General features: G+C 43.4%; 4 protein-coding genes across 4 annotated transcripts in view; 3 read left to right on the plus strand and 1 right to left on the minus strand.

Moving 5' to 3' along the window:
* Positions 1 to 26051, minus strand: part of LOC124031642 (R3H domain-containing protein 2-like) — a 124892-nt gene extending 98841 nt beyond the window's left edge. Inside the window, 1 exon segment of the mRNA XM_046343136.1 lies at positions 25308 to 26051. The gene's annotated coding sequence lies outside the window, so the exon portion shown is untranslated.
* Positions 26052 to 44093: 18042 nt separating this feature from the next.
* LOC124021177 (inhibin beta B chain-like) lies at positions 44094 to 54441 on the plus strand. Its single transcript, XM_046336527.1, has 2 exons — positions 44094 to 44856; positions 51481 to 54441. The coding sequence occupies exons 1-2, from the start codon at positions 44358 to 44360 to the stop codon at positions 52281 to 52283; spliced, it is 1302 nt and encodes a 433-aa protein (XP_046192483.1). The 5' UTR covers positions 44094 to 44357; the 3' UTR covers positions 52284 to 54441.
* Positions 54442 to 112912: 58471 nt separating this feature from the next.
* Positions 112913 to 243404, plus strand: LOC124031643 (zinc finger protein GLI1-like). Its single transcript, XM_046343137.1, is given in 18 exon segments — positions 112913 to 113272; positions 195796 to 195936; positions 203675 to 203901; positions 204132 to 204221; positions 204398 to 204596; positions 204972 to 205062; positions 205065 to 205118; positions 215098 to 215205; positions 218900 to 219037; positions 219302 to 219451; positions 221574 to 221738; positions 222031 to 222276; positions 222565 to 222886; positions 228101 to 228355; positions 240159 to 240409; positions 240821 to 240982; positions 241109 to 242257; positions 242430 to 243404. Coding segments are annotated over 17 exon segments (4581 nt in total). The 5' UTR covers positions 112913 to 113272; positions 195796 to 195865; the 3' UTR covers positions 243333 to 243404.
* Positions 243405 to 259046: 15642 nt separating this feature from the next.
* LOC124031644 (zinc finger E-box-binding homeobox 1-like) overlaps positions 259047 to 278172 on the plus strand; it is a 50737-nt gene continuing 31611 nt past the window's right edge. The window contains exon 1 of the mRNA XM_046343138.1: positions 259047 to 259164. Coding sequence (XP_046199094.1) covers positions 259104 to 259164 — 61 coding nt within the window. The 5' untranslated portion in view covers positions 259047 to 259103. The remainder of the gene's footprint in view (positions 259165 to 278172) is intronic.

The raw sequence follows: 278172 nt of genomic DNA on the forward strand, positions 1-278172 counted from the left end.
AGCACAGCACAGCACAAACTGTTGTTCTGATTAAAGAAGCAATAAATCTGGCCTTCTTCAGACTAGTTGAGTATCTGGTGCATCAGCATTTGTGGGTTCGATTACAGGATCAAAATGGCCAGAAACAAAGACCTTTCTTCTGAAACTCATCAGTCTACTGTTGTTCTGAGAAATGAAGGCTATTCTATGCAAGAAAGTGCCAAAAAACTGAAGATCTCGCAGAACGCTGTGTACTACTCCCTTCACAGAACAGCACAAACTCGCTCTAAACAGAATAGAAAGAGTGGGAGGCCCCAGTGCACAACTGAGCAAGAGGACAAGTACATTAGTGTCTAGTTTGAGAAACAGACACCTCAAGTCCTCAACTGGCAGCTTCATTAAATGGTACCAGCAAAACACCAATCTCAACAGTGGAGAGGCAACTCTGGGATGCTGGCCTTCTAGGCAAAGTTCCTCTGTCCAGTGTCTGTGTTCTTTTGCCCATCTTAGTCATTTATATTTATTGGCCAGTCTGAGATATGGCTTTTTCCTTTGCATCTCCGCCTATATGGCTAGCAGTCACAAGTAAACTAGCTAACGAAAAAGCAAGGTCGTTTTTTGCAAAAACGATGCATGGCCCCATCATATTTCTAATGTTGATCATTGAAAGAATGTAGCCAGCTACATTAACTGTTTTGCAATTTAACTTGCTACCAGAGAAAAACTACAATGGAGGAAAGTACCAGAGAAAAGTAGCCTACACATCATTCAGAGCGCTGTCTGGTGATCCAATGATGTGAGCAAAGACAGGCCTAATTTCATGCTTCAGTTGCACTTTTACATACATGATCTGGAGCAAAATCATTTCTGAGCATGAACAGAGTTTACAAATAAGAAGCATTTTAGATCTGCATTTACAAAAAGCAGCAAGATATTTTCATTCCTTTTCTGTGTGAAAAATGCAGAATCCTGCATTAACGTGACCCCTGACATCAAGCGTGTCTACACATTTTTGGGCTGCATTTACAGTTTGTTTTGGTTGTGCTTCGGTGAGAAAGAGGAACAAAGATCATACACCTTGTTGTTGGCAAAGGGGAGAGGGAATTTGTTCCTCTAACTCATCATTATTCACAATTCATTAAAACCAGTTAAGCATTAGGGGGGCGCTATTCAAATTTTTGGATGAAAAACGTTCCCGTTTTAAACAAGATATTTTGTCAAAGATGCTCGACTATGAATATAATTGACAGCTTTGGAGAGAAAACTCTGACGTTTCCAAAACTGCAAAAATATTGTCTGCGAGTGCAACAGAACTGATGTTACAGGCGAAACCCAGATAGAAATCCAACCAGGAAGTGCCGCATTTTTTGAAACCGCCTCATGCCAATGATTCCTTATATGGCTGTGAATGAGCTACGAATGAGCTTACGTTTTCCACGTATTCCCCAAGGTGTCTACAGCATTGTGACGTCTTTTTACGCATTTTCATTGAAGAATAGCCGTAAGGGACCATATAAAGCAAGTGGTCACATGGTGTCTCCCGCAGAAAATCTCAGTAAAATACTGAGGTAGCCATTTTTCCAATCGCTTCTTATGAGAAACCAATTGCCACGACGGATATATTATCGAATATACATGTTAAAAACACCTTGAGGATGGATCCTAAACAATGTTTGCCGTGTTAATTTTGAAAAAAGTTTGGCGTTGTAGTGGTAGCATTTTCCGGTCGATTTCTCAGCCAAGCATGATGAACAAACGAGAGCTATTTTGTCTACAAAAATAATATTTTTGGAAAAAAGGAACATTTTGCTATCTAACTGGGAGTCTCCAGAGTTAAAGTATCCGAAGTTCTTCAAAGGTAAATGATTTCATTTGGTTGCTTTTCTTATTTTCGTTAAAATGTTGCCTGCTGCCAGCAGAGCCTAGCATAGCATTATGCCATGATAAACTTACACAAATGCTTGTCTAGCGTTGGCTGTAACGCATATTTTTTGAAAATCTGAGATGACAGTGTTAACAAAAGGCTAAGCTTGTGTTTGAATATATTCATTTTATTTGCGATTTTCATGAATAGGAAAAGTTTCTAGGGGTATTTATGTCCGCTGCGTTATGCTAATTTGTTTGAGGCTATGATTACGATCCCGATCCGGGATTGCTATTTTCAAGAGGTTTTAATGATACTCCATAATCATGGTAGCATCCATATGGATGTAGTGTGGAAAAAGATCCCATTCTTATTTACAATAAAAAGTGACTCCAAATGACAACACATTAATTATTCTGTTCCTATTGGGCAAAACAATCTGAAACAATCAAAAGTAACTGCAAAGGCATCGAACAAGCTTGATGTAGTCATTGCGTGCTAGGAATGTGCGACCAAATACTAAACTCTTGACTACTTTGATACAGTAAGTGGATTTGTCCAAATACTTATGGAAAAATATATACATAAAGTGCTAAAACAGATATGAAAATAATGCGATGGAAAATGTTATGTTTGTATGCATGAGCCAAACAATAATGATGAATTAAGAACAATGAATCACGCAAATATAACTTGTGTGTTTAAGCAGTATATAACAGAGAACAGGACTGCCCCGGGGGGAGCTCACTTCAGACTGGTACTTTATGCATTTAAGTTTGACTGTGACCTCTCCAGCTTGTTGTTAATAAACAATGATTCATTTAAGATAGAAATTCTACACAGGGACACTCAAAGTCTACGACAATACACTAATAAAAGCCTTCCACAAGCTTCCCACAATAAGTTGGGTGAATTTTGGCACATTCCTCATGACAGAGCTGGTGTACCTGAGTCAGGTTTGTAGGCCTCCTTGCAAGCACATGCTTTTTTCAGGTGTGCCCACAAATTTTCTATGGGATTGAGGTCAGGGTTTGTGATGGCCACTCCAATACCTTGACTTTGTTGTCCTTTTGCCACAACTTTGGAAGTATGTTTGGGGTCATTGTCCATTTGAAAGACCCATTTGCGACCAATCTTTAACTTCCTGACTGATGTTTCGGGATGTTTACATTTACATTTAAGTCATTTAGCAGACGCTCTTATCCAGAGCGACTTACAAATTGGTGCATTCACCTTATGACATCCAGTGGAACAGTCACTTTACAATAGTGCACCTAAATCTTAAAGGGGGGGGTGAGAGGGAATACTTATCCTATCCTAGGTATTCCTTAAAGAGGTGGGGTTTCAGGTGTCTCCGGAAGGTGGTGATTGACTCCGCTGTCCTGGCGTCGTGAGGGAGTTTGTTCCACCATTGGGGGGCCAGAGCAGCGAACAGTTTTGACTGGGCTGGGCTGAGCGAGAACTGTACTTCCTCAGTGGTAGGGAGGCGAGCAGGCCAGAGGTGGATGAACGCAGTGCCCTTGTTTGGGTGTAGGGCCTGATCAGAGCCTGGAGGTACTGAGGTGCCGTTCCCCTCACAACTCCGTAGGCAAGCACCATGGTCTTGTAGCGGATGCGAGCTTCAACTGGAAGCCAGTGGAGAGAACAGAGGATGTTGTTTCAATATATATACATAATTCCCCTACCTCATGATCGCATCTAGTTTAAGTGCACCAGTCCCTCCTGCAGCAAAGCACCCACAAAACATGATGCTGCCACCCCTGTGCTTCACAGTTGGGATGGTGTTCTTCAGCTTGCGAGCCTCCCCCTTTTTCCTCCAAACATAACAATGGTCATTATGGCCAAACAGTTACATTTGTGTTTCATCAGACCAGGGGACATTTTTCCAAAAAGTATGATCTTTGTCCCTATGTGCAGGTGCAAACTGTAGTCTGCCTTCTTTATGGCAGTTTTGGAGCAGTGGCTTCTTTCTTGCTGAGCAGCCTTTCAGGCTATGTCAATATAGGACTCGTTTTACTGTGGATACATATACTTTTGTACCTGTTTCCTCCAGCATCTTCACAAGGTCTTTTGCGCTCCTGAGCGGTATGACGGCTGCGTGGTCCCATGGTGTTTATACTTGCGTACTATTGTTAGTACAGATGAACGTGTTACCTTCAGGCATTTGGAAATTGAACCAGACTTTTAGAGGTCTACAATTTTTTTCTGAGTTCTTGGCTGATTTTTTACATTTTCCCATGATGTCAAGCAAATAGGCACTCAGTTTGAAGGTAGGCCTTGAAATATATCCACAGGTACACCTGAAATAAACATCTGTAAACAATTGTTGTAAATATTACTCATGTCATGCACAAAGTAGATGTCCTAACTGACTTGCCAAAAGTATAGTTTGATAACAAGACATTTGTGGAGTGGTTCAAAAACTAGTTTTAATGACTCCAACCTAAGTGTATGTAAACTTCAACTGTATGTACAGTGGCTTGCGAAAGTACTCAACCCCCTTGACATTTCACATCCTTAAAATAATGTGTTGATCCTAACTGACCTCAGACAGGGCATTTTTACTAGGATTAAATGTCAGGAATTGTGAAAAACTGAGTTTAAAATGTATTTGGCTAAGGTGTATGTAAACTTCTGACCTTCAACTGTATGTTAGTTTTCTTTGAGACCTAAAAAAATTGGTAGTCTGAGTTGCGCATTGACATGGAATCAGAACATCCAATTTTCGATATGAACAATTGTAATTTCATTTAAAAAATCTATAACCAGGGAAAACAAAATAATTTTGGAGGTGTGAATTAAATTGTTTTTCCCCCCTCCAGAGTTGTTTACTGATCTTTATTTTACCCAGGTATATTAGGTAGAAAACTGTACAAGAGAAAGTAGTAGAGTCAGTGAACAACAAATTGTTATTTACAGTGACCGCCGAGTTTAAAGAGCAGCATTTAATAACAATAACGGGGCTATATACCGGGGTACCAGTACAGAGTCAATGTGCGGGTGTCGAGGTAACAAGTACACGTAGGTAGAGGTATTAAAGCACCCATGCATGGATAATAACAGAGTAGCAGCAGCGTTCCAGAAGGGAGGGTCAATGAAAATATTGTCTGGGTAGCCATTTGATTAGATGTTCAGGAGTCTTATGGCTTGGGGGTAGAAGCTGTTTTGAAGCCATTTGGACCTAGACTTGGCACTCCTGTACCGCTTGCCATGCGGTAGCAGAGAAAACGGAGTGACAAGGGTGGCTGGAGTCTGACAATTTTTAGGGCCTTCCTCTGACACCGCCTGGTATAGAGGTCCTGGAAGGCAGGAAGCTCGGCCCCGGCTCCACAAGGAGTGAATGCAGTAAGCCAAGTTAAGTTGCTAGCTAGCATTAAACTTATCTTATAAAAAACAAATCAATCATAATCACTAGTTAACTACACATGGTTGATGATATTACTAGATATTATCTAGCGTGTCATGCGTTGCGTATAATCTGACTGAGCATACAAGTGTCTAAGTATCTGACTGAGTGGTGGTAGGCAGAAGCAGGCGCGTAAACATTCATTCAAACAGCAGTTTAGTGCGTTTTGCCAGCAGCTCTTCGTTGTACATCAAGGATTGCGCCGTTTAGGACTTCAAGCATATCAACTCCCGAGATGAGGCTGGTGTAACCGAAGTTTCAAACGTCACTCGCTCACGCTGAGCCTTGGAGTGGTTGTTTCCCTTGCTCTGCATGGGTAACGCTGCTTCGAGGGTGGCTGTTGTCGTTGTGTTCTTGGTTCAAGCGAGGAGAGGGACGGAAGCTATACTGTTACACTGGCAATACTAAAGTGCCTATAAGAACATCCAATAGTCAAAGGTTAATGAAATACAAATGGTATAGAGCGAAATAGTCCTATAATTCCGATAATAACTACAAACTAAAACTTCTTACCAGGGAATATTGACGACTCATGTTGAAAGGGACCACCAGCTTTCATATGTTCTCATGTTCTGAGCAAGGAACTTAAACATTAGCTTTCTTACATGGCAAATATTGCACTTTTACTTTCTTCTCCAACACTTTGCATTATTTAAACCAAATTGAACAGGTTTCATTATTTGAGGCTAAATTGATTTTATTTATGTATTATATTAAATTAAAATAAGTGTTCATTCAGTATTGTTGTAATAGTCATTATTACAAATAAAATCGGCTTATCGGTATCAGCTTTTTTGGTCCACCAATAATCGGTATCGGAGTTGAAAAATCATAATCAGTCGACCTCTAATACACACAACCCTCTGTAGTGCCTTGCGGTTGGAGGCCGAGCAGTTGCCATTCCAGGCAGTGATGCAACCTGTCAGGATGCTCTCGATGGTGCAGCTGTAGAACCCATGACAAATATTAGTCTCCTGAGGGGGAATATGTTTTGTCGTGCCATCATCACGACTGTTTTGTGGTGCTTGGACTATGTTAGTTTGTTGGTGATGTGGATGCCAAGGAACTAGAAGCTTTCAACCTACTCCACTACAGCCCCATCAATGAGAATGGGGGCGTGCTCGGTCCTCCTTTTACTGTAATCCACAATCATCTCCTTTGTCTTGATCACGTTGAGGGAGAGATTGTTGTCCTTGCACCACACGGTCAGGTCTCACACCTCCTCCCTATAGGCTGTCTCATCTTTGTCGTTGATCAGCCTACAGCTGTTGTGTCATCAGCAAACTTAATGGTGGTGTTCGAGACATGCAGTCATGAGTGAAAAGGGAGTAGAGGGGACTGAGCACACACCAACTGAGGGGCCCACTTATTGAGGATCATCGTTGCAGATGTGTTGTTACCTACCCTTACCACCTGGTAATTAATTAAGGGAACACTAAAATAACACTTCCTAGATCTGAATGAATGAAATATTCTTATTAAATATTTTTTCTTTACATAGTTGAATGTGCTGACAACAAAATCACACAAAAATCATCAATGGAAATCAAATTTATCAACCCATGGACGTCTGGATTTGGAGTCACACTCAAAATTAAAGTGGAAAACCACACTACAGGCTGATCCAACTTTGATGTAATGTCCTTAAAAGAAGTCAAAATGACGCTCAGTAGTGTGTGTGGCCTCCGTGCCTGTATGACCTCCCTACAACGCCTGGGCATGCTCCTGATGAGGTGGCGGATGGTCTCCTGAGGGATCTCCTCCCAGACCTGGACTAAAGCATCCGCCAACTCCTGTGGTGCAACGGGGCGTTGGTGGATGGAGTGAGACATGATGTCCCAGATGTGCTCAATTGGATTCAGGTCTGGGGAACGGGCGTGCCAGTCCATAGCATCAATGCCTTCCTCTTGCAGGAACTGCTGACACACTTCAGCCACATGAGGTCTAGCAATGTCTTGCATTAGGAGGAACCCAGGGCCAACCGCACCAGCATATGGTCTCACAAGGGGTCTGAGGATCTCATCTCGGTACCTAATGGCAGTCAGGCTACCTCTGGCGAGCACATGGAGGGCTGTGCGGCCCCCCAAAGAAATGCCACCCGACACCATGACTGACCCACCGCCAAACCGGTCATGCTGGAGGATGTTGCAGGCAGCAGAACGTTCTCCACGGCGTCTCCAGACTCTGTCACGTCTGGCACATGTGCTCAGTGTGAACCTGCTTTCATCTGTGAAGAGCACAGGGCGCCAGTGGCGAATTTGCCAATCTTGGCAAAATGCCAAACGTCCTGCACAGTGTTGGGCTGTAAGCACAACCCCCCACCTGTGGACGTCGGGCCCTCAAACCACCCTCATGGAGTCTGTTTCTGACCGTTTGAGCACATGCACATTTGTGGCCTGCTGGAGGTAATTTTGCAGGGCTCTGGCAGTGCTCCTCCTTGCACAAAGGCGGCGGTAGCGGTCCTGCTGCTGTGTTGTTGCCCTCCAACGGCCTCCTCCACGTCTCCTGATGTACTGGCCATTCTCCTGGTAGCGCCTCCATGCTCTGGACACTACGCTGACAGACACAGCAAACCTTCTTGCCATAGCTCGCATTGATGTGCCATCCTGGATGAGCTACACTACCTGAGCCACTTGTGTGGGTTGTAGACTCCGTCTCATGCTACCACTAGAGTGAAAGCACCGCCAGCATTCAAAAGTGACCAAAACATCAGCCAGGAAGCATAGGAACTGAGAAGTGGTCTGTGGTTACCACCTGCAGAACCACTCCTTTTTGGGGGTGTCTTGCCAATTGCCTATAATTTCCACCTGTTGTCTATTTCATTTGCACAACAGCATGTGAAATGTATTGTCAATCAGTGTTGCTTCCTAAGTGGAGAGTTTGATTTCACAGAAGTGTGATTGATTTGGTGTTACATTGTGTTTTTTAAGTGTTCCCTTTATTTTTTAGCAGTGTATTTGTAAAGCCCTTCTTACATCATCTGATGTCAAAGTGCTGTACAGAAACCCAGTCTTAAACCCCAAACAAACAATGCAGGTGAAGAAGCATTTAAGACAGTACTTACTAGTGTTAATCAGGGCCCGGTTTCTCAAAACCATCATACGGCTAAGTTCATCATTGGATGCCTTAAAATCTGTTTTGGAAACGGGGCCCAGATATCCAGTTTCCTCTTCTTCTTCCTCCTTTTTCCATGTAACAGTCATCTCCCCCTCCTCTTTCACTCCATAAACTACATCCTCCACTTCTTTTACAGTTAAATTCTTCTTTCACTCAACGAGTCTTTCTTTTTAACTGTAACAGCCTCACACTCTGTTTCTTGTTTTACTGTGATATCCTCTTCCTCCGTCCAGCAGACCTCTTCTTCAGCAGGAGGAGAGTAGTTTAGTGACCGCATGGTCGAGGATGTTAGCTATCTAGGTCATTGCTAACAACCAGCCCACTAGCTGACTAATAACTACCCCGTAAATATGAATTTAAATCGAATAACTAACTAGACGACAGAAGAGGGTTTAAAACACAGTGGCTAATATACACTAAAGCGTCTAAAGAGCTTTATTGGTTTGGCTATTTTGGCAAGCAAGCTACCGAGGTGGCGGACAAACTGTTGCTGCTGCTGAAAGAAGCGTTCCGTCCACTAGATTTTACATCACACCAACAGCATTGCCTTAAATTCCCACACCGCCATCTGCTGACTGGAGTGGGTAACGTAGTAGAGTAAAATGTATATTTAATTTTCAGACAAAAGTTAGTGTAGAACAGTTATGTTTTTGCGTTATTACATATTTATTCACTTATTTCCAGATATCTTCTAAACTACCTACAATGCACTATTTCTCAACGTCATATGGAGGATCTACTCTGTGCTACGGAGTGTGTATGCTAGCTCAAGCTTGCAAATGTTAGCCACACCTCATGCTTTCCATATACTGTGTGACTGTGTTATCTAGAGAGAACCCATTATAAACGGTAGGCTCTGGTGCCTTCTTGCCGTGGGCTCAAAAGGAAAGAGAAAATCATAAGCATTGAGGGCACTATGGTGTTGAATGCTAAGCTGTAGTAAATGAACATTCTCACATAGGTGTTCCTTTTGTCCAGGTGGGAAAGGGCAGTGTGGAGTGCAATAGAGATTGCATCATCTGTGGATCTGTTGGTCGGTATGCAAATTGTAGTGGGTCTAGGGTTTCTGGGATAATGGTGTTGATGTTAGCCATGACCAGCCTTTCAAAGCACTTCATGGCTACAGACGGTAGTCATTTAGGCAGGTTACCTTAGTGTTCTTGGGCACAGGCACTATGGTGGTCTGCTTAAAACATGTTGATATTACAGACTCAGACAGGGAGAGGTTGAAAATGTCAGTGAAGACACTTGCCAGTTGGTCAGCGCATGCTCGGAGTTCACGTCCTGGTAATCCGTCTGGCCCTGCGGCCTTGTGAATAATAATAATAATAATAATATATAATATATGCCATTTAGCAGACGCTTTTATCCAAAGCGACTTACAGTCATGTGTGCATACATTCTACGTATGGGTGGTCCCGGGAATCGAACCCACTACCCTGGCGTTACAAGCGCCATGCTCTACCAACTGAGCTAAAGGTCTTACTTATATCGGCTGAGGAGAGAATGATCACAGTCTTCCAGCTGATGCTCCCATGCATGTTTCAGTGTTACATGCCTCGAAGCAAGCATAGAAGTAGTTTAGCTCATCTGGTAGGCATTTCACTGGGCATCTCTTGGCTGTGATTCCCTTTGTAATCTGTAATGGCTTGCAGGCCCTGCCACACTCGACGAGCGTCAGAGCCGATGTAGTACGATTCGATCTTAGTCCTGTTTTGATGCTTTACCTGTTTTATGGATCGTCGAAGGGCATAGCAGGATTTCTTATAAGCTTCTGGGTTAGAGTCCCGCTCCTTGAAAGTGGCAGCTTTCGCTCAGTGTTGTCACGAACCGGCTCAAAGCCCGTAACAAAGGGAGGCAACGTGGAGATAAGGAGTAGCAAAATATGTATTTATTAACTAAAGCAACTAAGTATAATATACAATGGTGTGTGTAATCAGTAGTGTAAGTGAGTGTTTTGCATGCATGAATGTGATAATGCAGGGTGATGAAAGGTGCCAAAGCAAACAAACAAAAGGCCACCAAGAACCACAACACAATCTACAAAAGGTGTCTGCATGGAGAGAGTCTCCTCCATGAATGTGGAAGAGGTCTATTTATCCTGGGAGACACCTGGCCCAGGTGTTTCCCATGTAGCTGACGACCCTCTCAACTCCGCCCATCGGCATCCTAATAAGGAAACAAGAACAAAGACAGAATACGGCAGACAGAGTGGGAGGGTCGTCACATACCCCCCCATAAAACCGGGGACCAACAAGGACCCCGGAACAAAATCCCAGCCTCCAAGTTCCAAATTGACACAGCCTCTGTGCCCCAAATTGATGAGGGTTTACGTGTTCACACTTACAATTTGCCCCAGCCAACCTCCTCCCCAGACCTCAGCAACCTTCGCACAGGAAGCAACATTTAAGACGAAAGAAAACAAGACCAGGAGGGAGCAGACAGGACAGAGAGAACATGACAATACGAAACAATGGTCAGTCACGTAAACATTAGGAACAGGGCGCACGAGAGAGCGCATCAGCAATCACGTTTTCAGTCCCCCGGATGTGCCTCACATCGAGATGGAATGATTGTAAAAATAAACACCATCGCATTATCCTCTGGTTTGGACACATCATGGACCTCAAAAAAGTGAGGGGGTTATGGTCGGTGTAGACCACAATAGGTACTACCCCCGACCCGACATACACTTCGAAGTGTTGTAGCGCCCAAATGAGTGCTAGCGCTTCCTTTTCAATAACCGAATAGGTCAACTGATAATCGTTAAACTTTTTAGAAAAGAAACTAACAGGCCTCTCAATCCCAGACACATCTGCTTGCAGCAAAACTGCACCTGCCCCCACATGACTAGCATCCACCTGCAAGTTAAATGACAAATCCATGCGAGGAGCAGCCAGCACTGGAGTTGAGGTAAGCAACCTCTTTGAATCTTCAAAAGCGTGTTGACAACGAGTAGACCAAACGTAAACAGCCTTAGCTTTCAGCATATCTGTCAAGGGAGCGACCACAGTAGAGAAGTTATTACAAAAACTACGGTAATAACCAATCATGCCCAAGAAACGCATCAGTTCCTTTTTAGTAGTTGGTGGTGGAAAAGCATCAATAGCCACCACTTTAGCCCGAACAGGACGCACTTCACCCTGCCCAACCACTTTTCCAAGGTATGTAACGGTCGCCTGAGCAAACTCACATTTTGCCAGATTGATTGTGAGGCGACCCGCAGCCAGACGTTCGAACAAGGCTTGAATACGGGACAGATGTTCTTCCCAAGTATCTGCATAGATCACTACATCGTCCAAATAAACAGCGCACCCGGTCAGACCGGCGACAACCCTGTTCATAAGTCGCTGAAAAGTGGCAGGTGCATTGCGCAGACCGAAACTCATAACTGAATACGAGTACAGACTAAAGGCAGAGATTTCACGTGCCCTACTCGTCAGTGGCACCTGCCAATAGCCTTTTAACAGGTCAAATTTGCTCACAAACTTAGCTGCACCGACTTGATCAACACAGTCCTCCATCCGAGGAAGAGGAAATGAATCTGGCTTTGTGACACTGTTTACCTTACGGTAGTCCGTACAAAAACGGTTTGTTCCATCCGGTTTACTGACCAAGATACAGGGAGAAGCCCAACTGGAGAAAGAAGGCTCTGCTATCTTACTCTCCAGCATGTACTTGACCTCAGCATCCAGACAACATAGTTTCTCTGAAGAAACTCTATAGAACCGCTGACGAATGGGGTCAGCACCTCCAATGTCAATATCATGTTCTATTAAGTTTGTACGTGTAGGTGTATCAGAAAATAAACCTGGAAATCTCTGAATCAGACCAACCATCTCTTTCCGCTCATCAACAGGTAGGTGAGTGAGAAGACTGTCTAAAATATCCAGTGTTTCTGAATTTTTCAATCTACCCTGCAATATACAATCGTCAGGACCAGGAACATCTTCCTCCTCATGCACAGGTCTAGCACGACAAGAACCCAAGGAAACAACGGGATCAGCCAAAAGAACAGGTTTTTACCGTCCTCTGTAGAATCCCACTGTTCAGTCTCAGAGGAACGTGCATAATAGGGTTTTAACAGATTTACATGGCACAGCTGGTGTGCTTTCCTCCGTTCTGGAGTGGCAACTAGATAATTTTGCTCAGTGTACTGGCGCACCACTGTATATGGACCTTGAAATTTGGCTTGAAAAGGAGAACCAACAATTGGCAGCAGAGCAAGAACCTGGTCACCTGGACTAAAGTGACGAGGCTCAGTTCGGCGATCAAATATGCCCTTCATCCTCTCCTGTGAAGATGATAACTTCTCTTTAGCCATTTCACCAGCGGCATACAGCCGTCGCCGGAAATCACACACATACGAACACAGGGACTGAGGAGGCTCGGGAGACTTCCAGTCATCCTGGAGAACAGATAAAAGTCCACGCACCCTATGTCCAAACACAAGGTCATTTGGACTGAAACCTGTGCTCTCCTGTGAAACTTCCCTAGCGGCTAACAGTAACCAAGGCAACCCCTCCTCCCAATCCTTATCCATCTCAGTACAATAAGCTCTCAACAAAGACTTAAGTGTTTGATGGAAACGTTCCAGTGCTCCTTGACTTTGCGCGTGATAGGCGCTAGACACATTGTGTTTAATATGGAGCTGTTGAAGAACCTGACCAAACAGATTAGAGGTAAAATTAGATCCTTGATCACTCTGAATGACCTTAGGGATTCCAAACAATGAGAGAAACTGAGTCAAAGCTTTTAACACCGATTTAGTCGTGATAGATCGGAGAGGATAGGCAGCAGGAAACCTAGTGGTCTGACACATCACAGTGAACAGGTAACTGCTACCCTTTTTAGAACGAGGCAGAGGACCCACACAGTCAATAATCAGATACTCAAAAGGTTGGCTGAGTAGTAGGAAACAATGGTACTGGTTTAATAGCTTGATTAACAATGGTACTGGTTTAATAGTTTTGATTGAAACATCCCTCTTTAATTAGAAATGTCTTACCAGTTAATTGACAGATGTGTGACAAGTGCTTTTTGATAAAATCAGTAATCTAAAACATCCAAAAAAAACTACCTTATACACAGTTTAATCTGAATGGTGAAAAGAAATGTCTTAATATGAGTGTGTAGACAAAGTTGCATAGGTTTTCCATAAGGATCAGTCCCCCATATGTCCAGCAACGTCGCTGTGAGAAGTTTCCAACACCAACTCACGAAGCTTAACTGGTACAACAACTTGACTAATTGCCTCCCCCAGAAAAACACTATCATGAGACACCCACTTTCTCATCAGGACATCCTCTTGGAGAAAATAGCCATGGGCGACATCTCCCAACTGTTCTATAGGCACAATTTGATCACGCAACTCTTCCAACGTGGGGTCATCCCGTTGAGCATTGATTAGATCTGAGCGGGTTACAGATAACGGGATAACAGGGAAGACAGTGACATACTTTGTATTATTATCATTAGTCGGCGCAGTGACTAGTTCGCCACGGCTCATAGAACATGTCACTGCACACGCAGAGAACACCTCTGGGAAACTCTGTACACTCTCATCAGGAATCCCAACAAATGACGGCTTAGTGGAAACCACTAGAGATGGAAACACGACTGGCCATACACGCTCACCTGCCAAGTTATTCCCAAGGATAACGTCGATACCCTCAATAGGCAACGAAGGACGCACCCCCACAACAACTTCACCCTTCACCAGCCCACAATCCAACATCAGTTTATGCAATGGAACTGACAGAGTGTTCAAACCTATTCCCCTAATTAGAACACTATTCCCCGAATCAGTCTCAGCAGAAAAGGGTAACACAGACTCCAACACAAATGATTCAGAGGCACCTGTGTCTCTCAGGATCTTCACTGGCACTAGGTCTTTACTTCCTAACATAGACACAAAACCTTCTGTAATGAAAGGTAAATAGTCTGGATCAATATGGAATTTCACATTCTCCTGGGCCTGAGGAAATGAGTCAAGAATGAACTGATGTGGAACAGGTGCAGCTAACGCAGCAGGCTTAGATTTAGCGTAAGCACCCTTTGACCTGAGAAGTGGACATTCGTTTTTCCAATGACCTGAACCTTGACAGTAGTGACACTCCTGCCCAAAGTCAGCCTTACCATGGGAGTCAGGTTCAACCCTAGTTGAATAGAACTCTGCCCGAGAACCAAAGTATCTCGGTGAGCGAAGCCCAAATCTATCCGAATGCCCCCACTCTTTCCGAATACGGGGTTTTGCAAAGACACTTTTGTGAGTCAACACATACTCGTCCGCCAAAACCGCAGCTTCAGCAACATTCTTTACTTTCTGTTCATTAATATAAGTCGCAATACGATCAGGAATTGTGTCCTTAAATTGCTCTAACATAATCAGATCACACAGCCCTTGGAAAGTCACAACTGCAGAGGCGGAACACCAGCAATTAAACTGTAAAGATAACTGTCGCGCAAACTCAACATGAGTCTGGTTATCGTCCCTTTTTAAAGTTCTAAATCGTTGGCGGTAAGCCTCAGGGACCAATTCATAAATCTGTAACACAGCTGTTTTAACTTTATCATAACTGGCACTGTCGTGTACACTAAGAGCTGAATATGCTTCCTGCGCTTTACCAGTCAGCACACACTGCAACATTAAAGTGCGGTCAGAATCAGGCCAACTCCTAGCGTCAGCAACCCGCTCAAACAACGAAAAGAATGTCTCGGGGTCCCTTTCATTAAACCGAGGCAATAACCGCAAGTTCCCAACAATATCAAATGTCTCTGGGGCATGACCAAAAGCGGAACAACCCCTAGGTAAATCTGGGTCACCTTCCCAAAACAAACTCTCCCCTGAGATCTTTCCTTCCCTAACCAACTCTATACGTTCTTGTTGCAACTTGATTTTAGCACGCTCCATATCTTGTTTAAATGCCAATTCCTTTTCATATTTCACACGATCATGCTCTAGCTTCTCACGATCATGCTCTAGCTTCTCACGATCATGCTCTAGCTGTAACAAAAGCAGTTCTTTCTGCTGTTCAAAAAGAAGGCTACTAGGACTAACCGATGGAATGGCCATTGTAACGTTATGGGGAGACAACAAATCCTCAGCAGAGGCTGGCCCGGTGGTAACTTCAAGAATACCACTCTCCATCAGATTGGCTTTCAATATCAACCTAATAGAATTCTTTAGACGTTTATGACTAATCTCAACCTTGTAGTGTTCCGCGACCTTCAACAGCTGTTCTTTAGTACCTAAATCTAACAATTCCTCTGATGGAGAGCGAATGAACTTATCTACATAAGACGCCATAATCACACAAAAAAAAATTATCGCTCTTCCCTTCTGCTGAGCACACCAGAACACAACCCGAGAATTGACAATCACCCTGAGCACCACAGAAGAGAGATGAGATATGGAGCTTCCCCAAAACCTACAATAACTCAACCCTAGTCTTCGTGCAGATTTGCGGTGGGAATTTACGCACTGTAGCCCGTTGGCAAGGAAATAGAACTCCCCAGCATGCTGGCAAATTCCACCAAGCCACGGATGTGCCCCCGAGACAACTGCTCAGTCCACAGACACCACACAAAAATAACAAACATTAACCATGCCCAACATATTCCAAAAAATGAAACACGTCGCTAAACCTATCAGGGGAAAAAGGCTATAGCTCCGGGTAGCAAGTTCCACTACCCTACCCAAATCTCCCACCGAGGTACACAGCAGATTACTCACTTCAGACTGACGTCCCAACAGAAAGTAGAACAAGAGTTCAGGCTAGGCAAGGCCTGGAAACTAACCATTATACTCTCTCCAACATAGCACACAAACCAAACAACAAAGGCAACCAATACTGGGCCGATCACACTCAAACACCATATTCAAACCAAACACGTACCTCCACGGTCTCCCAAACCAATAGTTCAAAGATCCCGGATGAGCCCCCACTTGTCACGAACCGGCTCAAAGCCCGTAACAAAGGGAGACAACGTGGAGATAAGGAGTAGCAAAATATGTATTTATTAACTAAAGCAACTAAGTATAATATACAATGGTGTGTGTAATCAGTAATCAGTAGTGTAAGTGAGTGTTTTGCATGCATGAATGTGATAATGCAGGGTGATGAAAGGTGCCAAAGCAAACAAACAAAAGGCCACCAAGAACCACAACACAATCTACAAAAGGTGTCTGCATGGAGAGAGTCTCCTCCATGAATGTGGAAGAGGTCTATTTATCCTGGGAGACACCTGGCCCAGGTGTTTCCCATGTAGCTGACGACCCTCTCAACTCCGCCCATTGGCATCCTAATAAGGAAACAAGAACAAAGACAGAATACGGCAGACAGAGTGGGAGGGTCGTCACAGTGTGGATGTTGCCTGTAATCCATGGCTTCTGGTTGGGGTATGTACGTAAAGGTGGTCTAGAATTTTTTCACATCCAGTTGCACATTTAACATGCTGATAACGTGCTATTTAGTGGTGGGCTTCTTCCAAAATCAAGCATTGCTTGGTAACAGCAAATCATTTTTTTTGTTACTTGTATAAATATGAACTGGGCTATCTGTCCTGCAAATACTTTAGGTCAGACACTATATAAATTATTTGCAATGCACTCATTAGCATTTAGTTAGCATGCTCTACTGCATTTTATATGCATTTGTTAGCTTTTGGAGCAAAAGCTCAGTGTTTATTTTTTTTTAAACACCCCTTGTGTTCAGTGCCGGTATGGCCGGTATGGCACAAGGTCGGTTTGAAGATAATCTGGATACCACCCAGGCCTAACACTCTCTCGCGCACACACACACACACACACACACACGCACACACACACACACACACACACACACACACACACAGGTATGAACTAGGTCGACCGATTATGATTTTTCAACACCGATACCAATTATTGGAGGACCAAAAAAGCCAATGCCGATTATTTTTTAATGTATTTATTTATTTGTAATAATGACAATTACAACAATACTGAACGAACACTTATTTTAACTTAATATAATACATCAAATAAATGTATCCTCAAATAAATAATGAGACATGTTCAATTTGGTTTAAATAATGCAAAAACAAAGTGCTGGAGAACAAAGTAAAAGTGCAATTTGTGCCATGTAAGAAAGCTATGAAAGCTTATGAACATATGAGAGCTGGTGGTTCATTTTAACATGAGTCTTAAATATTCCCAGGTAAGAAGTTTTATGTTGTAGTTATTATAGGAATTATAGGACTATTTCTCTCTATACCATTTGTATTTCATATACCTTTGACTATTGGATGTTTATATAGGCACTTTAGTATTGCCAGTGTAACAGTATAGCTTCCGTCCCTCTCCTCGCCCCTTCCTGGGCTCGAACCAGGAACACATCGACAACAGCCACCCTCGAAGCATCGTTACCCATTGCTCCACAAAAGCCGCGGCCCTTGCAGAGCAAGGGGAACAACTACTCCAAGTCTCAGAGCGAGTGACGTTTGAAATGCTATTAGCGCACACCCCGCTAACTAGATAGCCATTTCACATCGGTTACACCAGCCTAATCTCGGGAGTTGATAGGCTTGAAGTCATAAACAGCGCAATGCTTCAAGCATTGCGAAGAACTGCTGGCAAACGCACAAAAGTGCCGTTTGAATTAATGCTTACGAGCCTGCCGCTGCCCAGTCAGAATGCTTCTATCAAATCATAGACTTAATTATAACATAACACACAGAAATATGAGCCTTAGGTCATTAATATGGTCAAATCCGGAAACTATCATTTTGAAAATAAAACGTTTATTCTTTCAGTGAAATATGGAACCGTTCCATATTTTATCTAACAGATGGCATCCCTAAGTCTAAATATTGCTGTTACATTGTATGACCTTCAATGTTATGTCATAATTATGTACAATTCTGGCAAAATAATTATGGTCTTTGTTAGGAATAAATGGACTTCACACAGTTCACAATGAGCCAGGCGGCCCAAACTGCTGCATATACCCTGACTGCTTGCACGGAACGCAAGAGAAGTGACAATTTCCATAGTTATAAGAAATTCATGTTGGCAGGCAATATTAACTAAATATGCAGGTTAAAAAATATATACTTGTGTATTGATTTTAAAGAAAGGAATTTATGTTTATGGTTGGTGCAACGACAGCGATTTTTTTTTCGCAAACGCGCTTGTTAACCTTTTAGTCCTACCCCTACTTTTTCGAACATTCTGTTAAAAATCGCGCAACATTTCAGTGCCCTGCTGCTCATGCCAGGAATATAGTATATGCATATGATTAGTATGTGTGGATAGAAAACACTCAGACGTTTATAAAACTGGTTAAATCACTGCTGTGACTGACAGAACGTGCGTTTCATCGAAAAGTGCAGGAAAATCTGATCACTGAAAATGGAAATAAATATCCATGCGCTACTTCCAGGATTTGTTCAAATTGAACCGGATTAAATGAGGCCGAGGTTACAGTGCCTACAGCTTCCACACGATGTCTAGAGTCTTGTCATTTGATTCGGCTTTGATTCTTGGTCAAACCGACACAAGGGAACCGATTCCCTCCGGTCTCCGACTGGATGTTTTGGTCGAGAGCTCTCCGGACATCTTTTTCCAGACGGACACCTATAGAATTTACATCGCCTCCTGATGAATTTTATCGCTTATTAACGTGTACTAATACCTAAAGTTGCATTACAAAAGTATTTTGAAGTGTTTTGTGAAAGTTTATCGTCGACTTTTTTAATTTAAAAAAATGACGTTACGTTATGAAACGCTATTTTTTTCGTTTATCACAGTCTTCATAGATCGATATCTAGGCTATATATGGACAGATTTAATCGGAAAAAAAGTCCCAATAGTGATTATGGGACATCTAGGAGTGCCAACAAAGAAGATGGTCAAAGGTAATGAATGTTTTATATTTTATTTGTGCGGTTTGTGTAGCGACGACTATGCTAATTATTTTGTTTACGTCCCCTGCGGGTCTTTTGGGGTGTTACATGCTATCAGATAATAGCTTCTCATGCTTTCGCCGAAAAGCATTTTAAAAATCTGACTTGTTGCCTGGATTCACAATGAGTGTAGCTTTAATTCAATACCCTGCATGTGTATTTTAATGAACGTTTGAGTTTTAACTAATACAATTAGCATTTAGCGTAGCACATTTGCATTTCCAGATCTCTAGATGGGACGCCTGCGTGCCAGGTAGGACCAAGAGGTTAAATCATCACCCGTTTGTCAAAGTAGGCTGTGATTCAATGAGAAATGAACAGGCTGGGGCGGCAGCGTAGCCTAGTGGTTAGAGCGTTGGACTAGTAACCGGAAGGTTGCGAGTTCAAACCCCCGAGCTGACAAGGTACAAATCTGTCGTTCTGCCCCTGAACAGGCAGTTAACCCACTGTTCCCAGGCCGTCATTGAAAATAAGAATATGTTCTTAACTGACTTGCCTGGTTAAATAAAGGTAAAATTTAAATTAAATTATATGCAACGCAGGACACGCTAGATAACATAGTAATATCATCAACCATGTGTAGTTATGTTAAGATTGATTGTTTTTTAAGATAAGTTTAATGCTAGCTAGCAACTTCTCTTGGCTTCTTGCTGCCCTCGCGTAACAGGTAGTCAAGCCTGCCACGCAGGCTCCTCGTGGAGTGCAATGTAAGGCAGGTGGTTAGAGCTGTTCTTAACTGACTTGTTAAATAAAAGGCGCAAAATATATATATATAATAATAATAATAATAATAATAATAATAAAATAAAATTTAAAAAAAGGCAAATCGGTGTCCAATAATACCGATTACCGATTGTTATGAAAACTTGAAATCAGCCCTAATTAATCAGCCATTCCGATTAATCGGTCGACCTCTAGTATGAACTGCACCTCTCTCACATGCAGACACCGTTATGTATGCATGCATGCGCACACGCTCTCATGCATCACGACAAAAATATGGCACATGTTAGGCTCGTTAAATACAATATTGTTGCTTAATTCAAACAAAATCAAAACATTACAACTCCACATGCAGATTTTGGTCCTATTGCGTATGATAGTCCAGTTCCGTATGAACGCTAGGGGGCTATGACGTTCTATCAAATGTAGTCACAGGCTAAATCTCAAACCAAACACATGGCCCATAACCCCTTTATCGAGTTGCCACTTGCCCTTGTGTTCAAATAGTGATCAATCTAGTCTGTTAAGTGTTTTAACCTAAATTAGCAGAGACAACACGCACTTGACATCAACTGCCACTTATCAATATTCCAAAATTAAAAATCTATTTGGGGCCATTGTCTCCTGTGACCTAAATTGTGCATGGCTCACTCACAATGATACACAGGCACTGGGGCAGACAGACACATACTCTGATAGACAGTGAGAAAGTTATAAAAACATCTCTATTCCTGTACAAGCAGGCTATATCGGTCACAAGTAAGTTCATCAGCTGATTTAAATTGTAGCCTGCTTGCGTCTAGCTAGCGTCACTGACAAACACAGGGATGGAGTTTTAGCTAGCTGGGCACTGCACTGATAAACATTAGGGCTTGCACAATTACCGTATAATCGAAGGTTATGGATGAAGACAGTCATGAAAATAAAACTGTCATAACCGTTTATGACCACCTATTATGCCCTCACTGACTTGAATGGGGATGTACGTTCTAGTCATTCAATTTCTATGGCAGCATATGCAGTCAGGAGCGGAGGAAAGAAAAATGTATATAGAAATAAAATCGATACAGTATATAGATATCTATACAGTATGGAAATAAATATATAAAGATATATAGCTGCGTAAAGTAGGGTCAGCTAAAAGCACAGAGCAGGCCGTTTCGCTGCTGTCACATACCTTTCATTGCCATTTTTCAACATAACAACGATGACATGCCGAGCACCTTATATTCATGGCATATAATTTGAACGATGCAAATCTCATACTAACGTTACAGCATTGTTGCATTGGGTATGTTACATTTTTATTTTTCCCCTTTATGATGATCGGGACCTGTTCGTGGTAGTTTCGTGATAACTGCAATGTGCCTTCAATTTAACCTTTATTTAACTAGGCAAGTCAGTTAAGAACAAATTCTTATTTTCAATGACAGCCTAGGAACAGTACCTTGCCAGCTCGAGGATTCGATCTTGCAACCTTTCAGTTACTGGTCCAACGCTCTAACCACTAGGCTACCTGCTGCCCCAAATTTATACATTTCACAACAATGGATTTATTGTGTGCTTTTGTTTGGACATCTTGTGACTGAAATATCAGCTCTAATAGTGATGACTGATGATCCATTTTCTCTCCCCCTCGATACCGGTTCATGTCTTCTCCCAGTGAGTGGTTTGCTGCCTCAAACCTCTCCTTTGCAGCACAAACCAGTCCCCCCCCCCCCAACCTTTTTCTGCGATAAAAGTACATGTTGACTGAATAAAATAATGTCACGACAGGCCTGACTGAAACAGCTAATGTCTGTAAACTTACCAAATGTTAACAAAATAAAATATGCTAGACAAGGTGGGATATTTTTCTGCCTGTAAAATAGAAATGCTAGAATTGGCGGTGGGAAATTATTTTGAGAGAAATATTTATATAATAACCATCATACCAGAGTAACTTGGAGTCACGCGATGATATGTTGTGGGGTGCTCCCCCTACGATTTGGGAAAGCATGCAGTTTATTAGGCTAAAAATTACAGATTAAATAAGTGATATACTTCACAGGGTGGTGAAAGTGCACAGCGATGATGCTCCTTTCTAATAAATATCGAGGGTCTTATTCTGGTGACATGATGATCGATTCTTGACTGCAGTTTGACAAAAAAAATGATCTTGCTTACTTTGTCCATAACAATGTCATCATGTAGGCTATACCTGCACTGTATCTGTGAGCTGTTGGCAAGAGCACACGTGCCAAGACCAGAGTGGGAACAGTCGCTATATAACGCAACCTTTTTTTGGGATAAACCAGTAACTTGTATTTTTTTAATTCCATACATGGGAATTTAACCACAAAAAAAAAAGTTATTTTCATGTGCACTACATAATCACGCACAGCTTTTCATCTGCAAACAGTACAATTGATGGAAACATCTTGTGGGACAATGTGCATATTGTTTTCATACAGATTTTTTCAAATTTGTCCTCAATTGGATGGAAGTCGAGCTACTGACAGCAATGGTAGGTCTGATCCAGTCTGGACCCACAGCCATGCAACCAACACACACACGTCCAATGTAAACCTGGACCCAGAGCCCTGCAACCAGTCACCTATTCCCTCCCAGCCTCCAGGTCTGATCAATTATTTATATTTAGCAAGCAGTGGAAGGATTATATACATCTAACAAGGCGTGGAGGGAAAGACAGCGAGAAGGAGAGATACACAGATAAATCGAGGGGGTAGATAGGAGAGGGAGGGAGAGGATGAATAGAGAGAGGGGGGAGAGGAGGAGAAAGAGAGAAGCAGCAGTTGCACCAGATCTATAAATATCTCTTCAAGTCTCTAGAAAAAGCCACCATCTCCGCTGCCGCTGCAAACACAGAAGCAGATCTCAGGTAGACAAACTGATGAGTAGGGATAGGGTTCTATGGCGGTGAATCTACCCCAGGTTTTTATCTGGATCAAAAAGGTATAGAAACAGTTGCATTTTTAAGCCAACTTCCTGCAATTCTACAAATTTATCCATGGAGCAGAGATGTTTGTATTTCTGTTTTTAAAGCTGATTTCCTGCAATTACTCCCATTTTGCAATGCAGCAGAGTGAAAATGCAGTTTTAAAGCCATGGCTTATGCTGTTCTTTGCTCAAACATACAATTAACACTGATATGGGTATTTTCAGATCTTCCTGTCTAGCTTTAATTTAGGTGATTTTTAGTTCTCAGATAGATAGGATACAAAACATTAGGACACATGCTCTTTCCATGACAGACTGACCAGGTGAATGCTATGAACCCTTATTGATGTCACTTGTTAAATCCACTTCAAATCAGTGTAGATGAAGGGGAGGAGACAGGTTAAAGAAGAGTTGTTAAGCCTTGACATGGATTGTGTATGTATGCCGTTCAGAGGGAGAATAGGCAAGACACAATATGTAAGTGTTTTTGAATAGGGTAGAACAGAATGAGATGACTCATCACTTTGAATCACAATTACTCAGGGCTATCAAATCACCATCTCAAAGAATTATGTTTATGATATAAAACTTCCATCTATAGGCCTATCAATTGTATGTCTAATCTAGTCAAACCAGTTAATCTATAAATTAAAATAAATGTTTTAAATGTGGCTAGATAACACATGGTACAAACTAAGGATAGAAAATCAAATGTCTCTTGAGCCTTTTCATGTTCCAACAAAAAAATGTAAACTAAACAGGTTCAAATAAGGGAAACTGCATATTTACGTGTGTTTATGTACCAAATGATAGTTAGGGTACAGCCACCAGTGCAATAGCAAATTGAGGTGGATGACAGAGACAGGCAGCCACAGCAGGCAACTCCCACCACACTGGCGCTTCATTAGAAGCAGACTGTTGAATCAATGGTTCACCTACTGAAGACAAGCCTGTCCCTAAAACCACACAAGCTACTCTCTAAAAACCACATACCCCACCCATAACATTCTGACACCAATTTACTATATGCTGCTGCTGCACAGGGAGTGAGCAGCGTACATTCATTTGCACTACATGCTTTTCCTATCCAATCTCTTATGTGCTCATTAGGCAAGATGAGTTGGGGGGGGGCTGAAGTTTGCTACATTAACTAATCTAATAGACCATGCTATTCTGTGATATTCAAACCAGATTGTGGAGTACCGTTAGTTTAGGCTGTATAGTATATGATGGGTATTTGATCCCCTTTTACAACTAAGAGTATTTGAATAGTGCTTCCCAAAGCATGTAGGCTCAGGCTGAGGCTATATTTCCAGTAAAGCTTTCAATCCCCCCCCACAACACAGTTCCTAGTAAACTGTATGATATGTAGGGTATCCAACAATGCATCCAGAAATGAACTATTCTCCCAAAAATACAGGTAGAGGGCAATGACTAACACACACACACAGTGCTTGGCATATGTTGAGACCATAACAAAATATAGCAACACTTCCATACAGCCGTTACAAAGTAGTTTGTGTAAAGCATAGCACAGCGACTTGGAAGACAACACATGTCTTCTAAATTTCCATGTCTTGTTGCAGAGGGTTAATTTGAATTGAAAGAAAATGCTCCGTTATTAAATGAAATAAATGTTTTGCTCCATGAAGTAATCCAATGTTTTCGCCACCATCTTGTCCATTTAAAATCTTCTCTCATTGATTGAGGTGGGTGTCCACCCCAAGTGCCGCATGCCAATACACGGAGTTCAATCATGTTTACATTAAAGACACTGGAGCCGACAGGAGATATGGGTCAGAAAACTTTCCTCGATGCAGGAATGGGATATGCCACTGTACTCCAAGTTAACTTCATTCACATCGAGAAGATTTAAATACTGCTAGTTTTCCAGGAAAACTGCCTTTTTCGTCATAATGCTAACTAGCAGGAGCCACCGCAGCCATTTTGGAATGGCAGTGTCAGCCAATCAGCTCATTTGTTGTTCAACCCAACATGTAATTACATAATGGCTACTGCTAGTTAACATGAGGACAAAAAGGGCAGTTTTCAGGGAAAACTAGCAGTATTTAAAGAGCAGTGTTGATAAAAGGTACGATTTGGAGTACAGCGGCATATCCCATCCCTACATTGGGGTACGTTTTCCAACCCATATCTCACACCAGCTCCATTGTGTCTTAATGTAGCCATGATTGAGTTCAGACTTCAGTGCAGCTCAGTGTAAAATAGCTTCACGATAGGGTCGGTATATTCTGGCAAGTACATTAGGTAGACTAGCTAGTTAGTTTGCTAATTTACAGTGGTTGGTAGAATATTTGAAAAACTCTCGCTTACCGTTTAGATGAGTCTTCTCTCAACGAAAGCTTCTTCGATGGGTTTTTTTTCGAGTTGAAGGCTGCTAACGCGTTAGCTACTGCTGGTACACAGACAGGCTAACATTAGTGTAGGGTAAGCTAGCAGCTGCTAGTGCAGTGCTGAGTTCCCAAATGTTTAACGTTAGCTAGCTAAACGGACAGTTCACACTGACAATACGCAGCAACCAAGTTAGCCTTTTCTTATTATCTAACGGTAACAGTAACGTTAACTTAGCTGTCAAACAAGGTGTCAGCTCACCTGCTCCTTTTAGCTAGCTAATTCTCTTCAACGTTAGCTAACGTAACATTCGATTTTAAAATATCGATGACAAGATATGGGTTACGAGACAATTGAAGAAATGCCGATATGTATGCGGTTAGTTAGCGATACCGCTTGTCAACCACCCTCCGAATGGTTTACCCAATGCTAACTAATAATGGTAAGAATAAATCGCTAGCTAATTAGTAACGTTGGCTCCATGGCTAATCAAACGCTGAGTTGGCTCACGGTAAAAGCCACTGCAAAGCCACTGTCAAACTGTCAAAGCCACTGTCAAACGCTATCGACTCAAAACCGCACACACGTGAGGGGTATCTACATCGAACGTGGAAGATAAAATCAGAGAGAACGCATCCAATAACTTCTAAAATGAAAATAACGAAAACCTTACACTTTGGATAAAGAAAAACGAGATTCCCTTCAGCTCCGGCTTCCAATACTGTGTGAGTGCGGCCCGCAATACGGGGTGTTCCTGCATGTGGGCATTCCTGCATCAGCAGGAACGCCCCCCCTCTCGATCATCCAATTGGTTCCTGCTTGACCGCCTTTACCCTCAGAAATACAGTGTAGACGTTGTTAATGTTGTAAATGAATATTGCAGCTGGAAATGGCAGATTTTTTAAATGGAATATCTACATAGTAGGCTATTATCAGAAACCATCACTCTTGTGTTCCAACTTAGCTAATCCAAGTTCATCATTTTAAAAGGCTAAATAATCATTAGAAAACCCTTTTGCAATTATGTTAGCACAATTGAAAACAAAACTGAAGGAGCAATAAAACTGGCCTTCTTTAGACTAGTTGAGCATCTGGAGCATCAGCATTTGTGGGTTTGATTACAGGCTCAAAATGGCCAGAAACAAAGACCTTTCTTCTGAAATGCATCAGTCTATTCTTGTTCTGAGAAATGAAGGCTATTCCATTTGAGAAATTGACAAGAAACTGAAGATCTCATTCAACGCTGTGTACTACTCCCTTCACAGAACAGAGCAAACTGGCTCTAACCAGAATAGAAAGAGGAGTGGGAGGCCCCGGTGCACAACTGAGTAAGAGGACAAGTCTAGTTTGAGAAACAGATGCCTCACAAGTCCTCAACTGGCAGCTTCATTAAATAGTACCAGCAAAACACCAGTCTCAACGTCAACAGTGAAGAGGCGACTCCGGGATGCTGGCCTTCTAGGCAGAGTTCCTCTGTCCTGTGTCTGTGTTCTTTTGCCCTTCTTAGTCTTTTCTTTATATTGGCCAGTATGAGATATTCCTTTTTCTTTGCAACTCTGCCTAGAAGGCCAGCATCCTGAAGTCTCCTCATGTTTTCTATCTCTCCCGGTTTTTGACCATTCTGCCTGCCTTGTCACACCACTCTGGACTACTGACCTCTGCCTGCCATGACCCTGAGCCCTCCTGCCGTTCTGTACCTTTCGGACTCTGCTCTGGATTACTGACCTCTGCTTGCCCTTGACCTGTCTTTTGCCTGCCCCCTGTTTCTGTAATAAACTTTGGTCTTCTCCTGAGCCTTGGCACTTTCTCTACTACTCTCATCACTGTCTCAGCACACAACATCTTCTACACTACTCTGATCCTGGCAATATCAACCAGCCTTTCTCTCACCGGACACCGCTTATCTCCAGAACCAGGGTTACTCCTACAGTTTACACACACTTTTTCCACCGATACTATACATTCCTTTGTCTCATGTCATCTTGCACACTTCTCACATCTAGGAATCTCCCTCCTACACACTGCTGCCACATGACCATAAGCTTGACACCAAAATCAAATCAAATGTTATTTGTCACATGCGTTGAATACAACAGGTGTTGACCTTACCATGAAATGCTTACTTACAAGCCCAACAATTCAGTTTTAAGAAAAATAAGAATTAACAAAATTTTTACTAAATAAACTAAAGTAAAACATTTTCAAATAAAAGAGCAACAATAAAATAACAATAAAGAGGCAATATACAGGTGTGCCGGTACCGAGTCAATGTGGGGGTAAAGTGACTATGTGGCTGTAGTCTTTGGTCATTTTTAAGGCTTTCCTCTGACACTGACTGATGTAGAGGTCCTGGATGGCAGGGAGTTCTGCCCCAGTAATGTACTGGGCTGTATGCACTACCCTCTGTAGCGCCTTGCGGTCGGAGGCTGAGCAGTTGTCATACCAGGTAGTGATGCAACCGGTCAGGATGCTCTCAATGGTGTAGCTGTAGAACTTTTTGAGGATCTGAGGACCCATGCCAAATCTTTTCAGATAACTCATGTTACTCTTATTTGGTACTTCAATTTTGTACCCATCTATTCCACCCTTGTCTTGAAAACACTCTGTTACTAAAAATAGAATTGTCGATATACTGTAGCTAACTCACTCACTGTTTGTGTGTTGGTAGTAATGATTAATGTGTTTTAATACCCCAAGGGGTGGAATTTTGTGTACACAAGCATGAGGGAATGGGAACACCTTATTGCGCACAACAAGATTGTGGGACAGAAACTAGCAAGGGACACTGAAAGGTATCAAGATAAGAGAATACCAAGAGTGTGTGTGTCAAGCGGTCATCAAGGCAAAGGGCGGCTATTTGAAGAATCTCAAATACATACTCAACTATTTTGGTTACATGATTCCATATGTGTTATTTCATAGTTTTGATGTCTTCACTATTATTCTACGATGTAGAAAATAGTTTTTAAAAATGTAAAACTTTTGACCGGTAGTGTAAATTTGCAGAAATTCGCATAAAATAACCAACCAACAGTAACTCTTGAACCGTTCAAGCTAGAGACACAAAACCAACTTTCACATGTTCAGGCTATCCTAACTTCAAATTCTTTAACACTTTTTAAAATTGTTACGGATACAGTTATCCTGTGTGTGTGTATCCTGTGTGTGTTTCTTTTCTCTCCTTCTCCCCTCACAGGTGAAAATCATCACTCCCCAATCAGTCAACAATCAATCATCAATCAGAAGACACACCTCCTCCTATTTCCTGACCTATCACAGTTCCTTCCCCATGGTTTAAAAACCCCATCATTTGTTTGTTCTAGAGCTCAGCTCAGCTCAGCTCAATCTCTCTGTAAATGCCATGTCTGTAGGTCTCTGTGGTTCACTCTTGCTTTGTGTCTTAACCTCTCTTTTGTTTAAAGCACCTCCATAGCACTTTGTCATCACCTGTGAGTTGTTTTTGGTTATGGTGTTTGTTTGTTTGCTGGTGGGAAAAAGGGGAAACCAAGACAAGTCGCCCATGGGCATACACTACCCTATGAACTTTGTTAAATACACTAGTTAGAACTGGGCGGACCACCCACTGTATTTTTGGTTAGTTAGTTAGTTGTTAAAGTAGGCTAGTCTAGCTTAGGGGTTTGTTTTTGTATATTGTTTCTTTCCTTGGGTCCAGCTCAGCCCCTTTTCCTGCTCCCCCCATTACCATGTGTTTATAAATAAACCTAGAGTTTGACGGTAGATTTCTGTTGTCGTGGTTATTTCGTGCACACTTTTACTTTGTCACAATAATAATTTGCATGAGTTATGTTACGGGTCTCATTACCATCCCCCCTAGACTTTCGGGCCAAAAGGGATTCGGAACAAAAATCAATCATTAAATAAATGTGCATGCATCTGCATGAAATAACCCACAAACAGTAACTCCTGAACCATTCAAGTTAAAGACACCAAACCAACTTTCATATGTTCAGGCTATCCTAACTTTTCATATACCTACAGTTGAAGTCTGAAGTTTACATACACTTAGGTTGGAGTCATTAAAACTAGTTTTTCATCCACTCCACAAATCCCTTGTTAACAAACTATAGTTTTAGCAAGACGGTTAGGACATCTACTTTGTGCATGGTAAAAGTCATTTTGCCAACAATTGTTTACAGACAGATTATTTCACTTATAATTCAAAGTATCACAATTACAGTGGGTCAGAAGTTTACATACACTAAGTTGACTGTGCCTTTAAACAGCTTGGAAAATTCCAGAAAATGATGTCATGGCTTTAAAACCTTCTGATAGGCTAATTGACATCATTTGAGTCGCTTTTTATTATTATTATACCTTAATTTCAACAAGGAACACTGAGGCTGAGACCAAGGTCTCTTTTACAGCTGGGCCCTGCGTAAACATGTTGTCACGCCTTGGTCATTGTATTTTGTGTTTTTGTTATATGTTTGGGTAGGTGAGGGTGTGACATGGGTTTATATGTTGTGTTTCATATTGGGGTTTGTAGTAATTGGGATTGTGTATGATTAGGGGTGTGTCTAGTTAGGCTTGGCTGCCTGGGGCGATTTCTCAATCAGAGTCGGGTGCTTGTCGTTTTCTCTGAGAACCGTATTTAGACAGCCTGACTTTCGCGTTGTAATTTGTGGGTGTTTGTTCCTGTCTTAGTGTTGTAGTCACCAGATAGGCTGTAATAGGTTTCCGTTTCGTTTGTTGCTTTCGTTATTCAGTTATTTCATGTACAGCGATATTTCATTAAAGTCATGAGTAACCTACACGCTGCATTTCGGTCTGACTCTCTTCATTCAACAGACAAACGACGTTACACATGTTCGCATACAGTTGGTGGTGTACCTGTGGATGTATTTCAAGGCCTACCTACCTACCTATTGCCAACAAAGGGTATATAACAAAGTATTGAGAAACTTTTGTTGTTGACCAAATACTTATTTTCCACCATAATTTGCAAATAAATTCATTAAAAATCCTACAATGTGATTGTCTGGATTTTTTTCTCTCATTTTGTCTGTCATAGTTGAAGTGTACCTATGATGAAAATTGCAGGCCTCTCATCTTTTTAAGTGGGATAACTTGCACAATTGGTGGCTGACTAAATACTTTTTTTGCCGCACTGTAAACACCATGGGACCACGCAGTCTTCATAATTCTGAGATTTCCATCCCCAACTACAACATTTTCCGTCAAGATAGAACTGCCAAAGGGGGAGGAGTTATTCTGCAAAGTTCTGTCATACTTTCCAGGTCTATGCCCAAACAGTTCGTGCTTCTTTTAAAAATGAATCTCTCCAGAAAGTCTCTCACTGTTGCCGCCTGTTATAGACCCCCCTCAGCTCCCAGCTGTGCCCTGGACACCATATGTGAATTGATTGTCGTCCCCCCCCCCAGCTATCTTCAGAGTTCGTTCTGTTAGGTGACCTACACTGGGAAATGCTAAACACCCTGGCAGTCCTACAATATAAGCTAGACGCCCTAAATCTCACACAAATTATCATGGAACCCACCAGGTACAACCCTAAATCTGGAAACATGGGCACACTCATATTATCCTGACCAACTTTCCCTCCAAATATACCTCTGCTGTTTTCATTCAGGATCTCAGCGATCATTGCCTCATTGCCTGTATCCGCTATGGGTCTGCGGTCAAACAACCACCCCTCATCACTGTCAAACGCTCTCTAAAACACTTCTGCGAGCAGGCCTTTCTAGTCGACCTGGCCCAGGTATCCTGGAAGGATATTGACCTCATCCCGTCAGTCGAGGATGCCTGGTCATTCTTTAAAAGTAATTTCCTCGCCATCTTAAATAAACATGCCCCTTTCAAAAAATGGAGAACTAAGAACAGATATAGCCCTTGGTTCACTCCAGACCTGACTGCCCTCCACCAGCACAAAAACAACCTGTGTCGGACTGCACTAGCATCGAATAGTCCCCGCGATATGCAACTTTTCAGGGAAGTCAGGAACCAATACATGCAGTCAGTCAGGAAAACAACGGCTAGCTTTTTCAAACAGAAATAAGCATCCTATAACTCTAACTCCCAAAATGTTTTGGGACACTAAAGTCCATGGAGAATAAGAGCACCTCCTCCCAGCTGCCCACTCCACTGAGGCTAGGTAACACTGTCCCCACCGATAAATCCATGATAATCGAGAATTTCAATAAGTATTTCTCTACGACTGGCCATGCTTTTCTCCTGGCAACCCCAACCCTGGCCAATAGCTCCGCACCGTCCGCAGCTACTTGCCCAAGCCTCTCCAGCTTCTCCTTCACCCATATCCAGATAGCAGATGTTCTGAAAGAGCTGTAAAATCTGGACCCGTACAAATCAGCTGGGCTAGACAATCTGGACCCTCTCTTTCTAAAATTATCCACTGCCATTGTTGCAACCCCTATTACCAGTCTGTTCAACCTCTCTTTCGTATCGTCCAAGATGTCTAAAGATTGGAAAACTGCCGCAGTCATTCCCCTCTTCAAAGGGCGTGACACTCTAGACCCAAACTGTTACAGACCTATATCCATCCTGCCCTGCCTTTCTAAAGTCTTCGAAAGCCAAGTTGATAAACAGATCACTGACCATTTCGAAACCCACCCTACCTTCTCCGCTGTGCAATCCGGTTTCCGAGCTGGTCACGGGTGCACCTCAGCCACGCTCAAGGTACTAAACGATATCATAACCGCCATCGATAAAAGACAGTACTGTGCAGCCATCTTCATCGACCTGGCCAAGGCATTTGACTCTGTCAATCACCCTAATCTTATGGGCAGATTCAACAGCCTTGGTTTCACAAATGACTGCCTCGCCTGGTTAACCAACTACTTCTCTGATAGAGTTCAGTGTGTCAAATTGGAGGGCCTGTTGTCCGAACCTCTGGCAGTCTCTATGGGGGTGCCACAGGGTTCAATTCTCGGCCCGACTCTTTTCTCTGTATACATCAACGATGTCGCTCTTGCTGCGGGTGATTCCCTGAACCACCTCTACGCAGACGATACCATTCTGTATACATCTGGCCCTTCTTTGGACACTGTTTTAACAAACCTCCAAATGAGCTTCAATGCCGTACAACACTCCTTCGGTGGCCTCCAACTGCTCTTAAACGCTAGTAAGACTAAATGCATCCTTTTCAACCGTTCGCTGCCCGAACCCGCTCGCCCGGCTAGCATCACTACTCTGGACAGTTGTGATTTAGAATATGTGGACAACTACAAATACCTGTGTCTGGCTAGACTGTAAACTCTCCTTCCAGACTCATATTAAACATCTCCAATCCAAAATTAAATCTAGAATCGGCTTCCTATTTCGCAACAAAGCCTCCTTCCCTCACGCCGCCAAACATACCCATGTAAAACTGACTATCCTACCGATCCTTGACTTTGGCGATGTCATTTACAAAATAGCCTCCAACACGCTACTCAGCAAATTGGATGCAGTCTACTACAGTGCCATCCATTTTGTCATCAAAGCCACGTACACCACCCACCACTGCAACCTGTATGCTCTCGTCGGCTAGCCCTCGCTACATATTCGTCGCCTGATCCATTGGCTCCAGGTCATCTATAAGTCTTTGCTAGGTAAAGCTACGCCATATCTCAGCTCATTGGTCACGATAACAACACCCACCCATAACACGCGCTCCAGCAGGTATATCTCACTGGTCATCCCCAAAGCCAACACCTCATTTGGCCGACCTTTCCTTCCAGTACTCTGCTGCCAATTACTGGAACGAATTGCAAAAATCGCTGAAGCTGGAGATTTATATTTACTTTACTAACTTTAAACATCAGCTATCTGAGCAGCAAACCGATCGCTGCAGCTGTACATAGCCGATCTGTAAATAGCCCATCCAATCTACCTACCTCATCCCCATGTTGTTTTTATGTACTTTTTCTGCTCTTTTGCACACCAGTATTTCTACTTGAGCATCATCATCTGCACATCTATCACTCCAGTGTTAATTTGCTAAATTTTAATTACTTTGCTACTTTTGTCTATTTATTGCCTTACCTGCCCATCCATTTGCACACACTGTATATAGACTTTCTTTTTTTCTATTCTGTTATTGACTGTACGGTTGTTTATTCCATGTGTAACTTTGTGTTTGTGTCGCACTGATTTGCTTTATCTTGGCCAGGTCGCAGTTGTAAATGAGAACTTGTTCTCAACTAGCCTACCTGGTTAAATAAAGGTTAAATAAAAAATTAAAAAATACCACTCAGGAAGGAGATGCGTTCTGTCTCCTAGAGATGCACGTAAAGGGGTCCTAAAATTGCAAATCAAATAGCTAAATGACCAGTAGTTGTGTTCAGTAGTTGTCAGTAATTGTGTTGTGGTCAGTAGTTGAGTGGTCGTGGTCCTTAGTTTTGGGGTCAGTAATTGTTTAGTTGTGTTCAGTTAGTAATTTATATAAGCAGGTGTATGATCAGTAGTTGTGTGATTGTGGTCACTAGATGTGGTCAGAAGTTGTGGCTGTGGTCAGTAGTGGTGTGGTAGTGGTCAGTAGTTGTGTGGACGTGGTCAGTAATTGTGGTGAGTAGTTGTGTGGTCAATATTTGTGTGGTTGTGGTCACTCTCTTCACCCTCATCATAATTGTTGCCTTCTGCAGCTATTGTTGCCCTTCTGCGGCTATAGAGTATCCATAGCAACAGTTTGGTTCAGGCTGCTCAATGATGACACAGAGAGCTGTTAGTAGATGTTAACTAGCCACTTTTTGTCACTCTAGAAGCTATTCCTAATCTGCTCTATCCAATCAGAGGGGTACAGCCCACCCGTGTCTTTAGAGACAGGTAAACTAGCCAGTTGGGTAATATAGAGCATGGAGCTGATGCATGATCCTGAGGAGGACAAAGCAATTGAGCCTTATAAATATTCTCTTTATCATTCCAGGTCGTCCAGACCAGGGAAGCATTTGAAATCTTACCACTAGCTGTTCGGTCTGAAAAAGATTCATAAATCATGTGAATTTGTCGAGCTATGAAGACGTTCTCTCCTGCCGAGCAAAGCGTTGCTAGGGAACAGTAGCCTTGGAAACATTGCTCCCTTATGGCTAAAGCAAGTGTGAGAAACATGCTAACATACTGTCATGCAGGTGAAAGAGGACCCAAAAGCGACTTAACAGAAACAGAGTTTATTAAAGTCCAAAACGGAATAACAGAAATCCTCTAGACTTGTAGAGGGGAAACAACTGGAGAAGCGGCCACAGACTGCAGGTCGCTTCGGGTAGGCGCAGGCCGTAGTCGACTGAGACACCTGCTCACACGCAGCATCTGATGAAGGCACAAAACACGACAGGACAGGGTGATACACAATCACGGCAAAAACACGACAGGACAGGGCGAAACGCAATCACAGCATGGTGAATACAATACAAGGAACCGACGGGACAGGAACGGATCACAAAGGAATAAATAGGGACTCTAATCAGGGGAAAGGATCGGGAACAGGTGTGGGAAGACTAAATGATGATTAGGGGAATAGGAACAGCTGGGAGCAGGAACGGAACGATAGAGAGAAGAGAGAGCGAGAGAGTGAGAGAGGGAGGGGGAGAGAGAGGGATAGAAGGAGGAAAAGAACCAAATAAGACCAGCAGAGGGAAACGAATAGCATGGGGAGCACAGGGACAAGACATGATAATAAATGACAAACATGACAGTACCCCCCCACTCACCGAGCGCCTCCTGGCGCACTCGAGGAGGAATCCTGGCGGCAACGGAGGAAATCATCGATGAGTGAACGGTCCAGCACGCCCCGAGACGGAACCCAACTCCTCTCCTCAGGACCGTAACCCTCCCAATCCACTAGGTATTGGTGACCCCGTCCCCGAGAACGCATGTCCATGATCTTATGTACCTTGTAAATAGGTGCGCTCTCGACAAGGACGGGAGGGGGAGGGAAGACGAACGGGGGTGCGAAGAAAGGGCTAACACAGGAGACATGGAAGACAGGATGGACGCGACGAAGATGTCGCGGAAGAAGCAGTCGCACAGCGACAGGATTGACGACCTGGGAGACACGGAACGGACCAATGAACCGCGGAGTCAACTTACGAGAAGCTGTCGTAAGAGGAAGGTTGCGAGTGGAAAGCCACACTCTCTGGCCGCAACAATACCTTGGACTCTTAATCCTGCGTTTATTGGCGGCTCTCACCGTCTGTGCCCTGTAACGGCAAAGTGCAGACCTCACCCTCCTCCAGGTGCGCTCACAACGTTGGACAAACGCTTGAGCGGAGGGAACGCTGGACTCGGCAAGCTGGGATGAGAACAGAGGAGGCTGGTAACCCAGACTACTCTGAAACGGAGATAACCCGGTAGCAGACGAAGGAAGCGAATTGTGAGCGTATTCTGCCCAGGGGAGCTGTTCTGCCCAAGACGCAGGGTTTCTGAAAGAAAGGCTGCGTAGTATGCGACCAATCGTCTGATTGGCCCTCTCTGCTTGACCGTTAGACTGGGGATGAAACCCGGAAGAGAGACTGACGGACGCACCAATCAAACGACAGAACTCCCTCCAAAACTGTGACGTGAATTGCGGGCCTCTGTCTGAAACGGCGTCTAACGGGAGGCCATGAATTCTGAATACATTCTCAATAATGATTTGTGCCGTCTCCTTAGCGGAAGGAAGTTTAGCGAGGGAATGAAATGTGCCGCCTTAGAGAACCTATCGACAACCGTCAGAATCACAGTCTTCCCCGCAGACAAAGGCAGACCGGTAATGAAGTCTAAGGCAATGTGAGACCATGGTCGAGAAGGAATGGGGAGCGGTCTGAGACGACCGGCAGGAGGAGAGTTACCCGACTTAGTCTGCGCGCAGTCCGAACAAGCAGCCACGAAACGGCGCGTGTCACGCTCCTGAGTCGGCCACCAAAAGCGCTGGCGAATAGACGCAAGAGTGCCTCGAACACCGGGATGACCAGCTAACTTGGCAGAGTGAGCCCACTGAAGAACAGCCAGACGAGTGGAAACAGGAACGAAAAGGAGGTTACTAGGACAAGCGCGCGGCGACGCAGTGTGCGTGAGTGCTTGCTTAACCTGTCTTTCAATTCCCCAGACTGTTAACCCGACAACACGCCCATAAGGAAGAATCCCCTCGGGATCAGTAGAAGCCACAGAAGAACTAAACAGACGGGATAAGGCATCAGGCTTGGTGTTCTTGCTACCCGGACGGTAAGAAATCACAAACTCGAAACGAGCGAAAAACAACGCCCAACGAGCTTGACGGGCATTAAGTCGTTTGGCAGAACGGATGTACTCAAGGTTCTTATGGTCTGTCCAAACGACAAAAGGAACGGTCGCCCCCTCCAACCACTGTCGCCATTCGCCTAGGGCTAAGCGGATGGCGAGCAGTTCACGGTTACCCACATCATAGTTGCGCTCAGATGGCGACAGGCGATGAGAAAAATAAGCGCAAGGATGAATCTTATCGTCAGACTGGAAGCGCTGGGATAGGATGGCTCCCACGCCTACCTCTGAAGCGTCAACCTCGACAATGAATTGTCTAGTGACGTCAGGAGTAACGAGGATAGGAGCGGACGTAAAACGTTCCTTTAGAAGATCAAAAGCTCCCTGGGCGGAACCGGACCACTTAAAACACGTCTTGACAGAAGTAAGAGCTGTGAGAGGGGCAGCAACTTGACCGAAATTACGAATGAAACGCCGATAGAAATTAGCGAAACCTAAAAAGCGCTGCAACTCGACACGTGACCTTGGAACGGGCCAATCACTGACAGCTTGGACCTTAGCGGAATCCATCTGAATGCCTTCAGCGGAAATAACGGAACCGAGAAAAGTAACGGAGGAGACATGAAAAGAGCACTTCTCAGCCTTTACGTAGAGACAATTCTCTAAAAGGCGCTGTAGAACACGTCGAACGTGCTGAACATGAATCTCGAGTGACGGAGAAAAAATCAGGATATCGTCAAGATAGACAAAAACAAAAATGTTCAGCATGTCTCTCAGAACATCATTAACTAATGCCTGAAAAACAGCTGGGCATTGGCGAGACCGAACGGCAGAACCCGGTACTCAAAATGCCCTAACGGAGTGTTAAACGCCGTTTTCCACTCGTCCCCCTCTCTGATGCGCACGAGATGGTAAGCGTTACGAAGGTCCAACTTAGTAAAGCACCTGGCTCCCTGCAGAATCTCGAAGGCTGATGACATAAGGGGAAGCGGATAACGATTCTTAACCGTTATGTCATTCAGCCCTCGATAATCCACGCAGGGCGCAGAGTACCGTCCTTCTTTTTAACAAAAAGAACCCCGCCCCGGCCGGAGAAGAAGAAGGCACTATGGTACCGGCGTCAAGAGACACAGACAAATAATCCTCGAGAGCCTTACGTTCGGGAGCCGACAGAGAGTATAGTCTACCTCGAGGAGGAGTGGTCCCCGGAAGGAGATCAATACTACAATCATACGACCGGTGAGGAGGAAGGGAGTTGGCTCGGGACCGACTGAAGACCGTGCGCAGATCATGATATTCCTCCGGCACTCCTGTCAAATCGCCAGGTTCCTCCTGAGAAGTAGGGACAGAAGAAACGGGAGGGATGGCAGACATTAAACACTTCACATGACAAGAAACGTTCCAGGATAGGATAGAATTACTAGACCAATTAATAGAAGGATTATGACATACAAGCCAGGGATGACCCAAAACAACAGGTGTAAACGGTGAACGGAAAATCAAAAAAGAAATAGTCTCACTGTGGTTACCAGATACTGTGAGAGTTAAAGGTAGTGTCTCAAATTTGATACTGGGAAGATGACTACCATCTAAGGCAAACATGGGCGTAGGCCTGTCTAACGGTCTGAAAGGAATGTTATGTTTCCGAGCCCATGCTTCGTCCATGAAACAACCCTCAGCCCCAGAGTCAATCAAAGCACTGCATGTAGCACCCGAACCGGTCCAGCGTAGATGGACCGACATAGTAGTACAAGATCTAGATGAAGGGACCTGAGTAGTAGCGCTCACCAGTAGCCCTCCGCTTACTGATGGGCTCTGGCCTCTTACTGGACATGAATTAACAAAATGTCCAGCAACTCCGCAATAGAGGCACAGGCGGTTGGTGATCCTCCATTCCCTCTCCTTATTCGAGATGCGAATCCCTCCCAGCTGCATGGGCTCAGTCTCAAAGCCAGAGGAGGGAGATGGTTGCGATGCTGAGCAGGGAAACACCGTTGATGCGAGCTCTCTTCCACGAGCCCGGTGACGAAGATCTACCCGTCGTTCTATGCGGATGGCGAGAGCAATCAAAGAATCCACATCTGATGGAACCTCCCGGGAGAGAATCTCATCCTTAACCACTGCGTGGAGTCCCTCCAGAAAACGAGCGAGCAGCGCCGGCTCGTTCCACTCACTAGAGGCAGCAAGAGTGCGAAACTCAATAGAATAATCCGTTATGGACCGTTCACCTTGGCATAAGGAAGCCAGGGCCCTAGAAGCCTCCCTACCAAAAACTGAACGGTCAAAAACCCGAATCATCTCCTCTTTAAAGTTCTGGAATTTGTTAGAGCAATCAGCCCTTGCCTCCCAGATAGCTGTGCCCCATTCTCGAGCCCGGCCAGTAAGGAGTGAAATGACGTAAGCAACCCGAGCTCTCTCTCTAGAGTATGTGTTGGGTTGGAGAGAGAACACAATCTCACACTGCGTGAGAAAGGAGCGACACTCAGTGGGCTGCCCGGAGTAGCAAGGTGGGTTATTAACCCTAGGTTCTGGAGGCTCGGCAGGCCAGGAAGTAACAGGTGGCACGAGACGTAGACTCTGGAACTGTCCAGAGAGGTCGGAAACCTGAGCGGCCAGGTTCTCCACGGCATGGCGAGCAGCAGACAATTCCTGCTCGTGTCTGCCGAGCATGGCTCCTTGGATCCTGACGGCAGTGTAACGAGCGTCTGTAGTCGCTGGGTCCATTCCTTGGTCGGTTCCTTCTGTCATGCAGGTGAAAGAGGACCCAAAAGCGACTTAACAGAAACAGAGTTTATTAAAGTCCAAAACGGAATAACAGAAATCCTCTAGACTTGTAGAGGGGAAACAACTGGAGAAGCGGCCACAGACTGCAGGTCGCTTCGGGTAGGCGCAGGCCGTAGTCGACTGAGACACCTGCTCACACGCAGCATCTGATGAAGGCACAAAACACGACAGGACAGGGTGATACACAATCACGGCAAAAACACGACAGGACAGGGCGAAACGCAATCACAGCATGGTGAATACAATACAAGGAACCGACGGGACAGGAACGGATCACAAAGGAATAAATAGGGACTCTAATCAGGGGAAAGGATCGGGAACAGGTGTGGGAAGACTAAATGATGATTAGGGGAATAGGAACAGCTGGGAGCAGGAACGGAACGATAGAGAGAAGAGAGAGCGAGAGAGTGAGAGAGGGAGGGGGAGAGAGAGGGATAGAAGGAGGAAAAGAACCAAATAAGACCAGCAGAGGGAAACGAATAGCATGGGGAGCACAGGGACAAGACATGATAATAAATGACAAACATGACACATACAGTACGTTTGTGATTTAATACTAAATAAATACTGCACTCTGACCCACAAAATGTATTTGTTAGATTCATGATACTGTTGTGAGACAAAGCAACGAAAGTGACCTTCAAAGTGTGATGTAGTTTTATTGGAATTTGCAGCTGTTGTTACAGCTGTTGTTGACATGACTTGCTGCATCTAGAAAAAGAGCAGTTGATGGCTAACTAAAACCGCTCTATCTACTATCTGATTCAAGCTATTCCTAAAATGTCAAATGCTCTGTTTTTGCTGACTTTTTGGGGTAGTGGTCAAAATGGCAGTTGTTTACAAAAACGTTACAGAAAATGTTGTTGATGTGATTACTAAAACAGCTGTAATGTTTTAGCAGAATATTTTAGGGGGTTGAAAGGCCATATGAATAACAGAAGTAAACAAAGATGTAAACACTCTAAATGTGGTCTAAGTTGTTGCAAAGCGCTCAAAGTAGCTGAATTGTGTCAAATTGCATTATTACTTCTCTGATAGAGTTCAGTGTGTCAAATTGGAGGGTCTGCTGTCCGGACCTCTGGCAGTCTCTATGGGGGTGCCACAGGGTTCAATTCTTGGACCGACTCTCTTCTCTGTATACATCAATGATGTCGCTCTTGCTGCTGGTGAGTCTCTGATCCACCTCTACGCAGACGACACCATTCTGTATACTTCTGGCCCTTCTTTGGACACTGTGTTAACAACCCTCCAGGCAAGCTTCAATGCCATACAACTATACTTCTGTGGCCTCCAATTGCTCTTAAATACAAGTAAAACTAAATGCATGCTCTTCAACCGATCGCTACCTGCACCTGCCCGCCTGTCCAACATCACTACTCTGGACGGCTCTGACTTCGAATACGTGGACCATTACAAATACTTAGGTGTCTGGTTAGACTGTAAACTCTCCTCCCAGACCCATATCAAACATCTCCAATCCAAAGTTAAATCTAGAATTGGCTTCCTTTTTCGCAACAAAGCATCCTTCACTCATGCTGCCAAACATACCCTTGTAAAACTGACCATCCTACCAAGACAAAGCAAAGCAGTGCGACACAAACAACATGGGACAAATGGGATAAACAAACACAATACAAAACAAACTAAACACAATAGAAAAATATATATACAGTGTGTTCAAATTAGGGAAGAAAGGCAATACATAGGCCATAGTGCTGAAATAATTACAATTTAGCATTATTAACACTGGAGTGATAGATGTGCAGAAAAATCTACTGCACACTGAGGTCCTGAATTTACAAAAAGAGCTACTGCAAATTCAGAAACAGAAACTCCTGCAGAGTAACAAATGCCCACTGTGTAAAGAATGCTGATCTTTTTATTTATTTAAACAATAATTTATCAAAAAAATGCTTTCCCAAGCAATTTTGTGTCCTCCAGTCTTGTCCCCACTCTTGTGTTCTGATGCTTCCAGTTCCACCCTGTATGGTATTGAGAATAACAAAGTCTTAATAATACATTTGAATACAGATAGCCTAATTAGGAATTGTGAGTTTCGATCAAAACAATATTGCTTTTTACATGTTACCAATGTTACATTATACAAACCTTTGGCTGCAAAATGGTTCTCAATCAAGGTTCTCCTCACAGCATTCTCATTTGCATTGGCAGCATTTTGCACCTGGCCATCTTCCTCATTCTCCTCAGGTAGGTCCTCCTCAGGTGACTCATCTCCTTGTCTCTTGCCAAAGTTATACAGAACCGCCACTGCAATAATGATTGTCATGTTAGTGTCCATCTTCGTGCAGAGCCCCTCCTTTAGGCAGGGGAATCTTTTTTTCCACACTCCCAAAAAATCCTTGCCAGGATATGAGAGGGGTTGTAAATTGTCTCTCTTTAGATGTCTGGGGTTTTAAAAGGGGAGTCATAAGGTACCCACGACAGGCATATCCATTGTCACCGAGTAGGTGGCCTTCATATGCCCCCCTTTCCAGCATTGTCAAGGATTCTGCTGTCATGGGTGGACGATCTGGCGTTGTCCATCGGAATAACATAATCTCCCGATTGACTCTAGAAAGTTACACATTTAAAAAATGAAGGACAGTCCAAGGTCATTTTACCCCTAATCTTGAGAAATTATCATACCATACACTTTTGGAAAACATAAATAGTAAACAAATTAAATAACACTGCACCAATGTCAGTTTCCATTCATACAAAGTGTTGGCTAAATTGCCACAGTAGATTTTCCATGCTTGTAAAATAGATGAATCAACCCTAGTCTGTTAAAAAAGGACTAAATTGTTCCGATGACGATACCAACCAGAGGGTAAATATATCTTGAAAGACTTTTGTTGCAAGCAGGACTAAAGCAACGAGGAAGAAGTGAAGCGAGAGGGTTCACTCTCACCAAAATAAGACCAATGCATTTCTGTGCGTTTAATATGCAAACTTAAACTTGTTGCCTGCCTCACTGCCTTTGGAACGACTTCCATTGTTAGGGCGGAGACATGAGTATCTCGTCATTATTTACATATCTCTGACTAACACCGACGTCATCTTTATTTAGAGAGCAGCTGAGCAGTAGCGGTGACCGACCAATAATAATTTGCAGAGGTGGGTAAGAGTACTGAAAATGTGTAGTTAAGTGAAAGTGCAGTGACTTAGACTGTAATTTACTCAAGTAAAATTAGCCTTAAACTACTCAAGTAAGAGCAAAAATGTACCTGGTCAGAAAACCACTTAACTACTAGTTACATATTTAGTTTGGTAATGTTTTACACCTTATGGTAAACTGTGACAGCAAACAAAAAGGACAACAACTTAGTGCACTTGTGCACTTTACTAGTCACCTATTAGCGGACCGATTTAGCTGTCTGTAGCGCGAGCAACAAAATATGTAATTTCACAAACCACAATAGTAAAATCTGCACCTTACTGTAGCCTCTAGTGTTGCAATGCCTGTTGTAGTTTCATTTTAGTATCCACAACTCCCCACATGGTGGCGAGGAAGTACTAGTCTGGGTACCAGTCTTTTTAGCGAACATTCCAATCCATTCCTGTCATTTGCCAAAGAATCATTTGACCAATGATTGGAGTGGCAAGGAGTGGAATGTAATAGTTGAACAGAGATGGCAATCATGCAAGGAAAGTATTGAGATGTGATAAAATAACCATGTGAATTATTATAAAACTACACCTCTGGTTCCACTAGGGTTCACATAGGCCTAAATTGTAGGATAATTGGTTACACTATGTGAGTGTCTTCTATTGTGCTGTTTTGTGAATGTCATTGACCTGGTTCAGATGTGTTAGTGTGCAGTGAGTGGGCAGGCAGAGGCAGGCCTATTGGCCAAGGCCTATATACACAGAAATATGCTTGGTACAAAATCTGTCTTTTATTCATAATCTCTTCTTGTAGATGCAGGCTAATATTGTGCTGCAGGCTAATATTGTGCTAACATTGTATGAATAGCTGCTTATCTCTATCAATCCCCTTTCAAGCCAATTGCAGCAATGCTTGTTCACCATGGAGCCATTAATAACTTCAAACTGTGTATTGTGAGTTTATTGGACACCATTTTGCATTTAGGCTAAAAACGCAAGCCTTGCTTTACAGTACACATAGCCCATAATAATTGCCATCCAATTCAGACCCTGGCAATAGGCATTAGGCCAAAAATGGTTTAATTTATTTTTTAGTTCACCTTTATTTATTTAAGGCTAGTTGAGAACAAGTTCTCATTTACATTTGCGACCTTGCCAAGATAAAGCAAATGATTCACATGGTTAAATACATGATACAGAAAAAGCATAGAATAGAATATACAAGACTTCGATTAACATAAGTACAATTTCAAGTTGTAATTGAGAGAGTACTTCAGTTATCAATACTGGCCCCTCCCTCTGCAGAAACTTTCCCGACAGAGCAATAGGCCTAATTGATTGCATCATATTTATTGTAGGCCTATATGTGCTGATTTACATTATAAAGCTATCTGACCAGATGGAGCTTGAGTAAAAAGATGGGTAACTACCTGGGATAAAGTTCACAGTTCGTGACGCGTCGCGCTGAGTAATACCTTGGCTCCATGCCATTATTCAAATAATGACGCGTCAAAGTTGCCTACGCTTATGGGCTACGTGGCATGCCACAAGTGTTTGGCAACTGGAGTTTATTATTCGGTGATATCGTGTAGTGATGACTGTGATCGATAATATACCCTCTCTTATCCTTCACAGCACTGTGCGTAATAATGTGGCCAATTTGATCACTGTGCGCTAAAGCGCATGTGCCATGCTATCCGCCGTCTCTCTCTGCTTTTTGTGTGTGTGTGTGTGTGTGTGTGTGTCGTGTGTCCTGTCAGGAGACAGTGCCTGTCATTTCTTTGATGCGCTCATTGGTGTGTTCCTATAACGTGTCACAATTTTTGGTGGATTACCCCAGTTCTGTGGAGCATCATTAGGTGTTGAAGTACCACTCACGCTCTTTCATCCTTGTCTTCGAGGTATCCACTTGCAGGAACAAGGTCCCTCTGACTGGAACAGTTCAGGAACTGAATGAATGCAAATCGATCAGCATCCAAAGCAACTCGGGGAACAACTTTTTCAAACATGCTCTCTTTAATATTATCGGATCTTAAACTTGCGCCTGCTTCTAAAATGCATAGTATCCATGTGTCTAGAGAGCCCGCCAACATGCTATTTTCTTCTTTCACATTTCTAATGTTTTCATTGATGACGTCTCTGCTGGTGAAGGGACTGGAGACTGCGACCACCGCAGGGACCACGTCTGGCTGCGCGTCTTGTGGCATTCCGCCGATGGAGAAGGATTCGGAGCAGAGGCTCCTGGTTGAGATCGCCAAGCAACAGATCTTGAACAAGCTGCACCTGAAAGAGAGACCGAACATCACCTCGACTGTGCCCAGCGCTGCGCTTATCACCGCTCTCCGCAAACTGCACGCGGGGCGAGTCAGACCGGACGGCACCATTGAACTTGAAATGAAGATGAATGATTCAAAAGATCAGGGATATGAAATAGTGAGTTTCGCAGAAATGGGTAAGTGAAGTTATTTTGAACATTATAGTGTAGCCTACACTAGTGACACTATTGTTTACTTTCTTATGGACTTTATTGGGCGTTTGGTTATTACCTCCATTGTGGACTACTGACTGAATCGAATGCGCATTTGGAAAATTGGAAATAAGCCAGGTCAATTAAAATACTGAGCTCAGACATTTACATTGAAACCCTGACTTGAGATAACTGGGGAATATCAAGGTAGGCCTACTGATGTCTAATCTTAACTTGATCACTATTTTGTTGGCAATAATTTTCTAGATGCTTCAGGAAATTCAAATGAACTTAGTGATTCAAGCTGGTCTCAGAACATTTTGTATTATTCTGTACTTAAATTGAAGACCCTTAATTTAGTTTAATAAGCTACCTTTCTTACTGTATTTATTAATCAGATGGCCATCCTATCCATGCTAGATTTCAGAGATGTAAATTATACATTGGCAGATAAGGGTGCTCTTGAGCTGCTAGATGTTCTTTAATATTCCGCCATCAGATTTTCCACCAATGCTAATTTAAGGACACATCACTGCACTCTATACTCCTCTGTAATCTCTGTATTTTATTTTTTTAATGTTATTTTTACCTTTATTTAACCAGGTAGGCCAGTTGAGAACAAGTTCTCATTTACAACTGCGACCTGGCCAAGAGACAACAACAACAACAACACAGAGTTACACGAACAAATGTACAGTCAATAACACAAATGAAAAATAGAAAGATCTATGTACAGTGTGTGCAAATGGAGAAGTGTAGGAAGGTAGGCAATAAATAGACCATAGAGGCGAAAATAATTACAATTTAACATTAATACTGGAGTGATAGATATGCAGATGACGATGTGCAAGTAGAGATAATGGGGTGCAAAAGAGCAAGAGGGTAAGTAATAACATGGGGCTGAGGTAGTCGGGTGTGCTATTTACAGATTGTCTGTGTACAGGTACAGTGATCGGTATGCTGCTCTGACAGCTGATGCTTAAAGTTAGAGGGAGATATAAGACTCATTTTGCGATTCGTTCCAGTTGTTGGCAGCAGAGAACTGGAAGGAAAGAAAGCCAAAGGAAGTGTTGGCTTTGGGGATGACCAGTGCAATATACCTGCTGGAGGTGTGCTATGAGTGGGTGTTGCTATGGTGACCAGTGAGCTGAGATAAGATGGGGCTTTACCTAGCAAAGACTTCTAGATAACCTGGAGCCAGTGGGTTTGGCGATGGATATGTAGTTATGGCCTGCCAATGAGAGCATAGAGGTCACAGTGGTGGGTGGTATATGGTGCTTTGGTGACAAAACGGATGGCACTGTGATAGACTACATCCAGTTTGCTGAGTAGAGTGTTGGGGGCTATTTTGTAAACAACATCGCCGAAGTCAAGGATTGGTAGGATAGTCCGTTTTATGAGGGTATGTTTGGCGGCATTAGTGAAGGATGCTCTGTTTCGAAATAGGAAGCGATTCTAGACTTAACTTCTGATTGGAGATGCTTAATGTGAGTCTGGAAGGAGAGTTTACAGTCTAACCAGAAACCTAGGTATTTGGAATTGTCCACATATTCTAAGTCAGAACCGTCCAGAGTAGTGATGCTAGTCGGTCGGGCGGGTGCGGGCAGCAATTGGTTGAAAAGCATGCATTTAGTTTTACTAGCATTTTAAAGCAGTTGTAGGCCATGGAAGGAGTGTTGTGTGGCGTTGAAGCTCGCCCGGAGGTTTGTTAGCACAGTGTCCAAAGAAGGGCCAGATGTATACAGAATGGTGTCGTCTGTGTAGAGGTGGATAAGAGAATCACCAGCAGCAAGAGCAACATCATTGATATATACAGAGAAAAGTCGGCCCCGAGAATTGAGCCCTGTGGCACCCCATAGAGACTGCCAGAAGTCCGGACAACAGGCCCTCTGATTTGACACACTGAACTCTGTCTGAGAAGAAGTTGGTTAACCTGTTGCGACGAGCAATCCCGTATCCGGGAGTGTAATTATAGCCTCAAGCTCATTACCATAACGCAACGTTAACTATTCATGAAAATCGCAAATGAAATGAAATAAATATATTGGCTCACAAGCTTAGCCTTTTGTTAACAACACTGTCATCTCAGATTTTCAAAAAATGTTTTTCAACCATAACAGCACGAGCATTAGTGTAAGAGGACAGCGGAGTCAATCACCACCTTCCGGAGACACCTGAAACCCCACCTCTTTAAGGAATACCTAGGATAGGATAAAGTAATCCTTCTACCCCCCCTTAAAAGATTTAGATGCACTATTGTAAAGTGGCTGTTCCACTGGATGTCATAAGGTGAATGCACCAATTTGTAAGTCGCTCTGGATAAGAGCGTCTGCTAAATGACTTAAATGTAAATGTAATGTAAATGTAAGAGTATTGATAGCTAGCATAGCATTAAGCCTAGTATTCAGCAGGAAACATTTTTACAAAAACAAGAAAAGCATTCAAATAAAATCATTTACCTCTGAAGAACTTTGGATGTTTTCAATGAGGAGACTCTCAGTTAGATAGCAAATGTTCAGTTTTTCCAAAAAGATGATTTGTGTAGGAGAAATCGCTCAGTTTTGTTCATCACGTTTGGCTAAGAAAAAACCCAACAAATTCAGTCATTACAACGCAAACTTTTTTCCAAATTAACTCCATAATATCGACAGAAACATGGCAAACGTTGTTTAGAATCAATCCTCAAGGTGTTTTTCACATATCTATTCGATGATAAATCACTCGTTGCAGTTTGGTTTCTCCTCTGTTCAAAATGGAAGATTACGCAATAGTTTTGAAGGAGGACACCGAGCGGACACCTGGTAAATGTAGTCTCTTATGGTCAATTTTCCAATGATATGCCTACAAATACGTCACAATGCTGCAAACACCTTGGGGAAACGACAGAAAGTGTAGGCTCATTTCTTGCGCATTCACAGCCATATAAGGAGACATTGGAACACAGCGCCTCCAAAATCTGGCTCACTTCCTGTATGAAATTTAATCTTGGTTTCGCCTGTAGCATTAGTTCTGTGGCACTCACAGACAATATCTTTGCAGTTTTGGAAACGACAGAGTGTTTCCTTTCCAAAGCTGTCAATTATATGCATAGTGGAGCATCTTTTCGTAACAAAATATCTTGTTTAAAACTGGAACGTTTTTCATCCAAAAATGAAATACTGCCCCCAGAGGTTCAAGAGCTTAACCAGGCGAGACAGTCATTTGAGAAGCCAATGCTATTGAGTCTGCCGATAGGAATGCGGTGATTGGCAGAGTCAAAAGCCTTGGCCAGGTTGATGAATACGGCTGCACAATACTGTCTTTCATCGATGGTGATGCAGTTGGTGCCGAGGTGTTGGCCAGAGTAGGGGTTGCCAGGTGGAAAGCATGGCCAGCCGTGGATAAAATGCTCATTGAAATGATCGATTATCATAGATTTATCGGTGGTGTCATTGTTTCCTATCCTCAGTGCAGTGGGCTGCTGGGAGGAGGTGCTCTTATTCTCCATGGACTTTAGTGTCCCAAGACTTTTTGGAATTAGTGCTACTGGAAGCAAATTTCTGTTTGAAAAATCTAGCCTTAGCTTTCCTAATTGACTGAGTATATTGGTTCTTGACTTCCCTGAAGAGTTGCATATTGCGGTGGCTATTCGATGCTAATGCAGAACGCCACATGATGTTTTTGTGCTGTTCAAGAGCAGTCATGTCTGGGGTGAACCACGGGCTATATCTGCTCTTAGCTCTACATTTTTTTAATGGGGCATGCTTATTTAAGATGGATAGGAAAGCACTTTTTGAAGAGCAACCAGGCATCCTCTACTGACGGGATGAGGTCAATATCCTTCCAGGATATCTGGGCCAGGTTGGTTAGAAAGGCCTGCCCGCTGAAGTGTTTTAGGGAGGGTTTGACAGTGACGAGGGGTGGTCGTTTGACCGTGGACCCATTACCCACGCATGCAATGAGGCAGTGATTGTTGAGATCCTGGTTGAAGACAGCAGATGTGTATTTAGAGGGCAAGCTGGTCAGGATGATATCTAAGAGGGTGCCCATGGTTACGGATTTAGGGTTGTACCTGGTAGGTTCCTTGATAATTTGTGTGAGATTGCGGGCATCTAGTTTAGTTTGTAGGATGGCTGGGGTTTTAAGCAAGTCCCAGTTTAAGTCACCTAACAGTAACCACTCTGAAGATAGATGGGGGGCGATCAATTCACATATTGTGTCCAGGGCACAGCTGGGGGCTGACTGTGGTCTATAACAAGTGACAACGGTGAGAGACTTGTTTCTGGAAATGTGGATTTTTTTAAAGAAAAAGCTTGAATTGTTTGGGCACAGACCTGGATAGTATGACACAGACCTGGATAGTATAAAAAGATTTACACCAAGTGTGTAACGGCGTTCGTCTGTTGAAAGAGAGTCGGACCAAAATGCGGCGTGGTGGTTACTCATGTTCTTTAATGAAAATGAATGATACATGAAATAACATAAATGACAAAACAACAAACGAAACGTGAAAACCTATACAGCCTATCTTGTGACAGCAAACACAGAGACAGGAATCATTAATCAAACACACAGTGAAACTTAGGTTACCTAAATATGGTTCCCAATCAGAGACAACGAGAATCACCTGACTCTGATTGAGAACCGCCTCAGGCAGCCAAGCCTATGCTAGACACCCCTACTCAGCCGCAATCCCAATGCCTACAAAACCCCAATACGAAACACAACAAAATAAATCCATGTCACACCCTGGCCTGACCAAATATATAACGAAAACACAAAATACTAAGACCAAGGCGTGACAAAGTGTGATGTTTTAATTGTTACAAGTGTTACAACAGTCAAACAATCAATACTGAAATTTCACTTTCAATCATGTTACTAATATGGAAATCAAAGACGTTTCACCATGGAATTAAATTTAAGTTAAAAGTATACTTTTTTATTTTTTTTGCTAGCTACATGGTTGACACTGCAGCTAGCTATCTTAGTCAGCTTGGCAACCTACTGTAATAGCTAGTTAGCTATTGCCACACACGTTCGATTAATCTGTTCACTCTTTATGCCAATAACAAGTTGGCTAGATGGCCAACAAACCGATCATATGGGGAGCTAAAAACAGGAGATTAAACTTTGTCAGATTGTGGATTAGCCAAACCTAGTTAATTAGTCCTCGAAACACAATTTCAATAGCAGAAATATATCTTATAAATACTTATCTTACTCCAGAAATCTATAATATTACAAACGCTGAAGGTAATTAAAGTGTAACTTTCCTCTGAGTCTGGCTATGAACCCACGAACAAAGAATATCCTCAGGAGAGAAGTGAGCGGTGGTGGAGATAAAACTTGGTTTAACGGACAACTTTGAGAGCCAATGGATTGAGGAGTTTGGATGACAAGCTATTTTGAATACATTTCATAGGTCAAGGGGTTGTGAAACGTTCATACAGACGTAAAGGGGAACCAATAGTATTGATTCATGTGTAAAAAAAATGGGTTTGGAGGTTATCTGACAGTGACGATATAGTAATATAAATCTATGTAACTGAAGTTATTTGGTATAAATAATGTAACAGAGTAAAAAGTAAGTTGCTTCATTCAGAAATTACTTGAGTAAAAGTACAACCTACAGAGAGTAACTAGAAAAGTACTAATTCCTTCAATTGAAAGGGCAGTAGTGGGCCAGATTTTAAGCCATGCCTACTCTGGCATATGTGTGCCATTGTCAGTGGCTGTACCCGCTGGACCAAAGATAAATTAATGGTTATCTTACGTATTGCTTGCCTTCAATATATAATAAAACAATTTATTTAAAAAAAAAATACATCTTCACCCTACAGACATTGGCAAGTTATTATATTCCACATAAGAATTCACATGAGACCTGCTGTAGCCTGCGCGTAGCTTACATAGGCTACTTGAACTGACAACCAGTGAACCTGCGGTCTAAGTTATTGTATAGGCTCCAAACACTGCATCCAGCTGCCCCCTGGCGGCAATTCTAAATATTAAATGTCCATTAAAATCCTCCAGGATTATTTTCCTCCTGCGATTAAATATTAAGATCCGACATCTGTACCTCGAGCTTTAGCTCATGTCATTTCTATTTGACCTCATTCCAATTGAAACTATTAATGATTTGATTTCAATTTTGAACCTGGATGACGTAACATAGTAAGGTAAATCCAGGACACTTCAATTAGTGTGATATGTTACATATTTTAAGATTGTAGCTTTGCTTAAATAAATTACATGCTCTAACTTTGACTTGTGAACTTATATGAAAAATATTGGCATCATTTAGTACTACCCTGAAAGACTGGTACAGGGTTACAGCAGGGCTGTCAAACTTATTCCATGGAGGGCCTAGTTTTTGCCTGTTTTTGTTTTTTTCCTTTCAATTAAGCCCTAGACAACCAGATGTGAGGAGTTCCTTACTAATTTAGTGACCTTAATTCATCAATCAAGTACAAGGGAGGAGCGGAAACCCCAGACACTCAGCCCTCCATGGAATGAGTTTGACACGTGATTTACAGTAAATTATATATACACCTACAGGTAATACTGTTTATTGTGATAAAATGCCGAACAAATCCTCACACTCTGTATCTTCTCTCTGTGATCTAGATGAGATGGACACTACTGGTGCTCAGCCACGCCTCACCTTCCAGTTCCTGCAGGAGCAAGGCCACAGCATTCAGGTGCTCCAGTCAGCCCTGTGGCTGTACGTCCACTCCTCTGACGCCCCTAAATCGGGGTCCCGCCCCACCATCACAGCCCACATCTACCTCTCCGGGCCTGGGGGAAGCTGCTCTAACCGCACCCTCCTCCTAGAGAAGATCCTGGATGTGCAGAAGAGCAACTGGTACACCTTCCCCATTACACACACCCTGCAAGCGTTCATGGACGGGGGCCAGCGGCTGCTACAGCTGGAAGTCACCTGCGCAGAGACCGGGGTAGCCAGGGAGAATGGCGTTAGCCAGAACCTGTGTGAGCTGGGTAAGACCGTGGACATGGCCCACCAGCCGTTCATGGTGGCCCAGGTGCGGCTCCGCGAGGACCCCGAACACATCCTCCAGAAGAGGTCCCTGCAGTGCGGAGATGATGTTACGGTCTGCTGCAAGAAGGACTTCTACGTGAAGTTCAAGGATATCCAGTGGCAGGATTGGATAATAGCTCCAGAAGGGTACCACATGAATTACTGTATGGGCCAGTGTCCCCAGGCCCTGGCTGGGTCTCCAGGCATCGCGTCTTCCTTCCACGCTACAGTCTTCAGCCAGCTCAAAGCCAATGGCATCAATACAGCAGTGTCTTCCTGCTGTGTGCCCATCCAGCGCAGGCCTCTGTCTATGGTCTACTTCAACTCACAGCACAGCATCGTCAAGACCGACGTCCCTGACATGATCGTAGAGTCCTGCGGCTGTACGTAAAGAAATGGAAGAAAGAGAAAGACGAGACATTCAGCTAGTTATGCTTTTAGTCTGAGAAGACAAGATTGAACGTGTCACACATGCACAGACAGATGCAAACACATACATACATACATACATACATACATACATACATACATACATACATACATACATACATACATACATACATACATACATACATACATACATACATACATACATACATACATACATACATACATACATACATACATACATACATACATACATACATACATACATACATACATACATACATACATACTTCACGATCATGTAGTATAGAATTTAAGATATTCCGTCTTCATCAATTCGATAGAGGGTTTTTGAATGCCAATGGGGAATAATACTGCGTGCTCAAAGGGGTTTGTTCAGTCAATTGGTCATACACAGATAGCACATGACAGAAAGAGGAGAGAGATTCATGTATCACCTTCATTCCTTTTTTAATTTACTGTAAAACTATGAGCTGTTATTATTGTATTTCCTTTTATACTTAGTTTCTTTTGTATTACTGGTGAGCGTGAGGTGAGCTAAGACAGTAAGATTTATGCAGTCAGTGCCTGGACCTAAGGGAAATGGAGTAGAGCTTACTCTTTTTCTTTGTTTCTAATAAGATGTGTGTTGCATAGACAATTTTCACACATATCCCACGTACATATCCGACTGAGAGTGCCCATCATAATATAGTGCCATTGTATACACTAGTATAAAAGTATAAAAATCTTAAGTTGAAAGTTGTCTAACTCCTTCTAGTCCATTACAAGTATAGGTACATACATTGCAGAGCATTTTGGACTTCCCCACTGTTTTGTCATTTAGAAGGCAAATCTGAATTCTAAACTGTCTTGAGAGCCATAGAGGAGCTACGTTCTCGAGACTCCTGCAATTCTGATGATTTATACAACACAAGACAGCAGTAAAAGCTTTCAAAAAATCTCACTCCTGGGAAACCACCCAGACAGGAGCAGATATCTGATGTGGATAGGTTAAAAATGGTTTCATCAGCATCTGCACTGTATTATTTGCTCAGATAGTCAGTTAGGCAACAGTCTGGCTTTGACGGCATGAACTCAAGGTTATTACTCAGCTGTACAAGCAAACATTTAGCTATTGCCACAGTGTCAGGGAACGTGAAGGTCCATGAAGCACACAGGTCAACAAGCATGTGCATGTTCCAAGGCACATTGGAGTTTGCATTTTCCAAAATCTAAAGTTTAGGGCTGATGTAAATTAGATTAATCCATTCAAGCAAATGAAGTATCTGTCTATCTTTGTTTTCGTGCTATAATGTTTACACTAAATGGGTATAATGTGTGTTTATGATAAGTTTAAAGCTGAAACCTCTTTGCTGCTTTGTTACTGGTGTGCATCTTGTGTGTGGTTGGCAGTAACCGTGTATACTGTACTGTAGACTTTCCTACCCTACCCTGGACTATGGTTCAAAAGTCCCCATATTGCATTGCAGTATGATATGCTAGCATGGCCCTCAGGATCCTATAGCAAACACATCCTGGTTACCTTGCTCTTTAGAACGTTAGAATAATAGAACATTATATTGTTTTTCTGCAAGCACTTCCTGTCCTAGAGCTTAATGTATGTCACATTGAGGAGCCATCCTTCCATAGGGAACACGTACTGCAGTCTGGAATGTACCATGATGATAACTAATACCGTTGATTGTGAAAACCAAAAAGTGAACGTTTTTCCAAACAGAAAGCGTCATAACTTTCATGATTGGCAATGATTGCTTCATGAGCACTTTATCGGCTTACTGTATATTTATGAGATTCTGCAACAGGTAGTTCTCTACTGCCATTTCCTGTTTTTGGTACTCAGTCACTGCATGTTTAGAACAATGATAATGGCCAAAATATTGTTATCAGGTTATTTTCGTAAGCCCTTGCTTTTATGTACAGTATGTGTGGCCCTTGATATAACTTCATATTGTATCTGTTGTAAACAGAATTTCTCTATACTGTAACTGGATAATGACACCAGCATTTTGATTGAATATCAATTCCAGTAGATTCTATTGTCTTTTTATATTACATGATATTTTGAATAATTTGTATTAATAAACCTTATTTTTTATGTGTCTATTGTACTGTATTCCATAATTCTATTGAACATGTATTTTAAACAAAACAAATAAATATTTTTGACTTGACACTGATGACGTTTTTGATTTCTCAAGGAGTTGCACTTCCTGTTTTACCAGAAAGAAAATGCTTACAAAGAACAAAACAACACTGCAACTTAAGGGAAAAAATATTTTTATTTTTTATTTTTTACATGTGGACTTATTTTCACTCTTCTGTCCTTGTATTTTTTTTTTTGTATTTTGTTTTGTTACATAGAAAATTGGTTGTCATCACTTGCCTTTGACTACAATGCGTTATGAACATTTTTAAAGCATTGTTAGAAAACACAAATTCTAAATTCATATTACATCAGAATCCCATTCTGAATGATTTATCTGCACTCAATTTTGTTTAAAAAAAAATATCCACTGTCCCATAAATCAATATTTGCATATTTTTGTTATTGTTGTAAACAGTATCATTCAAACATGGATTTATGGCACAGTGGGATATATATATATATATATATATATATATATATATATATATATATTATTGAGTGCAAAGACATCATTCAGAATGGGATGATGCAATATGAGTTGGTGTGGAGAATTGTAGTGTTTTCTAATGACCTATTTGCATATAGCATTATAGTGAACTGCAAGTGTTGACTCGGCAACTTCCCATTTAATGTTTACACAGCTATGACTTCAAACATCTTCATCAAAATACAAAATTCTAAGCTACTCTCTTTGAAAATGACAGTGACGCAATTCAACTTCCCATATTTAAACTGCAAAGTACTATGACAGTGATTGGATTTATTTATATATATATATATCAAAAACGAAAATCAATAGCGTCTGAAAGGCAAAGAGCGTGTTTGCCCGGACAAATACTGGAAGTGGTTTTATGGACTGTCTGTGTTTGTCAGGTAAATAGTTGCCATATTTCTGGCACCCAGCAGCCTCTGTGAGCATATCATGCATCCACCCGCACCCTGCCCCAAAGGTCAGAGAGAAATAGGTTATGGTCAGCACGTAAATGCTCTGGCGAAGGCCGAAAGGTTGAAAAGTTAGAATGATAAAACTTGAATAGTTGACGCGCTCAGTTTGCTGGAGTTTCTGAAAGTTTATCTGGTATGTAGTAGTGTAGTGTTTCATATCACACCAAGTTCTCTATAATCATAGGCTCTTCAAAATACATAGTTGCATACATTGGTAATATATACTGAACAAAGATATGAACGCAACATGCTACAATTTCAAAGATTTTACTGAGTTACAGTTCATATAAGGAACTCAGTCGACTGAAATTAATAAAGTAGGCCCTAATCTATAGATTTCACGACTGGGAATACAGACATACATTTGTTGGTCACAGATACAAAAAAAAGGAAGGGGCATGGATCAGAAAACCAGTCAGTATCTGGTGTGACCACCATTTGCCTCATGCAGCGTGAAACATCTCCTTCGCATGGAGTTGATCAGGCTGTTGATTGTGGCTCTTTGGAATGTTGCCTCACTCCTCTTCAATGGCTGTGCGAAGTTCCTTGATATTGGCTGGAACTGGAACACGCTGTCGTATACGTCAATCCAGAACATCCCAAACATGCTCAAAGAGTGACATGCTCAAAGAGTGACATTTTCAGCTTCCAGGAATAGGCGTACAGATCCTTACGACACGGGGCCATGCATTATCATGCTGAAACAGCAGGTGATGACGGCAGATGAACGGCACTACAATGGGCCTTGGGATTTTGTCACGGTATCTCTGTGCATGCAAATTGCCATCGATAAAATGCAATTGTGTTCATTGTCTGTAGTTTATACCTGCCCATACCATAATCCCACCGCCACCATGGGCCCTCTATTCACAACGCTGGCATCAGCAAACCATTCGCTCACACGACGTCATACATGTAGTCTGCAGTTCTACGAACTAGCAAATTCTCTAAAACAACGTTGGAGGCGGCTTATGGTGGAGCAATTAACATTAATTTCTCTGTCAACATGGACATTCCTGCAGTCAGCATGCCAATTGCAAGCTTCATCAAAACTTGAGAGATCTGTGGCATTGTGTTGTTTGACAAAATTGGACATTTAGAGTGGCCTTTTATTGTTCCCAGCACAAGGTTCACCTGTGTAATGCTGAATCATACTGAGTCATGCTGATCATTTTTTTTTTTTTTGAGAAATAGGCTTTTTGTGCGTATGGAACATTTCTGGGATCTTTTATTTCAGCTCATGAAACATGGGACCAACACTTTACATGTTGTGTTTATATTTTTGTTCAGTGTCTTTCTTTTGCACTGAAAATCTAGGGGGAATTGTGTGTTGTGCTAGGGCAAAAACCAAAACGTGCACCCAGGGGGGCCCCGAGGTCCAAATCCTGTTGTCGATTATTTAGGCAAATTTTGGTCTGAGTTCCATAATGATTCCAATAGGCTAGATGTCCCAAATTATTGCACAACATTAGTGTAACATGATCCACTAATGCTAGCGACCCTCAGGAACAACTACACAGACGTGACAGAGGAAAGAAAGGTCAACTGAATGGAATTATGCTAAATGTAGGCTACAATTCAAGGAAACTAGCACTAAGTGACAGTTATGAATGTATGTGGGTATTAGTGATGGTGGATTCCGATACTGGCTAATATTTAACATGATACAAATTGTAAAATCAAACAGAGAAAAGCCTGGGCATAAAATAAAAACATTTTAAGGTGCATCCACGCAAATTATGAGGAAATAACGGCACATGTCATTTTGATATTATTTTCAGTTTACTTCCATATGACTGGTTTCACATTAGTCTCCAGTGATCATAAGGGAAAAATCATCTAAAACAATTACTTTGTGTATTTTACAATCCTTTTCTACAAGCGGATTACTTACTCATTTACCTGTAGCTCTTATACATTTATAAATGACAGTGTATAGAGAATGCTGTTATTTCCAGCTTTTTCAACTTGGGACTGGCACGTTTGCTCTACCGTATTCATGGTTTCCTCGCACTTGAAGGTGGTGGAATTATGAGGGAATTAAGTCAGGGTCAGCATAAGGCGTATCTGTACACACACCTTCATTTCTTTCATTTCCACTCCACGCCGAACGAATAGCAGGTGAATAGCACACTATTCTCATGCTTAAACTGAAGGTCAGAATACGCATAGAGATAAAACGTTCCATTACGAGCGCTTAACCCCCCCCATTTAAAAAGTCTTGTTGAGTGATGCAAATTCCATACATTTTACATGTCAATAATAATCACTTTGGGATAAACATTTGTTCAATAATAACATGAAAACCATCTCTGCCCATGCAGTTGGCTGTGCTGCATGTGTTCTTCAGTTTGAGGACAGTAGCTTTATGTTGACATGTGAGGCATTCACTGCAGGAGTGGCCTACGCACTGCCCCAGGAAGTGAATTCATGAAAAGTAGATTGAGCTCCAGTGGAAACAAACCTAGTGATTCACTGATATACTGACACACTAACCCAGAGACCCACTACACTGTGCCACGAAAACCCTAATCCTAATCCTGGCCGCCTGCAGCACTCTACTTAATCTCCAACGCAAATCCCTAATACAGGGTTAGAAGTCAGCCGCAACCTGTATACAGGATGTATCCCTTCAGGTGACAGATACTGTACATAGTAAATCAAGGAGAGATCGAATGATAAAATAGGCTTCCATCTAATTGGCAAAAGATTTATGTGAATATTCTAAATTCTTGATGAAACAATATGAGCATTTTCCCACCAGAGAGTGATTTATTGTGGATAAAAGGCTGTAGGCCTACGTGATGACATACAGTACCAGTCAAAAGTTTGGACACACCTACTCATTCAATGGTTTTTCTTTATTTGTACTATTTTCTACATTGTAGAATAATAGTGAAGACATCAAAACGATTAAATAACACATATGGAATCATGTAGTAACCAAAAAAGTGTTAAATATAATTTATATTTGAGATTCTTCAAAGTAGCCACCCTGTGCCTTGATGAGCAGCCAACAAGCGCTCAGCATATGTGGGAACTCCTTCAAGACAGTTGGAAAAGCATTCCAGGTGAAGCTGGTTGAGAGAATGCCAAGAGTGTGCAAAGCTGTAACTACTTTGAAGAATCTGAAATATATATATTTTTTATTTGTTTAAATGAACACTTTTTTAGTTACTATATGATTCCATATGTGTTATTTCATAGTTTTGATGTCTTCGCTATTATTCTACAGTGCAGAAAATAGTCAAATTAAAGTGAAACCCTTGAATGAGTAGCTGTTTCCTATCTTTTGACTGTTACTGTAGTGCACGTAAAAATAACTTGTGGTTAAATTCCCATATACCAAATAAAAAGTTAAATGGTTTTCCTTCACATTTTCATCTCTACTGATGTTTTTTCCCCCAAACTGTTGCGTTATATAGCAAACGTGCCCACTCTAGTCTTGGCACATGGCTCTAGCCAGCAGCTTGCAGATACAGTGCGGGTAGTTTACCTACATGGTGAGATTACTTTCAGCAAGATTATTTTTAATTGTCAATCGGCAGCCAAGAATCAATCCCCATGTCACCAGAGTAACACCCTCTATTTATTGGAAAGGAGCATCAAGCTCTTCACCGTGTACTTTCAACACCCCATAACTTATTTCATCTGCAGCCTAATAAACTGCATGCTTGCATGCCCTGATTTTAACCCTCAACATAGTGACATGCTTCCTGGTGTTGATAACTGGAGTTCATAGGGCTGTACCTTTCACTTTATTAAGAGTAGCCCGAGACAAGGAGTGAAATCTTTGGAGAGGGATAGAAGGCCAGCCCTACCCTGCTGGTAGAACACTCTCCCTGTAACTGTCAGGTAATATCAACAAAAGGAAGAGGAAGCACAGGATGCTAACAAATAGGCTACTGAGAATAAAACTTAACACTACAGAGAAATTTATAGCAAATACAAACAATCTGGCATCACCAGACAGCAACAGAACAGCATTGCAATCATATGTCGTCTCACACGCAATCGTGTGGTGTGTAACAATTTCCATTTGACTTTCCCTATGTGCTATACGAATGGCAACAGTGTCTTTTTGTAGAGCTACAATAGAGCTTTTACCCTGGTCCCTGGCCACTGTTGATGATAGAAAGGTAAATCCCTGCGGGCCACAAGAGCTCAACTATTAAATTACTTGGATGTGCTTCTCAAGGATTCAGAGAGAGAGAGAGAGAAATGGGGGAGAGAGATAGAGGAAAGGGGGAACGAGCGAGAGAGAAAGAGAGAGGGGGAGAGAGAAAGAGTGCAGTATAATCAGGAGTCTATAATCACTCCAACCTTTGGATAGAGTCTTACAGTTTATAATAGTTAGTTGATCTTCATTTGAGCCCTTTGATTTTCTGGTATTTCCACCGTATGTTTCTGGTATTAAGATTACCTGCTAAAATGGTCTTTACTTTCTAGTACTGAAATGGCTGTAAATTAGTGTTACCACATGACCTTTCTTTCTAAGATGCAGGCTTGTTCCCTCCTTTCCCTCTATTAGTGTCAGCTGTCTACCACTGTCTCGTTGACCTATCCACCCCTTCCCTGACATGAGAGAACTGCAAGAAAAGTGAAACCTAATTAAAAGGCCCCTTACTGCGTCTTTCTCTATCAGAGGTCCCAGTCAGACCACTCAAGGTTTCTGTCACCTTACCTTTTTTTTAAATATAATTATTTCACCTTTATTTAACCAGGTAGGCCAGTTGAGAACAAGTTCTCATTTACAACTGCGACCTGGACAAGCAGTGTGACAAAAACAACAACACAGAGTTACACATGGGATAAACAAACGTACAGTCAATAACACAATAGAAAAATCTATATACAGTGTGTGCAAATGTAGTTAGATTAGGGAGGTAAGGCAATAAATAGGCCATAGTGGCGAAATAATTATAATTTACAATTAAAACTAGAGTGATAGATGTGCAAATGATGATGTGCAAGTAGAGATACTGGGGTGCAAAAGAGCAAAAATAAATAACAATATGGGGATGAGGCAGTTAGGTGGGCTATTTACAGATAATACTAGATACCTGCATGCATGTACCTAGTATTCCATGTTGGGCTCTTTTTCTCAACCATGCATGCAAATGAAAAGATAAATCAAATATATGTTCAAAATATAGATGTTATATAGCCTACACATTACAGAATATTTGAATCATGCACATATGATCCTATCTCAAGCTTAGTGCACCATTATTCACTAACAAATTCTGTCAATGTACACATACAACAGCCAATGTAAACATACAAGTTAAGGCTGCTTTTGCCTTGTGATGTGTAAGCCACTTCAAATAACTCTTAATCACCAGGCTGATCCCATTACGACAGACAGACCCAGTTATCTGATATACATCAGCCCTGTGTTACATCACTAAAGGGCTAGTTGCCCCACATTGAGGTGAACTAGCTCAGTACTCAGTAGGGTTGAATACTTTCCAGGTATTTCCGCTAAAACCAGAAGTGTCACTCTAAAAGCATCGAAAACAATAGACAGAATCATGTGCCATTCTATGTGCTGTCTGGAGGTAACCTGGCACCATCCCTACAGTGAAGCATGGTGGTGGCAGCATCATGCTGTGGGGATGTTTTTCAGCGGCAGGGACTGGGAGACTAGTCAGGATCGAGGAAAGATGAATGAAAGCTAACTGCGGAGCGCTCAGGACTGCAGACTGGGGCAAGGTTCACCTTCCAACCAGGCAACAACCTTAAGCACACAGCCAAGACAACGCAGGAGTGGCTTCGGGACAAGTCTCCTAATGTCCTTGAGTGGCCCAGCCAGAGCCGGGACTTGAACCCAATTGAACATCTCTGGAGAGACCTGAAAATAGTGGTTCCAACCTGACAGTGCTTGAAAGGATCTACAGAGAAGAATGGGAGAATCTCCCCAAGTACAGGTGTGCCAAGCTTGTAGAATCATACCCAAGAAGAATCAAGGCTGTAATTGCTGGGGTCTGAATACTTACGTAAATGTGATATTTCCGTTTTTTTTATTTTATAAATTTGCAAACATTTCTAAAAACCTGTTTTTGCTTTGTCATCAATTTTAGAATAAGGCTGGAATGTAAACAAAATGTAGACAAAGTCAAGGTGTCATGTTTTGTCATTGGTTATCATGTCTTGTCTCTGTGCTTCCCTTCTATTCGTTTCCCTCTGCTGGTCTTATTAGGTTCTTTCCCTCTTTCTATCCCTCTCTCCCCCTCTCTCTCTCCCTCTCTCGCTCTTTCTCTCTATCGTTCCGTTCCTGCTCCCAGCTGTTCCTCATTCTCCTAACTACCTCATTTACTCTTTTCACACCTGTCCCCTATTTTGCCCTCTGATTAGAGCCCCTATTTCTCCCTCTGTTTTCCGCTTCTGTCCTTGTCGGATCCTTGTATGATGTTCGCTGTTCTGTGTCCTTGTTACGCCCTGTCGTGTTTTACCTTCTTCAGATGCTGTGTGTGAGCAGGTGTCAGTGTCAGCTACGGCCGGTGCCTTCCCGAAACAACCTGCAGTCTGTGATCGAGTCTCCAGTCATTCCTCTCTACTGACGAGTGGATTTCAGTTTTCCTGTTTTGTTTTCACCTAGAGATATCCAGGATTATCTCTTTTGTCTAAAACTGGAATAAAGACTCTGTTTTCGTTAAGTCGCTTTTGGGTCCTCATTCACCAGCATAACAGAAGGATCCGACCAGTAATGGACCCAACACATACTCAAGAGAGAGAGCTCGGATTGCTTACGTCATTTCACTCCTTACTGGTCGGGCTCGGGAGTGGGGCACAGCTATCTGGGAGGCAAGAGCTGAGTGTTCTAACAATTATCTGAACTTTAAAGAGGAGATGATACAGGTTTTTGATCGTTCAGTTTTTGGTAGGGAGGCTTCTAGGGCCCTGCCTTCCCTATGTCAAGGTGATCGATCCATAACGGATTACTCTATAGAGTTTCGCACTCTTGCTGCCTCTAGTGACTGGAACGAGCCGGCGTTGCTCGCTCGTTTTCTGGAGGGACTCCACGCTGAGGTTAAAGATGAGATTCTCTCCCGGGAGGTTCCTTCCAGCGTGGACTCTTTGATTGCACTCGCCATCCGCATAGAACGACGGGTAGATCTTCGTCACCGAGCTCGTGGAAGAGAGCTCGCGTTAACGGTGTTCCCCTCTCCGCATCGCAACCATCTCCTCCCTCCGGCTCAGAGACTGAGCCCATGCAGCTGGGAGGTATTCGCATCTCGACTAAGGAGAGGGAACGGAGGATCACCAACCGCCTTTGCCTCTATTGCGGTTCTGCTGGACATTTTGTCATTTCATGTCCAGTAAAAGCCAGAGCTCATCAGTAAGCGGAGGGCTACTGGTGAGCGCTACTACTCAGGTCTCTCCATCAAGATCCTGTACTACCTTGTCGGTCCATCTACGCTGGACCGGTTCGGCTGCTTCATGCAGTGCCTTGATAGACTCTGGGGCTGAGGGTTGTTTTATGGACGAAGCATGGGCTCGGAAACATGACATTCCTCTCAGACAGTTAGGGAAGCCCACGCCCATGTTCGCCTTAGATGGTAGTCTTCTCCCCAGTATCAGATGTGAGACACTACCTTTAACCCTCACAGTATCTGGTAACCACAGTGAGACCATTTCCTTTTTGATTTTTCGTTCACCTTTTACACCTGTTGTTTTGGGTCATCCCTGGCTAGTATGTCATAATCCTTCTATTAATTGGTCTAGTAATTCTATCCTATCCTGGAACGTTTCTTGTCATGTGAAGTGTTTAATGTCTGCTATCCCTCCTGTTTCTTCTGTCCCCTCTTCTCAGGAGGAACCTGGTGATTTGACAGGAGTGCCGGAGGAATATCATGATCTGCGCACGGTCTTCAGTCGGTCCAGAGCCAACTCCCTTCCTCCTCACCGGTCGTATGATTGTTGTATTGATCTCCTTCCGGGGACCACTCCCCCTCGGGGTAGACTATACTCTCTGTCGGCTCCCGAACGTAAGGCTCTCGAGGATTATTTGTCTGTTTCTCTAGACGCCGGTACCGTAGTGCCTTCTTCCTCTCCCGCCGGGGCGGGGTTTTTTTTTGTTAAGAAGAAGGACGGTACTCTGCGCCCCTGCGTGGATTATCGAGGGCTGAATGACATAACGGTTAAGAATCGTTATCCGCTTCCCCTTATGTCGTCAGCCTTCGAAATTCTGCAGGGAGCCAGTTTCTTTACTAAGTTGGACCTTCGTAACGCTTACCATCTCGTGCGCATCAGAGAGGGGGACGAGTGGAAAACGGCGTTTAACACTCCGTTAGGGCATTTTGAGTACCGGGTTCTGCCGTTCGGTCTCGCTAATGCTCCAGCTGTTTTTCAGGCATTAGTTAATGATGTACTGAGAGACATGCTGAACATCTTTGTTTTTGTCTACCTTGACGATATCCTGATTTTTTCACCGTCACTCGAGATTCATGTTCAGTACGTTCGACGTGTACTCCAGCGCCTTTTAGAGAATTGTCTCTACGTGAAGGCTGAGAAGTGCGCCTTTCATGTCTCCTCTGTCACATTTCTCGGTTCTGTTATTTCCGCTGAAGGCATTCAGATGGATCCCGCTAAGGTCCAGGCTGTCAGTGATTGGCCCGTTCCAAGGTCACGTGTCGAGTTGCAGCGCTTTCTAGGTTTCGCTAATTTCTATCGGCGTTTCATTCGTAATTTCGGTCAAGTTGCTGCCCCTCTCACAGCTCTTACTTCTGTCAAGACGTGCTTTAAGTGGTCCGGTTCCGCCCAGGGAGCTTTTGATCTCCTCAAGAAGTGTTTTACATCCGCTCCTATCCTTGTTACTCCTGACGTCACTAAACAATTCATTGTCGAGGTTGACGCTTCAGAGGTGGGCGTGGGAGCCATTCTATCCCAGCGCTTCCATTCTGACGATAAGGTCCATCCTTGCGTTTATTTTTCTCATCGCCTGTCGCCATCGGAACACGCAACTATGATGTGGGTAACCGCGAACTGCTCGCCATCCGCTTAGCCCTAGGCGAATGGCGACAGTGGTTGGAGGGGGCGACCGTTCCTTTTGTCGTTTGGACTGACCATAAGAACCTTGAGTACATCCGTTCTGCCAAACGACTTAATGCACGTCAAGCTCGTTGGGCGTTGTTTTTCGCTCGTTTCGAGTTCGTGATTTCTTATCGCCCGGGTAATAAGAACACCAAGCCTGATGCCTTATCCCGTCTCTTTAGTTCTTCTGTGGCTTCTACCGACCCCGAGGGGATTCTTCCTGAAGGGCGTGTTGTCGGGTTGACTGTCTGGGGAATTGAGAGACAGGTAAAGCAAGCACTCACTCACACTGCGTCGCGCGCGCTTGTCCTAGTAACCTTCTTTTCGTTCCTGTCTCTACTCGTCTGGCTGTTCTTCAGTGGGCTCACTCTGCCAAGTTAGCTGGCCACCCCGGCGTTCGGGGTACGCTTGCTTCTATTCGCCAGCGGTTTTGGTGGCCTACTCAGGAGCGTGACACGCGCCGTTTCGTGGCTGCTTGTTCGGACAGCGCGCAGACTAAGTCAGGTAACTCTCCTCCTGCCGGTCGTCTCAGACCGCTTCCCATTCCTTCTCGACCATGGTCTCACATCGCCTTAGACTTCATTACCAGTCTGCCTTCGTCTGCGGGGAAGACTGTGATTCTTACGGTTGTCGATAGGTTCTCTAAGGCGGCACATTTCATTCCCCTCGCTAAGCTTCCTTCCGCTAAGGAGACGGCACAAATCATCATCGAGAATGTGTTCAGAATTCATGGCCTCCCGTTAGACGCCGTTTCAGACAGAGGTCTGCAATTCACGTCACAGTTTTGGAAGGAGTTCTGTCATTTGATTGGTGCTTCCGTCAGTCTCTCTTCCGGTTTTCATCCCCAGTCTAACGGTCAAGCAGAAAGGGCCAATCAGACGATTGGTCGCATATTACGCAGCCTTTCTTTTAGAAACCCTGCGTCTTGGGCAGAACAGCTCCCCTGGGCAGAATACGCTCACAACTCGCTTCCTTCGTCTGCTACCGGGCTATCTCCGTTTCAGAGTAGTCTTGGGTACCAGCCTCCTCTGTTCTCGTCCCAGCTCGCCGAGTCCAGCGTTCCCTCCGCTCAGGCTTTTGTCCAACGTTGTGAGCGCACCTGGAGGAGGGTCAGGTCTGCACTTTGCCGTTACAGGGCGCAGACTGTGAGAGCCGCCAATAAACGTAGGATTAAGAGTCCTAGGTATTGTCGCGGTCAGAGAGTGTGGCTTTCCACTCGTAACCTTCCCCTTACGACAGCTTCTCGCAAATTGACTCCGCGGTTCATTGGTCCGTTCCGTGTCTCTCAGGTCGTCAATCCTGTCGCTGTGCGACTGCTTCTTCCGCGACATCTTCGTCGCGTCCACCCTGTCTTCCATGTCTCCTGTGTCAAGCCTTTTCTTCGCGCCCCCGTTCGTCTTCCCTCCCCCCCGTCCTTGTCGAGGGCGCACCTATTTACAAGGTACGGAAGATCATGGACATGCGTTCTCGGGGACGTGGTCACCAGTACTTAGTGGATTGGGAGGGTTACGGTCCTGAGGAGAGGAGTTGGGTTCCATCTCGGGACGTGCTGGACCGTTCGTTGATTGATGATTTCCTCCATTGCCGCCAGGGTTCCTCCTCGGGTGCGCCAGGAGGCGCTCGGTGAGTGGGGGGGTACTGTCATGTTTTGTCATTGGTTATCATGTCTTGTCTCTGTGCTTCCCTTCTATTCGTTTCCCTCTGCTGGTCTTATTAGGTTCTTTCCCTCTTTCTATCCCTCTCTCCCCCTCCCTCTCTCCCTCTCTCGCTCTCTCTCTCTATCGTTCCGTTCCTGCTCCCAGCTGTTCCTCATTCTCCTAACTACCTCATTTACTCTTTTCACACCTGTCCCCTATTTTGCCCTCTGATTAGAGCCCCTATTTCTCCCTCTGTTTTCTGCTTCTGTCCTTGTCGGATCCTTGTATGATGTTCGCTGTTCTGTGTCCTTGTTATGCCCTGTCGTGTTTTACCTTCTTCAGATGCTGTGTGTGAGCAGGTGTCAGTGTCAGCTACGGCCGGTGCCTTCCCGAAACAACCTGCAGTCTGTGATCGAGTCTCCAGTCATTCCTCTCTACTGACGAGTGGATTTCAGTTTTCCTGTTTTGTTTTCACCTAGAGATATCCAGGATTATCTCTTTTGTCTAAAACTGGAATAAAGACTCTGTTTTCGTTAAGTCGCTTTTGGGTCCTCATTCACCAGCATAACACAAGGGGTCTGAATACAGGGCGAACTCCAAATACTGTTGCCATGTTGTGCAATGCTGTGCTCAAGCATGAATTCCACATCACTTGGGAGTTTCTCTCTTTTCGGGATTCACTTAATAATAGGCATGTCAGAGACAAGTGCGTCAAAAATACATCGAGGTGTATTTTACTCTGCCGCCCCACAGGCACAGGGTGTATTAAGCTTTCCTCGTGCTCTAGAGGAAGTCTATTGTCAACGGTGACAGCAGTGGCCACAGGCAGAACATCACTACCGGTCCCCACCATCATCTCCACCCGATCACAGAGGGTGAAGTATGGTTTCAACATGTTGACACGACACAGACATGACAGACACTATTTTTCCTGTACTGATGATTTAATCCAAATTACATTTTTTTTTACACTATGGGGTAATGGCCTGAAAAGCGAGCTTCCAACTGTGACCCCAGAACTGGCAACAAAAACAGGACTAGGTCACCCACATCTAAAGTGCATCTTTCCTTTTAATTTGCGCCCTTTCCAGATTCTCACTGGCAAACTCATAGGCACGGTTCAATCTGTATCGAAAAGCGCTAACATGCTCCAACAGATGTGTTTTTGTGTTTAAGGTGTTGCCCTGCAACAACCTCTCTTTCAGGACCTCTGACGTGATATCCTAGCACGAGCTCATTCGGACTAAAACCGAGAGTTCCCTGAACAACCTCCCATGCTGCAAACAGCACAAGAGCGATCCCGTCATTCCAGTCTTTCTCAAACTCAAAAGCAGTAAACTCTCAACATAGACTTCAAAGTCTGATATAATCTCTCAAGAACATCTTGAGACTCTGGGGTGTAGGCACTAGAAGGAAAATGGGCAAACCCCCAACTGCTGTAGCACTTCCTGGAAGTTATTTGACATACAATTCGAACCTTGGTCTGAATGCACTACTTGCGGAAGTTCAAACATTGAAAATAATTTTACCAGGGCCTTAATAACAATACTGGGAGCTGTGATTTTCCTCAGTGCAATGGCCTCAGGGAATCTAGTGGCAGCGCACATGACAGTCAAGAGAAACTGATTACCACTCTTTGGTTTGGGCAAAGGTGTCACGCCTTGGTCTTAGTATTTTGTGTTTTCTTTATTTGTTTGGTCAGGCCAGGGTGTGACATAGGTTATTGTGGTGTGTTTTTGTCTTAGGGGTCTGTGGGGTGTCTACGTAGTCTATGGCTGCCTGAGGCGGTTCTCAATCAGAGTCAGGTGATTATCGTTGTCTCTGATTGGGAACCATATTTAGGCAGCCATATTCTGTTAGTGTTTTCGTGGGTGATTGTTCCTGTCTCTGTGTAGTTCCACCAGATAGGCTCGGTCACTTTGGTTTTTCTTTTTACTTGTTTTGGAAGAGAGGAGAACGAGCGCCATTCTCCTTGCGGAGATGGTGCTAAATACATCAACACGGTCGGTCCCTGGGATTGGGCTGACCAACACGATTCGGTTTGCTTGGAAGGAAAAGGAGTTGGAGCCTTTAGGACGGGAATCTTTTGGAAGGATAATATTGATGGGGATTCTAAAGCTGACGGTGAAGGACGTGTTTTGTTTCCAAGGCAACTTGTTGGAGGGAGCATACGACGTGGCACTATATACAGAGGAAAAACACGATGATATCCTGAGAAGGGCAAGAGCAGTGGGAGGTGAGAGGCCGATGTGCCACTACGAAATAACAAGCCTGGCGAAGAATAACTTTAGGGTTGTAACTGTCAACATTTACAACCATTACGTTAAGGACGAAGAGGTGAGGGCTTTTCTGGGGAGATACATGGATAACGGTCTGGATAATGGATAATGGTCTCCTCAGCAAGGCACCTCAAAGACTCCCTTGGGTTTTGGAATGGGAGGAGAGGCTTCCAGGCCCTCCTCAGAGAGGACCCAAAGGGACATGGTGGCTACCTCCATCCTCCTGCTATGTTCTCCCTCGGGGCTGACAGGGGGACGTTGTTTTATGCACGTTTTATGCACGTCAGCTCCCATTTTGCAGGCTCTGTATGGCCTACGGTCACATTTTCGCCTCGTGCAGTACAAGAAAATGCAGATTTTGTGCATCTGAGGATCACGAGGCGAGGGATTGTGACAAGCCTAAGACGTGACATGGTCGTTTGTCTGGGAGAGATCCGCAACCCTAAAGGCGCGGATCAGGGAGTTGCAGGAGCGGAAGGCTCGAGCTTTCCTGGAGCGTGCGCATAGTGGCTTTCTAGAACATAATGAGACTTGTTCTGCTATGTTCTTTAAGTTGGTTAGGGCAAGACAGAGTAGAAAGGTAATGCATTGTGTTAGGGAAGAAAATGGTAGTATAGTTAGAGAACCAGAGGATATGGTCAGGGTGACAACTGATCATTTCCAAGGTTTATTTAAGGAAAGGGAAATAGATGTAGAGCAGGGAAATGTGTTTTTAGAACACTTGTCCAGGCGGTTGCCGGAGGACATTAGAGAAGTGATGGAGGCCCAGATCTCACTAGAAGAGGCTGAGAGCGCTCTTAGGATGATGGGAAAAGGGAAGATGCCTGGGATGGATGGGCTGCCGGCTGAGTTTTATCTCAAGTTTTGGGGTATACTTGGACCAGTGGTCCTCAAAGTCTTGAAGGCCATCCTTGAGACGGGGGTCCCGGGGGGGATCAATGGCTGTTGGTGTGCTGTCAGTTTTATATAAGAAGGGGGAAGTAACAGACCTTGGCAACTGGCGGCCGTTGACCATGCTGTGTGTAGATTACAAGCTACTTGCAAAGGTTTTAGCAGACCGGTTGCGCACAGCCCTTCCCTACGTCGTTCATGAGGATCAGACGTGCGGGGTAGAGGGCCGCTCTATTAGATGGAACCTACAGTTAATCAGGGACTCCATCGCTTGGGTTGAAGATAGAGGACTGCCTTTTATGGTAGCAGCGCTAGATCAGGCGAAAGCCTTCGATCGCGTGAATAGATCCTTTTTATTCAGAGTGTTAGGTCGATTAGGATTTGGGGAGAAGTTTATAGGATGGATTCGTACATTATATGTCGGAGCGGGGTGCCGAGTTAGTGTAAATAGTCACTTGCGTGACGTTTTTGACCTCTCGTCTGGGGTCAGGCAGGGGTGCCCACTCTCGGCTCTCCTCTTCGTTCTGAACATGGAGCCTCTGGGGGCTGCCATTAGGGCAGACACAGGGGTGGAAGGTTTGCTGATCCCTGGAAGTGGCGGGCTGCGTGTTAAGATGACGCAGTACGCCGACGACACTTCCTTGCTGTTGTGCAAGGACTCGTGCCTGACAAGGTCCCTTGCCATCTTTGGGGATTTCACCCGAGCGTCGGGAGCAGTTCTGAACCATGCAAAGTTTTCCGTCAAGTTTTTCGGAAGATGGCGCGGTAGAACGGATGTGCCTGGGGGGTTATCTCTCTGTGAGGGGGCCCTGAGGATTCTCGGGGTCCATTTTGTGACCTCCGGCTCAGCGACGCTAAACTGGAACATGCGTATCGCAGTGGTACAGAGGAAGCTAGCAATGTGGAAAGCAAGGTATTTGTCTTTTATGGGCAAAGTCCTGGTCCTAAAGGTGGATGTGTTGCCGTCTCTTTTGTATTTGGCATACATCTACCTATTGCCGGCTTGTCTGAGGAGGCCTCTAGTGAGGCTTGTGTTTCAGTTTATGTGGAGTGGCAGGTGCGAGTGGGTCGCCAGGGCACGCATGATCTGTCCCATCGGGGAGGGAGGTAGGGGGGTACCACATTTCCCCCTCAAGCTGGACACAATTTTTGTTTCTTTCTTGTTAACGGAGCTTGCTCAGCCAGTGATACACCCGTCCGGTTACCTCCTGCGGGTGTTTTTCTCGTATCAGGCGAGAAGCATAATGGTGTGGTCTAACATGGGTCCTCGGGCGGAACAGCTGCCGTGGCACTTTGGTCATGCGGCCAAGTGGCTGCGTGCGCACCCTGAGGTTGAAGTTGCCGGAGTAGGTTTAGATCATAGGCACCTCTACGAGGAGGTCAGAAAGTCCGGCGCCTGTAGTGGGTATCTCGGAAGTGGTCTGGGAGTGAGTGCAGGCGCGGGGTCTGGACAACAGGCTCAAGGACCTGAATTGGTTGAGCCTTCATAAGTGTTTGCCGGTACGTTCCATCTTGTACCGGTATAGTTTGGTGCAATCCCCCACCTGTCCAAGATCCTCTTGTGGCAGGGAGGAGACTGTGCGCCATGTCTTTTGGGACTGTGTCTTTGCCGGAGTAGTATGGGCTAGGGCACGGGTGTTGTTAGGTTTGGTAAAGGGGGATTTTGTATTGACGTGGGCCAGGTTAGAGAGGGGTGTAGGGAGAGCGAGAGGGACGGATAGGGACAGGTTTCTGCTCTGGCTTCTCATGAGTCTCTTTAAACGGGGGCTGTGGAAAGCAAGGCAGAACATGGTGAAGACAGGGAGAGATTGGGGGGTGGAAGGGATAGTGAGGAGGGTGGAAGGAGATTTGAGGGGAGGATGAAGAGGGAGGAGAGGAAGTGGGGGCAGCATGCTGCTCAGGAGAGGTGGAAGGGGGGTTTAGGGCTGGGTGTCATTTAGATTTGTAAGAGGATAGATTAGGGACGGGGAGATAGGGAAAGGTATTTTGTAGGGTGACGGGGAGGGAAGATGCTCCCCTGAGGTTTTGTTTGGGGTTTATGTTTAGTTTAATTAGTTTAATTAAAATACCATTATTTGAGTATGTATGTAAATTATGAGTTGTAAAGAATGAATGGTATTGAAGATAATAAATTATTTTTTATTAAAAAAAAAAAAAAAAAGATAGGGCTGTTTCGGTTTTCGTTATTTCATTTCGTTATTTTTGCCGTTTCTGTATGTATAGTTTTTCCCTCATTAAAATATCATGAATCATCATCACGAGGAGGAGATAGAAGAGAGCCGTTACAAAAGGACCAACGCGAGAACAGTTCGCTGAAAGGTTTGTCAAATGCAGGAATAGGCTGCAAAGGTGCAACCGGTAAAACTTGATTTGGTTTACCCGTCCTCTGACAAATACAACAAGATTTACAGCAAGCCACAACATCCTGTTTCAGACCAGGCCAAAAGAAGTGACGCATGATATGGTCATACGTCTTGTTGACCCCAAGATGGCCTGCCATACTACCGTCGTGAGCCAACCTCAGCATATATTGTCGAAGTGTAACTGGAATGACACTTTGAGATATACTGAACCAATTGTCTTTCCCAGAAGTGGAGCGAGAATGCCATTTCCTCATTAGAACACCATCTCTGTCAAAGTAACCCACACAAACGTCATCATATTTCGGACAAACAGATTCTCAGAAAAGAGTTTGTAGAGGGAAACATCTTTACTCTGTTCAGCAATGAGCTGCTTCCTAGACTTTGATGTGCCAACTGCAGGGACCCTCTCTGTCTTCAGTGGTCCTACAAACTCGCTCACCTTAGGGGTTTTCAAAGGAGAGGTCAACTCAGGAGGTTTACCAAAATCAGGATCACACAAACGTCTTGGACAGATCGACTATGGTGGGATCAGGTTCCTCTACTCTGGGTTCCTTACAAACAAGAGGATTTGGTATGACCTTCCAAAATTAATGGGACCCCCTTCACTGCTAGGCTAGGCCTCACTCCAACGACAACGAAACCAGAAGCAAGATTAGACTTGAGGTCCACTAACACACTGTAACCAGTTGATAAAGGGTCAGACAAAGGCATAACACCCTCTAAAATAAAGGATTGGGCTGCCCCAATGTCTCGCAGTATCTTACCGGCTGCTTAACATAATTGCCACTTGGCAGAGACACAAAACCATCTGAATCAAAGGGTTCATACACAACGGATCCAAAATCTTGTTTAGGTGATACACCAGTCCCAACCAGAGACTTGATGGGCTGGAGGGCTCCCACAAGAAGAAACAGCTTTTTCTCTCCCTCTCTCTCTATTTCAACTTTGAACACGAAAGGACACTGTGTCCTTTGTCACAGCAGTAATGACAAACTGGTGGATACTTCAAACCAGTTTTCTGCTGATCCTTATCTTTTGGGATTGTTGAAAAAAGACTGAAACCTCACAGTAGGACGTGGCTTCTCTGGATCGCTTTTTGAGTAATGATAACTACTGGGTGCTTTATTTGTGAAGGTAGTTTTATGTGTCAACACAAACTCATCTGCAAAGACTGCAGATTTCTCAAGAGTGAGCTCCTTGTGCTCGTAAATGTAGGTACCAACCCTTTCATAAAGGCAATTCTTAAACTGCTTGAGAAGTACGAGTGTCTTTAATTAAATCCTCAAGGTCCTTGACCTCTTGAGAACCCCACCACCAATCAAAATGTCATGCTTGTTCCCTTGCGAACTGAACATGGCTTTGTGATTCGGTCTTTCATAGTTTATGGAACTGTTGTCTGTATGCCTCTGAGACCAACTCATATGCTTGAAGGATAGCAGCTTTAACAGTGTTATAATCTGAGCTCTGGTCAAGAGATAAAGTGGTGTACACTTTCTGGGATTTTCCCACAAGAACGCTTTGGAGGATCAGTGACCAACTATCTTGTAGACGTTTGAGGGATGTGGCAATTTGCTCAAACAGGGTAAAATATACATCCATTTCCTTTTTTGTTGAAAGGTGGTACAATCTGGCTGTTCCGACCAAGATTAAACTCTGTTGAGGGTGCAGGATGGCCTGATTTGATTCGGAGTACTTCCAGATCTATCTCTTTTTGTTGCGCTTCCAGCTCCATCTCTTTTAATCTGATGGTATGTGCACTTTCTCCTAGTTCTTGTTCTAGTCTGCTGTACCTCTTTCCATTTCCTTGTGCTCAAGGTCTAATATCTGTTGATTCCATTTTGATGGAATTTCCATTTCCATTTGTTCTACCTCTCACAGTTGCACGTCTTCAGGGTGTACTCAATCACCCATAGGAACCATTTCATCAGCCTCCACCAAAGCAGTATAGACCAGCATACTGACTAGAACGCGGACATGTGTCATCCATCGCGCGCATGTTGATTTGGTCCATCCACACCAGACACGATCAGGACACGCAATTTGAAATATCAAAATGAACTCTGAACCAAATATATTAATTTGGGGACAGATCAAAATGCATTAAACATTCATGGCAATTTAGCTAGCTAGCTTGCTGTTGCTAGCTCATTTGTCCTGGGATATAAACATTGGATTGTTATTTTACCTGAAATGCACAAAGTCCTTTACTCTAACAATTAATCCATAGATAAAATGGTAAACCGAGTTCGTTTCTAGTAATCTCTCCTTCATTCTTGTTCTTATTTTGACTTTATATGGCGGTTGGCAACCCACTTTAAGGTACATCACCACCACCAACTGGACTGGAGTGTGGACCTCAGTTCATCTTTCAGTCACCCACGTGGGTTTATGCTCCTAAAAACCAATGAGTTGGCAGAGTAGGGACTTGCAGCGTATCAAGCGTAAAAAATAGAACCAAGTTCTATTTTAGCTCCTAGCTATTATTAGGAAATGGAAGACATACAAGACCACTGATAATCTCCCTCGATCTGGGACTCCACGCAAGATCTCACCCCGTGGGGTCAAAATGATCACAAGAATGGTGAGCAAAAATCCCAGAACAACACGGGGGGACCTAGTGAATGACCTGCAGAGAGCTGGGACCAAAGTAACAAAGCCTACCATCAGTAACACACTACGCCGCCAGGGACTCAGATCCTGCAGTGCCAGACGTGTCTCCCTGCTTAAGCCAGTACATGGCCAGGCCCGTCTGAAGTTTGCTAGAGAGCATTTGGATGATCCAGAAGAAGATTGGGAGAATGTCATATGGTCAGATGAAACCAAAATATAACTTTTTGGTAAAAACTCAACTCATCGTGTTTGGAGGACAAAGAATGCTGAGTTGCATCGAACACCATACCTACTGTGAAGCATGGGGGTGGAAACATCATGCTTTGGGGCTGTTTTTCTGCAAAGGGACCAGGACGACTGATCCGTGTAAATTGAAAGAATGAATGTGGCCATGTATCGTGAGATTTTGAGTGAAAACCTCCTTCCATCAGCAAGGGCATTGAAGATGAAACGTGGCTGGGTCTTTCAGCATGAAAATGATCCCAAACACACCGCCCGGGCAACGAATGAGTGGCTTCGTAAGAAGCATTTCAAGGTCCTGGAGTGGCCTAGCCAGTCTCCAGATCTCAACCCCATAGAAAATCTTTGGAGGGATTTGTAAGTCTGGGTTGCCCAGCAACAACCCCAAAACATCACTGCTCTAGAGGAGATCTGCATCGAGGAATGGGCCAAAATACCAGCAACAGTGTGTGAAAACCTTGTGAAGACTTACAGAAAACGTTTGACCTCTGTCATTGCCAACAAAGGGTATATAACAAAGTATTGAGATAAACTTTTGTTATTGACCAAATACTTATTTTCCAACATAATTTGCAATCCTACAATGTGATTTTCTGGATTGTTTTTCTAATTTTGTCTGTCACACTACGCAGACAAAACTATGAAAATCTAATATTTTTAAGTGGGAGAACTTGCACAATTGTTGGCTGACTAAATACTTTTTTGCCCCACTGTATGTGAACATTTATTTTACCACTACTGCTTTTGAAATTGCATGTGCAACTTTGATGTCATAATGCTTTGCAATGATGAGCAGATTCCCCTTCATACATTTATCTAGTTTCTCCCATGTAGGGTTCCCACAAATGCTTCCAACTTAAAGTCCATGGCTTTTTGTATATATATATCCTACGCCTTTGGGTGGATGTCAGTGACAAACTACCACAAAAGTGTCTTTTGAACCCTCAAATATCTGGGCACAGTAGAAGCTCAGAATAAGTGATTAGAACGAATACAATACTCATGAGCAACAATATCACAGACTTGCCCCATTTGGTCGCACAAACAGAAGGGGGATCTAGCAGTCACCAGCAACGACCAAAGCAAAACAGGCGGGTTCTAGAAGGGGTTCTGAAAAAAATAATGGTGTCCACTGAAGGTTTACTAGGAACAACAACTGAGACCTAAAAGATACCCACCATAAGCTACCACTAAATTTGCCCAAGAAGAGACAAACAAAATAAAAACACACACCAATCTTAAAGATAGGAAGCAAACCAAAAAGTAGAGCAAAATGAAAAAACAGGGAAGATCAGATAGGTAGAGCCAACTAAAATTGTTAACCCTCCACGTTTCTCAAGCCAACTGGAGAACTGGGAAAGCCGCTCTTAAATATCACCTGTGTCAGCACAGGTATAACACAATAAATAAATAAAAATACAAATTCAAAATGTAGCTTTTATTTAACTAGGCAAGTCAGTTAAGAACAAATTCTTATTTACAATAATGGCCTACCCTGGCCAAACCCTAACCCGGATGACACTGGGACAATTGTTCGCCGCCCTATGGGACTCGCAATCACAGCAAGTTGTGATACAGCCTGGAATCAAACCAGGGTCTGTAGTGACCCCTCTAGCACCTTAGACCGCTGTGCCACTTGTGAGTACACTTGGGAGCCCATACTGGCTAAGGTGAGACCAGTTGAAAGAGAGAGGGGGTTTGAAGTGAAGGGACAGGGTTTACATGTCTCTTGATGAGGCTAAAAAGAGATCATGGCTTGGAATAGTTAATATTTTCAAAAGGAGTCTGGTAATTGGTTAAGGGAGGAGGATTGGAGTTAAAGAGAGAGCAGGTTTAAAAGACTGAGGGAGGCAGAGGATGGGTTTGAATCTGTTGAAGCTAGCAATAAAAAGGGAGAGGGTATGTCGAGAAAGACTGGTGTCAAGTTCAAACAGAGGGAGCCGGACACCAGTTAGAGTTCTGGAGGTGAAATGGAAAGGGTAGAAGGTGTTGTGAGAAGCTTGGAGCCCGAGCCTCGCATTGGTGGCCATTGTAATGATAAATCTAGGTTTGGTCCAATGTGAGTGTAATTTTTAGAAGAGGTTGGAACCAGGCCTTTTGGCTGATTCATGGCAGGTTTCAGGTTGGGTGGAAATGATGGTGGGCCTGTTGAGTCGGTGAAGGTAACCCGAAGTGGACTTGTGATGTTTCTTTGTGTTTCTTCAGATCAGAGGGAGCAGGCACTCCGTGCAACCTAACTTTGGGAAATACCTGTATCTTGCTTTGTGCTCAGGTACAGGGCACCACTGAATGGAGTGATTTCTGGGGTAGTGTTAGGTGTGGGGGTGAAGAAATGTAAGTTGAAGATTCCTCTTGTTTGTGACGCCCGCCGTTTGGTGAGACACAGATCCGGTGGGGAGTGTGGTGAAACAGAGGTGACAGTCTTTACCTCATATATTGTAATCTTAGGATATATGAGTTATGCTGTTGGAACTTTTGTGCCGAATACACTGCAGTGTTATAGGTGTCATATTTATGGGGATGTCGCAGCAGTGTGTAGGAGGAAGAGTCCAAGATGTGGAAAGTGTGCAGGAGGACAACGGATAGAGGAATATGTAGTTTTGTTGGAAAAAGTTGTGTTAACTGTAGGGGTGCCCATGTTGCTGGGGATCAGAGGTGTCCGGTGCGAGAGGAGCAGGTTGAGGTGGCCAGGGTCAGAGTAGTGCAGAGGATGTTGTATGCTGAGGCAATGAAGAAAGTAGAGGAGGGTGGATCCAAAGGTGAGGGATTCTGAGAGGATCCTTCTGAATAGTAGGTCTGTGCCAGAACAGAGGGTGAGGCCAATGAGTGATATGTTTCAGTAAAGTTGGCTTCTTTGCATTCATAGCTATTATTATCAACTGTACCGAAGAGACGGAACGTAAGTCACAGAAAATAGATGTTGTGGTGGCAGCTGCAGATAAGTACTTGGGGGTATGAGATTTGACTTCAGAAGAGTTACAGAGTGTGTTGAGTGGTAGTGTTCTGTCCTCTCAGGTCGTTGGCCTGGGGTAGAATCAGAATCAGGGTCAACGTAATGGAATAAGGTGGTGGGATTAAACGAGTTTAGGGTTTTATTTTCAAGTTTACCCTTTTTGTATCACAAAGTCTAATGGATTTATAATATAGTTCAGTTGGGGGCGGTAATGCAACATATCGGATGCCAACAGCCATTAAACTCAACCTAAGAAGAGCAACATACTGACTAATGAGGTGACACCAATCGGTTCACCCAATGTGCTAACGTCCAAAACTTATTTCATTTAACTGTGGAGAGAAATGGAGAGAGAAAGAGGAGGTAATACACACATTGCACAACATTAGGGGAAATATAATCAAATGTAATGCGTCAGCCTACTAACTATAAAATAGGCCCTATTATATTTCAACATTTAAATCAAATTTGCTAGCCTATAATTCAAGAGTATATTTCCGAAACAATATATATCAATTTTTTGAATGTTGGCAGATTTGCTTTTATTGTTTAAATAACTTATGGAAGAGATTGGTGTGTTTTTTCACTATCTAATCATGTCATTATGTTGTTCACAGACAGCATGTATGTGATTAAATCAATCAATTGGTTTCATTTCAGAGAGACAAATAATCCTGTAAAATGCTACATATCTGCCTCACTCTCAGAGAAATCAGTAGTACTTCTAGGATTTACACAGCAATAATATATATCTACCTCACTCTCAGATAAATCAGTAGTACTTCTAGGATTTACACAGTAATAATATATATCTGCCTCACTCTCAGAGAAATCAGTAGTACTTCTAGGATTTACACAGTAATAACATATATCTGCCTCACTCTCAGTGAAATCAGTAGTACTTCTAGGATTTACACAGTAATAATATATATCTGCCTCACTCTCAGAGAAATCAGTAGTACTTCTAGGATTTACACAGTAATAACATATATCTGCCTCACCCTCAGAGAAATAAGTAAGTACTTCTAGGATTTACACAGTCACATGTAACATAACTATATTTGTAATAAAGAACTGTACAAATTATACATTTGTGATATCAATATTCAATATTAAAAAAGTATAATTAAATTTAGTAACATGAGATCTGTATGTAAAACATTGACATTTTAGTCATTTAGCAGATGCCCTTATCCATGGCGACTTACAGTTAGTGCATTCATTTTTAGATACGCAGCAAGGTGAGACAACCACATCACAATAAAATATGCAGAATAGGAACATTCCATTCCAGCTAAACAATCGACATATAGTGTTTAGCAAAATATCAAATTTTAATACACATACAAAATTTATGAATAAAAATCTGAGAACAGTAAGCACTACAAGCACTGCTGGATATAGCGAAATGCACTCTTTAATTTTAACTATGTAGGCCGCATGTCCTACACCAGCATAGTGTGTTCAATCCCAGCTTCATTGCTTGAAGGAGGTGAGTAATTCCAGTCCATATAATATAGTATAATACAAAACAGTAGCCTACGGTACTACAGTCCACACTCAAAAAGATTGCTGGAACTTGTTTAATTTATTTCCATATATCTATGGGCTTTTATGTTTTTCTGTCGTGCGTAATGTGAGGTAGCCTATAGCCTATCATATTTATTGGATAATGGCACAATCATTGGGCTTTGGGCTCATAAAATGTATTTAATGTAGGGCTCGTCTGGCTCAGGTAGCATCAGGCTTGAATGTACGTGCCGATCAAAGCTCTAACCAAATACAGACATTTATATGCTTTATATAATTCCGGTTTTGGCGAGAAATAACAGGTTACCTGGGAGAAAAGTGTTTTAATCTTGAGATGGAACATTTTTTTAAATACTGGGAAAATATTGAACCCTAAAACAGACACTGGGAGACAAATTCACCTTTCAGGAGGACAATAACCCTGAAACAAAATGCCAAATCTACCAAGACTTATATCTGCTTGGAAATGTAGGGCAAGATTTGAAAATGTAGGGCAAGACTTGGAAATGTAGGGCAAGACTTGGAAATGTAGGGCAAGATTTGAAAATGTAGGGCAAGACTTGGAAATGTAGGGCAAGACTTGGAAATGTAGGGCAAGACTTGGAAATGTAGGGCAAGACTTGAAAATGTAGGGCAATACTTGAAAATGTAGGGCAAGACTTGAAAATGTAGGGCAAGACTTGAAAATGTAGGGCAAGACTTGAAAATGTAGGACAAGACTTGAAAATGGCTGTCTAGCAATGATCAACAACCAATTTGACAGACCTTGAATAATTTTTAAAAAGAATAATGGGCAAATACTACACAATCCAGGTATGCGAAGCTCTTGGAGACTTACCCCAAAAGACTCACTGACTCACTGACTCACAGTGTTGTTTCCCTAGATGCTGTAATCACTGCCTAAGATGTTTGTAACATGTATTGACTCAATGTGGTGAATACCTTCCTAATTAAGGTTTTATTTGTCATTAGTAGAAAGAAATGACATTGATTATTTCACTTTGACAGAGTATTTTGTGCACATTATTGACCCCAAAAAATATATTTTAACCCCACTTTGTAACAACAAAATGTGGAAAAAGTCAAGAGCTGTGAATACTTTCTGAATGCACTGTAACATGTAGTAAGTGCTGTTTCCCTAGATGTGCCAACTCAATATCAGTCTATGACTTTAAAAAAAAATTACAATACAAAACATCCACATACAAACAAAAACATAGACTCACAAAAACATCCACAAAAAAAGTATCACCCTTGCCCACTTCAATCTGCTCACACCCCCATCTCCAGTGCCCGCATCAGTCTCCGCCACAAGGCCTAAAATTGCACCATTTAATGTCTCTCCGTCGCCCACACACTTTCAACATTCTGATAGTAAAGTATTTTACCTTTCCATTGTGCTAACAATGGAGAATTGGTTGATTTCCAGTTTAAGTATACTGTATGTTTTTTCAAGATGATTGACGAGAAAAGTATTGTCCAACCTATCGAGTATCTCACTGCACACTGTGCTCCCAAGTGGTGCAGTGGTCTAAGGCACTGCATTTCAGTGCAAGAGTTATCACTACAGTCCCTGGTTTGAATCCAGGCTGCATCACATCCAGCTGTGATTGGGAGTCCCATAGGGCGGCGCACAATTGGCCATGTGTCGTCCGGGTTTGGCCCGGGGTAGGCTGTCATTGTAAATAAGAATTTGTTTTTTACTGACTTGCTTAGTTAAGTATAGGTTAAATAAAATGTGAAAAATATGCCATGTCTTAAAATATGCAGGCAGACGGATTAAAATTGGGGTTACATTATAATACTTCTGAAAGCCAACTTTCCAACTTTCCCATAACTTCATAGCATTCCCAGAAGGCATGGGAATAATACATTCCAAACATTAGCTTATACTGAATTAAGTGTATATTTTTGTTAACTGTAATTAGTCTGACGGTTTCAATGCTCTTGGAACAGTTAATAACATAAACCTAGTTTGAACCTTGGTCTAAAGACTCCAGCCATCAAAATAATGGATGTCTGAATATCTCTTGTTGATAAAAATTTGTACTCATGAGTGAAGATGAGCATTCCTCCCTCAACTTGTCTGGGTTATGAAGCCTTCTCTAAGGGATGGGAAACACACTTTTCTGATCATTAGGTGATGCCTTCTATGCTCGCTTCGAGGCAAGCAACACTGAACCATGCAACACTCACCAGCTGTTCCGGACGACTGTGTGATCACGCTCTCCGTAGCCGATGTGAGGAATAACTTTTAACAGGTTAACATTCACAACCTCTCCCTGACCCAGTCTGTAGTACCTACATGTTTCAAGCAGACCTGTGCCCAAGAACACCAAGGTCTAAATGACTATCGCCCAGTAGCACAAATTAAAGAGATTAAATGCTTTGAAAGATTGGTCATAGCTCACATCAACACCATCATCTCAGACACCCTGGGCACACTCCAATTCACATACCACCCAACAGATCCACAGATGATGTAATCTTTATTGTACACCACACTGCCTTCTAGCACCTGGACAAGAGGAACACCTATGTGAGAATGCTGTTCATTGACTATAGCTCAGCTTTCAACACTTCCCTCTGCAACTGGATCCTTGACTTCCTGACGGGCCGTCCCCAGGTGGTGAGGGTAGGCAACAACACATCCACCACCCTGAACACGGGGGTGCATGCTTAGTGACCTCTTGTACTCCCTGTTCACCCACAACTGCGTGGCAGCACACGACTCCAAAACCATCATTAAGTTTGATGATGACACGACGGTGGTAGGCCTGATCACGACAGCGATGAGACAGCCTATACGAAGGAGGTCAAAGCGGTGCTTAATTTGTAAATCTGGGGATGCCGGAACAAAAAGTGATCGTGATAGGGTAGGTGACCTGAGGAGCTCTGAGGTAATGGAAAATGAGAAAGAATATCACCTTTATATTAAAGCATTGCATTTTTATCATTGCATTTACGTACTGGTATTGAGCAGTAGAGTAGAGGCACTTACAGAAGTTACACACATGGGGACATTTTTTGTGGCTTAGGGGAAATCTTCAACTTCCGACTTCAGTGCATTCAAGACAGCTGGGAAGGCAGAAAAAATGGACATCCAACTCGGAATTCCAAGTTGGGAACTCGGGCTCTGACTTTTTGTCCTGAAGATCACTGATGTCATGATTCGATCTAGTTTTTCTCCTGAGTTCTTAAGATCCTTTTCACAGCACAGGGCCGGAGTTATGGGCGGGCCTTAGAGGCCCTGACCCGCCCTACTGTACCATCTTGCCCGTCCAAATAAAATATTGAAATATTGATCATTTATTTGACCGAGACACGCACCGACAGATAGATGCATCAATCTAAAATAAAGCATCCGAGCGAGCGAAACAGCACCCCTCTATCTCAATATATGTAGATGTAGATGTATCTGATGCTGTCTGGACAAAAAGAGTATGACATGTTATAATATGGCCAGACAGGATCAGATACATGAGCTACAGACAATTTTTGTGAACTTAGTACGGTCTGCTTACATTTTTGTGACTAGCAAGAAGTGACTAGCAGCTAACACCATCCTGCGTGTGTATGACTGTGAATAGAATCCACTACTAGCTATCAATCATGACAACCTGTAAAAAAATATTGGATATACTTAACAAAAATATAAATGCAACATGTCAAGGGTTAGTGTTCCATGTTTCATCAGCTGAAATAAAAGATCCCGAAATGTTCCATAGGCACAAAAAGCTATTTTTTTGTACACAAATTTGTTTACATCCATGTTAGTGAGCATTTCTCCTGTGCCAAGATAACCCACCTTACAAGTGTGGCATATCAATAAGCTGATTAAACAGTATGATCATTACACAGGTGCATCTTGTGTTGGGGAGAACAAAAAGCCACTATAAAATGTCCAGTTTTGTCGCACAACACAATGCCACAGATGTCTCAAGTTTTGAGGGAACATACATTTGGTATGCTGACTGCAAATATGTCTTTCAGAGCTGTTGCCAGAGAATGTAATGTTAATTTTGCTACCATAAGCCAGCTTCAACGTCATTTGGCAGTACGTTCACCCGGCCTCACAACTGCAGACCACGTGTGGGTGAGCGGTTTACCGATATCAACGTTGTGAAGAGGGTGCCCCATGGTGGGGGTGGGGTTATGGTATGGGCAAGGCATAAGCTACGGACAACAAACAAAATTGCATTTTATCGATGGCAATTTGAATACACAGAGAAACTATGACGAGATCCTGAGGCCACTTGTGTTCCAAGATGGCGTAGCAGTCAGACTTCTTGTCGTGTCGTGTCCCTTGTATATATCGTTTTTTAAACATATTTTTCTTCGCATATCTTTTAAAACATTTTGCTAAACCTCAACATCTAAATACTCTCCTGCAACCCGCCTCACCCAATGTAGCGTGGATCTGCTTTCTTTATCGAAAGTATTTATATTTACTTCGGATCCGGAACCCCTCAACTGAAGCTAGCCAGCTAACTACCAGCTATCGGTCAGCAAACCATTGCTAGCGGTCATCAGCTAACCTTTAGCTCGGAAAGCTCTCGCCAGTTCGAACAACGCGACTCTAACCAGAGCATAACGGACCTATTATTTTTATCCCCGGATTCCCACCGCAATCGGAACATTTTCATCTGGATCTTCACAACTAGCTAACTAGCTAACCGCAACCCCGGATGACTACTCCTGGCTAGCGTTTCCATCCACTTAGCTTGAAGCTAGCCCGGCCAGAGCTCCTGTGCTACCACCGACTCCTGGGCTACAATATCCGGACCCACGACCGGTCTATCGATGTCACCGCATGAAGAGGCATAAACACACTTAACCCCATCGCGACGTCCCCCAAAGGCTAACTTTCTAGCCCTTGCTATCTGCTTGCTTGCTAATTCGGCCTGCTAACTGCTAGCTTGTTAAGCCCCGGTCTGCTAACTGCTAGATAGTTTAGCCCCGGCCTACTAACTGTTAGCTTGTTAGAACAGGCCTGCTAACTGTCTGAATCGCCGCGTCCCCAGCCAGCCCAACCACTCACTGGACCCATATTTACTTTCAATCTCTTTTCGATTTTTAATTTGATTATACCTTCCGGTAACCTGCCTCACCCAATGTGATACGGAATTGCTATTATTTTTAATTTTTAGAATACATTTAAGAACCTCCAGAAGCTAACCAGCTAACTAGCTACAAGCTATTTAGTCATTGTTAGCCACTGCTAGCGGCTTTTACCTTCTGCAAAGCCAGCCAGTTTTTTTAGCCTGGATAATACTCGCCAGTCGAGCTTCCCTGTCCCATCCACCGCTGCCCCCTGGACACTGTGATCACTTGTCTACATAGCTGATGCCTGCTGGACTGTCCATTAATCACGGTACTCCATTCTGCTTGTTTATGTTTTATCTGTCGGCCCTACCTGTGTGTAGTTAATCCGACCCTCTCTGCCTAGTCAACGCCATTTTACCTGCTGTTGTTGTGCTAGCTGATTAGCTGTTGTTGTCTCACCTACTGTTTTAGCTAGCTCTCCCAATCAACACCTGTGATTACTGTATGCCTCGCTGTATGTCTCTCTCAAATGTCAATATGCCTTGTATACTGTTGTTCAGGATAGTTATCATTGTTTTAGTTTACAATGGAGCCCCTAGTTCCACTCTTCATACCCCTGATACCTCCTTTGTCCCACCTCCCACATATGCGGTGACCTCACCCATTACAACCAGCATGTCCAGAGATACAACCTCTCTTATCATCACCCAGTGCCTGGACTTACCTCCACTGTACCGGCACCCCACCATACCCCTGTTTGCGCATTATGCCCTGAATATATTCTACCATGCCCAGAAATCTGCTCCTTTTATTCTTTGTCCCCAACGCTCTAGGCGACCGGTTTTGATAGCCTTTAGCCGCACCCTCATACTACACCTCCTCTGTTCCGCGGGTGATGTGGAGGTAAACCCAGGCCCTGCATGTCCCCAGGCACCCTCATTTGTTGACTTATGTGATTGAAAAAGCCTTGTTTTCATGCATGTCAACATCAGAAGCCTCCTCCCTAAGTTTGTTTTACTCACTGCTTTAGCACACTCTGCTAACCCTGATGTCCTTGCCGTGTCTGAATCCTGGCTCAGGAAGGCCACCAAAAATTCAGAGATTTCCATACCCAACTATAACATTTTCCGTCAAGATAGAACTGCCAAAGGGGGAGGAGTTGCAGTCTACTGCAGAGAAAGCCTGCAAAGTAATGTCATACTTTCCAGGTCCATACCCAAACAGTTCAAACTACTAATTTTAAAAATTACTCTCAGAAATAAGTCTCTCACTGTTGCCCCTCAGCTCCCAGCTATGCCCTGGACACCATTTGTGAATTGATCACCCCCCATCTAGCTTCAGAGTTTGTTCTGTTAGGTGACCTAAACTGGGATATGCTTAACACCCCAGCAGTCCTACAATCTAAGCTCAATCTCACACAAATCATCAAGGAACCCACCAGGTACAACCCTAAATCTGTAAACAAGGGCACCCTCATAGACGTCATCCTGACCAACTGGCCCTCCAAATACACCTCCGCTGTCTTCAACCAGGATCTCAGTGATCACTGCCTCATTGCCTGTATCCGCTACGGTGCCGCAGTCAAACGACCACCCCTCATCACTGTCAAACGCTCCCTAAAACACTTCTGTGAGCAGGCCTTTCTAATCAACCTGGCCCGGGTATCCTGGAAGGACATTGACCTCATTCCGTCAGTTGAGGATGCCTGGTCATTCTTTAAAAGTAAATTCCTCACCATTTTAGATAAGCATGCTCTGTTCAGAAAATGCAGAACTAAGAACAGATATAGCCCTTGGTTCACTCCAGACCTGACAGCCCTCGACCAGCACAAAAACATCCTGTGGCGGACTGCAATAGCATCGAATAGTCCCCGCAATATGCAACTGTTCAGGGAAGTCAGGAACCAATATACGCAGTCAGTCAGGAAAGCAAAGGCCAGCTTCTTCAGGCAGAAATTTGCATCCTGTAGCTCCAACTCCAAAAAGTTCTGGGACACTGTGAAGTCCATGGAGAACAAGAGCACCTCCTGCCAGCTGCCCACTGCACTGAAGCCAGATAACACGGTCACCACCGATAAATCCATGATTATCGAAAACTTCAACAAGCATTTCTCAACGGCTGGCCATGCCTTCCTCCTGGCTACTCCAACCTCGGGCCAACAACCCCCCCCGCAGCTACTCACCCAAGCCTCTCAAGGTTCTCCTTTACCCAAATCCAGATAGCTGATGTTCTGAAAGAGCTGCAAAACCTGGACCCGTACAAATCAGCTGGGCTTGACAATCTGGACCCTCTATTTCTGAAACTATCCGCCGCCATTGTCGCAACCCCTATTACCAGCCTGTTCAACCTCTCTTTCATATCGTCTGAGATCCCTAAGAATTGGAAAGCTGCCGCAGTCATCCCCCTCTTCAAAGGGGGAGACATCCTGGACGCAAACTGTTACAGACCTATATCCATCCTGCCTATATCCATCCTGACCTGCCTATCTAAGGTCTTTGAAAGCCAAGTCAACAAACAGGTCACTGACCATCTCGAATCCCACCGTACATTCTCCGCTGTGCAATCTGGTTTCCGAGCCGGTCACAGGTGCACCTCAGCCACGTTCAAGGTACTATACGATATCATAACCGCCATCGATAAAAGACAGTACTGTGCAGCCGACTTCATCGACCTTGCCAAGGCTTTCGACTCTGTCAATCACCATATTCACCATATCGGCAGACTGAGTAGCCTCGGTTTTGATGACTGCCTTGACTGGTTCACCAACTACTTTGCAGACAGAGTTCAGTGTGTCAAATCGGAGGGCATGCTGTCCGGTCCTCTGGCAGTCTCTATGGGGGGCCACAGGGTTCAATTCTCGGGCCGACTCTTTTCTCTGTTTCTATCAATGATGTTGCTCTTGCTTTGGGCAATTCCCTGATCCACCTCTATGCAGACGGCACCATTCTGTATACTTCCGGCCCGTCCTTGGACACTGTGCTATCTAACCTCCAAACGAGCTTCAATGCCATACAACACTCCTTCCGTGGCCTCCAACTGCTATTAAACCCTAGTAAAACCAAATGCATGCTTTTCAACCGTTCGCTGCCTGCACCCGCATGCCCGACTAGCATCACCACCCTGGATGGTTCCGACCTTGAATATGTGGACATCTATAAGTACCTAGGTGTCTGGCTAGACTAGAAACTCTCCTTCCAGACTCATATCAAACATCTCCAATCTAAAATCAAATCTAGAGTCGGCTTTCTATTCCGCAACAAAGCCGCCTTCACTCACGCCGCCAAACTTACCCTGGTAAAACTGACTATCCTACCGATCCTCGACTTCGGCGATGTCATCTACAAAATAGCTTCCAACACTCTACTCAGCAAACTGGATGCAGTTTATCACAGTGCCATCCGTTTTGTTACTAAAGCACCTTATACCACCCACCACTGCGACCTGTATGCTCTAGTCGGCTGGCCCTCGCTACATATTCGTGGCCAGACCCACTGGCTCCAGGTCATCTACAAGTCCATGCTAGGTAAAGCTCGGCCTTATCTCAGTTCACTGGTCACGATGGCAACACCCACCCATAGCACGCGCTCCAGCAGGTGTATCTCACTGATCATCCCTAAAGCCAACACCTCATTTGGCCGCCTTTCATTCCAGTTCTCTGCTGCCCGTGACTGGAACGAATTGCAAAAATCGCTGAAGTTGGAGATTTTTTATCTCCCTCACCAACTTCAAACATCTGCTATCTGAGCAGCTAACCGATCACTGCAGCTGTACATAGTCTATCGGTAAATAGCCCACCCAATTTTACCTACCTCATCCCCATACTGTTTTTATTTATTTACTTTTCTGCTCTTTTGCACACCAATATCTCTACCTGTACATGACCATCTGATCATTTATCACTCCAGTGTTAATCTGCAAAATTGTAATTATTTGTCTACCTCCTCATGCCTTTTGCACACAATGTATATAGACTCTGTTTTTTCTACTGTGTTATTGACTTGTTAATTGTTTACTCCATGTGTAACTCTCTGTTGTCTGTTCACACTGGTATGCTTTATCTTGGCCAGGTCGCAGTTGCAAATGAGAACTTGTTCTCAACTAGCCTACCTGGTTATATAAAGGTGAAATAAAAATAAAAATTGTCGTGCCATTTATCCGCCACCATCACTTCATGTTTCAGCATCATAATGCACGGCCCCACGTCGCAAGGGTCTGTATACAATTCCTAGAAGCTGACCATGTCTAAGTTCTTACATAGCCTGCATACTCACCAGACATGTCACCCTTTGAGCATATTTTGGGATGCACTGGATCGACGTATACTACAGCGTGTTCCAGTTCCCGCCAATATCCTTCATCTTCACACAGCCATTAAAGATGAGTGGAACAACATTCCACAGGCCACAATCACCAGCCTGATGAACTCTATGTGAAGGAGATGTGTCGCGCTGCCTGAAGCAAATGGTGGTCTCACCAGATAGATACTGACTGGTTTTCTGATCCACGCCCCTACCTTTTTTAAAGGTATCTGTGACCGACAGATGCATTTTGATATTCCCAGTCACGTGAAATCCATAGATTAGGGCCTAATGAATGTATTTGAATTGATTGATTTCCTTATTTTAACTGTAACTCAGTAAAATCTTAGAAATTATTACATGTTGAGTGTATATTTTTGTTCAGTGTCGTTATCAATATCCAAAGCTGTGAGTGAATTAATTGAAATGCTTAGCATTTAATTGTCTCTCCTCAGAACTCATGGACAGCAGCAGTCTGGATGACAATTCAAGCACCTGTGCTTACTGCATAGGAAAGTGGAGAGAAAAGCTCTAGACCAAAATAAGCCTCCAGTGAAGAGGACTGCAGGAAAAAATGGCAAGATGGCAAAGGAAACCAATGATCACAAGGAATTTGATACACAGAGCAGTGGAGGCTTCTCAGAAGAGGACAGGGAGAGACCATCCTCCTCAATGAATTTCAGATAAAAAAATAATAAATAGTGGAACATTGAAGAAGCTATCCTTTTTTAGAGAAAACTATAATAAATATATTCACATGACCAAATAATTGATTAAAACACACTGTTTTGTAATGAAGGTTTACAGTAGCTTCAACAGCACTCTGTAGGGTAGCACCATAGTGTAGCCGGAGGACAGCTAGTTTCCGTCCTCCTCTGGGTACCTGGGAGGCGGCTCATGATTCTCACCCCCTTCTATAGACTTACACAGTAATTATGACAACTTCTGGAGGAAGTCCTCCAACCTACCCAAATAAAATAACATTTTATTGGTCACATACACATGGTCAGCAGATGTTAATGCGAGTGTAGCGGAATTCTTGTGCTTCTAGTTCCAACAGTGCAGTAATATCTAACAAGTAATCTAACAAGTCCCAACAAGTACCTAATACACACAAATCTAACAAGTAATCTAACAATTCCCCAACATCTACCTAATACACACAAATCTAAAGGGATGAATGAGAATATGTACTGTGAGGCAAACAAGTATTTAGTCAACCACCAATTGTGCAAGTTCTCCCACTTAAAAATATGAGAGAGGCCTGTAATTTTCAGCATAGGTACACTTCAACTATGACAGACAAAATTAGTTTTAAAAAATCCAGAAAATCACATTGTAGGATTTTAAAATTTTATTCAAATTATGGTGGAAAATAAGTATTTGGTCACCTACAAACAAGCAAGATTTCTGGCTCTCACAGACCTGTAACTTCTTCTTGAAGAGGCTCCTCTGTCTCCTCTTACCTGTATTAATGGCACCTGTTTGAACTTGTTATCAGTATAAAAGACACCTGTCCACAACCTCAAACAGTCACACTCCAAACTCCACTATGGCCAAGACCAAAGAGCTGTCAAAGGACACCAGAAACAAAATTGTAGACCTGCACCAGGCTGGGAATCTGCAATAGGTAAGCAGCTTGGTTTGAAGAAATCAACTATGGGAGCAATTATTAGAAAATGGAAGACATACAAGACCAATAAAAATCTCCCTCGATCTGGGGCTCCACGCAAGATCTCACCCCATGGGGTCAAAATGATCACAAGAACGGTGAGCAAAAATGCCATAAACACACGGGGGGACCTAGTGAATGACCTGCAGAGAGATGGGACCAAAGTAACAAAGCCTACCATCAGTAACACACTACGCCGCCAGGGACTCAAATCCTGCAGTGCCAGACGTGTCCCCCTGCTTAAGCCAGTACATGTCCAGGCCCGTCTGAAGTTTGCTAGAGAGCATTTGGATGATCCAGAAGAGGATTGGGAGAATGTCATATGGTCAGATGAAACCAAAATATAACTTTTTGGTAAAAACTCAACTCGTCATGTTTGGAGGACAAAGAATGCTGAGTTGCATCCAAAGAACACCATACCTACTGAAAAGCATGGGGGTGGTAATATCATGCTTTGGGGCTGTTTTTCTGCAAAGGGACCAGGACGACTGATCCGTGTAAAGGAAAGAATGATACATGGGGCCATGTATCGTGAGATTTTGAGTGAAAACCTCCTTCCATCAGCAAGGGCATTGAAGATGAAACGTGGCTGGGTCTTTCAGCATGACAATGATCCCAAACACACCGCCCGGGCAACGAAGGAGTGGCTTCGTAAGAAGCATTTCAAGGTCTAGCCAGTCTCCAGATCTTTCTATGGGATCTTCAACCCCATAGAAAATCTTTGGAGGGAGTTGAAAGTCCATGTTGCCCAGCAACAGCCCCAAAACATCACTGCTCTAGAGGAGATCTGCATGGAGGAATGGGCCAAAATACCAGCATCAGTGTGTGAAAACCTTGTGAAGAATTACAGAAAACGTTTGACCTCTGTCATTGCCAACAAAGGGTATATAACAAAGTATTGAGATAAACTTTTGTTATTGACCAAATACTTATTTTCCACCATCATTTGCAAATAAATTAGTTAAAAATGTGATTTTCTGGATTTTCTTTCTCATTTTGTCTGTCATAGTTGAAGTGTACCCATGAAAATTACAGGCCTCTCTCATCTTTTTAAGTGGGAGAACTTGCACAATTGGTGGCTGACTAAATACTTTTTTGCCCCACTGTACATATAAGTATATGGATGAGCGATGGCCGAGCGGCATAGGCAAGGTGCAATGGATGGTATAAAATACCGTATTTACATGTGATAGGTGTAATGTAAAGATATGTATACATTAGTAAAGTGGCATTATTTAGAAAAGTGGAATATGGAATTGTTAAAAGTAACTAGTGATCCATTTATTAAAGTGTTCAGTGATTGGGTCTCAATGTAGGGAGCAGCCTCTCCGAGTTAGTGATTGCTGTTTAACAGTCTGATGGCCTTCTCAACCTCTCGGTCCCAGCTTTGATGCATCTGTACTGACCTCGCCTTCTGGACTATGATGTTAAAAGTGTGACAAAAATGTAGGTGTGTTGCAGTTATGATAAGAAGGTTTGGTTTTTTTGCCTGGTCACAGAGCTGATGTGTTGTGCACAAGCAAAGGTCAACAAGCAAAGGGCAAAAGTGAGAGGATTAGAGCATGTAGATGCGAGACGGAATTGTACAACGATCAAAGGGATCATGCTGTTTGTACAGTTGAAGTCGGAAGTTTACATACACCTTAGCCAAATACATTTAAACTCTGTTGTTCACAATTTCTGACATTTAATCCTAGTAATAATTCCCTGTCTTAGGTCAGAAGTTTACATACACTCAATTAGTATTTGGTAGCATTGCCTTTCAATCTTCCACAAGCTTCCCACAACAAGTTGGTTGAATTTTGGCCTATTCCTCCTGACAGAGCTGGTGAAACTGAGTCCGGGTTGTAAAGGCCTCCTTGCTCGCACATACTTTTTCAGTTCTGCCCACACATTTTCTATAGGATTGAGGTCAGGGCTTTGTGATGGCCACTCCAATACCTTGACCTTGTTGTCCTTAAGCCATTTTGCTTCAACTTTGGAAGTATGCTTGGGGTCATTGTCCATTTGGAAGACCCATTTGTGATCAAGCTTTAACTCCCTCACTGATGTCTTGAGATGTTGCTTCAATATATCCACATAATTTTCCATCTTCATGATGCCATCTATTTTGAGAAGTGCACCAGTCCCTCATGCAGCAAAGCACCCCCACAACATGATGCTGCCACCCCCATGCTTCACGGTTGGGATGGTGTTCTTCGGCTTGAAAGCATCCCCTTTTTCCTCGAAACATAACGATGGTCATTATGGCCAAACAAGTCTGTTTTGTTTCATCAGACTGGAGAACATTTCTCCAAAAAGTATGATCTTTGTCCACATGTGCAGTTGCAAACCGTACTCTGGATTTTTATGGTGGTTTTAGAGCAGTGGCTTCTTCCTTGCTGAGCGACCTTTCAGGTTATGTTGATATAGGATGTGTTTTACTGTGGATATGGATACTTTTATACCTGTTTTCTCCAGCATCTTCACAAGTCCCTATGCTGTTGTTCTGGAATTGAATTGCAATCTTCGCACCAAAGTACGTTCATCTCTAGGAGACAGAACGCGTCTCCTTCCTGAGCGTTATGACGGCTGCGTGGTCCCATGGTGTTTATACTTGCGTACTATAGTTTGTACAGATGAACATGGTACCTTCAGGCGTTTGGAAACTGAGTTTGAAGGTAGATCTTTAAATACATGCACAGGGACACCTCCAATTGACTCAAATTATGTCAATTAGCCTATCAGAAGCTTCTAAAGCCATGCCATAATTTTCTGGAATTTTCCAAGCTGTTTATAAACACAGTCAACTTAGATTGTGTAAACTTCTGACCCGCTGGAATTGTGATACAGTGAGTTATAAGTGAAATAATCTGTCTGTTAACAATTGTTGAACAAATTACTTGTGTCATGCACAAAGTGGATCTCCTAACCGACTTGCCAAAGCTATAGTTTGTTAGCAAGAAATGTGTGGAGTGGTTGAAGTTTTAATGTCTCCATCGTAAGTGTATGTAAACTTCTGACATCAACTGTATGTGCCTGCTATGAAAGTGTCAGGATTTGGCCAGGGTTGTTCCGGTTTTGGTCACTAGATGCCCCCATTTGAACTATGCCACTTTGTTTACTTTGTCTACACACTCATCTCATATGTATATACTGTACTCGATACCATCTACTGTATGCTGCTCTGTACCATCACTCATTCATATATCCTTATGTACATGTTCCTTATCCCCTTACACTGTGTATAAGACAGTAGTTTTGGAATTGTTAGTTAGATTACTTGTTGGTTATCACTGCATTGTCGGAACTAGAAGCACAAGCATTTCGCTACACTCGCATTAACATCTGCTAACCATGTGTATGTGACAAATAAAATTTGATTTGATTTGATTTTATTTGTGCTTTTTGACCCTTTTGTTTTCCCTTGTTCCCAGTTATTATTTGCACCTGTGCCTCATTTCCCTTGATTGTATTTAAACTCTTAGTTTTCCTCAGTTCTTTGCTCTGTGTTTGAATGTTAGCACCCAGCCCCAGTGATGCTGTGAACATTTGTTGCTCCAGTTGGACTCTCTTGTGGTACACTGTGTTTGTTTGTTTGTTTGTCTGTTTATTTATTTTTGATTAGCTTTTGAGGCTTTTTTCTGCTGTACCTACCTCCTTGTGGATTTAGCTTTTTGACTTGGAGGATCACCTTTGTTCTCTTGGAATTACTTTTGACGTTGTGGATTTTTATTTTTGCCTGAAGAACATTCCTTTACTTTATTAAAACACTGTGTCAAGTACTGCTGTGTCTGCCTCATCTTCTGGGTTGTGCCGACTATTCGTGGCTCGGTTTGCTAAGTGACTGTTTCTCACACCAGAGACCCGGGTTCGTAACCGGGTCCTGACAGAAAGTGAACGGTGATTGCGTGTGATCAGGGGTGTGTTCCTTCTGCCGATTTTTGTTGAAAAACGTTTCTTAAAGAAAAGTAAACGGAACGGAGATAAGCATACCTGAATTTATCCAATATAAACTCTTGTTTGCAACTGTTGGACTAATGATTACACCCTAGATCAGCTAGATGCAGGCAAGAGCGTGCAATGCGGTATTGAATGTGCCAATGTCTGTCACCTTGATAACACAAATTTCTCTCGACCTATGCACTTATGTTGTAAACTTTCATAGGCTAAGTTGTAGCGCTCCTCATGATGGGTATAGGGAATATTTGAGTATCATGTAACCTAAAGCTTTCAATGTTACATTGTTCTGGGTGAATGGAACATGAATGACAGTCATCCAATATGCTGTAATAGAAATAATAGAAACGCTCATAAAAAATTGTCCTCACTCATCTTAAAACGGCACCGACTGACAAAGAGGAAAATTCATGAATTATTGCACAAAGATGCCAGGGACTAGCAGGAAATGAAACTGGAGAGAGAGAGAGAAGTCCCTAATGCAGATTGAAGAGGAAGCGGCGTGAAGCCCAGGACAAACATGACCAAGCCATGATCAAGATTCTCACTCAAGTGATGAGCACTGTTGCTTCAAGCAGTACTTCTGATCTCCCTTACCGCCATGCATGAGCCTAACCCCATGCACCAGCCTAAAGATCGTAGTCAGGAAATTTCTGCTGCCAGTACAAGCGAGCAACCACTCTTGTCTGCCTTGCATGAGCTAAATAAGTATAATTAACACAACTAGATATGTTGTTTCAGGCATTGGCAACGCGTCGTTCAGGGCAGGTGGGGCCATTTTTGTGTCCCTGTTTTGCATGTTATTTTGCCGTTATTATATGTCACATATCAGTTTGCAAACAATGTAAAAAAAAATAAAATAATGAATTAATAAAGCCGGATTCAAACATGGTATTTTGTTTTGCTTTCTTAAGGCAGCTACAAAATACAGATGTTTCAGCCTAGCTCAGTGATTTTTGTGGTGGTGGGGCTGCCAGAGGAAAATACGGAGCGTACGGGTTGGTAATGTTCTTTAGTTGCGCTGTAATTGGCTCAGTGTTCTGTCACTCATGGGGACACTACATTACCACAAAATCTATGGGTAGAGCTCAAAAATTCAAGCCTCTTGGGTGCTGCCATAGACCTACATTAGAATTGCCCATCCAAGAAGGCAGATATAATGATGTCAAATCTGTCAGCATACACAAGGTTATGTCTACAGTGCATCAAAACATGTATAATGTGAAGGTGTGAACTTATTTAATTGGACATGAACTGAAAATAATCTATTTGTTAGTGTAATTTGGGTTAATAAAATATTAACACTGTGCCTTGACCACAAAAACAAGACAATATAAATTGAATTACTTTTTTAAAGCAGAATATGACAACGGCATTGTACAGTGGATAAGCATACACATTATGTAGGCTATTACAGATACGTTTAGCTAATCTCTTCATAGTTGTGCAAAATACTCTGTCAGAGGTCTGCATAGTCAATGTGCATCGACGTTGTCTTAAATAGGCTACTCCTGGGGCTGCTCCTCCTCTTCATCCCTATTCTCCAGAATATGTGCCTCAAATGCTTGCCCTCTTGCTCTCGCATATATTATGCTGTATACAGCAAGCTGCAACGATGGTCTTCCAATTGTTGATATTGTGATCATTTCTTTTCAGTAGGATCTTCCACTGAGCTTTAAGCCTGCCAAAAGCACACTCAACACACTTTCTAGCTCCACACAGTATTTCACTTAAACTTGTTTGCTCGTCTATTACCCCCATGTTCTGAAAATTATTTAACAAGAGTGGATATACTCCATCTCCTAGAATTGATATAGGGACATGAACATTCTGGAATTCTTCAGTCCATGGTGGAAAAAGCTCCCCAGACGGGCCTTTGTGAAAGATTGCAGAGTTGCAAAGACCCTCACATCATGCACCTTTCCAGGCCGTCCAACATGTATGTCCCAGAACTGAAGTTTGTGGTCAACCACACCCTGCATAAAAACAGAGTAATCTGTTTGTTGATAGGTGGGGCAAGGATGGGCACATGAGTGCCATCAATGGCTCCTGCACATTATGGGAATCTCCATTTGTCCCTAAGTCCATTGATAATGTCTCTCAGATCATTTCCCTTTGGGACCTTAACACATTGTGAATTGAGGACTCGGACAATGGCTAAGGCAACATCTTGTGTCATCACACAGACAGTTGAAATCCCTATTTCAAACAGGTGGACAATAGGGCGATATTCTATGTTTATTGATGGACTCCATAATGTGACTACCACACGTTTTTCAACTGTGAGTTGATGGGCAGTATTTCGTTCCAGGTGACCGTGCTCTCCCACCAAATGCTGGATCGTTCTTTAGTCCAGCATGATCTGAAAGAACAATATTCAATATATTCAATATATTTTCATGTAAGCAAAGTAATGTCATGAATGCTGTTATGAATGCTAAACATGTACACAATAATAACAGTTTTATTCCATGTAGGAAATTAGGTATAATTTAATCAATCCAATTACATTATAATACGTAATAATTTTACTAAATAATATTGTAATGTATAATTAAATATTGACATTTAATAACATAATATATGTAAACAAATATTGTAAATTAAATAAACTAGCTCTTCTGGAGAACATTGGAGTGCCAATGTTGTGAGCAGCATCACTTGCACTCTGGCCAGTTTTTGGTTCTGGATCATCAAAATCATTCTCCTCCATGCTTGTCTCCTTGTCACGCCTTGGTCATTGTATCTTGTGTTTTTGTTATATGTTTGGGTAGGCCAGGGTGTGACATGGGTTTATATGTTGTATTTCGTATTAGGGTTTGTATTAATTGGGAGTGTGTATTATTAGGGGTGTGTCTAGTTAGGCTTGGCTGCCTGAGGCGATTCCTAATTGGAGTCAGCTGAGACAAGCTGATTCTAGTTGTCTCGGATTGGGAACCGTATTTAGGTAGCTTGAGTGCGCGTTGTATTTTGTGGTTGATTGTACCTGTCTTTGTGTTAGTCACCAGATAGGCTGTATTAGTTTCTCTCGTTTGTTGTTTTCGTATTTTCAGTTATTTCATGTACCGCTATTTTCTTAATTAAAAGTCATGAGTAACCTACACGCTGCATTTCGGTCTGACTCTCTTCAAACAACAGATGAACTACATTACAGAATCACCCACCACGATTCACAGACCGAGCAGCGTGTGAACTGGCAGGATCTGAAGGTGGACGTTATGGACAACAGAAGCAAGGATTATACGACGTGGGAAGAAATCGACAGGTGGGCGGCCGACCCAGAGCGAGTGCAGGAGCCCGCCTGGGATTCCCTACAGCAATGCGAAGAGGGCTATACATGTATGGAATCGAGAAGGAAAGCATTGCTATACAGAGCGAAAACCGTAGGTAACGGGGTAAGCGCAGAGAGAGAGTGGCAGAGTCAGGAGTCAGACCTGAGCCTACTCTCCCTGTTAATTGTGAGGAGCAGCAATATGAGGACTTCTGGTCTTGGGAGATGATATTAGACGGAAAAGGACCCTGGGCGCAGCCGGGAGAATATCGCCGTCCCAAGGAGGAAATAGAAGTAGCTAAAGCGGAGAGGCGCGAGTATAAGGAGGCAGCACTGCGACGCAGTTGGAAACCGGAAAGTCACCCCAAAAAATTTATTGGGGGGGGCTAAAAGGGAAAATAGTTATGCCAGGTAGGAAACCTGTGCATACTCCCTGTGCTCACCGTTGGGCTAGAGAGACCGGGCAGGCACCGTGTTATGCTATGGAGCGCACGGTGTTTCCAGTGCGGGTACAGAGCCAGCTGCGACTCATACCAGCCCTTCCTATTGGCCGGGCTAGAGTGGGCATCGAGCCAGGTAAGCTTGGGCAGGCTCGGTGCTCAAGAGCTCCAGTGCGCCTGCACGGTCCGGTCTATCCAGAGCCACCTCTACACACCAGTCCTCCGGTAGCAGCTCCCCGCACTAGGCTTCCTGTGCGTGTCCTCTTGCCAGTACCACCAGTTCCAGCACCACGCACCAGGCCTCCAGTGCACCTCGCCTGTTTAGCGCAGCCAGAGCTGTTCTCCTCTCCTGCGCTGTTGGAGTCTCCCGCCTGTTTAGCGCAACCAGAGCTGTTCTCTTCTCCTGCGCTATCGGAGTCTCCCGCCTGTTTAGCGCAGCCAGAGCCTTTCTCCTCTCTTGCGCTGCCGGAGTCTCCTGTCTGTCCAGCGCCACCAGTGCTACCAGTCGGCCCAGCGCGTCCAGTGCGCCTCGCCTGTTCAGCGCAGCCAGAGCCTTTCTCCTCTCCTGCGCTGCCGGAGTCTCCTGTCTGCTCAGCGCCGCCAGTCGGCCCAGCGTCACCAGTCTGCCAGGATCCACCAGAAGTGCCAGTCTGCCAGGATCCGCCAGAAGTGCCAGTCTGCCAAGATCTTCTAGATCGGCCAGACAACCTGAATCATCCAGGTCCACCAGCCAGCCAGGATTTACCGGAGCCTACTACCTGCCTGAGCTTCCTCTCAGTACTGAGCTTCCTTTCAGTACTAGGCTTCCTCTCTGTACTGGGCTTCCCCTCTGTCCCGGGCTGCCCCTCTGTCCCGAGATGCCCTGCTGTCCTGAGCTGCCCTGCTGTCCTGAGATGCCCCTCTGTCCCGAGCTGCCCCTCTGTCCCGAGCTGCCCCTCTGTCCCGAGCTGCCCCTCGGTCCCGAGCTGCCCCTCAGTTATGTGGGGATCAGGGTGAGGACTATTAGGCCATGGTCGGCGGAGAAGGTGGATTATCCTAGGACGCGAAGCGGAGGAACTAGGACATTTATGGAGTGGGGTCCACGTCCCGAGCCAGAACCGCCACCGTGGACAGACGCCCACCCGGACCCTCCCTATGCTCTTGAGGTGCGTCCCGGAGTCCGCACCTTAGGGGAGGGGGGTTCTGTCACGCCTTGGTCATTGTATCTTGTGTTTTTGTTATATGTTTGGGTAGGCCAGGGTGTGACATGGGTTTATATGTTGTATTTCGTATTAGGGTTTGTATTAATTGGGAGTGTGTATTATTAGGGGTGTGTCTAGTTAGGCTTGGCTGCCTGAGGCGATTCCTAATTGGAGTCAGCTGATTCTAGTTGTCTCGGATTGGGAACCGTATTTAGGTAGCTTGAGTGCGCGTTGTATTTTGTGGGTGATTGTACCTGTCTTTGTGTTAGTCACCAGATAGGCTGTATTAGTTTCACTCGTTTGTTGTTTTCGTATTTTCAGTTATTTCATGTACCGCTATTTTCTTCATTAAAAGTCATGAGTAACCTACACGCTGCATTTCGGTCTGACTCTCTTCAAACAGCAGACGAACTTCATTACACTCCTCCTCAGTTGGTGGTGGCAAATTTTGTGTCAATGTGAGAAATAAAATTGTTTCTCCCTGTCCCTGCTTTTAATTCAGAGAAAAAAGTACACAAGCAATGCTGAATGGACAGTAAATCCAGCAGCGGCTGCCATCTTTTTCCATGTGCTAATACCCTAAATTCACATTTGTAAATGTTCTCATTATTCATTAATCATGGCAATGTGAATGCAAAGTGGACTGAGACCTCAACGAAGGTGAAAAAAAACAGCAAGAGGTCTGAGTCTTCATTAAAAGGCAAGGACACTGTGAATACAAAGTGAACAGAGTTCTTTTAACTTCATTCGACACGAAGGTCACGACAATACCAGTAATGAACGATACTCCGTATTGTCCTGGCAAGGAAACAAAACAGCCTAACTTCTTTAGGAAAACAGCCTTAATGTTGAAAGAAAACATAATTATGTTGTCATCCAGAGTCATATTTATATTCTCCAAACTAGAGCACACAATATTTTACATACAGCAGGTTTTTAAAGGACCAAAGAGTTGTGTCTGCATTGTGTTTTCATTTCTGCTCTGGAAAAAATATTGCGATACCTAGTATTGTCCCAGCCCTATTCGCCACTCTGTCTGTCTCCAACAGACACTTTTGATAGGTAAGGCCTACTTCCAAGAGTAGGCCCAGATCCCCATGTGAGATATCTCACTAATATCAGAGAACCGGGGTTACGCAAGTAATCTTACGTTTTGATTTGCTCAGATCTTGGACTGGTTTGACTCGTGACATTGGTGCTGTGACCCTGATATCATGGCAGATTTATTTTGCCCCTTTTTATTTTAAGAATAGCCTTTCCAAACATTTTGTGCCAAATTTGTGTTATTAGTATTAGCTTTTATTAGGTTTTATCCAGGCTGTACCTGTAATGACTACTCATGGAGAAAAGGTGTAGGTTCACGCGCAGAGTGCGGCAGATGTTTATTAAGCTGTCACAGAAGGCAGGAATCGTGGTCACAGGCAGGCAATGGTCAAACACAGGTAGGTAAGTCAAAAACAAACAATAACCTCACAACCATACAAACAGAAAGAACTGAACTAAATAGGGAGCTAATAAGACCAGGTAAGAAATGAATACTGGTGAAATCAATGGAAAAAAATGAAAGACAGGACTAAGTTCCAGAACATAAAGAAACAGGGCTACGTTCAAGAACACAAATAAAAAGAACACAAGTTTGACTAAGAAAAGAAAAGCAGAACCTTACAGTATCACAACCGGATGTGATTGTGAGTCCCATAGGGCAGAGCACAATTGGCCCAGTGTTGTCCAGGTTTGGCCGGTGTAAATAAGAATTTGTTCTTAACTGACTTGCCTAGTTAAATAAAGGTTAAATCAAAAAATCTAAAATATATTTTTAATTTACATTTTATATTACCCACCATTTGTCCTCTTGACTGGCAGTCAGATTACACATATTTTTTACCTCTACATCTCTGATTATAGTACAGGACTATGTTTGAGTGACAGTTTCTAATATCGTTTGTCCACAATGAGTCTTGGAAATGTAGATTACTAATGAATGACAGACCTTGTAGTATAGCCTACAATACCTTAACCCTCCCACTCTTGCAGTTATGCAATCACAGCCTAAGGGCTCAGACAGACCAATAGCGTTTGATGGCCTGAGAGTACTTAGCACCTCTGAATCAAATTTGTTAACTAAGTGCGCACTAATTTTACATGAAGAATCACATGAAAAATGTCGGCAGATGGTCCCTCAAACAACACGCCGAACGGTAGATCCAGTTTCAGTGAGAGCCTTAAAGACATGTGTGGATCTATGTCAAGAAAATTGTGTTTAGTCTTCGTGACGACTGCAGCTGAAGCTGAAGTGTTGGTCCTTGGCCTCATTATGAAACCAAACAGTATATGAACCTATACAGTGTGTACAGCAACAACAATTTTACAGACTTTAACTGTGATTGATCTTATTTTCTCTGACTGTCACTCAATACCATCAACATGCATCATAAGTGCTCACACCTGCACACCAATGCAATCAGGAAGCCTTGGTAGGAATTGTAATGGAGACACTGGGAGCCGAGAAGCAGGTCCAGGTGGTGAGTTTAATAATGCAATGAACATGGAACAATACAAAACACGAGTGGTGTCTGGACATAAAACACATAACCAATACTGCCTGTGGAATAAAACTAAGGGAGTGACAGATATAGGGCAGGTAATCAGTGAAGTGATGAAGTCTAGGTGTGTCTCATGATGGGGCGCAGGTGCATGTAACGACTGTGCCAGGTGTGCGTAATGATGGTTGTCAGAGCCAGTGGTTAGCAAACTAGCGACGTCGAGTGCTGGAGAGGGGGAGGGAGTAGATGGAGAGGGGGAGGGAGTAGACGTGACAGCTCCACACTTCTTCTGCACACTTCTGGAAGATCACGTGACCGTCCCTCTGCTCTCGTGGATCCCGAGTTGGGACGTACCAGATACTGCTGAAGCTGGTGCCCCCCTTGACCAAAATAGGGACAGAGCCCCAGCTTTTTCCTTCTGCGTCGCTCAGCCGCGAGGGAGGCATGTGACCCCTACCTCCATAGTTTCAGGCTCTGATAGAGTGTGGTCACTGAGGGAGAGAGAGAAATGATGAGGATACCGACGCTCCCGAAGTAGGTTATACAGATGGATGGCCATCGCGATTGTCACACCCTGGTCGAAGTATTTTGTGTTTGTCTTTATTTATTTGGTCAGGCCGGGGTGTGACATGGGTTTTTGTATGTGGTGTGTATGTATTGGGATTGTAGCTTAGTGGGGTGTTCTAGTTAAGTCTATGGCTGTCTGAAGTGGTTCTCAATCAGAGGCAGGTGTTTATCGTTGTCTCTGATTGGGAACCATATTTAGGCAGCCATATTCTTTGTGTGTTTCGTGGGTGATTGTCCTTAGTGTCCTTGTTCCTGTCACTGTGGTAGTTTACACTAGTATAGACTGTTTCGGTTTTCGTTACGTTCTTTGTTTTGTAGTGTTTATAATTGATTCATGGTTTACGTTTGTTCATTAAACATGGATCGCAATCTACACGCTGCTTTTTGGTCCGCTTCTCCTTCACCACAAGAAAACCGTTACAGCGATGCGTGCGTCTTGACGTCTTCACTATTTTAAAATGTAGAAAATAGAAAAAATCAAGAAAAACCCTTGAATGAGTAGGTGTCCACACTTCTGACTGGTAGTGTGTGTGTGTGTGTGTGTGTGTGTGTGTGTGTGTGTGTGTGTGTGTGTGTGTGTGTGTGTGTGTGTGTGTGTGTGTGTGTGTGTGTGTGTGTGTGTGTGTGTGTGTGTGTGTGTGTGTGTGTGTGTGTATATGTGTATATATATATATATATATATATATATATATACACTTCAAAAAAATATGCAAACCATTTCCATAATTTCGTAATTGAATTTTACGTGAATATTCCGCAAAAAATCAAACAAGCAACATGTTGCTCAAAATTTAAATATCTTCATTGAGGAAACAAAAAAAGACAGAGAATTGGATGATTTTAATTTAAAAAAATGTTATTTATAAGATACTTATAAAATACTTTTCGGTTACATTAACTTAAGAATTTGAAATTCTTGAAACAACTTTCCACGTGGCTCTATTTTTACAGGATTGTGGGTAATTCAACTTCAATTATTTTTGCGTGTGCGTGTTTGAAGAAAGAAAATAATATTTCTATGTTAGTTTTAAACAGCTTGTTCTGGAATGTGTAATGGATCCTGATGAGTGGATTTCGAAACCATCAGGGAAATTGACTTTTAATGATGAGACCACCCTTTCCCACCATTAGCACTCTTACTGGCAGAGTTAAATGCAGCATCCAGCAAAAGTTGTGGCTCTACCTCAAGTTACTGCTGGTGGATTGAGTACTGTGTTCAACAGTGCTTGCCAATGTTAAACATGAAGTGTTTTTGAAACACTATTGTTGGGTATACGAAATATTTGTGTCACATCAACTCATATTTGATTTATATGATCAGTAAATCCAACACATTTTAATGGCTATTAGGCTACATTTACACCAGTAGCCCAATTCAGATTTTTTCACCAGTCAGATCTGAAAAATATTTTAAGTTAAAAGATTTTATGTGATTGGTCAAAAGACAAATTCGTGGGAAAAAGAACAAAATTGGGCTGCCTGTGTACATTCATTCCTTGGGCTTACTTTAATTGTGTAAATTCAAACAACTCATTAAAATTAGGAATTTACATAAACTCATTCATATTTAGTGTCTTCTTGTTTTTTAAAAGTAGATTCAACACCTTATTTTTTACAGTTTATTTTCCAACGAGGACAACGTACAGGGGCTACTAGATTTAAATAGTCCAATGATCCAGCGAGAGTCTGCATCAGCACACTTCAAGGAATTAATGTTATGGTCTTGTTGTTCTTCCAACCTTAACCCTCACTTACAGTCTTAAGGCTTGCAGACCACACATCGCACCGAATGTGGAACTACCATTCACCTGCCGATCGTTTAGCTCGCTGTGTGTTACGGACCACCCTCTGTAGATGTCTGACTGGCGACAGTTTTCACACGATGCTACCTGTAAAAACTGTGTTAAGTCGGTTCGCAAATTACATTCAGAAGTGCTAAGTATGCCTACTCTCGGTCAGCAAACGTTATTGGTCTGTCTGAGCCCGTGACAGCTCTTATAGCCCCGAATTTCTTGGGGAGACCTAAATTCTTTTAGTTTGAAGTGAATGGAAAATACCTGGCAACCTCTTAAAGGAGCCATCCGTTATTGGTATATCCATTATGGACTTTTAAATCTAGCCATTGATTCTTGAAGAATATAATTTATGAGATTATGTCATATAACTAATGATCTTAATTCAACTGTCTTACCCCACCAGAGCCCCAAAATATAAGATTTCTTTACTTTGTTGTTTGTAAACAATGTTGTTGTGAACTAACAAACTAGCTAGTTAAAACTGTTAGTCCTTGTATCTAGAGCACTGTATTAACTTGGCAGGTCAGGCTGTTCGTTGTTTTTTGGAATCCCGGACTGCTGCTTTAATTTGACAGCTAATGGTAAGTGGGAGGTAGGGAGGGTTTCCAATTCAAATCATATTGTATTGGTCACATACACAATTTTAACAGATGTTATTGCGGTTGTAGCGAAATGCTTGTGTTCCTAGCTCCAACAGTGCAGTAGTATCTAACAAGTCACAACAATACACACATCTAAAATTAAAAGAATGGAATTAAGAAATATATAAATACTAGGATGAGCAATGTTGGCGGCAATGTTTGCTGACTAAAATACAGTAGAATAGAGTACATTAGGTACATATGAGAGGAGTAAAGCAGTACAGTGTGTGAACATTAAAGTGACTAGTGTTCCATTATTAAAGTGGCCAGTGATTCCATGTCTAAACGTGAAGGCTTCTCCTGAACTCTTGAGTTAACCAAATGCATTCAACATGCTTTTTTGTTAAGGAATAAACCTTTTATCACATGTATATCTACTCAGCTCACATCCCCATCGTGATCCGTTTAAGACCTGTTAGTGGACTATAAGGAAATAGAAGATACAATAAGATATAGCCTATGTTAACATAATATACAAAGGTCAAGTACTGTAAAAACAGCTTTTAGATTATTTGCTACACAGCATGTTGTATATGAACTGTTATTCTCTGTGATATTAAGGATCAACAATAGGATTTGTAGTTGCAGTCAATTTATTTGCACTTATTTGCACAAAGGCCTGTGTTTAATTGTTTTACTTGTATTATATCAGCTTCATCATGACATTATTGGTTGTGGTAGTATACCGTATCTGTATCTACTGTATACTTGGTATAGATGGATTAGCTGACAAGGTCACAAGAATTATGTACGCACTTCCATGGGGCAGAAGTCAGTGTGTTGTTGTGATTCTGGATGACCAGATTGCTAGCAAGAATGACAACAAACTGTCACGTGGGGAATCGTAAGTGGCTCATGTCAACTAGTTTCATCTTGTTCTTGATACCATGTCTTGTTTTGAGGTGTTTTGACTGTTTTCATATCAATGCTAATATGGCTAGCTAGCTAACCATGTTATGCACTTGAGTGAGGACCCAAAAGCGGTTTAACAAAAACAGAGTCCTTGGCCAACTGGTGTCCCCAGGGCTCTGTTCTCTCTCATCAATGACCGGTCACTTGGCTCCATAACCTAGTCATGGTTCAAGCTACTAATGACACCGCTGGTTCTGCTCACACTGCCCCTACCCACGCTAGTTCTGCTCTGACCTCTTTCTCCCTCTCTCCAGATGAAATGTAAACACAGGGATGACATGGTCCTGTGTAGCTCAGTTGGTAGAGCATGGCGCTTGTAACGCCAGGGTAGTGGGTTCGATCCCCGGGACCAACCATATGTAGAATGTATGCACACATGACTGTAAGTCGCTTTGGATAAAAGCGTCTGCTAAATGGCATATATTATTATTATTACATAGATCCTCTTCAGATGTAGATAATGGAAAAATAGACAACCCGCAGAGAGGGCGACAAATGAAACAAAAAGTCCTTCTGATAATTACAAAAGAGCCCCCTTCTTAGCAGCAGAGGAGAATAGCTGGGTTAGCGGCGACAGGCTGCAGGTCTCTCTGGGTAGGCGCGGGTCGTAGAGGAACAGTGGTACCTGATCTCACGTAGCATCAGATGAACTGGACACAGTACAAACGATAAGACAGTTAGCTGAGTACATGATGCACTTGCCAGGCAGATTCCGACAGGACAAGGATGAAGCAAACGAGACGATAGTTTGTTTCTGGCATGAGAAACTCAAACGAGAATCTGACAAAGAAAGAAGCAGGAACAGAGAGAGAAATAGAGACCTAATCAGAGGGAAAAAGGTAACAGGTGGGAAAAGGGTGAACGAGGTAGTTAGAGGAGATGAGGAACAGCTGGAGGAGGAGAGAAAGAGAAGGTAACCTAATACGACCAGCAGAGGGAGACAGAGTGAAGAGAAAGAACAGGAACAAGACTTAATATGACAAGACATGACAAACCAACAACTGTAATGGTGTATTTGAGAGACAACAAGTGCTCATCGTGCATAAGTATTTATTTTTTCAGTAAACATTGGAGACGAAATATAGCTTACATATCGTCAACAACCAAAGCCAACTCTGTCTGTTTTGCCCCATAGCTGCACATTCATCAGTTTTGTTGCTAAACAACCAACCCGTCAATTTGTCCTGCACATTATTAATGTTTTAAATATCAGCGCTCTTGTGAGTACGATTTATAATGTATTCATAACAAAAGGCAAATTTAATTTAACAATCCAAATGACATATATGCATGGCTAGAGGCCAAATGGTGGTGTAACTTTGCCTTTATATCAATATGGGGTATCTATAGTTGAAGTCGGAAGTTTACATACACTTAGGTTGGAGTCATTAAAACTCGTTTTTCGACCACTCCACAAATGTCTTGTTATCAAACTATAGTTTTGGCAATTCGGTTAGGACATCTACTTTGCATGACAGAAGTCATTTTCCCAACAATTGTTTACAGACTAGATAATTTCACTTATAATTCACTTTATCACATTTACAGTGGGTCAGAAGTTTACATACATTAAGTTGACTGCCTTTAAACAGCTTGGAAAATTCCAGAAAATTATTTCATTGCTTTAGAAGCTTCTGTTAGGCTAATTGACATAATTTGAGTCAATTGGAGTCTGGTTCATCCTTCGGAGCAATTTCCAAACGCCTGATAATACCATGTTCATCTGTACAAACTATAGTACGTAAGTATAAACACCATGGGACCACACAGCCGTCATACCATTCAGGAAGTAGGCGCGTTCTGTCTCCTATAGATTAACATACTTTGGTGCGAAAAGTGCAAATCAATCCCAGAACAACAGCAAAGGTCCTTGTGAAGATGCAGGAGGTACAGCAGTATTTATATCCACAGTTAAACGAGTCCTATATTGACATAACCTGAAAGGCTGCTCAGCAAGGAAGAAGCCACTGCTCCAAACCCGCCATAAAAAAGCGAGACTACGGTTTGCAACTGCACATGTGGACAAAGATCGTACTTTTTGGAGAAATGTCTGTTCTGATGAAACAAAAATAGAACTGTTTGGCCGCAATGGCCATCGTTATCTTTGGAGGGAAAAGGGAGAGACTTGTAAACCAAAGAACACCATCCCAACTGTGAAGCATGGGGGTGGCAGCATCATGTTGTGGGGGTGCTTTGCCACAGGAGGAACTGGTGCACTTCACAAAATAGATGGCATCATGAAGATGGAAAATTATGTGGATATATTGAAGCAACATCTCAAGACGTCAGTCAGGAAGTTAAAGCTTGGTCGCAAATGGGTCTTCCAAATGGACATTGACTCCAAGCATACTTCCTAAGTTGTGGCAAAAGGGCTTTAAGGACAACAAAGTCAAGGTATTGGAGTGGCAATCACAAACCCTGACCTCAATCCCATAGAAAATATGTGGGCAGAACTGAAAAAGCATGTGCTAGCAAGGAGGCCTACAAAACTGACTCAGTTACACCAGCTCTATCAGGAGGAATGGGCCAAAATTCAACCAACTTATTGTGGGAAGCTTGTGGAAGGCTACCTGAAACGTTTGACCCAAGTTAAACAATTTAAAGGCAATGCTACCAAATAATAATTGCGTGTATGTAAACTTCTGACCCACTAGGTATGTGATTATATAAATAAAAGCTGGAATAAATCATTCTCTCTACTATTATTCTGACATTTTAATATTCTTCAAATAAATTGGTTATCCTAACTGACCTAAGACAGGAAATTTTTATGAGGAAAAAACTGAGTTTAAATGTATTTGGCTAAGGTGTATGTAAACATCCAACTTCAACTCTATATAGTGGTGGACTCTGAATGAGGTGTGTTATGTATTTTGTGTTATGTTATTACTTACCTATGATATTACACATTCCTAGATATTCAGATCCTGGAGGTGAAGGGGTTGGTCTGGTGGCAGAAAGAATCTGCGTGGTTGGATTCCCCCCCACCATTAAATAATGATGCAAGTCTTTTCAATAATTTGTTAATTTAATTTTACCCCAAATTTCAGAAAACATCCTACAGCCAGACTGAGCAAAACATAGATTGTGTGTGTTAAAAGTCAAATAATGATAAACTTGGCTATTGAATCACCAAGACCTAGTATACACAAGTGGTACACTTGACCTCACTGTGAAACACATACTGAGTGTTATTAAGTTAAGCAAAGTTGATCATTTAATTAATAGATATGGAGCCAAAGTCATATGATAAACTATAGGCTAGATAAATACAGTTAAATATTCTTAGAATTTAGCACGTTTGTAAGCTTGCTAGCTAAAGTAACTTAGCTAGCTAAACTGAAAAAACTAGGCTACTGTAACGGCGTTCTTCGTTTGTGGAAAGAGAGTCGGACCGAAATGCAGCGTAGTGGTTACTCATGACTTCAATAGAAAAAGTGACACATGAAATAACGATACAAAACAACAAACGGAAACGTGAAACCTATTACAGCCTATCTGGTGAAATTACACAGAGACAGGAACAATCACCCACGAAATACAAAGCGAAACCAGGCTACCTAAATACGGTTCCCAATCAGAGACAACGAGAATCACCTGACTCTGATTGAGAACCGCCTCAGGCAGCCAAGCCCATACAACACCCCTACTCAGCCGCAATCCCAATAATACAAAAAAAAACAATACGAAATACAACAACATAAACCCATGTCACACCCTGGCCTGACCAAATAATTAAAGAAAACACAAAATACTAAGACCAAGGCGTGACAGCTACTTTAATTTGACACTTTACAAGCTAGCCAGCTAACTCTTTCAAATAAACATATTTTACAAAATTATGGGATAGGCCAAATAGAGCTACAGACCTAGCCTGACATTGGCCTATATTTCATGACGCCATTAGAAGAATGTTGCAGACTGAGAGGTATGTATAAATTATTTATAATACATGATTTATATTATAGTATTCTATTGATTTACATTTTTAATACCAAGTGGGTCAGTGCATCTTTCCTAAAGTTCCACCTTGATTACTCTCATAGCACACAATCACAGTTACAGAGGATGTGAGATGTGTGTCACTTGTGTATATCTGCTTTCTCTGTGTGACACTGCCCTCTGGTGACAGTGACTAAAGCACAGAGATAGTATTGAATATAAGTATTTGTCCCATACCCATGGTTATATAATACATTTGCAGTACTATTTGTCATTTGTATGATCATCAAAAGTTAGATGTTTTACATGAATGACTTGAAAACAAATTGTATTATGTTTAAATGACATTTTATTCTGGAAAAGTTTACGTTTATGTATCATAAGAGTATATGTATGTTATAATTGTTATGTTTAAGGCCAGAAGGACCATACTATAATAGGGTAATTTCCCTATTATCATATCACAATCAACTTCTACCAGTTGAATATGGACACAAATGTAAAGCTTTTTGTAATACATTTTTCTGGACACTGGATGAAGTCAGTCTAAATATTTAGGTTTTATTTTGTTAAGATACTCCAGGACCAGACTTATACATAGCAGATTTTGGATGAATGTTTCTTCTTTGTAAAACACTAAAGAAAGATACTAAAATGTTTTTGGGGCATATTTCTCAGAAGGAAATGTAATCTAGAATAAAAAAATTACAACACTTCCCTATAAATAAGTCTGGAGAATAGATACGTGTGTGGATAACCACACACAATTTAATGAATGCATATTTTTATTTTACCTTTATTTAACTAGGCAAGTCAGTTAAGAGCAAATTCTAATTTTCAATGACAGCCTAAGAACAGTGGGTTAACTGCCTGGTCAGGGGCAGAACAACAGATTTGTACCTTGTCAGGTCGGGGATTTGAACTTGCAACCTTCCAGTTACTAGTCCAACATTCTAACCACTAGGCTACCCTGCTTCTGAGGCTGAGAAAACATTGTGTGGGAAGAGTCTGACATTCAGAAAATGGCAGTTAAATACAGCGTGTTTTATTAAGTGCATTTTGGAAGTGCCATAGACATAAAATACTGCATTAATACTGTATATACATGTGTTTATATACAGTACTAATCAAAAGTTGATATATCTACTCATTCAAGTATAATTGTATTTTTTATTTTTACTATTTTCTACATTGTATAATAGTAGTGAAGACATCACGTAGTAACCAAAAAAGTGTTAAACAAATCAAAATATATATTACTTTAGATTTTTAAAGTAGCTACCTTTTGCCTATATGACAGCTTTGCACACTCTTGGCATTCTCTCAACCAGCTTCATTAGGAATGCTTTTCCAACAGTATTGAAGGAGTTCCCACATATGCTGTGCACTTGTTGGCTGCTTTTTCTTCACTCTGCGGTCCAACTCATCCCAAACCATCTCAGTTGGGTTGAAGTCGGGTGATTGTGGAGGCCAGGTCAATATTATGTTTACCATATATTAAGTAAATAAATGTACATCTACCATAACTAACTATATTAAACTATTGCATACAGATGTTAAAAAACAACAACTTATAACACACATAGACATATGGTAACCATCCCAGCTAGCTCAGGAAAACTAGACCAGTAGTAGACCTTTAGGACATGTTACTAAGGCCCACTAATGTGCTCCTATTGAAAAGCATAAGTCCACCTTACTTGAATGAAACGTCTCTGCACTGACTGTGTGGGATCTCCTGCCAAATTGCAGAGTCAGGTGAAGCATATGGTTGCTGCATCTGTTGAGTCTGTCAGCTCCGATCCTATGTTGAGACCAAAGCCATGACATTCAGTCACAATCTGATTTAAACACTGGCCATATGTTGTCAATTGACTCTTCATTCCTTAGTCAGCTCACCAACTGGCTTGGCTCACCTCTCATCTTTCACCTGAGGGTGAGTAAGCATGAACAAACAATAATTATACTAAGATATAATTATATATACATATTCATGAATGCATATATATATATATATAATGAGTATATATATATTTATATGTGTATATATATATACATTAATTAATTCATGATATACATGAATGAATTATTGATATACGTTCATGAATATGTATATCATTAATGAACAATAAATATACTGCTAATATGTTAGGTTACAATAGATGCAAGCTATGTATGTTAGCTTTTCATGTAAACACTTTTGGTAACACTTTATATTATAAGTTGATCTTAATATGTGATATGTTACAATGTTGTTACTAGAGTAATTACAATTTTACTCAGGTAAAATAACTTGATGTTAAGTGTTACCAAAATACAATAGCCTACTCTAGTAACACAATTATATTAACATGCTGTACAGCAATTATGAACGTTGCATCTCTAATTGTTCTGTTTGTACAAGTTTACTATGACTATTTTTCCATCTATTTTGGCAACAGATTTTCATGCAAATATTTTTTTTAAATCCCAACAGAGATGTTTACATCAAATGGACCTGTTGCAGATACAAGGCTGTGTGTGATGACATAGTTCACATAAAAATAACTTTTGCCGTTAAATTCCGAATAAAGAATACCAATTAAATGGGTTTCCTCGTATTTTCAACTCCACTGAGGGTTTTGTCAATAACAACACAACGTGTGTTATATTCCAAATGTGTCCACTCTGGTCTTGACACATGTGCTCTACCGAACAGCTGGCAAATACAGTGTGGGAGAATAGCCTACACGATGAGATTATTATGGACAAAATAGCGACATTTTTTTATCTGTCAAAAGGCAGCCAAGCATCGATACATACTTTTTCCAAATGAAGACCCTCAATATGTATTGGAAAGGAGCACCAATCACCGCGTGCTCTTTCACAGCACATTGTGAAATTGATCATAATTGGTTTAATCTGTAACCTAATAAACTGCATTCTTTCCCAAGTGGGGAAACATATAATCGCGTAAAGTGCGCATAAAGGCATTTCCTTCGCTATTTCTCGCATAATTCATTTTACCGACACAAAAAGATACCACCTTTTCTATAGCATTTTATTTTGACCACATTTTGAAAGTTTACTGACAAGTTTGCTTTTTCCAACAGGCCTGGGGTGAATTTTTTTTTTATCCGACATATTTAACTCGCACAATAAGGTCGGATGGAAACCTGGTTCTCGATCAATATTATTGCAATGCGCCTTCAATCTTCAAATGTATTGCGTTCCTAACCCACTGTATGCATCCCCTCCTCAAACGTGATGGTCTGACTCCATTCCAGGTTTTGCGGTGTACCTTGGATTCCAGTAAAGCGTAACATGCAGGAATCAGCATCCCCAGTGCCACACACGCTGCTGCCCAATAAATAAATACGTTTTATACCTAGGGGTCAAATGAGACTCGTATCATTTTAAAACCACCATATGACCAAACAATTTAATAAAAGGTTGGTATGGTAAATATGGTAAATATGATAGTGAATTATGATTGTAATTGTCAGTAAAAGAAATGAATATGTAAAAAATCATACGTAATTGTACTATTATCTGTTTTAACATATGGTTTATTCTATTCGCTTGCATTGCATGGTCTTTAGCTAGTGGAAGAAACTATTATTGCACTCCAAGCAGCCAGCATGGTCTTTCTTTTTTACAAGAAAAACAAAAAGTGAACTTCCTGTTTCGGGGTGGTCCACATACTTTGAGAAAGGAGGGAGTGGGGAGGAGAAGAGAGGTCTCGCATTCCATTGACTGTGCAACCAACTTCGGGTTTGCGGGAGTTTGGTTACCGAATATGGGGTTTGTTCAATGCTGTCCTGCACACTGATTTCAAGATTTACCTATAAAGAAAACGATGGAAAGAAGCTCCTAAAAATTGGACAAAGACGTAAATTGAACACGGGAGGAATAGAAGAAAGAACTAAAGGATCATTCCTGTAGCTCCATCTGTATGTCTGCCAGAACGCAGAGAGAGAGAGGGAGCTTTATTGGGAATTCTTGAACCCTCAGCGGGACGCAAGAGATCTCACCCCCAAACTTCCAAAACTTCCAAAGTCTTGGGAACAAGTCAACAAACTGATGCAGACGTCTTCAACTTTTCATAGAAGGTATTGCCATGCTTAATCTATTCGGTCTCCCAATTCTACGTTACCAAAATTCGTCGATATGAGTGGTTTTGTAAGGAAAAGGGGTGCTGAAGGTGTCTTTGTTGTTTGTTTCTATGCTAGTCTTATTTTGATTTCCCAGTCATGTAATGTCATGTTGACTATATATTTATGGCTATTGTCAGATTGCTGTCAACTCGGGTGAGGATGGTCTAATTGGGATACATTCAATCTAATAGGTGATGGTGGTGCGTGTGGTGTTTACATTGAATAAACAGAATTATGAATTATTATGTTAGCCAAAATTCTGCAAATTCATTGTCTTTAGTTATTTAATTTGATTGATTACAGGCTATTGCTGCCAGTGGAGCACATTTGAAATATCTTCAATGAATAGTACATTTCAATAGCCTACCTTATTTTAACTAGTGAAGAATGCCTCTCATTTCTAACTGAGCATTGGACGTTCCCAACTCATCTCTCACTTCTTTTCTTGGCTTGTAATTCTTTCAAAGTGTTGATGGTTAAGAATAGCCTTTCAAGAGTCAATGCATGTTTTGGCATTTGTCTTTGCATGAAGAGATTTTACTTATCGTGCCTAAAAAAAATAACTAGAGAATTTTGCAATTACATGTCTCACATGTCCCACCACTACCTCAACATATGCTAGTAGAGGTTTTGGTAGTCTATTCGGCCTGTGACACAGCCACACAGACTCAAAAGCCATCGGCCTGCACAGCTCCTCGCCATGTGTGTCCCAGAATTCCACAGAGGGGTTGTAGGGGCGCATGATAACAGCTGTTTCTCGTAACCTGAAATACTTGAGGTGCCAATATATTTTTCAAATGTCATCTGTCAGGACACCCACAGCCACAGCAAAACAACATAATTATTGACCAGATATGTAGGCCTATGACATAAGATCCAAGTCCTTTGGTGATCATGTTTTTTAAACTGTCTTTCTTTCTTTCTTGAGAAATGGCCAAAACCATAATATGAAATCACACATGAAGCTTGTTAATCTCAGTAATTACTCTTAAAATAGTTTTTAGGCATTGATCTGCTAATATGTTCAGTTTATGACCCTTAGACAACTTTAAACTAATATAGAGACTGTTTGTCAATACTAGACTGACCTCAACAGGCAAACACCTTTGTATCCTTTATTGACGAGGAGGAGAGCCAGAAGACTGTTGTATGGCAATCAACACACTCCACAACCACAATATCGCTCAACATCAACAAATAATGCCTGAATGTTTATCTGGTCTGGTCACACAGTCAGGGAAAACCTAACCTTGCGACCTGACAAGAAAAATCTCCTGGCCTTATGGGACAACATGGGACATAATTACTGATGAAATTGAAAGGGATTGAGATTTAGAGCAGCAAGGAGAGGAAAAGAGAGGAGGAGAGGGCCGAGGAGAAGAGCAGAGAGGATGAGAGAGCGAGAGGAGGGGAGAAAATAGGAGAGGAGAGAGTTGCACTTGTCCCACGACTGGTCTGTGGTCTGGTTGGTGTGAAAACCTCTGCAAATGATCTTCCTCCTCCCCCTAGTCTTTGTCAGAGTGTGATGGGCCTGTGTTATGGCCAAAAGGCTCCCCGCTAGGACAGGGCCTAAACAAATAAAGTATACAGGAAGTATCTCTCTTCCTCCTATATGGTGGCTACCTATCGGAGCAGTAAGATGACTTGTACTCTGTTTTATCACCAGCTAGCTGAAACGTCTGTTTTCTCGTTTTACCTCAGAGTTGATCTATCTATTTATTTAACCAGGTGGCTCAGCTAAGAAGCACATTCTTATTTAGATGATGTAATTGAGAGGCAATATTTTTATTACTGTATTATTATTATTCATCATTAAAGAAAACGTTTTGATCGTAAACATAGACTATAATGTTTTTAGAAACCTATTTATCATATACATACATATTGTGACTAACGGGTGAATGTTTTTGGAAACATAGGGAAGTGGTCTTGAATTATGGTTGGAGTTTTCAACGAGGCGAGCTTTCAGCGGAGTTAGACACACTCCGGGGATTGTGTTAGTCTGGAACTGCCTTTCCTACAAGAGAAGACCACAAACAAATCAAAGTGAATACAAGTCTAAAGTCCAGGTAAAGATGTAGAAGGAACCAGATTTTGTAAGCTGGCACTTAGCACACACTGGACCTCAGGCCAGACAAGACCATGGCAGACCACTGCCAGGCAGACCAGGCAAGCAGCAACAAGTGGTGTGTTTTTGTCCAGCAGATTCCATTTTAGTCCGCTAAGCGTGGTACACGTCACGTGACTCTCAGCATTGGTCACATCCCCCCTCCCACCTCTCCAAAAGAGAGAGAGAGAGACCACCCTCACTGGGATCAGAGGCCCTCAATCAGGCCCTTTCACACCCTGTGAACCTGAAACAATCCGGCTTTAATAGCAGCTGTCTTTCCCAGGCCCATGGACCTTTAGAGCGGCTGCAGCACTGCCATAGGCCCTCTCAGAGCAGAGCGGCTGCAGCTAGCCTAGCGCTGTGTGGTGCAGAGAGCCAGGGACTGGGCCGTGGATGCACCAGGGGAGTCACACACACGTGCTAGCACATGATTCTCGATGCTCCGAGACCCCTCTCTTTCTTTCTTCATCCCCCTGCAACTCTCCCTTTCTCCCTTCATAATTGTGTCTCATTTTCTGTGAGGATTAGACAAAAGAAAGAAAGGGTGTTTTTTCCTGTTCATTTCTCTCTTGCCGTGGTGTTTTGGCATTAAAGCGTGCCCGGTGGCAGTGCTGTTTCTCAGTCCGTTCCTCTCTTTCCACCTCTTTCTCTCGCTCCCTCCCTTTCTCCATCTCCTTGAATGCCTCCTGTCGATCAATAGAAAGTTGTTGTAGTTTTTTTATTTTGCTCTAATGTAATAACCAAGTCATTGGTCACATTCCTTGAATGGCTACTGCGTACTAACTTAGTTATAAACTTCTTCCCCATAAAAACTTGATGAAAAAGCTAGTGTCCTTACTCTGCCTCAGGAGGGGAGGAGTGGGGGAGAGAAAGAGAATAAAAGTGGCGGAGGAGCACTTGCTTTACTAAGTAGATGGTTGACACAAGAGGGCAAAGGCATTAGACATTTTGAAAGGTTGAATGGCATTAGCTGTGGATCACACAGAATGGAATGAGAAACGTCATAGTCATGGGAAATATCTGGAACATGGTTTGAGAAATTAAATTAAATGAACTTTCAATTAAAGACATTTCATTTGCATATTCTCATCCCCAAAGATGGTATTTATTTAATGTTCATTTTTACCAGGCAAGTCAGTTGAGAACACAAAACCTTTCATCAATCCTAATGATTGTGTCTCTCTAAGCATCTATTTTTATATCAGTTGTAACACAATCAACCTTAATGATTTCCAAGTAGTTAAGAGCAGAGGAAGCTCAAAGTGTGTGTGTCAGTGAGAGGTGTATGTTCAGAGCCCGCAGGGTGTCCTCTGTGTGTGTGTACGTTTGTGTGCATATGTTTGGCATGCACATATGTGTGTGTGAGTGTAGTAGCATGTGTCAACGGAATGTGTGGTGTAGTAGTTCGGGTTGAGAGAGAGGCAGAGAGATAGAGATAGGCGGAGAAAGAAGGAGGGAGAGAGAGAAGGAAGGAGGGAGAGAGAGAGAAAGAGAGAGAGAGAGAGGGGACAATTTAATTAAAAGAAAGAGAGAGTACTGCTGCTTACAGTAACATGTGGAAAGGGGAATGGGGGATACCTAGTCAGTTGTACAACTGAATGTCTTCAACTGAAATGTCCTCCGCATTTAACCCTCTGAATCAGAGAGATGCAGGGTTCTGCCTTAATCAACATTCAACAGGCCTTTGAATGAAGGTGGCGGGCTGGGAGAGACAAAGGGAAAGATAGATGGAGAGAAAGAGAGAGGCTGCTAATGTCCCATGTGGTTGTTATTAAAAATAAAGCGGGTGGTAATGGGAACCAGGTGATGGACACACACACACACACACCCATGGGAGTCGTACGCCACGGTGATCCTTGCTAATTTCCCTGTTGTGTTAGCATAGCCCATCACAATGAGGTCCTAGGAACTGATCAGGGTTTACAGACTGGTACTGATCAGGATCAGTCAGTGGATTGTCCCGGGGTCAGATAGAATAGGACTAAAGCAGAGTGAAACATTATGAAATGGCAGTCAGTGGATGAAATGGAAGTCTATAGTGGAGTAAATGGTAGTCTAGTGAATTGGGGTTTGATAGCCAGCCAGGGCACAAGCTGAATGAAACATGTTCTATCTGTGTGTGATGAAAGAGAGAGGAGGTAGAGAGGAGGAGATAACTACACCTCTTTGGATTTATTTTCTTCAGATCACAACTTGCATTGTCTTGACTTTTGAATAATGGTTGGCTGAACAGGTTGAAGCCATAAATTGTCAACATTCTCCATCATTCAGTTGATGTTAATATGAAGGGCACATGCAAGACAGAGCTTCATATCTGTACCGATTGTGTTCACTTTTGAGCTAAACGAGCATATCTAAATGATTGAATTGGAATATTTGTAAGTTAACAATAAGTCCTTATCCCTTCATATCTTGTACAGGTTATACCGCACTTGATTGAAAACATTGACACGAAATACAATGAAGACATTCTATTTGGAGTTGCTGAGTGACCGCTTTATCTTTAAACTGTGTGTGTGTGTGTCTGTGTGCGTGCATACGTGTAAGTGCGTGCGCATGCAATCTGTGTGTGAGTTTGTGTGTTCTCTCATGAAATGCTGTTGATGACTCACACGGCGTCGTTCTCCCTGCAGACAAAAAAGAGACGACGAGACAGTGTTTTTTATTTCCTTTTGTTGCAATGGCAACCGTGCGCTTGGGTTCCGTCATCCGAGTGATTAGAACACTCTGAATTTTGAATGTTGATGTTCTCCCCTCTTCTCTTTCCTCTTCTCTTCCAGCTTTCTGTAAAAACTGAACAGATCGGAGAATCCTCCAGAAACAGATCACTAGTCCAAATGCCCTCAGTAACATTTAACACGGGTCTATAAGACTGCTAAACTCAAGTCAATAGAGAAGCCGAGAAGTTCATACACACGTACTTAATTTCCACAGCATTTATGTGATAAGCTATTACATTTTTATTGCTGGAACAATTATTGCCGACTTCCAGTGGAACTGGAAGGAACGCAGACTTCCACACACACACACACACACACACACACACACACGCGCGCACGCACGCGCATACACACACACACACACACACACACACACACACACACACACACACACACACACACACACACACACACACACACACACACACACACACACACACACACACACACACACACACACACACACACACACACACACACGCGCGCACACCCACACACACACACACTCTCTTCATAGCCTCGGCGGTTGGCACATTGCGTGTGTCGATGGGCCTCCAACCCTCCACAACAAATCTACTATCACAGCTCCGAGATAATGATCCAGATCAGGGAGTGACTTGGCTGGCAGAGGTCCTGATTCCTGAACTGACAGCCCTGTTCTGTCCTCACCAGTCCCACTGACTACAGGAAGAAGATTCTCTGTCCTTTCTCTTCTGTGTGTGTGTGTGTGTGTGTGTGTCCTCTACCTCTATCTCTGTCTGTCGCCCTCTCTCTCTTTATCTCTCTACCCTTTTTTTTTACCTCTCTCTCTCTCGATCCTTCTTAGACTTTGTATCACTTTCATATGCATCTCCATTTACTTGTCGTTCATATTCTGTTTCGCTCTTTCGGTGACTAGTAGTAAAAATAGTAGCTTTAATATGTTTGTTGGGTTCAAAATATGTTGTTTTAATAGGTTGTTGGGTACAAAGTCGCACACCTCTGATCGCACACCTCTTAAATCAGATCAAATCAGCACACATGGTCATAACGTTGTAAATGACACACACACACATAGATAAGTTACCAGGTAGTTATAGATAGATTTATGTCGAAAGTAAAGTAAATCAGTGAAACTGGAGACTTATATTTCCCTCACTAACTTTAAGCATCAGCTGTCAGGGCAGCTTACTGTACCTGTACACAGCCCATCTGTAAATAGCACACCCAACTACCTCATCCCCATATTTTTTTTTTTTGCTCTTTTGCACACCAGTATCTCTACTTGCACATCGTCATCTAACACATGTGTAACTCTGTGTTTTTTTTGTCGCATTGCTTTGCTTTATCTTGGCCAGGTCGCAGTTGTAAATGAGAACTTGTTCTCAACTGGCCTACCTGGTTAAACATTTTTTTTTTAAAGGTGACACCCAAGACTGGAAACTGTACTACACTAGTTGTAAGTAAAAGGACACACACACGACTAGATACTTTACTAGACGTAGATAGAGTGATAGGACACACACACACACATGACAACTAAATGCCACAAGCACAGTCACCCCAAACAAGTTGTAGATAGAGTTATGGTCTATTCAGACAACCAGTGGCCATTGTTAGCAATGTTAGAAGTAAGGTGAGGCACAAACATACAACTAAATGCCACAAGAACTATACGTACCATCTCCAAGGGAAAAATTATTATTAAGAAAAAAGACAAAAACATACAAAATAATTTCTTTCTTCTCTCTGTGTTTTATACATTTACTTCAATTTGCAAGTATCTCATCGGAGAAAGCATTCGAGAGAAAAAAACAGTGCCCTTCTGTCTCAGTATGTGTACACAGTCTATCTGATGCTGTCTGGACAGAAAGACTATGATATTGTTGCTGCCTGAGTGGTGCAGCGGTCTAAGGCACTGCATCTCAGTGCTAGAGGTGTCACTACAGACCCTGGTTTGATTCCAGGCTGTATCACAACAGGCCGTAATTTGGAGTCACATAGGGCGGCGCAAAATTGGCCCAGCGTCTTCCAGGCTGTAACTAAGAATTTGTTCTTAACTGACTTGCTTAGTTAAATAAAGGATCACCACCTCAAGCTGAACTTCGGCAAGACGGAGCTGCTCTTCCTCCCGGGGAAGGACTGCCCGTTCCATGATCTCGCCATCACGGTTGACAACTCCATTGTGTCCTCCTCCCAGAGCGCTAAGAACCTTGGCGTGATCCTGGACAACAAACTGTCGTTCTCAACTAACATCAAGGCGGTGGCCCGTTCTTGTAGGTTCATGCTCTACAACATCCGCAGAGTACGACCCTGCCTCACACAGGAAGCGGCGCAGGTCCTAATCCAGGCACTTGTCATCTCCCGTCTGGATTACTGCAACTCGCTGTTGGCTGGGCTCCCTGCCTGTGCCATTAAACCCGTACAACTCATCCAGAACGCCGCAGCCCGTCTAGTGTTCAACCTTCCCAAGTTCTCTCACGTCACCCCGCTCCTCCGCTGTCTCCACTGGCTTCCAGTTGAAGCTCGCATCCGCTACAAGACCATGGTGCTTGCCTACGGAGCTGTGAGGGAACGGCACCTCAGTACCTCCAGGCTCTGATCAGGCCCTACACCCAAATAAGGGCACTGCGTTCATCCACCTCTGGCCTGCTCGCCTCCCTACCACTGAGGAAGTACAGTTCCCGCTCAGCTCAGTCAAAACTGTTCGCTGCTCTGGCTCCCCAATGGTGGAACAAACTCCCTCACGACGCCAGGACAGCGGAGTCAATCACCACCTTCCGGAGACACCTGAAACCCCACCTCTTTAAGGAATACCTAGGATAGGATAAAGTAATCCTTCTCACCCCCCCCCCCCTTAAAATATTTAGATGCACTATTGTAAAGTGGTTGTTCCACTGGATGTCATAAGGTGAATGCACCAATTTGTAAGTCGCTCTGGATAAGAGCGTCTGCTAAATGACTTAAATGTTAAATGTTAAATGTAAAGATTAAATAATAAAAATAAATAATAATATTTGAATGCAAGGGAAGCCAGTGAACATCTGGCCTCCATTTAAAAAAATAATAATAGCCAATCAGTGTTGAGCTAAATTGAGTGAGCTCAGATGTGAATGGTCCTGGTACACCCCCAAAAAAGTGTTAAGGGAAGCCAGTTTGGATTTGGCTTCAGACCAAATGCTATTATTGACAGAAAAAAAAACTTGAATAGTTGTATCTTGTTGTGTTGTTGTCCTCCAGTGGCTAGCTAGCTAGCTAAAACTGTCCCTTTCCTAAATTAGCCATGGATGGAGATAGGGATTTGGACTTGTGGTTTTACTTAATTCTCCGTACTGGCCAATAGTTATAAAGGTGATTCTGATCCAACCATAAATTCATACATTGTACTCCTGGCCTGAGAGGATAAAAGTTAAACGTGTAGCTAGATGTAGTATGCTAATGTTAACTAGCTGGCCTGGCGCATTGTTGCCCATGAAAGGAAGTTAGGCTAATGAGCAACTGACTTTATAGAACAGACTACAACTGATTGTAGAGTGATTAGAATTAGAACTGACTTTATAGAGCAGACTACAACTGATTCTAGAGTGATTAGAATTAGAACTGACTTTATAGAGCAGACTACAACTGATTCTAGAGTGATTAGAATTAGAACTGACTCTAGAACTGACTTTATAGAGCAGACTACAACTGATTGTAGAGTGATTAGAATTAGAACTGACTCTAGAACTGACTTTATAGAGCAGACTACAACTAATTTTAGAGTGATTAGAATTAGAACTGACACTAGAACTGACTTTATAGAGCAGACTACAACTAATTCTAGAGTGATTAGAATTAGAACTGACTATAGAGTTCTAAAACTGTTGTACACAGTGCTTTGATGTGACAGGAACAGATTTACACCTCTCTATCTGTCTGACATACCTTCTAAACGAAGGAACTTCTGAAGATTACAAATATTTACAAAAAATACAAAATCTGTATGATTTTATGATTTTCATAATTAAACGTTTAACAACAAGCAAGGTCCAGGTGATTGTGTTTAGTTATAGATTTACTATTTTAGCGATATTTGTAATCAGACATAATTTTAAGATAAACCAAAACAGGATAAACAACACAACAGCAAACACAATAAAGCCCTCATTGTAATTTTTGGGGGGATTAAATAGACTGAAAGAAGTTGAATAAGTTGTTTGCTCTTTCAAGCTACATCTGTGCTTTGTATTACGTTTCTGTTTACTCATGTTGTATGCAAACCAGTAAATGAAACTAGTAAATTAATGTATAAAGGAATAGTTAACTTCCTCTTTGAAACAAATATTAAACATTGAGACAGTCAACTGTTAGTAGTTTTTAAGGGGGGGGGACTATATGGAAGTTACATTTACCCCTTTTGATCTTAACGCGTCTACCAACGTACATTTGAATCTTTATCTAACACGTTATGTGGCGAAAGCCGAACAATACAAGTCTCTCACACACACACACACAGCTAGCTACAGACACACTGATAACACACACACGTAGCTAGCTATACACCAATACCAATACCGTTTCTGTTCATTCAATGCAACTCACAAGACAAACCCAATTAAGCTTAGAAAAATAATATTGTTGGCAAGAACTGAGAAAGAGTTCTGTTTCATTACCGCTGGGATTCTCTCTCTGATAATGACGGAACCAAATAGAGTGAAAGTGAGATCATTTTAGAGGGGGAAAGGAGAGAGAGGAGAGATAGAAAGAGAGGGAGAGGGAGTGAGAAAGAGAGTGCCTTTTAGAGAAAGGGAGTAGGAGAAAGAGAAAGAGAGAGGAAAAGCAGAGAGAAAGGGAGAGGGGGGAGCTAGAGACGCAGATTGTTTTAAATCCGCAGTGAGTCAAGCTTTCAAATTTATGCCCATAGGCTGCTTCTTGGGTGGGCTGCAGGCAGCAGTGGGAGAGGCTGGAGTAGGAAAGCAGGGGAAGGGAAAGTTGCCGACTGATTCCAGACTACTCAGCTTCAACTTTCCTGCTGGAACACATTTTACATCTCAACCGTCCTGGCCTGACTGGCAGCACCCCCCCCCTGTCTGTCTGTCTGTCTGTCTGTCTCTCCCTCTCTCTCTCTCTCTCTCCCTCTCCCTCTCTTTCTTGCTCTCTCTATCTCTCTCTCTCTCTCTCTGTCTCCCTCTCTCTCTCTTTCTTGCTCTATCTCTCTCTCTTTCTTGCTCTCTCTATCTCTCTCTCTCTCTCTCTGTCTCTGTCTCTGTCTCTCTCTCTCTCTCTTTCTTTCATTCTACTCCTCCATGGGGCTTGTTTTTTACTCATCCCTTCAGTCTTAATGTTATTATTGTCTCTGAAATAGTATTTCCTTTAGGTTACGACCACTGACCACAGGCACAGACCTTTGGGGCTCAAAATGAAGGAGAAAAAAAGCGACACCCCCCTTCCCCCCGAAAATGTTAGACTTTTCTTTGAACAGAAATACAGTGTAGATGTTGTTAATGTTGTAAATGTCTATTGTAGCTGGAAACGGCAGATTTTTTCATGGATTATCTACATAGGCGTACAGAGGCCCATTATCAGCAACCATCACTCCTGTGTTCCAATGGCACGTTGTGTTAGCCAATCCAAGTTGATAATTTTAAAAGGCTAATTGATCATTAGAAAACCAATTTGCAATTATGTTAGCACAGCACCGGGGCCTCCCACTCCTCTTTCTATTCTGGTTTGCGCTGTTCTGTGAAGGGAGTAGTACACAGTGTTGAACTAGATCTTCAGTTTCTTGGCAATTTCTTGCATGGAATAGCCTTCATTTCTCAGAACAAGAATAGCCTGACAGGTTTCAGAATAAAGTTCTTTGTTTCTGCCCATTTTGAGTCTGTAATCGAATCCACAAATGCTGATGCTCCAGATAATGAACTAGTCTAAAGAAGGCCAGTTTTATTGTTTCTTTAATGTGCTAACATAATTGCAAAAGGGTTTTCAAATGATCAATTAGCCTTTTAAAATGATAAACTTGGATGAGCTAACACAACGTGCCATTGGAACACAGGAGTGATTGTTGCTGATAATGGGCCTCTGTACGCATTCTATGTAGATATTCCATTAAAAATCAGCCGTTTCCAACTACAATAGTCATTTACAACATTAACAATGTCTACACTATATTTATGATCAATTTGATTTGATTTTAATAGACAAAAAATGTGCTCTTCTTTAAAAAACAAGGACATATCTAAGTGACCACCAACTTTTGAACGGTAGTGTACTTTGTTTACAAACATTGGCGTAAAATAAGCTTATATTTTGGGTTCTGGTGGGGTACGACAGTTGAACTAATCCATAAGGCATTTCTAAGTTATATTCTTCAAGAATCAATGGGTACATATCATTAATTTATAAATCCAAAAACGTATGTAGCAACTACAGATTGTCCCTTTAATGTTATTCAAGGCTGGAGTGTGTTCTTGTTAACTCATGCAGAAAAGGAATGAGGAAGAGTGTGTGCGCGTGCGTGAGTGCGTACGTGCCTGCGTACTGACGGTGTGTGTCCTCTTGAAATATGCTCTCCATTCCAAATAACATGTGTTTACATAATAACTATGTTTTTTTCCATAAAGTTAAAGGAAGTAGTTCATCCAATGGTCAAAGAAACTACATGATTTGCCAAACTTCTACCTCGCTGAGAAGAGGGTATACTAAGTGAAATGACACACGCACAGAGAGAGAGACAGAGAGAGAGAGAGAGAGAGAGAGAGAGAGAGAGAGAGAGAGAGAGAGAGAGAGAGAGAGAGAGAGAGAGAGAGAGAGAGAGAGAGAGAGAGAGAGAGAGAGAGAGAGAGAGAGAGAGAGAAAAAAAATCCTCCAGTCAGGCCTTGGATCAGATAAGGAATATTTCTGCCTCATGGGTTTCATGCCAGTATCCCAATGTTTGTTTTGTACAGCATGAGAAAGATCAGGCTCGCCTGCTCAACTCAAAATCGGCCTGTCAAATGTTCAAAAAAAATGTAATCGATTGCTTTGATTAATCATGATTAATCGCAATTTCAGAATTTGATCACATTGTGCTGTAATTCCCGATTTTTATATATATAAAATATTGACGTCTTGATCTTGTCCAAAGTTAAAGCACACTTTCTTTAACCTCAATGTCAACTTGTTGTAACATGGTTGTTTTTCACTGTAGAGATGACACATTTTGGATGTTTACAGTGGACTTAGAACACTTCCAGACAATGTTATTAATCAAACGCATTTACACATTTTCAAATACATTAAAAATCCCTTTTAGGCTTGTCTATTAAATGTAACAAAAACCAATGGACGGCTAACAATAACAGAAGATACAAATAGCTAGCTAGGATGAAATGGAAGGCTAGCTATCGCCTATCTGTCTGTAAACAATTGTTGGAAAATTACTTGTGTCACAAAGAAGATGTCGAAACCGCCTTGCCAAAACTATAGTTTGTCAACAAGAAATTTGTGGAGTGGTTGAAAAACGACTTTGAATGACTCCAAACTAAGTGTATGTACACTTCTGACTTCAACTGTACGTGTATCTTATAAGCACGTACTCACAATGTCTGGATGTAGCATTTCTATCTTCCAAGCTGGGTGTGCTAGGTATATTGGATAGCATAGCTAGCTGTGAGGGCTAGTTAACCAGCTAGCTTAAAAAGTGATTTTCACTCATATTTTGTAAGGGTTTCTCTTTCAATGTGCTCTCTTTATTTCTCTCTCTCTCTCTCTCTCTCTCTCTCTCTCTCTCTCTCTCTCTCTCTCTCTCTCTCTCTCTCTCTCTCTCTCTCTCCACCTCCACATTGGTTGCTCTATTTCTATATGAGCTGAGAAATGTTAACTCACTCAGCAACAAACAAATTATGAAATTATGTTTTCCTTTCAAGATTTAGAAAGGACGGTCCAAAACGACGGTCTAGAGTGAAATGGCTCTACTGTCTAATGCTGTCATTGGAATGAAATGGTGAAAACAGTGTAGTACAATCATTTCCATTCGATATCCTGACTACAGCTAAAATAGATGTTCTTGTGTAGAATAGATTTCTGAGTAACCTCAGTTTTTGCATTCTCTTACATTGAAGGGCCATGTTTCATGTTCTCTGTTCCCTCTCTGCACACCAACCTATGGGCCCTGGAGACCATTTTACTAGCCCTGTGTTGTTGGTTATCGGCTAGCATGAAGTGGAGAACCTTTTCTAGTAATTAATGGCCACAATTATGCAATGGACGCAATGGAGGAGGAGAAGAGGGGTCTCGGGGGTCTGCTCTCTACTCTGCAATGAATACCAGATGCCTCCCTGCCTGGCCCGGGTTTGGTCTCTCAAGAGTTCAATTGTTCTCGAACACTTACAGTGGGGTCAACCTGTATACCATGGCTGTTTCCCAAATGGAACCCTATTCTCTACAGTGCACTACATTTGACCAGAACTCCAATGGCCCTGGTCAAAGTAGTGCACTACATAGGGATTAGGAAGCCATTTGGGATGCAAGCCAAGCCCTCGGTAGCCCAGTCCACCCCAGTCAATCTATCCCCCAGAGGCCTACGACAGTAAATAATAACCACCCCTTAATGGTTTACAAGTCTTTCAATAACCATAATACCCTCATGTTGAATTACCTCACAGAGATGTAGACAGACAGGCTTGGCCGTGCTGGCGCAGGAGGGTGAAATATGTGCCGAGGTTGCTCTGCTTTGACAAAGATGGTAGTTGAACTTAGGCCTTGAACAAATATTGAAGTGAAACATTTTTAAATGTCTCTCTCTCTCCAGTTTTCGCCACTTCTCATGGCACTTGTTTCGGTATAGTGTGTCTGTCAGCGTATGTTGTGGTGAAACCAACGCCTTAACTTCAGATTATTCATTCATTCAACTGAGCCAGCAGATTCAAACAGCAATGAAGTCATCATAGTTGGTTGTCCAAAGTAACGGTTAGCGAAATCAGGTACATTGTTAAAGCACACTTTCTTTAACCTCAATGTCAACTTGTTTTGACATGGTTGTTTTTCACTGTAGAGATGACACATTTTGGATGTTTACAGTGGACTTAGAACACTTCCAGACCATGTTATTAATCAAACGCATTTACACATTTTCAAAATACATTAAAAATCCCTTTTAGGCCTGTCTATTAAATGTAACTGGTTCTGGTGTAGTGCCTTACTGAAGGAAAAAAAAACTTGTTTAAGTGCGGGAATTTAAAGAGTGTCAAGTTATTGGACTGCAGCCGACGGCCCAAGTCAATGCAATAGCCTGAAGACAAATCATTGGCAGAACACATCAATGAATGCCACACAACAACCTCAATAGCAAAATGTGTCTTCAGTAAACAACAAATGCTTCTTCAGTAACTAACAAAAATACAGGGCATTAAAAGAGACACGGCAGCTAGTTTGACTAAATTAGAGAGTGAGTCTGGCCTTTTGGGGCCCGGGTCCTTTTTGACCACACACCAAGCTCCGCAGGTCTCCTCTCAGGGTTTAAGATTCATCACCTGCATGTTGTGGTTGGCTGGAGACTGATGCGATGGGGTAGGAAGGAGCAGGTTTCACACCACTGACTGGCTAGAGACAGCGACTGTCTCGCTACTGTGTGCATGTTACTACTGGAGCGAGACCTTTTACCAGGTCTACAGTCATCACTTGCTATTTTGTTTGACTAATTTGTGCTAAATCTCTTAGTAAGTCTCCAAACCTAACTATTTTTTAGTTCTTTTGTTATTTTGTTTACAAAATTATCTAAGATTTTTTTTTTTTTATGAAAACAAAATGTATGGTAACATTGAAAAGAAATGGAGGGAAATTGGAATTTCAGTTTCCTTCCTGAACTGCCTGAAGTGAAATGTAGTTTAGGAAGTTCAATCAGGAAGGCTGGTCTGAATGGCTCGCCCATTTTTTAAATGAGTAATCTCATATAATTCACATTGCTTCCTATCTCACTCATCAGCATAGAAAGTATTTACACTGAGTGTACACAATATTAGTAACACCTGCTCTTTCCATGACATAGACTGACCAGGTGAATCCAGATGAAAGCTATGATCCCTTATTGATGTCACTTGTTAAATCCACATCAATCAGTGTAGATGAAGGGGAGGAGACAGGTTGAATAAGGATGTTTAAGCCTCTAGACAAATGAGACATGGATTGTGTACTGTACAATATGTGTGCCATTCAGAGGGTGAATGGGCAAGACAGAAGATTTAAGTGCCTTTGAACGGGGTTTTATAGTAGGTGCCAGGCGCACTGGTTTGAGTGTGTCAAGAACTTCTAAGCTGCTGGGTTTTTCACGCTCAACAGTTTCCCGTGTTTATCAAGAATGGTCAACCACCCAAAGGACATCCAGCCAACTTGACACAACTGTGGGAAGCATTGTAGTCAACATAGGCCAGCATCCCTGTGGAATGCCTTCAACACCTTGTAGAGTCCATGCCATTGAGACTGTTCTGAGGGCAAAAGGGGGTGCAGGTCAATATTAGGGTTCGATTCCAGCTGCCCAGCATAGGGCAACCTGTTATCAGCATCTGGCTCTGAGGAGCATTCCTCAGAGACGAGGTCTACCACAAACTATTTAATTATATTCCATATTGTATTCTGTATCTGTTGTCATTCAGTTAACCCTGTACTCGATTGAAATGGAATTGACCCTGTCATTCTAGTCTCCTCAGACCCTTAGTGTGATGACCTGTGGCTGCGCTCTGCTTGAAGCTAATTTTGGAAAGACAGTGTAACTGTCCTGCCCTCTGCAGCTGTTGTTACAACCTCCCTCCCAACCTGTCATCTTCTCCTCTCCTGGAGACTCCCCCTCTCTTTTCCTCCTTCTCTCCTTCCTCTACCTCTCCAAGGGGACAGGAGTGCACCTGCCACTGGAGGAGCGGGGGAGTGTGAGAGAAAGAGAGAAAGTAAAAGAGGAAAGGAAAGGAAGGAAGGAAGGAAGGAAGGAAGGAAGGAAGGAAGGAAGGAAGGAAGGAAGGAAGGAAGGAAGGAAGGAGAGAAAGGAAACTGGTGGGGAGAGAGAAAAGGAGAGGAGGAAATTATCCCAGTTAGTCAAATCAAATCAAACTTTATTTTTATTTGTCACATGCACAACATGTGTAGACCTTACCGTGAAATACAAGCCCTTATATATATATACAACCAACAGTGTGTGTGTGTGAGCGTAGCCTGTGACTGTGTGTGTGTGTGTGTGTGTGTGTGTGTGTGTGTGTGTGTGTGTGTGTGTGTGTGTGTGTGTGTGTGTGTGTGTGTGTGTGTGTGTGTGTGTGTGTGTGTGTGTGTGTGTGTGTGTGTGTGTGTGTGTGTGTGTGTGTGTTGAAGCTCAGTCAGTGCGTGTGCGTGTCTGTGTAAGGGAGAGTGGAAGGGTGCGAGAGAGACAGTGAAAGGGAAAGTGTGTGTATGTGTGTGGGAGGCTGTGAGATTGTGTTGTGGCCCTGTGATGCAGGTCTCTCTCTTAGTGTTGGCCTGTTGTGTAGATCCCAGTCTCCTGCTGGGCGTTTACACCCTGCTCACCCTGCCTGGCTTTAATACAACAGGGTCAAAACAAGACCTCTGCTATGCTCCACTGTGCTCGGCCCTGCTCTGCTTCTCATAGGCAAGTTCCCAAGTTCTTCTGGGTTCCCATCACTTTTCATGTCTTCTGTGCAATGCAAATATCTTCTCAGAGTAGGAGTTTGTACCAATGTTGCTTGTCGAATAGTAGATTCAGGACGTTTTCACAGAAGAGTTCACTCTGAGAGATGTAGAAAGATTCTTATCTGTGTTGTATCTTGAGTCTATTGTTCTTTATAGTTGATAAAGGTGTGTGTGTGTGTGTGTGTTGGGGATTTGCATGTTGATTCCCGTCACACCTGAACAAACACTGCGAGGCTACCTGAGACCCCCATGTATGGCCCGCCAGGTAACAGACCCATATTGACATTCTATCTTACAATCTCAGATGCTTCCTTCCCTACATGAGGGAAGCTCTGGCACCTAGCCACTCCGTCTTGTGGGGTTGCAAACATGAACAGTTACTGCAAACATGAACAGTTACTGCAAACATGAACAGTTACTGCACTTCCTGAACTGACTGAATGGAAAACTGAATTGACCCAAACCCTGACCCACATGGGGCCGCAAGTGCTCTATAGCGGATGACAGTGCACTTGCCGGGGCAGGAACTGTGGGACTGCGGGCCGGGACCCCGGGTCCTGTTTCCCAGTGTTTTGATCTGAGCTGAGTGCTTCCACAGCCCGAGTAGCAGGTTCAGTCCACTTGTCTAGTTCACTTGGACAGTTGCTCCAATGTGGCACATTTATTATCATTTATGGTCCCTAATTATTTGGCACCACCTGCAAGAGACCCTTTCCTTTCCACCAGGCCCTAATTTAGTGACAGAAAATTGCCTGCTTTGGTTTGATTTGGTGAAAGTTAAGCTTTGACAAAGACCACACATTTTTTTTTAAAGAGCATCATGTAATTAAATTAATATATCATTGTTGCTGTATATCATTGTTGTATATCATTCATCTCTTGGTGTTGCTGTCATTTTCATTTGTTTGTAAGGCTCTTATATGGGATCAATATCATGCCAAATGTATTCACAAATGTAAATCATCAATCCACAAATATGAATCACTTTCCACAAATGTAAATCACTTTCCACAAATGTAGATCGCTATCCAAAAATGAAATTCACTATCCACAAACACCTCTTGATTTGTATCTGTAAATCGATATATTGCATTATAATTAATTTATAACTGCAGATATGCAGGTCATTTCCAAAGGCCTTAAGGAAAATGACTGCCATGAAGACAAATAGTTCTCACACATAGAAAGCGTTTTGTAGTCGTAGAAGAAAAGTTTATCCCAATGATGCTGTTGACCCAGACCACTGGTTGCTGTGGAAAAGGAGGAGGTCAAAGGGGGTGAGTGTAACCGGTGTGAAATGGATAGCTAGTTAGCGGTGCACGCTAATAGCGCTTCAATCGGTGACATCACTCGCTCTGAGGCCTTGAAGTAGCCTTGCTCTGCATTGGACGCAGCGATGGGTAACGATGCTTCGAAGGTAACTATTGTTGATGTGTGCAGAGGGTCCCTGGTTCAAGCCCAGATTGGGGCGAGGAGAGGGATGGAAGCAATACTGTTACAAAGTCTGATCCCATATCCTAGTCTTCCCCTCTACCTTTTACATGTCTCTCCTGGGGAAAGGGTTAGAGGCCTCAGGAATATTTATGTCTCCTTAATGCTCTTCGTCTGTGCAACAAGAGACAGCGGATGGTTTATAACCACTTACAATGTATGACATATCCTTCCCATTTAGTGGTACTATCACACTGGCCAGCTAATTGAACTATTTGGGTGATGAATGGGTGTAGACCGCAATAGTGTTGCAAATATAGAGTAATCTAGGGATATGGTTTCGATTATTTACATTGGACATACTATGGTTGCACGTAGGGTTAACATATTATGGTTACCGTACTATAATGTCTGCTGCCTTGAAAGGCAGGCATCAACGTGGTCGAACTAGAGGCTGCCATCAATTTATAGAAATCACTTTCTATGGGTACAAACCTTTTTTTCTATGAATACAAATCGCTTTCTACCCGTGAGAACTTTTCTTCTACGCATGAGCACTTTTTGTCATGCAGGTGAAAGAGGACCCAAAAGCGACTTAACAGAAACAGAGTTTATTTAAGTCCAAACAGGGAATAACAGAAATCCTCTAGTCTGTAGAGGGGAATAACTGGAGAAGCGGCCACAGACTGCAGGTCGCTTCGGGTAGGCGCAGGCCGTAGTTGACAGAGACACCTGCTCACACGCAGCATCTGATGAAGGCAAAAAACACGACAGGACAGGGCGATACACAATCACAGCAAAAACACGACAGGACAGGGCGAAACGCAATCACAGCATGGTGAATACTAAACAAGGAACCGACGGGACAGGAACGGAACACAAAGGAATAAATAGGGACTCTAATCAGGGGAAAGGATCGGGAACAGGTGTGGGAAGACTAAATGATGATTAGGGGAATAGGAACAGCTGGGAGCAGGAACGGAACGATAGAGAGAAGAGAGAGCGAGAGAGTGAGAGAGGGAGGGGGAGAGAGAGGGATAGAAGGAGGGAAAGAACCAAATAAGACCAGCAGAGGGAAACGAATAGAATGGGGAGCACAGGGACAAGACATGATAATAAATGACAAACATGACAGTACCCCCACTCACCGAGCGCCTCCTGGCGCACTCGAGGAGGAATCCTGGCGGCAACGGAGGAAATCATCGATGAGTGAACGGTCCAGCACGTCCCGAGACGGAACCCAACTCCTCTCCTCAGGACCGTAACCCTCCCAATCCACTAAGTATTGGTGACCCCGTCCCCGAGAACGCATGTCCATGATCTTATGTACCTTGTAAATAGGTGCGCTCTCGACAAGGACGGGAGGGGGAGGGAAGACGAACGGGGGTGCGAAGAAAGGGCTTAACACAGGAGACATGGAAGACAGGATGGACGCGACGAAGATGTCGCGGAAGAAGCAGTCGCACAGCGACAGGATTGACGACCTGGGAGACACGGAACGGACCAATGAACCGCGGAGTCAACTTACGAGAAGCTGTCGTAAGAGGAAGGTTGCGAGTGGAAAGCCACACTCTCTGGCCGCAACAATACCTTGGACTCTTAATCCTGCGTTTATTGGCGGCTCTCACCGTCTGTGCCCTGTAACGGCAAAGTGCAGACCTCACCCTCCTCCAGGTGCGCTCACAACGTTGGACAAACGCTTGAGCGGAGGGAACGCTGGACTCGGCAAGCTGGGATGAGAACAGAGGAGGCTGGTAACCCAGACTACTCTGAAACGGAGATAACCCGGTAGCAGACGAAGGAAGCGAATTGTGAGCGTATTCTGCCCAGGGAGCTGTTCTGCCCAAGACGCAGGGTTTCTGAAAGAAAGGCTGCGTAGTATGCGACCAATCGTCTGATTGGCCCTCTCTGCTTGACCGTTAGACTGGGGATGAAACCCGGAAGAGAGACTGACGGACGCACCAATCAAACGACAGAACTCCCTCCAAAACTGTGACGTGAATTGCGGGCCTCTGTCTGAAACGGCGTCTAACGGGAGGCCATGAATTCTGAATACATTCTCAATAATGATTTGTGCCGTCTCCTTAGCGGAAGGAAGTTTAGCGAGGGGAATGAAATGTGCCGCCTTAGAGAACCTATCGACAACCGTCAGAATCACAGTCTTCCCCGCAGACAAAGGCAGACCGGTAATGAAGTCTAAGGCAATGTGAGACCATGGTCGAGAAGGAATGGGGAGCGGTCTGAGACGACCGGCAGGAGGAGAGTTACCCGACTTAGTCTGCGCGCAGTCCGAACAAGCAGCCACGAAACGGCGCGTGTCACGCTCCTGAGTCGGCCACCAAAAGCGCTGGCGAATAGACGCAAGAGTGCCTCGAACACCGGGATGACCAGCTAACTTGGCAGAGTGAGCCCACTGAAGAACAGCCAGACGAGTGGAAACAGGAACGAAAAGGAGGTTACTAGGACAAGCGCGCGGCGACGCAGTGTGCGTGAGTGCTTGCTTAACCTGTCTTTCAATTCCCAGACTGTTAACCCGACAACACGCCCATAAGGAAGAATCCCCTCGGGATCAGTAGAAGCCACAGAAGAACTAAACAGACGGGATAAGGCATCAGGCTTGGTGTTCTTGCTACCCGGACGGTAAGAAATCACAAACTCGAAACGAGCGAAAAACAACGCCCAACGAGCTTGACGGGCATTAAGTCGTTTGGCAGAACGGATGTACTCAAGGTTCTTATGGTCTGTCCAAACGACAAAAGGAACGGTCGCCCCCTCCAACCACTGTCGCCATTCGCCTAGGGCTAAGCGGATGGCGAGCAGTTCACGGTTACCCACATCATAGTTGCGCTCAGATGGCGACAGGCGATGAGAAAAATAAGCGCAAGGATGAACCTTAACGTCAGACTGGAAGCGCTGGGATAGAATGGCTCCCACGCCTACCTCTGAAGCGTCAACCTCGACAATGAATTGTCTAGTGACGTCAGGAGTAACGAGGATAGGAGCGGACGTAAAACGTTTTTTTAGAAGATCAAAAGCTCCTGGGCGGAACCGGACCACTTAAAACACGTCTTGACAGAAGTAAGAGCTGTGAGAGGGCAGCAACTTGACCGAAATTACGAATGAAACGCCGATAGAAATTAGCGAAACCTAAAAGCGCTGCAACTCGACACGTGACCTTGGAACGGGCCAATCACTGACAGCTTGGACCTTAGCGGAATCCATCTGAATGCCTTCAGCGGAAATAACGGAACCGAGAAAAGTAACGGAGGAGACATGAAAAGAGCACTTCTCAGCCTTTACGTAGAGACAATTCTCTAAAAGGCGCTGTAGAACACGTCGAACGTGCTGAACATGAATCTCGAGTGACGGAGAAAAAATCAGGATATCGTCAAGATAGACAAAAACAAAAATGTTCAGCATGTCTCTCAGAACATCATTAACTAATGCCTGAAAAACAGCTGGCGCATTGGCGAGACCGAACGGCAGAACCCGGTACTCAAAATGCCCTAACGGAGTGTTAAACGCCGTTTTCCACTCGTCCCCCTCTCTGATGCGCACGAGATGGTAAGCGTTACGAAGGTCCAACTTAGTAAAGCACCTGGCTCCCTGCAGAATCTCGAAGGCTGATGACATAAGGGGAAGCGGATAACGATTCTTAACCGTTATGTCATTCAGCCCTCGATAATCCACGCAGGGGCGCAGAGTACCGTCCTTCTTCTTAACAAAAAGAACCCCGCCCCGGCCGGAGAAGAAGAAGGCACTATGGTACCGGCGTCAAGAGACACAGACAAATAATCCTCGAGAGCCTTACGTTCGGGAGCCGACAGAGAGTATAGTCTACCTCGAGGAGGAGTGGTCCCCGGAAGGAGATCAATACTACAATCATACGACCGGTGAGGAGTAAGGGAGTTGGCTCGGGACCGACTGAAGACCGTGCGCAGATCATGATATTCCTCCGGCACTCCTGTCAAATCGCCAGGTTCCTCCTGAGAAGTAGGGACAGAAGAAACGGGAGGGATGGCAGACATTAAACACTTCACATGACAAGAAACGTTCCAGGATAGGATAGAATTACTAGACCAATTAATAGAAGGATTATGACATACTAGCCAGGGATGACCCAAAACAACAGGTGTAAACGGTGAACGAAAAATCATAAAAGAAATAGTCTCACTGTGGTTACCAGATACTGTGAGGGTTAAAGGTAGTGTCTCAAATCTGATACTGGGAAGATGACTACCATCTAAGGCGAACATGGGCGTAGGCTTATCTAACTCTCTGAAAGGAATGTCATGTTTCCGAACCCATGCTTCGTCCATGAAACAACCCTCAGCCCCAGAGTCTATCAAGGCACTACATGTAGCACCCGAACCGGTCCAGCGTAGATGGACCGACAAAGTAGTACAGGATTTTGATGGAGAGACTTGAGTATTTGCGCTCACCTGTAGCCCTCCGCTTACAGATGAGCTCTGGCTTTTACTGGACATGAATTAACAAAATGTCCAGCAACTCCGCAATAGAGGCACAGGCGGTTGGTGATCCTCCGTTCCCTCTCCTTAGTCGAGATGCGAATCCCTCCCAGCTGCATGGGCTCAGACTCTGAGCCAGAGGAGGGAGATGGTTGCGATGCGGAGCAGGGAAACACCGTTGATGCGAGCTCTCTTCCACGAGCCCGGTGACGAAGATCTACCCGTCGTTCTATGCGGATGGCGAGAGCAATCAAAGAGTCCACATCTGAAGGAACCTCCCGGGAGAGAATCTCATCCTTAACCACTGCGTGGAGTCCCTCCAGAAAACGAGCGAGCAGCGCCGGCTCGTTCCACTCACTAGAGGCAGCAAGAGTGCGAAACTCAATAGAATAATCCGTTATGGACCGTTCACCTTGGCATAAGGAAGCCAGGGCCCTAGAAGCCTCCCTACCAAAAACTGAACGGTCAAAAACCCGAATCATCTCCTCTTTAAAGTTCTGGAACTTGTTAGAGCAATCAGCCCTTGCCTCCCAGATAGCTGTGCCCCATTCTCGAGCCCGGCCAGTAAGGAGTGAAATGACGTAAGCAACCCGAGCTCTCTCTCTAGAGTATGTGTTGGGTTGGAGAGAGAACACAATCTCACACTGCGTGAGAAAGGAGCGGCACTCAGTGGGCTGCCCGGAGTAGCAAGGTGGGTTATTAACCCTAGGTTCTGGAGGCTCGGCAGGCCAGGAAGTAACAGGTGGCACGAGACGTAGACTCTGGAACTGTCCAGAGAGGTCGGAAACCTGAGCGGCCAGGTTCTCCACGGCATGGCGAGCAGCAGACAATTCCTGCTCGTGTCTGCCGAGCATGGCTCCTTGGATCTCGACGGCAGTGTAACGAGCGTCTGAAGTCGCTGGGTCCATTCCTTGGTCGGTTCCTTCTGTCATGCAGGTGAAAGAGGACCCAAAAGCGACTTAACAGAAACAGAGTTTATTTAAGTCCAAACAGGGAATAACAGAAATCCTCTAGTCTGTAGAGGGGAATAACTGGAGAAGCGGCCACAGACTGCAGGTCGCTTCGGGTAGGCGCAGGCCGTAGTTGACAGAGACACCTGCTCACACGCAGCATCTGATGAAGGCAAAAAACACGACAGGACAGGGCGATACACAATCACAGCAAAAACACGACAGGACAGGGCGAAACGCAATCACAGCATGGTGAATACTAAACAAGGAACCGACGGGACAGGAACGGAACACAAAGGAATAAATAGGGACTCTAATCAGGGGAAAGGATCGGGAACAGGTGTGGGAAGACTAAATGATGATTAGGGGAATAGGAACAGCTGGGAGCAGGAACGGAACGATAGAGAGAAGAGAGAGCGAGAGAGTGAGAGAGGGAGGGGGAGAGAGAGGGATAGAAGGAGGGGAAAGAACCAAATAAGACCAGCAGAGGGAAACGAATAGAATGGGGAGCACAGGGACAAGACATGATAATAAATGACAAACATGACACTTTTAGTCTATTTCTTGTTGTCAAATCCCTGCCAAATGTCAGGTGACCTAAGCGCTTCCAAATATGGAGGTGCAGTTTTTCCATATCTGTCATGTTTGCTCATTTCTCTCCTATGTGCAAATCTTTATGGCAGTCATTTTACTTAAGCCCTTGGAAATGACCTGCATATCAGCAGTAGTGTACTGGACTCCTCCTTGGGTTAATAAAGGGTCATGGACTCGATGTCCAGCTAAACCTAGGATATGGAAAAGTGTGTGTGTGTGTGGGGGGGGGGGTTATGTACTATAAAATTATAATTGGAGAACAGCAAAAACGAACAAAAATGACCCCAGCCATTAATTATCACCGCATGATTAAGTTTAAATGTCTGTGCAATGGCACATACAATGTCAACCACTACTCAACCTCATCGTAAATGTACTCATTTACTTGTGGAGCGGCGCATACAGTGCAACATGAAATAGATGCACAGTACAAATCAAATCAAATCAAACAAGGCCGACTTCAAATGCCGACATCCATAGGCGGCGGCAGTTTCAAGTTTGGGGAGAGAGAAAAAAATCTCCATAAAATTGCACCTTTAAAATAAAGGACTGTATCTATCTATCACATTTGCAGACTAATGTTAGGCGACTATTCCTAATGTGATGAGTAGATTGCATCGTCATAATTTAGGATAATAATATAACTCAATCACTGTTATAACTCAATCATCCATATAGTTATACATTCGTATTCCATTCCTTTACTTAGATGTGTGTGTATTAGGTTTTTGTTGTGGAATTGTTAGATATTATTTGTTAGATAGATTGAACATGTTTCATTATTTATTTGAGGCTAAATTGATTTTATTGATGTATTATATTAAGTTAAAATAAAATTGTTCATTCAGTATTGTTGTAATTGTCATTATTACAAATAAAAAATAAATAAAATCAGACGATTAATCGGTATTGGCTCTTTTTTTTGGCCCTCCAAACATCGGCATCGGTATCGGCGTTGAAAAATCATAATCGGTTGACCGATTATTTTTGCGAAGTAGTCGGATTCAATGATAAATTAACAGGCACCGCATCGATTATATGCAACGCAGGACAAGCTAGATAAACTAGTAATGTCATCAACCATGTGTAGTTAACTCGTGATTATGTTAAGATTGATTGTTTTTTATAAGATACGTTTAATGCTAACTAGCACCTTACCGTGGCTCCTCCCTGCACTCGCATAACAGGTAGTGTCATGCGGGTGATAGAGGACCCAAAAGCGACTTAACAGAAACAGAGTTTATTCAAGTCCAAACAGGGAATAACAGAAATCCTCTAGTCTGTAGAGGGGAATAACAGGAGAAGCGGCCACAGACTGCAGGTCGCTTCGGGTAGGCGCAGGCCGTAGTTGACAGAGACACCTGCTCACACGCAGCATCTGATGAAGGCAAAAAGCACGACAGGACAGGGCGATACACAATCACAGCAAAAACACGACAGGACAGGGCGAAACGCAATCACAGCATGGTGAATACTAAACAAGGAACCGACGGGACAGGAACGGAACACAAAGGAATAAATAGGGACTCTAATCAGGGGAAAGGATCGGGAACAGGTGTGGGAAGACTAAATGATGATTAGGGGAATAGGAACAGCTGGGAGCAGGAACGGAACGATAGAGAGAAGAGAGAGCGAGAGAGTGAGAGAGGGAGGGGAGAGAGAGGGAAAGAACCAAATAAGACCAGCAGAGGGAAACGAATAGAATGGGGAGCACAGGGACAAGACATGATAATAAATGACAAACATGACAGTACCCCCCACTCACCGAGCGCCTCCTGGCGCACTCGAGGAGGAATCCTGGCGGCAACGGAGGAAATCATCGATGAGTGAACGGTCCAGCACGTCCCGAGACGGAACCCAACTCCTCTCCTCAGGACCGTAACCCTCCCAATCCACTAAGTATTGGAGACCCCGTCCCCGAGAACGCATGTCCATGATCTTATGTACCTTGTAAATAGGTGCGCTCTCGACAAGGACGGGGGGGGGGAGGGAAGACGAACGGGGTGCGAAGAAAGGGCTTAACACAGGAGACATGGAAGACAGGATGGACGCGACGAAGATGTCGCGGAAGAAGCAGTCGCACAGCGACAGGATTGACGACCTGGGAGACACGGAACGGACCAATGAACCGCGGAGTCAACTTACGAGAAGCTGTCGTAAGAGGAAGGTTGCGAGTGGAAAGCCACACTCTCTGGCCGCAACAATACCTTGGACTCTTAATCCTGCGTTTATTGGCGGCTCTCACAGTCTTCCCCGCAGACAAAGGCAGACCGGTAATGAAGTCTAAGGCGATGTGAGACCATGGTCGAGAAGGAATGGGAGCGGTCTGAGACGACCGGCAGGAGGAGAGTTACCCGACTTAGTCTGCGCGCAGTCCGAACAAGCAGCCACGAAACGGCGCGTGTCACGCTCCTGAGTCGGCCACCAAAAGCGCTGGCGAATAGACGCAAGAGTGCCTCGAACACCGGGATGACCAGCTAACTTGGCAGAGTGAGCCCACTGAAGAACAGCCAGACGAGTGGAAACAGGAACGAAAAGGAGGTTACTAGGACAAGCGCGCGGCGACGCAGTGTGCGTGAGTGCTTGCTTAACCTGTCTTTCAATTCCCCAGACTGTTAACCCGACAACACGCCCATAAGGAAGAATCCCCTCGGGATCAGTAGAAGCCACAGAAGAACTAAACAGACGGGATAAGGCATCAGGCTTGGTGTTCTTGCTACCCGGACGGTAAGAAATCACAAACTCGAAACGAGCGAAAAACAACGCCCAACGAGCTTGACGGGCATTAAGTCGTTTGGCAGAACGGATGTACTCAAGGTTCTTATGGTCTGTCCAAACGACAAAAGGAACGGTCGCCCCCTCCAACCACTGTCGCCATTCGCCTAGGGCTAAGCGGATGGCGAGCAGTTCACGGTTACCCACATCATAGTTGCGCTCAGATGGCGACAGGCGATGAGAAAAATAAGCGCAAGGATGAACCTTATCGTCAGACTGGAAGCGCTGGGATAGAATGGCTCCCACGCCTACCTCTGAAGCGTCAACCTCGACAATGAATTGTCTAGTGACGTCAGGAGTAACGAGGATAGGAGCGGACGTAAAACGTTCTTTTAGAAGATCAAAAGCTCCCTGGGCGGAACCGGACCACTTAAAACACGTCTTGACAGAAGTAAGAGCTGTGAGAGGGGCAGCAACTTGACCGAAATTACGAATGAAACGCCGATAGAAATTAGCGAAACCTAAAAAGCGCTGCAACTCGACACGTGACCTTGGAACGGGCCAATCACTGACAGCTTGGACCTTAGCGGAATCCATCTGAATGCCTTCAGCGGAAATAACGGAACCGAGAAAAGTAACGGAGGAGACATGAAAAGAGCACTTCTCAGCCTTTACGTAGAGACAATTCTCTAAAAGGCGCTGTAGAACACGTCGAACGTGCTGAACATGAATCTCGAGTGACGGAGAAAAAATCAGGATATCGTCAAGATAGACAAAAACAAAGATGTTCAGCATGTCTCTCAGAACATCATTAACTAATGCCTGAAAAACAGCTGGCGCATTGGCGAGACCGAACGGCAGAACCCGGTACTCAAAATGCCCTAACGGAGTGTTAAACGCCGTTTTCCACTCGTCCCCCTCTCTGATGCGCACGAGATGGTAAGCGTTACGAAGGTCCAACTTAGTAAAGCACCTGGCTCCCTGCAGAATCTCGAAGGCTGATGACATAAGGGGAAGCGGATAACGATTCTTAACCGTTATGTCATTCAGCCCTCGATAATCCACGCAGGGCGCAGAGTACCGTCCTTCTTCTTAACAAAAAGAACCCCGCCCCGGCCGGAGAGGAAGAAGGCACTATGGTACCGGCGTCAAGAGACACAGACAAATAATCCTCGAGAGCCTTACGTTCGGGAGCCGACAGAGAGTATAGTCTACCTCGAGGAGGAGTGGTCCCCGGAAGGAGATCAATACTACAATCATACGACCGGTGAGGAGGAAGGGAGTTGGCTCGGGACCGACTGAAGACCGTGCGCAGATCATGATATTCCTCCGGCACTCCTGTCAAATCGCCAGGTTCCTCCTGAGAAGTAGGGACAGAAGAAACGGGAGGGATGGCAGACATTAAACACTTCACATGACAAGAAACGTTCCAGGATAGGATAGAATTACTAGACCAATTAATAGAAGGATTATGACATACTAGCCAGGGATGACCCAAAACAACAGGTGTAAACGGTGAACGGAAAATCAAAAAGAAATAGTCTCACTGTGGTTACCAGATACTGTGAGAGTTAAAGGTAGTGTCTCAAATTTGATACTGGGAAGATGACTACCATCTAAGGCAAACATGGGCGTAGGCTTGTCTAACGGTCTGAAAGGAATGTTATGTTTCCGAACCCATGCTTCGTCCATGAAACAACCCTCAGCCCCAGAGTCAATCAAGGCACTGCATGTAGCACCCGAACCGGTCCAGCGTAGATGGACCGACATAGTAGTACAAGATCTAGATGAAGAGACCTGAGTAGTAGCGCTCACCAGTAGCCCTCCGCTTACTGATGGGCTCTGGCCTCTTACTGGACATGAATTAACAAAATGTCCAGCAACTCCGCAATAGAGGCACAGGCGGTTGGTGATCCTCCGTTCCCTCTCCTTAGTCGAGATGCGAATCCTCCCAGCTGCATGGGCTCAGTCTCAAAGCCAGAGGAGGGAGATGGTTGCGATGCGGAGCAGGGAAACACCGTTGATGCGAGCTCTCTTCCACGAGCCCGGTGACGAAGATCTACCCGTCGTTCTATGCAGATGGCGAGAGCAATCAAAGAGTCCACATCTGAAGGAACCTCCCGGGAGAGAATCTCATCCTTAACCACAGCGTGGAGTCCCTCCAGAAAACGAGCGAGCAGCGCCGGCTCGTTCCACTCACTAGAGGCAGCAAGAGTGCGAAACTCAATAGAATAATCCGTTATGGACCGTTCACCTTGGCATAAGGAAGCCAGGGCCCTAGAAGCCTCCCTACCAAAAACTGAACGGTCAAAAACCCGAATCATCTCCTCTTTAAAGTTCTGGAACTTGTTAGAGCAATCAGCCCTTGCCTCCCAGATAGCTGTGCCCCATTCTCGAGCCCGGCCAGTAAGGAGTGAAATGACGTAAGCAACCCGAGCTCTCTCTAGTGTATGTGTTGGGTTGGAGAGAGAACACAATCTCACACTGCGTGAGAAAGGAGCGGCACTCAGTGGGCTGCCCGGAGTAGCAAGGTGGGTTATTAACCCTAGGTTCTGGAGGCTCGGCAGGCCAGGAAGTAACAGGTGGCACGAGACGTAGACTCTGGAACTGTCCAGAGAGGTCGGAAACCTGAGCGGCCAGGTTCTCCACGGCATGGCGAGCAGCAGACAATTCCTGCTCGTGTCTGCCGAGCATGGCTCCTTGGATCCTGACGGCAGTGTAACGAGCGTCTGAAGTCGCTGGGTCCATTCCTTGGTCGGTTCCTTCTGTCATGCGGGTGATAGAGGACCCAAAAGCGACTTAACAGAAACAGAGTTTATTCAAGTCCAAACAGGGAATAACAGAAATCCTCTAGTCTGTAGAGGGGAATAACAGGAGAAGCGGCCACAGACTGCAGGTCGCCGGGTAGGCGCAGGCCGTAGTTGACAGAGACACCTGCTCACACGCAGCATCTGATGAAGGCAAAAGCACGACAGGACAGGGCGATACACAATCACAGCAAAAACACGACAGGACAGGGCGAAACGCAATCACAGCATGGTGAATACTAAACAAGGAACCGACGGGACAGGAACGGAACACAAAGGAATAAATAGGGACTCTAATCAGGGGAAAGGATCGGGAACAGGTGTGGGAAGACTAAATGATGATTAGGGGAATAGGAACAGCTGGGAGCAGGAACGGAACGATAGAGAGAAGAGAGAGCGAGAGAGTGAGAGAGGGAGGGGGAGAGAGAGGGAAAGAACCAAATAAGACCAGCAGAGGGAAACGAATAGAATGGGGAGCACAGGGACAAGACATGATAATAAATGACAAACATGACAGGTAGTCAGCCTGCCACGCAGTCTCCTTGTGGAGTACAATCAGCCATGATCGGTGTCCAAAAATGCAGATTACCGATTGTTATGAAAACTTGAAATCGTCCCTAATTAATCGGCCATTGCGATTAATCGGTCGACCTCTATTAGATACTGCTGCACTGTCAGAACTAGAAGCACAAGCATTTTGCTACACTCACAATAACATCTGCTAACCATGTGTATGTGACCAATAAAATTTGATTTGCTTTGAGCAGAACAGACAGCTCTGAACAATGCATGCCTGAGTGCGTAGTGACATAGAGTGGGCCTAATCAGAGACGTTTCTTCTCCTTTCGTTGCACGGGAAAGATGTGGCCTTTCATCCATTTCTATTACACTTTATATGACTGGAGACATAAGCAGCATATTGTTTAATACAACAGAAATTAGAAGCCTGCTCTGCTGACACTAACACACAGATCAGTATAAACCACCTTGTCTCGAATGCAACCATCTAATCTAGGCCTACGAAAAGGGGGAACACAAATTGTATGATATGACATCCGTCTAGCCTGGAGGAGGAAATTATTGTTGGCCAAAACACTTTCCAGTGGTACTGTTCCAATGATAAAGACAGTGAATATGCTTGCACTATGGCTGATGCTCTTCGTTGGTGGCAATAATGTAGGCTACTGTTCGCTCAATTGGGAGTTGAGAATTTGTATAACTAGAGACAGATTAGAGTATTTTCTTTGTCTTCTCCTTACTACAGTTTAAATACATATATAATTGCACTGTAACAACTATTGTAATTATGAGATGGGCTTACCAAAAAAAACTTCCAAAAGGACTGATTCGAGGTAGAAGGAGTTGGAGCACTCAACAAAAAAAGCAGAGATTGATTTGTTTTAGCTCACTTTAGTCCATTGTACCTTTTATGAAGTCTTTTTGGTAAGTTCTTCTCATGATTTTTGTCATTGTTGTTGAGCACCTCCCCTTTCCTTTGTTTGCTATAGTGCGAAGGCTCACCTGAACAAGTATTGTAATTAATTGTAATAATGAATAGTTAAGCTGTACTAACAACATGTAACTGGTGGTAATTGCAGTCTGCAATTACAAAGGTGTAACAACAAATGCTTGTTACCATGCTTGTTACAAATGCTCACGTTTCCGATAGCATCCGACAGCACAATGTTTCAGCCTGCATAAACCACATAAGTGTTAGCCAATTGAAAACCAACCACCTCATTGACACAGCTCTGCTATAAATGACTCGGAGACTGATGCCCCAGGTCAAGCTTTCATTTGAAATGCATGGCAGCTTATGAGCACTATGGCAATAAACAGTGCATTTGACCTGAATAGCAACAGTTGCTATGGAGGGTGGGGCTTAACAATGGGTGATTTACTTTATTTTTAACAGTACTAAACAGTTACAGTTAAATCTGTGAGAAAGTCATTCAGTGCTTGCCAAATTGTGAGCCTATAAAAGGTGCAATGCAGCAGTTTTATCTGAATATCAAATCATTTCTGGGTAACAATTAAGAAGCTTACTGTGATTGTTTTCAATTGAAATGGAAACTAGCTTCTTAGTAAATAGAAATTCCTCAAGCAAGAATTTAGCTAGGACTGTCTGGAAGTGGTCTGAGTGGCGAGGGGAAAACTGAAAATGAGCTGTTATTGGCAAAGACGTTTGGAACTCTCTTTCTTCTTGGTTTATTAATTAATTTACCGCCACCAGGCAGGCCAAAACTCCATTCCAACAAAACAGGCTGTATTTTCAAGTAGCTCTTACAGTAAAAAGGCATTATAATAACTTTCACAATTTCACAGTATTATTTCAACTTTGTGTGGAAATAAGTATAAAACACAGGAAAATCTCAGTTTTGAGTGCTCTGGGTCTTTAATGTTGTTCAAGGCTGGAGTGTGTTCTTGTTAACTCATGCAGAAAAGTAATGAGAAGGAGTGTGTGTGCGTGTGTGCTTGTGTGTGTACTGACTGTGTGTGTCCTTTTGAAATATGCTCGCAAGTCCAAATGACATGTGTTTACAGAATAACTATGTACTTTTCCATAAGTGAAAGCAAGCAGTTTATCCAATGGTCAAAGAAACTACATGATGGTATACTAAGTGAAATCACACACACACACACGCATGCACACACACACACACACACGCACACACGCACACACACACACACACACACACACACACACACACACACACACACACACACACACACACACACACACACACACACACACACACACACACACACACACACACACACACACACACATAAATCTCCAGTCAAGGCCTTGGATCAGATAAGGGATAAATCTGCCTCTTATTTGTTTCACGCCAGTATCCCAATGTTTGTTTTGAACAGCATCACCCTCTCTCTCTCTCTCTCTCTCTCTCTCTCTCTCTCTCTCTCTCTCTCTCTCTCTCTCTCTCTCTCTCTCTCTCTCTCTCTCTCTCTCTCTCTCTCTCTCTCTCTTCCAATGTATATTTATTATACATTTCTCTTTCTCAGAATATTGACTGTTAGGGCTGTCAAAGGGAAAAAAATGTAATCGAGGTAATCGCAGGAATTTGCTGTGATTTGTCACGATTAATCGCAAAATTCGGAATTTGATCAAATTGAGCTGTATTTTAAGATTCTTCACCATGAAAGGCCAAAACACCCTCACTTCAAAACAGGCTGAAATTTCAGGCATTCTTCAAACAGTTCTTACACTAAAAGGGCATTATCATAATTTTCACAATTTTGCAGTATTATTCCAACTTCGTTGGGTGGATGTAATGCGCCTGTGTGTAGCTGGTGAGATGAGTCAGGCGCAGGACAGCAGATATGAGTAATGAAAGCAATTTTACTCAATAATATGACGGATCACCACCACAAGCTGAACCTCGGCAAGACGGAGCTGCTCTTCCTCCCGGGGAAGGACTGCCCGTTCCATGATCTCGCCATCACGGTTGACAACTCCATTGTGTCCTCCTCCCAGAGCGCTAAGAACCTTGGCGTGATCCTGGACAACACCCTGTCGTTCTCAACTAACATCAATGCGGTGGCCGTTCCTGTAGGTTCATGCTCTACAACATCCGCAGAGTACGACCCTGCCTCACACAGGAAGCGGCGCAGGTCCTAATCCAGGCACTTGTCATCTCCCGTCTGGATTACTGCAACTCGCTGTTGGCTGGGCTCCCTGCCTGTGCCATTAAACCCCTACAACTCATCCAGAACGCCGCAGCCCGTCTGGTGTTCAACCTTCCCAAGTTCTCTCACGTCACCCCGCTCCTCCGCTCTCTCCACTGGCTTCCAGTTGAAGCTCGCATCCGCTACAAGACCATGGTGCTTGCCTACGGAGCTGTGAGGGGAACGGCACCTCAGTACCTCCAGGCTCTGATCAGGCCCTACACCCAAACAAGGGCACTGCGTTCATCCACCTCTGGCCTGCTCGCCTCCCTACCACTGAGGAAGTACAGTTCCCGCTCAGCCCAGTCAAAACTGTTCGCTGCTCTGGTCCCCCAATGGTGGAACAAACTCCCTCACGACGCCAGGACAGCGGAGTCAATCACCACCTTCTGGAGACACCTGAAACCCCACCTCTTTAAGGAATACTTAGGATAGGATAAGTAATCCTTCTCACCCCCCCCCTTTAAGATTTAGATGCACTATTGTAAAGTGACTGCTCTACTGGATGTCATAAGGTGAATGCACCAATTTGTAAGTCGCTCTGGATAAGAGCGTCTGCTAAATTACTTAAATGTAATGTAAATGTAATATAACAATACACGTCGTATAAATACAAGGCCACAAATACGGACCGCAATACAATAAACAATTACTCACATCAAACAAACATGGGGGAACAGAGGGTTAAATATTGAACAAGTAATTGGGCAATTGAAACCATGTGTGTCTGACAAAGACAAAACAAATGGAAAATGAAAAGTGGATCGACGATGGCTAGAAGGCTGGTGACGTCGACCGCCGAACGCCGCCCGAACAAGGAGAGGGACCGACTTCGGCGGAAGTCGTGACAGTGGAAATATATATAAAACATAGATAAATCACATTTTTGACTGCACTGAGCCTTTAAGCTTGGTTGAATAATAGTTTATAAATGCACTTAAAAGGGTTATAAGACAACCTCTTATTTCATCATGTAACCTTGCATGGGTTTCGCGGTTGAAGAACATTCTTACTTTTCGATGGGATGCACTGGTGGACTTATTTATCGCAGGAATTAAGGCATCATGTCAAGATCTGCCCATTTGTGCAACATGCTCGACATAACAACAACCTTGAATGTGCCCATTATATTCACACTTGACATCCTAGTGACAGCAATAGCGGTGTGTAGGTAAAATCACTAGGGAAGCCAATTACGTTGTTTGCTCCATAACCTGTTAGTTCATATGCCTTGCCACCGTTATATATAGGCCTAAAGCTGAGACAATAAGATGACACAGAGTCAGAATAAATTCAACCACACTTTTGTAACTTCACAAACCTGGAGAGCAACCTCTGTCCGGTGAAGTCCACAAAACATATTGCATTAAACAAACAGTTACATGACCTAAAACATAGTCAAGCACGTTAATGTTTTCAACATTTTTTGACTACTAAACAACAGTTGATTTAGAACCACGGAGAGTTACCATCCTCCTCTCTTTCATGTTGACGAAACAACCTATGACTCATACCTTACATGCCTTTAGTTTTTGTTTTCCTAGGTTACCTGGCTAAAAGCCTTGCTCGGTAGCCTAACTTCCTTTCATGGGCAGCGATGAGGCAGCTAGTTAACATTAGGATTCTACAACTAGCTACATATTCAACTTCCAGCCAGGGGCACAATGTATGAATTGATGGTAGGATCATAATTGTTGTTATAATCATTAGACAGTATGGAGAATTAAGTAAAACTACAAACTCCCCAGCCATGGCTAATTTAGGAAAGGGCCAATTTTAGTTAGCTAGCTAGCCACTGGAGGACACTAACACAACGAGATGCAACAATTCAAGTTTTTTCTGTCAATGATATTTAGCTCTCGATGTGATTGCTGAGAAGCCAAATCCAAACTGGCTTCCCTTGACACAGTTGAGCTCACTCAGTTTAGCTCAACGTTGATTGGCTATGATTTTATACCTTTTTATCTAGGGAGGCCAAAGGCTTGCTGGCTTCCTTTGCATTCAATGCTACGGGTGGCAACGATGCCATAACACTTTTTGGCCAGACAGCATCAGATAGATGGGCTATACATACAAAGACAGAGGAGCGCTGTTTCACTCGCTCGGAGACTTTCTTCTGTGAAATACATTCAGCCTCTTGCAAATTGAAGTAAAATTATGAAACAAAGAGAGATGAAAGATTTTTTCTTGGTCAATTTTGTGGGGAAGCCAGGCTTTCCTTGGCATCCATGAATACATGCCACTGAGTGACAGTGCACAAAGAACTGGGTTGAGATCGAAAAGAAGGTTTTGTGCAAAATCCAGACATAATAGATGGCCTTGAAAGAAACAAAGGGCTCTATTAAATCTGTAAAGCTGAAGCATTACAGATTCTGAGATAGAAATTGAGAGGTCATGTTTCAATTGAACCAACATATACAGCATTTATACCGTGAATGTAGCCTCCGCTAAAGCGGGAACATTGCCTATACATTTAAATCTAGCTGTAAAGCCGAACTTCCGCAATGCAGATTGAATAAAGCTGCAGACAAGAAAAAAATGTCCACACACGAGAGCGAAGGTAGGTTTCCCATGTAATTTGTTAACATTTTGGATACAGAAATAGTGGCAAACGCTAGCTATCTAACCAACTACATGCAATGTTCAAAAAGGGGAATTAGCAAATGTTAGCTAGCTAGGCTCCTCATCATACTTACTATGGGCGGAAGATTTGAGTCACCAAATAGTTATTTTATGTTATTGAGTAGGCCTATATTTTTGTTTAATCTAATTCATCAAATTATTAATACAACAATACAAAATAATATTAATTTGTAAGAAATGTAAGATATTTATCCATGTTGCAATAAAGTTGAAGCTCATCTTTTGTTTTTAGGTATTTTCACTTGGTAATGAGTAGTAAGTAAGTATATGGTAATTGCTCATCGGTAACTAGGGAAAACCTAGTCAGTTGCACAACTGAATGCATTCATACGAAATGTGTCTTCCGCATTTAACCCAACCACTCTGAATCAAAGAGGTGTGAGGGCTACCTTTATTGACATTCACGCACCCTGGGAGCAGTTTTTTTGTGGGTTAACTGCCTTGAACAAGGGCAGAACGGTATATTTTTCCACCTTGCAGGCCTTTGCGGTTGACGCCTTTTGGTTACTCTTAACTGCTAGGCTACCTGCAGCCTAACTATATATGTAGGTAAGGTACCATGTAGGAACACAATAATTACAAGAAAGTACCCCTCAAGATACACTTCTGTTTAACTAGATAAATCATGTGTAACACTTAGCAATTACATCGTACTGGCAGATATAACATGTATTCTCTGTTTACATGGATGGTGCATCTAGAAGCTTTTAAATGCAGTTAAGATGGGTTGGGTTTTATGGTAGTTTGAAGGCATGTATTGAAGAAAGAGTATCTAGTTACCATGGAGATGGCCTGACTAAAAGAGATCTCTTTAATTTTGTGACATGGCAACTACAATCAAGACAGGATAACCAAATTGCTTCTGAAGATAATAAACCATATTTCTTGTGGTTACTTTTTTCTCAACTTGTTTATATTACTTTCTAGTACATCAAGCTAGTTTACAGATTAGCTATAGCTAACTAGCCAGCTAGCTTTGTAGCCATGGATTGTGCACCTTTCATCGTTTATCTTAGTAGCTAGCTGGTTATTGTTTTCCTTTTGTAGTTAACCAGAGCAGATGAAAGCAACATTCACCTCCACAAATGCTGTTTTACATTGATATCCATACTGAATGAAGCAGTAAAGAGACCTCATTGGCACCCTTAACTATTTAACTTAATTTTTGGTGGAAATTAACCTTAATATATTTTGTGCAACTGACTTAAAGTTAAGGAAACTTTAAGGGAAAATATGAGGGGAAATTAACTTAGGTAATGTGTTTTATGCAACCAGGCCTAGATTGTCAGGATGGGTACACATGAATTACAAGTAATTCCTGGCTGACACTACACTGCATTTAAAATCCTAACATCGCTAATCCTATCACATTAAAGAACTGTCTTTCCTGTCATTTTTTGTCTCGCCAATGCAGTGGTGCGCACACTAAACGATGTGGCACTAACTGAGGGCCACACACTGCAAGATTCTTCACTTGGTTGTAAGGATTGTCAATACCACGCTGTCTCGAGAAAACAAAAATGTGATGTGATTAGATAGCTAGAATGAGCTGTGGCTCAAAGCAGCCTCATAAGTATTTTCAGTAGGATTGTTTGTTCAATAGGCTGTAGGTCGCCCAAGATTTCTTTAGACGAACAGTAAGACAAAATATTGTGGTGTACAAGTCTGATTTGCGTCTGTCTGAGTGGACTGATCCATTGTGGAGTCCGTGGGGATGTCACAGTCCATCAGTCTAATAAAGACATGTGCTGCTGAAATTGTACAGTATATGGTTACATTACATAAGAACAATGGAGCAACACAAATAAAAAAATCATATTATCTTGTAAAAATGTGCTTTCTCCCATGTTGGATAGTGGTTGCTGTCCACGGTACACTTTTTTTGTTAGAACAGCCTCTCTGCTATTATTGATAATTTACTTAGTGTTGTATACACTGTTCCAAATGTTCAACATATATTCATGATACATTTACATTACATTTAAGTCATTTAGCAGACGCTCTTATCCAGAGCGACTTACAAATTGGTACTAATTACAACGCTCCTTTTTCTTGATCGCCTTCTTATTGTTATTATTACTATTATTGTTATGATCATAAGTCATGTCATTATCATTAGTAGGCTTAGTATAGCAGCCTTGTATAACCACCACCGGGCTCTAGGCCTAAGAGCGCATCCTGTTTTGTCTTAATACTGTAAATTGCTTAGACCTATATTGAAATACTTACGTAGGCTACTATATCAATCATTCATTCGTTGATGTCATCACACAGCATAAAAGTCATTCGTGATTTGAAATGCAATCAAGTATTTTAGTTTTAAAATGAAATAGTGAGCCTTGAATAATTAGCTTAAACAATAAATAAACCGTTCCATTTCGGAAATTGCATTCACAAATGAATGTGACTGTTTTAGTCCATAACAGACTCTCTGGTAAGCTTAGAATTTATTTAGTGTTTTTTTTACAATGTTCTAAACGGTCAGACAAACTATATTGCAATCTATAAGGCACCTGTTTGGAACACACAATATGCATGCAGCACTTACTCCTTACCTTATTTTTCTTGATCTCTGGCATTTTCCACAACTAGTAAAAATTATTCCACACATCTGACTTTCCCTGTACTTCCTGAGCAACCAGTAAACATTCCCCCATTTCGTGTTGATTTGTCATGTCCTCTGCATACATTTTGCTCTCACATGTGTTGTGGTGTTCAGAGTTTGTTATAACCAATGCATTGATGTGATTATGATATGCTCTTGGTCAGGCCCTATTTTGCCCTAATCAGACAGGATTCATTTTACTGAGAGAGGTCGGGTAATGTAATTATGTGCATGAGCACAAAACACCACATCTATAATTTTAGTCCCATCCGAATCGGCCATGTCAGTAATGTTTACATGGCAATAGAGTAACAATTCCAGCCAGAACAACCTTCTGTTTTTGGTGAACTCCAAGGTCCTCTGATAATATTAGTCCCGTGCGAATCAACATGCCTGTGTTTTGAGAGAAATGTCTGAGTTTGTGCAAGAAAAAACAAGAACTGATTTGATAAATTGAACTAAGTGCTGCGCATAGCTATATATGAATGGACTACTTGTAGCCTATCAACTTTCACAGTGAATGCTTTTGTTTATATGTTTTGTGCGTATAAATGGAATATTGCCAAATTCATTGTAACGCTCAAATGAGTGAATGGGTGTGGAGTCAGGCGCAGAGAGCAAAGGATGCGGGAAAAAACACGCTTTAATGTCCAAAATCAAAAAGAACAAAATAGTTATACCCAACACAGCCGTAACTATTACTACAATATGTACCCTTAGGTAAAAATACCAGGACAGCGAGAAAACCCAACAAAACACTAACACCTCTCACAAATACAGAAGAACAAGCCCGCATAAACAGAAGCGGGCTAAACAAACTTATATAACACCACCCTAACAACCAAACAATGAACAGGTGAAAACAATTAGACAAAACCAAACGAACACGGAACAAAGGATCGGTGGCAGCTAGTAGACCGGCGACGACGACCGCCGAGCGCCACCCGAACAAGAAGGGGAGCCACCTCCGGTAATATTTGTGACAGTACCACCCCCCCCCCCCTGACACGCAGCTCCCGCAGCGCGCCGTCGCCGGCCTCGGGGATGACCCGGGGGCCGAGGAGCAGGGCGATCCGGATGGAGGTGATGGAACTCTCTCAACATAGATGGATCCAGAATATCCCCCACCGGGACCCAGCACCTCTCCTCCGGACCGTACCCCTCCCAGTCAACGAGGTACTGCAGGCCCCTCACCCGGCGTCTTGTGTCCAGAATAGGTCGTATCGTGTACGCCGGGTACCCCTCGATGTCCAGAGGGGGCGGAGGGACCTCCGGAACCTCACCTTCCTGCATGGGACCAGCTACCACCGGCCTGAGGAGAGACACATGAAACGAGGGGTTAATGTGATAATACGAAGGAAGTAATAATCGATAACAAACCTCGTTTATTCTCCTCAGGACTTTAAATGGCCCTACACATTGCGGACCCAGCTTCCGGCAGGTGAAGCGGAGGGGCAGGTTTCGGGTCGAGAGCCAGACCCTGTCCCACGGTGCAAACAAGGGGGCCTCACTGCGGTGACGGTCAGCGCTCTTCTTCTGCCGTCCACTCGCCTGACGTAATGACTCCTGGACGGCCCTCCAGGTCTCCTTAGAGCGCTGCACCCACTCCTCCACCGCAGGAGCCTCGGTCTGGCTCTGATGCCATGGTGCCAGGACCGGCTGGTACCCCAACACGCACTGAAACGGTGACATGTTGGTAGAGGAGTGGCTTAGTTAATTCTGGGCCATTTCATCCCAGGGGATGTATCTCGCCCACTCCCCTGGCCAGTCCTGGCAATACGACCGCAGAAACCTACCCACCTCCTGGTTCACTCTCTCCACTTGGCCATTACTCTCCGGGTGATACCCCGAGGTCAGGCTAACCGAGACCCCCAGACGTTCCATAAATGCCCTCCACACTCGGGAGGTAAACTGGAGACCCCGATCAGAAACAATATCCTCGGGCACCCTGTAGTGCCGGACGACATGGGTGAAAAGAGCCTCCGCAGTCTGCAGGGCCGTAGGGAGACTGGGCAACGGGATAAGACGGCAGGACTTAGAGAACCGATCCACAACGACCAGGATTGTTGTGTTTCCCTGAGAGGCAGGAAGGTCAGTAAGAAAATCCAACTATAGATGGGTCCACGACCGTTGTGGAACGGGGAGGGGTTGTAAACTTCCCTCATGGCAGGTGCCTAACTTCCCTCGCCCAGGTGCCTTACTCTGGGTGCACACCGAACAGGAGGAGACAGAAATGGCTGTAATTATGTAGCAGCTCCAGCAACACGGACAGCGCAACTGTTTGAGGTTGTGGACAGGTGTCTTTTATACTAATAACAAGTTCAAACAGGTGTCATTAATACAGGTAATGAGTGGAGGACAGAGGAGCCTCTTAAAGAAGAAGTTACAGGTCTGTGAGCGCCAGAAATCTTGCTTGTTTGTAGGTGACCAAATGCTTATTTTCCACCATAATTTGCAAATAAATTCCTAAAAAATCCTACAATGTGATTTTCTGGATTTTTTTTTCTCAATTTGACTGTCATAATTGAGGCCTCTCTCATCTTTTTAAGTGGGAGAAGTTGCACAATTGGTGGCTGACTAAATACTTTTTTGCCCCACTGTAAGTACACATTAATTACAATTAAGTACCCTCAAGACACATTTCATTTTAACTAGCTAAATACTGTTTAACACGTAGTAATGACATTATACTGTAAATGTAACATGTACTCTGTGGTGTACTAGTGTGTTTATCCTCCCACTTGGAGGGCAAGAAGGTTCAGGTTGTCATAATGGGTAACGTACAAATTAATTGTAACTTTCCATACCCTAGCTCAAGACCAAAAATATAAAGTAGCCAAAAAATAATTGACTCAAATCATTCCAATCCAGGTTAAAATAAAACAGCTTTTTAATCGTATTAGTGGCTGGCTGTATGACCACGTAGAGCATCGCTCGGAGAGCAGCTGCCAGCCTGCTCTCTTTTCTCTAACTTTTAGAAAGCAGAGAGCAGAGACAGTGCCAGTCTGCTTTGCTAGTCAGCCATTTAGGCAGTGCGCCGATTCCTTTGAATTTGATGTCGGCATTTGAACTCGGCCGTGTATACCTTGTTGTAATCTGATAGCCATGGGTACTTTGAATTGGCATTTGGGAGGTGAGGGAGCCCTCCTTTTGTGGTGACCATTCTAAACCAAAAGCTATTTTATTGCTATTAAAATATAGGCTGTGATATCTGTAGGCCTAATTGATATCTTCAATTAATTTGCCCAGTAGGTTAGCGCAATTTTGGTTTCATGTATTGGTCATGAAAATGAACACAACTGAACAACTTGCTATTTAGAGCATTTCCCCAAAATAAATGTCCTGTTTTTGGCTTCAAAGACATTTAAAAATTGTATGCTATAACACATGTACGTTGTCATGCAGTGGCGGAAAGATAATTGATGCAAATCATTAATGATTTAATTGGATTAACATTTTCTTTTACTTCTTGCTGTAGGCCTACTTCATCATCATCCTCTGCCTGCATCCCTAATCCTTACCTGTAGCCCACCTGCTTCTGGTATAATACATTTCCACCTTTAACTCTATCAGTCTTCCTCAATTAAAATGAGATAATTTTACAGATACATCTTGATGGCAAAACGTCATTAAATATTGCAAAGTTATTTAGCTATAGTGTGGATGTAGGGTTGTTTTTTAAGTATAATAATCACCCAGACAAGCTGGCCCGTCACAAATACGCAAGCCGGCCCTTCGAGGCTAGTATTTTGAAATCAATATTCTTGGCGCCGCATTGATAATACAAAATGTTCTATATTCTCAAAGCCTCCTTGTTGACGCTTCAATATTCGCAGAATGTTTCCTGTCCCTGGCGAATAATGCAACTGCAAAAATTAGCTGGGCGTACACATGAGGAACATCTCTGAATCCAGCTCAACGAGAAAATGTTGGTGGGAAGCGCGCGAGACAATAACACTGTCATGGTACACTGTAGGCCAATGCTCCGTTCCACAAAGGTGACTTCATATAACCTATAGCAGGGGGTCAGGAAACCTTTTCATGTGGAGTGGCAATTTACAATTGATCCTGCTAAAAATCTGTGAGCCAGTTATGATTTTCATATATGATTTATAGGCTACCTAACTGTGGCCCCAATTTTTTTTTAACTGCCCAAAAATGAAATGATTCTATAGCTGGCTACTAGACAGAGGCTCAGTCGATTGTGCACCACGCCATGGAGCTCCACCATGCCTACTTGTACCGAGGCGCTGTCCATTCAGCACCATGCCACGGAGCTCCACTATGCCTACTTGTACCGAGGCGCTGTCCATTCAGCGGTGCTGGCTCCCTTTAAAAAGGCATGTGTAGATTTTCCTTTTGTATTTTATGATTTTCGTCATTCTTTGGTCTAGTTTGTTTGTCTTCATGCGTCCTTTTTGATTGCGGGCCAAAGTCAATTCTTTGATGTAGGCTATGCCTTTTATGCATGTGTAGGATTTATCTGGCATAGTTTGCATTCGAGGTCAGCTGTTTTATGCAGCAGTTCCTGTCACATTGATGGTGGCATTTGAAGTCGGCCTAGTTGTGACTCGATAGCGTGTATTATGCCTCTATTTCTTGTTGAGCCCATACACAGTTCCACAGAGCTTTAAACCTAATTCATGTAATTCTCCAAATAGAGTGTGCAAAACTGTCATCAGGGCAAAGGGTGGCTACTTTGAAGAATCTCAAATCTCAAATCTATTTGGATTTGTTGAACACTTTTTTGGTTACTTCATGATTCCATATGTGTTATTTCTTATTTTTGATGTGTACACTATTATTCTACAATGTGGAAAATAGTAAAAATAAAGAAAAAGGTGTGTCCAAACTTTTGACTGGTACTGTATATTATATAGCCTACTGGACGCGCCACCTATGCCGTCATCAATGTTAAAGTAACCAGTGCATAAAACAGCTGGCTGCGAGACTTACAAGGCTAAGTTGCAATGCTGACATCAAATTCAAAGCAATCGCCAAACTACCTAAACGTGATCCTACAGCCAGCCAACCAATACGCTGCCATTGCATTTGAATCAAGATTGGAATGATTTGAGTCTAGTTTTTTTTGGCTACTTTTACGTTTTTTGGTCTTGCGCAATCGACGCCCTTCTCTCTCTCTCTCTCTCTCGTTCTCTCTCGTTCACTCACTCGTTCACTCACTCACTCACTCACTCACTCACTCACTCACTCACTCACTCACTCACTCACTCACTCACTCACTCACTCACTCACTCACTCACTCACTGCTTCTCCTTCTGTCGAGAAGGTAACCAGTGAGAGAGAGAGTTCGCTCTGCCCTCAGTGTAGACCATAAGAAATGATCAGCCATGCAATTTTGCATTATCAAATTATTATTACATCTTTATTGTTACATATTATGTATTTAAGGATGTTTCTAAATTGTATTTAATTCCTAGACATGTTCTATGTATAGTGGAGCTCTGACTCTCACCTTTTATGTTCTGCTTCTCAAGCCTTTCACTCTGGCTTCCTGTGTGATATACGCCTGCAGGTAAAGAGAACAAGTTCGGTCACACATGCTGAATCTTGTCTGTGTGTGTGTGTGTGTCTGTGTGTCTTTGTCTGTCTGTCTGTCTGTCTGTGTCTGTCTGTCTGTCTGTCTGTCTGTCTGTCTGTCTGTCTGTCTGTCTGTCTGTCTGTCTGTCTGTCTGTCTGTCTGTCTGTCTGTCTGTCTGTCTGTCTGTCTGTCTGTCTGTCTGTCTGTCTGTCTGTCTGTCTGTCTGTCTGTCTGTCTGTCTGTCTGTCTGTCTGTCTGTCTGTCTGTCTGTCTGTCTGTCTGTCTGTCTGTCTGTGTGTGTGTGTGTGTGTGTGTGTGTGTGTGTGTGTGTGTGTGTGTGTGTGTGTGTGTGTGTGTGTGTGTGTGTGTGTGTGTGTGTGTGTGTGTGTGTGTGTGTGTGTGTGTGTGTGTGTGTGTGTGTGTGTGTGTGTGTGTGTGTGTGTGTGTGTGTGGTAGACATAGGGGTGTTTTCTTACGTGCGTGGGGGAGCATGTCTGTCTGTCTGTCTGTCTGCAACATGAACATTTTTTATTAATTTGCAAAAGGTCACCACATCTCTGAATCAACTGTCTCAGGTTTCCTAAACACAACGTTTTGTTTGTGAGTTTTGTCCCTCAGACAGCCAATGGTCTTCTACGAGACAGTTAAACATTTACTATCTCTGGTTACAATGGAAAATAAACAGGGCATGTCAGCTTGATAGCTGGGCTGTACAGAGGAGGTTTTCTCATCAAATTATCCCTCAAGATTTAAGCCAGATCATCAGTTACAAGGAGTGATTTAGGAGAGAGTCTGTAGCATAATATCAATTAGAGGTCGACTGATTAATCAGAATGGCCAGTTAATTAGGGCCGATTTCAAGTTTTCATAACAATCGGAAATCGGTATTTTTGGGCGCCGATTTTTTTTTTTTTTTAATTTTTTTTCTTTTTATACCTTTATTTAACTAGGCAAGTCAGTTAAGAACACACTCTTATTTTCAATGACGGCCTAGGAACGGTGGGTTAACTGCCTCGTTCAGGGGCAGAACAACAGATTTTCACCTTGTCAGCTCGGGGGAGTCAATCTTACAGTTAACTAGTCCAACGCAATAACGACCTGCCTCTCACTTGTTGCACTCCACAAGGAGACTGCCTGTTACGCGAATGCCGTAAGCCAAGGTAAGTTGCTAGCTAGCATTAAACTTATAAAAAAAACAATAAATCATAATCACTAGTTAACTACACATGGTTGATGATGTTACTAGATATTATATAGCGTGTCCTGCGTTGCATATAATCTGACTGAGCATACAAGCATACAAGTATCTAAGTATCTGACTGAGCGGTGGTAGGCAGAAGCAGGCGTGTAAACATTCATTGAAACATCACTTTCGTGCGTTTTGCCAGCAGCTCTTCGTTGTGCGTCAAGCATTGTGCTGTTTATGACTTCAAGCCTCTCAACTCCCGACATGAGGCTGGTGTAACCGAAGTGAAATGGCTAGCTAGTTAGCGCGCGCTAATAGCGTTTCAAACGTCACTCGCTCTGAGCCTTCTAGTAGTTGTTCCCCTTGCTCTGCATGGGTAACGCTGCTTCGATGGTGGCTGTTGTCGTTGTGTTGCTGGTTCGAGCCGAAGGGAGGAGCGAGGAGAGGGACGGAAGCTATGCTGTTATACCTGCAATACTAAAGTGTCTATAACATTTACATTTACATTTAAGTCATTTAGCAGACGCTCTTATCCAGAGCGACTTACAAATTGGTGCATTCACCTTATGACATCCAGTGGGACAGTCACTTAACAATAGTGCATCTAAAACTTAGGGGGGGTGAGAGGGATTACTTATCCTATCCTAGGTATTCCTTAAAGAGGTGGGGTTTCAGGTGTCTCCGGAAGGTGGTGATTGACTCCGCTGTCCTGGCGTCGTGAGGGAGTTTGTTCCACCATTGGTTCAGCTTGAGGTGGTGATCCGTCATCCACACTGATATGTCTGCCAGACATGCAGAGATGCGATTCGCCACCTGGTCATCAGAAGGGGGAAAGGAGAAGATTAATTGTGTGTCGTCTGCATAGCAATGATAAGAGAGACCATGTGAGGTTATGACAGAGCCAAGTGACTTGGTGTATAGCGAGAATAGGAGAGGGCCAAGAACAGAGCCCTGGGGGACACCAGTGGTGAGAGCGCGTGGTGAGGAGACAGATTCTCGCCACGCCACCTGGTAGGAGCGACCTGTCAGGTAGGACGCAATCCAAGCGTGGGCCGCGCCGGAGATGCCCAACTCGGAGAGGGTGGAGAGGAGGATCTGATGGTTCACAGTATCGAAGGCAGCCGATAGATCTAGAAGGATGAGAGCAGAGGAGAGAGAGTTAGCTTTAGCAGTGCGGAGCGCCTCCGTGATACAGAGGAGAGCAGTCTCAGTTGAATGACTAGTCTTGAAACCTGACTGATTTGGATCAAGAAGGTCATTCAGAGAGAGATAGCGGGAGAGCTGGCCAAGGACGGCACGTTCAAGAGTTTTGGAGAGAAAAGAAAGAAGGGATACTGGTCTGTAATTGTTGACATCGGAGGGATCGAGTGTAGGTTTTTTCAGAAGGGGTGCAACTCTCGCTCTCTTGAAGACGGAAGGGACGTAGCCAGCGGTCAGGGATGAGTTGATGAGCGAGGTGAGGTAAGGGAGAAGGTCTCCGGAAATGGTCTGGAGAAGAGAGGAGGGGATAGGGTCAAGCGGGCAGGTTGTTGGGCGGCCGGCCGTCACAAGACGCGAGATTTCATCTGGAGAGAGAGGGGAGAAAGAGGTCAGAGCACAGGGTAGGGCAGTGTGAGCAGAACCAGCGGTGTCGTTTGACTTAGCAAACGAGGATCGGATGTCGTCGACCTTCTTTTCAAAATGGTTGACGAAGTCATCTGCAGAGAGGGAGGAGGGGGAGGGGGCGGAGGATTCAGGAGGGAGGAGAAGGTGGCAAAGAGCTTCCTAGGGTTAGAGGCAGATGCTTGGAATTTAGCGTGGTAGAAAGTGGCTTTAGCAGCAGAGACAGAGGAGGAAAATGTAGAGAGGAGGGAGTGAAAGGATGCCAGGTCCGCAGGGAGGCGAGTTTTCCTCCATTTCCGCTCGGCTGCCCGGAGCCCTGTTCTGTGAGCTCGCAATGAGTCATCGAGCCACGGAGCGGGAGGGGAGGACCGAGCCGGCCTGGAGGATAGGGGACATAGAGAGTCAAGGGATGCAGAGAGGGAGGAGAGGAGGGTTGAGGAGGCAGAATCAGGAGATAGGTGGGAGAAGGTTTGAGCGGAGGGAAGAGATGATAGGATGGAAGAGGTGAGAGTAGCGGGGAGAGAGAGCGAAGGTTGGGACGGCGCGATACCATCCGAGTAGGGGCAGTGTGGGAGGTGTTGGATGAGAGCGAGAGGGAAAAGGATACAAGGCAGTGGTCGGAGACTTGGAGGGGAGTTGCAATGAGGTTAGTGGAAGAACAGCATCTAGTAAAGATGAGGTCGAGCGTATTGCCTGCCTTGTGAGTAGGGGGGAAGGTGAGAGGGTGAGGTCAAAAGAGGAGAGGAGTGGAAAGAAGGAGGCAGAGAGGAAAGAGTCAAAGGTAGACGTGGGGAGGTTAAAGTCGCCCAGAACTGTGAGAGGTGAGCCGTCCTCAGGAAAGGAGCTTATCAAGGCATCAAGCTCATTGATGAACTCTCCGAGGGAACCTGGAGGGCGATAAATGATAAGGATGTTAAGCTTGAAAGGGCTAGTAACTGTGACAGCATGGAATTCAAAGGAGGCGATAGACAGATGGGTAAGGGGAGAAAGAGAGAATGACCACTTGGGAGAGATGAGGATCCCGGTGCCACCACCCCGCTGACCAGACGCTCTCGGGGTGTGCGAGAACACGTGGGCGGACGAAGAGAGAGCAGTAGGAGTAGCAGTGTTGTCTGTGGTGATCCATGTTTCCGTCAGTGCCAAGAAGTCGAGGGACTGGAGGGAGGCATAGGCTGAGATGAACTCTGCCTTGTTGACCGCAGATTGGCAGTTCCAGAGGCTACTGGAGACCTGGAACTCCACGTGGGTCGTGCGCTGGGACCACCAGAGTAGGGTGGCCGCGGCCACGCGGTGAGGAGCGTTTGTATGGTCTGTGCAGAGAGGAGAGAACAGGGATAAACAGACACATAGTTGACAGGCTACAGAAGAGGCTACGCTAATGCAAAGGAGATTGGAATGACAAGTGGACTATACGTCTCGAATGTTCAGAAAGTTAAGCTACGTAGCAAGAATCTTATTGACTAAAATGATTAAAATGATACAGTACTGCTGAAGTAGGCCAGCTGGCAGTGGGTGCGTTGTTGACACTACACTAATCAAGTCGTTCCGTTGAGTGTAATAGTTTCTGCAGTGTTGCTATTCGGGGGCTAGCTGGCTAGCTAGCAGTGTTGTTTACGTTACGTTGCGTTAAAAGAACGACAATAGCTGGCTAGCGAACCTAGAAAATCGCTCTAGACTACACAATTATCTTTGATACAAAGACGGCTATGTAGCTAGCTAAGTAGCTAGCTACGAACAAACAAATCAAACCGTTGTACTGTAATGAAATGAAGTGAAAATGTGATACTACCTGTGAATGCGACCGGGTAGTTGAGTTCTATACAGAAGACGTTGGCTAGCGTTGGCTAGCTAGCAGAGTCACCTACGTTAAGGACGACAAATAGCTGGCTAGCTAACCTCGGTAAATTAAGATAATCACTCTAAGACTACACACTCTAAACCTAAACAACACAATTATCTTGGATACGATGATACGAAGACAGCAAAGACAGCTATGTAGCTAGCTAACACTACACTAATCAAGTCGTTCAGTTGAGTGTAATAGTTTCTCCAGTGCAGCTAATCAGTGGACGTTAGCTAGCTGGCTAGTGAAGACTACGTTAGGACGGCGAAATACGATAATTATCTTTGATACAAAGACGGCTATGTAGCTAGCTGAGAAGAAATTGCTAAGATTAGACAAATCAAACCGTTGTGATATAATGAAATATAATGAAAAAGTTATACTACCCGAGGGAGCGAAGTGCAGATGCGACCACTCGCTCCAACCGGAACCGGAAGAACATCTAATAGTCAAAGGTTAATGAAATACAAATGATATAGAGCGAAATAGTCCTATAATTCCTATAATAACTACAACCTAAAACTTCTTACCTGGGAATATTGAAGACTCATGTTAAAAGGGACCACCAGTTTTCATATGTTCTCATGTTCTGAGCAAGGAATTGAAACGTTAGCTTTCTTACATAGCACATATTGCAGTTTTACTTTCTTCTCCAACACTTTGTTTTTGCATTATTTAAACCAAATTGAACATGTTTCATTATTTGAGGCTAAATTGATTTTATTGATGTATTATATTAAGTTAAAATAAGTGTTCATTCAGTATTGTTGTAATTGTCATTATTACACATTTAAAAAAGAAAATCGTCCGATTAATCTGTATCTGCTTTTTGGTCCTCCAATAATCGGTATCGGTGTTGAAAAATCATAATCCGTCGACCTCTAATATCAATTGTATACCTCTGGAGCAAGTGTAAGTGTGGTGTTAAGTACAGTGTTAAATCAATCTGTAGACACAGTGCGCTATAGTCAGTTTGCTTCTTATTTTCTCTTGGTAGCCCATTAAGAGTTGACTGTTGGGACATCAGAGGTGTGTGGGTGTGAGGCTAACCACTGTGTCATAGGATATGCTGGGATGGTTTTCTCTTCTGCACACACACACACACACACACACACACACACACACACACACACACACACACACACACACACACACACACACACACACACACACACACACACACACACACACACACACACACACACACACACACACACACACACACACACACACACACACAGAGAGAGAGAGAGACTGACAGACACATACTGTACACTGCACATGCACACATGTAAGACACACACATGCACACACAAACACTCCTTCGGGCCCATTTATACACACTACACACACTGGTCAACAAGAGTTGTTTTAACCTCTGCTCCCCGTCCACTCCTCACGCACGCTCTTCACACAAGAAGAAGTACACACACACACACACACACTCCACCACAGTCCTCAACCCGCAGACAGTGATAATTCACTGCCTCATCCCTCCTCACCTCTCCTCTTTGCAAACACACCACAAAAAAAGAGGAGAGCAAACGGTGTTAACTTCACTCGGAGAGTAGCGTCCTCTCCTCAGAGCTCTTCCGCTAACTGACCCAGGCCCTCTGAAGAGCTGCAGTATAACAGGCATGAAACAGGCTCTAACATGGGCTTTTGTGTGTTAGGAGGGTCTTTACATAACCCACATAACCAAGCCGCATTGTCTAGCAACCAGCCGGCTGCTGAAGAGGGAGCCTTGTAAAGAGTAGAGAAGGAGGGTGTTTGTGTGGAGGGCTTGTTGAGGGGAGAGGAGAGGTCTCTAGACCCAACCGGCAGGGAGGGTTATCTGGGATGCGGGCCAAGCCGTTAAAATGCTAATGCCCTCTGGGTAGCCTGGTCTGGCTAGTCACAGGCTTTGACACAGCTCTCTGCTAGATAGATTAGCAGTACAAATCATGTCATCATTAGGACATTTCACCTGTTTATATTGAGATGAGTTACAGCCACATATTAGGAAACTGCTGCCAATTTGAAATGGTTCATGCTTGTAAAATGGAAATACCTACATTAAATTGTATTTCAATAATAAATTGCTATCTGGAAAATTACATTGGTATGTGGAAAATTAGTATAGCGTATAATAAAAAGCATTATTTTAATACTGTAAGATGCATTTTGATAAAGAATGAATAGTGATAGAGGATTAACAGTGATATGGGATAAACATTGATAAAAAGAAGGCTACTGATGCTCTGACTATGTTAGCTACGTCCCCAGAGTGACTGAGTGTGTGACTAAGAGAGGAGCCACCCTGTCCCACCAGGTGTTCCTGGTACTTTATAACGGCATCATTGTGACTTCCTGCTCTGATGATAATGGTCCATTTAGCTGAGACTGTCAACCCTCCTGTTCACCTCACTATTCCCCTCCTTAGTATTCTGTTCCTCCTATCCGGCCCCCTCTACTCCCCACGGGATAAAAGGAAGTGATTATTACCTCTGTGACATGGCACCATTGTCTCCCAATACACAAAGACAAGCTGTCCTGTTGGCCACTACCACACTGCTGTTCTCACTATTGTCATTTGGCTGTTAGGCTGTGATCAGGGATGAGTAGTGGGATAGAGGGGTACAGGGTGTCATGGAGAGGTTGCGGGGACTAGGGAGCCTACCTGGGTTCAAATACTATTCAAAATCTTTCAAATTACTTTGAGCGTTTGCCAGATGGGTGGGATGTACACTTTTGGGACGTTTCTATTGGTTTCCTCACAACAGGCAAGCTCAATCAAGCAGAGTTGTTTGAAATGATGTCAAATAGTATTTGAAATCAGGTCTGGTGGGATCTAGGGAAGTGTTGATGGAGAGGTGGTGGGTGTTAGCTGCTATAGAGGCTTTGTAAAGATGGTGTGAAATGGGAGCATTGGTATTAAGGGTCTTATCCCAGTCGGGGGGTCCATTGTGTGACAGGTTGAGCCGCCCCCCCCCCCCCCCCTACCAGCATCCATGATCTCCCCCATTCTCTCTCTCTCTCGCTCTGTATCTCCCTGTATCTTCTCCCCTCCTCCGTAATTGACAAGCTGTCCCAAACAGCCTCCTCTTCACCTCCCTTCCTTCTGCCTTTAGATGAGATACACTCACTTTCAGGATTTACAACATACCTGCTAAACCACAGCCATAGCAACGGGCAGGATTCACAGTTTGACACCACACTTTTCTTGGGATGACACTTGCGGTCTCTCACACACTGTCATTGTCCCATTTGCCAGTTTAGACGCATTTCATCATTTATATATAGGGCCTTGAATTTTTCCTCACCAGGCGACCTAGTCAGGGAAAACCCAGGGCCCTATTGTGTAATGGCTATTTACAATGGAAACATAAGTATAGTTGTATGACGAAGGAGCTCGGTTTAGCTAGTGTCACTCAACAGGTGGCCTAGTGAATTCTCACATCCTATCAAAAAGCCTAAAGGCAATTGGTGTCATAAATCGCTAGCTTTTCTCTCCGCCACTTACGTCCGCAGGCAATAGCGGTGCACTTGAATGTGTGTGTTTGGGAGATTGCGGGTCGGTCGGGTGTGTGTACATACACATATTTGCACAGTGTTATCCAGTTTGTGTGGGGCCAACAGGAGTTGTGGAATTGTCAATAGTGGAAGTCTATATAAAACTCATTGACAAAGAGTGAACAAACAGCAGTGGTTTGCTCAGGACTTCCTAACAAACACTCCACAAGGAGAGAGAGGGAGAGAGTCCGATGGAGAGAGAGAGAGAAAGAGGGAACATTGATGGAGGGAGAAAAGAGGGAGGGACAGAGGGAGCCTTGGATGGGAGAGAGCGGCTGGCAGGGTCTGGCTTTGGTTACGTCCCGATTCTCTACCCTTCTCCCAAAGTGTGCGCTTGCACACCCCCGTTCTGTCCACGGCATGGCAACACTCACGCACCCCCAAATAGAAGAGTTGTCCTCAGGATGAGGCTACTGTGTTCTACCGGGGATGTTGGCCTGATGATTATGTGACAGCAGCAAATGTTACTGCTCTATTGGTTGGGCTGAGGACAGGTCAGGAGAGAGGATGAGAAAGGAAAGTGGAGCCTCATAGAAAGTTTCACTCGTAATAAGACTGAGTGGAGTGGTGTAATGTTGTTGTAGTCCCCCCATCCCCATAGTAGTGGTTTGGCCCTGCCCTTGGGCTGCACTGTCTCTTGGGATAAACTACTACAATAGGGGGTGTTAGGGTTAGAATGCTAAAGCTCTTATGCAAACAGAGTTCTTGAATGAAGGGGACATAAAAAAAAATCTCTCTCTTCAGCCTCCACTGTCAGATCATGACCATCACTTTCCCTCCCCGTTTGAGACAGGAATTTGGACAGGATCCCTGAACTTTAAATGGGAAAATAGTTCCATCCTTTTTGGGTTTGGAGAGAAATGATGTGCCTCGTTGTGGAGAGGAAAGGAGGCGTTACAGTATATAAGATATGGGCTTAGAAGCAGGGGATGAGTGTGGAGACTCAGGAGAGAGAGAGAGAGAGCGATAGAGAGTGAGAGTGAGAGAGATAGAGAGTGAGAGAGAGAGAGATAGAGAGAGGATTCAGACTAAGAGGTGAAAGGCAGGGTGATTCAAATTCATCCCACGGTGCAAACAAAAGAATGAATGAAAAGAGAGAGAATGCAGCAGGAGAGAGAGAGAGAGAGTGGAGAGGGGGGAAAAGATTTGGTTGAAGAAAAGATTGTAAGCCTCCCTTGTAACCCTGCGGATCCCTGAACAGTTCCCCCTAAATCACAACCCTTTGACTCAAAACACAATTACCCCTGTAGAAAACGGAAGAGAGGAGGCGAGAGAAGAAGGGGAATGTATGGATGAAGAGGGAGAGAACATTTATTATTCCACAGCCCCCCCCCCCCCCACCAAAGTTCCCCCATTGCTGAACAGGAGGTCAACAATTGACTCGATTACTAGACAAACTTTCCAAGGGGCCCTCTATACACTGCCCCCGTCCTCTTTTGGGCCCTACACACCATGTACTCACACAGCCCCCATGGCAGCCCCCCGGACTCTTGGGACCACTGTTGATTTTTTTCTAGACCCCTTTATTGATGAGCCAGGTCCTTAGGGGTAAATGTTTGGCCCTTTTCAGGTACCCCTGTCTGGCAGTCGCTCTCTCTACTCTGGCCACACACTCCTCCCGCTCGCTCTAGTTGAACCTTTTCAGCTGGCGAATGATTCTCCTCTCTCTCCTTTTCTTTCTGAAGAGCTGGAGGGAGAAGGGAAGAGAGGGACTAGAGAGAGAGACGGTAGAGAGAGAGCAGATGAAGGACTAGAAGCCCCCTTTCTTTGTCTGTCTTTCTAGTAGCTAATGAATAGGAAATGGTGGATGTCCCAAAATGATTTTTTTTTACTCACACAGGTGTTTTATTCCCGATTTTTCTTCATCTTGTATCTTGTGGAAATTAATACTGATTCAAATGCACATATGAATGTCTGAATTCCTTCCAGCACTTTATATGTGTGAGTATTTTATAGATTTATCCTAACATACTATACCGAAAGCAAATACCACCAGCCTATGGTTGTGGCAATAAATGAATCTGAATCTGAATGTAAAATGATGGAGAAATATAATTCAGCTGCTGCTGACACAATGTGAATGGGTGACTCAATGAGGTAAAAACACAAACACACAGCTGTAGGATGGGGTGGGCTGGGCTGATGACCCTACATTTATAAGGTCAGACAATACAGTGAGGAACGGCCTCCAACAATAGCCTTCAGTCTCTAACGTCACTCAAAAGGATCGTTCAAGCATAGAGGAGGACGAAGGCTCGCTCTCTTTCTGTGTCGTTCTCTCACTTTCTCTCCTTCCCTATTTCTTTCACTCTACTTCTCTTTTTCTCTCTCCTCTCTCTCCCTCCTTTACTTTTCAATCTTTCTCCCTTTTCTCTCTCTTCCTCGCTTTCTCTCCCCCGTCTTCTCTCTCCCTCTCTCTCTGTCCCCCTATCGCTCTCTCTCAGTGGGAGAAAGAAGAGGCGGGCATAAATGCCACACACAGTCATTGACTCACCCACCCTGCACAGCTAACAGTGCTCTACTCACAGGCACTCTGCTTCTTCTTTTCAGATAGGGAAAATATTTTCTACTCCTTTGCGTGTGTGTATGTGTATTGAGTGTATTTATATATGTACTTATGTTTCATTTGTATCTAATGGCTGCATGCTAACCGCTAGCTAAATTAGTGATAGGCAATAGCTAGCCTTCTATTTCATCCTAGCTAGCTATTTTTAGCTTCTGTTATTGTTAGCTAGCGTTTGGTTTTTGTTACATTTAATAGACAGGCCTAAAAGGGACTTTTTATGTATTTGAACATTTTTATTTAACTAGGCAAGTCAGTTATGAACTAATTCTCATTTTCAATGACAGCCTAGGAACAGTGGGTTAACTGCCTTGTTCAGGGGAAGAACAACAGATTTGTACCTTGTCAGCTCAGGGATTTGTACTTGCAACCTTTTAGTTACTAGTCCAACACTCTAACCTCTAGGCTAACCTGCCGCCAGTCAAATGTGTGAATGTGTTTGCGTTTGGAATGAATGTAAACAAATTATTTTCTACAAAGATATGCTTTTGAAGTAGGGCTGTCAGAGTTAATCAGTTAACTCTAGTTAACTTTTTGTCATTTTTGTCCACAATTTATTTTGAAACGTGATTAATCACATTGTCTGGGAGCATTCAAAATATACTGAACACGTTCAAAATGCGTAATCTATACAGTGAAAAACAACAATGTCAAAACAAGTTGAAGAAAGTGTGCTTTATCAATTTACCTGATTTTGCTAACCATTACTTTGGACAAAAGCAGGACACCAATATTCTTGAAATGCATTTTACAGTATATATACAACAATCCTAAATTACAGCTCAATTTGGTCATATTCTGAATTTGAGATGAATCGTGATTAATCAAAGCAAATTCCTGCGATTATCTTGATTACATTTTTCAATGTTTGACAGCCCTTCTTTGAATTGAACAGTCGAGCCTGATCTTTCTCATGCTGTACCAAGCAGACATTGGGGATACTGGCATGAAACATATTAGTGGCAGAATTACTCCTTTTTTGATCCAAGGCCTTGACTGGAGGATTCCTCTGCCTCTCTCTGTGAGTCTGTGCGTGTGCTCCGTGTGTGTGTGCATTACGTGCGTGCGAGCGTGTGTAATTATGACTAGTCCACCTGTTACGAAAAACTACGAGTGGTGGATGGAATCAGGCGCAGAGAGCAGGGTTCTCTCGTTTATCAAATTTATTACACCGGTGCATCCGAAAAATGATCACGCCAACACACAGGGCGTATATAGGTTGCCAGTCCAAAACAACAGGACAAAATAGACCAGAGAATGAAGATAAGAAAACAAATCACACCATCAAACACAGAGTAAGAAAAAACAAGCCCGCACAGCGGGCCTAGTGTCCTTAATTACCCTACAAACAAACCCTAATATAAAACAGGTGTACCCAATTAACCACTAACCAACACAAACGGAAAAGGAATCGATGGCAGCTAATAGGCCAGTGACGACGACCGCCGAGCCCGCCCGAACAGGAAGAGGCACCCACTTCAGCGAGGTTTGTGACAGTACCCCCCCCCCCCCGCCCCTGACGCGCGGCTCCCGCAGCGCGCCGACCCCGGCCTCGAGGAGGCGCGGGGCGATCCGGGTGGAGGCGGTGGAAATCCCTCAAGAGGGAAGGATCTAAAATGTCCCTTCCCGGTACCCAGCACCTCTCCTCCGGACCGTACCCCTCCCAGTCCACGAGGTACTGCAGACCCCTCACGGCGTCTCGAGTCCAGAATAGCTCGTACTGTGTACGCCGGGGACCCCTCGATGTCCAGAGGGGGTGGAGGGACCTCCGGTACCTCATTGTCTTGTAGGGGACCAGCTACCACCGGCCTGAGGAGAGACACATGAAACGAGGTGTTAATGCGATAATAAGAGGGAAGTTGCAATCTATAACAAACCTCGTTTATCCTCCTCAGGACTTTAAATGGCCCCACACACTGCGGCCCCAGCTTCCGGCAGGGCAGGCGGAGGGGCAGGTTTCGGGTCGAGAGCCAGACCCTGTCCCCTGGTGCGAACACCGGGGCCTCACTACGGTGGCGGTCAGCGTCTCTCTTCTGCCGTTCACTGGCCTGCCTGAGAGAATCCTGGACTGCCCGCCAGGTCTCTCTAGAGCACTGTACCCACTCCTCCACCGCAGGAGCCTCGGTCTGACTCTGATGCCACGGAGCCAGGACCGGCTGGTAGCTCAGTACGCATTCGAATGGCGACATATTCGTAGACGAATGTCAAAGAGAGTTCTGGGCCAATTCTGCCCACGGAATGTACCTCGCCCATTCTCCTGGCCGGTCCTGGCAATACGACCTCAGAAACCTACCCACTTCCTGGTTTACTCTCTCCACCTGCCCATTACTTTCGGGGTGATAACCAGAGGTAAGGCTGACCGAGATCCCCAGACGCTCCATAAACGCCTTCAAAACCCGGGATGTGAACTGGGGACCCCGATCGGAGACTATATCCTCTGGAACCCCATAGTGCCGGAAGACGTGGGGAAATAGAGCCTCTGCAGTCTGTAGGGCCGTAGGAAGACCAGGCAATGAGAGGAGACGGCAGGACTTAGAGAACCGATCCACAACGACCAGAACGGTAGTGTTCCCCTGAGATGGGGGAAGATCAGTAAGGAAATCTACCGAGAGATGGGGCTGTAACTTCCCTCTAGGAAGGTGCCAAGGAGCCTTACTCTGGGCGCATACCGAACAGGAGGAGACATAGAGCCTCACAACCCTAGCTAAAGTGGGCACCAGTATTTCCCCCTAAGACCCCGCACTGTCCTATCAATCCCCGGATGACCCGCAGACGGTAGTGTGTGAGCCCACCGAATCAATTTATCACGGACACCAAGCGGTACGAAACTTCGACCAGTTGGACACTGTATAGGCGCAGGTTCAACCCTCAACGCCCGCTCGATGCCCGCGTCCACCTCCTATACCACTGGGGCCACAGGCCGAGAGGCTGGAAGGATGGGAGTGGGTTCGATGGACTGGTCCTCGGTGTCATAGAGACGGGACAGCGGGTCAGCCTTAGTGTTGAGGGAACCTGGTCTGTAAGAGATCGTAAATCTAAAACGTGTAAAGAACATGGCCCACCTAGCCTGACGTGGATTCAGTCTCCTCGCTTCCCGAATATACTCCAGATTACGGTGGTCAGTCCAGATGAGAAAAGGGTGTTTAGCCCCCTCAAGCCAGTGTCTCCACACCTTCAGGGCCTTTACCATAGCTAGTAACTCCCGATCCCCCACATCATAGTTCCGCTCCGCCGGACCCAGCTTCTTAGAAAAGAAAGCGCAGGGACGGAGCTTCGGTGTCGTGCCCGAGCGCTGAGACAGCACGGCTCCAACTCCGGCCTCGGACGCATCCACCTCCACTATGAATGCTAACGAAGGGTCCGGATGCGCCAACACGGGAGCTCCGGTGAACAGTACCTTCAACTGGTTGAAGGCTCCATCAGCCTCTGCTGACCACCGCAGACGCACCGGTCCCCCCTTCAGCAGTGAGGTAATGGGCGCCACTACTTGACCAAAATCCCGGGTAAACCTCCGGTAGTAATTGGCAAACCCTAAAAACCGCTGCACCTCCTTTACCGTGGTCGGAGTCGGCCAATTACGCACGGCGTTAACGCGGTCACACTCCATCATCATCCCCGAGCTGGAAATGCGATAACCCAGGAAGGAAACGGCTGGTTTGGAGAACACACATTTCTCAGCCTTGACGTATAGGTCATGCTCCAGCAGTCGCCCAAGAACCCTGCGCACCAAGGAAACATGCGCGGCGCGTGTGGTAGAATAAATCAAGATGTCATCAATATAGACTACCACACCCTGCCCGTGCAAGTCATGCTCCCGCAGCGCGCCGACCCCGGCCTCGAGGACAACCAGGAGGACGAGGCGCGGGGCGATCCGGGTGGAGGCGGTGGAAATCCCTCAAGATCCCTCAATCTCAATGATTCCCATAAAATTCTCATCATCAGGTTCACACTCTCTCAGCTTTGTCTATATGTTATATGTAGTTACAGTTTTGGGCACTAACAATTTGTTTTGTAAATCACTGTAATGCGCTACAGGTTTTTGTGACAAACTACTCCCTAGAAGACATTAGACTAGAGCAGTGGTTCCCAACTCCGGCCCTTGACTACCCACAATAAAAATTTATTGTTGGAGGTACGCGAGGACCAGAGTTGGAAACAACTGGACTGGAGCACTGTGTTATACACACATTGTGGACCAGTTGGAAACAACTGGACTGGAGAACTGTGTTATACACACATTGTGGCAATTGTTCGGCCAAAACTGCAGTGGTAACTCAGTTTTTAGATCAGTTTCCCTCTCTTGGTTCTGAGTGTTTAGCTTCCATCGGCAATAGGCCAGACAAGAGCTTCTCCAAGTGACACTTCTCTGGAGAGGTGCAAGTCGATCTCTGCTCTCTCACTCATGATCTCTGTTTTCTGTGTATCTCTCCTTGTGAGGACACACACACACACACACACACACACACACACACACACACACACACACACACACACACACACACACACACACACACACACACACACACACACACACACACACACACACACACACACACACACACACACACACACACACTCTGCATTTCCAGAGTCCAGGGCCAGTTCTGTTGATGAGGTGATTTGTTGCCTCTTAGTTATGTAAATGGCCCTTAATTGTGGAACTGTTGGGATGCCCCCACAGCCTAACCCCTCACCACCCTCTGTCCCTGTGTGAAAGGAGACATTCTGGGCTTCAGGAGTTGTGCGAGGGAGAACAATGGTTCTCTGAGAGAGTTTGGCTGGGCTCAGTGGCTGAGAGGAGATCTGTGACACTGTGTCACAACACTGGCTACAGGTGTCCTTCGTAGAGGACAGGGGGACAGAGGGTAAACACTCATGCCTTTATCATCTGTGTGCACACATGGTGATGAGGGAGGGATTAGTGGTGTGTTAAGGCGTCACCCGAGCTCAGGTAGCCGAACTGAATGAGTGTGCTCGCATACTCCCTTAAAAAGTAGAAATAGTACTGTTTGTTATTTTTGAGACGCCTTAGCTAGTATACACTTCCTCAAAATAGTCCAAATTAATCTTAAGATAATGTTTTCACCGGTCATATCTTTGTCACGCAATTTTAAATTTAACTAAGACGGTTGGTGCAGTATTTATCAATAAAAAAAAAGTTTGTCTGAAAACGAGTCGTCTCTCGTTGAATGACAACAAAGACTTTATTGAAGAATCCCTACTGTTGACCAATCACCAATGAAGGGGCATAGACTTTGGCTCCAAACTTCGTCTTGCCTCCAGAAAAAATGAATGTCATTATAATCACATTCAAACACAAAACAGTTTAGGTAATGCAAACTGTTTGGAAATATTCACTGGTGGCCAGGGAGGCTCTTTGTTTGAATGATAGCTCTCATTCAGGGGTGGCAGGGTAGCCTAGTGGTTAGACTGTTGGACTGGTAACCGAACGGTTGCAAGTTCAAATCCCCGTGCTGACAAAGTACAAATCTGTCATTCTGCCCCTGAACAGGCAGTTAACCCACTGTTCCTAGCTGTCATTGAAAATAAGAAATTGTTCTTAACTGACTTCCCTAGTTAAATAAAGGTGAAATTAAAATGAAAAATCTGGATGCCTTCAGTGGGTTTATGCCTTCTTTATGGAGCAGTATGGGTTAATGCCTGTTGACATCAGCATCAGCCGATAGAGGGATCCTCTCTCTGCCTGATAGTTGAGTTCAGCGGCAAAATGTCCACCTTGAAATACTGAAATAAAAAAAACAATTAGCTAATTGCTAATTGTCAGACTGGGTCTGTAGTTCTATAAGTAAAATGAACATTTATTTGTAAGAGTTAGCTGGCTTGTAAAATGGCTAGCTAACTAAAAAGTGGTAGTCCAGTGGTCACCAACCTTTTCTGAGTCAAGATCACTTTCACAGTCAAAAAGCCAACCATGATTTTCCGCTCAGATTAATTTAAAAACAACTTTAAAAATAAAAAATAAACCTAATAAAAACAGTTCTGTAGGAATGAGGTTTGGGCTAGATGCCTGGCTTGCCAATATTGTTCTTCTCAGACTATATTATATTTCAAAACTCCAGCTTTGATAACAAAATAGATCAGTTGGCGTATCACTTCCAAGGCACTGCGGAGCATAAATTAAAATAATTTGCTTTTTTATTTTACTGGACTGATGGAACCTGCATGTGATGGTCATGGTGTTTTGAAGACAAGAGGTCAAATAGGTCAAATAATGACGTTAGTGATCTTCAGGGCGGATAGTCGGAGCTCTAAAAAGATGCCAGAGTTTCCGATTTGGAATTCCGAGTTGGATGAACGTTAAAAATTATTTTTCACAGTCGAATCTAGTTTTTTCCTGAGTTCCCAGTTGTTTTGAACACGGCGTTAGTATCAGCGTAGGGAGGGAGAGAGCAACAGAGGGTCCACCTCTCACGGTCTCTGATCTCTCCTTCCTTTCCTCCGGTGAGACTGACCAGAGAGAGGGGACACCATCTTCCACCTGATGTCAAAACTCGAGTTTCTGCCTCATGCACAAATTTATGTTGTTCCTATGACCAGAGTAAGTGAAATATGCCTTGATATTAAAATAGTCATGATGAGTTGCTAATAATACAAAAAATACTGGGCTATCGATACACTTGGCTACGCATTCATTGCAGCGCGTGTGGAAGTTAGGGAGAAGCTGTAATGCGCTACAGGTTTTTGTGACAAACTACTCCCTAGAAGACATTAGACTAGAGCAGTGGTTCCCAACTCCGGCCCTTGACTACCCACAATAAAAATTTATTGTTGGAGGTACGCGAGGACCAGAGTTGGAAACAACTGGACTGGAGCACTGTGTTATACACACATTGTGGCAATTGTTCGGCCAATACCAGCAGTGGTAACTCAGTTTTTAGATCAGTTTCCCTCTCTTAGCTCTGAGTGTTTAGCTTCCATCGGCAGTAGGCCAGACAAGAGCTTCTCCAAGTGACACTTCTCTGCTGGAGAGGTGCAAGTCGGTCTCTGCTCTCTCACTCATGATCTCTGTTCTCTGTGTATCTCTCTTTGTGAGGACGCGCGCGCGCACACAGACACACACACACACACACACACACACACACACACACACACACACACACACACACACACACACACACACACACACACACACACACACACACACACACACACACACACACACACACACACACACACACACACACACACACACACACACACACACACACACACACACACACACACACACACACACACACACACACACACACACACACACACACACACACACACACACACACACACACACACACACACACACACACACACACACACACACACACACACACACACAAGTCCAGAGCCTGTGTTGTTGATGAGGTGATTTGTTGCCTCTTATTTATGTAAATGAGCCTTTATTGTAGAACTGTTGGCATGCCCATCCCCTTGGCAAAATTCTCAGTGTTTGTGGAATGAAGCAAGCATGAACACACCTCAAGCTGGACTTTCTTTAAGTAATAGGCCTACTAATTCCATACAATTCCCTTGTGTTTCGAGTAAGTGTGTGTAGTAGTTCAGACGAGAAAGGGGCGCACTGTAGGGAGAGAGTAGCAAAATGACATGAGCCCTTGTGAATGTGTTGGTGACATAACATAATGAGACACACGTATCCACAAGCACACACGCACACACGCATGCACACATACATACAGCACACACACGGTACACAAACACTCTCCACTGTCTGTCTGTGAACTGATGAAGACAAGTCTTAACATGTGCTTTCAGCTGCTAGTTCAGATACAAGGCAATCATGCAGAGACATAGACAGGCTGCTGCAGGAAGAGAAGGAGTCCTTGCCGATGCTTCTCGAGGACAACATCGTTTGAAGTAGACATTTTTGGCAAAAAAATGTACTTATTTCAAATTGCTGATAAAGGGCCCGTAAGTTATAAATACGGACTTTGGGTCCTGCCTGAGATATCAGGAAGTTTCTCATGTCCGCCATGCTGCCACAGTAAACTAAAGATTTGGGTGGACGTCCATCATGGTTTCTCCCACAGTCTGCCCTCTACACTCGCACTCGCACACACACACACACTCAGGGTGTGTATTTCCGCTGTGTCCACCCCCGTACCCCTGAAATCCCTCTTCCTCTCTCTATTGTCCAGAGGTTTCTAACAGCTGCCTAATATTCCCCTGTTATAGCCGACTCTACTCTGGGCCCTGTTATAAAAGTGGAAACAGTCAGGCTAAAAATACCCTCCTAGTTCCCAAACTCCCCTGCTCTGGCCACCCAGGACCAACCGTTATGATTATTATTTCTCTTGTAATCACTGTGGTGAACTATAAACTGAACACATTATTATTTGGTTTGGCTTCTCTAGTACTCCCTGCTTAAAGGGCAAGGTCTGTGTATGCATGTGTTTGCATTGCGAGCACGTGTGTGTGAGTATTGTATGCTGAGGCTTCGATGAGTATTGTACATAGCTCAAAGTGACAGTGGCGACCTGGATATGGCAAGGACAACAGAGAAGGGAAGAATGAGTGAGAACAGCGAAAGACAGAGAAAACGAGAGAGACAGAGAGAGAGAGAGAGAGAGAGAGAGAGAGAGAGAGAGAGAGAGAGAGAGAGAGAGAGAGAGAGAGAGAGAGAGAGAGAGAGAGAGAGAGAGAGAGAGGGAGACAGAGAAGAAGAGAGAGAGGCTCTCGGTGACGTTCAGAAGCGGTGGTGAAGTTGAGGAGGAGTGCTATTGGGGGAGGGGTGGGGGAATAACGATGACAAAGTCCTTTTTTCCCCCTGATGGGTTTTTGGTTGTTTATACATTGGTGCTGTTCCCTCTGAGAGAGCTGCAGCTGGTCCACAGCTGTGAATCAGTCTATTCCAACACACACTCCTCATCTGCTCTATCCAACCAAACCTCCCGCCCTCTTCTCTCCTTCCCTATTTCCTCTCCCTCGCCTCCTTAAATAGAGTTCAAAGAGATGTTTGTGGTTTGGGATAGTACCAACCTGATAGGTTACAGGGCTCTGGTAGAGAGGAAAGTGTAGTAAGATGGAAGGAGATGAGGAGGTGGTTGGAGGTAAAGAGAGAGAGAGAGTGCGTAGAGAGGGAGGCGAGGGTGGAGGTTAAGAAATTGGAGAAAGAGAGAAGGTAGAGGTTAGGAGAGTGTAGTGCGAGAGGAGAGGGTGGAGGTATAGTAAGAGGAGTAGAGAGGGAGGAGAGGAGAGGGCGGCAGGAAACCGCCGGTATGTGCAGGATGGTGGGTGGGTGGCCTGAAAAGAGGCAGAGAGGTAGGGAGGGAGAGGAATAGAGAGGGAATGCAGTGGGAGTGAGTAAAGGAGGGAGAGAGGGAAAATTGAGATGGTAGAAATGGAAAAAAGGAGGGAAAGGAAAACCTCCACAAAATGTTTAGTCGCATTTTGCTATTGCTGTATTACTGCAGTCTCTCTCTTTCTGTACAATGAATGCTACTGTGTTAACCGATTAACAAGCATGAGGTATATGCTTCAAGCAGGTGACAGGAGGGACAGGTGTGTGTTGCAGTGTGTTTAAAGGTGTTGAGCAGCATGTGATCTGTCATCAGTCTCTCAGTCTCTGTAGCAACAAGGGATCAACGTTTCAGTCTGACAGTTATCCTGAACACAGCATGGGAAAATCAGCAGCAGCCTACCAGCCTATCAGAGTTAACAGTAGTCATAACACACACACGTACACACACGTCCACACGTACACACACACACACACACACTTTTTCACGTGTATTAGTGATACACGGGTTGACTCATAACCTACAGTCCCCGCGGTTACATCCTTATATCCGCAGGGCAGTCGGGTTTATGGTCATGAAATATTGTGTGGATGAAAGGCGGGTGGTTAGCGGGCGATTGAATACAGATAAAACAATACATTAAAAAATCAATAAATATATAATTATGGTGCAATTCATATCTATAGGCTACATTGAAGTTTTTCTTTCATTATTTTAATCTGCCATTAGTGCATAAGTCTAAGCTTTAGGGCCTAACTGTACGCACGCCAAATACACGCCAATTGCCAAATGCCTTTTGGGGACTTTGGCAGAAAAAGTTACCGCCGATCCACTGAGGCAAAAAGGACAATGTCGGAGTTGAATTCCACGAGGACAACGTCGGAGTTCTCAAGAGTTGAATTTAATAAGAGGAAAGCTATGAAATGGAGAGTTGAACATAAAGAGAAGGGAGGGCCAGAACAGTAATGTTTTGGAAAGATTTTGTGAAGTGGTAAAAGAGGATGATAGTAGTGCCGGCTATTTTATGTGTGATGATTGTGAGGTGTTATACAAATTAGATGGGGATTTCAAATATGGCACGTCAAGGGAACTGTAGCCTTCTGTTCAGATGGGTTAAATTGAATAGGAACTGAAATATAGGCCTATAATCTCTCACCTAATATAATATAATATCAATTCCTGCAGAATTAATAATTTCTTGCAGTAAAATGATAGGAGTGGATTTCTTTCTATCAGCATTTTGACAGAATGTGAATGTGCAGTTAGGGAATGTCTGTAAAGGTGTAATCTTTATCAGCATCATAAAAGCTGATAGTATTTCAACCACATAAAATATGTATCCAAGCTGACCAGGAATCTTATCAGAAACATGTTGGGTCATTTTCACTGCTTTTCATTTCCTTAATACCGCTCAAACTCATGTAATTTTGAAATTTTGCTGAAAAACGTGTCCAGATTTTTTTTTGGGGGTGTGGGGTTATTGATTTTTCTCCCAGGTTCCTAAATGTCACTTGGGCGATAGAAGCAGAGATGAAAGAGAACTTTACCGATGCCAACTAGATTGAAGCATTCATCGACTTAGGGTTTATTTAGTCTTCTAGGTGTAACGGCGTTCGTCTGTTGAAGGAAGAGAGTCGAAATGCAGCGTGTTTGTTACTCATGATCATTAATAAATGAAAACGAAACGATACATGAAATAACTCATAAATACAAAAACAACAAACAGAACGAAAACCTATACAGCCTATCTGGTGAACACTACACAGAGACAGGAACAATCACCCACGAAATACAAAGCGAAACTCAGGCTCCCTAAATACGGTTCCCAATCAGAGACAACGAGAATCACCTGACTCTGATTGAGAATCGCCTCAGGCAGCCAAGCCTATACAACACCCCCTAATCAGCCGCGATCCCAAATACTACAAACCCCAATACGAAAAACAACATATAAACCCATGTCACACCCTGGCCTACCCAAACATATAACAAAAACACAAAATACAATGACCAAGGCGTGACACTAGGACAGTAACGACAGAAGAGAAGCTGCATGTATCTAATTATAGACTAACAAATAGTCTACCAAAATATCGGAAATTATCATCCAAAACATATCTGAATTAGGCTTAAAAAAACAAAATTGAGCACCCCCTGTCAAAAAACATTCCGCCATCGCTGACTGTACAGCACATTTTCTATCGGCCTATTTGCAGGTTATGGTCAGAGATTTTCACTTTATCACATAACAGTATGCAGGAACAGTTATGGCAATGTACGGCATACACTGATTATAGAAAACATTAAGAACACACGACATAGACTGACCAGGTGAATCCAGGCGAAAGCTATGATCCCTTATTGATATCACTTGTTAAATATACTTCAATCAGTGTAAATGAAGGGGTGAGACAGGTTAAAATATGATTTTTAAGCATTGAGACAATTGCAACTCAATGCTATGAAGGTGTTCCTGATGTTTCTTATACTCAGACAGGCTATTAGCAATCGCAGGCGGGTGCGGGTGAACAAACAGCTGACCCATGCATCACTAACATCTATCTAATCCCTGCAGGAATTGAGCCCACTACATTGGCTTTGCTAGTGTCACACTCTTACCAACTGAGTCACACAGGACCACACATATGGACACATACATCCATGAGCTTAAGTAGGTGGAACACTTGGACAGGGAGATTCTCATAGACTTGTACAGTAATAGCTGCATTTTTGTAATTTCTTGCCAATGGGTCCAACTCCAAATGCAGTATTAATATGAATCATACATTAATATACTAGCTACAATGCTTCCTCTTGGAGAAAAAAAAAGTGTATCATTTTTTACAACAGTTAACTGTTCACTTGTGTTGTTTGAGGCTGGCTTGTCCAGCAGGGCAACAATGTTTTGAATTTTTGTCCTTTATAGTGTTACTGTAGTCCGGTGGCTGGACTGTCTGGCAGGGCGTATACAGTATGATACAATGGCGTCTCCACACTGGCCTTTAGTCCTTTAGATACTCACTGATTGGGCCCCATTACCCCAGCTGACAGGAATTCAGAGAGGGAGTGGCCAGGGGGAGGAGGGAGAGAAGAGAGAGGGGGGGGGGTGACATGGAAGGGGGGGGGATACATTTAAAAACAAAGTTTACCACTGAAGGAAATCAACAGGAGGGAAAAGGGGGGGGGAGCAAGAAGAGAAAGAGAGAGAGATTGACAGAAAAAGAGAGACATAAAGCCGGACATCTCTCTCTCTCTCCCTCCCTCTCTGGCCTTAACACAACAGAATCCCCCACAAGTGCAGCCACATCAGGAACGGCTGGCTACATTACAGCTCCCATTATCGTCTCCCAAGTCATAACAGCCTGAGAACACCCACTTCGACTGCTGTTCCGCTCAGAGGCTCAGCGCTCAGTCCAGAGAGGGGAGGAGGCAGGTTGCAAAAGCAGGAATGAGCCGAGAGACGGTGGGGAAGAGGCAGAGAGATGTAAAGAGCGCGGGAGGGAGCGAGAGGGGGAGAGAGAAAGAGAGAGAGAAAAAGAGAGAGAGATGGAAAAAAAGGGGAGTGAAAGAGGAGAACAAAATACTTTCAGATGACTGTTTATGTTCCTTAACCCGTTCCAAAGATGTGCTTTAGTTTTACGCAGTATGTACGCAGTATGTATCACTTTGACCACTTTGTTTTTATCACATTGCAAATGTACATCTTGTTAATGTATGCCTTATTTGTAAAATAAGATTAAATTAAATTCACACATTTTCTCCCAAAGAGAAATTAAATGTAATTTAATGGGCCATTAAAGGAATGGGCCAAAAGGATTTGGAGCTAATGTGGGATTGTCCCCCCCAAAAATGATCACGTAGACACATTTCTCTCAAATCTTAAATTGGAATGAAAAAAACTTATTTCCCCACTTAAGCCTCTTCGTTCCTGGAGCAACACACGGCCTGAATAAGACAGAAGAAGGGGCTATAAGGCAGTTATAACATGTGACTTATGTGAGAGGTAGTTCTGTGTTACCTTGGCAGCGAGGTGGTCAGAGAGAGCAGGGCTGTATTATATTTGGGTAGTAGTTTGTGTGTGCGAAGCCACTGGCCTATGCAGTCACTGGAGGAGCAGCTATAGAACACACACACAGTCACACATGCACAAACACACAAACACACGCACACACACCTTGGAAATATTAATGTCATAAGTCAAGAGTAATTTGGCCAAAGTTGTTGTTGATTTTCCTGCTATGTTTTTAACGACAATGGTGGCTGTCTGTGGTGAGGAGTGTGTGTGTGATGTTGAGGAGTGTAATTTGGCCAGGTTTTGTGGTGAGGTAGGCACAGGTAGAAGATGTGGAATATGCTAAAGGGGTTGACAGATCCTCCTGTTGTGTCTCTTGCGGTGGTTTAGCACCAGGTTGTGACTGAGGGCTGGCGGCTGGGTGCTAGGGGCTGTCTGGCAGAGAGACTTTGCTTTGGGTCTCCGGGCTTGGGGCTTAGGGCTAGAAGATGGTTTGGGGAATGGGGTTGGCTGGGGGCTAGTTGGTGGTTGGTTGGGTGTGGATAGAGGCTGAACATCCAGGCCTGCCCTCACTGACCAGCTCCTATACCCTCAGGGGAGAGAGAGTTGTTTGGTTAGCAGTTTGATTTGTGGGATTGGATTTTTAATATGCAGCCCTAACCCACCTCTCTCATCCCTGTTAAGTTTGAAGGATAGACGCAACCACAGGTGTCAGAGCTAACTGTACTCTTTTAATCGTAACGACAACTGAACAATACAGAATGTGGGGTGCGTAACATAACCCCAGGGTCAACCACTGTTACAATAATATATTGTGTGACTCTCCTACTGTACGTACTAAACAGACAAAACACCCCTCCCATATCAAACCGGGTGTGAAACTCATTCACAAAGTCATGCAGACTAGAGGTCGATCGATTATGATTTTTCAACGCCGATACCGACTTTGGAGGACCAAAAAAAGCCGATACCGATTAATCGGCCAATTTATTTTTAAAATTTGTAATAATGACAATTACAACAATACTGAATGAACAGTTATTTTAACTTAATATAATACATCAATAAAAATCAATTTAGCCTCAAATAAACAATGAAACATGTTCAATTTGGTTTAATTAATGCAAAAACAAAGTGTTGGAGAAGAAAATAAAAGTGCAATATGTGCCATGTAAAAAAGCTAACTTTTAAGTTCCTTGCTCAGAACATGTGTCACGCCTTGGTCTTAGTATTTTGTTTTTTCTTTAATTATTTGTTCAGGCCAAGGTGTGACATGGGGTTATTGTATTGTCGTATTGTTTTTTTTAGGCATTGGGATTGTGGTTGATTAGGGGTGTGTCTAGTATAGCTGCCTGAGGCGGTTCTCAATCAGAGTCAGGTGATTCTTGTTGTCTCTGATGGGGAACCGTATTTAGGTAGCCTGGGTTTCACTTTGTATTTCGTGGGTGATTGTTCCTGTCTCTGTGTAGTTTCACCAGATAGGCTGTAATTAATTCACGTTCCGTTTGTTGTTTTGCTTTTGTATTTAGTTATTTCATGTATCGCTCTTCATTCATTAAAGACATGAGTAACCACCACGCTGCATTTCGGTCCGACTCTCTTTCGACAAACGAAGAACGCCGTTACAGAATCACCCACCACACACGGACCGAGCAGCGTGTTAACAGGCAGCGACAGCATGAGCAGTGAAGGGAGGACGTTATGGACAGCAGAAGTATGGAGTATACTACGTGGGAAGAAATAGACAGGTGGGCGGTCGACCCAGAGAGAGTGCCGGCGCCCGCCTGGGATTCGCTGGAGCAGTGCGAAGAGGGCTATAGGAGAATGGAGTCGTAGAGAAAGACACGGCAGCGACAGCATGAGCAGCGAAAGGAGGATGAATTATTCGGAGAATGGACATGGGAAGACGTGTTGGATGGCAAAGGTTGTTACACTTGGGAGGAGATACTGGCCGGAAGAGATCGCCTCCCATGGGAACAGGTGGAGGCACTTAGGAGAGCAGAGGCAGAAGGAGATAGGAGCCGACGATACGAGGGAACACGGTTGGCAAGGAAGCCCGAAAAGCAGCCCAAAAAAATTATTGGGGTGGGGGGGCTTACAGGGAGTATGGCTACGCCAGGTAGGAGACCTGCGCAAACTCCCTGTGCTTACCGGGGTGCTAGAGAGACCAGGCAGGCACTCTGTTATGCTATGGAGCGCACGGTGTTTCCAGTGAGGATGCATAGCCCGGTGCGGTTCATACCAGCCCTTCATATTGGCCGGGCTAGAGTGGGCATCGAGCCAGGTAAGATTGGGCAGGCTCGGTGCTCAAGAGCTCCAGTGCGCCTGCACGGTCCGGTCTATCCAGAGCCAACTCTCCTTGTTTATCGTGAGGAGCCAAGGAGGAGACCAGAACCAGAGCCGGTGTTAGAGGTGAGCGAAGCAGAGACTGTGAAGGAGTTAATGGGGAAAGTGGAGGAGAGAGTAATGAGGGAGTTGCTAGTATGGTGCTATAGGTACGATATTCGTCCGACGGAGCATGTCGGGGATTTAATGGCACCTGGGTCACCGCTCCATACTCGTCCTGAAGTGCGTGTTAGTCGGCTGGTGAAAAGGAGCTGTCAGTCTGTATGAAGCAGCCAGAGCTGTCAGTCTGCATAAAGCAGCCAGAGCTGTCAGTCTGTATGAAGCAGTCAGAGCTGTCAGCCTGCATGGAGCAGTCAGAGCTGTCAGTCTGTATGAAGCAGCCAGAGCTGTCAGTCTGCATGAAGCAGCCAGAGCTGTCCGTCTGTATGAAGCAGCCAGAGCTGTCAGTCTGCATGAAGCAGCCAGAGCTGCCAGTCTGCAAGGAGCTGTCAGTCTGCAAGGAGCTGCCAGTCTGCATAGAACAGCTCGATCCGCCAGTCAGCCATGATCTTCTAGATCTGCCAGTCAACCAGTCTCTTCCAGATCTGCCAGTCAACCAGAATCTTCCAGATCCGACAGCCAGCCAGGATCTACCAGAGCCTACTACCTGCCTGAGCTTCATCTCAGTACTGGGCTTCCTCTCAGTACTGGGCTTTCTCTCAGTACTGGGCTTCCCCTCAGGTCCGAGCTGCCCCTCAGTCACGAGCTGCTCCTCAGTTCAGTGGGGTTCTGTGTGAGGACTATTAGGCCATGGTCAGCGGCGAGGGTGGATTATCCCAAGACGCGAAGGGGAGGAACTAGGACATTAATGGAGTGGGGTCCACGTCCCGAGCCGGAACCGCCACCATGGACAGACGCCCACCCGGACCCTCCCTATAGTTTTGAGGTGCGTCCTGGAGTCCGCACCTTAGGGGGGGTTGGGGGGAGGGTTCTGTCACGCCTTGGTCTTAGTATTTTGTGTTTTCTTTAATTATTTGTTCAGGCCAGGGTGTGACATGGGGTTATTGTATTGTCGTATTGCCGTTTTTGTAGGCATTGGGATTGTGGTTGATTAGGGGTGTGTCTAGTATAGGCTTGGCTGCCTGAGGCAGTTCTCAATCAGAGTCAGGTGATTCTTGTTGTCTCTGAAGGGGAACCGTAATTGGGCTGAATAATTTTGCACGCCCAATTTTTCAGTTTTTGATTTGTAAAAAAAAAAAAAGTTTGAAATATCCAATAAATGTCGTTCCACTTCATGATTGTGTCCCACTTGTTGTTGATTCTTCACAAAAAATACAGTTTTATATCTTTATGTTTGAAGCCTGAAATGTGGCAGAAGGTCGCAAAGTTCAAGGGGGCCGAATACTTTTGCAAGGCACTGTATGTTTGGAATCCTAACTGTATATTGCGTCATGCCTCTAATTTTGTGAGATTGAAATGCATTCGCTCTTAATCATAACCAATATGTCAACCCTAGTCAATTATTTTACCCTTGTCAATTCCTTCCACCTCATGGCTTGGTTTCTGCTCTGACATGCACTGTCAACTGTGGGACCTTATGTAGGCAGGTGTGTGCCTTTCCAAATCATGTCCAATCAATTGACTTTACCAGAGGTGGACTCCAATCAAGTTGTAGAAACATCTCAAGAATGGTCAATGGAAACAGGATGCACCTGAGCTCAATTTCAAATCTCATAGCAAAGGGTCTGAATACTTATGTAAATGCTATCTTTCATTTTTTTTGTTTATATTTAATACATTTGCAAGAAATTCTACAAACCTGATTTTGCTTTGTCAATATGGGGTATTTGAGTGTAGATTGATGAGGGGGAAAATGATTTGATACATTTTAGACCAAGGCTGTAACGTAACAAAATGTAGAAAAAGCCAAGGGTTCTGAATACTTTCCGAATACACTGTAACATTAAAACATTCTTAAGATGACAAAAAAATAGTTGGCACCTTCAATCATTGAACATTTTCACATAACAAGTATATTTCAACACTCTGCCGCTCAGGCGAATTTGACGAACTACTGAACTTGGAACCAATCAGAACTCTCGTACTTACCCCTCATGATGAAGGCAGCCAATGGCCTGATTCTATATATTGTAACGACCCTGGGTTTATAAGCACGGAAATCGACCCTGCTGCACGAGCATGCTTTTGCGGCACAGTCGATAGCGCGCCGGACCTCGGGCTCAAAGGTCGAGGGTTCGCTCCCTGCTGTTTCATTACATTGGTGTCAGAAGTGGGATCGGACGTCGCATCCACGACAGTGCGTGTGCTTGGCCGGTGAGCGCATTCCTGTAAGACGTAGAGCCGCAAGCTAGCGTGAGGACGCGCTCTTTGAAAGGAGGGAGTAGTGTAACTTGGCGTAGTGTAATAGTGAGTAGTGGAGTAGTGTAATCTCTGGGAGCTGGACACAGGAGAACTGAATAGATCATGTGAGACAAAAGTGAGAGACAATAATTAATAAATAAATCATCACAGCAATGGAATGTGTTTATGAGCTAGAAAATGAACATCCCAACAGTCTGAGGGAGGGTGCTCTGCAATCATCCTACTCCAAATATTGACAGGGATAATGTGGCATTTTTTATTTGTCAGTATGAATGAAATTAGTGGGTCCTGCCTTGATGACTGTATTAGATTTACACTACTTGTCCAATAGATTTTGTAGTTATTAATTGTAATAAACTGACAGCTAAAACGCTCCTTGTCCCAGAATGACATGTTAGCTAGTGATAAAGCGATCTGTTCCTGCTAGCTAGCTACATTACCAAGGTTGCTGTGTTCTAAGTTGAGATGTCACCAGCTGTCTACTATTTGGATAACGTGATTGGCAGACTTGACCAGCAGATATTGTAAACCAATCAAAACTTGTGTACTGTTTTGCTAGCGACCATAAAAGTATTTTGAAATAATAATTTGAAATAAAGAGTTGACAACAAACAGAAATGTGTTTCGAATAAATAAATATACACAATATGTAAAAAACAGATCCCCTCTCGACGGAGATCGATCATCTAAAGCAGATAGCTTGCTACGGCCCACCACCTACCACTCTCCAGAGAAATATGCCATCACACACACGCACATGGACATGCTTGTGTGCACACATAAGGTGGCAGGTAGCCTAGTGGTTAGAGTGTTGGGCCAGTCACCCAAAGGTTGCTAGTTTGAATCCCTGAGCTGACAAGGTGAAAAATCTGTCATTGTGCCCTTGAGCAAGCACTTAACTGTATTTGCTCCAGGGTTGCTGTTGATAATGGCTGACCCCACTCTCTGAAGTGTGTCTCAGGGGGAGTAGGCATATGCAAAAAAACATAGGACAAATATGAGCACCCACCAAATGATTATGCCACACACACTTCTCTATAGATCTTAACTCCTCTATATACAGGCAAGTTGTCCCGCTGTAACACAATTTTCCGTCACATACTCCGACACACACACACACACACATGCACAACCATTGAGATTTCATTCACAACCCCATCCTGTCATACACACAAATCTCTGGCGTAGACATATGCTAAATACCTTTACAAAATGAAACATGAAAAAACACATGTAGTTTTCAGACACGTGTGCAGTTTCACATGGCTTTTCACATGACTCAGACATGCGATTTCCCAACATTCCACATGTGATACACTCAGTTTCATATGTGTGCTTTTGTGACCAGCAGGATTAGAACCCAAGTCTCCCAAGGGAGAAGCCAATTAAACCAAGAATGACATGACACTGGATTTCTCTCCCAATGTATATTTATTATAAATTTGTCTCAATCTCAGAATATTGACTGTTCAATTCGAAGTAGGGCTGTCAAATGTAAAAAAAAAAATACATAATCAAGGCACGATTAATCACACATTTGATTTCTTATTTATTTAACAAATGCAGAATTTGCTGAAATTGAAGAATGTTGACGTCTTGATTTTGTCCAAAGTAGTGCAAAATCAGGCAAATTGATAAAGCTTTAACCTCAATGTCAATTTGTTTTGACATTGCATTGTTGTTGTTAGCTGTATATATTATATAAATGTATCCGTTTACATTCATTCCAGTAGCAAACACATTCCCACATTTTCAAATACATTTAAAATCCCTTTCAGGCCTGTGTGTTAAACGTAGCAAAAACCAAATGGACAGCTAACAATAACAGAAGCTAAAAATAGCTAGCTAGGACAAAATGGAAGGCTAGCTATCACACATAGACCAAAATGACCAGAAAACATGTTTAGCTAAACTGTGTTGAGTTATCTCTGGATTTTGAAAACATAACCATGCATACAAACCCGGAAAACAGCATAAAAAAATATAAGGAGACATAGAGAGATAAGACAACTTCTCTCTTCTTTTCACTGAGTTTCTTCCAACGGTCACGGGACAAATGTACAAAGAAGAGAGGCCCGCGCCTACAGAAGTAACACTCCGAATGACTCTCCCTAGCAGTACCACTAAGTACATGCATATCAATGCAACACCGTGGAGGACAACAGTAATATAGGAGTGGATGGCTCAGAAATAAGAAATCATTGTTTTGAGTACACTAATTATTATACTCGGGTAGGCTAAGTAACCATTTTTCCAAAATAGCATTACTGGATTTGCATGCACATTACTGCAACATGTTAACACCAACTTTTCACGTGTTGAGAATAACACTATCTCACCCCCCCACCCACAAGTTAAAATGCAACTCTGCATGTGAGAATTGTGATTTTCAAATGTTAATGTTTGTCAAACGTGAACTTGCAATTCCACATATGAAAGTGAGATTTTCGTACATGTGAAACTGCAAATGTGAAATTGACATGCATCTTGTTGATATTAGCCATCCGTTTACAGTAAAGGCAAGATGTGTTGATCTGTTCTGGGCGAGCAGCAGAATTTCTATGCTCTTATTTGCAGCTCCTGACCATATAACTGGGCAATAGTCAAGATGTGATAAAAACCAGAGCCTGCAGGACTTGTTTGGTCGAATATGGTGTTAAAAAAGCAGAGCATCTTTATCACAAACAGACCTCTTCCCGTCTTTACAACAATTGAATCAATATGCCTTGACCATGACAATTTACAATCTAATGTAACACCAAGAATGTTAGTTTCCTCAACTTGCTCAACAGCCACATCATTCATTACCAGATTCAGCTGAGGTCTAGAACTTAGGGAATGATTTTAACCAAATGCAATGCTTTTAGTTCTAGTTCAGGGCTAGTTTATTACTAGCCACCCATTCCAAAACTGACCGCAACTCTTTGTTTTAGGGTTGCAGTGATTTCAACAGCTGTGGTTGCTGCTGTGTATCATGTTGAATCATCAGTGTACATAGATACAGAAGCTTTGTTTAAGGCTAGTTAGTGGTAGATCATTAGTAAAAATAGAGAACAGAAGACCACACTTTTCATGCTTTACGTCAGATAAGCTTCAATTAAAGCCATAACACATACATTTTTCCAATAACAGATTATGGTCAATAATATCAAAGGCTGCAATCCCACAATTTTCTTTTTATCGATTTCTTTGAAAAAAAAATCAGTAATTTGTGTCAGCGCAGTACATGTTGAGTGCCCTTCTCTACAAAGATGCTGAAAGTCTGGTGTTCATTTGCAATTTAATGTCATTTGTTCACAGAGAAATAGCATTGTATCTGGTCAAACAATTATTTTCAAAAGTTTGCTAAGAGCCTGTATGCAGCGAACTGTTTGGTCTGCTATTAGAACCAATAAAGGGCACTTAACCATTCTTGGGTAGCGGAATCAGGGCTGTAACCAGGGTTTAAGTTTTAGTGTGGTCCGGAAGGGTGTGTCCCCAGGAATTGTCCTTTATATCATTTTTTTAAACGTTAAAATGCTGTTTGGAGAACAGCAAAAGGCAAAAACGACCCAATCCATTATCACCTTGACTGCTGTTGGTTCATTCACATCAGTCCATCTACAAACACATAGTCTATTAGCTATACAATTGCAAAGTTATACCCCTGAAAGGGGGGAAATATGGGAAATCATTCACACTGATACGTAGCATCGGCGACTGTTCAGTCAGTTGTAATGATGAATTGCATGAAATCATCAACTCTTTACATAGATTTCTCTTTTCTTAAATTATATAGCGTTCACATTTGTATTCCTAGGCATTACTAATCAAGCTCCGAACAAACAGACATCAATGGAGCACACAGAGAATGACATTCATGTGAATCATTCAAATATTATTTACGATTCTGTATTAATATCAGTGATGTAGTGGTAAAAAAAAGGTGGTTAATGGGTAAACTAAAAAATCTAGAGGGTGATCGAGATATGACAAACAACACACATTACATTTGGATTGCATTTTAATGTAGGCCTAGGGCATTACGGAAGACAGGCCATGTTGAGATGTTCATATTGAAACATATCATATTTTTATAAAGTTCCTAATTTGTTTGATACGATTAGTACAGGTTTTCTTAGGGCCCCGACCCCAAGTTCAGGAACCACTGTGCTAACCTCTCTCTTTGATTGCTTCCTCTCGCTCGGTCTCCTCTGCTTCCTCTTGCATGCCTCACCACATCACTGTCTGTCTCAGTAGCCTACTCTCTGTAAAGCAGTTATTATAAGAACTTGGTAGCCTATTTTTTGCTCCTGCTGAGGTAGGCTCCATTTAACGTTATCTTCTTACTTCATCCTCCTAGCTGGCTAAGTAAAACTAGCCAGATCCCTTCAATTTTACTGCTAGCCACCAGTTGTGCACTCATTCTCTGAAAGAAGGTTTTTGGTTGTTTGGGATGTCTATAGACATGGCAGAAGTCGCAGGACGGTTTTAAAATGGCCTTTTGTCCGGCATCTCGCAAAAACACAGTCATAAACGTCTCTAGTTGCTTATTGGAGCTGACTCCGACCTGGGGTAGTTCATTTCACATCTCAGGCCCTCGGACTGTGCCACGAGAAGGCGTAGTTTGGCGCCGTTTGAGAAGTTGTTAATGTGTTGCTAAAAAGGCAAATCCGGGGACTCAAGCAAATCAAGAATATAAGCATTCTGAGCTTTGATCAATGCTTTGAGCTATATTCAGATGTTGACCCATAATTAATTTTCTTTATTGTATTAAAAATATATATTTGTATTATTATATTTTATTTAAAAAATGAATTATTACGTAGGTTCGGACCTCGGTGTCCTCATACTGCATGTACAGTAGTTAGGGTACTGAGAGGAATGCATTTATGTCTGAGGACAAAGGCTCAGATTAAAGATATGACAAACAGGAGTGGCAATATAGTCCAATACCATCCTCAGTAGCTTTCCATCTCTTGTCAATGTCAGGTGGTTTCTCATTATTGATGGACAACAATAATTGTTCCACCTCTGCCGCACTAACTTTACAGAATTCAAATTTACGTTTTTATTTAATTATTTGTTTTTTTATGCATGAATATGATGGCTCACAGTTTTTTTGAGTTTGATTACTTTGCAAATGAAATATTAAAATAAGTGGCAATAACAAAAGGTTTTGTGACGAATGAGCCTTCAAATTCAATGAAATGAATGAGTCTTTATGCCCATACTTTTATTTAAAGTACTTCAAGGCTTGCTAATGAGCCAGACTTTAGCCGCTCCTTTTGCTTCTACAGTGCCTTGCGAAAGTATTCGGCCCCCTTGAACTTTGCAACCTTTTGCCACATTTCATGCTTCAAACATAAAGATATAAAACTGTATTTTTTTGTGAAGAATCAACAACAAGTGGAACACAATCATGAAGTGGAACGACATTTATTGGATATTTCAAACTTTTTTAACAAATCAAAAACTGAAAAATTGGGCGTGATAAATGATCAGATGGTCATGTACAGGTAGAGATATTGGTGTGCAAAAGAGCAGAAAAGTAAATAAATAAAAAACAGTATAAAAACAGTATGGGGATGAGGTAGGTGAAAATGGATGGGCTATTTACCAATAGACTATGTACAGCTGCAGCGATCGGTTAGCTGCTCGGATAGCTGATGTTTGAAGTTGGTGAGGGAGATAAAAGTCTCCAACTTCAGCGATTTTTGCAGTTCGTTCCAGTCACAGGCAGCAGAGTACTGGAACGAAAGGCGGCCAAATGAGGTGTTGGCTTTAGGGATGATGTGGCAAAAGGTCGCAAAGTTCAAGGGGGCCGAATACTTTCGCAAGGCACTGTAGATGCTCCTTCTCACAGACATCAGACCAGCAACTATTAATCACAACTTCAACAGGAATAATTTCAAAACTTTTGTATGATCTCTTATACACTATTTTAGTCCCAGCCTTTGGAACTTTTGATTTTCTGGATGTAACCATTACACTACGGTCACTATATCCAATGGGTATGGATACATTGGTAAAAATGTGATCAACACACGTGGAGGATGTAGGTCCTGCACTATTTGTAAATACTCTGGTAGGCTGATTTCAACATCCCTAAAGAAGAGCCTTTTGATGAGTCGGGTAAACTTGTAACCACAACAATGAACATATAAAGCAACACACCTCCCCCATAGGCATCCCTGTCTCTTCTGTAGTTGTGATATCCTTGTATTACTACTGCTTTATCATTAAAGGAATGGATCTTAGACAGTTTCAAAGATGGCCAACATATGAATGTCATCCAATGTTAGCATGTTATTGATGTAATATGATATATTTTTAGGCCTTTCCTAGGTAGCTCATCGAAGATGGACATAAGAAGAAAGAAAACACACAAATCATGACAAGGACGTGGATTGCCTAATAGAGTCAGTCAATCAGGCACTTGTGAATGACAGTTGGTGTACGTGTGTGTGTGATGTTGTGCTTAAGCTACTGACCTGGAAGCTGAGCTCTCTCACTCCTCCCAGTCTTTTGGGAGGGAGAGTGGACAATGAGCCCATGGTAGGTGATGTAAGCAATGTCCCCACGCTCTCTGGCAGCTTTCATGGCTGGGATAAGTTCTTTCCACCTCTGGCGCACATCTCCTGAGTAGTCCTCATTAATAAGGGACATGTTGGTTCCTCTCAAGTTCCTGGCTCTCTCCAGAACAGCCATCTTGTCCTAAACCTCAGGAATTTGACCACTATTATCCTGGGTCTGTTACTTGGGCTGGTTGCAGGTTTTACAGACCTGTGGGTGCACTTCACCTCAATCTTCTTATGATCCATCTGCAGCTTTTCAGTGATCATTTTTCTTAATTTCTCCTCAGACTTGGCCCAGTTCTCATGTGGAGACTCTGGTATGCCATCCACAACAATGTTATTCCTCCTGGATTGTCCCTCTAGACAGTCTGTTTTCCAAGTCATTGTTAATAATGACTCACAGACAGTGCTGATGTACTCTCGCGTGGACTTACAGTTTGCTGTCATCTTGCTGAAAGTCTCTTTCAGGACATCCACCTGTGCCTGGGGGAACTGCAAACTGTTCTTAAGGTCTTGGTCAGATTGTCCATCAGTATTTGGACAAAGCTCTTGAGAGAGACAGGGTGAAGAAGTGAAGAAAGAGAGAGGGGGGAGATAAGTGGGAGAAAGAGTAGAAGAGAGAGAGGGAGGGAAAGAGAGGAGGGGGAGAGAGGGCGAGAGGGTGGAGGGTGTGAAAGAAGGTGGAGGGAGAGAGAAGAGGCGATAGAGAGAGACTGGAGTGATAGATGTGCAGATGAGGATGTGCAAGTAGAAATACTGGTGTGTAAAAGAGCAGAAGAACAAAAACAAATACGGGGATGAGGTAGGTAGTTGGTTGGATGGACTATTTACAGATGGGCTGTGTACAGCTGCAGCGATCGGTATGCTGCCAGTGAAATATATCTGCTGGAGCGCGTGCTATGGGTGGGTGTGACTATGGTGACCAATGAGCTGAGATATGGTGTGGCTTTACCTAGCAAAGACTTATAGATGACCTGGAGCCAGTGGGTTTGGTGACGAATATGTAGCGAGGACCAGCCAATGAGAGCACAGGTCGCAGTGGTGGGTGGTATATGGGGCTTTGGTGACAAAACGGATGACACTGTGATAGACTGCATCCAATTTTCTGAGTGGAGTGCTGGAGGCTATTTTGTAAATGACATCCCCAAAGTCAAGGATCGGTAGGATAGTCAGTTTTATGAGGGTGTATTTGGCAGCATGAGTGAAGGAGGCTTTGTTGCAAAATAGGAAGCCGATTCTAGATTTAATTTTGGATTGGAGATGCTTAATATGAGTCTGGAAGGAGAGTTTACAGTCTAGTAGGACACCTAGATATTTATAGTTGTCCACATATTCAGAACCGTCCAGAGCAGTGATGCTGGTCGGGCGGGCGGGTGTGGGCAGCGATCGGTTGAAGAGCATGCATTTCTTTTTACTAGCATTTATGAGCAGTTGGAGGCCACGGAAGGAGTGTTGTATGGTGAAAAATCTAGTTTGGAGGTTTGCTAACACAGTGTCCAAAGAAGGGCGAGATGTTGAATGTTCAGAATTGAACCCTGTGGCACCCCCATAGAGACTGCCAGAGGTCCGGACAATAGGCCCTCCGATTTGAGACACTGAACTCTATCTGAAAAGTAGTTAGTGAACCAGGCGAGGCAGTCATTAGAGAAACCAAGGCTGATGAGTCTGCCAATAAGAATACGGTGATTGACGGAGTCGAAAGCCTTAAGCCAGGTCGATGAAGACGGCTGTACAGTATTGTCTTTTATCATGGCGGTTATGATATCGTTTAGGACCTTAAGCATGGCTGATGTGCACCCGTGACCAGCTCGGAAACTGGATTGCACAGCGGAGAAGGTACGTGGGATTCGAAATGGTCGGTGATCTGTTTGTTCACTTGGTTTTCAAAGACTTTAGAAAGGCAGGGCAGGATGGATATATGTCTGTAACAGTTTGGGTCTAAAGCGTCTCCCCCAGAACAATGTATTGACATAAGCGTCAATAGATTGACACTCGTCCTTTCCCATTGACTGCAAACATATTGATAATAAGCTTCAACCCTGTGACACATCTTTTCCCATTGACTGCAATGTATTGACATAAGCGTCAATTGGTTGATGCTCATCTTTTACCATTCGCACCGCAAAGCTTGCTGGGAGCATGGCAAGTTGACATAAGCATCAATCAGTTGATACCTAACTTTTTTGCAAAAACGTAACAGGATACATTTTTGAGGCTGATAATGGGCTGTCTTATGATGGATGGCAGTTCCTCATGTCCTGAAGTTCTCTGTTGGCTGACTGTGTTTGATCTGTCTACTCTGTGTGTACTGTAATATGTTGTACTAATTGCTGTGTTAAGTGCCTACCAGAGCCTACAGCAATAATAGTAATAGTACCTGGAGTGATGTGGGTGGTTGTAATGAGCAGGTGCTCACTAGCTTTCTGAGGCTAATTGCCCACATACAATTCTACGCACACGCACACACACGCACGCACGCGCACAGTGCCCAAAACATGCCTGTTGATCTCTTGATTTCTGGTAAGGCTCCATTGTGGCATTCCTCTTCAGTTTGGGGACACAGAGACAGTCCATTGGCTCTGTATACTGCAGCATGTCTCTTTTGGCCCGTGTCTTCGGTTTGGAGACAGACAGAGAGAGATTGGCAGTGTGGCGAGAGCTTAACGCAGTAAATCATTGTTTGTGTCCCTAAAGACAGGCTAATCTCTCATAGCCTGTCCAGGCATGTCAACAGTAGGATCACAGGACTTCATTACCACGCGAACACTTTGGGTGGCATCAGAAAAAGCTCATTTAGACACTCTGTGCCTCGTGTACAGGCAAGACAAGTGTGTTTGTGATTCAGCATGTGTCTACAAGAGAGTGTGTCTATGACAGGGTGGTTGTGAATAAAAAAGTACAATGGTGTGTGTGTGTGTGTGTGTGTGTGTGTGTGTGTGTGTGTGTGTGTGTGTGTGTGTGTGTGTGTGTGTGTGTGTGTGTGTGTGTGTGTGTGTGTGTGTGTGTGTGTGTGTGTGTGTGTGTGTGTGTGTGTGTGTGTGTGTGTGTGTGTGTGTGTGTGTGTGTCTACTCATTCATATTTCAGTTCAGCATGTGTTTTCCAGAACAATACTATCGTTAGCCTAAGACACATTTCAAGAAGTCGTTAGATGGCTGCGGATCCACCCGGTGGTTATAGTTCTAGGCTCTAAGTTCAAATGTTGGTTTTCTGTCATCGTTTTCCCTAACGGTGGTTCTAAGTTCTAAAAGTTATTATTGTGTTTACGTCTCCTAACGGTGGTTCTCGTTGTCGCTCCCTCAGGGCGTAAGGCTGCTGGCTGGCTGTCCTGTTCCATCACAGAACAGAATACCGAGCAGAGGACAGAGCCCCAATGCCAGTGGACATGCAGCCACATCAGGGGCTGTATCATTATGAGTCTACACCCAACCAGCCGCCCAGAGGGTAAGATATATTTTGTGACCAACTTTTGATTTTGGTGTGTATACAAAAGAAATGCATAAATGAGAATCGAAAGACAGAAAATAAGAACAAGCATACAAGACAAAACGCCAAATAAAAACAAAAAGTTTATGAAGGAAGTCAATAATAGTCCTGTCTATCCCATCCAGAGGGTAAGACAACACAACAACAACAACCACTCCTCCTCCTGGTCCTTAGTCTAACTAGTCTAACCTAAAACTATCAACACTTTTCTATCATAATCCCTAAACTTTAAATCAAATCTGGTGCACTGGCCAGCTTCTTACTGTGATATGTTATTGTAACATTTATCACACAAGAGACTGTAAAGACACTAACAAACAGACAGATATGAATGATTCACTCTCGTTCCTCCATACGTACTGTAAAACAATCTGACGACTCGTCTAGTCCAGGGGCTCAAATCTCTTTATTCTACTCACAGACAGACGGCATTCTCTGAGTAGCTAAAAGCCTAAGCTGCAATTGTTTTGGAGATAGAGAACCTCTCTCTCGCTCTCTCTCAGCTGCTAATTACAGGCCGGCCAGGCCCCGCTGAGCTCTGCATGACTGCCCTCCCTCCCACCCTACCGTACCCTGCTCAGGTTACTCTGATAGCGGGAAAGAGGAAGAGAGGGATAGAGGGAGAGAAAGTAAGGGAGGGAGGGAGAGAGAGTGAGAGAAAAGAGAGAGTAAGAGAGAGAAAAGGGGGACAGGGAGGCAGAGAGAAACATCAGAGGGAGGTGGAGAGAGAGAAAGAGTGAAAGAAAAGCTTAATTTACTTCTACCAGATTCGAGAGTAAGAAAGAGGGAGAGAGAAAGGGGGAGTGAAAGCGGGAGGAGGAGGAATACACAGTGCGGAGAAAGAATTAGAGAGCTGAAAGGAAGACTTAGAAGGTACAGGGATGAATGAAGTCTGCTCTGCGGGAGAGGAATATAGGGAGAGAGAAAGAAAGACAGAGGGGGAGCGTGAGTGAGAAAGAGAGAGTGTAGTGTGTGTGTGTGTGTGTGTGTGTGTGTGTGTGTGTGTGTGTGTGTGTGTGTGTGTGTGTGTGTGTGTGTGTGTGTGTGTGTGTGTGTGTGTGTGTGTGTGTGTGTGTGTGTGTGTGTGTGTGTGTGTGTGTGTGTGTGTGTGTGGAGAAAAGTTCTGAATCCAGAAAGAGAGTGAGAGAGAAAAGGGAGTAAAGAACACATTGAAATATATTTGGAACGTTCCAGCTAGGCTTCCCTAGTCTGTTCAGCTGAGAAGGGAAACCCCCATCTGGGTAGCTAGTAGCTACAGCTATAACAACATTACTGTGAATTAGAGTACATCACCATCTGGTGGGGAGTGGGAAACATCACAACACCTTAGAATTCATGAGTTTCCCAAACTCTGTGCACATTTAGTTTTTTGCCCCAGCACTACACAGCAGATTTATATAATCAAAGATTGATGGTGAGATGGTCATTTGAATCAGATGTTTAGTTTGCACTGGCAATTACACTGTTTACAGAAATAATTAGACATGACCCAAAAGTAACAGGTATCAGTATTGGTAAACATGAATATAAACTAAACGTATTTAAACTCAATGCTCCCCTTGCTAAAAATATTTTCAGAGTACAGGATACTAAATGAACATGAAAAAACCCCAGGACATAATGGCAATAGGAAAAAGAAAAAGAAAAACTCATTATCTACAACAATTCTTTAAGTGGACCACAACAAATATCAAATACTATAGGATGCTTAATAAGTGACAACAAACATTTAAGTGATAATGCCCAAAAAGCCTGTGATTGGAGGATATATTGGCACGGGTTCTGTTAGGCTCGAGACAAAGTCAAAACGTGCCAATATATCCTCCAAACACTGACTTTGAGGGCATTATCATTTTTATACAACGGCTTACCAACATATTCAAATAAGAATTATGTTAATGAATTAATTCATACAATTTCAGCCTTCGACAAGATACAGTCCTGACACAAATCTATGGTTGCTACCCAAGCCGGCTGGTCTTTTGGTGGGACAGCTGGAGATCGAATTTCAATACTGAAACAATGTTGCAAATGTCAGAGAGACAGCCAGGCAGGTTTATACAAATGTTCGCTATTGAAAACTAATTGCTAATCTAAAGGAAATGGGAGGTAATATCTAGATGCTTTTTACAGTGGAGATCAAGTTTATAAATTATCTGGCTGGGCAAATGAGACAGTTGATTGCGCTGTCAGATGGAGCATTTCAACATCATAGCTTTAGCCGGTGGTATCTTGTGCAACAGACACCGTCTGGAATGCGGTTTTAACCAATCAGCATCCAGAATTAGACTCACCCGTTGTATAAATAAAGATAACTTTATCCCATTACTCAACAAAATGAAAGTGTGAATAAACCAATGGCATGGCTCCCAAAGTTTTTAGATTTATTCTCTGTAATACCAGTTAGCTCACTGAAGACATTCTTTCAAAAAGTATACTTGGTCATAACATACTTTATATGGGCAAATAAAACTCATAGAATGAAAAGCAAAGTCTGACATCTTCCTAAGACTGAGGGTGGTTTTAACCTTCCAGACTTGGAATTGTATCAACTCGCCTCCCAGGGCTTTTACACTGAGTATACAAAACATTAATACAAAACATTAATACAAAACATTAATACCAAACATTAATATAATATATATGCCATTTAACAGACGCTTTTATCCAAAGCGACTTACAGTCATGTGTGCATACATTCTACGTATGGGTGGTCCCGGGGATCGAACCCACCTTCTCTTTCCTTGACAGACTTACCAGGTGAATCCAGGCGAAAGCTATGATCCCTTATTGATGTCACTTGTTATATCATCTTCAAATCAGTGTAGATGAAGGGGAGGAGACAGGTTAAAGGAGGATTTTTAAGCCTTGAGACATGGATTGTGTATGTGTGCCATTCAGAGGATGAGTGAGCAAGACAAAAATGTAAGTACCTTTGGACGGGTTATGGTAGTAGGTGCTAAGCTACACATATGCAATTATTTTAAGATGGTCATACCATGGATCATTTAGCCATTTCATTTGGAATTTTAGGAGCCCTTTAGGTATATAAAAAATAGTAAAATATTATTTGATAAAATATTGAATTTGGCTTTTACTGCTTTTTTGACACATATTTAACCCTTTATTAATAGTTTGTAGTCCAAACCGTTCAGACGCTGCAGATGTTTTCGTGAGAAGACCAATTTTCGGTATGTCTCATGGTCTAACAAAACACCACTGTAACTCTGCCACCTTCCACCGCAGATGCGGTCGATTGAGACGCAGCCCATGCAAAAAACCTGATATCTCTATCTTAAACTGACAGATTTCTATGGGGATTTTTTTTATTATGTTACTTAGATTGACGCACAGGTGCATCAATAGACTTAATATAAGGATTTTGAAATAATTTATACTTTTACTTTTGATACTGTTGGTAGTATATTTTAGCAATTCCATTTACTTTTGATACTTAAGTATATTTAAAACCAAATACTTTAACTTTTACTGAAGTAGTATTTTTCTGGGTTACTTTTACTGGAGTCGTTTTCTATTGAGGTATCTTTACTGTTACTCAAGTATGATAATTGGGTACATTTTACAACACTGGTATTCAGGACCAAAACTGAATTGCTTTGCCAAATTTTTGCAGTATTACTTCAGTGCCTTGTTGCAAACAGGATGCATGTTTTGGAATACAGTATTTTATTCTATACAAGCTTCCTTCTTTTCACTCTGTCAATTAGGTTAGTATTGTGGAGTAACTACAGTGTTGTTGATCCATCCTCATTTTTCTCCTATTACAGCCATTAAACTCTGTAACTGTTTTAAAGTCACACTTTGCCTCATGGTGAAATCCCTGAGCGGTCTCCTTCCTCTCTGGAAACTTAGTTAGGAAGGACACCTGTATCTTTGTAGTGACTGGGTGAAGTGATACTCCATCCAAAGTGTAATTAACAACTTCACCATGCTCAAAGAGACATTCATTTTGACCTATCTACCAATAGGTGCCCTTCTTTGCGAGGCATTGGGAAACTTCCCTGGTCTTTATGGTTGAATCTGTGTTTGAAATTCACTGCTCGACCTTACAGATTTTTGTGTGTGGAGTACGGAGATGAGGTAGTCGTGTTAAACACTATTCTTGCACACAGAGTGAGTCCATGCAACTTATTATGTGACTTGTTAAGGATATCTTACTCCTGAACTTATTTAGGCTTGCCATAACAAAGGGGTTAAATACTTATTGACTCAAGACATTTCAGCTTTTCATTTTCATTAAATTGTAAAACAAATTGAAAAGCATTATTCCAATTTGACATTATTGGATATTTTGAATTGAGTCCCTTTTAAATTCAGGCTGTAATACAACAACATCTGGAAAAGTCAAGGGGTGTGAATACTTTCTGAAGGCAATGTAGTTAAATGCACTACAGAGGAACGATGGGTACATGTTGAAGATAGGTGAAAATATTCTGGGGATGAGCATGCGTGTCTATTTTCAAAGGATAAAGCTAAGAGCATTAACAACTTCTGACCAATGTATTTTCATACATGCAACTTAAAAGGTTTCTATTTGACATTTATTGGACATCAGAGCAAAATTGAGGGAATCCTATTTGAGTCAGAGAAGGATGTTCATATGATAGGGAAAATATACAAAACCTTAAAGAACCTTAAAGAATATCCAACTGACAGTCTCTTAGAAAAATGTAGAAACTATTGGAACCAAGACTTTAAAATAACTGATATTGGCACAAGATGGAGGGAATGTTGGAACATACAGTGCCTTGAACTTTGCGACCTTTTGCCACATTTCAGGCTTCAAACATAAAGATATAAAACTGTATTTTTTGGTGAAGAATCAACAACAAGTGGGACACAATCATGAAGTGGAACGACATTTATTGGATATTTCAAACTTTTTTAACAAATCAAAAACTGAAAAATTGGGCGTGCAAAATTATTCAGCCCCTTTACTTTCAGTGCAGGATCTCTGAATGATCCAATGTTGACCTAAATGACTAATGATGATAAATACAATCCACCTGTGTGTAATACAGTCTCCGTATAAATGCACCTGCACTGTGATAGTCTCAGAGGTCCGTTAAAAGCGCAGAGAGCATCATGAAGTACAAGGAAAACACACCAGGCAGGTCCGAGATACTGTTGTGAATAAGTTTAAAGCCGGATTTGGATACAAAAAGATTTCCCTTTAAACATCCCAAGGAGCACTGTGCAAGCGATAATATTTAAATGGAAGGAGTATCAGACCACTGCAAATCTACCAAGACCTGGCCGTCCCTCTAAACTTTCAGCTCATACAAGGAGAAGACTGATCAGAGATGCAGCTAAGAGGCCCATGATCACCCTGGATGAACTGCAGAGATCTACAGCTGAGGTGGGAGACTCTGTCCATAGGACAACAATCAGTCGTATATTGCACAAATCTGGCCTTTATGGAAGACTGGCAGGAAGAAAGCCATTTCTTAAAGATATCCATAAAAAGTGTTGTTTAAAGTTTGCCACAAGCCACCTGGGAGACACACCAAACATGTGGAAGAACGTGCTCTGGTCAGATGAAACCAAAATTGAACTTTTTGGCAACAATGCAAAACGTTATGTTTGGCCATAAAAGCATCACAGCTCATCACCCCGAATCCACCATCCCCACTGTCAAACATGGTGGTGGCAGCATCATGGTTTGGGCCTGCTTTTCTTCAGCAGGGACAGGGAAGATGGTTAAAATTGATGGGAAGATGGATGGAGCCAAATACAGGACCATTCTGGAAGAAAACCTGACGGAGTCTGCAAAAGACCTGAGACTGGGACTGAGATTTGTCTTCCAACAAGACAATGATCCAAAACATAAAGCAAAATCTACAATGGAATGGTTCAAAAATAAACATATCCAGGTGTTAGAATGGCCAAGTCAAAGTCCAGACCTGAATCCAATCGAGAATCTGTGGAAAGAACTGAAAACTGCTGTTCACAAATGCTCTCCATCCAACCTCACTGCGCTCGAGCTGTTTTGCAAGGAGGAATGGGAAAAAAATTTCAGTCTCTCGATGTACAAAACTGATAGAGACATACCCCAAGCGACTTACAACTGTAATCGCAGCAAAAGGTGGCGCTACAAAGTATTAACTTAAGGGGGCTGAATAATTTTGCACGCCCAATTTTTCAGTTTTTGATTTGTTAAAACAGTTTGAAATATCCAATAAATGTCGTTCCACTTCATGATTGTGTCCCACTTGTTCTTCACAAAAAAATACAGTTTTATTATCTTTATGTTTGAAGCCTGAAATGTACAAAAATACATGCGTTCTTTTGTACCATCTTTGAAATGCAAGAGGAAGGCTATAATATATTATGCCAGCCCAGGCACAATTTGGATTATGTCCACTAGATGCAGCAGTGCAAAGTTTTAGACTGATCCAATGAACCATTGCATTCCTGTTCAAACTGTTGTATCAAGACAGCCCAAATGTGCCTAATTGGTTTATTAATACATTTTCAAGTTCATAACTGTTCATTCTCCTGAAACAATAGCATGGTATTATTTCACTGTAATAGCTACTCTAAATTGACAAGAATTTAAGCTTTCTGCCAATATCAGATATGTCTATGTCCTGGGAAATGACCTTGTTACTTACAAACCTCCTGCTAATCACATTAGCCTACGTTAGCTCAACCGTCCCGCGGGGGACCCACTGATCCTGTAGAGGTTTTAATCCAGTATAAACTAATGCATAGAATGTGTTAAACAAGAGACAAAATTCACAAATTCTTTAGCACAACATCAGTGTCATATCGTAAGTGTAAAACGAACGCTGACTTAATAATCCATACCTTCTCGGAATGCTTTAAAGTCCAAAAGTTATGGGTGGGTTTAGAAGGTTGGCTGTCATAAGTATTAAAATGTAAATGTAGTTTTAATTCATCTGTCTGCATATTTCAAGACATGGCATATGGGGGTGCATAGTGAGATACCCGATGGGTTGGACGATACTTTTCTCATCAATCATCTTGAAAAAACATGTACTTAAAAACTGGAAATCAACTAATCCTCCTTTGTTAACACAATGGAAAGTCAATGCTTTATTATCTAAATGTTGGAAGTGTGTGTGCAATGGAGAGAAACAAAATGGTGCAGTTTAAGGCCATGTGGCGGAGAGTGATGCGGGCGCTGGAGATGGGGGTGTGAGCAGGTGGGTCTGGGCAGAGGTGATCTATATGTTGTCGTTTGTACGTGTATGTTTTGTATTGTTAATCTTACAAAAAAAATTCATTAGCTGTGTAGTGTTAGTGCACAAACCAAAGCCCACCCTGCCCTGGGACCGAGTTTTGGAAACACTGGTTTAGATCACTGTTCTTTAATCCTTGTGTGCAGGCTTTTGTCCTAGCCCAGCACTAAACACACCTGATTACACCAATCAACATATGATCACAACCATGAATCAGGTGGGTTAGTGTTAGGCTAGAAGGACCAGAATCGAAGAATACTGACTTAGAGAAAATACCAGCCATACTTTAGCTTGGCTCACCCTTACATCGGAGTGACTAAGAAGTGTACTGAATGTCTGTATGGGTATGTTGCTTTCTATGTATGTATGTGTCCCTCTGGATGCCTCTCTGTCTGTATTTCTGTCTTTTTGCATGTCTGTCTGAATGTCTCTCTGTATGTCTCTCCGTCAATGTCTGTCTGTATGTCTAGCCTTGCTTCTTCAGGAAGGTCTCCCTACAGTGAAGTGTCATCCCTGCATGCTCCACTCCACAATGGCCATCCTCAGGACTGCAGGAACATGTATAACCCAATGACCCCTAACCCCAGAAACAATCCTAACTCCGGTGTCAACCCCATGGACCAGTACATGAGACCCCCTCTGGCTCCCCCACTGCACAGCATGATGGGACACCGCAGCATGAATCAGTCCTCCGACGGTGAGTCAACAGTCCTGCGTCACGTGAAACACTTCTTGACCTTACCCTCATTATAACCAAAGACAGGCTCTATCTCAATTAGTATTTTCTCCATTTCTCCCGACTCTGGTGAATTGAGAAAAAAACAGAAGAAACCTCTTTCGTGATGCTCCGGTCCCTCAGGAGTCAGTATGGCTGCATTCGAAAAGCCTGTAATGATGTATTCTTTCTTATCCTCTGTGTTTGTCCAGGTGGTAATAGCACCCCCTACTGTCACAACAACCTCATGTCATCCCACCACGGCTTCCCCCATGGACAGGGATTAGACCATGTGGGAGACGGTAAGAAAATAACTGGATCGTGTTCATCTCCGCTGCAAAACGCTTTAAAATGCTTTCCGTTGCAATGCCCCCTCTCCACTCATCATCTCCTCGCCTCACCCATCCTTTACCTCCCAATCTCCCCCACTCCCTGTCTCCTCTTTTCTCTCCCCCTCCTCCTCCTTTCGCCTCCCCAGGCTCGCGGTTCTCAACGCCTCGCTCCATGCTGAAGCTGAGTAAGAAGCGTGCCTTGTCCATCTCGCCGCTGTCTGACGCCAGCGTGGACCTACAGACGGTCATCAGAACCTCTCCTAACTCCCTGGTGGCCTTCGTCAACTCACGTTGTGGACCCAACGGAGCCAGCTCCTACGGACATCTGTCTGTGGGCGCCATGAGGTCAGGAGCAGGGACCCTACACTATACTACGCTATGACATATACACCACAATGTATTGCACGATACTATATTACACTGTACGCTGCTGATCCAAAGGAGCCAGCTCCTACGGACATATGTCTGTCATGAGGTCAGGAACCAGAATACTATCATCTATAACGCAACACTACTTTACATTCTTTGGTATCAGTCACTTTGTATTGAAATGCATACTTTCCCAATGAAAATGTTAACATCAGTTTTAATCAGTAACATAACCTGTGATCAGTGTAATATTCTTAAACATCATGATGATAAAAAAATATATATATATATATAATATGCCCCCATGCACCTGTGAAACTATTTATGATACCACTATCTCTTGTATTGTAGTCCATCAATGGGTTACTCCAACTCAATGAACTACCAGTCCAGACAACCGAGCTCTATGTATGGTGGACACACCCCTGGACCCTGCCACGCCCCTCCCCCCGACTACCCCCCCACAACCCCCGCCTCCACGCACCAAAACATGGACACGTAAGACTTATTTATGATTGTCTTCAGACACTTGATATGGGCTCCACCTGCTACTAACAATTTCGAGAGAGTGCATACAGAAAGATAGAGAGACATTCTAAAGCTTGTACCAAAGTACTGTATGTCCATGTACTTGAGTAGACCCATTTCCCGGCCGCGCCATGTAAAGCTGTGCGTGCAGTTCATCATCAGAAACCTCTGTTTACCTAGCAGTGGATACGATCACATGCAGCTTCAAATGCAGATCGTGCAAGTTAACAAAACACATCACCAGATGGTTATTGACTACAACTTCTTAGATCTCATCAGAGGATTGATTACCTAGCATGCTCGTAAGCCAGTGAGGCAAGGTAAAATATCACAAATAGAGCCAGAAGTATAATATATAGATGTAGGATCTTAATTTGAGCCAGTTTGCTACAGCAGGAAAATAAATGTGAATTATTATGTGGATTATAATTAATGGACATTTTTGTAGAGGTTGATACATTTTTTGTTACAACAAATCAAGTCTAAAATGTCAAAGTGGAAATCAATACACTCAAATACGCTACAAGTTTGCATTACCTGCTGAGCGTAAACATTCTCAGCAACAAAAGAGTGATCAAATTATGATCCTACATCTGTGCTTGTTGAACATAGCTGTAGCCATCAGTCTTGTGTGTTTTCATGCTCATCACTTACTCACTATTCAGTTTGTCGGGGGACATCAGCGTTAGATATTTTAATTTAATTTCTTTAGGGGGTTGATCAGCTTTAATATTGCAGATAGATTGAAGCTTCCATCAATGTAATTATCTGCATCATTTCCAAATAATAAACATTCCTTTAAATTTTCCCCTAACCCTTCCACCCATCCCCTAATTTGAGTAAACTACTGACTGGATAACAACACAGGCTTCTACTTCCAGTTTAGACATACTATAAACATTTTATGAACACAATGAATTTTACAATAGTGCAACAAACCTTTTGTTTGTTTTTAATCCCATCCTTCAGCTCCACTCAACCCCTCCAATCTCTCTTAACACAGACAATTGTTTTCCTTCTATTTGCCATATATTTTTCAACTGTGCTGTGATGTTTCACAAAACGTCTGAACTTTTCTATTCTCATAGTTTCTACAGATTGTAAATTAAATATACATTTTGCTAAAAGTATTATTATATTATTGATCGATTGACTAGGACTTTTCGAATCACCCAGCAGTATGTGTAGAGTTAGCTCTAGATAAACGTTGCGATTCTTCAGCCATTCCTGTACCTGCGACCAAAAACAAGCTACATATGAACAGTACCAAAACAATGATCTAATGATTCTGTTTCTTCACAAACAAAATCTGCAGAGCTGGGATGGTTGTATCCCCTCATTTACAGTATAACATTCTATTGGTTGAAATAATTTTATAATAATTTAAATTCTACGTTTTGAATATGCCGTCATTTTGCGTATCAGTTCATAAACCATTCGCCATGGAATCGGTAAATCAAAATAATTTCCTAACTATTTTGCAATCTATATGGCATAACTGTACATTTTCTGGCCCTTAAATTAAACTGGTGTACTTTTTTATTTGTTACAATTTTCTTTAACCATTTTTGGGGTAATGCTGTAGTTAGTTGGTTGTAATTTTGGGTAGACTAGACATTTCCAGATATTTTTGTTAGCTGCATGTGTGACATAACTCCACCAGTCCTATTTATGATATAATTTACAAAGATTATACCTTTTATTTGACTTTTATTCCAAAAATAATGTTTATTATCTATTACTATATTTGAGTGTCTTTTCTGGTGGATTAAACTGAAATTGCAACCAACTTCCTATGGCTTGTTTTAAAAATAGTTTATATAATTTGGAGATTATTTCACTTTTAAATAACTGAAAGTAAGAGGTTTTAATCTGAATGAAGGGAAAAGGGCCATTCTTGACCATGGGGCGAGACATTCTTACTAATCTGCAAGAGAACCAGTTCGGATATAAGTATAACTTTTTATGACTGAAGCCTTTAGTGAGAGGTATAATGCTATAATATTTAATCATTTCTACCCTCCTAATTCATATTTATTATATAAATAGGCCTGTTTAATTTGGACTGGCTTGCCATTCCAAATAAATAAATAGAAAATCACAACAAAAAAACAGTTCGCTAGGTGTAGGCAAGGCCATAAGAAACGACTAGAGAGTTAATAAGGGTGATTGTTCCACAAATACACAGGTATTTTCCTTTTTTTGCTAACTTTCTATTAAAATGTTTTGTAGTGAGACATATTTATTTCGGGATATGAATACTGAGTATGTCCACATCACCGTCAGACCTTATTATTTATTGGTAAATCTAAAACTTATATATTTTTTTTAGTGATCCAATATGTAATATAGTACACTATAATTTGGTTGTAATCCAGGTCAGAAAGGTAAGAAAAAGTCTGGGTATCCATTTGATTAGCTGTTCAGGAGTCTTATGGCTGGGGATAGAAGCTGTTAAGAAGCCTTTTGGACCTAGACTTGGCACCATTACCGCTTGCCGTGCTGTAGCAGAGAGAACAGTCTATGACTAGGCTGGCTGGAATCTTTGGCAATTTTTAGGGCCTTCCTTTGACACTGCCTGGTATAGAGGTCCTGGATGAAAGGAAGCTGTCCCCAGTGATGTACTGGGCCATATGCACTACCTTCTGTAGTGCCTTGCAGTCGGAGGCCGAGCAGTGCCAGGCGGTGATGCAACCCGTCAGGATGCACTCGATGGTGCAGCTGTAAAACATTTTGAGGATCTGAGAACCCAATGCAGAATCTTTTCAGTCTCCTGAGGGGGGATAGGCATTGTCGTGTCCTCTTCACGACTGTCTTGGTGTGTTTGGACCATGATAGTTTGTTGGTGACGTGGACACTAGAGCCCCGTCAATGTGAATGGGGACTTGTTCGGCCCACCTTTTCCTGTAGTCCACGATCATCTCCTTTGTCTTGATCATGTTGGGGTAGAGGTTGCTATCCTGGCACCACACTGCCAAGTCTCTGACCTCATCCCTATAGGCTGTCTCATCCCTGTCGGTGATCAGGCCTACCACTGTTGTGTCATCATTAAACTTAATGATGTTGTTGGAGTCGTGCTTGGCCAAGCAGTCATGGGTGAACAGCGAGCACGGGAGAGGACTGAACACGCACCCCTGAGGGGCCCCCGTGTTGAGGATCAGGATGGCATATGTGTTGTTACCTACCCTTACCACCCGGGGCGGCCTGTCAGGATCCAGTTGGGCATACCGACTATGGTGGTCTGCTTGAAACATGTTGGTATTACAGACTCGGTCAGGGATAAGTTGAAAATGTCAGTGAAGACACTTGCCAGTTGGTCAGCGCATGCTCGGATTCAATCTTAGCCCTGTATTGACGCGTTGCCTGTTTGATGGTTCGTCAGAGGGCGTAGAGGGATTTCTTAAAAGCATCAGGGTTAGAGTCCCGCTCCTTGAAAGCAGCAGCTCTACAATTCAGGTCAGTGCGGATGTTACCTATAATCCGTGGTTTCTGTTTGGGGTATGTACATACGGTTACCTTGGGGACGACATCATCTATGCACTTATTGATGAAACCAGTGATTGATTTGGTGAACTCCTCAAAGCCATCGAAAGAATCCCTGAACATATTCTAATCTGTGCTAGCAAAATAATCCTGTAGTTTAGCATCTGCTTCATCTGAGCACTTCCATATAGAGCGAGTCACTGGTACTTCTTGCTGTAATTTTTGCTTGTAAGCAGGAATCAGGAGGATATAGGTATGGTCAGATTTGCCAAGTGAAGGGCGAGAGAGAGTTTTGTATGCGTCTCTGTGTGTGGAGTAAAGGGGGTCTAGAGTTGTTACACATGTAACATTCTGGTAGAAATGAGGTGAAACATTTAAGTATACCTGCATTAAAGTCCCTGTCAACTAGGAGTGCCGCCTCTGGATGAGCATTTTGTTGTTTGCTTATGGCCTTATACAGCTCATTGAGTGCGGTCTTGGTGCCAGCATCGGTTTGTGGTGGTAAATAGACAGCAACGAAAAATATAGATGAACAATCTCTTGGCAAATAGTGTGGACTACAGCTTATTATGAGATGCTCTACCTCAGGTGAGTAAAACCTCAAGACTTCCTTAATATTAGATTTCATGCACCAGCTGTTATTGACAAATAGAGACAGACTGCCACCCCTTGTCTTGCCGGAGGCAGCTGTTCTATCTTGCCGATGAACGAAAAACCCAGCCAGCTGTATGTTATCCCTGTCGTCGTTCAGCCACAACTCGGTGAAACATAAGATATTACAGTTTTTAATGTCACATTGGTAGGATATTCTTGACCGGAGCTCATCCAGTTTATTATTCAATGATTGCACGTTGGCTAATAGTACGGCAGGTTACCCACTCAGCGTCAGATTCTTACAAGGCACCCAGACCCACGTCCCCTATACCTCTCTCTCTTCTTCATGCGAATGACAGGGATTTGGGCCTTGCCCGGTGTCCGACTTGTTAAAGAAAAAAATCTTTGTCCAGTACGAGGTGAGTAATCACTGTTCTGATATCCAGAAGCTCTTTTCGGTCATAAGAAACGGTGGCAGAAACATTATGTACAAAATAAGTTACAAATAACTCAAAAAAACACACAATAGCACAATTGGTTAAGTACCCGTAAAACGGCAGCCATCTCCTGTGCAATTATACATATTTTAATAGCTAACATTTTGATGGCCACAATCAATAGATAAACAGTAGAGGACAACCTTGTTTTACTCCTCTTGACAGTTTAATAGTTTCTGAGAAGTAGCCATTATTTACTATTTTAAACCTAGGATTACTATACATAACTTTAACCCATTGTATAAGAGCTTTACCAAAATTGAAATATTCCAGGCATTTATATATAGATTCCAGTTGTACTTCATCAAAAGCCTTTTCAAGTCAGCTATGAATACAAGACCTGGTTTTCCAGATTTTTTATATTGTTCTATTGTTTCCAGTACTTTTTAAATATTATCTACAATGTATCGTCCATGTTAAAAACCTGTCTGATTTGGATGAATAATATCTGCCAAAACCTTTTTAATTCAATGCGGTATGCATTTTGCATCACAACACTGAAGTGTAAGGGGCCTCCAATTTTAATGAACTGGATCTTTATATTTACCACTTGCGTCCTGTTTCAGTATTATTGAAATCAGACCTTCTTGTTGAGTATCTGACAATATACCATTTTGATAGGAGTGGTTAAAACATGCTAATACCGGTCCTCTGAGTACATCAAAAAAGGTTTGGTATACCTCAACTGATATGCCATTCAGCACAGGAGTTTTCCCGGACTTAATAAATCTTCTTCGGGATCGGTGTCCCTTCCACGGGATGGTTGAGCTAACGTAGGCTAATGCAATTAACATGAGGTTGTATCTGATATTGGCAGAAAGCTTAAATTCTTGTTAATCTAACTGCACTGTCCAATTTACAGTAGCTATTATAGAGAAATCATACCATATTGTTTGAGAAGAGTGCACAATTTTGAATATGAAAAGTTATTAATAAACAAATTAGGCACATTTGGGCAGTCTTGATTCACAATTTTGAACAGAAATGCAATGGTTCATTTAATCAGTCTAAAACTTTGTGCATGCATTGCTGCCATCTAGTGGCCAAAATCTAAATTGCACCTGGGCTGGAATAACACATTATGGCATTTCTCTTGCATTTCAAAGATGGTACAAAAAATACAAAAGAACAGTTTTTTATTTTCTTTGTATTATCTTTTACCAGTTCTATTGTGTTATATTCTCCTACATTCCTTTCACATTTCCACAAACTTCAAAGTGTTTCCTTTCAAATGGTACTGAGAATATGCATATCCTTGCTTCAAGGCCTGAGCTACAGGCAGTTAGATTTGGGTATGTCATTTTAGGTGAAAAAAAAGTCTGGATCCTTAAGAGGCAGATCCTTGAAGGCTTTAATTGCGTCAAGAAGTTCCTCCTCTGTAATTTGGCCTTCACATGAGTCTTTCTGCACAGCTGTTAATTTTACATTATTAATAGAAACAAATCCATACAATTAAATTCAGTTAGTGGAGATGGAGGAGACTGGAACATATCCTTAAAGTATTTGCTTCCTCTTTCAAAATATAGTTTGGTGAATCATGGTTGACTCCATTTGTAACAAGTTTCAGTAAATTATTTTTGGAAGCATTTCTATGTTGAAGATTTTAAAAATAATAGTGCATTTTCCCCATATTCCATCAGGGTTGCTTTATTTTATACAATATAAACTAAGCAAAAAAAGAAACATCCCTTTTTCTAAAGATCTTTACAGATCTTCATTGTAAAGGGTTTAAACACTGTTTCCCATGCTTATTCAATGAACCACAAACAATTAATGAACAGACGGTAGGCAATTAAGGTCACAGTTATGAAAACTTAGGACACTAAAAGAGACCTTTCTACTGACTCTGAAAAACACCAAAAGGAAGATGCCCAGGGTCCCAGCTCATCTGCGTGAACGTGCCTTAGGCATGCTGCAAGGAGGCATGAGGACTGCAGATGTGGCCAAGGCAATAAATTGCAATGTCCGTACTATGAGACGCGTAAGACAGCGCTACAGGGAGACAGGGTGGACAGCTGAACGTCCTTGCAGTGGCAGACCATGTGTAACAACACCTGCACAGGGTCGGTACATCTGAACATCACACCTGAGGGACAGGTACAGGATGGCAACAACAACTACCCGAGTTACCCCAGGAATGCACAATTCCTCCATCAGTGCTCAGACTGTCCGCAATGGGCTGAGAGAGGTTGGATTGAGGGCTTGTAGGCCTGTTGTAAGGCAGGTCCTCACCAAACATCACCGGCAACAACGTCGCCTATGGGCATAAACCCACCATCGCTAGACCAGACAGTACTGGCAAAAAGTGCTCTTCACTGACGAGTCGCAGTTTTGTCTCACCAGGGGTGATGGTCGGATTCGTGTTTATCATCGAGAAATGAGCGTTACACCGAGGCCTGTACTCTTGAGCGGGATTAATTTGGAGGTGGAGGGTCCGTCATGGTCTGGGGCGGTGTGTCACAGCATCATCGGACTGAGCTTGTTGTCATTGCAGGCAATCTCAACTGTGCATTACTGGGAATACATCCTCCTCCCTGATGTGGTACCATTCCTGCAGGCTCATCCTGACATGACATTCCAGTATGACAATGACACCAGCCTTGCTGCTTATTCTGTGCACAATTTCCTGCAATGGCAGTGTTCTGCCATGGCCAGCGAAGAGCCCGAATCTCAATCACATTGAGCACGTCTGGGACCTGTTGGATCGGAGGGTGAGGGCTAGGACCATTCCCCCCAGAAATGTCCGGGAACTTGTAGGTGCCTTGGTGAAGAGTGGGGTAACACCTCACAGCAAGAACTGACAAATCTGGTGCAGTCCATGAGGAGAAGCACTGCAGTACTTATTGCAGCTGGTGGCCACACCAGATACTGACTATTACTTTTGAACCCCCCTCTGTGTTCAGGGACACATTAATCAATTTATGTTAGTCACATGTCTGTGGAACTTGTTCAGTTTAATGTCAGTTGTCTTATTATGTTCATACAAATATTTACACATGCTATGTTTGCTGAAAATAAACTGCTTTGACATTGAGAGGACATTTCTTTGAGTTTATTGCACTTGATCTTTCTTGAATAAGTTCCTCCATTTATTTTTCCTCTAACTGTAATGAATACTCATGGAGGAAATGTGTAGATTCACGCACAGATGTTTAATTAAGCCGTCACAGAAGGCAGGAGTCATGGTCACAGGCAGGCAATGGTCAAACACAGGTAGGTAAATCAAAAACAAACAATACCTCACAACCATACAAACAGAAAGAACTGAACTAAATAGGGAGCTGATGAGACCAGGTGAGAAACTAACACAGTTGAAATCAATGAACAAAAATGAAACACAGGACTAAGTTCCAGAACACAGAGAAACAGGGTTACGTTCAAGAACACAAAGAAAAAGAACACAAGGTTGACTAAGAAAAGGAAAGCAGAACCTTACACTAACTTATTATGTGCCTCTATGGTACTGTTTTTAATGCTCTCTATCTGTACTCTTCTATTTCCTTTGTTAATATGGACTCTTTTGACCTAAATTGCTTTTGTTTTAGTATGGAATTGCATGGCCTCTAAAGACACATTTAAAAGTGTCCTATACAATAAGGGGATCTTCTGTACTAATGTAATGTTGGAAAAAGTCAGTTAAAAATGATTCTGTCCTACTTAAAATCATGTTATCATCCAATAGGCTTTGATTACATTTCCAATATCCTCACCCACGTGGAAATTCTGTAAGAGGAATGTATATGCCAATTATTTTATGGTCCAACTGCATTCTGTCCCCTATCAACATTTTTATATTTTGGTGCCAGCGAGAATGACATAAGAAAGTAGTCAAGACGACTACTTTGATTGAGCTTCCGCCATGTATATCTCACTAGGTCAGGATATTTAAGCCTCCATATATCCACTAGTTCCAATATATCCATGATGTTCATGATTTCCTTAAGTGCATGAAAGTTCGTAGTGTGATTTACTTTACGGTCCATTGAGGTATTTAAAACCCTATTATAATCTCCCACCATAATAATTGAGTCTTGTATTGCTTGTAGGTTTGATAAAGTAGTATGTATATTTTCAAAGAAGCATGGATCAACATTATTTGGACTGTATAGATTGATGATCCAAATCTGTTTACGGTCCAATATTTTTTTTTAATAATCCATCTACCGTGCCAATCTGTTTGGACAATTTGCACATTCTGATCAAAATGGTTGTTAATAAATTGAGTTTCTTTGCCCATGGAAGAATATGGAATATAATATAGAGAATAATATATACATACCCCCTGTCCTTTTTCTACAAAACCTCATCTGAAATTGTTGAATGAGTTTCCTGTAAACAATAGATATTATACTCCTTCTCTTATCTGCTAAGCCATTACAATTATAACTAGCTATACTTATTTAACAATTTAACATAATGAAACGTTTCAGTTCTATTTATCATAATATATGTTTGTAAACTTAGCATTAAAAAGTACCATCATGATTGAGTGTTCATGGTACCATGGTATTTGCACTGCTAAACACTACCAGTCATGATGTGTTCATCTGATTGTCAACGAATCACTTGAAAAGATGGGTCCTGTTGGCTACCCGCGCACATTTGTCCACTCACAAAATAAATCCAAACAGTGCACTGCAATTTGATGAATGGAAAGAGACATCTGCAACAAAAAAAATGAAATTGTACTGGCATTCAGCGATTGATGCGTCCACTGCTGTACACGCATCTCGGTCTTGGCCACTATTCGTCAAACTGCAACACAATTTGGAGGGTATTACCGCCCGTTTTCACTGTGTGCTCTTTTTGAAGGACGGCTCTCAGTGGCCCTGGGATCCAGGGGTGTTCTGCCAGTCACTGGGACGACAACCCAACTTGGGATGGGGAGAAGTTTTAATGGGTGGAATAATGGAGAACAACTGGAGGTTTACTTTGGAGCAAAACAAACATGGAGACTTAATCATTATTGTACTTATTAATGGCATGTTTACAAGCATAGGGTTAGCAATCCTGCTTATCTTTTGATGTCAGGATATGCGCGCGTCACTCGAACGCAACGTTTGATGGTGAACAAGAATTGGCTCTATATAGTCCTGACCTGTTTCTCTGTGTGTAGCCAAAGACAGAGGTGGTATTGGGCATTGTGATGTTTTACCAGACATTCTAACGTACCGATGTTGTAACTGAGTGCAATCCTGTCTTTGTGTGTGTGTGTGTGTGTGTGTGTGTGTGTGTGTGTGTGTGTGTGTGTGTGTGTGTGTGTGTGTGTGTGTGTGTGTGTGTGTGTGTGTGTGTGTGTGTGTGTGTGTGTGTGTGTGTGTGTGTGTGTGTGTGTGTGTGTGTGTGTGTGTGTGTGTGTATGTATGTGTGTGTAGCTAAAGACAGAGCCAGTGCTGGGTAGTGTGATGGATGGGATCAACATTAAGAGTCTGGAGGAAAGGTCTGAGGGTGACGTGGCCAGCCCATCCTCTACTGGCACACAGGTAACAGGTTACACTACACACACACACACACACACACACACACACACACACACACACACACACACACACACACACACACACACACACACACACACACACACACACACACACACACACACACACACACACACACACACACACACACACACACACACACACACACACACACACACACACAACCTCAGGTAACACTACGCTCATTACACACACATAACATTAACATACAACCAATAGGTTACACTACACTATCCACAATACACACACAACCAGGGGCGACAGGGTTCAGTTCCTGGACCGACTCTCTTCTCTGTATAAATCAATGATGTCGCTCTTGCGGCTGGTGAGTCTCTGATCCACCTCTACGCAGCCGACACCATTCTTTATACTTCTCTCCCTTCTTTGGACACTGTTAACAACCCTCCAGGCAAGCTTCAATGCCATACAACTCGCCCTCCGTGGCCTCCAATTGCTCTTAAATACAAGTAAAACTAAATGCATGCTCTTCAACCTATCCCTGCCTGCACCTGCCCGCCAGTCCAACATCCCTACTCTGGACGGCTCTGACTTAGAATACGTGGACAACTACAAATACCTAGGTGTATGGTTAGACTGTAAACTCTCCTTCCAGACCGACATCAAACATCTCCAATCCAAAGTTAAATCTAGAATTGGCTTCCTATTTCGCAACAAAGCATCCTTCATTCATGCTGCCAAACATACCCTTGTAAAACTGACCATCCTACCAATCCTCGACTTTGGCGATGTCATTTACAAAATAGCCTCCAATACCCTACTCAACAAATTGGATGCAGTCTATCACAGTGCCATCCGTTTTGTCACCAAAGCCCCATATACTACCCACCATTGCGACCTGTACACTCTCGTTGGCTGGCCCTCGCTTCATACTCGTCGCCAAACCCACTGGCTCCATGTCATCTACAAGACCCTGCTAGGTAAAGTCCCCCTTATCTCAGCTCGCTGGTCACCATAGCATCACCCACTTGTAGCACGCACTCCAGCAGGTATATCTCTCTGGTCATCCCCAAAACCAATTCCTTCTTTGACCGCCTCTCCTTCCAGTTCTCTGCTGCCAATGACTGGAACGAACTACAAAAATCTCTGAAACTGGAAACACTTATCTCCCTCACTAGCTTTAAGCACCAGCTGTCAGAGCAGCTCACAGATTACTGCACCTGTACATAGCCCACCTATAATTTAGCCCAAACAACTACCTCTTTCCCTAATGTATTTATTTTATTTTATTCCTTTGCACCCCATTATTTTTATTTCTACTTTGCACATTCTTCCACTGCAAATCTACCATTCCAGTGTTTTACTTGCTATATTGTATTTACTTTGCCACCGTGGCCTTTTTTTTTGCCTTTACCTCCCTTATCTCACCTCATTTGCTCACATCGTATATAGACTTATTTTTCTACTGTATTATTGACTGTATGTTTGTTTTACTCCATGTGTAACTCTGTGTCGTTGTATGTGTCGAACTGCTTTGCCTTTTCTTGGCCAGGTCGCAATTGTAAATGAGAACTTGTTCTCAATTTGCCTACCTGGTTAAATAAAGGTGAAATAAAAAAATAAAAAGGAAGCCAGTTTGGTATGGTCCGGTATGGTGTCCCAGGAAAATAAATAGTTGGGGTACGTCATATCACAATAATTCAAATGTAATGCCAAGAAAACTATAGGCAATTACACCATGATTTAACATTAACACATGTCAGCTGCATACAAAAATGACAACTTACTTGAAAACGGGCGGTATACCCTCCAAATTGTGTTGTGGTTCGGTGAGCCAAGACCGAGACACGTGATGCATGAATCGCTGAATGACATTACAACTTCAGGTTTTTTGTTACAGATGTCTCTTTCCATTCATCAATTTGCGGGTGCACAGTGCACTGTTTGGATGTTGGATTTATTTTGTGAGTGGAAAAACGTGCGCGGGTAGCCAACAGGAGCGACCTTTTGAAGTGATTGTATAACAATCAGACGAAATTCATCATGACTGGTTGTATTTATGCCACATTAAAAGGTAACGCATGATCAAAGTTGCGAAATATTTTTACTTGCCTACTAGGCCCACGGAGATTATACTAAATCAATAGGGATTCTATATGTAATTCTATGATTAGACCCATAAAATGTTTAAAAAAAATAGTAGGTCTCTTACCGATACAGGCACACCGAGAAACCTGACTGCAGATAGGTACTGTGCTTAGCACAATAGGAGGCTGTTCCTTCTCTTGCTAGAACAAAAGCTATCCCTGCTGTGTACTGACCTGGTACCAACGATCCCGCCGTTTATGCTTGTAGAATAACCAGTCAGGGTTCAAGACGGGTCACTCAACCAAGACTGCTCTCCTCTGTGTCACGGAGGCTTGCTGCACTGCCAAAGCTGACTCTTTCTCCTCAGTTCTCATCCCCCTAGATCTATCCGCTGCCTTCGACAGCATGAACCATCATGTCCTCCTCTCCTCCCTCTCATGTCTGGGCTTCTCAGGCTGCTCCGACCAGGTGACGTGGAGAGGATCTGTGTCTGCACCAAATACTCTCACCACTGGTGTCCCCCGGGGCTCAGTTCTAGGCCCATGTCTCAGCTTGGATGTCGGCCCCCCCACCTCCAGCTCAACAAGACAGAGCTGCTCTTGCTCCCGTGGGAAGGCCTGCCTGCTACAAAACATCTACATCATGGTTGACCACTCTATGGTGTCCCCCTCCCAGAATGCAAAGAACCTTGCAAACATCAAAGTAGATACTTCCCCCGGCAGGTTTATGCTCTACAACATCCGTAGAGTACGACCCTACCTCACAAAGGAATCGTACGACCCTACCTCACAAAGGAATCGTACGACCCTACCTCACAAAGGAATCGTACGACCCTACCTCACAAAGGAATCGTACGACCCTACCTCACAAAGGAATCGTACGACCCTACCTCACAAAGGAATCGGCGCAGGCCCTAATCCCATGCAATTGTCATCTCCCGTCTGGACTACTGCAACTCTGTCTTGGCTGGGCTGTCAAAGCTTTCATCCACTACAAGACCATGGTACTTTCCTATGGAGCAGCAAGCAGCAAACCCTAAACCCAACCTGAGTACTCCGTTCTGCTACCTCTGGTCTCTTGGCCCTGCCACCCCTACGGGAGGGCATCTCCCGCTCAGCCCAGCAATGGTGAAACCAGCTTCCCCCTAAAGCTAGGGTAGCTGAGTCTTCCGAAAACATCTGAAACCCTACCTTTAAAGAGTATCTAAAATTAAGATGAATGCACTAAATGCACTGGATAAGAGTGTCTGCTAAATTACTAAAATGTACATATTTAATGAAGAACATAACACACAGGTAACAGGTTATACACAACACACTCAATCACACATGGTAACACTCAATCACAATTTTAAAACATTTTGCTAACAAAATGTGTGAGATTGTCATTGTGAGAGAGAGAGAGAGAGAGAGAGAGAGAGAGAGAGAGAGAGAGAGAGAGAGAGAGAGAGAGAGAGAGAGAGAGAGAGAGAGATTGTGTGTATGCACCTGCATGTGTGTGTGTGCTATGTGTTTCAACAACTGTTTCAATTATGTGTATTTAATGTTGCTCATCTGAGAACTGCCCATGTACTTCCTGTTGTGTTGAACCCTGACTTCTAACCAATGACCCGTGACCATTGACCTTTACCCAGGATCCTCTGATGGCTCTGCTGGAGGGGCGGGAGGATCTGGATAAGGAGGATAAACCGGAACCAGAGGCCATCTATGAGACCAACTGCCACTGGGAGAGCTGCAGCAAGGAGTTTGACACGCAGGAGCAGCTAGTCCACGTGAGTATGGACAGGACAGGAGGCTTTCCTGACTACGTGACTTGGCCTGGATAAACTCGGGGCCCCCGGCATTAGTTAGGGCCCAGAGTTTTTCTGGTCAGGTCATGAGGAAAAAGTATTGTGGCCTTACATATACACACTGTATGAAAGAAGGGAAAGGAAGGGAACCATTGGTTTGAGTCTGTCTCGAGTAGCGGTCTCCAACTATGGTCCAAAACACAGGGTCCGTGTAAATCAACAATAACATTCCTTTGTCTTCAACAGCACATAAACAACGAGCACATCCATGGAGAGAAGAAGGAGTTTGTGTGCCACTGGCAGGAGTGTTCCAGGGAGCAGAGACCTTTCAAGGCCCAGTACATGCTGGTGGTTCACATGCGCAGGCACACAGGAGAGAAACCTCATAAGTGTACTGTGAGTATACTACAGTATCCTGATCGCTCTCTCGCAAACTGAGCTTTGAAATTGATTGTTGAATGAATTCAAATTCAGTTTAGACTCAAATTTCAAATTCATCAAATAATGAATCTCATAGATCAGTTTGAGAGAGAAACACAGTATAGGTAGTATACTCACAGTGCATGTATGTGGCTTTAATCCAAATGTGCTACCCGACAGTGATTACATCAGACCTTGTCTTTCAGTCTACATTACATATTGGTATTTGTACAGTATGTGTGTTTCAGTTTGAGCTGTGTTATAATGTGTTACGTGTGTTTCAGTTTGAGGGCTGTAATAAGATGTGCGTCTAGAGTTTCAGTTTGAGGGATATTATACAATGTATTCGGAAGGTATTCAGACCCCCCCTTGACTTTTCCACACTTTGTTACGTTACAGTCTTATTCTAAAATGGATTAAATGATTTTTTTCCCCTCATCAATGTTTCTTTTTCTCACACAATTATGACAAAGCAAAACATATATATATATATTTTGCAAATGTATTAAAACATTTAAACTGAAATATTAAATATTAAAAGTATTCAGACTCTTTACTCAGTACTTTGTTGAAGCACCTTTGGCAGCGATTACGGCCTCAAGTCTTCTTGGATATGACGCTGCAAGCTTGGCTCACCTGTATTTGGGGCGTTTCTCCCATTCTTCTCTGCATATCCTCTCAAGCTGTGTCAGGTTGGATGGGGAGCGTCGCTGCACAGTTATTTTGATCGGGTGCTCTGACAGGGCCACTCAAGGACATTCAGAGACTTGTCATTCAGAGACTTGGAAGGTGAACCTTCGCCCCAGTCTGAGATCCTGAGCAGGTTTTCATCAAGGATCTCTGTACTTTGCTCCATTCATCTTTCCCTCGATCCTGATTCGTCTCCCAGTCCCTGCCACCATGCTTCAGTAGGGATGGTGCCAGGTTTCCTTCAGACGTGACGCTTGGCATTCAGGCCAAAGAGTTCGATCTTGGTTTCATCAGAACAGAGAATTTTGTTTTGCATGGTCTGGGAGTCCTTTAGGTGCCTTTTGAAAAACTCCAAGCGGGCTGTCTTTTACTGAGGAGTGGCTTCCGTCTGGCCACTCTACCATAAAGGCCTGATTGGTGGAGTGCTGCAAAGATGGTTGTCCTTCTGGAAGGTTCTCCCATCTCCACAGAGGAACTCTGGAATTCTCTCAGAGTGATCATCGGGTTCTTGGTCACCTCCCTGAACAAGGCACTTCTCCCTCGACGGCTCTGATTGGCCAGGCAGCCAGCTCTAGAAAGAGTCTTGGTTGTTTCAAACTTCTTCCGTTTAAGAATACTGGAGGCCACTGTGTTCTTGGAGACCTTCAATGCTGCAGAAATGTTTTGGTACCCTTCCCCAGATCTATGCCTCGACACAATCCTGTCTCGGAGCTCTATGGACAGTTCCTTCGACCTCATGGCTTGGTTTATGCTCTGACATGCACTGTGTACTGTGGGATCCTATATAGGCAGCTTTTCATTTTGTATTCATTTTGTCATTATGGGGTATTGTGTGTAGATTGATGAGGGGGGGAATTATTTAATACATTTTAGAATAAGGCTGTAACGTAACAAAATGTGGATAAAGGTAAGGGGTCTGAACACTTTCCTAATGTACTGTAAGATTGAGCTGTGTTGTAATGTGTTATGTGTGTTTCAGTTTGATGGGTATTATAAGACAATGTTAACCTCTGTTTCAGTTTAAGGGCTGTAATAAGGCCTACTTTTAGTATGGGTCTTGTGTGTTTCAGTTTGAGCTGTGTTATAATGCGTTATGTGTGTTTCAGTTTGAGGGCTGTAATAAGGCCTACTTTTAGTATGGTTCTTGTGTGTTTCAGCTTGAGCTGTGTTATAATGCGTTATGTGTGTTTCAGTTTGAGGGCTGTAATAAGGCCTACTTTTAGTATGGGTCTTGTGTGTTTCAGTTTGAGCTGTGTTATAATGCGTTATGTGTGTTTCAGTTTGATGGGTATCATAAGACATTGTTAACCTCTCTTTCAGTTTGTGGGCTGTAATAAGGCCTACTCTTAGTATGGGTCTTGTGTGTTTCAGTTTGAGATGTGTTGTAATGCTTTATGTGTTGTTTCAGTTTGAGGGCTGTAATAAGGCCTACTCTCGCCTGGAGAACCTGAAGACCCACCTGCGGTCTCATACAGGGGAGAAGCCGTATGTCTGTGAACACGAGGGATGCAACAAAGCCTTCTCCAACGCCTCAGACAGAGCCAAGCACCAGAACCGTACACACTCCAACGAGGTACAATCAATCACACTATCTCCAACTGCTGACATCATCACCTGCTTAAAGGGATTGTTCACTCAAATTATAGCTTTAAATGGTTTTATGAATAGTTAATGAATGATCTATTAGCATCTATTACATTGAAATCTATGATTTATCTCACAGACTTATCTTATGTTTTGACATCTTGGGAGACTATTTGAAGGATGGATGGCATAAGAAATAACTTAAAATAGCTACAAATGTCTGACATCTACCTGAATTGTTTCCATGTCCAATCATGTTGTGTCTTCCTGTCCCACTACAGAAGCCGTATGTGTGTAAGATCCCCGGGTGTACGAAACGCTACACAGACCCCAGCTCTCTGCGGAAGCACGTGAAGACAGTCCACGGCCCTGAGGCTCACATCACTAAGAAGCACCGAGGGGACACTGGGCCCCGGCCGCCTGGCTCATCACTGACCCCTGGTGGACAGTCTGGTGAACTGCTGCTGGAGAAAGAGGAGACGAGACACAGGGAGGACTGCAAACTGCTGGTGCCTGAATCTGCTCTGGTGAGTGAGGGAAGGAGAAGACGGTTCATAATAATGGCTGGACCGGAGCAAATGGAATGGCATCAAACACATCGAAACCATGTCTTTTTTGTATTTGATACCATTCCACTCCAGCCATTACCACAACCTTTATCTCCCCAATTAAGGTGCTACCAACCTCCTGTGATTTAGACTGGAGAGCTGAGAATGAAATCATCTTCTGACTCAACTCCTGCCCTCTGTGCTGTCCAGCTGCTATAGAGTTCTTCCAAATGTATTAAGCTACATTATCATCTCTCTTTCTTCCAGAAGTCTCAGCCCAGTCCGGGTGGCCAGTCGTCCTGCAGTAGCGAGCGTTCTCCACTGGGGAGCGCGAACAACAACGACAGTGGTGTGGAGATGAACCTGAACGCAGCAGGGAGTCTGGAGGACCTGACCGCTCTGGAGGACGGAGGGGCGGGAGGAGGAGGGGAAGCTGGGGGAAGAGGGCAGGGCATGGTAGGGATGGGGGGCACGTCGTCTCAGGCCCTAAAGAGACTAGAGAACCTGAAGATAGACAAGCTGAAGCAGATCAGAAGGCCCACTCCACCCGGACGCTGTGGTAGGAGTAGCAAGCTACCAGCACTCACAGGTTTGTAAAGTCGCTCATATAGATGAAAAACTATGGTTGAACCAGTGATTTTAAACCTGGTTCTTGTCTATAGAGGACCACTTACCTAAAATCAGACCTGGGAGTAAGATGCTTAGCTTGGATTCAGTTCACAATACTTATGCTTTCCTCTTGAACAACCCTTGAAGAGTATGGCTAACTAAAATGTATGTGTTACCCTTCCAAGGAGTTTATCATATAAACTACAATGTGAAAAGTACAGTTGATTTCACTCGTAATCATGTCCAGCACAGGTAACAGCCGTTTTACAGTCTTTCTTTAGTTTTTCATTCTTACTCTTCCCAATTCACTTAAACTGTATTTCTTTATTTCCCATGGGCTTCACCAGAGTAACCCCTAGTGGCTGGAATACAACTGTATTAAGCCCCTTACAACACCCCCCTGCAAAAACTAAATGTTGTCCCAAACATTTCACTGGCCTCAAAACAAACAGAAGATATAAGTACTGGTCATGAGAACAATGGCGAAAAACTGGCCTAACAGCCATATAACTATATAGACATGTCCAGTCTGCCTTTATGTGCAAAGACGAAACCCCCACTGTGATTAGTAAAGGTAAACAAGAAAATATATACACATCACAACATCTCTAGTTGGTATCCTGATAAGAGCTTGGCAGCCCTAAAGTGTCATAGGTTAGAATGTCTCTGGGCCTCCTCTGCCGGGCTGAACGGCGGGGCAAGGTCATGGGTGACCCCAATTAATCAGTGTCCACTTCATCATGAGTCCTCAGCTGTTTCCATATTTACCCCTGTCCTCTCCGGGCTCTTTTTGAGGACTGGCACTCCTTCATAGTGAGGTTTCTATCAGTCTGACCCCGTTCCTCACTATTATCTGGTACTAGTTGTGTGCTACTCTGTCTGCTTTCTTCATCCCTACGTGGCCTATTGATGAATACTGGATAAGAATCCTCATCTGAGCTCTCAGACTCAGCGCTCTCCCTATTTTGTTGCTTTTGCTGGGGTGGTTCCCTTCTCCACAGACCTCTAATGGGTGTTTCAACAGGTTACTCAAATGGTAGGGAATTACATGACATGAGCACATTGCGATGCAGAACCCTGGCCCTGACTGTACCACTCTCAGGTTTTACCTCATAGACAGGGCTGTCATCACCTTTCCTGGTTACCACCACATGTATTTGGTCTTCCCAGTGTGATCTTAGTTTTCCCGTACCCCCACGTTCTGACATGTTCCTCACCAGTACACGATCCCCTGAGACGAGAAACGAACTCATTTTCTTCCGATCGTAGTAGGCTTTTCCATTTGCTGTTGACTTCTCCATGTCTCTACTGGTGATGTCATAGGCTTCAGCCATCTGTTGCTGCCACTTCTTAGCTCAATCCTGGTATGATTTCTCCTGTTCCTTTATGTGTAACCCAAAGACAAGGTCAACAGGTAGCAGTGGAGCCCTTCCAAGTAGCAGGAAATACGGTGAGAACCCAGTAGCATCACTGGTGGTACAGTTATATGCATGAATAACATTGTTCAGATAATCACCCCAGCTGGCCTTTTTCTCTTCATCTAGTGTGTGCAACATTGACAACAGTGTACGGTTAAATCTCTCCACCGGATTCCCCTGTGGATGATATGGAGAGGTTCTGGAATTGGCTATTCCCGTACAGTTCTGCTAGGCTCTGAATAACTGGTTTTCAAGCTCTCTTCCCTGATCGTGATGGATTTCTAACACAAAGCCAAACTTTGGGAAAAAATAACCGAAAAGCTTTTTTGCTGCAGTTTTCCCTGACTTATTTCTGGTGGGGTAGGCTTGTGCAAATTTTGTAAAGTTATCTAAAATAACTGAAATGTACTCGTAGCCCCCTCTCCTTTTCTCCAAATGCACATAGTCAATTGAAATCATCTGGAAAGGAGCTGTAGCTCGTACATGTTGCATTGGGGCCCTAGTTATTACACTGGGTTTATTTTGTTTGATACACTTACACACTTTGGTGTTCAATGCCATGTTGCATTCTCGTGCTAAGCGTTCTCGTGCTAAGCGTTCTCGTGCTAAGCGTTCTCGTGCTAAGTTCAACACTCTTCTGTAGCTCAGTTGGTAGAGCATGGTGCTTGTAATGCCAGGGTAGTGGGTTCAATTCCCGGGACCACCCATACGTAGAATGTATGCACACATGACTGTAAGTCGCTTTGGATAAAAGCGTCCGCTAAATGGCATATACTATAACATATACTATAACATGTAATGTTCAGCATGCAAAGGAGAGCGGGACAGAACATCTTCACCTTTCCAGGAAGATACTTCAGTGTGAGATTCAAGTCGGACAGCGATGGCCTGTGGCATTCAGTCTCGCTGTAGTTAGAGCACATGTCAAGGAGTTATTATCACTGGACACTGTCGCAGAGGGAGCATAAAATAAGGCATCTCGGAACCACTCAGTCACTGCCCATTTGAGGGCCAAGAATTCCAGTTTCCCTGAGCGAAGGTGATAGTTTCTCTCTGCTTGAGTCAGGGTGCGGGAGCCATATCCAATGACTCTCAGATTGCCACTTTGTCGTTGGTATAACACCCCTCCCAATCCCTCTTTGGAGGCATCACCATGCAGGATAAAAAGGTCCTTGAAATCTGGGTGGGCAAGCACAGGTGGATTAGTCAACACACTCTCCAAGTGTGCTAATGCTCTCTGGTGAGCATCCTCCCATATTACTTTCTGGTGGGGCAGAGCCTGTCCCGACTGCATTGGTCCTTCGCTTCCCGGATGCCGTTAATACCCCGTTTATTTTGCTGCCTGAGAACCTGATGGACATCTTCCCCATGTTGTTCAAATGACTGACTAAAAATAAGAACGTCATCCAAACATGGGTATACAGATTGATTCTACCTCTTATCCCCTCTAAACCTTCCTCCATGCTTCGTTGGAAGGCAGAGGGACTGCTTGATAAGCCAAAGGGAATTCTATTCCATTCATATAAGGCCCAGGGGGTACAGAAGGCACTGTATTTTCTGGACTCCTCTCCCACAAAGCCGTGGTGGTCTGCCTTTCCGTAAACCATGAGTTCCCTCCCAAACCATCAAGTATTTCCTGTATACGGGGGTATGGGATGCCTGTCCAGAACAGTCTTCCTGTTCAATCCCCTGTAATCAACACAAAGTCTTAAACTCCCATCCTTTTTTTCAAACGCGGACCAAAGGTGTGATGAAGTTGACTTCCTGATAAAGTTTTTGTTCAGGGGCCCCTGAAGGTGGCTTTTCACCTCAGCATACAAGGGGCGTGGCACACCGTTGTCTCTCTTTGCCACGGGTATGTTATCAGTCAATGTTATCTCCATTCTGAGATTTTCAATACACCCTATGTCCATGTCGTCTTTGGCGAAAACAGCTGATTCCTCTCTGAGCATCCGTTTGACAAATTCTTGTTGCTCTTGGCTCAAGTGCTGATCCTCTACAGGTGGGTCCCACCACTCTATTTGACCGTTGTCAGGGCTAGGCTCCGGTGGGGATCTGTCCTGAACCTGTGCTACAGTAACCTTTTCTCCACTGGGCACAGGAACCGGGTGACATGCTACTACTCTCTGTAATGTCCCTATCACTGTTTGTCTTGGTAAGGTAATGTCATGTTTGGTAGTATTCACTACTGCAATGTCAACTTTTTGAGATGGCTGTTTTGATGTTTTCACGACTGGGAATTACATGGCCCCCTGGCAATGTAGTCTCTTATGGCCAATCTTCCAATGATATGCCTACAAATACGCCACAATGCTGCAGACATCTTGGATGAACGGCAGAGCGCATAAGCTCGTTCACAGCATATTCACAGCCATATAAGGAGACGTTAGTAAAACACAGCATCAAAAATCCTGTTCATTTCCTGTTTGAAGTTTCATCTTGGTTTCGCCTGTAAGATCAGTTCTGGGGTACTCACAGATAATATCTTTGCAGGTTTGAAAACGTCAGAGTGTTTTCTTTCCGACACTGGCAATTATATGCATAGTCGAGCATCTTTTCATGACAAAATATTGCGCTTAAAACGGGCACTTTTTTTTAATCCAATAATGACATAGCGCCCCCATAGGTTGAAGAGGTTAAGCCCTGGGCTCACAGCTCTGATTAATGCTTCTATGATTTCTAATTCATGGTACCCTTTTTCTTCGTCCTTTTTCAATCGGATGCTCTAGGCTGCTAAAGCTGAGCTTATCATTTTGATTCTGATCTCCGATCTGTCCATGAATTTTAAAGTCTTTATTACTGGACATACTCACTCCATTCTCTCTCTGTGGCGGGTGCCTTTCTGGAGCTGAGACCCCTTCTCTGCTGGGCTGAGGAGCCCCTCCCTCTTCTTTTCGCTCTGCTGCTGCTCCCGTCTCTCCGCTGGGTTCGCTGTCCACTTGCCTTGTTGGCGCCGACTGGCTGGGCCTTGTAGGCAGACTTTTCACAGTATCCTCAGAGTCCGATATTCCTTTGATTTCGTCTTTCAGTTGAAGCATCCAAGACATTCCCTCATCCTCTGATTCCATTAAATCCTCCTTATCACAGTAATCTTCCGTCAATTTGCGCCGCAAAGCTCGATGACTTTTCCTTTTACTTCAGAGTCAGCTACACCTCCTATTCCAGAATGTACACACAAGTGCCGTAAATTCTCTTCAGTTAAATTCCATAAACTCTGTTTGATTTCATCCAACAACGTTTCCCTCTCTTGACTCATATGTCCTACTCACGTGGCAACAACGACAATGCAGGCAATGGCAAGATAGCTACACTCTGTTAGCTAGATACTCTCCCAATGTCTCTCACTCGTTGTCCCTTCCAGGAATATGGGCCGGTGCTCACATGAAAATAAATCTCAGCAGTGCCTCCAAATTTGTTACCCTTCCAATGAGCTTATCATATAAACTACAACCCGAAAAGTACGGTTTACTTCACTTGTAATCATGTCAGCACAGGTAACAGCTGTTTACAGTCTTTCGTTTTTTGTTCTTACTCTTCCCAATTCACTTAAACTATATTTCTTTATTTCCAATGGGCTTCAACAGAGTACCCCCTAGTGGCTGGAATACTACTGTATTAAGCCCCTTACAACACCCCCCTGCAAAAACTAAATGTTGTCCCAAACATATGCACTACAGTATATAGATGCAAAAAATGTCATTCTCTCTCAAATTGTAGCAGTATTTTCTGTGCCAGTCATTGAACCTGATGATTCTCATCCTGTATTGTTTCTCTAGGTTGTCCAGGAGAGATGATGGGAGGGATGTGTACTCCCTCGCCCCTCCTCTCCAACCGGCGCGTCATGGAACTGTCCAATCACGAGCTGGGCGGCGGACCCTCTGGCATGCCCCCCCCTATCAGTGACCGGAGGGGGAGTGGCACCAGCAGCCTGAGCTCTGCCTACACAGTGAGCCGTCGTTCTTCCATGGTGTCCCCCTACCTCTCCAGCCGGCGCTCGAGCGAGGTCTCCCAGTTAGGAGGAGGTGGAGGAGGTAATATTTGTGTTTTGCAACTGTCTTCTTTTAATCATGACATGTTATTTGTTTACCCTTGGAGGACCACTTTGTAAATAACTGTTTTAATGAATGTTTTTAAAGAGATTCTCTTGTACTTTTGTATACTTTTTAGCCAGTAGTTCTGAAAGTAGTACTCATGAGCTAAAATGTGTCTCCCCGGGGGATATATGTGCAGATACAGTACCAGTCAAAAGTTTGGACACACCTACTCAAGTTTTTTTTTAAATGTCTACTATTTTCTACAAGGGGGCTGAAGCTCATTGGCTAGAACTTGTGTTTTTTACATTGGATAAAAGTAGAGACACAGAGCTAGAAAAAAATGGTATATGATACACTACAGTTGAGGAACAATGGGAAAGTAATTCTGCTTTGGAACTTGATAAACATGTAACCTCAATTTTGAGAAAATGGCCTTTGAATGTTTTGGTACACCTAATGGACAGGTCTTCTTTGTCTACACCCATTCAGCATCGTTCACACCCTCTAAAGCCTTAGCCCCACCCATATCTTTAAGGATTCACATGTAAGGCTGTGTACTAAACAACCAAAGTTTCAAGACTAAAGCCTGGTTTATACTACGGGTGTGTTCGTACATTTAATCTGGAGTGCCAGAGTGTGCTCAGAGTGCCCTCTGGATGTTCCTAAACCCAGAGCGTTGTCAGATTGTCAATTCGTAAATTCACAGCGTTTCGCTCTCGTAGGATTGAGAGCGCACACTGGACACTCTGGCCGAGTAGGGTTGATCCGAGTGTTCTGACCTAACTACAGCAGTCAAGCATCCAAGTTAACCTTGACTAGCTTGCTAGCTACTTACAGACACAAGTGAGAGAACAGCTCACTGACCATTTTACTCGCCCTAGCAGAGCTGGTGTGGCTGTTTTTATGTTATCCAGAGTGTTGGTGAATGCAACTGCTGCTGGCAAAAAGATAATTATGCTTTTTTGCCAACGTTTACTGACACCGACCATATTCAACTGGTGTTGAGCGGTCGTAAATTCGTCAGTTATTCTCCACTCTCAAATTTACCAGTTACGTCTATCAACAGTTGTCGCAGTGACATCATTAACATTCTACTGAAATCGTTACTTGCATAGTGCGGTCTTTTGTTCAGACAATGAACCATAATCCCAACTCATAACATTACTACCTTGCATGAATCTGGAGGTAGCTAACCAACCAAGTTCAATGTTAGCTAAACTCAGCAAAAAGTACTGCAGTGCATCTCCTCCTCATGGAATGCACCAGATTTGCCAGTTCTTGCTGTGAGATATTACCCCACTCTTCCACCAAGGTACTTGCAAGTTCCTGGACATTTCTGGAAGGAATGGCTCTAGCCCTCACCCTCCAATCCAACAGGTCACAGATGTGCTCAATGGGATTGAGATCCGGGCTCTTCGCTGGCCATGGCAGAACACTGACATTCCTGTCTTGCAGGAAATTACGCACAGAACAAGCAGTATGGCTGGTGGCATTGCCATGCTAGAGGGCCATATCAGGATGAGCCTGCATGGTGAATGGTACCACATGAGGGAGGAGGATGTCTTCCCAGTAACGCACGGCGTTGAGATTGCCTGCAATGACAACAAGCTCAGTCTGATGATGCTGTGACACACCGGACCCTCCACCTCTGTTACGAATCCCTTTTGGCCCGACAGTCTAGGGGGGATGGTAATGAGACCCGTAACATAACTCATGCAAATTGTTATTGTGACAAAGTAAAAGTGTGCACGAAATAACCACGACAACAGAAATCTACCGTCAAACTCTAGGTTTATTTATAAACACACGGTAATGGGGGAGCAGGAAAAGGGGCTGAGCTGGACCCAAGGAAAGAAACAATAAATATACAAAAACACACCCGTAAGCTAGACTAGCCTACTTTAACAACAACTAACTAACCAAAAATACAGCGGGTGGTCCGCCCAGTTCTAACTAGTGTATTTAACAAAGTTCACCTACGGGTAGTGTATGCCCATGGGCGACTTGTCTTGGTTTCCCCCTTTTCCCACCAGCAACAAACAAAAACCATAACCAAAAACAATACTCACAGGTGATGACAAAGTGCTATGGAGGTGCTTTAAACAAAAGAGAGGTTAAGACACAAAGCGAGAGTGAAACACAGAGACCAACAGACATGGCATTTACAGAGAGATTGAGCTGAGCTGAGCTTTAGAACAAACAAATGATGGGGTTTTTAAACCATGGGGAAGGAACTGTGATAGGTCAGGAAATAGGAGGAGGTGTGTCTTCTGATTGATGATTGATTGTTGACTGATTGGGGAGTGATGATTTTCACCTGTGAGTGGAGAAGGAGAGAAAAGAAACACACACACAGGATACACACACACACAGGATAACTGTATCCGTAACAACCTCCAAATCGATCCCGCTCAAGAGTACAGACCTCGGTCTAATGCTCATTCATTCGACGATAAACGCGAATCTGATCATCACCCCTGGTGAGACAAAACTGCAACTCATCAGTGAAGAGCAATTTTTGCCAGTCCAGTCTGGTCCAGCGACTGTAGGTTTGTGCACATAGGTGACGTTGTTGGAGGTGATGTCTGGTGAGGACCTACCTTACAACAGGCCTACAAGCCCTCAGTCTAGCCTCTCTCAGCCTATTAAAAAGTCTGAGTACTGATGGAGTGATTGTGTGTTACTGGTGTAACTCGGACTGTTGTTGTTGCCATCCTGTACCTGTCCCGCAGGTATGATGTACGGATGTATCGATCCTGTGCAGTTGTTGTTACATGTGGTCTGCCACTGCGAGGACGATCTGCTGTCCGTCCTGTCTCCCTGTAGCGCTGTCTTAGGCGTCTCACAGTACGGACATTGCAATGTTTTGCTCTGGCCACATCTGCAGTCCTCATGCCGCCTTGCAGCATGCCTAAGGCACGTGCACGCAGATGAGCTGGGACCCTGGGCATCTTTATTTTGGTGTTTTTCAGAGTCAGGTGAAAGGCCTCTTTTAGTGTCCTGTGACCTTAATTGCCTGTGACCTTAATTGCCTACTGTCTGTAAGCTGTTAGTGTCTTAACGACCGTTCAACAGGTGCATGTTCATTAATTGTTTATGGTTCATTGAACAAGCATGGGAAACAGTGTTTAAACCCTTTACAATGAAGATCTTTGACGTTATTTGGATTTTTATGAATTATCTTTGAAAGACAGGGTCCTTTCTTTTTTTGCTGAGTTTAGCTAACACTAGTCTATAACTAGCAATGCAAATGGCTCTGAGATACGAATAATATAACTACACAGATCATACATGTAATGTTAGCTAGCAAGCCTGCCAGCTAACGTTAGCTAGCTAACAGTACACTAACTTGAAATGTCAATGACTTTCTTATAAAATTAGAAATGTGTAATATTTGAAAATGTAGCCATCTTACATGGACTGACGCTTCTCCCTCTCTGCCACTGATGCTATGGCTGCCCTTAGTTTGAAGATGTAATCCGGAGACAGGTGTTTTATACAGCAGCCTTCTGTGTGTTCTCTTTTCAACTCCCTCTGCATATTTGCATTCAAACGCTAGAATTTTCTCCATCTCCTTAGCTATCCTGCTGTAATTCCACTGATTTCAAAACTCGGTCCTCCGGAAAGTGGAGGGCAACACTTATCACGTAGTTGAACTGCATTTATTTCAAAAAAGCTGCATTAGAAAGGATTTCCTTGGCCTCCCAAGAGGCGCAGCGTTCTAAGGCACTACAGTTCCGGGTTTGATCCTGGCTGTGTCACAGCAGGCTGCGACCTGGAGACCCATGAGATGGTGCACAATTGGACCAGCGTTGTCCGGGTTAGGGGAGGGTTTGGCCAGCTGGGATGTCCTTGTCCCATCGCTCTCGAGCGACTGCTTGTACCGGCCAGGTGTTTCCGGGTTGAGCGAGCAGTGTGTCAAGAAGCAGTGCGGCTTGGCGGGGTCATGTTTCGGGCGACGCATGGACTTTTTAGGCAAAAATATACTTGCCTCTGCTAGGAGGCTAAAACTTGGCTGCAAGTGGCTCTTCCAGCAAGACAATAACCCCAAGCACACATCAAAGTCCACTAAGAAATGGTTAATTGATCACAAAATCAACATTTTGCAATGGCAATATTTGTCTCTGGACTTAAACCTCATTGAGAATCTGTGGTTTGAATTGAAGAGGGACGTCCATAAACGCTGACAAAGGATCAGGAAAGATATAACCTCTACCAATCAGGAGGTACGGCTGTTTTAGCAACCGCATCCACTACATTCATTAAGCTAACTACCCACTGTTGAATTAACTTTCATAGTACTTTAAGAAATTTCTAATTTTTGCACTTGGGGAGCACAATCTAAGCATGAGACGATGAGTTAACATTGTGACTTTTGACACAAATCAGCTACTTTGACCATTTTCCCAACAAGCTAGATAAAAACTTAGAGGTATGAAATCTTAGTCTACTTCTCCGCTATTACAATCTGAAATCAGAATAGAAACATATTTTACCAATCAAATCATAGCATTGGGGGACAGGGTTGGGTAGTAATGGATTTTATGTAACAGGGAATATGGAACCGATTACAAATATGAACTGTAATCAACTCGGATTACTTTTTCAAAATGTGTAATCAGATTACAGTTACATTCTTAAAGATGTCTTCCAGTGATTATTTTATTTTTTAGTGTTTTTTAGACAACTACAAACTTCAAGGAGTAGGGGCTTTCAAGGAGTTGGTCTGATAGGAATCTGTGATGTCTTCGGCCTCCCACTTGCTTGAGGAACAATAGAGGAGCCGCCCCCCCACTCCAGCTATGTCATGATTTACCAGGACCACCTATTGAGAAGTAAACCAGGTGTTAAATGAAGTGAAAATGAGACTTCATCTAATATCAAAAGGAGGAATTTATTAAACTGTCAGCGTTGCTGTCATTTAGCGCACCCTCAAGACATCTCACATGCTTAAAGATTTTATTGTTCTGCTGATTGGCCATCAAGGGTTGATAGCTAATCTTGTATTCAAACACGTTTAATGAAGGCCCAATGGTCAATCAAACAGTCATCTGGACATCTGAAAAAAAGCTCAATGCGATAGAGGAAAAAACACTGTCTTGAACGCAACCACTGTTGTTACTGTAGAGGAGAAGAGGGCCACGCTTTCTGTAGGTCTGAATATTATGTATCAACTTAATATTGAACACGCCGGCCACTCAAGGTGAGTGCATTCAATTTACTGATATAAATTACGTAGCCTAAATATTAGTCTATATTATTTAGAGTAACTGATCTAGCTAACCACTTCCTCAGGTGGTGAATTAGCCCCAAATGAATTAGCCTATATGATATTAGTGCCCCAAAAGATACATTTGTCTATCTCTATTGAACAAACATTTTTATAAATCAGGAACCCTATTTTGGCAGTAAAATAATACAACAAAATTCATGACAATCACAGGTTTAGGTTGTGCATCAAAATATCTGGAATTTCCTGCATGAACTTGTTAGATTAGACAATTAATTCATAGTCTAGATCACTTCTTAATGAAGAGCTATCATTTTTTTCTATTGCGTGACACTGGAACCAAATTTTGGTGTGACCAAATCACTGAAAACTTTAGTATGGAACCCTGTGATGCAGTAAAGGGGTCAATGGAATGCAGACGTTCCATTGACCATATTGGCACATATTCAACAAATCTTATCTAACAAAGTAGATATTTGTCAAATCTGTCATGGTGTATTGTAACAGACCCATAATGTTAAGTCTGATTTGGAAATACACTATTTGACCGCTTTCGCTGTATAACATTTAGACCTTGTCCCTTTTCAGGTTTAGAAGAAGTGACTGCTAAATGCTAACTCCTGTTCGTATAAGCTGGTTAGCATAGCTACCATACAGAAATCAGTGGTTGTAGTCAAGATTGTTTTTAACTGTAATGCAGTTGATTGGTGACAATAACAATGTGCTAAGGTTAACATCCATAAAGCATTATTATACTCCTATTTTTACCTCAACATAGTGTGAAATAGGACATATTGCTTTCCCGGGAACAGGCCCAAATCCCCATCATTTGCGTGAAGAGAAGATGGAGCAAAAAAGGACGGAGGTCGGGCTATCTTCTGAGAATTCGTAGGCGATCGAATAAACCCCCACTGCCTTCCGTTCCACTAGCTAACATGCAATCATTGGAAAATAAAATCGACGACCTACGAGGAAGATTAAACTACCAACAGGACATTAAAAACTGTAATATCTTATGCTTCACGGTATCGTGGCTGAACGACGACATTATCTACATACAGCTGGCTGGTTATACGCTGTATCGGCAGGACAGAACAGCGGCATCTGGCGAGACAAGGGGGGCGGACTATGTATATTTGTAAACAACAGCTGGTGCACGACATCTAAGGAAGTCTCGAGGTTTTGCTCGCCTGAGTATCTCATGATAAGCTGTAGACCACACGATCTACCTAGAGAGTTTTCATCTGTATTTTTCGTAGCCTTCTACATACCACCACAGACTGATGCTGGCACCAAGACCGCACTCAATGAGCTGTATTCTGCCATAAGCAAAAAGGAAAACGCTCATCCAGAGGTGGCGCTCCTAGTGGCTGGGGACTTTAATGCAGGGAAACTTAATCAGTTTTACCAAATTTCTATCAGCATATTAAATGTACAACCAGAGGGAAAAAACTCTAGACCACCTTTACTCCACACACAGAGATGCTTACACTCCACTCGCCCTCCATTTGGCAAATCTGACCATAATTCTATCCTCCTGATTCCTGCTTACAAGCAAAAATTAAAGCAGGAAGCATCAGCGACTCGATCAATAAAAAAGTGGTTTAAATGCTAAGCTACAGGACTGTTTTGCTAGCACAGACTGGAATATTATTCTGATTGCATTGAGTAGTACACCACATCAATCATTGGCTTCATCAATAAGTGCATCAATGATGTCATCCCCACAGTGACCGTACGTACCCCAACCAGAAGCCATGGATTACAGGCAACCTCCACACTGAGCTCAAGGCTAGAGCTGAAAGCGGGACTCTAACCTGGATGCTTAAGAAATAAATCCCACTATGCCCTTCGACAAACAATCAAACAGGCACAGCGTCAAAAAAGGACTAAGCTCGAATCGTACTACACCGGCTCCGACACTTGTCGGATGTGGCAGGGCTTGAAAACCATTACAGACTACAATGGGAAGCACAGCCAAGAGCTGCCCGGTGACACGAGCCTACCAGACGAGCTAAACTACTTCAATGTTGCATCGAGGCAAATGTTGATACATGCATGAGAGCACCAGCTGTTTCTGGACGAGTGTGTGATCACGCTCTCCGCAGCCGATGTGAGTAAGAATTTAAACAGGTCAACATTCACAAGGCCGCAGAGCCTGTTCACTCTGTTCACTCTTGACTGCATGGCCAGGCAAGTCTCCAACACAATTATTAAGTTTGCCGATAACACAACAGTGGTATGCCGGATTACTGAAAACGACGAGACAGCCTATAGGGAGGAGGTCAGAGACCTGGTCGTGGGGTGCAAGGACAACAACCTCTCCCTCAATGTGATCAAGACAAAGGAGATGATTGTGGACTACAGGAAAAGGAGGACTGAGCACCCCCCCATTCTCATCGACAGGGCTGTAATGGAGAAGTTTGAGAGCTTCAAGTTCCTTGGTGTCCACATAAACAAACTAACATGGTCCAAGCAGAGCAAGTGAAGGGGGCATGACAAAGCCTATTCCCCCTCAGGAGACTGAAAAGATTTGGCATGGGTCTTCAGATCTTCAGAAAGTTCTACAGCGGTACCATCAAGAGCATCCTGACTGGTTGCCTCACTGTCTGGTATGGCAACTGCTTGGCCTCCGACTGCAATGCACTACAGAAGGTATTGTGTACAGTACATCACCGGGGCCAGGCTTCCTGCTATCCAGGAGCTCTATACCAGAGGACGGCCCTAAAAATGGTCAAAGACAAGGAGTCATAGACTGTTCCCTCTGCTACCACACAGCAATAGGTACCGGAGTGCCAAGTCTATGTCCAAGAGGCTTCTAAACAGCTTCTACCCCAAGTCAAAAGACTCCTGAACATCTCATCAAAATGTCTACCCAGACTATTTGCATTGCCCCCCCCCACCCCCTCTTTTACACCACTACTACTTTGTTATTATCTATGCATAGTCACTTTAATGACTCTACCTACATGTACATATTACCTCAACTAACTGGTGCCCCCGCACATTGGCTGTACTGGTACCCCCTGTATAGTCTCACTATTGTTATTTTACTTCTGCTCTTTACTTGTTCCTTTTATTTCTTATTCGTATTTTTTAAACTGCATTGTTGGTTCGGGGCTTCTAAGTAAGCATTTCAGCGCATGCGACTAATACAATTGGTTTGATTTGAATACACAAACAATAGCCTAAATGTGGCCAAATGTTGATCTGTATAAGGGCACAATGCGAGACCCACATGCAGACATGGGAGGCAGATGGTTTGAGTCATTGATATTGTTTACAATCCAAAAGGGTAGGCAAGAGAATCGTCATGGACAGGCAAAAGGTCAAAACCAATTCAGAGTCCAGGAGGTACAGATTGGCAGGCAGGCTCGATGTCAAGGCAGGCGGGTACAGAGTCCAGAAACAGGCAAGTGTCAAAACCGGGAGGACTAGCAAAAAGAGAATAGAAAAAGCAGGCGCACGGGGAAAACACGCTGGTTGACTTGAACATACTAGACGAACTGGCACAGAGAGACAGGAAACACAGGGATAAATACACCGGGGAAAATAAGCAACACCTGGAGGGGGTGGACACAATCACAAGGACAGGTAAAACAGATCAGGGCATGACACTTTGGGCAATGAGGAGTTTGTGATCTTACCCCCATGGCCCTTTCCCCCACACGTTTCCATGGCAATTCCATTGTTTTGATCGAGTTTGATTGACCTCTTTACCACATTTATGCTTTCACACATATATAGAACATGTGAATTATAAGATCTTTCTGCTCTCACACTAGTCCCCAATTTGTAAATAGTCATGTTAGGCTACTAAACAAAATAATGCTATAGATTCTATAGTGACCAAAAAGTAATCAAAAGTGTATAATTTTGAGTAATCCAAAGGATTACGTTGCTGATTACTTTATTTTAACAGATTGCATTCTGGGGGTAATCAGACGATCACTGCTGAGGGAGCATATACAGTATGACTGATTATGCCACACAGCTCACTCCAACCCACTAAACTAACACACTATAACAACCTGCACACTCACTAACCAAACTACAATAGCGACCCCACTTACTATAGCTAACCCATGGCCTACATACAGTGCATTCAGAAAGTATGCAGATCCCTTGACTCTTTCCACATTTTGTTATGTTACAGCCTTATTCTAAAATAGTTTCCGTAGTTTTTTCCCCTCATCAATCAACACACAATACCCAATAATGACAAAGCTAAAACAGGTTTTCAGACATTTTTGTAAATGTATTACAAATTTAAAACTTAAATATCACATTTAAATAAGTATTCAGACCCTTTACTCAGTACTTTCTTGAAGCACCTTTGACAGCGATTCCAGCCTCGAGTCTTCTTAGGTATGACGCTACAAGCTTGGCACACCTGTATTTGGGGAATTCCCCCCATTATTCTCTGCAGATCCTCTCAAGCTCTGTCAGGTTGGATGGGGAGCGTCACTGCACAGCTACTTTCAGGTCTCTCCAGAGATGTTTGATCATGTTCAAGTCTGGGCTCTGGCTGGGCCACTGAATGACATTGAGACTTATCCGTTGTCCTGTCCTGTTGGAAGGTCCTGAGCAATCTGGAGCAGGTTTTCATCAAGGATCTCTCTGTTCTTTACTCCATTCATCTTTCCCTCAATCCTGACTAGTCTCCCAGTCCCTGCCGCAGAAAAACATCCCCACAGCATGATGCTGCCACCACCATGCTTCACTGTAGGGATGGTGCCAGGTTACCTCCAGACGTGACGCTTGGCATTCAGGCCAAAGAGTTCAATCTTGGTTTCATTAGACCAAAGAATCTTGTTTCTCATGGTCTGAGAGTTTTTAGGTGCCATTTGGCAAACTCCAAGCGGGCTGTCATGTGCCTTTTACTAAGGAGTGGCTTTAATCTGGTTATTCTACCATAAAGGCCTGATATGTGGAGTGCTGCAGAGATGGTTGTCCTTCTGGAAGGTTCTCCCATGTCCACACAGGAACTCTGGAGCTCTATCAAAGTGACCATTGGGTTCTTGGTCACCTCCCTGACCAAGGCCCTTCTCCCCCAATTGCTCAGTTTGGCCGGGCTGCCAGCTCTTGAAAGAGCCTTGGTTCTCCAAAACTTCTTCCATTTAAGAATTATGGAGGCCACTGTGTTCCTGGGGACCTTCAATGCTGCAGAAATGTTTTGGTATCCTTCCCCAGATCTGTGCCTGGACACAATCCTGTCTCGGAGTTCTACAGAGAATTCCTTCGACCTCATGGCTTGGTTTTTGCTCTGACATGCACTGCCAACTGTGGGATCTTATATAGACATGTGTGTGCCTTTCCAAATCATGTCCAATCACTTGAATTTACCAAAGGGTTAGGGTTAGGGTTAGAAACTGTCATGCAGGTGAAAGAGGACCCAAAAGCGACTTGGCGAAAACAGAGTCTTTAATCCAGTAAAGTAAATACAATCAAAAAACACAACTTTCACTCGAAATGACGAGGACAAACTGGAGACTCGATCTTGAACAGCAGGTGAACAGCAGGTTGCCTCGGGAAGGCACTTGAACCAGACAGACTCAGACACCTGCTGGGAGCAGGAACGGAACGATAGAGAGAAGAGAGAGCGGGAGAGTGAGAGAGGGAGGAGGAGAGAGAGGGATAGAAAGAGGGAAAGAACCTAATAAGACCAGCAGAGGGAAACGAATAGAAGGAAGCACAGGGACAAGACAAGATAATAAATGACAAAACATGACAGAAACTGCATCTCCATCTGTAAAACTCCTTGAGTGGTCTGTACCTCCATCCATTCTACAATCAAGTTGTAGAAACATCTCAATGATGATCACAGGTTGCACCTGAGCTCAATTTTGAGTCTCATAGCAAAATACTTATGTAAATAAAGGTATTTTTGTTATTATTTTTTTAATGTGCAAAAATGTCTAAAACCTGTTTTCGCTTTGCCATAATGGGGTATTGTGTGTAGATGGATTAGGGAAAAATAATTTAATACATTTTAGAATAAGGCTGTAACTTAACAAAATGTGGAAACAGTCAAGGGGTCTGAATACTTTCTGATTGCACTGTAACTAAAACATGCACTATTAGTATTGTAATATACTGCTACTAGTACTTCTGGGCTATTTACCAATAATACTACTACTATCTAGTCTCCCACTGAAGGCTCCAATCAATTATCTAGAAAACACTACCACACCAGCCTAAGTTTTTCAACACAAACTAACTTCTAAACTTCTTCCCCTAGAAGCACAATTATTTCTCTCCCCAAATGATAGCTTAAAACTTTTCTAATTCCTTATGAGTAAAAGTATAGTTATTTGCGCTCTAATATGTGATCTAACTACCCCATACTCCAAAGTAATAAGGTTTATATAGTAGTCGATCAACGTAATCAGACCAGATATATTTATTGATATGTTAACCTTTGACCATATTTTCACTTCTTCAGTAAAAAAATTTAAACTTCCTCCACTTATGCAAAAATACTTTTAAAGAGCTGAAGCAAGTCCCACAATTTTTCTTAATGGAAAATGACCTTTTAGTTTAATAACTCAATTTCTAATTCAATTTAAGGGTTCCTGGGTCCTGACCAGGGAGGAGGTGACCCCCTCTCCCCTGAGACCAGCCGCCGAAGAGGGCTCTGCCATGGTGTTGGAGGGGGAGGAGGGTTGCCAGGTCTGCCTTGTCTAACACCCGCTCAGCAATACAGCCTGAAGGCTAAGTATGCAGCAGCAACTGGCGGCCCACCCCCTACCCCGCTGTCAAGTATGGAACAGGGAGCAGGGACACCCGGGAGACGAGGAGTGCTCCTCAGCGAGTACCAGGTGCAGACTTATCTTGTTAGTTTGGTTTTTAATTAGTCTGGCTTGGGTTGCAAAATTCTGGTAACTTTCTCAAAATGTCCAGCTTTTCTGAATTCTGGAAAACCTGGGAATTTTGCAACTCTCAATATGGTTAGTTTTGTATTCTTTTGAATATCTTATTCCTATGTATTTTTTTTTTAGCATTTTTTGCTTTTATTTATTTTATTATGGACAGCAACTTGAGTTGGAGGCAGGTAGCCTAGCGGTTAGGCGCGTTGGCCCAGTAACTGATAGGTGAAGAATTTGTGTATGTGCCCTTGAGCAAGGCACTTAACCCTAATTGCTCCTGTAAGTCGCTCCTGATAAGAGCATCTGCTAAATGACTAAAATGTAAATGTATGAAATGTGCTATTCAATTGTTATTATCCCCAGGGTCAGCCGCTACCTGCGTTCCTGCAGCAGGGGGGTCAGAGGAGACACAGTGCCAACACGGGGGAGTATGGGGTCATCTACCCGCACCAAGCCCCAGGGAATGCCACCCGGCGTGCCAGCGACCCTGTCCGCTCCACCGGCGACTCACAGGCCCTTCCCAAGGTTGTCGTTGTTCTTGGTAGAAGTAGTAGATTCAATTACTAAGACTGCTTTATTGTTGTTGCTAGCTATATGTATTTGAGTATTTACACTTTTTAAATAAATGTTGATTTAATTTTGTTTCCCAAGGTGCAACGCTTCAACAGCCTGAATAATGTGGCCATGATGGGCCGGAGGAACGCCCTGCAGCATTGTGGGTCAGACGCCAACATCGCACGCCACATGTATTCGCCGCGGCCACCCAGCATTACAGAGAATGTCATGATGGAGGCCATGGCTACAGACTACCATGGAGGAACCATGGATGCCAGGAACCACTGCATGATGCTTTCCCCAGGAGAGAGAGGTTTCCTGGGCTACCAGTCCCACCACATGGGGGGTCCCACCAGCTTGTTATCACCCAGCCACGACAGCCTGGGATGCCCAGAGCAGGGCTACCAGACACAGGGACAGATGTTCATGCAGGGTGGGCACTACCAGGGCACCTCCAGAGGACCAGGTCAGGGCCAGGTGGGACAGGGGGGACCCATTCACCCAGAGGGGATGTCCAACATCTTGCTGCAGCAGGCTGAGTATAGTATGAGTACCTGCCAGCTTAGTCCCTCTGGGCCACACTACCCCAGCCTGGACCAAGGTGGCCCCGATGGAGGTACAGGGGCCTGGGTAGAGAGCAGCCAGGTCCAGACCACTCATGGAGTTCTTCAGACGGAGATGCAGTATCAGGACCAGGGCTCTATGCAGGGCCAGACACTGGGTCTGTACACCCAAGAGCCTGATGGCGGACACAAACTGATCATCAAACCAGAACAGCAGCAGTACCACCCAGCCCTAGCCAACCCAGATGCCTGCCAGAAGCAACTCCACCAACACCAGCAGCAGAGGCCCCATCCAGGGCAGACACCCATGCCCGTGCGACCCGTGTCCTCCCAGAGCAGTTACCCCCAGCAAGGGCAGCCTGGCCAGGGCATGATGAGAACCACCAACCCCAGCTGTGACTTCCATGGAGGAGGCATGGAGAACCAGAACCAGGCCTCCATGCAGCAAGGGAAGCAGCAGGGTTCCTTCCCCCAAAGTGGCGGCATCAGCCTGGGGTCGGCTGCGCTTGGTGCTGGGGGTCGCTCCCAGACACCCATGATGCAGGTGAAGGAGATGATGGTGAGGAACTATGTGCAGTCACAGCAGGCTCTGATGTGGGGTCAGGAGCAGGACCAGAGGGGGATTGGAGTGGACGGGAAACCTCTTCCTCTGTCAGACAGCATGGACATGTCAGGACAGCAGGTGACTTGTTTTCCCTCTCCCTTTTTCTTCTGCTCTTTGTTCCCCCTCTTTTTGTAAAGTGTTTTGTGACATTTTCAAAGAAATTTCCTGGAGAAAATGTGTGTGTTTGTTTGTCTTGAAGTATTTATCATAGCACTTTAACTAAATGTTGATCTCATTTGATTTGTTTCAGGGGGCCATGATGCAGCAACAGCATAGTCCTCAACACCAACATAATCTCTACCCCAACCCAGGCTCCAGCTACCCAGGCTACCCTACCAACCAGAACCTGATGAGCCCCCCAGCACACAACCGAGTCCCCAGCTCTAGCTCCTCCATCCCCCCGACGGAGGTATCCATGACGGGTCTGCCTGGAGGCCCAGGGTCCTGCTACGGCCAGGATATGGGGGCTCCTGTAGTCCCAAGACCCCCCCAGTGCCGGAAGCCCGTCAGCAGGCAGAATAGTCTCCAGTCCCAAGGAGGTGGAGCGTACCTGGGCAGTCCTCCCCACCTCAGCCCAGTCCACTCTACCTCCAGCCCCAGACGTGTGGTCCGTCTGCCCCCTGTCCAGGGCCACATGACCCCCCAACAGACCCACCAGGAGATCTTCCCCTCCTTAAACAACATCAACAATAACATGTACTACTCTGGCCAGATCCACATGCAGCACTCTGACATGGACAAGCAGCAGATCCAACAAATCAGCCACCCTCACCAGGACCCAACTCAGACCGGGCCCTGCCTCAACCAGCACCAACAGCACATGGTAACCCACATGGATCACCAGGGCAATAAGTCAGCGTCCCTAGCCTACCTTCATGAGTCGACCCCCATCTCCAATGCTCTGGAGAACCTAGATCTGGACAACGCCCAGATAGACTTTACCTCCATCATCGATGACCCAGACCCCTCGTCATTCAGCCCCATCAACCCTCCTCTCCACGGGGGCTCGTCCCAGACCTCGTCCCGCCTCACCACCCCTCAGACGTCCATCACCATGCCCTCCTCTGGGCTCCCTAACATGGCTGTAGGAGACATGACTTCCATGTTGACATCTCTGGCCGGAGAGAACAAGTACCTTAATACACTGTCTTAGAACCCAAAGACTCGATTCTAGAACAAGAACAGAACCTGAACACGCTCATAAAGTTAACTAGATGGGCTAAGCTCCCCGGGGGGGGGAGAAATTACCTAGACATACTCTCCACTGAACAAGTACTGAAACATTTGTCATTTACTAGACAAGCACGGAAACACATTGTTCTAGAACACGTGTGTGTGGATGGACACACTGTCATAGACTAGACTAGGGGGCTCAGCTTGGTGGCTCTGGTGTTAGGTCACCTATAAAGATAAAGGTACTATAAATATTACCTTTCCTTTTTGACCTCCCACACACTTTTTCTCAGCTACTCCTAGAGACTTTCAACCCAAACCAAAGGTACCTATCGATCTTGATCTTGCTCACGGTGTACTATACTCTACTCACATTTCTGGCTCGCAGAGAAGAGGAAGGGTGACAGAATTGTTTGCCTAAAATGACTTGCAGAATGTTTCCATGGGACGTCAACACCATAACGACATCATCTCCATAATGGCGTCATCAGCATAACGACATCATCACCGTAATAACATTGTCACCATAATGACACCAACACCATAGTGATGTCATCTCCATAATGATTTAATCCCCATAACGACAGTCATTCCAGTCACAGAGGTTTTATAGGGCAACAGAGGATAATATGTAAATAAGTTATACATTTACATATACAGTACAAGTCAAAAGTTTTGACATACCTACTCATTCAAGGTTTTTTTTTTTTTTTACTGTTTCCTACATTGTAGAATAATAGTGAAGACATCAAAACTATGAAATAACAGATATGGAATCACGTAGTAACCAAAAAGGTGTTAAACAAATCAAAATATTTTATAATTGAGATTCTTCCAAGTAGCCACCCTTTGCCTTGATGACAGCTTTGCACACTCTTGGCATTCTCTCAACCAGCTTCATGAGATAGTCACCTGTAATGCATTTCAATTAACAGGTGTGACCTGTTAAAAGATAAGTTGTGGAATTTATTTTCTTCTTCATGCGTTTGAGCCAATCACTTGTATTGTGACAAGGTAGGGGAGGTATACAGAAAAGATAGCGCTTTTTGGTAAAATACCAAGTCCATATTATGGCAAGAACAGCTCAAATAAGCAAAGAGAAATGACAGTCCATCATTGGTTTAAGACATGAAGGTCAATCAATGCAAAACATTTCAATAACTTTGAGTAGGTATGTCCAAACTTTTGACTGGTACTGCATGCTGTGTACACTACATATAAAAAAAGTATGTGGACAACCCTACAAATTAGTGAATTCGGTTATTTGCGCCACACCTGTTGCTGACATTTGTATAAAATCCAGCACACAGCCATGCAATCTTCATAGACAAACAGTGGCAGTTGAATGGCCTTACTGAAGAGCTCAGTGACTTTCAACGTGGCACCGTCATAGGATGCCACCTTTCCAATAAGTCAGTTCGTCACATTTCTGCTCTGCTAGAGCTGTCCCGGGCCAATTGTAAGTGCTGTTATTGTGAAGTGGAAACATCTAGGAGAAACAAACGCTCAGCCGCGAAGTGGTAGGCCACACAAGCTCACAGAACGGGACTGCCTAGTGCTGAAGAGTGTTGTGCTCTGGAAGCAATGTCCTTCACAAGAACTGTTTGTAGGGAACTTCATGTCATTTGTTTCCATGGCCAAGCAGCCACACGCAGCCTAAGATCACCATTGCGCAATGCCAAGCATCGGCTGGAGTGGTGTACATCTCGCCACCATTGGACTATGGAGCGGTGGAAACGCGTTCTCTGGAGTGATGAATCACGCTTCACCATCTGGCAGTCCGACGGACAAATCTGGGTTTGGCGGATGCCAGGAGAATGCTACCTGCTCAAATACATAGTGCCAACTGTAAAGTTTGGCGGAGGAGGAATAATGGTATTGGGTTGTTTTTCGTCGTTTGGGCCAGGCCCCTTAGTTCCAGTGAAGGAAAATCTTAACGCTACAGCATACAATGATATTCTAGACGATTCTGTGCTTCCAACTTTATGGCCACAGTTTGGGGATGGACCTTTCACTGTTTCAGCATGACAATGCCCCAATGTACAAAGCGTGGTCCATACAGAAATGGTTTGTCGAGATCGGTGTGGAAGAACTTGACTGGCTTGCACAGAGCCCCGACCTCAACCCCATCGAATACCTTTGGCCTGCACAGAGCCCAACATCAGTAACCGACTTCACTAATGCTCATGTGGCTGAATGGAAGCAAGTCCCTGCAGCAATGTTCCAACATCTAGTGGAATGCCTTCCCAGAAAAGTAGAGGCTGTTATAGCAGCAAAAGGGGGGATGAACTCCTTATTAATGTCCATAATTTTGGAGATGAGATGAGAGGTTTGACGAGCAGGTGTCCGCTTACTTTTGGTCATGTAGTTTATATGACAATGTTGACAGTGACAGTGACGGAACTCTACTGTATCGTGGACTGATAAGGGAATTCCGAGACCAACAGATCAGATTCTAGATTCTCATTCTGGTTCCGTAATGAGAACTGAGGTCAACAAATCTGTTCCGAGGAAGAATGTTTTGTTGAAAGTGCCTGAAAAACAATATTGACTGAAAAATACATCAGTGCTTTGAAGCTGTATCTATATCCCCAGGGGCACAACCCTGTCAGTGACACACAAAACATGATGACACACACACGATAGTGATGACATGCACACATACAGTTGAAGTCGGAAGTTTACATACACTTATGTTGGAGTCATTAAAACTCATTTTTCAACCACTCCACAAATTTCTTGTCAACAAACTATAGTTTTGGCAAGTCAGTTAGGACATCTACTTAATGCATGACACAAGTAATTTTTACAACAATTGTTTACAGACAGATTATTTCACTTATAATTCACTGTTTCACAATTCCAGTGGGTCAGAAGTTTACATACACTAAGTTGACTGTGCCTTTCAACAGCTTGGAAAATACCAGAAAATTATGTCATGGCTTTAGAAGCTTCTGATAGGCTAATTGACATAATTTCAGTCAATTGGAGGTGAGGTGTACCTGTGGATGTATTTCAAGGCCTACCTTCAAACTCTGTGCCTCTTTGCTTGACGTCATGGGAAAATCTAAAGAGATCAGCCAAGACCTCAGAAAAAAATTGTAGACCACAAGTCTGGTTCATTCTTGGGAGCAATTTCCAAACGCCTGAAGGTGCCACGTTCATCTGTACAAACAATAGTATGCAAGTATAAACACCATGGGACCACTTTGGTGCGAAAAGTGCACATCAATCCCAGAACAACAGCAAAAGACATTGTGAAGATGCTGGAGGAAACAGGTACAAAGTATCTATATCCACAGTAAAACGAGTCCTATATCGACATAACCTGAAAGGCCGCACAGCAAGAAAGAAGCCACTGCTCCAAAACCGCCATAAAAAAAGCCAGACTACGGTTTGCAATTGCACATGGGGACAAAGATCGTACTTTTTGGAGAAATGTCCTCTGGTCTGATGAAACAAAAATATAACTGTTTAGCCATAATGACCATCATTATGTTTGGAGTAAAAAGGGGGAGGCTTGCAAGCTGAAGAACACCATCCCAACCGTGAAGCTCAGGGGTGGCAGCATCATGTTGGTGGTGTGATTTGCTGCAGGAGGGACTGGTGCACTTCACAAAATAGATGGTATCATGAGGAGGGGAAATTATGGGGATATATTGAAGCAACATCTCAAGACATCAGTCATGGGTCTTCCAAATGGACAATGACCCCACGCATACTTCCTCATTTGTGGCAAAATGGCTTAAGGACATCAAAGTCAAGGTATAGAGTGACCATCACAAAGCCCTGACCTCAATCCTATAGAAAATGTGTGGGCAGAACTGAAAAAGCATGTACGAGCAAGGAGGCCTACAAACCTGACTCAGTTATACCAGCTCTGCCAGGAGGAATGGGCCAAAATTCCCCCAACTTATTGTGGGAAGCTTGCGGAAGGCCACTCGAAACGTTTGACCCAGGTTAAACAATTTAAAAGCAATGCTACCAAATACTAATTGAGTGTATGTAAACTTCTGACCCACTGGGAATGTGATGAAAGAAATAAAAGCTGAAATAAATCATTCTCTCTACTATTATTCTGACATTTCACATTCTTAAAATCAACTGGTGATCCTATCTGACCTAAGACATGGCATTTTTATAAGGATTAAATGTCAGGAACTGTGAAAAACTGGGTTGAAATGTATTTGGCTAAGGTGTATGTAAACTTCTGACTTCAACTGTACATAATGATGACAGACATAGCGTAATGATGACATATCATATCAGTATTCACTCAGAGGCCTTTTTGGCATTAATCTGCCTCCATACTCTGAATGTGTTGTATGGTAAAGTACATGTTTTTAGACCTGTTACATGTTTATTATACCTAAGTGTTCTTAAAGCAGCTCACTATTTTACAAGTATAAGGGTTATAGGATAAGAATATCAAAAAAGTGCCTTTGTCTAAATTTATCCATGATGCTCGAGAGGTACAGAGAATAAAAGAGAGAGGGAGAGAGAGAGAGAAATAAAGGTGGAACTTCTGAATTAAATCAAATATTGCATCTGGTACAGTATCATACGACCCAACTTGGTCACATATTTGACAGGGTCTTAAAGATACCTTCCCTCACCCCGGAAAACCTTAAACAGGATTCATAATGGATTGGGGGTACGGCGTTGAGGTACTTTAGCGTGTACAGTATATGGCAGTGAGGCTCTCTGACCATAGACATAGAATCAGTCCACCTATTATGGTGTCATTGACTTGAATGGGGAGGTCCTTTCTATAGATTCTAGAGCCTCTACCTCTGACAGCCTGTCCGCAGCCATGACCAGTAGAGCTGATATCACATGACATCATACTGTAGCATTGCACTGACTGCAGCATTGTGTGGACGTGGACGAGTCTCTCTCCTTGACTTTGTGACATAGAGACTGTCTAGAGGCCAACACGTTGGCCTACATGGCTTTGATTTCATGTAGCATCAGCTTGGAGGATGATGGAATGTATCTTACAGTAGTATATATCTGTTTGGATGGTTATTCTAGATCACGTTTACACACAACTACAGGAGATCTTATGAGGCTGTATTTCAAATCAAAATGTATTGCTCACATACACGTATTTAGCAGGTGTTATTGCAGGTGTAGCGAAATGCTTGTGTTCCTAGCTCGAACAGTGCAGTAATATCTCAGTATTGGTGCCTTTTCAATCATGCTTTATTATTTCTAGTACTTTACTGTTGTTCTTAATGCAGGATTAGAGTCAGTAGTCAGGAAAAACTAATCTAGTCAGGAAAACTGTGTACAACCTATCAACCAACCAAAGACGATTTGAACTAACAATATTCAAGGAGAAAAAAAGAAGAAGATGCACAATACTCATAGTCACAGCTCATAGTCACAGCTATGAAGGTGTGAATGGTTTGATAGTGCTGTTACTTAGAATGTATGAAATGTTTTGTATAAAAGTAACATGTCCTCTTTTTGTTTCTATAAGAATGAACTTTATCATGGATATTTGCCTTTCTTCTCTGTGTTGTGTGTTTTGATACCTGCCTGTCACCGTTCAATCAGACTTTTTTGCTGGCAAAATAATATTCTGTTAAGCAACAAAGGTTATGATCGTAGCGTTTTCTATTTACACGTGATATATTTTGTGTACAATTTTCTAAATTTTATACAAATGTACTATATTTTACCAATTAAAAATACACATGTTCAGCTTGGGATGGATGAAAAATGTCTGTCAGAACTTTATGTATCTTGCTATATATTTCACTTACGGGATCTTTATTGAGTTGGATCCACACCGCCTCTCTTGAGAATGTCTGAATAAATGTATTGTCTCCATACAGCCACCAGAGGTCAGTGGAGTATGATACAAATGGGAGCGACAGTAACTGTATATTTGGTTGGGCAGCCAACCAGATGTGGAAATATAGGGGAACCCCATTATTTAGGTCTATGGGGGAACCTGAGGGAACCACGTTCTGGCAGGGAAATCATTTTGCCATGTTAAAATGTGCATTTTAAGGTGAATTGGACAATTTTTCATTGTTGGGTTCCTGGAGTGACTTTTTTCCATTTCCACTCCTGCAGCCAACACAAACCTACAGTGCCTTCAGAAAGTATTCATACCCCTTGACTTATTCCACATTTTGTTCTGTTACAGCCTGAATTCAAAATTGATTAAATTATATTTCTTCTCACGCGTCCACAAACAATACCCCATAATGCAGTGAAAACATGTTTTGAGATATTTTGGCAAATGTTTTGAAAATGAAATACATAAATATCTCATTTGAATAAGCATTCACACCCCTGAGTCAATAGTTTGTAGAAGCTCCTTTGGCAGTGATTACAGCTGTGCGTCTTTCTGGATAAGTCTCTTAAGAGCTTTCTACACCTGGATTGTACAACATTTGCCCATTATTTGTCATGCAGGTGAAAGAGGACCCAAAAGCGACTTGGCGAAAACAGAGTCTTTAATCCAGTAAAGTAAATACAATCAAAAAAACACAACTTTCACTCGAGATGACGAGGACAAACTGGAGACTCGATCTTGAACAGCAGGTGAACAGCAGGTTGCCTCGGGAAGGCACTTGAACCAAACAGACTCAGACACCTGCTCACCACGCAGCATCTGAGGGAAACACGACACGACAGGGCGATACACAAACACAGCACGGTGAATTCTAGACAAGGAACCGACAGGGCAGAAACGAATAACAAGGAGAGAAATAGGGACTCTAATCAGGGAAAAGGATCGGGAACAGGTGTGGGAGGCTAAATGATGATTAGGGGAATAGGAACAGCTGGGAGCAGGAACGGAACGATAGAGAGAAGAGAGAGCGAGAGAGTGAGAGAGGGAGGGGGAGAGAGAGGGATAGAAAGAGGGAAAGAACCTAATAAGACCAGCAGAGGGAAACAAATAGAATGGGAAGCACAGGGACAAGACATGATAATAAATGACAAAACATGACAGTACCCCCCCACTCACCGAGCGCCTCCTGGCGCACTCGAGGAGGAATCCTGGCGGCAACGGAGGAAATCATCAATGAGTGAACGGTCCAGCACGTCCCGAGACGGAACCCAACTCCTCTCCTCAGGACCGTAACCCTCCCAATCCACTAAGTATTGGTGACCCCGTCCCCGAGAACGCATGTCCATGATCGTATGTACCTTGTAAATAGGTGCACTCTCGACAAGGACGGGAGGGGGAGGGAAGACGAACGGGGTGCGAAGAAAGGGCTTGACACAGGAGACATGGAAGACAGGATGGACGCGACGAAGATGTCGCGGAAGAAGCAGTCGCACAGCGACAGGATTGACGACCTGGGAGACACGGAACGGACCAATGAACCGCGGAGTCAACTTACGAGAAGCTGTCGTAAGAGGAAGGTTGCGAGTGGAAAGCCACACTCTCTGGCCGCAACAATACCTTGGACTCTTAATCCTGCGTTTATTGGCGGCTCTCACAGTCTGTGCCCTGTAACGGCAAAGTGCAGACCTCACCCTCCTCCAGGTGCGCTCACAACGTTGGACAAACGCTTGAGCGGAGGGAACGCTGGACTCGGCAAGCTGGGATGAGAACAGAGGAGGCTGGTAACCCAGACTACTCTGAAACGGAGATAACCCGGTAGCAGACGAAGGAAGCGAATTGTGAGCGTATTCTGCCCAGGGGAGCTGTTCTGCCCAAGACGCAGGGTTTCTGAAAGAAAGGCTGCGTAGTATGCGACCAATCGTCTGATTGGCCCTCTCTGCTTGACCGTTAGACTGGGGATGAAACCCGGAAGAGAGACTGACGGACGCACCAATCAAACGACAGAACTCCCTCCAAAACTGTGACGTGAATTGCGGGCCTCTGTCTGAAACGGCGTCTAACGGGAGGCCATGAATTCTGAACACATTCTCGATAATGATTTGTGCCGTCTCCTTAGCGGAAGGAAGTTTAGCGAGGGGAATGAAATGTGCCGCCTTAGAGAACCTATCGACAACCGTAAGAATCACAGTCTTCCCCGCAGACAAAGGCAAACCGGTAATGAAGTCTAGGGCGATGTGAGACCATGGTCGAGAAGGAATGGGGAGCGGTCTGAGACGACCGGCAGGAGGAGAGTTACCCGACTTAGTCTGCGCGCAGTCCGAACAAGCAGCCACGAAACGGCGCGTGTCACGCTCCTGAGTCGGCCACCAAAAGCGCTGGCGAATAGACGCAAGAGTGCCTCGAACACCGGGATGACCAGCTAACTTGGCAGAGTGAGCCCACTGAAGAACAGCCAGACGAGTGGAAACAGGAACGAAAAGGAGGTTACTAGGACAAGCGCGCGGCGACGCAGTGTGCGTGAGTGCTTGCTTAACCTGTCTTTCAATTCCCCAGACTGTTAACCCGACAACACGCCCATAAGGAAGAATCCCCTCGGGATCAGTAGAAGCCACAGAAGAACTAAACAGACGGGATAAGGCATCAGGCTTGGTGTTCTTGCTACCCGGACGGTAAGAAATCACAAACTCGAAACGAGCGAAAAACAACGCCCAACGAGCTTGACGGGCATTAAGTCGTTTGGCAGAACGGATGTACTCAAGGTTCTTATGGTCTGTCCAAACGACAAAAGGAACGGTCGCCCCCTCCAACCACTGTCGCCATTCGCCTAGGGCTAAGCGGATGGCGAGCAGTTCACGGTTACCCACATCATAGTTGCGCTCAGATGGCGACAGGCGATGAGAAAAATAAGCGCAAGGATGAACCTTATCGTCAGACTGGAAGCGCTGGGATAGAATGGCTCCCACGCCTACCTCTGAAGCGTCAACCTCGACAATGAATTGTCTAGTGACGTCAGGAGTAACGAGGATAGGAGCGGACGTAAAACGTTCTTTTAGAAGATCAAAAGCTCCCTGGGCGGAACCGGACCACTTAAAACACGTCTTGACAGAAGTAAGAGCTGTGAGAGGGGCAGCAACTTGACCGAAATTACGAATGAAACGCCGATAGAAATTAGCAAAACCTAAAAAGCGTTGCAACTCGACACGTGACCTTGGAACGGGCCAATCACTGACAGCTTGGACCTTAGCGGAATCCATCTGAATGCCTTCAGCGGAAATAACGGAACCGAGAAAAGTAACGGAGGAGACATGAAAAGAGCACTTCTCAGCCTTTACGTAGAGACAATTCTCTAAAAGGCGCTGTAGAACACGTCGAACGTGCTGAACATGAATCTCGAGTGACGGTGAAAAAATCAGGATATCGTCAAGATAGACAAAAACAAAGATGTTCAGCATGTCTCTCAGAACATCATTAACTAATGCCTGAAAAACAGCTGGCGCATTGGCGAGACCAAACGGCAGAACCCGGTACTCAAAATGCCCTAACGGAGTGTTAAACGCCGTTTTCCACTCGTCCCCCTCTCTGATGCGCACGAGATGGTAAGCGTTACGAAGGTCCAACTTAGTAAAGCACCTGGCTCCCTGCAGAATCTCGAAGGCTGATGACATAAGGGGAAGCGGATAACGATTCTTAACCGTTATGTCATTCAGCCCTCGATAATCCACGCAGGGCGCAGAGTACCGTCCTTCTTCTTAACAAAAAGAACCCCGCCCCGGCCGGAGAGGAAGAAGGCACTATGGTACCGGCGTCAAGAGACACAGATAAATAATCCTCGAGAGCCTTACGTTCGGGAGCCGACAGAGAGTATAGTCTACCCCGAGGAGGAGTGGTCCCCGGAAGGAGATCAATACTACAATCATACGACCGGTGAGGAGGAAGGGAGTTGGCTCGGGACCGACTGAAGACCGTGCGCAGATCATGATATTCCTCCGGCACTCCTGTCAAATCGCCAGGTTCCTCCTGAGAAGTGGGGACAGAAGAAATGGGAGGGATGGCAGACATTAAGCACTTCACATGACAAGATACGTTCCAGGATAGGATAGAATTACAAGACCAATTAATAGAAGGATTATGACATACTAGCCAGGGATGACCCAAAACAACAGGTGTGAAAGGTGAACGAAAAATCAAAAAAGAAATAGTCTCACTGTGGTTACCAGATACTGTGAGAGTTAAAGGTAGTGTCTCAAATCTGATACTGGGAAGATGACTACCATCTAAGGCAAACATGGGCGTAGGCTTGTCTAACTGTCTGAAAGGAATGTTATGTTTCCGAACCCATGCTTCGTCCATGAAACAACCCTCAGCCCCAGAGTCAATCAAGGCACTGCATGTAGCACCCGAACCGGTCCAGCGTAGATGGACCGACATAGTAGTACAAGATCTAGATGAAGAGACCTGAGTAGTAGCGCTCACCAGTAGCCCTCCGCTTACTGATGGGCTCTGGCCTCTTACTGGACATGAATTAACAAAATGTCCATCAAATCCGCAATAGAGGCACAGGCGGTTGGTGATCCTCCGTTCCCTCTCCTTAGTCGAGATGCGAATCCCTCCCAGCTGCATGGGCTCAGTCTCAGAGCCAGAGGAGGGAGATGGTTGCGATGCGGAGCAGGGAAACACCGTTGATGCGAGCTCTCTTCCACGAGCCCGGTGACGAAGATCTACCCTTCGTTCTATGCGGATGGCGAGAGCAATCAAAGAGTCCACATCTGAAGGAACCTCCCGGGAGAGAATCTCATCCTTAACCACTGCGTGGAGTCCCTCCAGAAAACGAGCGAGCAGCGCCGGCTCGTTCCACTCACTAGAGGCAGCAAGAGTGCGAAACTCAATAGAATAATCCGTTATGGACCGTTCACCTTGGCATAGGGAAGCCAGGGCCCTAGAAGCCTCCCTACCAAAAACTGAACGGTCAAAAACCCGAATCATCTCCTCTTTAAAGTTCTGGTACTTGTTAGAGCAATCAGCCCTTGCCTCCCAGATAGCTGTGCCCCATTCTCGAGCCCGGCCAGTAAGGAGTGAAATGACGTAAGCAACCCGAGCTCTCTCTCTAGAGTATGTGTTGGGTTGGAGAGAGAACACAATCTCACACTGCGTGAGAAAGGAGCGGCACTCAGTGGGCTGCCCGGAGTAGCAAGGTGGGTTATTAACCCTAGGTTCTGGAGGCTCGGCAGGCCAGGAAGTAACAGGTGGCACGAGACGAAGACTCTGGAACTGTCCAGAGAGGTCGGAAACCTGAGCGGCCAGGTTCTCCACGGCATGGCGAGCAGCAGACAATTCCTGCTCGTGTCTGCCGAGCATGGCTCCTTGGATCTCGACGGCAGTGTAACGAGCGTCTGAAGTCGCTGGGTCCATTCCTTGGTCGGTTCCTTCTGTCATGCAGGTGAAAGAGGACCCAAAAGCGACTTGGCGAAAACAGAGTCCTTAATCCAGTAAAGTAAATACAATCAAAAAAACACAACTTTCACTCGAGATGACGAGGACAAACTGGAGACTCGATCTTGAACAGCAGGTGAACAGCAGGTTGCCTCGGGAAGGCACTTGAACCAAACAGACTCAGACACCTGCTCACCACGCAGCATCTGAGGGAAACACGACACGACAGGGCGATACACAAACACAGCACGGTGAATTCTAGACAAGGAACCGACAGGGCAGAAACGAATAACAAGGAGAGAAATAGGGACTCTAATCAGGGAAAAGGATCGGGAACAGGTGTGGGAAGACTAAATGATGATTAGGGGAATAGGAACAGCTGGGAGCAGAAACGGAACGATAGAGAGAAGAGAGAGCGAGAGAGTGAGAGAGGGAGGGGGAGAGAGAGGGATAGAAAGAGGGAAAGAACCTAATAAGACCAGCAGAGGGAAACGAATAGAATGGGAAGCACAGGGACAAGACATGATAATAAATGACAAAACATGACATTATTGTTTAAAAAATTATTCAAGTTCAAATTGGTTGTTGATCAATGCTAGACAACCATTTTCAGGTCTTACCATAGATTTTCAAGTAAATGTGTTTTAGGTTATTGTCCTGCTGAAAGGTGAATTCATCTCCCAGTGTCGGGTGGAAAGAAGACTGAACCAGGTTTTCCTCTAGGATTTTGTCTGTGCGTAGCTCCATTCTTTCTTTCTTATCCTGAAAATCTCCCCAGTCCTTAATGATTACAAGCATACCCATAACATGATGCACTCATCTTTTCCCCAGTCCTTAACGATTACAAGCATACCCATAATATGATGCTTCCTTCTTTTCACTCTGCCAATTAGGTTAGTATTGTGGAGTAACTGCAATGTCGTTGATGCATCCTCAGTTTTCTCCTATCACAGCCATTAAACGCTGTAACTGTTTTTGGCCTTATGGTGAAATCCCTGAATGTATCTTTGTAGTGACTGGGTGTATTGATTCACCATGCTCAAAGGGGTACTCCATGTCTACCAATAGGTGCCTTTCTTTGCAAGGCATTGAAAAACCTGATCTTTGTGGTTGAATCTGTGTTTGAAATTCACAGCTCGAAATGAGGGACCTTACAATTATCTGTATGTGTGGGGTACAGAGATGAGGTAGTCATTCAACAATTATGTTAAACACTATTATTGCACACAGAGTGAGTCCATGCAACTTATTATGTGACTTGTTAAGCTAAGGTTTACGCCTGAACTTATTTAGGCTTGTCATAACAAAGGGGTTGAAGACTTATTGACTCAAAACGTTTCAGCTTTTCATTTTGTATTCATTTGTAAACATTTCGAAGAACATAATTCCACTTTGACATTATGGGGTATTGTGTGTAGGCCAGTGACAAACAATCTCAAATTAATCCATTTTAGTTACTTAATTGTCTTTTTTAATTTTTAAAATGTTTTAAATGCTAATTAGAAAATGCCATTTCCTCTTTTCCCATTAGAAGACAGTTATAAAGTGGTTATACAAGCAGACCAGTGTGAGGGTGACCACTGAAAGTGACATCAGCTTCTGAATGGGATCCACTGTGGTCAGTGGGGCTGGCAAGCATGTTCCTCTGAGGCCAGTAGGGATTGGCACCTTGAGCTGGTAAATGGTCCTTCCTTAAACCTAGTGTCTTACCCTGGTGCTCTGGGGCCACAGGGCCTGGCAGACCCTAGGCTCTTCATTGGTCCTGGTCCCTGGTTGCTGGCCCTATGAAGTTAGTAGAGTTGGCACCCTGGGTTGTTCCTCTGAAATCAAACCGCATATTTCTGGAGTGCACTTCGTCCAACTTCTCTCCTGTGTGAATGAGAGTTTGATTTATGAGTTGCAAAGTGATTATAAAGGGTGAACCTAACAACACTCCTGACCAAGAAAGGCGACATTGATGGCCTATTCTCCCGAGTAGCAATCTGCCTTAATAAACATGTAACACCACACAGAGAAGATCTGATGCTGGGCCCATCTGATCATGTAAATAAGAGAGAAAGAGTTATCTGAACAACTCAATACCATCCTGTATGCAATGGTATCTATCTTTTAAACATAATAATATTGATGAGAGGATAGCGTGAGCAGTACTGAGGCCCTTTCCCCTCACAACTGCAACAACGTGACTTATACAAATGTAAATCTCCCAAAATAAGTTATTTTTTTCAAATGCTAAAAAGTTTCATAGGCTGAGAATAATCACTTTTTTTATTTTCTTGTCTTGCCATCTATTCAAGCGAAAGCTTTTTCTCTGCCTTTGTCCCAAAGGTTGGCATATAATTAACTTGTGTTTAATATGCGGTTAAAGAGGTCTCCTCCCCATGCTACCAGCTTTGAACCCTGGCCACAGACAGGGACCAAACCCCAGTGAGTGAGTGAGTGAGTGAGTGAGTGAGTGAGTGAGTGAGTGAGTGAGTGAGTGAGTGAGTGAGTGAGTGAGTGAGTGAGTGAGTGAGTGAGTGAGTGAGTGAGTGAGTGAGTGAGTGAGTGAGTGAGTGAGTGAGTGAGTGAGTGAGTGAGTGAGTGAGTGAGTGAGTGAGTGAGTGAGTGAGTGAGTGAGTGAGTGAGTTGAACACTTCATGACTCTAGGACTAATCAAGGTAATTCAAACACTTTGTGAAGTTATGTAACTTCAAAGCTATGGATCTGAAAATGCACTTTTGTTTTTCAAAAATCCAGGATGCCGACGATATGTTTGGATGCTTAACCCATCAATGTGTACACTCAGATCCACACTACTGGTATGTACAGGCACAGAAGTAGAGGGAGCAGCTTGGCGTGTTTTGTCGACACAATCAAAAGCATGGAGAGAGGTAATAATGTGTATGCAAGAGTTATCTTTTATAAAACAAAGTCAACTCTTGGGTTTTAAATTGCTGCCGGTGGTGGTGTGCTTGTTATCAGCTCTCCCAGGAGTTCTGCACTCCTAGATCAGTCCCCTGACCTACTGGGTTTATGATGCACCCCACTGCCCTCCTCTTCCATCCCTGGACAAAAGGGCCATGACCTCCCTCTCTCTCTCTCTCCCTGCTACCCTCCCTCTCTCTCCTTGCAGCTAGGATGCATCTAGAATCGAGATGACTTTTATCAAGTCAGAGGATAGCTGTGAAGGCCACAGAGAAAACATTCTTAATTTGAGAATACGGGTGATTGGGAAAACAATAATACTACAAAGGCCTACAAGTGATTGCAAATTGCACAGATATGATGCTGTGTTTTCAACAATTTTGCAAATGACAAACTGACAAGTTGACAGGGGGAATTAAAATGCATAATAAAACATGTATAACAAGAGAAAGAAACATTACCATGACATTGTCCTTCTGTAATCAATGTCAAATGTAAAAGGTGACTCCCATGTCCCACTCGGATTAGCATGATCGAAAAACAGCATCCAGGGGTTTTCTAAATATTCTAAAGGACACCTGGGAGAAGTGGGGGTTGTATATTGGTTCTACAAGGGTTAGAATGCCAAGGTAGGGGTCCTCAACACCGTGTTAGCGTTTTTTTTTCTCGAATGTTTTTTCAGTTGCAAAACAGATTACGGTCCAGTTCTTCACACAAAAGACTGACTATTCCCCACTTCCTCGAGCTATCCAGGGGTGAATAGGGCGCAGGGCAGGGGGCACGACAGGGCACTTAAGTGCAGGTGCGATGCCTATAACATTCAGGCCACAAAGCATCAGGGGGGGCTATGCATTCCCTTCGAATACCTACAGTGACCATATAAACCTGTTTGCATTTGGTAATGCCGATTTGTTGTGTGGTGTTTGGGATAGTTTGAAAGTTTTGCAATGTCAAACTTCTCCGTTTGGCCATATGTTTGGCCATATGCAGCCTAGCGCTCAACATGAACAATTATTTAACAAATAAATTACAAAGAATAGGTTGTTCGCATATTAACCTATTTTTTTTATTTATTTACTGCAAGAATTTGATAAAATATTATTGGACAATATAATGTTTCCAATGAAAAAAACACAAGACTGTCAAGAACCGATACGAAAACATATCAGATATTAAATAAACAGTCTTAGACCACCAAAACGAACTGTTGCGATGTGAACTCTCCGCTTTACGCACGCGGCTTGCTGCTTCTTTGTGCAAGCCGTGCTCTATTTGTGGCTGGAACTCGCTAGAATTGAGAGATGATAACTTAGAATTGACTGTGTATAACTTCAAACCATAACTTTTAAATTGCGTTTTTAGATGCCACAACGAATGCGCCGGTGGAGAGAATCCACTCACTATATCACCGACAGGAGGGACTAACCTTCTCCAATGACATCACTCACTTCTCTCCTCGCGCTCAGCTCATCGACTTGAGGTTACAGAAGGGTTATAGTCACCCGCTGCGGACGCAGGCAATGTTTCACACCATTCGTTGTCAATTGTCACGCACCCACACTCCAAAAAGTGCTTCTTCGGGCAAAGGGAGCCTTTGGGGGCATGATGGCAGAGGAGAGCAGGGGCAAACGAAGGAAGCAAGCGAACCCGAGAAGGAATCAAGGTATGGAATATGAATATGATTATGTAGTTGAAGTTGTTGAACACATTGTCATGACGTCCTTGTGATGTCGTTCACATCTCATGATGTCTTTCATTATTGAGACTGGTATTGAATATATATATATATATGCAAAGTGAATGCAGTGCGAAACTGCAAGTATAATGCCTTGTTTGAAAATGAGTACATATTTTGAACTATTGCCTATTGGCATAGGATTTTGCACCCACGTTTTTTGTTCGTTTTAATTGTCTCTCCGTGATTGTTGTAGTATATCCGAGTATTTATTTTAAAACACGTGTAAAGTACTAGAATAAAGGGATAGACCTGAACAGCAGCATTTGAAATGCAACAGGTCGCAAGCAATATTTCCTCCAAGACAACAATGTATAACAGGCTTACATTTTGTTTACAGTGATCATTGCGCTCATAATAATAACTGGTTTTGAACATAATAACTCAATTGAAACATATGTTACAATTATTAAAAGCTTTGTATTGGTTATATCACCCAAACAGAAAAAAACGTTTATTCTAGACATGACAAAAGAGCAAAGGGACTGAGTTGGACAGGGTACATATACAAACAAATTAAACGATTATTTACAAAAATCCTAAGAGGCCTACTATTGTGATACATTGATCAAAAATAGATAATCGTATTCCTGCATCACTTATATTTAGCAAATTATTAAGAATAACATCATTCAAATGAGTTGAAAAATAGAACAGATAAATACTTTTGACTCCTTTACCAAATAAAAACGCATTGTATTATAATATACAATTCCTTTCTTTTTTTTGCCAGAGTATTGCAAGTTAATATATTCATCTATTTGATTAACTGTATTTTCAAACAAACAAAAATAACTACATTTCATAGATTTACCAATGCCATATCCAAGTCCTTCCTCATTTCCCCACACTCGTAGTCTACAATTAAAACATGCATATTATAACAATCTATTTGTAATGTATGTAGGTTATTACTGAGGCAGCTCAGTGTTTTCATATGTAAATACTGAATAGCTTCTCATCAAACTGATGATGTCAATCACTTAACAGTGACAAGTGGAGCTCTTCTCTCTCACACACACACACACACACACACACACACACACACACACACACACACACACACACACACACACACACACACACACACACACACACACACACACACACACACACACACACACACACACACACACACACTGTAATGAGAAACTGTAAATAATACTACAATTTTTTGTATTATCAACAATAAAATACTCTGAAACGTTTTACTGCAGAATACTGTAAATGCATTATGGGAAGTGTTGTGTGGGGGAAATAATCGCTTTATCATGATACCTTTTCTTTGGAGCTCCAACAACCTTTTGACCACTAGTGGTGCATGGTACAGTAGCAGTAGCAATTCTACACATTTTCCCATGGGGCAACAAGAAAATGTTGCAGTATTATATATAATTTCATGTTACTCTACACTTTTTGCCATGAGGTTGAGAGAATAATTTGCTGTTTTAAAGCTAAATTCCTGCAATTCTACACATTTTTCCATTGGGCAGAAAGGAAAATGTACAGTTTTACAGATAATTACATGCTATTCTACACATTTTGCCATGAGGCTGGGAGAAATGTAGCATTTTTTACAGCTAAAATATACTGTAGGTGTTGACTGTGATAAAGGCACTGGATTGTTTTTTAATTGTATTTTATTGAACCATTATTTAACTAGGCAAGTGAGTTAAGAATAAATTATTATTTACAATGACGACCTACCCCGGCCAAACCCTCCAGACAACGCTGGGCCAGTTGTGCACCACCCTATGGGACTTCCAATCACGGCCGGTTGTGATACAGCCTGGGGTCGAACCCAAGTCTGCAGTGATGCCTATAGCACTACAATGCAGTGCCTTAGACAGCTTTGCACTCAGGATTTTGAGCTGTCTTTTTGCGAAATGGACAGATGAAGAAGGCAATGGCATGGTGCGCATAGCCATAGAAACATAGTGACATGCCTCAGTACGGTCATATTCATTACTTATTGGGGGTGTGACTTTCAGTTACTTATTTTCGGCCACCCATCCCATGAGAGTGAATGTCATTTCAGTTCATCTGAATGTCATTCCAGTGCACTGCTTGCTATGAATCCTATCAGATGGTGTTAGCATGTTTAGGTAGAAAGTAGGTAATGTCCCGTTTGGAACACTGACAAGTAGAGAGCATTAAAAAAAATGCTTGGCATGCCTCCATGGCTTTGTTTCTGGCTCATGAATATATTTGGAGGCGTGTCTTCAAGAGGTTATATTTGTTGCACCCATGAGTGAGAAGGCAGTACCAATTGAACTCCTATGTGGTTATAGTACCCCGTCAATGTAAAATGTATATGAGACAGATTGGAGTGGCAGCAAGTCTTAAACCTTAGATGGTTGAGCATTTTGCCATGTCCTTTTGTTTTTGTTCTGTTTTGCCCTGTAGTCACTGCAAGTTTGGAAGCCTTTGTTAAGGCCTCTACTATGAAATACAAACCCCTCCTCATCCATTCATTCATTCCGATTACGGTAGCATTTACTGTTTTACAATATCATACAGTAAATGTTATGGTATTGTACTTTGTGTCATTACACAGTACTTGCTTTGATACCGTATTTCTATTACAGCAGGTGTACTTAATTTTATTTGCCACTGGGCTGCTTGTAGGCTACTGTTAAATTCATGCAATGTGTATACCCTTTGAGAAGAAGGGTATACACAACAGTTGACTGCTAGGAGTGTTCCCAATTTTGGTTGCGTGCGTGCGTGCTCCCATCACTGTCCCCTCCTTGTTAAATATAGCACCCGTCTTCCCAGGACCTCCTTTTCACAGTTCTACTCACACTAACGTAAAGATAGTAAAAAAAAGACATATTACCGTAATTACTTACAAGGAACTAGAAACAGCAACCACCACATTACTTGTAGATCTTGTAGATCAGGGAAGTTCCTCTCATCAAACCAAGAGATTGAGGTGTGTATAATTTGATGATGCATGTTGTGTTTAGAGGCACGGTCAGAACTTGCTCGTTGTTTCTGAGACAAATAAGTTCACTCAATGACTTTTCTTTGTGGATTTAGGGGTGAGCTATAGTTGAAAGTGAAATGGTGTTGTGACTGTCGCAACTACTATCAAGGAGATATTCCTACCATGAAACAGAAAAGGAGGTGGTTTTGCAAACACAATTTTGTGACTGAATTCAATGTGCTTCAATACGACTTAGAGGACTATAATGCCTGGGATAATGTGTTTTGTTCATTCACACGACAAGACGAGGTGAAATGGCTCCGACACATGCCGCCTCAGATGTTTGCTGATGTTTCCTCTTGTGGTGGTACAGGACTTAATGCAAATACACGACAGATGGAAGTTAGAGAAGAACATACATGAAAACAGTCCTAAATATTCAACATTTTCAAATATTTTTTTAACAATGTATATTTGCATAGTTTGCTTCATAGACAAATATTGATGGTAAGAGATGGTGAAGGGACATTTTTAATTGCCGTCTAAAGAATGATCAGGTGATGGGAGTATTTATTTTTTGCAGTATCTCCCTTTTTTTGTAGCTTTCATTCTCTGGGCCGTGTGTGCTTGAGTGTGCGTGTGTGCATGCGTGTGTGTGTGTGTGTGTGTGCGGAAACCTGTGCGGAGAGAATAGAGTATGTGAGGAGTGGGGCCCCATATATAACCAAATGAATTTGGCAACACTAACTCAACAGACAGGGATTAAAAGAGATGCTACGGCAACGTTTCTTCTGTCTCCAAGACGCTTATTGATTACAGCCTCTGTCTTCTAAATAAAACTGTCAATGTCCACAGATAGCAACCAAAGTTGAGATTATTGCTGTCTATTGTCTCCAGAATGCAGGAGATCATGTTATAGGGTATTTATGTAGACAAGTCTTATTGAAAATGGTGTACAATTTCAATAAGATGTGACTTCCCTAGTTTGATATGAGAATGGTTGTAAGCATGGCGATGCAGGTACGGGTTTGCACTCCATGTGTGACATTGTTAACACTTCCTATGAATACCTTCTTCATAATGCATATACGCACATTTGTAATGCCTCGTGAACGGTGTGTGGTGCATTATAATGCATGGCATCGCAATAACAACTGCCTAAGTAAATAACTACATTCATGAAGTGTACACATATTATATCTCACAGCACTGTCTCTGAGTAGTCTCTGAACTCTGAACTCTCTGAGTTCACGTTGTGCTAAGGTGCAGCAAGAGTCACCCCCCCCCCTTTGACATCTTTACGTTACTACTTGGATTCATTTACAACTGTACTGGACTGTTGAGCTGATAGTCAATTTAACTTTTTCCTCACAGTTCTCTCTCTCTCTCTTTCCCTCACTCACTCTTTCTCAGTTTCTTCTTTTGTCAAGTGCCAATTTATTTAAACTCTTTCCACTTTTTCTTCTTTCTCCTTCATTGATTTCCAAACCCCAGTCTTTGTGTGCAGCTGGGGCCCAGCTGTGTGTGTGTGTGGTGTGTGTGTGTGTGTGCCCAAATGTGTCTTTCTCTGGCACAGAATTGTCACAGGGGGCATGAGTACAGGAGAGAGAATCGAAGGGAGAAAGAGAGAGAGTCGTAAATGAGTGAAACACACATTGAGAGAAAAGAGAGAGAGAGGGAGATGGTGTGGTATTATATGAGCAGCAGAGTGAGTGAAAGTCTATATATCTATAGCAGCACTGTAACGAAATACTTTAAATTATATGGTAATTTTAGGTAAATATCAAAAGTATACAACTCTGAAATAGTTAACTGCAGCATACTATGAATTGTGGTGCACTGTGGGAAAATTACTATATTTTGAATGGTACTCTAATTCCACCCCACAGAATACAGTGCGTACCGTATATTTAGAGCGTCTAAAACTTTTTGACCACTAGTGGGTGTATGGTATTGTTGTTTCTGGCTCATTAATATATTTGGAGGCGTGCCTTGTAAGAGGCTATATTTGTTGCACCTGTAAGTGAGAATGCAGTACCAATTTAACTCCTATGTGGTTGTAGTGCCCCATCAATTGAAAATGTATAGGGTACAGATTAGAGTTGCAGCAAGTCTTGAACATGAAATGGTTGAACATTTTGCCATGTCCTTTTGGTCTGTTTGCCCTGTAGTCGCTGCCACAATCTAAACACCTTCTGTGCCACCGACGCAACACCCTCCCATGGACTGACTGTGGGCTCTCGTTCTTTGTGGTCGACGTGAGTAAGACATTTAAGCGTGTTAACCCTCGCAAGGCTGCCGGCCCAGACGGCATCCCTAGCTGAGTCCTCAGAGCATGCGCAGACCAGCTGGCTGGAGTGTTTACATATATTTCCAGTCTGCTGTTCCCACTTGCTTTAAGAAGTTCACCATTGTTCTTGTACCAAATACATAAAAGGTAACTGAACTAAATGACTTTCGCCCTGTAGCACTCACTTCTGCCATCAGGATCATATCGATCATTATGTCATTAAGGATCACATCACCTCCACCTTACCTGACACCCTAAACCCACTTCAATTGGCTAGCCGCCCCAATAGATCACGGCCCTCACATCCGCCCGAGTGGCGCAGCGGTCTAAGACAATGCGTCTTAGTGCTAGAGGTGTCACTACAGACCCTGGGTTGATCCTGGGCTGTATCACAATTGGCCCAGTGTCGTCCGGGTTAGGGGAGGGTTTGGCCAGGGTAGGCCAACATTGTAAAATAAGAATTTGTTCTTAACTGACTTGCCTAGTTAAATAAAGGTACAAATTTACATCCACAAACGATGCAATCGCCCTTGCATTGCACACTGCCCTATCCCATCTGGACACGAGGAACACCTACGTAAGAATGCTGTTCATTGACTAAAGCTCAGCCTTCAACACCATAGTACCCTACAAGCTCATCATTAAGCTCAGGCCCTGGGTCTGAACTCTGTGCACCTGGGTCCTGGGCTGCCCCCACTACGCTAATCCTCAACACAGGGGCCCCACAAGGGTGCATGCTCAGCCCCCTCCTGTACTCCCTGTTCAACCATGACTGCGTGGCAATCACACCTACAACTCAATCCTCAAGTTAGCAGACAACATAACAGTAGTACCTGATTACCAACAATGATGAGACAGCCTACAGGGAGGAGGTGAGAGCCCTGGCGGAGTGGCCAGGAAAATAACCTCAAAGTCAACAAAACAAAGGAGATGATCGTGGACTTCAGGAGACAGCAGAGGGAGCACGCCCCTATCCACATCAACAGGACCGCAGTGGAGAAGGTAAAAAGCTTCAAGTTCATTTGCGTACACATCCCTGATAATCTGAAATGGTTCACCCACACAGCTAGTGTGGTGAAGAAGGCGCAACAACGCATTTTCAACCTCGGGAGGCTGAAGAAATTTGGCTTGTCCCCTAAGACCCTCAAAACTTTTACAGATGCACAATCGAAAACATCCTGTCGGGCTATATCACCGCCTGGTACTGCAACTGCACCGCCCACAACTGCAGGGCTCTCCAGAGGGTGGTGCGGTCTGCCTAACACATCACCGGGGGCACACTGCCCGCCCTCCAGGACACCCACAACACCCGATGTCACAGGAAGGCCATCCTGTCACAGGATATCAACCACCCAACCCATGGCCTGTTCACCCTGTTATCAACCAGAAGGCGAGGTCAGTACAGGTGCGTCAAAGCTTGGACCGAGAGACTGAAAAACAGCTTCTATCTCAAGGCCATCAGACTGTTAAATAGCCATCACTAGCCGGCTAGCACCCGGCTACTCAACCCTGCACCTTATAGACTGCTGCCCTATGTACATAGGCATGTACATAATGGAATGCTAGTCACTTTAATAATGTTTACACACGGTTTGAATCATTTCATATGTATATACTGTATTCTACTGTATTTTAGTCAATGACACTCCGACATTACTCGTCCTAATATATTTCTTAATTAAATTATTTTACTTTTAGATTTGTGAGTATTGTTGTGAATTGTTAGATATTACTGAACTGTTGGAACTAGGAACACAAGCATTTCGCTACAACCGCAATTAACATCTGCTAAAATATGTGCATGTGACCAATACAATTTTATTTTTGAAATTTGGAAGCCTTTGTTAAGGTGATATAAAACACCAAATATTCAATAATATGTTGTAATGTGTAAACACATTAGCAGCCAACCTGCTTGCACCAATCCCTTGTAATTACAGTAAAATAATGTGAAATACAAACCCCTCCCCTCGATGAATTTCAATCATCCGTTCATGAATTCATTCTGATTATGCTAGCATTGACCTTTTTACAGTATAATACAGTCAATTCTAAGGTATTGTACTGTTTGTCATCACACAGTACTTGCTTTGATAATGTATTTCTATTACAGTAGGTGTGCTGTAATATGAAATACAGACTTTTACTCATCACTAAGCTGCTTGTAAGATACTCTCAAATTGCGTAGCTGCAGCACTGAGTTAGGCCAGATCCCCACAGTGGTAGGTAGGCAAGATCAGGGGAGAGTGAGACAGCAACAAGCCCAGGCACCAGGCCCTATTTTACTAGCCCTCTTCACGAGGCTCGACACATTTAACATCCAGAGCGACTTACAAATTGGTGCATTCACCTTATGACATCCAGTGGAACAGCCACTTTACAATAGTGCATCTAAATATTTTAAGGGGGGGGGAGGGGAGGGGGGGTGAGAAGGATTACTTTATCCTATCCTAGGTATTCCTTAAAGAGGTGGGGTTTCAGGTGTCTCCGGAAGGTGGTGATTGACTCCGCTGTCCTGGCGTCGTGAGGGCATCAGACCCAGTGAGCGAGAGGGATGGAGGGAGAGGAGGAGGATAAGAGAGGATCAAGTGCTGTGGTCAGGGTGAGGGATGGAGTGAAGGAGCGCAGGAGGGGTGGAGGGGGTTTGGTGGGAACAGAGCAGAATTGGATAGACCTGAGGACCAACTCGAGCAGCATTTATTTTCTTTCTTTTTTTTGTAGCAGGGACCAGTAGATCTCACAGATAACATAACTGGGGAGGTGTGTGTACTGTCATAGGCAATATTCACACCTTCAAGTCTTCAACTGTATTTCCTGTGGTCTCTCACTCATTTAGATGTAGCTATTTTCATTCAGTATGAAGATAAAAAATCCACATCATATTGATACATTTGCACACATTGGACAATTGCTACCACTGCAATGACACAACTTTGCCAACACGTCCCATTTGGGGTTGCTATTTTGGATGCTCCATCCTGAATGCCCCATGCAGGTGAAAATAATCTGCATTAACTTTGCAGACTGTGTTGCATGTACATGTGTTTAGCAGAGAGAGGCTTTTCAAACAGCCAGCCGGCTAGGGTTGGCTGGCTGACTAGCTGACTGGCAATTTATAGATATGTGCCGTTTAATCACACCTCAAATTAAACGTGGAAACCCTACTTCAGCTGTCATGTGTTACAAGACCCAGATGGGTGCCGGAGAAAACGAGAGAGAGAGAGAGAGAGAGAGAGAGAGAGAGAGAGAGAGAGAGAGAGAGAGAGAGAGAGAGAGAGAGAGAGAGAGAGAGAGAGAGATAAATAGAGAAAGAAAGACAGAGGGACAAAGCTGTTAACAAAACATTTGAAATGCCTTTATATTATTCAAACCTTTGTGATTGCAACGTAAACTGTTTATTTCTATTGTTGTTTTTTTATTTATTTTTTATTCTATTTTTTTTCTTGTTTATTTCACTTGCTTTGGCAATGTAAACATATTTCCCATGTCGTTAAAGCCCCTTTGAATTTAATTGAATTTAGAGATAGAGAGCAGAGAGAGAGACAGATACAGACAGAGGGAGAGAGACAAAGAAGAACAAAGAGAGAGAGCTAGAGAGAGAGAGAGAGAGAGAGAGAGTGAGAGGTGAACACTTCACCTAACTAACCAAACTTCACCTAACTGACTTGTTTACTAAGCTGATGTCAGTGTTGACTAGCAAGGGAACTAGATGTTGAACTAGAGGTTGGATGGGCATGTTGTGGGTAGGATCTTGCTCTGATATAGACTGTATCAACAGAGAGAGCAACATGTGGGCATTTGCTCAGGACGTTTGTCTTGATCACCCCAACAGTGCTGTAAACATTACACCTGCTAGGAGTGGACATGGATGTACTAGGCCAGAGTAATGCAGGGGTTTACAGTGGGTGAAGCCCCTGGGGCCAGGCCCGTAGGTGCCCCAAGAGGCATTATATAGATATATAAATAAAACACAGTATATATTATATACAGTTGAAGTTGGAAGTTTACATACACCTTAGCCAAATACATTTAAACTCAGTTTTTCCACAATTCCTGACATTTAATCCTAGTAAAAATTCTGTCTTAGGTCAGTTAGGATCACCACTTTATTTTAAGAATGTGAAATGTCAGAATAATAATAGAGAGAACGATTTATTTCAGCTTTTATTTCTTTCATCACATTTCCAGTGGGTCAGAAGTTTTTTTGACACAGCTTTTTGCCACAACTTTGGAAGTATGCTTGGGGTCATTGTCCATTTGGAAGACCCCATTTGCGACCCAGTTTTAACTTCCTCACTGATGACTTGCTTCAATATATCCACATAATTTTCCTGCTTCATGAAGCCATCTATTTTGTGAAGTGTGCCAGTCCATCCTGCAGCAAAGCACCCCCACAACATGATGCTGCCACCCCAGGGCTTCAAGGTTGGGATGCTGTTCTTCGGCTTGCAAGCCTCCCCCTTTTTCCTTTAAACATAACGATGATCATGATGGCCAAACTGTTCTATTTTTGTTTCATCAGACCGGAGGACATTTCTCCAAAAAGTACGATCTTTGTCCCCATGTGCATGTGCAAGTCTGTATTTTTTTGGCGTTTTTTAAGCAGTGGCTTCTTCCTTGCTGAGCGGCCTTTCAGGTTATGTTGATATAGGACTCGTTTCAATGTGGTAATAGATACTTTTGAACCTGTTTCCTACAGCATCTTCACAAGGTCCTTTGCTGTTGTTCTGGGATTCATTTGCACTTTTCACACCAAAGTATGTTTGTCTCTAGAAGACAGAATGCATCTCCTTCCTGAGTGGTATGACAGCTGGTGTTTATACTTGCGTACTATTGTTTGTACAGATGAACATGGTACCTTCAGACATTTGGAAATTGATCCCAATGATGAACCAGACTTGTGGAAGTCTACAATTCATTTTCTGAGGTCTTTGCTGATTTCTTTTGATTTTCCCATGATGGCAAGTAAAAGAGGCACTGAGTTTGAAGGTAGGCCTTGAAATACATCCACAGGTGCACCGCCAGTTGACTGTAATTATGTCAATTAGCCTATCAGAAGCTTCTAAAGCCATGAGATCATTTTCTGGAATTTTCCAAGCTGTTTAAAGGCACAGTCAACTTAGTGTATGTAAACTTCTGACCCACTGGAATTGTGATACCGTGAATTATAAGTGAAATAATCTGTCTGTTAAACAATTGTTGGAAAAATTACTTGTGTCATGGACAAAGTAGATGTCCTAACCGACTTCCCAAAACTATAGTTTGTTAACAAGAACATTTTTGGAGTGCTTGAAAAACGAGTTTTAATGTCTCCAACCTAAGTGTATGTAAACTTCCAACTTCAACTGTATGTAGTATATATATATATATATATATATTCTTTCTTTTACTGCAACTGCCAACCACAGGAGGACTTAGGAGCCCGCTCTTAATGAGTGTAGACAGCCTGTTGCTGCCTGATGCCGCTCTGCTAATCATCAGATGGGGGAGGAGAAGAGGTAGGGGGCCTATGTTATTCAGGGGGGCCCAAGCCTTTTGGGGGCACTTAAGTAAGATTTGGTTGCTCGACAACAATTTTCAAGTCTTTCCATAGATTTGGAAGCAGATTAAGTTAAAACTGGAACTTGGCCACACAGGAACATTCGTTGACTTCTTGGTAAGCACCTCCAGCGTAGGTTTAACCTTGTGTTTTAGGTTATTGTCCTAAAACTCCATTCCATTTATTTTTTATCCTGAAACACTCCCCAGTTCTTAACAATTACAAGCATATCCATAACATGATGCAGCCACCACTGTGCTTGAAAATATGGAAAGCGGTACTCGGTAATTATGTTCCATTGGATTTGCCCCAAACATAGCACTTTGTATTCAGGACAGAAGTTAACTGCTTTGCCACATTTTCTGCAGTATTACTTTATTGCCTTGTTGCAAACAGGATGCATGCTTTGGAATATTTTTTATTCTGTACAAGCTTCCTTCTTTTCACTCTGTCATTTAGGTTAGTATTGTGGAGTAACCACAATGTCTGTTTATCAATCTTCAATTTTCTCCTATCACAGCCATTAAACTCTAACTGTTTTAAAGTCACCTTTGGCCTCATGGCCCCTGAGCGGTTGTCTTCCTATCCGGCAACTGAGTTTGGGAGGACGCCTGTATCTTTGTAGCGCCTGGGTATATTGAAGGTAACATCCAAAGCTTAATTAATATCTTCACCATGCTCGAAGGGAGTGGCCCATTGGTCTAAGGCACTGCATCTTCGTGTTTGAATCCAGGCTGTATCACAACTGGTTGTTGTCCGGGTTTGGCCGGTGTAGGCCGCCATTGTAAATAAGAATATGTTCTTAAAACTTCTTCAGCCTATGGTCTATTTTTCTCAATTTCTACCCAACTAATGTGCCCAAAGTAAACTGCCTGTTGCTCAGGCCCTGAAGCCAAGATATGCATATAATTGGTACCATTGGAAAGAAAACACTCTGAAGTTTGTAGAAATTTTAAAATAATGTAGGAGACTATAACACAATATATATGGTTGGAGACAATCCAAAGAAAAACAAAGAGATTTATTTTTTTTGAGACCCCAATCTTAGCTCCCTGTAACGATTCTCGTCCTCCTCTTCTGAGGAGGAGTAGTAAGAAGGATTGGAGGACCAATGCGCTGCGCGGTAAGTGTCCATATTGTATTTATTATATGAACACAAAACAAAAACAACGAGAACGAAACGAAACAGTCCTGAACGGTGAAATACAAAACACAGAACAGAAAATAAACACCCACGAAACACAGGCGGAAGAAGGCTACCTAAGTATGATTCTCAATCAGAGACAACTAACGACACCTGCCTCTGATTGAGAACCATACCTGGCCAAACTCAAAACACAACATAGAAAACCGAACATAGACAACCCACCCAACTCACCCCCTGACCATACAAAAACAGAGACATAACAAGAGAACTAAGGTCAAAACGTGACACTCCCAGTATGCAATTCCTATGGTTTCCACTGGGTGTCAGTAGTCTTTGTTCAAGGTTTCAGGCTTGTTTCTTCCAAAACGAGGAAGAAGATTTAGTTTTGATACAGGGACACAGACTTGGAAATTTGTGTATGCACGCGAAACGAAGAGGACACACACCTGCTAATATCGTTTTCCTATTGAACATACTTCTTTCCGTATGAAACATTATATTTTATTTACATTTTAGGGTATCTAAGGATTATATAGAAATGTATTTTGACCTGTTTTAACAAAGTTTAGCGGTAGCTTTTTGGATTCCTTTCTCTGCATGTTGAACGAGTGGAATACTCAAATCGATGGCGCCAACTAAACAGACTTTTAGGGATATAAAGAAGGATTTTAACAAAACGACACTACATGCTGTAGCTGGGACCCTTTGGATGACAAATCAGAGGAATACTTTTAAAAAGTAAGTGAATATTTATTCGCTATTTGTGAATTTATGAAACCTGTACTGGTGGTAAAATATTTTGATGTGGGGCGCCGTCCTCAAACAATCGCATGGCGTGCTTTCGCTTTAAAGTCTACTGTAAATCGGATGGTGTGTCACATCTGCTCCTGCTAAGCCCCCTAGTGGACATCCAGTGTCTCCTTAACCTGCAGCCATTCCCCAGTTCTCTCCCTCTCCCTCTTCTCTCTCTGTGTGTGATTGTGTGGTTGGAGACAGGTGTGCTGGAGTCAGAGCAGTTCCCCACCAGCTGCAACCTGTTCCATAATCAAGACCTCTACAAATACTCAGTCCTGCCACTTCCACTCTGCCAGATCGTAATCTCCATTCAGGCAGTCCTGCTTCTAGCTATTTGTTGTTATTTAAGATCCTGTATCCTGCTGTGCCTATTTCCTTGCCTGACGCTGTTTCTCATCTCACTGCAGTTTTGCTGCTCTGACTCTGGTTCCTGTCTCCTGTTCCACATCTCACCACTCTGCTACCCTGTTCTAAATTCAACTCATCATCACTCCCTTGGATTCCCCTCCAGACCTGTTTATCCTGTCCCAACCCAGCTCAGTCCAACCTCAGCCTCCACATCGGGTTTCCTACTACTCATCCAAGCTTCCCTGGACCTGCACTTCACGCACTACAATAAATATCTTGGTTCATTCATCCCTGTTTCCTGGTCTGAGTCTGCTCTTGGGTTCCCCTGTGCTGCTCCGCGTAACACAGTGCAGTTAGATTAACAAGAATTTAAGCGTTTAACTGCTTTAAGACACTTGTATGTATCTACATGTTTAATATCCATGATTTTTATGATTTTTATTTGAATTGTGCGCCCTCCAGTTTCACCGGAAGTTGTCCCACTAGCGGGACGCCTAGCCTTAAGAAGTCTGGCTTGCCTAGTTAAATAAAGGTAAAAATAAAATTAAAAATATATTCAATGTCTGCTTTTTTTACCCATCCACCAATAGGTACCCTTCTGTCACATCTGCTCCTGCAACGCCCTCTGCTGCTCCTCATGTGTCTCCTTGACTTGCCGTGACTCCCCCAGTACTCTCTCCCTCTCTGTGTGATTGTGTGGGCAGCGACGGGTGTGCTGGAGTCAGAGCAGATCCCCACCAGCTGCAACATGTTCCATAATCAAGACCTCCACAAATACTCATCCCTGTCACTTCCACACTGCCAGATCGTAATCTCTGCTCAGTCAGTCTATGTTTCTAGCCGTTTGTTCCTGTTAAGATCCTGTTGGGCCTGTTTTCCCTTGCCTGACGCTGTTTTCCTCTCGCTCCAGCCTTAGCCTTCGCACCTGGTTTCATGCAACCCACCCAAGCTTCCCCTGGCCTGCACTCCATCTTCTTCCTGTGTTTCAATAAATTCCTTGGTTGCTATCATCCCAGTCTCCTCATCTGAGTCTGCTCTTGGGTTCCCCTGTTCCACTCTGTGTAGCTCAGTTGGTAGAGCATGGCGCTTGTAACGCCAGGGAAGTGGGTTCAATCCCTGGGACCACCCATACGTAGAATGTATGCACACATGACTGTAAGTCGCTTTGGATAAAAGCGTCTGCTAAATGGCATATATTATTATATTATATATTATATATATATATATTATTATATTATTATATATATATTATTATATATTATTATTATTATTATATATTACTGTGTATAACACCTTCTTTGCAAGGCATTGGAAAACGTCCCTGGTCTTTATGGTTGAATTTGTGTTTAAAATCCACAGCTTGACTGGGGGACCTTACAATTATCTGTATGTGTGGTGTCCAGAGATTAGGTAGTCATTCAAAAATCATGTTAACTATTTTTGCACACAGTGAGTCCATGGAACGTATTATGTGACTTGTTAAGCACATTTTTACGTTTACTCTTGAACCTATTTAGGCTTGCCATAATGGGATTGAATACTTATTGACTGAAGACATTTCAACTTTCCATTTGTAATTCATTTGTAAAAATTTGGAAAAACATAATTCCACTGTGACATTATGGAGTGAGAGTGAAATAAATGGGGGCCCCATGGAATTCAGGGCCCCTGGGCATATGCCCTGCATGCCCGGTCGGTATTCAGCCATCTTTACTACAAGTTTAGATAGCTGGCTAGACTCATTTATCAATTTTAGCTGACATGGCTAAGTCACATAAGAGTGACATAAGAGAAACTGCTGATGCGTAACAACATTTTAAAATGCACCTTGTGTATTCTAACTGTCAACAGTAGGTTGAGAGCCTGACTGAGCCCCCTCCCCCCCAAAAAAACAGGCGCCTATGAGTTGTTAACCTGGCCCTGTGAATGTTTGCTGCTTGGTGTCTCCCTCTATGTCCCTGTCTGTCTCTCTCTCCCAAAATCCTTCCCTCTTCGCCCTCTTTACCTATTCATCAGTTTTCTTTCGCACTCTCCCTTACACATGCACATACAAACACACCCGTTTCTGAGGTTCTGCTACAGTGCAGTTCAGGTGAACTCAGAACTGACAGTGAGAGAGCGTGGCATTGGCAGAGACTTGACTGTTGGGTGTACTTTACTCCTACCTCTCAGTACCTGTGATCAACAGGTACCACCTTGATATGCTCTGTACACTAGCTGCCCTGTAGACCAGCTGCTCTGCCTTGCCCTCACTCCCACCTACAGGGAGAGAACACATTCCATCAGCTGCCCTTCACCTGTGGTATTACTGATAAAGGAAGACTTTGTGCATCGCAAATGGCACTCTATTCAATATATAGGGTGTTACTTTTGGCCAGAGCCATGGTCAAAACTCTTGCACTTTATGGTGAATCGGGTGCAATTCAGCGGGCTTACCTGAACAACACATTTGTATTTATGTAGAGCCATCAGGTCATCATTGTAAATAGGAATTTATTCTTAACTGACTCGCCTAGTTAAATTACGTTTTTTTTTTTGACAGATTCTAATGGAGTAGGTAGAAGTTGCTGTTCCCAACCACAATGTCACACATATTTATTTATATATTGAAAAGCGCTTCAACTCTTGTGCTACGTTGTTACAATTTGCTTGATTCTAACTAAATAGGTCGAAGTTGCTGCTCATAATCACTGATAGAGTCAGATAATCTGGTTAGGGATAATCTGACCCTAGATCTGTGGTTAAGGATATGTTTAACCAAAGAAGTTCTAACTGCTAATCAATAGCAGAGAGCAATACAAACAGTAATGTTGTGAATGGAATGAACTGCAGAAGGAGGTATTTTTTCAGCTTTCTACAGAATTAAGATGATGGGGGAACAGGATCCTTGAGGCCGGAAACTGTGTGTGAGAAATTAAGTCTTAAATATTCTAGACATAGGATCCTTTTTTTAAATTTTGCAATGTAATTTCTGAAAATGTCCATAATATATCTGCAGTAATAGTGGAATGATAGTGTTTCACAGTATTACTTAGCCGACCAGTATTGTGTTTGGATGTGAGATTCGCCTATTGATTTTAAGCCAGGCCGGCTTCTATAGTCAGAATGCGAAAGCTGTTTTGACTTTGCGGCTGTGTTCTCTAGTGGAAACTGGGGCGCTCTGTAATTTCCTGGTTGCTAAAATCCAGGTAATGTCAGGTAATGTGAGAAAACAGGCACTGAATAGTGTAGGGAATCATTGTACCATCTAAATCGATGTGAAATATATTTTCAATAACAAAAAACATTGTTTTTACACCTGTTTGAAGCTGGTGGATTAAAACCCGAAAGTGAAAGGCTCAAGTGTGAGTCTCCATCATGTTAATGGGAAATGGGGTGCGGGGGAGGGGGGATATATTTTTGAATGCAGGCTAGTGCTGTTTCAATTTGCCTAACTTCCACATAGGGGAGAAATTCTATGTGTAGCACATTTAAGGTCATTTGACAGTCAGTGACTACAGTTATGACTATAAGTAGTGTTAGTTGAAGGAGGGAAACAGCACAAAATGTGTAGACCCTGATGTTGCTTCTCTAGGGCACGCAGGCTTAAATGGGAGTCAAAGTCTCTCCTCTTTTAGGAACGAGGAAATACTGGCTGTACCAGCCTTCCTGGACCTCTTACATAGGAACCTCTCGGATTGCCTGATTCTGGAGAAGGGAAGAAACCTCCTCCCTCAAAACAGGGGCTGAGGTCTTGGGAGCAGTCGACGTGATGACTCAGTGAAAACCTGGGGGACGCACAACGTCACTGTTTGCATAATACATGGCTTCGACATAGACAGCGAGTGTCCCGTAAAGTGCCATCTGAAGGGGCCGAACGTCAACTTGTGGATTAGGAGAATTTGGTAATTGTTTTCATGTGTTTTTTTTATTTCCACCACTCTCAACCACTGAGTGTCTGTCTGTGGGGAAGGGACTCTTTTTATTAAGCCCACATGGAGGACTCAGCACTCTTGACACCAGTGAACACTTGAGGTAGAAATCATGTGTTTAAAGGGCCGAGTTTGCCTGAAGCTCGGTCCAGTCTGGGTTCGAGGGCTTCGGCTACCAGTGTCTTCCCCTGATTGGCCGTGCCACTTGGGGGTACTGTTGTCACAGCGAACATCTGGGGAGGGGGGAAAAGGGGAGCTCCAGTCCGTGCCACCTCCACTCTCATTGCGCTAGCTGAGCAATGGCTGCTGCCTTCCCAGCTCCTCGCAGGGACCAGCTTTCACTTCACCCTTGGGCGTAATCTGCGACAAAGTCAATCAAAGTTGCCGCTGCCCCATCCACGGTAGCTCCCATGCCAAGGGAAAGCGTCTGCTAAATGGCATATATTATTATTATTATTATAAGGGACATGCGCAACGGAACATCTTGGAGCTCAGCATGGGGCAGCCAGAACCATGGCCAGGTCAGCCAACAGCTCAGTCTGGCAAACATGCAGCAATGTGACCGTGTTCAGGGACTTGGCCACCACCCCCCTGGGCTCAGTGCTGCTCCCCCGAAAAACGACTATGCTTATTCGGCAGTGACGGGTTATGGTTAGCCATCCCTTTATTAGCCAACGGAGCTAGGTAGCCAGCTAGCTTCCCTTCCCCCGGAGGCGTGTAGACAAGCCCTGCCCCCTCCATCCCCTCCACATCCATGAAGTGGGAGACCCATGCAACATCAGGTTTGCTGAATGCGGCTGGGCCCCATTAAGGTCATTGACAAAGTCTGGAAAAAGCGACAAGCGGAGCTAAGCAGTGCCCCAAAACTTGTCAAAGACCCTAGTCACCCAAGTCATAGACTGTTCTCTTTGCTACCGCATGGCAGGTGGTACCAGAGCTAGGTTCAAAAGGCTCCTTAACAGCTTCTACCTCCAAGCCATAAGAGACTGCTGAACAGTTAATCAAATGGCCTCCCGGACTATTTATATTGACCCCCCCGCTTTGTTTTTACACTGCTGCTACTCACTGTTTATTATCTATGTCCCTTTGCCTTGACTAACCTGTACCCCCTGCACATTGACTTGGTACCAGCACCCCCTGTATATAGCCTCATTATTGTTATTTTATTTACTTTAGTGTATTTAGTACATATTTTCTTAACTCTATTTCTTGAACTGCATTGTCGGTTACGGGCTTGTAAAGTAAGGATTTCACGTAAGGTAATACCGGCTCATGTGACAAATACAATTTGATTTGATTTGACTGTGGCCTGCACTGGTGGCAGTTATTTCCCACCAAACCAAGACGCATTCTGCCTTAGCGGGCGGAAACAGCCGCTCGGCGACATAACTCAATGAGCGACCCCGAAGCCTGTCTCAGAAAACGTTGTCATTCGAACATGAGTCCTGTGTAACACTGAAGGAGAACAAGATGTCAGCCAGCTCCACAGAGTTACAGGCACTCAGGAGAGGAAGTTCAACTTCAGTCCCATCAAGCCTTCTAAGGAAGGCCACAAGCCTATCGAGTGAGCTTGGAGTCAGCCAGCAACAGTTGTCGCACGAGCTGGTTCGATCCAGGGAAGCCTGAGCATGCACCCAGATGAGAAATACAAAGCAACACTCGTGAGTACCATTCAAAGACACTGTGAAACCAGGTGACTGTGGGCAAGGTCCTGAACTTTAACAGCCTGCTAGTCATTTTACTTACAACAAGTTAGCGAGGCTAAACAGGCAGAAAAATAACTAACAAATTGACCCTCTGTAAAGATTGACTCAGCGATATGACTTAGATGCAGAAAGTAAACAGCACAGTGTGTCGATTTCCACAACAACAAAGAGCATTAAACGCGCAAAGCTCAACTTCTCTGCTCTTTTGGTGTATGGTGCCCTGGCTACCACGCTGTGAAAAGTGAGAAGTGATCCCGTGCATGTACTGTAC

Source organism: Oncorhynchus gorbuscha, linkage group LG03 (assembly GCF_021184085.1).
Source record: "Oncorhynchus gorbuscha isolate QuinsamMale2020 ecotype Even-year linkage group LG03, OgorEven_v1.0, whole genome shotgun sequence".
Lineage (NCBI taxonomy): Eukaryota > Metazoa > Chordata > Actinopteri > Salmoniformes > Salmonidae > Oncorhynchus > Oncorhynchus gorbuscha.

Coding starts and splice junctions, on each gene's coding strand:
- LOC124021177 (XM_046336527.1), top strand. CDS start 44,358: ATGAATGCAAATCGATCAGCATCCAAAGCAACTCGGGGAACAACTTTT. Junction 44,857..51,480: donor AGTGAGTTTCGCAGAAATGG/GTAAGTGAAGTT, acceptor TCTGTGATCTAG/ATGAGATGGACACTACTGGT.